The following is a 288,358-nucleotide window of genomic DNA, read 5'->3' as shown; positions in this document are numbered from 1 at the left end:
AACAAATGTAGCCCATCATAATGATAACACAAATCCATGAACATCGACATAAAACAAATGACACCAAAGAGACACTATGAGCTCACAGTCCCTTGCTTAAAATAAGAAACAAGATTTTCCATTCTTCTTCATTATAACTTCACATTTTTGGCTCCATTGTGACGTTACTGTGTCTCTAAGAAATGTATTTGGGTCATATTTCCTGTGAGAGGCTATTTTATACTTCAGCTCTGATTATGGTGTCAATTTGTCTACAACCAGCAATCCACATGCTGAGCATGCAGAAGAATAATTGCTCCTAATTATTGGGGTATTTGTTTTAATCTGAGTTAATGCAGTTTTGATATTTTTAGGGTTGTAGTCTGGGGTTTCAGAGTAGGGTTTGATTAGGTTGATTGACAAGAAGAGTCATGTGAATGGACAGAGCTAGACTTATAGAGAGACAAGCAGGCAGCTGCAGTTTGAGTTTGAAAAGGAGCAGCATCTCTTTCCCTCTCCCTCTCTCGAACCTGCCAAAAAATACGTCTTTCTCTGGAGGCTGCTGGCTGAGAGTTAGAAGGCAAGCATTTCTCTGTATCTCTCTCCAGAGGTGTTAAAAGGCTGGAAGACCAGCAATTCACATAAGTCTGTATGTTTTTGCTAACTGGAGGAGAGACTGAGGGATTTGGGGTTGTTTTTGCTAGAAAGAAGGCGGCTAAGAGGGGATCTTATTGAAACATATAAGATGATTAGAGGTTTAGATAGGGTGGATAGTGATAGCCTTTTTCCTCGGATGGAGAAAGCTAGCACGAGGGGGCATGGCTTTAAATTAAGGGGGGGTAGTTATAGGACGGATGTCAGGGGTAGGTTCTTTACCCAGAGGGTGGTGAGGGATTGGAATGCCCTGCCTGCTGCAGTTGTAAATGCGCCTAGTTTGGGGGCGTTTAAGAGATCCGTGGATAGGTTTATGGACGAAAAGGGATTGGTTTAGATTAGTGGGTCATTGTTTTTTTTTTAACTGGTCGGCGCAACATCGTGGGCCGAAGGGCCTGTTCTGCGCTGTAATGTTCTATGTTCTATGTTCTAACTGATTCTGAAGAGGAGTTTACATCTATGGGGAATATTGCTTAAATTGGAACTAATAGAGATAGCTAGCAGTTAAAAATTATACATTGTCATGTTGAAGTACTTCAACTGGTAAAATTTATTTTTGTTATGATTAAACAGTACCGTTAAATAAAGTTTGTTTTAATAAAAACTTACTGGTGGGCCAATCAAATCATATCTGGAGTGAAACACCTTATGCACTAATGCAAAACCAAAAATTTGGTGTTTAGACTAATTTTACAATATACCTTGGAGTTTCTAATTTGATCCGTAACACCATTTAAGTCAATTTCCAAGGCCTGATTTTATAGGCATCTCTTATTCTTTGTTGATTCAAAATCCCAAACCTGTTCATTATCTGGAGGTGACGTGATGACACAATAAAATTTTCACGCTTAATCCAAATGCCTCCAGACATTGCTTAAAATTTCCATATTTAACTTGTATCATCGTGTTCCCATAAATCCACAATTAATAAGAACAAATTAGCATAAGACACACACAATATCATGGACATGCATAGCTGTCTGCTGAAATGATTAATTTTCATACAGAACCTAAAGGGGCGGAGAGTGGGTGGAGAAAACAATTGCGTGACTCTGATTTAAAAACTTCTCCAACCACAAAACTCAATTTTAAACTTGCACAATAAATTCATTGCCATATTCCTCAACTTTGCCCACATTCATTTTAGTTTTCTCCTTTGAGCCAATTTCTGATGTTTGTTACTTAACCAAGTTTAAAAATCTTTACTGATCATTTTTCTTCATTCAAATATTTTGAAAAAGTTATCTTGGATCGCTGCCAAACTGCAAGCTTTCTCTGACCATGACAACTTGAAAAGAAACTCACAGCTGTTTGAACTAAATAAATTTTCACAAGACTCAGATTCAGAGAGCCGAATGCAAGAAGTGTTTAACACAAGCCTGTATTTCATTTATAGCCGTAGTTTTTTTTTAATTTCACTGGGAATGGGTACCTCCTAAAAGAACACTTGTCTCTCTGTGGGAGTAAAAGGCACTATTATGATGCTCCTTACCTGGGTCTCATTGAGTTGTACTTATACCATTGTTGGATAAAGGGCCACGACTGCCACAGGGCGGGTTTAAGGGTTGTTGTTGATACAAATAATTTTATCTGTTGAAAATTAAGGCTCAAAATTATGACAGTTACTTTGACTGTCTTGTCACTTGTTTGAGCCTCCCATCAGTCTTTACTGTGTAATGGACAGTCATTTCTCAATTAGCTGCTACACAGTGCCAGGGACCTGGATTCAATTGGATTACTGACTGTGCGGACTCTGCACATTCTCCCAGTGTCTGCATGGGTTTCCTCCGGGTGCTCCTGTTTCCTCCCACAGTCCGTAACATATGCCGGTTAGGTGCATTGGCCATGCTAAATTCTCTCTCAGTGTACCCAAATAGGCACTGGAGTGTGGCGAAGAGGGAATTTTCATAGTAACATTGCAGTTTAATGTAAACCTACTTGTGACACTAAATAAACTTTATTTACTTTACTTTATTTTGACATTTTCAGGCTAGGTGGACAGACATAGTCCCTTCACTCCTCCCCATTCTGTAATTAACTTGAGTTCTGCCTTTTCAGCAATTGACACTATGGCTCGCTGGCTCAAGGGAAGCCTTACGATGAAGGGACTTAGTTTTCCTTTTACTTACACCTGTGATACTCCAGCCGCTCTTGACTTGCCCCACTATTTGCTGATTGCTTTCGGCTCAAGAGAAACTTCACTGACACATATTTTGTTTCCCCCCACTTCTCCCTTTGTCTGGTGTATGTGCAGCCTTCTTTTGAGGGGTTGCTGATCTACAACAGCACTCAGTCAGGAATATTACCAAAGAAAATATTCACCAGACCATAGTTCTGCTGTCACAAGTGGTCTGAGTGGATCCCATCCTCGTTGCCAAATTCGGATACAGAATTTTGCCGCTGTCTGGTAAATGTGAAGTTCGCATCCTTGATAGACCAGACAAAACTTTCAGAGTTTTAAATTAGCTCTTACCCCTGCAATGGCAAGGAGGTCTGCCTTCCACAAGGTGGCATACAGATTTGTTGAGTGATACATGGCATGAAGAATTATAACTTTGCTTATCTTACGGACAATCTGCATACACCAATCGCAAGTGTACATTTGTTCTGAAATCATTGCTATCCAATTGCACCTAATAGCTCTGATTACTTCATTTATATCAGGTGAATATGGTTAACCAGTTACAGTCCGTATATGCTTGTCTAATTATAACGATTAATTACCAATGAGGTACACTTACATTGTTACACCATCCAAACATCCACACCAGCTATTAGGGCTACCACTTTGTGGTTATTGATCTTTTTTGACCAACCAAATAAACTAAATCAAATTTACTAGGGAATAAATTAAAAGGGGCGGCTCCCAAAAGGAGGGGAAACAAAGGATGAAATAGAAAGGGAACTTAAAATATCAAATTAAAATGTGATTAAAGGGATCAATAATGCACCCCAGCCCCTGTGGTGTCCAGCAGGCATGGAAGGTGTTAACAGTGCCCTCGGACACTGCATGCTCCCTCTCCAGGGACACCCAGCCTCGAATATAGCCGTGGTAGAGGGGCAGAAAGTTGGGTTGAATGACCCCCTCGGTCGCCCGCTGCCTGGACCTGTTGATGGCGACTTTTGCCAGGCCCAGGGACAAGTTCACAAGGAGGTCCTCTGCACTGGGCGTCTGTCAATCAGAAGCGTGAGATTGAAGTGCAAACAAAACGACAACAAAAGGTCTTTGAGGAAACGAAAATGTTTATGCAGTCTATAACAGGAAATGTAGACATGGTCTATACACTCCACAAGATTGCAAAAAGGACAAGTCTCTTGGGAGTATGCGAATCCGTGAACCTACGATTGCACAGTACTGTTGTAGGCACCAGCCTCCACCCCAGGTCCCCAAGATAGTGGAAGAGGATCCCTCGGTAGAAGGATCTTCACTGGGAACCTTCGCTGCTGGATGGCAATAGGGTCCCCCAAGATATATCTGGGTGACGGTCGAGGACGCGATAGTTGAAGTGTGCAACAGCCTGTACAGGAAAAACCTCCGTGCAATAACAAAGGGTGTGGAGGGCATTTCCTCGAGGCGGCTCAAGCTGTGGGGCATCTGACCTGGAAAGGGAGGTCTAGGCTCAGGGCCAATGTGGAATTCCGTCCGAGCAGGGGTACCCTCAGACAGGATCTCATCGCACAGTTGTGCCTCCTCGAGACTCTGTGTGACTTCGGGTCCCAGCATGTTCATCCTAAGGTCTTAGATAGCATTAGCCGCGCGCCAGGTATCCAGCCCTGCATGTTCAGTGAGCTTGTGGTGCATCATCCAGCCCACTCCTCTGCTACCCAGCACATCCCTGATCCTGGTCGCCCTGGTATCCACAGCTCTTCTCTCCACCAGCCACTGGAATTTATAAAGGTGGAGGAGCAGATTCCTGAGCAATGGCTCTTAAATGATAGCAGCTACTCCGGATGGAGGAGAGCTGCAATGCAAGATGACCTCGTGATTATCAGAGTACTCACCCTCTTATCCCTTGGTCAGCTTGTTTGTGCTGCCCATCTATAACTGAAGAAACTGCACTGAAACACCTTCAAGTGGCTTCCCAGGGAACTGTGTTGTACTTAATTGTGATGTGGAGATGTCGGCGTTGGACTGGGGTAAGCACAGCAAGAAGTATCACGACACCAGATTAAACTCCATCAGGTTTATCTGGCAGCAGTAGCTTTCGGACTCTCAAGCCTCGCCTGAAGAAGGAGCCTGAGGCTCCGAAAGCTAGTGCTGCCAAATAAACCTGTTGGACTTTAACCTGGTGTTGTGAGACTTCTTATTGTACTTAATTCACAGGGGAAATCTACTGATTTTAATGATTTTAACCCCATTCACTCACTTTGTTAACTTTTCTTATTTAAATATCTATAGAAATTCTTACTATCTGTATTAAGATTACTAGCTAGTTTTTCCTTACACTCTAGTTTTTCCTCCTTATCAATATTTTTGTCACTCTTTAATGTTCTTGATATTCTTTTCAATCTTCTGGCCTGCCGTTCGTCTTTGTGCAAAAATATGCCTTTTCTTTAACATGTCCTTCATGTCTTTAGTTAGCTATGAATGATGGGCTCTCCCCTTGGAGTTTTTCTTTCTAATTGCAATGTGCTTGTTCTGTACATTAGGGTGGCACAGTGACACAGTGGTGAGCACTGCTGATTCACAGTGCCAGGGTCTTGGGTTCGAATCCTGGCTTGGGTCACTGTTTGTGTGGAGTTTGCACATTCTCCTTGTGTCTATGTGGGTTTTCTTCAGGTGCTCCAGTTTCCTCCCACAGTCCAAAGATGTGCAGATTGGCCATGCTAAATTGCCCCTTAGTGTCAGGGGGACTAGCTAAGGCAAGTGGATGGGGCCTAGGTGGGATTGTGGTCAGTGCAGACTTGATGGGCTGAATGGCCTCCTTCTGCACTGTAGGATTCTATGATTCTGAAATATTCTTTGAAATGTCTACCATTGAACCTCCACTGATCTATCCCTTAAACACATTGTCAGTTCACTTTAGCTAGCTCTGCTTTCATGACCTTATAATTGCTCTCATTTCAGTTTAAAATATTAATTAGGGACACACTCTTCTCTCCTTCAAATTGAATGTAAAATTCAGTCATATTATGATCGCTGTTAACTAGGAGTAGCTTATGAGGTTATCAATTAATCCTATCTCATACCCTCCTCCCATTCCTTGTCAAACTAAAGATGACCTGTAGTAGGAAGTCCAGAGTCAAATGCTCCCTTTCTCCTGGTGAGTCCTCCAAGGAGTAGCACAGCACTTACTCTTTTAGTGAACTGCTCAGAGGACATCCAGAATAAATGGAAAATCTTGTGGTATGTTTCAGAGGTTCTCATCACAGTTCCAGCACTAATGGGTCTGAAGTAGTATCCCTTTTAGTGGTGGGTGTCCCCTCAAAAAGAGTCTGACATTCAAAGCATCACCATTTGTACTCCCAAACAGATGTTAGGTGAAGGCATTAATTAAAGTGTCAACCATGAAAATGTTGTGCAAGCTCTTTATTGAGCACCAGTAGGCATTTTAAATGACAGCAAGTTATTAACAAACCCCTGGCCACCATTCCTAGTGCTGGCTTCAATGCATGTAACAAAATGGGGTTTTGAGCTAACCACAGGAAAAAACAACATTTTGAGCTTTCAGACACCATATTGGCAGAAAGTATTCAGCGAAAATTGCCTGTGTTGGGCACAGGATGGGGAGGTACTACACAGCAGCAAATCAGCAGGAGCGTGATGTTCGCGAGCAAGTATAAAAGTGTAAATGTTTTCCCACACAGCCAGCTGATAGCAATATGCTATACAAGCAGCTGTGACAATAGCAGTTACTTAAATAATACATTTGAAATAAGAAGGAAAGTAGACTACATTCCATTTCTAATTAGAGCAGAAGTAGATGGAAAGGGGGTTAGGTGTACTCGGGTGGTGGTGGGTTGGGACGTGGGATAGGGAAAAGAAGTATTGTGGGAAGATGTAATACAGAGAAGGAGACATCACAAAAAGTCAATTCTTATTTTGGACAAGTTTGTCAGAACTTTTAATTTTATTCAACATTCTAATGTCTTTCAGCAGAGCTGCCCACGTAAGATCCTAGTCATCACATGGAGGGAGAACATCACCAATGCGCATCATAGAGGACTGGTCAAAGGTGCCTGTGGGACACTGTGATCACTGAGTGGTCACTGAGGCTGGTGGTTTATGGCCTTCACCTTCTGGACATATGCCCCAGAGTGTCAAGAGAATGGATACCACTAGAGAATAGAAGATGGCGGGGCTGGCCAAAGACAACCTGGTAAAGTGTATTTCAGGATAATCTTTAAGAGTGGAACACTACCTGGGCTGCATTGAAAGATATTGTGATGAAATGGGCTGCAGGTAGAGTTTTGCTGCCCATCATCCTGTATGGCATCAGAGGAACCAAATCTGAGCCTAAGTAAGCCACATGCTGGCTGCTAACCTGTTCTAAATTCTCCCTTCCAGCCTCCTTCAGTGTTTCTTCTCTATTTCTCAAATTCTCTTTTTCAAGAGTCCATGTTGCAAAAAAATACTGCAACATAGACATAATAAATTCCATTCTAAAATACTGGAAAATGCACCAAATGAAATGTCAAAAAATGTCATGCCTTCCCTCAATTTACCCTGTACTCATTTCTGAAATTGTCCCTCTACTACTGCATCTAATCTAGATTTTATTGGTTTAGTTTGTGTTATTGAGTGACTGACCCTGCTAATGAAGGCTCTTTCTGAGACCTAATGACTTATAACTTTATAAAAGTATTGTAAAGATTGCAGCCTTGAATTATTAGGAGAACACCCTCAAGTTTAAAAATCACGGACACCAGTCTTTCGTCAATTCACTCCACGTGATATCAAGAAAATGAAGGTATTGATAGAGCAAAGGCTATGAGCCCTGATAACATTCCGGCAATGGTACTGAAGACTTGTGCCCCAGAATTAGCCTTACTTCTAACCAAATTGTTCAGTACAGCTACCACATTGCCATTTACCTGACAACTTGGAAATTTGGCCAAGTATGTCTTGTCCATAAAAAGGAGGACATATCAACCCAACCCCATCAGTCTGCTGTCAATTACTAGCAAAGTAATGGAAGGTGTCATTGACCATGCAATTAAGCAGCACTTATTCAGAAATAACCTGCTCACAGATGCTCAATTTGGGTTCAGCCAGGGCTAAGTTCCTGATCTCATTACAGCCTTGGTCCAAACATGGAACAAGGAGCTAACTCAAGAGCTGAGGTGAAAATGACTGTAGTTGACATCAAGGCCACATTTGATTGAGTGTCTCATCAAGGTGCTCTGGCAAAATTGGAGTCAGTATAATTTAGAGGAAAACTCTCCACTGGCTGCAGTTATACCTAACATAATGAGAGATAGTTGTGGTTGTTGGAGGTAATATCTCTATACCGGAATATCACTACAGGAGGTTCTGGGGGTATTGTCTGCAGCCCAGCAGACTTCAGATGATCCATTAATGACGTTCTGTCTATCATAAGGTCCAAAGTAAGGATGTTCAATAATGATTGCACCAATGTTCAGCACTATCAGTAACTCCTCAGATACTGAAACAGTCTATGTCCATATGCATTTAGACTTAGGCTCATAAGTGGCTTGTAATATTCATGTCACACAAGTGCCAGGCAATGACCATCTCCAACAACAGAAAATCTGTTCCTCATCCCTTGCCATTCAATGATATTATCATCACTGAATCCATTGACCAGAAACTGAACTGGAGCAAATAATACAAATACTATTGCTACAAGAGCAGGTCAGATGTTGGGAATTCTGCAGTGAGTAACTCACCATTTGACTCCCCAAAGCCTGTCCACCATCTACAAGGTACAAGGGGCAGCATAATGCGACAGTGGTTAGCACTGTTGCCTCACAGCACCAGGGAGCCAGGTTCAATTCCGACCTCAGACCACTGTATGTGTGAAGTTTGCACATTCTCCCCATGTCTGTGCGGGTTTCTTCCGGGTGCTCCGGATTCATCCCACAGTCTGAAAGACATGCCGGTTAGATGCATTAAACCAAACAGGCGCTGGAATTTCACAGTAACTTGATTGCAGTTTTTATATAAGCCTTACTTGTGACTAACAAATAAACTTAAAAAAAAACTTTTAACAAAAGTCAAGGTGTATAATAGAATACTCTGCACTTGTCTGAATGTGTGCAGCTCCAACAACACTTAACAAGCCTGAGGCCATCCAGAACAAAACAGCCTGCTTGATTGATACCCCAGCCACCGCCTTCAATAATCACTCCCTCCATCACTGACACAGGTTGGCAGCAATGGGTACCACCCACTAGCTGTTCCTTCACTGTTGCCGGACTGTTATAATGGCCACAGGGGATCATCAATACAACTCTTTATGGGCCGCATAGAATACGAGCTCCTGTATTAGGCAAGTGGAGGCTCGCCCAATAGGGAAGAGCAACAGAGGGTTTAAAAGCAGCTGGTTCCACTCAGGCTGGTAGCCAATAAGCTTGAGGCTGACCCGTACTTTGTTGCCACTGAATGGCACTTCAAACACACTATAGATAAAGGGTGATTCGTGATGGTCAAAATCCTGGAACTGCCAACCAGCACTGTGTGTGTACCTACAGCACATGGGCTGCAGAAGTTCAAGAAGGTAGCTCACCACTACCTTCTTAATAGCTGTTAGGGATGGATAATAATTGTTGACCTAACCAGCGATGGCCACATCCCATAAGAGAACAAAATAAAGTTTTGCTTTAAAAAAAGTTGTGGCAATGTTTATTGCGCTCAATACTTTCTATGATTTCCCAAAGCTGTTTGTCATTTGTGCTCCTGCTCCTCTTGGCATTTATGTATCTTATCCCATAAGTATGAGAATTTCAAGGAATTTTTATTGCCAGTTGCATGTATTCAAGATATAGTTCCTCGTGCGTTATGACCAGGTGAGAAGGGATGAACCGGCCTCCCTCTGTTTAAACTCCTCAGTTTGTCACAGCAAAGGTTTAAGTTTCTTTTTCACAAGGATATGCCTTTTCTGAATCAGAATGCATTTAACTTTTTATGAGGTGAGCAATAAGGAGTCAATCAGACAAGGTTTTCTGGAGTTAAAGAAAGAACAAATATATTAATCTTCAGTGGAAAAAAAAATGTTTTTGTTTACTTGTCCATGTAATGTCGGTGTCGTTGGCTGGGCTAGTATTCGTTGCCCATCCCTGAGGGCATTTAAGAGTCAACCACATTGCTGTGCCTTTGGAGTCACATAAAGGCCAGACCAGTAAGGACAGCAGATTTCCTTCCCTAAAGTGCATTAGTGAACCAATGGGTTTTTACAATTGACAATGGCTTTATGGTCATCTATAGACTTTTAATTCCACATTTTTATTGAATTCAAATTTCACCATCTACTATGGTGGGATTCAAACCTGAATTACTCTGGGTCTCTGGATTACCAGTCCAGTGACAATACCATAATGCTACTGCCTCCCCTTAATGATGTCACACACACACAGGTATCAGAAATAAAGGAAGTTAGAATCCAATAAAAAAACCTCAAAATCATATGCAGTTAAGCGTCCTTTGATTTTTATACATTGTGGCTGATTTGAATTAGTTGGATGCGGTCAGATGTAGAAGCTGTTGCAATTTTCATGAAATCTAGATTTGCTGATAGGTTCCTGATAATTGGCTTCTCGAATCAAGTGACACACTTTTTCCAAAAGGGAGTGCAGCTTTTCAATTGCTTCCTCTAATGAAAACTTCCTTGACAATCCCTCTGACTCTTGCAATCCCTCTGCGATGGCTGCAGTCTGCCCTGTTATATTTTGCCCATTGTGTATTTCCAAGGCATTTTGCATCTTAATGTCTCTTCCTTTGACAGGGACTGGTTTGGAAGGATCTTTGAATTATAAGAAATATCCCTCAGTTCACATTGCCCATTGTTTGGTTTTTTTCACCTTCCCTTGGAAGTGTTTATTTTTAAGTTCTTTGGTTGGTCTCATTTCAAATTGCAGAGCTTCCAATCTGTTGAAAATTGAAAAGTAAAATTCAAAAACAAAGGTCATAGCCTTGTGATAAGTATTGCTAGTGGTAAGTATGCTAGTCTAAAAACTTGCATGTTTAGTTGCTTTGGTGCCATCAAGTGGTGATACATACAACACTAAAATATTGGCCTGGATTTACTTTAAAAATATGACCATTAATAGTTACTGCAGAAGCAGACTGATGTGTGAAATGGAACAGAATCATTCTCTGTCAAAACTCTGTCCCTAAAAATGATCGCCATGATTTCTCCCTCGTGAGTCTGTTATGATACAGCTGTGTGTAATGTGAGACCCAAGCACGTGTACAGCTCATAGGTTGTAAAACCGGGATCATTTATTCCGCTGGTATCAAATCTGTGTCAACATCAATCGAAAAGCTTAACTCAGAAACAAGCTATTTGCAATGAACCTTCACAAGTTGACACTTCAGATCCACTGCTGTCGAGAGCTTAACTCCTAATCTCTAATCAGCTAGGTCGCAGAATTCAGTTACTCATAACTGTGAGAGTCAGATTACCTGATCATCTAGACTCAAAAGAAATCTTCTTTCCTCATAAAGAACAAAGAACAACACAGCACGGGAAACAGGCTCTTTGGCCCAACGAGCCCACGCCATCATTTTAACATTATGAGTGCCCTCCTCTACCCATGACCTTTATCTACACCTACTGGGGAAGATTGAGGGAAGACTAATTTAGGGACAATTTGTTACACCAATCAGCCTAAGACCACGTTTTTTGGGATGTGGGAGGAAACTGGAGCACCCGGAGAAAACCCACGCAATCACAGGGAGAATGTGCAAACTCCCGCAGACACCAGCCCAAATCCATGTATCTGCACAGCAAACAGTGATAGTCACTGAGCTGTCATGTTGCCCGTCAGATGGTCCAGTTTAAGCGTACGGTAACGACGTGAAGCACTAGGCAACTCTCGAAGCAACATCCAAGAGCAGCCATCACACAACCTCACCGCGTGTATGCCCCTTGTTGGTCAACAAGACGGACTGAATCTCCTGTGAAGTAAAAGAAAAGACATCAATAAACATGCAAAACTTAGACAGACATTTACGGAATCCCCAGAAGCTCAGAAATGAAGCAAGTGAGCCATCAAATATGTTGGAAGGTCCATAGGAATCAATTGATTCCCAGGGATGTCCCAAAGCTCTAGATCTTTATTTAGAAAAGTCTCCTGTATCCCTCCATCTCTAGTCCGCTCATGTGCCTGTCTAAGTAAGCCTTAAATAACCCTAGTGTGCCTGCCTCCACCACCCTACTTGGCAGTGCATTCCAGGCCCCCACAACCCTCTGTGTGAAAAACCTCCCCCTAACATCCAAGTTATACCGCGCCCCCCTCACCCTAAGCCCATGGCCCCTCGTAATTATTGTACAGAAGAACATAAGAAATAGGAGCAGGAGTAGGCCATCTAGCCCTTAGAGCCTGCCCCGCCATTCAATAAGACCATGGTTGATCTGAAGTAGCTCAGTTCCACTTTCCCGCTTTCTCCCCTTAACCCTTAATTCCCCTGTCTATCAGAAACCTATCTACCCGTGACTTAAATATATTCAGCGAGGCAGCCTCCACCACTTCAACAGGCAGAGAATTCCAGAGATTCACCACCCTTTGAGTGAAGAAGTTCCTCCTCAACTCCGTTCTAAATTGCCACCACGCCCCCCCCCGCCATATCTTGAGGCTGCGCCCTCTAGTCCTGCTATTCTTCCTAAGCGGGAAGAATCTCTCTACCTCTACCCTATCTATCCCCTTCATTATCTTATATGTCTCTATAAGATCCTCCCTCAGCCTTCTAAACTCCAACGAGTACAGACCCAGTCTATTTAGTCTCTCTTCATAGGCTAACCCCCTCATCTCCAGTATCAGCCCAGTGAACCTTCTTCTCCGGTATCAGCCTAGTGAATCATAGTTCCATGGACTCAGAGGTACTGTACAGACAGTCTGAGTCAGTCTACAGCAGCAGTGTACCAGTCCCAATTCCCCTTCCTGCTTCTCCAGCCACTGTCCAAGGTTGCAGGCTGCCCTATTTGTGGCTTGGCTCTTACCACTCTGCAATTCTCAAGTCCTAGGTTTCTGCTCCTCCTTGCTGCTGCTTTCTCCTGTCTCTGTCCTTTGTCTAGCTTGTGCTCAGGCTCTGCCTCTTTCTTCAGTCAAAACTCTGGATTTCCGTCCTCTCCCCAGTCTGCCTCCTGTTTCAAGGGGGACCCACAGGGCCAATCATGAAGGCAGAATACTGCAGGTGCTGGAATCTGAAACAAAAACAGAAAATGTTGGAAAAACTTAGCAGGTCTGACAGCATCTGTGAGAGAGAATTGAGCCAATGTTTCAAGTCAGGATGACCCTTTATCAGAGCCAATCATTCTTATTCCTTTGCATGGAGTCATTCCTGGCCAATGGCCCTCACTGGTCAGTACCCAAGCCTTGGAAAGAAGGTCCTGCTGAGAATTTCCCAGAGTGGATCAGGCCTGGTCTCTACACACATGCCAAAGTCACAAGTCAGGATGTCAGGTTCCCATTCACCTTTCCCACTACATACTTCCCTGTTTGAGAGTTGCTGTCCCAGTAATTACACTTACACAGAGGCCAGTTACTAAGCAATTATATTGTCAACAAGCTTGATAGAACTACAACAGCTGACACATTGAAATCCACTTTAATAGCAGCAATTTTTTGTTCATCACTAACATGGGGAAATGGTCAGGGTTTGGATGATATACAGTATTTGCTCAAGATACCTTCTCAGCCCCTTATCCATACCACTATTCTCAAGTGGATCCTGTCTTTGTGATGGATCAGCCATATAGTAACTTAGGTCATTCATGTCTCCAAGGACTGCATGATCAGCAGCACTTGGGTGGCACAGTGGCACAATGGTTAGCATAGCTGCCTCAGGGATCCAGGTTTGATTCTGGCCTTGGGTGACTGTCTGTCTGGGAGTTTGCACATTCTCCCCATATCTGTGTGGGTTTCCTCCAGCTGCTCTGATTTCCTCCCACAGTCCAAAGATGTGTGGGTTAGATGGATTGGCCATGCTAAATTGCCCCTTAATGTCAAACGCAAGTTCCCAAACTTCCAAATTAACATTTTTGCATTCATTATATATGATAACTTAAATGTTAGAATAAGTCCTGATGTACCAAGCAATGATGAGATTTATTATATGTATAATTCATGTGGGACATTCAAAGATACAATTGATAGACAGATACTTACTTGTTTTATCACTGAGCAGGTCAAATGAGAACTGGTGGTGTAAGAAAATGTCTAGGCCTTTTAAGTGATATTGGTCACTGAACTGTTAATTCAAGGCTCTGGGGTTCCAGGCTCGAATCCCATCACAGTAAATGGTAAAACTGTCCTGTTATAGGCATGGATGAGCTGAAAATGTTGGGGAGGCAGTGGTGTAGTGGTATCGTCATTGGACTAGTCATCTAGAGACCCAGCGTAATGCTCTGGGAACTTGTGTTTGAATCCTACCATGGCAGATGGTGAAATTTGGCCTCAGTTCTTGGAAGAAGAGAATCTCATGGCTGATGTTGATGATTAAAATATCTTTAAGCCAGTGTTTTGAGACAACCCACATTGCATTGGCAATGATTTCTCAGGCATCATCATCTTTTTCTTTACAACCCTAATGAATTCATGTAGTTAATTATTTTGGCACAGAGGGTTTACAGCCACTTAATAGATATCAAAATATTGTATCAGACTTGCCAAGTTCCATCAGCATGGTATTAAGATAATAACCACACAAAATTGAAAAGCCATCTTAAATGTTATAATTCTTAAAATATTGCTGTTCAGTTTTTAGACTTTGAATTCATCAGAAACTTAACTTAAGGTTTTAAAATTTATTTATTAGATCACAAATAGGCTTACATTAACACTGCAGTGAAGTTACTGTGAAATCCCCTTGTTGCCACACTCTGGCGTCTGTTTGGGTATGCTGAAGGAGAATTTAGCATGGCCAATGCATCCAATCAGCACATTTTTCAGACTGTGGGAGGAACCAGAGCACTTGGAGGAAACCCACGCAGACATGGGAAGAATGTGTACAGTCCACACAGACAGTGGCCCAAGCTGGGAATTGAACCTGGGTCCCTGGCACTGTGAAGGAGCAGTGCTAACTGCTTGCCACTGTAAAATATTTGTATTTGATTTCTGTGTGCATTATTAAATCATTTGCCTCTGTTGTGCTAATTTGTCCCAGCTCTACCTCCAACTATATCTCCGAACAAATTAATTACAGTCACTCAATTAACTTTAACGCTTAAAAAGATAATTCTGGATTGTTTTGACATTTATTTATCAGAGGCTTGCATGTAATCTGCATTTCTTTAACTGCTTTACAACAGTGCATTGTGACAATGACCACAATAGGTGGCTTGGCTGGCACCACAGCTTGTTTTAAAAGGACATTAAAACAGTGATCAACATAAAATGTTGCCTCATGGTCAAAATACCACAGAGTATCTGGATTTTTCCTAAAACCTGGAGAGATGTCCCCCCTTTTGGAGCCTAATTTGAATACACTTTGTATTGTAGCACTGCCTTGTTAGTGGCTGTGAAGATAACATTGCCTAACTTCTATCTATCAAAATGTCTCTAGGTGGCATCTGATGGCATTGGTTAGCACATTGGTGTTTATTGCTGCATTAGTCATATTAGATGCCCAGCTCAAGAACTTCTGAGCTCATTCAGTTCCGCATGGTCCCATCAAAGAGGACAGAATCAGAGAGATACATCAAGATCTTCCAGGTGATTAGATTCCCATAAATGCAGGGTCTGAAGAAGAGTCATATGGATTTAAAACATTGGGTGGGAATTTACAGCCTCGCTCAAGTGGACAAGGTGGTAGAATTCCGGTGATTAACTGTTTCTCTCCCCACAGATGCCAGAATTTTTCTAGCTTTTCTGTTTTTACTTATGACTGTCTGAAAGCCCAACAACTTCACGAGCAGCAATAGACTTCATTTCCTGAGCATCCACGTAGTTGGTGGTGAATCATCTCATTACGCACATAAGTGCTTAACACACAGGAAGTGGCTATGATGCCATTATTCTCAGTTAAACCATACATCAGTGCAATAGGTCAGTAAAACTCAATGTAGTCTTTTGAATTTGCACTCTATCACTGTGACTGTGCCCCCCAAAGGTCCAGTAAGTGCATTGTTGTTTTAGTGACCTATCCATCCCATCAATACCTCCAGATCCCTCTTCTATTCTGTAACTTATAAACATTTAGTTTATAAACTGGAATATTCCCTTCCTCAGACTAATTGACTGGGATTCTCCCAAAAAAAATCTAAGTTCCCAATGTACAGGAAAAAGGAGGTAAATCCTGCTGTTTTTTTTGGTGTGATTTCCAGAATGGATCTCCAATGCTCTGTGCATCACAGAGTGCCTGAGTGTGATTCATTCTGAAAAGTGGGGGGGCCTATTCCCACCCAAGAGGCCAGCAGCCTGGTGCTGAACGTGCTACTGTGCATGTGCTGATCTGTCAGTGCAGAGATTGGTGCACACACAGTGCCCCCCCATTGCCAGCCTTCAAATAACTGGCCAGCCCAATCACTGGCCAGCCCCTGCAAACCCCCATCACTGGCCTTCTGACCTCCCACTCCACAATCGCTGTCCTGGAACTCCCCGGGCCAGTCCCTATATCCCCCCAACAGTCCCTTCTCCTCCCCCAGTGACCAGTCCAAACTGAACCCCCCCATCAACGATTAGCTCTGATCCACCCCAGCAGCCCGACCCCCTCCAACTGGATGCCAGCCCCAATTGTCCTCCCTCTTCTAGTGATGCCAATGCAGAACGCTCCCCTATCGATCGCCCATCCCCCAATATGCCCTGCTCCCAAGAGCTTGCGCCTACTTGGCACTGCCTGATGCCTGGTAGGCAGTGCCAAGGTGCTCCTTGGGCAATGCTAGGGTGCCAGGCTGGCACTGTGAGACTGGCACTGTGCATGTGGCACTCCCCCTTACTCCCGACCTCCCAAGGGAGCCTCAATGGCCTCTCTTCCTTTCAGTGGGGTCAGGCCACTTGTTACCCGTTACGTTAGTGGGGAGAAGTTGTAAACCCCACTGGAGGGAACTACTCCCAGCGGGGGGGCGGTGGGGGGTGGGAAAACATTAGTGGGCCCAGAGAATTCCATCCCAGGCCTGCTAATCATATGAAAATGTCAACTTCCGTGTCTTTTCCATATGATCATCAACTCTGCACCAATGAGAAAGTAGGGTCCCAAACCAGTGTCCTCTGCTTGGACAAGGGAGATTACAATAGGATGAGGGCAGAGTTGGCTAATATAGACAGGGAACACAGATGAATTGGTGGGACAGTTGAGGAACAGTGGAGGGTTTTTAAGAAGATTTTTCTCAGTTCTCAGCAAAAATATATTCTAGTCAAAAGGAAGGAATGTAAGAAAAGGGTTAACCAACCATGGATAACAATTTCTGGTGCAGAGCTGACAGCGCCAAAAATCTTCGGCTGGGAGATGTGTGGAGGCTGTGATGCCCAGCGTGAATCCTGTGAAATGGTCACCAGTTCTGTCTCCCTGCCCGCTGTGCTTCTGAGAGAATCGCCCCCATTATTTTTTATTCTAAGGATTCAAAGTGAGGTGGAAAAGACATTGGGCGAAGAATAAGCATTGCACTATTTTAATTAGCTAAAATGCTTCAATTCAAATAGCTTCCTGAAGTAGCACCATAGACTGTGTGAAATATAAATATCTCCATATAACATCCCAGCATGGGCTGGTTGGGCTGGATCGCCTGTTTCTGTGCCACATATTCTAGGTAATAGTAACAAAAGGCAACACTTGAATTTTAGAAATGTAATTATTTGACAAATAATAAACTATTATATTAACTCATTAATATTTCCCTTTCCATGTGTGCCACACTCTGACCCACAACTATCCTTGGCTTATGATTCAGTCATTTGTCGATCCACCCCAGTCTCTGATGGTCAGCGCATTGCATACTTCTTTTGCACACAAGTCTTTGTTTGATTCTGGTACTCCTCATTCCTACTCAGTGTCTGAAACTGCTTAGATTTCTTAGTCCATTTCCAATATATTCAGCTTGCTTTGAAGTCCCCCTCCCAGCTAGGTAACCAATGTACATCTGTACCTCTGTGTCCTTTCCCTCCCCATTGCTTCATCTAATCTGTTTACGAAATCCTCTTTTAGAGACAGAGATCCAAGACACATTATGTGGGGAACGTCATGAGGGATTTTAACCTCCATATTGATTGATCAACTCAAATTGGACACAGTGGACTTGAGGAAGAGTTCTTAGAATGCTGTTGAGATAGTTTCCTCGGACAGTATGTTAAAGGACCTACGAGGGAGCAAGCTATCTTGGGTCTGGTCCTGTGTAATGAGACAGGTAAAATTAATGATTTCCTTGTGAGGGATCCTCTTTGAATGAGTGATCACAATATGGTTGAATTTCTAATACAGATGGAGGATGAGAAAGTAGGGTCCCAAACCAGTGTCCTCTGCTTGGACAAGGGAGATTACAATAGGATGAGGGCAGAGTTGGCTAATGTAGACTGGGAACACAGATGAATTGGTGGGACAGTTGAGGAACAGTGGAGGATTTTTAAGAAGATTTTTCTCAGTTCTCAGCAAAAATATATTCTAGTGAAAAAGAAGGAATGTAAGAAAAGGGATAACCAACCATGGATAACTAGGGAAATAAAGGAGAGAATCAAATTAAAAACCAATGCAAGAGCAGTCAAAATTATTGGGGAACTAGAAGATTGGGAAAGCTTTAAAAAACAACAAAGAATACTAAGAAAGCAATAAAGAAAGGAAAGAGAGATAATGAAAGTAAACTAGCACAAAATATAAATACTGATAGTAAAAGATTTTACAAATATATAAAACGGAAAAGAGTGGCTAAAGTAAATGTTGGTCCCTTAGAAGATGAGAAGGGGGATTTAATAATGGGAAACAAGGAAATGGCCGAGGCCTTAAGCAAGTTTTTTATGTCAGTCTTCACAGTGGAGGACACAAATAACATATCAATAATTGATGGTCTTGGGACTGTAGGGGATGAGGACCTTAAAATGATCACTATTACTAAAGAGGTAGTGGCTGGATAGGCTAATGGGACTAAAGGTAGACAAGTCCCCGGGTCAGATGGAATGCATCCCAGAGTACTGAAAGAAATGCAGAAGTAGCAGCAGATGCATCAGTTGTAATTTATCAAAATTTATCAGTTGTAATTTATCAATTTATCAAAATTCACTGGACTCTGGGATTGGAAAACAGCTAATGTAATGCCACTGTTTAAAAAAGGAGGTAGACAAAAGGCAGGTAACTACAGGCCTGTTAGCTTAACATCCGTAGTTGGGAAAATGCTGGAATCTATCATTAAGGAAGAAATAGCAGGACACCTGGAAAAGAATGGTTCAATCAAGCAGACCCAACATGGATTCATCAAGGGTAAGTCACGTTTGACTAACTTACTGGAATTTTATGAGGATATAACGAGGATATAACAGAGGGGAACTTGTGGATATGGTGTATTTAGATTTCCAGAAGGCATTCTATAAGGTGCCTCACAAAAGGTTGCTGCATAAGATACAGGTACACGGAGTTGAGGGTGAAGTGTTAGCGTGGATTGAGGATTGGTTATCTAACAGAAAGCAGAGAGTTGGAATAAATGGAAGCTTTTCCAGTTGGCAATCAGTGACTAGTGGCATGCCGCAGGGATCAGTGCTGGGGCCTCAACTATTTACCACACATATAAGCGATCTGGAGGAGGGGATCGAGTGTAGGGTAACAAAGTTTGCGGATGACATAAAGATGAGTGGGAAAGCAAATTGCGTGGAGGACACAGAAAGTCTGCAGAAAGATCTGGATAGGCTAAGTGAATGGGCAAGGATCTGGCAGATGGAATATAATGTTGGTAAATGTGAGGTTATCCACTTTGGAAGGAATAATAGTAAAGTGGACTATTATTTAAACGGTGAAAAATTACAACATGCTACTGTGCAGAGGGACCTGGGGGTCCTTGTGCATGAATCATAAAAACTCAGTCTGCAGGTGCAGCAGGTGATCAAGAAGGCGAATGGAATGTTGGCCTTTACCGTGAGGGGGATGGAATATAAAAGCAGGGAGGTCGTGCTGCAACTGTACAAGGTACTGGTGAGGCCACACCTAGAGTATTGTGTACAATTTTGGTCCCCTTATTTAAGGAAGGATATACTAGCTTTGGAGGGGGTACAGAGGAGGTTCACTAGGTTGATTCCAGAGATGAGGGGGTTAGCTTATGAGGAAAGTTTGAGTAAACTGGGCCTGTACTCATTGGAGTTTAGAAGGTTGAGGGGGGATCTTATAGAGACATATAAGGTAATGAAGTGGCTAGACAGGGTAGAAGCAGTGAGGTTATTTCCACTTACAATGGAAACAAGAACTAGGGGGCACAGCCTCAAAATACGGGGGAGTCAATTTAGAACAGAGTTGAGGAGGAGCTTCTTCTCCCAGAGGGTAGTGAATCTTTGGAATTTTCTGCCCAATGAAGCAGTAGAGGCTACCTCGTTAAATGTGTTTAAGTCACAGATAGATTTTTAACCAATAAGGGAATTAAGGGTTATGGGGACCGGGCAGGTAAGTGTAACTAAGCCCACTATCAGATCAGCCATGATCTTATTGAATGGCGCAGAAGGCTCGAGGGGCTAGATGGCCTACACCTGCTCCTATTTCTTATGTTCTTATTATTGGAGCTCCACTTCTTCCTGCTTATTATTATTAGGCCCCTCCATTCATAATGGTATTTCAATAGCTAACTACTAACTCAACCTTACCTTCCAACTTTGATTCTCTAGTCCCCATTAAAACCATTACTCTCCCAAAGATTTGAAGGTCTATGGGGGAGAACTGATCAAACCATTCATTGCTAGATCCAGTTGAATCTCATAAAGCATGTCTCAGATCTTGCTCACCTTTGCTAAAGATCATCCAAAAATGCAAAGAAAAAAAAACAAATTCTCCTCACCCACAAACATCTTCTAAGCCCTGCCTGCTTCCTCCACCCTCAGCTCCAATAACAAATGAGAGGAGATCATGGACATTTTTTGTTATAAAGATCAAGACCATCCATTTAGTTGCTTCTGCCACTTCCCTTCCTTCCTCAGCCCACCACGGCCCCTAATCTTCCACACTGCCCAAGTCCTGAACTCATATCATTTTCTAGATTTCATCCCAACTCCCGCCATGCTCTCTCCGTGCTCACCTTGTCCTTAAGACCTACCTCATACTTCCTGCAAGGATGAGTGACCACTTGTCTCCCCCTGACATTATTCCAGTCTGTCACTCTCAGCATGTCTCTGTTAATCCACTTGCTGCCACCTCACAGCCTCCAAACACACGATCTCTGAGCATCTTTTTCCAAACCGCCTAGCACTCTTCATTACAACACTTTTCTGCCTAGGTGCAGTGCCCACACATACCTGTTGTTCTGACCACCAACATTCCAGGTGTACAGCTCACAACATCCTCTTTGTGTCCTTGCAGGAAAAGATGACCCACAATTAAAGGAAGAGGGAGAAGATGGGCAGAGGGATGTCCAAGTTCAAAATTCTCACCCCCTTAGAAGAAAGGGCAATAGAGCTCACAGAGGAGAACAAGCAGTGAGCTGCTCCGGACAACGAGGTTGGCCAGCATCAGAGAAGTGACAATCCATTGCACCTTCATCAGATGACCTGCCTCAAATGAGTTAAGTTCCCAGATTCTTATCCTTCCCATTTACTGAAGCCAGGGCCTTTGTCTTGCAGGGTCACCAACTGATGAGGCTGCTCCAGCAAGTGGCAGAGCACCCCCCTCCCTGCCCTGCCCCGCAACCCCTGTCTGCACCTTGGAGATCTCTGAGGATAACACTGAAGTGGCCTCGCATCTATCATCCACAGCATCCACCATCACAGAGACAGACATCCTGTGAGGCGCACTACACTGCTTCTGATGCACATCAGGTGGAGGCAGATATGTCCCAGGGATCTGACTGAGCCTCAGTTGTGCGCCATGTCTCCGAATGGGATCTTCCCTCAGCTGCTGGAGATGCAAAGACAGAGTTGGGAGGTCCAGAAGAGGTTGTCAATGGCTTTACTGCAACTGCAAGACACATTAGAGGAACCCCAAAGCCTTCAGTGGAAGGAGATGTTGCCATGTGGCGTGGTTCCCAGGCCAACACTGCAAGGGTGGCATAAGATCTCCGAGTCATGAGTGGTGGAGTCCAAGGCACGGATCAGTCTACGAGGACCAGAGCTGAGATTCTTTAGAGCTTGGCTCAGACTGTACAGAGAGCCAGTGCTGAGAGGCTCCAGAGCTTAGCCCAAACACAAGAGCTCCAAGGCTAAGGGCTTCATCACCATGGCACAGACAATGTCGGATCTCCAGAACTAGCAGTGTCAGGTATGAAGAGGCTTCTGGAATTCTCTCCAGCAGCTCCTCCATTCCATGGAATAGCCCAGGGCCCACAAGTACCCCAAGGAAGGAGGAAACACTGAAGTCCATCCCGGCACCCTCCACCAAGGAGACTCTGGTCACCTCCAGCCCATCAGAATCACACCCCCACACCCCCCTCAACCCCCCTTCCTGATACCAGCAAATTTCAGTAGCAGTGGATAGAACAAGGCGATGAGGCAATGTCAATGACACCCAAAGGTCACCAGGTTCCTTCAGGTCTAAGCCCTCCAGAGAACACCCACCAAGGGCATCACAGGCCACATCCAGGCCTCTTCCCTTCTGATGTGTATCCAGGGGAAACACCTAGACATAACAGCAGGCCATAGAAGATTAAGAAGTTGTAGGTGCACATAGTGGGCATGGGTGAAGTCAGGCATGGTTAGTAAGGGCATTAAAAATGTAACACTATTACAACTCAATGTATTAAATAATGTTGCTCCTCAAAGCCTTGAACATCTCTGTTTTTGACCCTTCCCCCGTAAGGAGGGGTCATCTCCCCATTTAAACTGAGATATCCCTGCAGGTCCTCAAAGCAATCCCAACAGAGAGAGAGAGAGACCCCACCCCCATGAGACCAACAGTGACTGACACCCTGGAATGGCTCCATTATCATTCACTAAACCCTGAATCTTACCCCTCTTTCCCCTCTTGGAGCTGTGCCCCTGACCCTCCTTCTTCCCTCACAGGGTCCATGTTGCTTGGCCCACATATTGAAGGAGCAGTAATTATTAGCACCTGTGTGACATCCTGCTGGTGGGCAGGTAGATTCAGAGAGGCAAATGTTTAGATTAATTAAGCACCCATTAACATCAAATCTCTCAATTTCTTCAGATTTTATCAATCCAGGGGAGACAAAATAACAAAGTATTATTCAGTTTACGCATTGCATTGGATTAGATGTGCAGGAAATGCTGAAACTGTTGCCAAACTTCTTAGATTATTCAGATCTAATGCTATCAAACTAGTTGATCATGTGTGATTGCGAGTGTATTCCTCTGTATTCTGACAAATTTCACATCTTTATATGTATTTTGTGATACCTTGCTTTTATATTATTACTAATTGATCTCCTCTGGTGCTGCAAAATGTGCAGAAAGTCAAACACATCGCAGAGAAGGAAAAAAGTCCTGCCCTAGATATCCAGTCTGAGAGTGTGGAGGGGGCTAATGTGATCCGCAAAGCAGTTACCCAGTCTGCATTAAGTCTCCTTTGTGTAGAAGGGACCCTATTGGGAGCTGCAAATACAGTAGACCAAATTGAAGGAGGTGAAAATAAAACACTTTTTCACACCTTTGTAAATGTTTCTGTGCTTTCTCCAGTGTTTCAAAATGACGGGGCCAGAAATGTGTGTTCTAACCATGGCCCTGTGTCAATTTAACATTGCTTCTCTGTTTTTTATTTTCCTCTGCTCTAGAAATGAACCTATACTCTGTTTTCACCCTTTATGGCCTAAAATACATAGTTAGAACCACTACATTTTTAAATACAGGTGTTTTAACACTTACAATTTATAGACAGTATGAAAAAACTGGCTTCACATGTTAAACTAACAGATCTTCAACAATCTGGGACAGCATTGCTTCCACCCCATACAGGCCTCACACACATGCAAATAGAATTCTGAAATGTTCACTGAAAAATATTCATTTATTTCCACTAGGTGGGGCTGACATAGCAAATAATACAAGTGTACTGTTACGATCTTATTACACAAAGGCCCAGATCCTCCATTCTCTGGATAGTCAGAGCCCAACATAGTCACCAAGATGTACAACTGGACCCCTTGGAGGTCCCAGCACAATGTGGAAATTGCCTGAGAAGATTGAGCCTTCAATGGGCAAATTCCCTGCTTCCCAGGACTCTCTGAAAAGGTAACCAACTCTGAATTAGAGTTGGAGACTTCATACAGTTCTGATTTACCTGGATAGTTACACAGGAAATGTTAGAAAAATCTTAGTCTAGTTCCTGGGTAACTACATAATCCTTCATTCACTCACTCACACTGACCACCCCGCACCCCTGCACTGACTCCCCCCTGACTGTCTGACTCCACGACACTCAGATTCGGCCCTGACCCATCAGAATTCCACCCCATCCTCCAACTCAATCTTACCCTGCCAACACCCACCCCAACCCTCTGACTGGTCCCCTGACCGGACCTGATCCATCTACCACCCTCCTCCCCTACCCACTTACCTTCCCCACACTATCACCTTACCCACTTAGCTTACACATTCTACCCCTTAGCAGCTTACATTAGCCATCTTAATTACCACTTGCCTAGCTGTGTGCTACTCCAACAAAACTCAAGAAGGTTGACACCATGCAGGGCAAAGCAGGCCACTTGATTGACACCCATTTATAAACATTCGCACCCTCCACCATTATCACACAGTAGCAGCAGTGTGTACCACCTACAGCAATGTTTTACAAACTTTTCTCCTGGCAACCCACTTTTACCAAAAGGCCATCCCTTATGACCCGCGTCACGTGGGATTTATAATGAAATGTGACCTTTCCATTTTGTACTAACATTATACAGTGTATTAAATGTTGGGGAGAGATCAGTTTCAGATCCATTTTCCAATTTATTCGAGCCAAATTCTGGCACAAAGGAAATGGTTGGCATTTTGCAAACTCCTCTCGTCAACATATACATTCAAAATAAATGTACAAAATCAGACAATGCACTCATTTACTGTGCATCAGCCATCCACAGAAAATTGACTGCCTTTTATTTGTGACGGATTTCTCATTTAAGGTGCATCTTTGGAATGCAGAGCACTCCAGGTCAATGTTCTGCTTTTAGTTGGAAACTGGTCAACATTTTGCTTTTAGGTGGAAACGTAATAGGACAGTTGCCAATTATCCCTGGCAGGTGGGATATGTCACATCAATAATTACATTTTGCTGCATCCAATGAAGTCTGTGGTTAATGTGTCGATTATCCATTCCAACAAACTGCCATAATTTAAAAAAAAATGGTTTTTCTGTTTTTCAGACATCATCTCAATTTGAAATTGAAGTTATAGTTTAATGTTTGTTTATTAGTGCCACAAGTAGTTTTACATTAATGCTGCAATGAAGTTACTGTGAGACTCCCCCAGTTGTCATACTCCGGTGCCTGTTTAGGTACACTGAGGCAGAATTTAGCATGGACAATGCACTTAACCAGCACGTCTTTTGAACTATGGGAGGAAACCGGACCACCCGGAGGAAACCCACGCAGACACAGGGTGAACATGCAGATTCCACACAGACAGTGACCCAAGCTGCCTGGTCCCTGGTCCCTGATGCTTTGAGGCAGCAATGTTAACCACTGTGCCGCCTCCATGCAAAATATTTTTATGCACACGGGAAAAATAATAAGTTGGATTGTGAGATAATGATGATATTCATCAAAATCTGAAGTTATAGCTTATCTTCATGGCTGGAAATTCAGGACTCAGGCAGAGTTCATTGACCAGGTAAGTTGCAGTGCTGCTGCTACAATCGCAATTTAAATGGGATTTTCTGTATATTTAAAAATACACCTCTGTCCTAGCTCTTACCTTTCCTTTCACAAAGTGCACGTAACTTGAATTGTATCAGCCAATACCCAGCCTTTCCTCCACATCAGACGCCCTCATGCTGGCTATATTATTATCTGAGAGGTTCCCTTTGTCATACTGTCTTCGACAAAATGAACACTATAAACAAAACATCCTTTTTTTTAACAGTATCAGTTTTTAGGGCAGTGAAAATTTACCCAGCGACTCATTTTCAACATCTCATGGCACATCTGCAGGTCGCGACCTCCACTTTGAAAAAGCCTGATCTACAAGATACACTGCAGAAACTCACTACACCTCCTTAAGCAGCACCTCCCAAACTCACAACCAAAACCACCTAGATGGACACGGGCAGCAGACACATGGGAACACCACCACAGGAAGATCCCCTCCAAATCACTCACCATTCTGACTTGGAAATATATCACTGTTCCTTCATCGCTACTGGGTCAAAAGCCGAGAACTCCCCCCTAACAGTGCTGTGGGTGCACGTACTCCACATGAGCTGCAGCGTTCATGAATGTTGCTCATCACCACCTTATCAAGGGTAATTAGGGATGGGCAATAAATGCTAGACTAGCCAGCAATGTCCATATGCTTTGAATGAATAAACAAAATTATACCTTTACCACCCCTCACCATTCCCTTACTTACATACCTCAACATCCACCCTGCCTCCTTATCCGCTTGACTGTCCTTGACATCAAGTTTAAAGTTTATTTATGAGTGTGACAAGTAGGCTTACATCAACATTGCAATGAAGATACTGCGAAAATCCCCTCATGGCCACACTCCAGCGCTGTATGGGTACACTAAGGGAGAATTTAGCATGGCCAATGCACCTAACTAGTATGTTTTTCAGACTGTGGGAGGAAACTGGAGCACCAGAGGAAACCCATGCAGGGATGGGGAGAACATGCAGACTCTGTACAGACAGTGACCCAATGGGAATTGAACCCGGGTCCCTGCGCTGTGAGGCAGCAGTGCTAACCACTGTGCACCGTACTGAAATCAATGGGAATCAGGGGCAAAGCTCTCCACTGGTTGGAGTCATACCTGGCACAAAAGAAAACTGTTGTGATTGTTGGAGGTCAATCATCTCAGCTCCAGGACATCACTCTGGGAGTTCCTCGGGATAGTGCCCTGGATCCTACCATCTTCAGCAATTATGTCAATGATCTTCCCTTTATCATAAGGTCTGAAGTAGGAGTGTTCACTGATGATTGCACAATATTTAGCACCATTTGTCACTACTTAGATATTGAAGCAGTCCATGTCCAAATGCAGCAAGACCTGCAAAATATCAAGGCTTGGGCTGAGGAGTGGGAAGTAACATTTACACCACACAAGTGCCAGGCAATGACCATCTCAAATATGAAAGAATCTAACCATCGCTCTTGACATCCAATGGCTTACCATCGTTGAATCCCCTATTACCAACATCCTGGGAGTTACCATTGATCAGAACTGATTTGGATTAGCTATATAAATACTGTGGCTACTCGAACAGATGTGGAGATACTGGTGTTGAACTGGGGTAAATACAGTAAGAAGTCTCACAACACCAGGTTAAGGTCCAACAGGTTTATTTGTAGCAAAGCCACTAGCTTTTGGAACTAGCTGTTCTTTCATCAGGTGGGTGGGAGTTCCGATCACATACAGGGCATATAAAGACACAAACTCAATTTACATGAATAATGATTGAAATGTGAGTCTTTACAGCTAATCAAGTCTTAAAGGTACAGATAATGTGAGTGGAGAGAGCATTAAGCACATGTTAAAAAAATGTGTATTGTTTCCAGACAAGAAAGTTAATGAGATTTTGCAAGTCCAGGCAAGTCCAGATAGTGTGACACCACGTGTTCCTACTACTGTAACATCTACTGTGACAGCTACATGTTCTGCACGCATGAGGACGGCCTCAAGCAGAATCTTGGGTTCATGTCACATTATAAGAACATAAGAACATAAGAAATAGGAGCAGGAGTAGGCCATCTAGCCCTTCGAGCCTGCCCCGCCATTCAATAAGATCATGGCTGATCTGTCGCGGCTCAGTTCCACCTTCCCGCCCTCTCCCCATAACCCTTAATCCCCTCTCTTATCAAAAACCCATCAACCCGCGTCTTAAAAATATTTAGCGAGGCAGCCTCCACCACTCCAACGGGCAGAGAATTCCAGAGATTCACCACCCTTTGAGTGAAGAAGTTCCTCCTCAACTCCGTTCTAAACTGCCCCCCCTTTATCTTGAGGCTGTGCCCCCTAGTCCTACTGTCCTTTCTGAGCGGGAAGAGTCTCTCCACCTCTATCCTATCCATCCCATTCATCATCTTATACGTCTCAATGAGATCTCCCCTCATTCTTCTAAACTCTAACGAGTACAAGCCTAGTTTATTCAGCCTCTCCTCATAGCTCAACCCCCTCAACTCCGGTATCAGCCTAGTAAACCTCCTCTGCACTCCCTCCAAGGCCAAAATATCTTTGCGCAGGTGCGGCGCCCAAAACTGCACACAGTACTCCAACTGCGGCCTCACCAATGCCCTATACAGCTGCAGCAAGACCTCCCTACTTTTATATTCAATCCCCCTCGCTATGAAGGCCAGCATCCCATTCGCCTTCCTGACCACCTGCTGCACCTGCAAGCTGGGTTTTTGCGACTCATGCACAAGGACCCTGAGGTCCCTCTGCACCGTCGCCTGCTGCAGTTTTTCGCCTCGTAAGTAATAGTCCTTCCTACCATTATTCCTACCAAAGTGGACCACCTCACACTTGCCAACATTAAATTCCATTTGCCATTTCCTGGCCCATTCGCCCAGCCTATCTAGATCCTTCTGTAGACTCTCCACACCCTCCGCACAATTTGCCATTCCACCAATCTTGGTGTCATCAGCAAATTTCGACACCCTACACTCAGTTCCCTCCTCCAGATCATCTATATAAATGGTAAATAGCTGAGGCCCCAACCCCCACAAGTTGCAAAATCTCACTAACTTTCCTGTCTGGAAATAATACACATCTTTTTAACCTGTGCTTAATGCTGTCTCCACTCACATTGTCTGTACCCTTAAGACTTGATTAGCTGTAAAGACTCACATTCCAATATTATTCATGTAAATTGAGCTTGTATCTTTATATGCCCTGTTTGTGATCAGAACTCCCACCCACCTGACGAAGGAACGGCCAGTTCCGAAAGCTAATGGCGTTTGCTACAAATAAACCTGTTGAACTCTAACCTGGTGTTGTGAAACTTCTTACTGTGCTACTAGAACAGGTCAGAGGTTAGGAATCCAGTTGTGAGTAAATCTTGTCAAACCGTCCTCCCTCCCACACACACACACAAACGAACACACTCAAAGCCATCTATGGTACAAGTCAGGAGTGTATTGGAATGATCTTCACTTGCCTGGATCAGTGAAACTCCAACAACATTTAGGAAGCTTGACACCGTCGGAACAAAGCAGCCCACTTGATCGGCTCCCCATCCATAAACATTCAATCTCTTTACCATCGTCATACAGTAGCAGCAGTGTGTACCATCTACAAGATGCAGCAATTCACTAAGGCTCCATATACAACACCTTCCAAACCCATGACTGTTGTCATCTGGATGGCTAAAGGCAAACACATGGCACATCACCACTTGGAAGTATCCATCTAAGGCACTCTCCAACTTGACTTGGAAATATTTTGTCATTCTTTTGCAGGTGCTGGGTCAAAGTCCTGACATACACTCCTTAACAACACTATGAGTGTACCTACACCATATGGACTGCAGCATTTCAAGAAGGCAGCTCATCGCCACCTCCTCAAGGGCAATTAAGGATTGACAATAAATGCTGGCAGAACCAGTGATGCCCATATCTTGTGAATGCATAAAAGAAAACCCTCACCCACCCTATCCCTGACCTACCCTGCGCCTTACCCACTTATCCTACCCATCTCCCCTACCCCCTCACTCACTCTACCTGCATCCACCCTATGCCTTACCCACTTACCCTACCCTCTCACTCACCCTACCCCTTATCCAACCTACGCTTTGCCCACTTACCTTCCCCACCCTACCCCCTCACTCACCCTATCCCTTTACCTTCTCTATGTAGCTCTTCAAAGAAAATTTAAGACATTTAAACTCTATTTACCAGAATATGGCAGCTTGTGTTGTAAAAATGGGTGCATGTCTTCTGCACAGATTCTCTCAGCTGCTCCCTCTGAGGTTTCCTGTGCAGAGTTCTGTAGGTTTCTCCATCAGACAATTGCCCTGAAAAATTGAGGGAGGTAAGTGTGTATTTTATAGTCTGATCAGGGTCAGAAATGAAGGTAGCAACCCTGAATGGAAGATTGGGGTCACTTATGTTTGATTATTCGAGGCATGAATAGTAATGGAGATAAATTTTGCAGAATTTCTTATCTCCTGTAGCATTTGACTTATCAAAATTTCCTTGTACCTAATATGAAGCCTATGCATTTATCAGGGCGCCACAGTGGCACAGTGGTTACCACTTCACAGCTCCAGGGACCCAGGTTGGTACAGAAGATTAAAGCTCATGGGATATGTGGTCAGGTATCTAGATGGGTAGAGAACTGGCTTGCAAAGAGGAGTCAGAGAGTAGTTGTGGAGGGGTCTTTTTCTAGCTGGAGGTCTGTCACTAGTGGTGTGCCGCAGGGCTCGGTACTGGGACCTCTTCTCTTTGTAGTGTATATAAATGATTTGGAAGAGGGAGTAGGTGGTGTGATCAGCAAATTTGCTGATGACACCAAGATGGCTGGATTGGCGGGCAGTGAGGAGCAGTGTCTGGCAATACAGCAGGATATTGATAGGCTGGTTGATTGGGCGGATACGTGGCAAATGGAGTTTAATCCGGATAAATGTGAGGTGATGCATTTTGGCCGGAATAATGTAGGGGGAAGTTATATGATAAAGGGTAAGCCCGTAAGGAGTATAGAGTCGCAGCGAGACCTGGGGGTGCAAGTGCACAAGTCTTTGAAGGTGGCAGTGCAAGTGGAGAGTGTGGTGAAGAAAGCCTATGGTATGTTAGCCTTTATAGGCAGGGGTATAGAATATAAGAGCTGGAGTCTAATGTTGCAGTTGTACAGAACATTGGTTTGGCCGCATTTGGAGTACTGCGTACAGTTCTGGTCACCTTACTACCGGAAGGACGTGGAGACTCTGGAGAGAGTGCAGAGGAGGTTTACCAGGATGTTGCCTGGTATGGAAGGACTGGGGTATGAGGAAAGATTGAAGAAATTGGGGCTCTTTTCCCTTGAAAGACGCCGACTGAGGGGGGATCTAATAGAGGTATATAAGATTATGAAGGGTATAGATAGAGTAGACAGAGGTAAGCTATTTCCTATAATAGAGACATGTAGGACAAGGGGCCATGGACTTAAGGTGAGGGGGGATCGGTACAACATAGATATTAGAGGGAGGTTTTTCACACAGAGGGTAGTGGGGGTATGGAATGCTCTGCCAAGTAAGGTGGTGGAGGCAAACACGCTAGAGTCCTTTAAGAGTAACTTAGACAGGCACATGACTGAGTTGGAGATGGGTGGATATAGGAGAACCTTTTAAATAAGGGTCATTAGCATTGGGGCGTCCCTGGCAATGTAAATGGGTATAGTATGATAATAATGTTTTTTTTTCTCTTTAATTCACAGGTTTTAAGTTGGTCCACCTCATGTCCAACGAGGGGCATACATGCGATGGGTCGTACAGGGGCTGCTCTTGGTTGTTTGAGATTGGCCTAGTGCTTCATGTCGTTAGTGTGTGCCTAAACTGGACAAGATACTGGGCAAGACGACAGTTCAGTGACTATCGCTGATTGCTGTGCAGACACATGGATTTGGGCCAGTGTCTGTGGGAGTTTGCGCATTCTCCCTGTGCTTGCGTGGGTTTTCTCCGGGTGCTCTGGTTTCCTCCCACACCCCAAAGATGTGCTGTTAGGCTGATTGGCAGGAATAAATTGTCCCTAAATCCGTTTCCCTCAATCTGGATGGCCATAAAACATTAGATAGGGGTCATGAGTAGAGAGGTGGACTGGTGGTGTTGAGATGGCGGCGTGGGCTCGTTGGGCTGAAGGGACTGTTTCCCGGGCTGATTTTGTTCTTTGTTCTTTGTGTCTGCATGGGTTTCCTCCGGGTGCTCTGGTTTCCTCCCACAGTTCAAAGATGTACAGGTTAGGTGGATTGGCCATGCTAAATTCTCCTTCAGTTTATCTGAACAGGCACCAGAGTGTGGCGACTAGGGGATTTTCACAGTAACTACATTGTAGTACAAATGTAAGCTTACTTGTGACTAACAAATAAACTTATCAGAAACTGAAACCTTTTTGCTAGAATTGTTTCTGGAGATTATGGTTTTACATCCTCACTCGACCCGAGACTGGAAAATCCCATCCGAAAATCTGTGAAGGATATTTCCATTGTCCACCCCTCGCCTGCCACGGAATCGGAGCAATAGAATTCTGGTGCATGATTTTATAGGTCTTTCCAGCACAAGCTGAATTTCTATGTGTGGTGATCCAGGAGGCTCCTCAGATATCCCTGTGCTCAATGATGGGGGTGCCAAACATCAGTGCAAACAACAAGCATTCACAACAATCTTCAGACATTACTGTCAAGTGGTTAATCCATCTGAGCCTCCTCCAGAGGTCTCCAGCATCACGGATGCCTGTCTTCAGTCTATTTGATTCACGCCACTTGAAATCAAGAAGGCACTTGATACTGAAAAGACTATGGGCCCTGACAACACTCCAGGAATAGTACTGAAGACATGCTCCAGAATTTGCCGCACCCCTAGACAAGCTGTTCCAGTACAGCTACATCATAGGCATCTATCCAGTAATGTGGAAAATCGCCCTGGTATGCCCTGTCCACAAAAAGCAGAATACATCCAAACTTGCCAATTAATATCTCATCAGTCTGCTCTCAATTGTCAGTAAAGTGATAGAAGGGGTTGTTGACAGTGCCATCAATCAGCACTTATTCAGCAATGACCTGCTCTATGATAAGCATGGCCATTACAGCCTTAGTTCAAACATCAACAAAAGAACTGAACTCAAGAGGTGAAGTGAGATTGTTTGCCTTTGACATACTGCCTTTGGGGAGGCAGTGGCATAGTGGTATTGTTGCTGGACTAGTAATCCAGAGACCCAAGGTAATGCTCTGGGGACCTGGTTTCAAATCCCACCATGGCAGATGGTGGAATTTGAATTCTGTAAATATCTGGAAATAACAGTTTAATTATGACCATGAAACCAGTGTTGATTGTTGTAAAGACCCATCTAGTTCATTAGTTTCTTTAGGGAAGGAAATCTGCCATCCTTACCTGATCTGGATTACATGTGTCTCTTAAATGCCCTCAGGGAAGGGCAATAAATGCTGGCCCAGCCAGCGATGCCCAGATACCATGAATGAATTAAAAAAATAATAATTTGACTGAATATGGCATCAATGAGCTCCAGCAAAACGGGAGTCAATGAGAATCCGGGGGAAAACTCTACTGGTTGGAGTCATACCGAGCACAAAGGAAGATAGATGTAGTTGTTAAAGGTCAATCACCTCAGTCCCAGGACATTAGGCAAGATGACCAAAAGAGGTAGGTTTTAAAGAGTGAGTTAAAGGAGAAAAGCAAGATAGAGAGGTGAAGTGAGGGAAGCCCAGAGCTTGGGGCCTGGATAACTGAAAGCATTTCCACCAGTGATGGAAAAGTTATTGTTGGCAATGCTTAAGAGGCCAGTATTGGAGGAGCATAGGTAAGTTAACGCTGAAGGAGGTTACAGTGATTGGGAGGAGCAAAACCATAGGGGAATTTGAAAACAAGGATGAGAATTTTAAAGTCAAGATGTTGTTTGACCAGGAACCATTGTAAGTTAACCAGAACAAGGGAACGCAATTTGCTGCAAGTTAAGATATAGCCAGCAGGATTTTGGAAGACTTCATGTTTATGGAGGATAGAGTCCATAAAATTGCTACAGTGTAGAAGGAGGCCATTTGGTCCATCAAGTCTGCACTGACTCTCTGAGAGCATCCCATCATATTCTCCACGTATTTATCCTGTTAATTCCCTAACCTACATCTTGGAACACAAAGAGGCAGTTTAATATGGCCAATCTTAATTGGCCAGCTAGCATAATATTGCATTAACAACATGATCTCAAGCGGGAGTTGTTTTCACACTTACATCCCCCGCCCTCACTGACTTCGGGCGTGCCCCAAATGTAAAATTCAGGCCATAATGTTTTTATCTTCAAATATATTATTACACTGAAATTCCATGTCATCCCACTTACCTATTTGTTCATTCCCTTGGACATGTCAAAGTACTTTACAGCTGATGAAATACTTTTGAAGTGTGGTCCCTGTTGTATTGTAGGAAGCACAGCAGCCAATTTACACACACCAAGCTCCCACAAACAGCAGTGAGATAATTACTGAATACAGTTTAGTGATGCTGATTGACAGATAAGTATTGGTGAGGACACAGGGAAAACCTCTCTGCTCTTATTTCAAATCATCTCATGGGACCTGAAAGAGCAGAGTTTAACATCTCGCCCGAAAGATGGCACTTCAAACATCTGTCCTCTGTACCACACTTTAATATAACCCTTGATTTGTGTGCCCAAGTCCTAGAACACAGAACCTGTGACTCAGATAGATGGAAACATCTCAGGAGTATTTAAATCTCAAAGTTTAGCTAGTGGAATTCTCAGTTACTTTCATAGAGTCCCTACAGTGCAGAAGGAGGCCATTTAGCCCATCAAGCCAGCACTGACAACAATCCCACCCATGCCCTTTCCCCATAACCTCAGTATATACCCTGCTAATCCCTCTGACACTGATGGGCAACTTACCACAGCCAACCCATGTAACATAGAGCATAGAACATAGAACATTACAGCGCAGAACAGGCCCTTCGGCCCACGATGTTGCGCCGACCAGTTAAAAAACAATGACCCACTAACTTAAACCAATCCCTTTTCGTCCATAAACCTATCCACGGATCTTTTAAATGCCCCCAAACTAGGCGCATTTACAACTGCAGCAGGCAGGGCATTCCAATCCCTCACCACCCTCTGGGTAAAGAACCTACCCCTGACATCCGTCCTATAACTAACCCCCCTTAATTTAAAGCCATGCCCCCTCGTGCTAGCTTTCTCCATCCGAGGATGTCTTCTATGTCTTCTGTCATCAAGCCAATTTTGTACCCATTTGGCTACCTTACCCAGAATCCCGTGAGATTTAACCTTATGTAACAACGTACCATGTGGTACCTGGTCAAAGGCCTTGCTAAAGTCCATGTAGATAACATCTACTGTATTCTGCACATCTTTGGAATGGGCTTTACACTGGAACAGTTCTCTGGAACCTGGGGTTATGGGGATCAGGCCTGGGTAGGGTTGTCAGTGATGGCTTGATGGGCTGAATGGCCTCCTTCTGCACTGTAGGGCTTCTATGAAAGTAACACTTTCAGGTTCTGTGTTCTCGGACTTGGGCACACAGATCAAGGGTTATATTAAAGTGTGGTACAGAGGACAGATGTTTGAAGTGCCATCTTTCGGGCGAGATGTTAAACTCTGCTCTTTCAGGTGGATGTAAAAGGTCCCATAAGATGATTTGAAATAAGAGCAGAGAAGTTTTCCCTGTGTCCTCACCAATATTTATCCGTCAATCAGCGTCACTAAACTGTATTCGGTAATTATCTCACTGCTGTTTGTGGGAGCTTGGTGTGTGTAAATTGGCTGCTGTGCTTCCTACAATACAACAGGGACCACACTTCAAAAGTATTTCATCAACTGTAAAGTACTTTGACATGTCCAGTGGAATGAACAAATAGGTAAGTGGGATGACATGGAATTTCAGTGTGATGATATGTTTGAAGATAAAAACATTATGGCCTGAATTTTACATTTGGGGCACGCCCGAAGTCAGTGAGGGCGGGGGATGTGGGTGTGAAACCAACTCCCGCTTGAGCTTGTATTGTTAATGCAATATTATGCTAGCTGGCCAATTAAGATTGGCCATATTAAACTGTCTCTTTGTGTTCCAAGATGTAGGTTAGGGAATTAACAGGATAAATACGTGGGGAATACGATGGGATGCTCTTGGAGATTTAGTGCAGACTTGATGGACCAAATGGCCTCCTTCTACACTGTAGCGATTTTATGGACTCTATCCTCCGTAAACATGAAGTCTTCCAAAATCCTGCTGGCTATATCTTAACTTGCAGCAAATTGTGTTCCCTTGTTCTGGTTAACTTACAATGGTTCCTGGTCAAACAACATCTTGACTTTAAAATTCTCATCCTTGTTTTCAAATTCCCCTATGGTTTTGCTCCTCCCAATCACTGTAACCTCCTTCAGCATTAACTTACCTGTGCTCCTCCAATACTGGCCTCTTGAGCATTGCCAACAATAACTTTTCCATCACTGGTGGAAATGCTTTCAGTTACCCAGGCCCCAAGCTCTGGGCTTCCCTCACTTCACCTCTCTATCTTGCTTTTCTCCTTTAACTCACTCTTTAAAACCTACCTCTTTTGGTCATCTTGCCTAATGTCCTGGGACTGAGGTGATTGACCTTTAACAAGCACACCCATCTATCTTCCTTTGTGCTCGGCATGACTCCAACCAGTAGAGTTTTCCTCCAGATTCCCATTGACTCCCGTTTTGCTTGGGCTCATTGATGCCAAATTCAGTCAAATTATTATTTTTTTAATTAGTTCATGGGATCTGGGCATTGCTGGCTGGGCCAGCATTTATTGCCCTTCCCTGAGGGCATTTAAGAGACACATGTAATCCAGACCAGGTAAGGACAGCAGATTTCCTTCCCTAAAGAAACTAATGAACCAGATGGATCTTTACAACCATTGACACTTGTTTCATGGTATTAATTGAACTGTTATTTCCAGATATTTACAGAATTCAAATTCCACCATCTGCCATGGTGGGATTTGAAATCAGGTACCCAGAGCATTATTCTGCATCTCTGGATTACTAGTCCAGCAACAATACCACTATGCCACTGCCTCCCCAAAGGCAGTATGTCAAAGGCAGACGATCTCACTTCACCTCTTGAGTTCAGTTCTTTTGTTGATGTTTGAACTAAGGCTGTAATGGCCATGCTTATCATAGAGCAGGTCATTGCTGAATAAGTGCTGATTGATGGCACTGTCAACAACCCCTTCTATCACGTTACTGACAATTGAGAGCAGACTGATGAGATATTAATTGGCAAGTTTGGGTGTATTCTGCTTTTTGTGGACAGGGCATACCAGAGCGATTTTCCACATTATTGGGTAGATGCCTATGATGTAGCTGTACTGGAACAGCTTGTCTAGGGTGCGGCAAATTCTGGAGCATGTCTTCAGTACTATTCCTGGAGTGTTGTCAGGGCCCATAGTCTTTTCAGTATCAAGTGCCTTCTTGATTTCAAGTGGTGTGAATCAAATAGACTGAAGACAGGCATCTGTGATGTTGGAGACCTCTGGAGGAGGCTCAGGTGGATTAACCACTTGACAGTTATGTCTGAAGATTGTTGTGAATGCTTGTTTTTTGTACTGATGTTTGGCACCCCCAACATTGAGCACAGGGACATTGAGGAGCCTCCTGAATCAACTACAGTTTGCCCACTGCCACAACAGGTCCACAACAGACACCATCTCCCTGGCCCTGCACTCAACCTTGGATCACCTAGATAACAAAGATACCTATGTAAGACTCCTAATCATTGACTACAGCTCAGCCCTTCAACACTATTATTTCTACAAAACTCATCTCCAAACTCCAGTGCCTGGGCCTCAGCTCCTCCCTCTGGATCCTGAACTTCCTAACTCACAGACCACAATCAGTAAGGATAGGCAACTACGCCTCCTCCACGATGATCCTCAAAACCAGTATCCCACAAGGCTGTGTTCTCAGTCCTCTACTATACTTCTTATACACCTATGACTGTGTGGCTAAATTCCCCCCCAACTCAACTTTCAAGTTTGCTGACGACACTAGCGTAGTGGGTCGGATGTCAAACAATGATGAGACTGAGTATAAGACTGAGATAGAGAATCTGGTGAACTGGTGTGGTGACAATAATCTCTCCCTCAATGTCAACAAAGGAGATTGTCATCAACTTCAGGAAGTGTAGAGGAGAACATGCCCTGTCTACATCAATGGGGATGAAGTGGAAAGAGTTGAGAGCTTCAAGATTTTAGGTGTCCAGATCACCAACAATCTGTCCTGGTCCCCACATGTCAACAAAGAAAGCCCACCAAAGCCTCTACTTTCTCAGAAGACGTAGGAAATTTGGCATGTCTGTTACGACTCTCACCAACTTTTACAGCACCAGAGAAAGCATTCTTTCTTGTTGAATCACAGCTTGGTATGTCTCCTGCTGTGCCAAAGGCTGCAAGAAACTGCAAAAGGTCGTGAATGTAGCTCAATCCATCACACAAACAAGTCTCCCATCCATTGACTCTATCTATACTTCCCGCTGCCTGATTAAGGACACCATGCACCCCAGACATTCTCTCTTCCAACTTCTTCCATTGGGAAGAAGATACAAAAGTCTGCAGTCAACTCAAGAACAGCTTCTTCCCTGCTGCCGTTAGACATTTGAATGGACCTACCTTGCATTAAGTTGATCTTTCTCTATACCTTAGCTATGACTGTAACACTACATTCTGCACTCTCTTGTTTCCTTCTCTATGAACAGTGTGCTCTTTGTATAGCACGTATGAAACAATATTTTCACTGTATACTAATACATGTGATAATAATAAATCAAATCAAATCAAATCCAGATTTTTTATTCATTCATGGAATGTGGGTGATGCTGGCTTGCCAGCAATTATTGCCCATCCCTAAATATCCAATATACTTGAGAATCAACCACGTTGTTGTGGCTCTAGAGTCACATATAGGCCAGACCAATAAGGGTGGCAGATTTCCTTACCTGAAGGACATTAGTGAACCAGATAGGTTTTTCCGACAATCGACTGTGGTTTCATGGTCATCAGTAGATCCTTAATTACAGATATTTTTTATTGAATTCAAATTTCACCCTCTGCCGTAGCGAGATTCAAACCTAGGACATTAGCTGAGTTTCTGGATTAATAGCCTAGTGATAACATCACCTCCTCTGTTAGTTGCTTAATTGTCCGTTCACGACTGGATGTCGTAGGACTGTGGAGTTCAGATTTTATCCACTGGTTGTGGGATCTCGCAGCCCTATCACTTGCTGCTATTGCTGTTTGGCATGCAAATAGTCCTGCATTTTAGCTTCACTAGGTTGATGCCTTGTTTTTAAGTGTCCTTGGTGCTGCTCCTGGCATGCCCTCCTGCACTCTTCATAGGGCTGATCCCTAACTTGTAGCGTGGGGGATATGCTGGGCTATGAAATTACAGAATGTGGTTGTATACATTTCTGGTGCTGAAGGTCCACAGTGCATCATGGATAACTAGCTTTGAGTTGCTAGATTTGTTTGATGTCTTCCCCATTTAGCATGATGTTACTGCCACATGACATGATGGAGGGTACCGTTGATGTGAATGTTAGGCTTTGTCTCCTTAAGGACTGTTTGGTGATCACTTCTACCAATATTGTCATGAACAGATGCATCTGCAGCAGGCAGATTGGTGAGGACAAGGTCAGGTGTGTTTTTCCCTCTAGTAGGTTCCCTCACCACCTGCAGCAGACCCGTTTTAGCAACTATGTCCTTTAGTATTCACTGTAATAAGTCTCCAAACACCAGGTTAAAGTCCAATGGGTTTATTTGGTAGCACATGCCACTAGCTTTCGGAGCGCTGCTCCTTCATCAGGTAAGTGAGAGTAAGAGGACGGCTTCAACCGGGATCTTGGGTTCATGTCACACTATCTGTAACCCCCATGACTTGCCTGGGCTTGCAAAATCTTATTAACTGTCCTGGCTGGAGACAATACACATCTCTTTAACCTTGCTTAACCCTCTCGCCACTCACATTGTCTGTACCTTTAAGACTTGATAACCTGTAAAGGCTCGCATTCCAACCATTATTTTGTAAATTGCGTTTGTGTCTTTATATGCCCTGTTTGTGAATAGAACTACCACTTACCTGATGAAGGAGCAGCGCTCCGAAAGCTAGTGGCTTGTGCTACCAAATAAACCTGTTGGACTTTAACCTGGTGATGTGAGACTTCTTATTGTGTTTACCCCAGTCCAACGCTGGCAACTCCACATCTTTAGTATTCGGCCAGCTCAGCCTGTGGTGGTGCTGCCAAGTCACTCTTGGTGATGAACATTGAAATCCCCAACCCAGAGTACATTCTTTGATTTGATTTATTATTGTCACATGTATTAGTATACAGTGAAAAGTATTGTTTCTTGCGCACAATACAGTCAAAGCATACCATTCATAGAGAAGTAAACAAGAGACTGCAGAATGTACTGTTACAGTCATAGCTAGGGTGTAAAGAAAGATCAACTTAATGCAAGATAAGTCCATTCTAGTTGCATAGAATGACATTTTTCAATTCCTCTCTGGTGCTTAATTCTAATAGCCACCTGACATCTGTAATAAGCACACTTTTCATGCTTCATTTTAATCTCTTACTCTCTTTTGTTACCCAGCAAGTTGTGCTTATGTTTGCCCTACCATTCCCCTTCATGGGAACATACCTTAACTGCACCCAATCTCAACAGGGAAGAAGCTGTTCTTGAGTCGGCTGGTACGTGACCTTAGACTTTTGCATCTTTTTCCCGAAGGAAGAAGGTGGAACAGAGTGGAGTCCTTAATTATGCTGGCTGCTTTGCTGAGGCAGCAGGAAGTGTAGATAGAGTCAATGGATGGGAGGCTGGTTTGTGCGATGGATTGGGCTACATTCATGACCTTTTGTAGTTCCTTGCGGTCTTGGGCAGAGCAGGAGCCATACCAAGCTGTGATACAATCAGAAAGAATGCTTTCTATGGTGCATCTGTAAAAGTTGGTGAGAGTTGTAGTGGACATGTCAAATTTCCTTCGTCTTCTGAGAAAGTAGAGGCGTTGGTGGGCTTTCTTGACTATAGTGTTGGCATGGGGGGACCAACACAAGTTGTTCATGATCTGGACACCTAAAAACTTGAAGCTCTTGATCCTTTCTATTCTGTGCCCTTGCCATAACGTTTCATCCAAGTGATGTTCAACATGGAGTACAGATTCATCAGCCGGAGGAGTTGTATGTGGTAATCAGTTGGAACTTACCTTGCTCATGTTTGACCTGATGTCTTGTGACTTCATGCGGCCAGAGTTGATGTTGAGAACTCCCAGGGCAATTCCCTCTTGACTGAATACCACAGTGCCATCACATCTAGTGGGTCTGTCCTGTTGGTGGGACTGTGGTGACTGGGGCATTGTCTGTAAGGTATCTGTGAGTATGACTATGTTAGGCTGTTGTTTGATCATTTTGTGGGACAGCTCACCCAATTTTGGCACAAGCTCCCAGGTATTCATAAGGAGGACCTCAGAGGGTTGGAAGGTAAAAGCAGTAGATTGAGTGTACCATTTGCGATTAGTGAACCAGGTGGGTTTTAACCAAATAGTTTCATCATCACTATTACTGAGACTAGTCTTTTAATTACAGGTTTTATTAGCTGAATTTAAAATCCACCAGCTACTGTGGCGCAATTTGAACCCATGTCCCCAGCTCTGACGTATGGTCATCCAGACTTGAAACACTGGCTCTGCTCTCTCGCCCTTGATGCTGTTGGACCAGTTGAGATTTTCCAGCATTTTCTGTTTTTGTTCTCAGAGCATTTGTCTGGCCCTCTGGAATACTAGTCCGGCAACATTACCACTACGCTACCACCTCTTTCAATACGAGCATTTAGTGACAGCCATAATGCACAGGAAAGGTTTGTTACATTTTAACATCTCCCCATTGGAATGACCCTAAAGATTGTTTGCATTTTAATATCCAGGCCGAGAAAGCAGGCCAACTTTTCAGCTCTGACGAAGGGTCATCCTGACTCAAAACCCTGATTCTATTCTTTCTCCACAGATGCTGTCAGACCTGCTGAGATTATCCAGCATTTTCTGTTTTTGTTTCAGATTCCAGCATCTGCAGTATTTTGCCTTCAGCTTCCAGCCTTGCAAGTATGTTGGCAGAAGAGGTCACATAACTTCTCAACTCTATTTTCATGGAATTATAGAATCTACAGTGCAGAAGGAGGCCATTTGGCCCATCGAGCATGCACCAACAACAATCCCAATCAGATCCTGTCCTATCCCCATAACCCACATATTTACCTGCATAAAGCAGCCTCCTAATGCACAACATTAATGGGCAACTTAACATGGTCAAACAACCTAATCTGCACATCTTTGGAATGTGGGAGGAAGCTGGAGCCACCAGAGAAAACCCACACAGACATGGGGAGAACGTGCAAACTCCACACAGACTGATCCAAGCCAGGAATCGAACCCCCGTCCCTGGTGCTGTGAGGCAGCAATGCTAACAACTGTGCTGCCCACTGTGCCACCTCATTTTAAAGCAGCATGTCCATTCTCCAATTTATTTCAAAAGTGTCCATTTTCCATACATTCACAGTTGCATAGAATGACATTTTTCAATTCCTCTCTGGTGCTTAATTCTAATAGCCACCTGACATCGGTAATAAGCACACTTTTCATGCTTCATTTTAATCTCTTACTCTCTTTTGTTACCCAGGAAGTTGTGGATATGTTTGCCCTACCATTCCCCTTCAAGGGGACATACCTTAACTGCACCCAAACTATCTCATTTATAAAGGCAGCCCATTGTTCAGTCACAGTATTGCCTGACAAACTTTGATTCCAATTTATGCTTAACTCATTTAAGTTGGCTTTCCCTCCATTAAATATTCTTACTCTGAATGTTACTTGTACTTTTTCAGAGCCAGCTTAAACCTGATGATACTATGAGCAACGTCCCCTAAATGTGCCCCTCCTGACACTTGACCCACTTGGCCCACCTCGTTCCCAAAAACCAAGTCCAGCAATGCCTCCTTTCATACTGCTCCAGAAAATTCTCCTGAGCACACTATGTATGTATGGTATGCACTACAACTATCCAGTCTGCATTCAGACAATTATAACTATTGTCTAATTCTTGCACTTCATTATTGATAGTGGGAATATAACATTGCATTCTAACTTGAGGTACATTTTTAGTTTGTTAGAACCAGTTATTTTAGTGGTGCGCCACTCTACTGGAAATTGGGTGTTTTCCAGGCTCAAAGCAGGACAGCGAGTAGCGCAATTGTTCCTCCCCCACTCCAGTCAGAAGCCGCCCACATTCCCTGCCGGCCTCGGAGTGGGCGGGGACAGGGACCGAATGGGCGGAGAGAGGGACTGGATGAGCAGGGGACAGTTTCGAAGTGGGCGGATGCAATGACTAAATGGGCGGGGCTAGTGGCCAGCACGCATGTCAATCAAACCTACCGGCGTAACCATAGCAACTGGCCTTACCAGCTGTCAATCACAAAGCAGCGCTTCCTGCCGCCACGGCTGCGATTGTGTCGGTGCCCGTCATTCACCGAATTGAGATTTCTCCTGCTCTCTGTCCTCTCGCACCCTCTCTCTGCCAGCGGTTTAAATTAATGTATTGTTTAATGCAGGTGAGCAAAGCTGCGGGGGAGCGTTTGTGATTTTTTTTTCAGAGCGGCTGAGTTTTCGACGGTCCGTTCGGCTCGGAATGAGTTCGCGAACCTAAAATGGCGGCAGCTACCGCCGGGAAAGATTTTCTACTTTTGTCCGGCGGTTTTGGTCGATGAAGTCTGCCGCTGCCACCGCCTCTTTAAATAGTGGCGAGCGGTTCGCACCGCCGCTGGTTTGAGCGCTTTTTTCCTGTCCCGATGAGTTTGAATGCTGCTCGGTGATTCTGAAGCCTGTCCGCCTAGGCCCGGCCTCACGTAGCTCCCCCAGGGACCAGCGGTGGCGTCACCCGGGTGGGGGGAGCTCAGCCTCTTAAAGCGGTAACACCCAGATAGTGACACACTGGCCCCCACCAACCCGCATAAGTCTCCATTGCCGCTCATCATCGCTTTACAAACTTAGGAGCGAAACTGATTGACGTTTCTGAAGATTTAATTTCACCGTCGTCTTAATTCCGTCGTAAATTGAGAACGACAGAGGGGGCTGATGTGGTGAGGAGAGGGCTTGAGAAGTGATCAGAGAGAAAGCGGGAAAAAGGACGGAGAGACAAGGAGGGTGCCGGAGACAACTGGCTAGGTAGGAGCGGGAGAGTAGGGAGGAAGTGGGGGTGGGGACATTAGAAAAGGAGGGGTGGAGTGGAGGAGGGGGATGTTTAGGGTAGGGAGTTGGAGGGGAATTCCAATACGAAGAAAAGGTTGGCCATTTTGCAATAAAAACAAAGTGACAATGTCTTAAACTCATGGAAGAGGGTGGATAGGTGCAGACTATTTCAAGTTGTACGGTTTACAACGAGTCTGTGTAGTTAAGTGAGAATTGACTTCAGGGGTTAGTGGTTGAGACTGAAACTGTCAATATTCAAGATTAGCTTGTTCCCAAATCCCTTCAACCTTCCAATGTAAGTGAATGTAGTTACAAATGTTTGCTTATATGGAAGGGGCATGTCAGTAGAGTCATTGAATTAACTAGCTGTTTTCATGTAATTTCATATGCATAAAAACTGTTATGGGTCAGCTCAACTAATTTATCTACAATTTTCTTTAATCTGTCATATTTAATCTCATTCCCAGCCATTTCAGGAATTGCTGCCTTTGATATTCCCTTTGTAGGTGCCAGTACAAAGTAGACACCTTTTACTATTTTTGATCATTCTGTATTAGTTAACAATGCCCCCCCCCCCCCAACCACCCCCCACTCCTGCGCCTGCCATTCAGTAAGATCACAGCTGATTTGATTGTGGCCTCAACTCCATATTCTGCCTACTCCCTATTTGACTCCTTTGTTGGACAAGAATCTATCTACCGCTGCCTTAAAAAACACCCATTGACCTCTGCTGCTCCTGGGGAAAGAGCGTTCCAAAGATTCATGATCCACTGAGAGAAAAATGCTATTCTCTATCTTAAATGTGGACCCCTTATTTTAAATGGTGTCACCTAGCTCTCATCTTCCTCCACTAGGGGAAACATCCGTTCATTGTCCACCCTATCAAGTCTCATCAGGATCTTCTAAATGCCAATGGATGTAGGTCCTGCCTGTTGAAACATTCTCGTAAGATTACACACTGCCCCACCCCTCAATCTCAGATGTGAGTTGAGTGAACTGTCTCTGAATTGCTAACGTATTATTTTTTAAATAAGGAGACTCCAGATGTGGTCTCACCAATGGTCTGTCTAACTAGCAAAACATTCCTACTTGCTACTTCTATATTCCCCTTGTAATAAATGACAATGTTCCATTTGCCTGCCTGCCTAATCACTTGCTGAACCTGCAAGGTAACTTTTCCTGATTTGCGTATCAGGACACCCGAATCCCCCTGTACCTCGGTTCTCAAGTCTCTCTACATTTAAATAATATGGTGCTTTTCTATTTTTGCTGCCAAAGTGGACAAGTTCACATTTTCTACATTATACTCCATCTGCAAGATCTTCGCCTGCTCATTCAACTTGTGTCCCTTTGCAAACTCCTTACTTCCTTTACGTAACTAACTTCTCTATCTATCCTTTGTGTTATCAGCAAATTTAGCAACCATACATTCAAGTCCCTTTATCCAAGCCAATGATATACATTGCAAATAGTTGAGGCCCCAGCATTGGTCCCTGTGGCACTGCACTCATCACATCTTGTCAACCCGAAAATTACTCATTTAACCCTACTCTCTGCTGCTTGTTTGCTAATCAATCCTCTATCTAACCTTTCTTAACAGTTCTCATTCATTATTCTATCAACTGTTTATTTTAACTAGTTTGGGAGGAGAAATGAAACGGATGGGGTAAAAAATTAATTGATGGAATTATGAGTATTTATGCTACAAACAAAATCTGCATTAATGGTAGTAATAAAAAAGTGTAACATAGCCTGAATATTAACAATGCGTGCAAAATCTGGACTAATGCATTGGATGAAGTATATGGCAGTGTAGTTAGGTTTTCTGAAGTTGAGTCGTTCCAAAGCATTTTGTTTTTAATTTGAAGAATGCGTCTTTAATTGTGATTACTTTGTCTTGTAGGTCAACATGTTGGGAAAAGGCACAAAACGTAAATTTCCTGAAGAACAAGTTTTGGATGCCTGCCTTGATTCTGTTGGTAGCAACCTTAGTTTGCCATATAACTTGCAACGCCAGTCACTTCTAAACATTTCATTGTTCAAACTTCAGCTCTGCAAGATGGTGGTGGAACCGAACCTTTGTCGCTCAGTGCTTATCGCCAACACCGTGCGACAGATTCAGGAGGAAATGATACAAGACTGCAGCTGGCAGGGACAGACGGCTTTCACAGGAAGTGATCTGTACATAGGTCATACTTCCTCAGATAGTCTAATTGCCACAGATTTCTTATGTACTCCAACCAAAGAGTTACATGTAGAAAGTTCCACCGCCTCCACCAGTAGTACAAGCACTCTTACTAAAAGCAAGGTAAACTGCTCATCTTGTGAGAATGTTACTTGTTCTTCAGCTGCTGCTTCTGCTAAAGACACCAGTGCTATAACATCAGACCAAGATCTGGTACAAGCGCATTTTGAAAATGATCTGAATATGTTGGAATCTGAGGAACAGCAAGTGGATCTGAAGCAGTGTCCAAAGCCCTTGGATCAAGTATTCGGGAGTTTTGAGATTGCAAATTACTCCAGTTCTCTCACAGATATGACAATAGATGATCTGTTTGCTGATATTGACACTTCTTGGCATGAGCTTGACTCAGTGATGTCTGGGTTGATGACTAGTCCAAAAACGACACCAGTCATATTTGAATTGCTAAATGGTTTGCCAACACCCATAAATTCTACCCAAAACTGCAAAACAGACTTAAATGAGCTTGATCACATCATGGAGATTATTGTTGGGTCCTAAACTTAAGAGCCTTTTTATTCTCTTGAAGATATTTGTACAATACATACTCACCTGGTTTTTATTTTCAGTTTATCTCTCTTTGTAAAGTTTTCTGTCCAGTTTTCCTTTTTCAAAATATTGTTCAGATAATGCCTTTTGCACGCAATGCTTTCATTGCGTTCGTTCTTCTACTTGTGATTTAAACTAAAATGGTACATATTTTCATACAAATATATTTTAATACCAATTAGATTTTTTTACAGTTTCAAAAGTTTCCTGTTTATAATTTTTACTTGAACAGGTAGTTTTGAAATATTTTGTTATGTATCTAAGAATGTGATTCAGAGAGGATCTATAAAATGTCTTCCTTAGCGGTGCCAAGTAGAGATCAATTCTTGCGTTGTCTAAATGGACTTCTTGCGTTTCCGAATTGCCTCATAAATGGAACCCTTTCAGTCTCCATGGCAGTTCAAGAAAAATATTAGAAAGGGAATTATCACTATGACAATGTACTTGAATTATTGTCTTACAAGCACAAAGTTCTTAGTTATAATCTTTAAATTCATTGGATAAAACGTTTATGCATGCTATAATGGTATTGAATTGTTTCCTTGCTAGATTCTCTGTGGACTTGACATGAAAATGTTCCACTTTGTTCTGTGTAATCGCAACAGTACTATGAATTTGGGCACAGAAGACAACGCTGGCTAAAGATTGAAAATTGTGAAAGTTTAAAGGTTCATTCCTAATTTTAAAAAGGATTGCAGCGTTTATAATTTACGCTTTTGAGATGCATATTTTATTTCAAATTAAGTCACTTTTTACGTTTATAAAAAGCCATAATTTCTAATGGTTGGATAGTTAGCACAAGCCGAATTCTAATTGGGACAGTTGATCTAAGTTATTGCAAGCGTTATTTATTTATTTAAGTGAATATCATACAATTTGTGAAATTTTGCGTTGCACCATGCAACTGATTATAATTATGAATGCTGATTTGGATGGCAAATGTCTAGTTCAGTTTGTAAACGTCTCAAGAACTATTAAAAAAGGTCAGAATTTTTTTGAGCAGTATTTTATAGAATTGCTGTCTTTAGTTAAAAGCATTAGAAAATGCAGTATATTAATAGCAGTAATATCGACTTGTAAGTCCCAGGAAAAGAACTTCTGCAGTTATGTTAAACAAGTTAAAACTAATCTATTTTGTATTATTCATTAACAAAGCACATTTTATTCTTTTTAAGCAATAATATAAAGCCTGAAACATTAACATGTACTTTAGATATTTGTAATTGCTGTTTTTACTGAGAAATTGGATGTCTGTTAAATAAAAATATACACATGCATTTTTGTATAATTACTGTGTTGCTACTTATAGTATGAAAAATTACATATACGAATGCAAGCTTATTTTTAAAGCTGCTTTCCTTCTTCCTTGCCCATATGAACAAAATGATTTGCATTATTTTGGAAAAGAAAGCAAGTGTTGTCATTTAAATTTTTTATTTGCAAAGCTTACTTAGCCACAAATAATAAATTGCAGTGGACCATTTAGCCTTTTTGAACCTGTTTCACCATTCAGTGCGACTGTGGATGCTCTGCAATCTAACTCCATGTGCCTGTCTTTGCCCTATATACCCAAATATATTTAACAAAAAATCGACAATTTAAAATTATCAATTAAGCTAGCATCAGTAGAGAATTCTGAACTTCTACCCTTTTGTGTGTTCAAGTGTTTTCTAATTTCTCTTCCCACCCAGAAGGAGTAGAGTAGCATTGAACATTATTTTCCTTTAGCATCTTGAAAACTGCTCAAATATCCTTATTCCGTCAATAGTATGAGCACATTGTGTACCATTCTTCTATTGGAGTATATCACTGAGCCATATATTGTGTATGATAATTGCACTGATGCATGCTGCCTATACTATAGGCATGGGAGCCATTGCAATAAAGATTTCAGAGCTGTTAGGGATTTCACATTTCATCCTTTGCACATTCAGAGGTAAGGGATTTTAATCTATTTTGCAAATAGTTGAAAAAGTTCAGCAGTTGGTTTTAAGTAATAGGACTTTTAGAATAAATGTCTGCTTCAACTTGGGATTTCAGAAGATGCAAGTCATGTACTATAACATGTCAGCTGCTTCAAGTTTCATCAATTATAGACCATATCAAAATTCTTCCAAGCTTTCCCTTCAAATTTCTTTTGATATGAAGCTAATATCTTATAAAGATGATTGACAAAAATAAAAGTATGTATTATTGAAATGCACCTTAAATATTTCTGAAATCTACTTTTAGATTTCTTGCACAAAATAATTGGAGACACAGTTTGCAGATAATCTTGGAAATAAAGGCAAGCATGGGAGGTCCTGAGATAGAACAGATAGCAGGAAATGAGTAAAACTTTAACAGCCCCCTTTTCATGTAGTTTTGGTTTGGTTTCACCAGCCTCTTGTCAGCTGGAGCAGATATTGAAGACAAAAGCTGATGGCAACCATCTGATCTATTAAAGCTGCAAAGTCTGATGGCATAACTTGCTATGAAGTCCTGCCTGGTTGCAGTATCCCTGGAGATGGCCATGCAGTCCAGAGTAATATTAACTGGAAATGCAATGTGAAAGAACTTTCTAGAACAGTACTTTCTTGTACTTTACAACAAGATTATTAGCAGGCCTGCCTATAATTCATACATGACCACTGAAATGTCTTGACCAGTTTTTTTTCCAAAAATATACTTTGTTCATAAACCTGTGGGAACATTAACAATCATTCCTAAGTGACAATCATACAAAAAGCTATATGTTCATGTTCTTTACATATACTAAGTAACATTCTGATGTGCTTCAATATGGTGAAGGTAACATTTCAAATATTTTACGATGGTCTTACAAATGTTGCAAAGTTATTTTAAAGATTGTCTACATAGAAAAAGTTGCATTCTGAAATACATTTAATAATTACTGCATGTATTCAGTGAGTGTCTTGAAGATCTTCAACTCTCAACCAGAGCTAGAAGAGGATGGCTCCTGGCGATGAGCCCCTCCTGGTCAATCCTGCCACCAGTATGCATTTCGCCCAGTGTAGTTCACAAATTTTCTATATCCTATCAAATGATGACAATCTGTATTGGAACTTGAGAAGGATGTAGCACTTGATTGTGGTTCCTCAATCCTTTGGGGTGTCTTTTGCAGCAATTCTTTGAGGCTATTCTTGCTGTTGAATTGACGCAAAGGAAAAATAATGAAATGAGTTAGGGTGATAATGACTGATTGGATATTTGCATTTGAAAGACTTGGTTATGCTATTTGAGGCTTTGATGTCAGCTGAAAGTGGAATTGCTAGTGGTAACGTGAAGCCATATAAATGATAACCAGTCTTCCAGCTCAGCAGACCCCACCAACTTTGCCATCCCCAGTGCTCATTGGACTAGATGCCTCACTGATTTCCGGCATTACCTCCTGAGCTAGTAAAAATGTCAGCTTGACTTTCCTTGTTCATGGTTCTGTCATGTTGTATTTGCTCTTCAGTTATGTGGGGCTATTGAGAAGGGAAATATATGTTCAGGTCCTCAGCATGTAGTGCTTAGATTGAGGGAGGAAAAAGCAAGATGCTTGGTGAATCAGAATATCTTCAATGAGGAATGAGTGATGAGAAGAGGTGTAGGTTCAGTAATTAATGACATCATGATGCAATTGATGAAGTAAAGGCAACAAGTAGGGGTCTGTGTTAGAAATGAGACAGGATGGTTATTTGAAGTGATAGTGACTAGCCTGAATGCTGTAAGGAGAGGAACTATGAGCAGGTACCATACACGGAATGGGGAAAGAAGGAGTTGCACTTGCCTTTCCAGATACAGTGAGTAATTAAATCTTTCATAACATTGGATCTAGGTCCTTGGTGTGATGTTTCTGCTACCCACTTCTGTTGCCATCTCCAACCAGCCTTTCTTTATGATGCTGGTGGGCATCCCATTCCCACTTGGTGATTAAGCATTGAAAAGAATCAAAAATTGTAATTTTCAAACAAGTCAAAGTCAGTGGATGGTTAATCAATCTTTTATGTTTTACATTTTGAACTTCTGTTTGGCAAATCTGAAATTACCTTTCACTGGCAACATTGAGAAGGAAAAGATGATAAATTGAAAAATATTCATCTGGGATCTTCAGTGTGGTTGCAGTGGTTTGAGTGAATCTGAACAAAGGGGATTATTTTTCAGAATGTGGTAGAATTTTACTTGGAACTAGTTTACCCCTTATGAAACAGCATGCCTAGCCAAGTTCTGAGAAGCAGCGGGCATAGAGTGGCGTGGATCTCCCTGGAGCTGATTGTTGGCCGGTTGGGGTAATGGCTCTGCTTCAAGGATGGCTTGCAAGCATAACAGAAAGACCCTAAGCATCACCTACTGTACTTGGGAGTCCACATCTGGTGAAAAAAGAGAAATAGTGACATCTCCTCCTGGGCTGGCATGCATTACCATACAACAGGTGGCTTCAGCAGCTTGACATTGGATGGCAATGCCAAAAATAACAGGCTGCAACACCAGTTGGCAGCTTCATGTGTAGCGCTTGTGGCAGAACCTGCTTCTCAAGAGTTGGCTTTCTCAGCCATCAGCAAAGATACATAAAAAGAAGACACCACACCTAAATGGATTGTTTGCTGCATGTCCATCATCTCTCATAGATAGAAGCTTGCCAATATAAAGTGTAATTGAGCAGGTGGGAAGCTTCACCCCGACATTCACAAAGGACTTCTCAATGCTAGTGACTTTGGAGAAAATGTCAGAGACAGGGCAAACCTACTTCATTACTTTGTAGGTGTAGATTGAGTTGCTGTCCTGCCTCAATCTTCTCTGCTTCTTGCTGCTCTTTGCTGTGACTTTCCACATAGCTTTCTTGGTGTCCTTGGGCGGCAGTTTGTTTTCCTCAGGCATCCACAGAAATAAACTGCTGAGCTAAAGACTAGAATTTAGGATAGAATGATTTTATCAACGAGAGTCTTGAAAAGATGGTTGAGGAGTTTTAAGGCAGGCATTCTAGGCATAGGTCCTTCATAACTAAAGATTATAGACATGAGGGACTAAATATGTAAGTCATATTTCATATTTATTCATATATCATCTCCTCAGAACTGATGGCAGAGAAGGGTGGGGGGTGTTGGCATGCAGGCAAGAGAATGTTTGAGAGAGGTAGCTGAGATTCAATATGAGTAAAATATAAGTTATATCATTAAACACAGAAAAACTAGTATTTGTTTCCTAACAGAGTTTGAAATATTACTTCTTTGGATTTGAGGAGGATCATTAACTGTATTCTTCTAAAGATACCCATAATATCATGATGGGTCGAGTCTGAAATGTACCTGTAAGGGCTTTGAGTTTGGTGGTATGTAAACGAATGCTTGTTTGAAATTCAGAACTGCTAATGATCCCATCTGAGGCTCATGGGTTTAGTCTCTTGAGGAAGCAGTTTGAGCATCTTACTTTTAAAAGGAGTTGATTCACATCGCCCCTAATGAATAATTGCAACCTGAGTTGGATATCTATGTTTCTTGCATTTATAATCTATTAATATCATTAAGGGCAAAGAATGTAAACGTCCAAGTGAGATGTAGGTTGATTCAAATTGTCAAGTTGCTTTATTTCGCAGTAATTGAATGTACAGAGTTTGCTTCACACAGCTTAATCAATGCAACTTGTGTCTGGATATTAACATGAATATACTCTGGTGAAACACTTCAGTGGATTGATTTAGTTGCCTATAAGGGAATCCTTCCAATCAGGTTTTCGACCCTGTCATTGAAATGAAGTAGCTCTTATCAATGTCACAATGACATCCTACATGACTGACCAAGGGAAACCATACCTCCTTGTCTTTCACAACCTGTCTGCAGCCTTGGGCGTAGTTGGCCAGACCATCCTTCTCCAATACCTCTCCACTGTCAGCCAGCCGGGTGGGACTGTATTTATTTGTTTTCATTCTTATCAATTGAGAATGGCTTCTGTTCCTGCTCTTGCACCTGCTCCTAAGGATATATCCTTGGTCCTCCACTATTTCTCATCTATATGCTACCCAGAGTGACATCATTGAAAACAAAGCGTTAGTTTTCACATATATGTTGTTGACAGCCAGCTCCACCTACTGTCGCCGAATTACCAGACTGCTTCTCCAATATCCAGTAGTGGATGAGCAGAAAATTCTTCCAATTAAATATTGGGCAGACTGAAGCCATTATCTTTATCCTGCTACAGACTCTGTTTCCTACTTTGTCCCTCTCTGTGGCAAATGTGTGAGGCTGAACCAGAGCATTCATAACATTAGTTATATCTGACACTGTGGTGAGCTTCTTATCACATATCTGAACCATCACTAATATTGGCTATTTCCACATCCATAATAAGGCCCAACTCTGCTTATCTGCTGCTGAAACTCTATCCTCATGCATACGTTGATTATTTCTAAGCTTGACTATTCCAATGCACTTTTGGCTGGCATTCCACATTGTACTCTCCATGTGCTTGATATCAGCCAAAACCCAGCTGCCAGTGTCCTTCTTTGCACAAAGTCCCATTAACGATCTTCTATATGCCTACTGGCCTACACTGGCTCCTAGTTAAGCAATACCTCAATTTTAAAATTGTTATCCTTGTTTTCCATTCCACTAGCTTTGATCTTCCCTAAATGTGTGAACTTGTCCAGCTCCACAACCCTCTGAGATATCTGTGTTTATCCAAAATTGGCTTTTTGAGCATTCCGATTTTAATTGCTGCAACTTTAATGGCCTTGCTTTGAGTTGCTAAGGTCGTCATCTCTAGAATTCCCTCCTGATACCTCTTTGTCTTTCTCTTTTTTCCTTTAAGACACTCCTTAAAGCTTACCTCTTTGACAGTTTTTAGCGACTGTCCTAACATTGCCATATGTGACTCAGCGTCAAACTTTGCTTTGTGAGGTGCCTTGTGACATTTTATTATGTTAAAGGAGCCATATAAATACATATTTTTGATCTTGTTAAATCCATTCTGGCTTTTTGAGTCTACCTTTTTCAGGGGCTTTTCTTAACTCAGGTTGCAATTTTTGTTGCACAGTCTGAATTTACTGTGCAGGTGATATTCTGCTTTATTTCTGATTGTTCTGAGCTGCTTTGGTAATGGAAATTACGTCTTTCCTAAAAAAGCATAACACTTTGCATTGGAATGCAAATAATGCAATTTAGAGCATATCCCAAAGATACATGTCAGAATTAAAACACTATCTTACATCCATCCCTCATGTTTAGTGCATGCCTTATTTGGTATTTGAGTCAGCAGTAAATGACTCACCTATCCTTCCAATCACTCAGTCACCCTCCCACTGTTTTGTCCCTTGTGCACTCATTGAAATGACTCTGAAATGTCATTCTCATATTAACATTTCAAATCATTTAGCAACTTTATACATTTTGGTCACTACTTATACTTATGTTTAAAGAGCTCAACTATGTTCAAAAATAACTATAAAAAACAAATGTAAGTGTTACAAAAAGTCCCACCAGAATTTTCACAAAATAAATTCTATCTATAAAAAACCAACATTTGCAGGCAGCAATACTAAAGTATTCTTTAAGGAAACTTTGGATAGTGTGACAAAAATTAAGTGTTATTGTATGTGAGAGATTGTTGATTTAATTATTTTATAATTAGTAACAACACATTGCATTAGAAGCCTAGGTTCATTCAGAAAATGGCCTTTTGGAAAAAACTGCCAGGATTTTGCAGTCCGTGGCTAGTGAACATCTGTTCATTATGCTTGCAGCTGCCTGCAGATTTTAACAGGCATTTGAGAGAATTTATGGTGATGAAGAGTTTGATGCAGTGCGGCGTTCTCTACAGGGGACTTGGGACTTGTGTGAATAGAGAAAGCATAGTGTTTCTTCAACCAATCAGACTAAAGAATCCTTTCTGAGGCACGCAAAGTCTGAACTAGGAAGTATAACTTAGAATGTCTGATTCAATGTAAAACCAGGAAAGAAAAGTAGAGGAAGAGAAAAATGGGATGAAGAGAGGGAAAAGAGACAGAAATAAAATGTAATTATTTTTTAAATTCCAACAATAATTTAAACCTGAATGAATTCAACTCCACATTTGTAAAGTATATTTTCAGAGTTAGAAATGTTACCTTTTTAGTTATTAAGACTTATCATGCTATTACAATATGTATTTATGCCAGAACAGACAAATCCTAACTTTTTCTGGCATGTGTAGTAGGTATCTTGTGGGGTAAGATACCACAACCTGTGCCTTTCATAAGCCCGAATGCCAGTTTTATAGATGCAGGGCAAATCCAATAGCATTTCCACATTTAACTGAGCATGTGGGGAGGCTAGAAGCTGCTTGTTTATTCACTCCTGAATAACGATGAGCTGTGATAGCCTCACTGTTAATCATATGTTCACATCACGGTAACACAGTGGTTAAGACTGCTGCCTCACAGCACCAGGAACCCAGGTTTGATTCCTGGCTTGGGTCGCTGTCTGTGTGGAGTCTGCACATTCTCTCTGTGTCTACATGGGTTTCCCCCTGGTGCTCCGGTTTCCCCCCACAATCTGAAAGGTGTGCTGGTTAGATGCATTGGTCATGCTAAATTCTCCCTCATGTGAATGTGAAAATCCCCTAGTCGCCATACTCTGGTGCCGAACAGGCGGCAGAGCATGGCGACTAGGGGATTTTCACAGTAACTTCATTGCAATGTTAATGTAAGCCTACTTGTGACACGAATAAATAAACTTAAAACATCTCTCTTCCCTAGAGAGTGGTGGAGGCAGAATAATTTTAATGGAACAGTAGATTCTTGACTAACATGGAATCAAAGGTTATTAGGGATGGATGAAAGCATGGGGGTGAGACCACACTCTTATTGAATGTTGCAGCAGGTGGAAGGGGCCAAGTGTCCAACTCCTGCCTTTAATTTGTAATTATTTATAAAATCTATTCATGTGATTAACAATTCTGTAAGTGACTCTGTTGAATAATATAGTGAAAATATGTTAATTGTTTAAATGGCCAAGCTTTTCATGAAAAAGCTTTGGAACCTCAAACTAATCTAGTCTTGTTCCATGGTGTTGGAATATAGTGTGAAATATTAGACTGTGTATGCAGCTAAAAATGACTAGCTGGTAATGATTTTTATTTTTAAGTGTCATCAAAAGATATTGAAACTGGCAAGTATCCTGGCATGGCTCAAAGGTTCAAACCAGCTTGTTATTCTAATCAGCAGCAGTGTATCTTAGATATGAGGGATTGAACAGGGGCGTTGAATAGTTGTGATCTTCGATGAAAACACTACAGCTAGAAACTTCTAATGCAAGTATGTCTTTAAGTGGAAGTGCTTAGATCACTATCAGGCACCGGGTACCGTGGCAGAGATCTGGCAAACAGGTGGCGAGCAATCATTTTCAGCAATCTTGTTTTTTTGAATGATAGCTCAGGAGAAAAATCTTTGTTGTTTTGATAGAGTAGTAATGTTAGCAAAGTTTGTGAATGACTGCATTGATTACTGTTTGTTTATCTTTATGTGAAATAAACTCTCATTATAGCCTGAGCCATATTTTAATATCATGTCCTTTCAATCCATTTACCAAAGACGAGGAACCCCATGATACTCAATATGATGTTGGGGCTCTCTGCATGATCTTTCAATCTATCATTGATCTAAATGATGGTGATGATTTGGCATCATTGTCAATAATAACAGTCTATGATTCATATCCAGTTTAATATGTAATGTGGAGATGCCAGTGTTGGTCTGGGCTGGGCACAGTAAGAAGTCCCATAACACCAGGCTAAAGTCCAACAGATCTATTTGGTAGCACAAGCATTCGGAGCGCTGCTCCTTCATCAGGTGAATCACTCATCTGATGGAAGAGCAGCGTTCCGCAAGCACGTGCTACCAAATAAACCTGTTGGACTTTAACCTGGTGTTGTGAGACTTCTTACAGTTTAATATAGGATATGATTTTTCCTAATACCACAAAAATAAAGTCTAAATTTTGCAATATTTTCCCACACACTGTGCATCAGATCTTTTCTTTATTTCCTTTGGGGTCTCTTCTCTTCAGTTAGCTGGATATGACTTGCAACTTGGACTTTTATAACTGCACATTAAAGAAGTAAAGACCCACTATGGTTTGTGGGGGATGTGAGATGTACTTGCAGGTATCACCAGTAATGCTAAACCCAAAGAGAACATCTGAAGCAATACCTAAACATTTTACAAGCGGAATCTTTGTCCATTTCTATTCACAAAGATGTGCAAATAAGCTCCACTTGTATAGCATCTTTAAAGTTACAGAACGTCCTAAGGCATTGTATAAGTGGATGGGATACTATGAACAAGAAGTGAAAGAAAAGGTGATGATGATAATAAGGAATGAAGGCCAGTAAGTAACTTTTGAAGGTGGGAAAGAAGTAATGAGGCTGAGGGATTTATAAAGAGTATTTGAACTTCAAGAGGGTTTTGGCTGGAAGTTTTGTTAAATATGTGAAACAGAGAGAAAGAGTGCAGGAATATACAATAGACCATGGTCAGATCAGCAGAGCATGCTGGAACACATGGCTGGAGGTGGCAGAATAGGGTAAGGGTTTTGAAAAATTTAATAATAAATCCAATGGGGAGTTGAGAGGGACCAGTGAAACAGAAGTGATGTCAATAGAGTTTACTGTGGGTAGAATGAGTATCAAAATCCCACATGAAGTAAAAAAAAAGTTATGTATTTACACTCATTCTTATTCGCTTACTGAGATTTGCTATATTAATGTATTTACCAGAAATGACATCATAAGTCCCTAGCATGGGAAACAAGCACAGAAGAAGCAGCCATGTAAGAGAACCCACACTGTAAGTATAACTCCATTATCTTAAACCTTCCATGTTTCCTAGTGTAATTCTCTAATATATAACATAAAAACTGGCAACGAGGACGGTGGATGATGTTTGCTAGCCACCCTGGAAGACAAATTTATCCAGGAAAGTATTGGGAACAATGGAAAAGAAGCAGACCTGACGGGCTCGATGGACTTGAGTGACAATACTTTGCAGCAGGTATAGACCTAGGTGTGTTAAATAAGAAGCTGATATTCAGGTTGTTGACTTCTGTGAAAGAAAGCTCAGTTAGCTGCTGGAAATGTGTTGTGGAATATGCAGATGGGAAAACTTCACTAGTAGAAAAATGGCGTGAATTTTTGGTGTCGTGGGATCCTGTGATGGAGATCCTATACTGAACATTTTGACTACTTTACGCAAGCAAACAAAATAGCTGAAGATATTAAGATGTCCAATTTTCTGAGCATATTGGGGTGGGAAATACATTTAATCTCCTCCATGGTTTAGTGCGACCTAAGAAGCCAGGCACTAAAACATATGAAACAGATGCTATGGAGCGGCACGGTGGCATAGTGGTTAGCACTGGCGCATCGCAGCACCAAGGACTTGGGTTCGATTCCTGACTCGGGTCACTGTTTTTGTGGTGTTTGCACATTCTCCCCGTGTCTGCATGGGTTTTCTCTGGGTGCTCCGGTTTCCTCTCACAGTCCAAAGATGTGCGGGTTTAGTGGATTGGCTGCGCTAAATTACCGCTTAGTGTCAGGGGTAAATGCATGGGGTTATGTGGATCGGGCCTGGGTGAGATTGTGGTTGATGCAGACTCAACCAGCCGAATGGCCTCCTTCTGCACCGTAGGATTCTATGATTCTAAAAGATTGTAAATATTTTGTCAGCACATTTTTCACCAAAACTCTTGATGGTTGCAGAGCATTTTAGATTCCACAAAAGAAACCAAAAGGGGGAGTCAATTGTGCAATGCCTGCTTAAAAGACTTGCAGAGCATTATGAGTTTGGAGATGTGCTAATGACACTAATTGGGACAGATTCCTCTGTGGCCTGTGCAGCAAAGTGATGCAGAAACGTTTGCAAATGGAGAATAAATGTGTCTGGAAAAGGCCAGGGAAATTATTGTTTCTCCAGAACTGCCTGCAAAAGGAGCTCAAAAATTGAGTACACAAAATAGCAGCTGAATCAACACCGAAGAGCATTGAGATTCACATATATCTCCGGTGTGCAAAGCCAGGGCATTCTGCAGCTGAATGCTGGTGTAAAGACATGGTATGTTGAAGCTGTAGAAGAAAAGGAGGCATAGAGCCGGAAGAAAAAAAAAACTTGAAGTAAAAATAAGAAACAAGAACGAAGACAATCATTTAAACAGAACAATAGGAGAAATGTTAATGCTGTACAAAAGGGTCGAGCAAATCATGGGGTGACCCTGTGGATTCAATTGTCAAATTTTCAAGTTCCTTGCCTCTAGAAATTATTTATTTTGCATAGCTCTGCTGATCTCTGGTAAAACGGGTTTCTGATATGGTAATTCGCACCAATCTTCTCCAAATGCCTGCTAATCTTGTTACTGAGCAAATCACATCTCTGTATTTTTCTAGATGCCTGCTAATCCTGTTACTTGTTTGTTATTTTGTGTTAATCTCAAGTTCACTGTTAACCTCATTAACTTCCAAATTCTTAACAATTACACCATTAAGTATTGACAGTCAAATCTTCATGTAACATGAATGGACTTTCAAGATTGCCACTGCCAGGTATCTTGTCAGACTGCTTTAGTGGGAATATCTTCCTCTTTGAACAAGTAGACAACATTCTTGTCAGTCGTAAGCAAGTGAGAAAACACATTTGCAGCGATCATGTGTTCTTGGAAGCAATGGATTCCGTTTTAGGAGAAAAGACCTCAGAACTAAGACTAATCTGAAGCTGTATTACTCTAGGATATTGGAGCTGTCAGTACAGTCAGGATGTCTTCTTTGGCGCTCAGAGTGATCATACCGCCAGCATTGAGAACATGAGCATTGCAGAAGCTACATGAGAGTCGTTGTGGAATTGCATACATAAAGGAAATAGTGAGGTGTTATTTCTGGTGTCTGGGATTGGGTGCAGAAATTGAAGAGAAAGCTACAGCACATTCCTTCTGTGCGAAGGGAAGAAACTTGCCATCCTTAGCACTGCTGTATCCTGAAGAGACTGGGAATGAGTGCATGTGGATTTTGCAGGATATTTTAAAGGATATATGTTTATAGTAATGGTCGATGCTCATAGAGCCAGAGGCCATTGTGATGAAATCTGCTTAATTGGAGAAGACTATCAAGAAGCTAGGAGAGATAAATGATAACAAACCTCAATTTGTCGCATAAGAATTCTAAAATTTCTTACAAGATAATGGTATTCAACAAATTAGATCTGCACCATATCTTTCAGCTGCTAATGGACTAGCAGAACATTTTGTCCAAATTATGAAACATACCTTGAGAGCCACCAGAGAACAAGGTTCACTGATCAAGCATCTTAACAAATTCCTACTGATGCATAGGAATACCGCACTTTCCATGACCAAGACCTTTCCTACATTACTAATGATGAAGAGAAAATTATGATTGGCATTTGATCTGTTGAAACCACCAAAAATTCAATAGATCATTCAACAGCAACAACAAGGACAAATGGAATGGCAGGAAAGCAAAACAAAGCATAAAGTTTTCCACCAAAGAGAAGGAGTGTTGGCTAGGAATTACTCCAAAGGAGAGAAATGTGTTCTTGCCACAATCCTTGCACAGACTAGACCTGTGTCTTATGCTGTCCAGAGCAGAGATGGTGATATCTGAAGGAGACTTGCAGACCAGTTTGTTGGCTGGAAGAGGAGATCCGCTGAAATTCGAACCTGCTGAGATTCTAGATTCAATCATACAAAAATCCTGACCTGAACCTTCCTACAACCCCAACACCACAGACACTGCTGAGGACAGCAACACCTCATCTAGTGATCACACACAGAAACAACCTCTAGTTCCTACCTCAACGCCAGTTAAACCCACCATCAATGATGTTAATGGCAAGTCAAAAATGCAAGAGGTTATCACCACTGTAAAGAAGAAGACACCAGAGATTCATTATCAATTGTTTCACAAGTGATGACTTCCATTCTGTGAGACTTATTAATAGTAACCAATTACTGATTATTGTTCATGTCGAACTTGGAATCATAGAATCATAAAAACCTACAGTGCAGAAAGAGGCTATTCGGCCCATCGGGTCTGCACCAACTACAATCCCATCCAGGCCCCATCCTCTAACTCCATGCATTTATCCTGGCTAATCTCCCTGACACTAAAGGGCAATTTAGCATGACCAATTCACCTAATCCTCAGATCTTTGGACTGTGGGAGGAAACCGGAGCACCTGGAGGAAACCCACACAGAACAAGGAGAATATGCAAATTCTACACAGTGACTCAAGCACAGAATCGAATCCGAGTCCCCAGCACTATGAGGCAGCAGTGCTAACCAATGTGCCACTGTGCTGCTTGTCTTGTTAGAGACATTCAACTTAAGGAGGAAAGGAATGTTATTATTTGTATTAATTCTTATTGGCTTATTGAACTCTGCTGCATTAATGGTCCATAACTTCTGGCCTGAATCCCGAGATATGGGATGCATGTCAGGACAATACGGACATCCCAATGAGCAGACATACACGCTGAAAGTGTGCCAAGTTTAAACTTCTGGTTCTGTTTTTTAAAGCCATCAGAAATGAAATCTGTCCCTGACTTCACTTATTTGCCCCAATGATAGGTGAGTAGTTACCCTGATGTTAGGTGAGTAGTTATGCTTATTTATTTGCTTATCACTTTTTATTCTGCTCTAGCTGCACCATGTAGAGGCAGCAGACATTATTTGAGTGGGTTAATTTTTTTGTAAATACGTTTAAAAATGTTTAAAATGTATGTAATGCACAGAAAGTGAAAGATTTATTTTTGTTACAACTTTGTCATTGACATACTGTTAATTCCAGTGCATTCATATATAACAAAGTGGATTTGCAGTGTCTGTAATAAGTTTCAGCTGAAGTCCATTTGGACTTTGCTACGTATTTTAAGCATGTTGTTTGTCCAAATTTTAAGCGTCTCCTTGATGCAATGTTGATCCTTAAAAGCCTCTTAAGATATAGGGTGAAATGAGTTTTCCACTTAGAGTGGAAGTATGCAACTTGGCTATTTCAAATACTTCAGGAAAGTGTATTCCTTAAGACATATGCAAGTCTCCTGTAAACTGATCTGAACTATCTCTGATAGGTATTGCAGAATCCAGTGCAGATTGAAAATCTGGAGTCATGGCCTACCACTGCTGGTACATCACACTTTTAACTTGACTTTTTAAAATCACAGAAGTTCTTTTGAGGCTTCAACGTGGGTGCATGGATCGTGAGAGAAATGTCAGGCTACATGTAAAAAGCACAATCCCATCTCTACCCATCCCATCTCTTCCCCTCCTTACCCCATCCCTCACATCCATCCCTCCCTCCCTCCTTTATCTCCTTATTTACAGAGACAATAGAAGTGTTGTGTTAAAGTTTAAAAAAAACTGATTATTGTGTTAAAGAAAAAAAAATATTTTATTTTTGAACAGAAATTTGAAAAGGTAAGGCAATTCAACAAAATGTCATAGTGCAGTTGCTAAAGTAAAATGTTTAGTTAAATGTTAGCATGGTATCAAAGTTTTGTATTTATAACATTATTTTTGTTAATAAACATTTTTCATTAAACTTTACACAATTCTACTAAAGCTTTATTGAAACATTAAAACAAGATGGTGGCACAGTGGTTAGCACTGCTGCCTCATAGCACCAGGGACCCGGAATCAATTCTAGCCTCGGGTCACTGTCTGTGTGGAGTTTGCATATTCTCCCTGTATCTGTGTGGGTTTGCTCCAGGTGCTCTGGTTTCCTACCACAGTCCAAAGGTGTGCGGGTTAGGTTGATTGGCCATGCTAAATTTGACCCTAATGTCAGGTGGATTAGCAGCGTAAATGTGTGGGGTTAGGGGAATAGGGCCTGGATGTGATGTGGTCGGTACAGATTTGATGGGCCAAATGGCCTCCTTCTGTACTGTAGGGATTCTATTCCGTTCTATCCAAAGACATTTAAATTTGAAATTAAACAAATACTTTATATAAACATCAAAATACAACAATTAAATGCGAGATAATGATAAATGAAGTAAACAAGGCCAAAGAATTTCAATGATAAACACATGGTAGTTTAGATTTTCCACGGCCCAAATGTGAACTCTCCTTTATTCAACCTCATGCAATAAGGCATCAAAATCATGGTCCAAGAAGTCCTGACCTCTCTTTTTTCCAATTACATTTTCAGTTTCCATATTCTTAAATTACAATTCAAACACTTTGAGCTATTTAATAATATAATGCAGATTTAAATAGTAGTTTCACAGATTTAAAACAAATAGCAAAACCAATGTTCATTTATACATATTAAATAATAGTCATCTTTAACCATAAAAATAAAATTTAAAATTACACTTTAAATGAGCCAGTAACGATAGAATTAACTACGTCAAAGAAATAGCAAAGAAAAATGAATTATAAAATGGTGTCTGTCACAAACTGTTTCCTCAGCACTGACACCATCTCCCTGGCAATTCTTTGAGGCTTAACCAGACTGATTGCAATATTGGTGTCATATGTGACCCTGAGATGATCTTCCCACTGCATGTCCACATCATCGTGAAGAACTTTTATTTCCACTTCTGTAACATCACTCAACTTTGACCTTACCTCATCTTACTGTTGCAATCCTCATCTAGGATTTTTTTTTCTCTGCTAGACTTGATTATTTCAATTCACTCTTGGCCAGACTTGCACATTCTGGACGGTGGACACTTCCTGTCAACCTTTCCTGCCACAAGTCCAATCTCAGCAGCAGTGGGAAGAGGTTGTTAATTGGCCATTTAAGAGCTTCAATTGGCCCAAGTGCAAGGGGGATTGCCCTAAGCCTCCGTCATTGGTACATCTGCAGATGGGCAGGTAGGCAATAGATACAACAAGGCTACCTATTCCCACTGCTATGATAGCTAATTTTACAGCTACCCCTCACCTGACATTCCTCTTGATGAGTTAGGAGGCATAAAATTCTGATTTATGTTAAAGGCACTATAGAAAGGCAAGTTTTTGGTAATATGACATGATTGTGTGTGTGTGTGTGTGTGTGTGTGTGTGTGTGTGTGGCGGGGTGGGGGAGGGGGTGGGGAGGAAAGGTGGTAGTTCCTGATGGCATGGGCAATTTTAACCAAGAACAGAAATTTTATTACCAGAGCATTGATGAACATGGAGCCAATGTAGGTCCCAAAGCACAAGAGTGGTACCACTCAATGGTCTTTGTGTTGGGGAAGACATGAGTTGAAATCTCAGCTCAGGGTCAAGGGTGATGCCAAGATTGTAACCTGCATGGTATAATGTAAAACAGTGATTAAAGAGAACAATGGAATTGGAGCTGGGAGAATGGGGTTTGTGTGTGGCTAAAAGACAAAGGTTTTAGCTTTCTCAGTGTTTAACTTGAGAAAATTTTAGTTCATCATGTCGGATGTTGAGCATTTAATCTGACAACACAAAGCTGGCAATGAGCTGACAGAAGTGATGGTGAGGTGGAGCTAATTGCTGTCCCCATGTATGTGGAACCTGGTATCATGTCTTCAGCCAACCTTGTCAAGGATGGATTCAAACATGGAAATGCAAGATGAACACATTTTGGGAGAGAACAGCTGGGCCCAATAGTGCATTCCAACACTGCATGATGGGGGTCTGTCTGGCCAGATCAACCATATACATTCATTTGCACCAAATGAAATGTTTTTGTTTTTGTATTGTTAAAAAATGAAATTCAGAACAGTAATTATATGATTTGAATCATAGGAAAACCAGAGATCCTCTGTACCACCTTTACATTATTTCCTGCCTAAGAGCCTGCAAACATTAAATCAGAGCCAGAGAGGGCATTGAAAGTAGGAGAATCAAGGATTGGACCTGGAATTTAATTTCTTAGTTGAGTATTTACCTTTTATCTGCTCACCTTTCATACTGGAATGATAAAAATAAGGAAGATATATAATCAAATAATTGTAGTTGACAGAATACTAACTTTAGAATATTTTGATCAGATGTTTTTAAAATCAATTCAAACAAAGACTTCAAGTGGTAAGTTGTCAAATGCCCTACAAATAAGAAATATAAAGTAAAATTTATTTATTAATCACAAGTAGCCTTACATTAATACTGAGATGAAGTTACTGTGAAAACCCTCTAGTCGCCAGCGCCTGTTCGGGGACACTGAGGGAAAATTTAGCATAGCCAATCCACCTAACCAGCATGTCTTTCGGATTGTGGAAGGAAATGTGAGCACCTGAGGAAACCCACACATTCACAAGGAGAATGTGCAAACTCTGCACAGACACTGACCTAAGCTGGAAATTGAACCCGGATCCCTGGCATTGTGAAGCAGCAGTGCTAACCACTGTGTTACTGTAAATGTATCAGACAATAAAGATTTTCCAAACTGATAAATTGCATATTGAAAAGATTAATGTTCCTTGTCTTGCATAATAATTTTTAAATGCATCGCACATGTTAACCTCACGTAGAATCAAATGCAAAATCGAACATTCTTTAAGCTTCTGAAGAACAATAAATAAAAAGCAATACATTCTAATTTATTATAAAAGAAACCACCATTGTTAAAAAGGAAAGTGAATGATATTAAAAGGTATCTGTATGCATACGTAATCAGTTCTCAAATATTCAGAAAACAAAAGAAAGTAACAGGTAGAGGATTTTGTACAGGGAGTGGTACATTATATTTGTATTTGATGACTAATTACATTCAGCATTGTTCCATAAAACTTTTACAGAAGAGTTGAGAAATAAATTTTGTTCATTTTATTCCTCCTATGTTATGATCAGTGGCCAGAGTTTACTATTCTTGACATTTTAAATGGATGTAGATTTTCACAGAATCACGGAATTGAGCCTTATTTGAAAGGCATGCCTGGGACAGGTTCTCTACAGAGTGCATGCATTGCTATGTAAAACCCTCGATACCTGGCAGCTTTCCAAAAATAGTAGCCACAATGAAATCTTTGGGAGTCCCTCTGTCTAGACAAGTCCATGAACTCTCAGTTAACATTTAAACCCATTCCTTCAGTGGTTTACTGCTGATCACTTTCCTAAATATTCCATCCTCAGGTGTAAGAACTGGTGCAAGAATCTCACAGAAATCTTGGTTACAAAGGTAGATTTCATCTACTCGGCTGCCACTGTTGCTCCCTCTTTCTTGTCCACATAATCAAATTAGCCCTCAATCCCCTCTGACCCTAACTTTGGATTCTCTCCCTTTCCTAGTTTTTTTTTTCCCATTCCCATGCCTCTTCAAGCTTTTTTCTTCCAGGAGATGTATCTCCTGCTCCCTAGATTCCATCCTTCTTAAACACCTAATCAGACAGCTTCCCTTCCTTCTTACCATGCTTGCTGATATTGTAAATGACACCTGCTATTACAGTGCTTTCTCCTTTTACAATCACCTTCACTCTTCTCCTTCAAAAAACACTTTTGCCTCCATGCCTCTACTTCCAATCCTTTGTCCTTTCCAAAATATAAGCCTATTGTTACCTTTCTGATCTATGCTCAATTCTCTCTGGATTCTACATGAACCACTCCAATCTGCTTTCTGACTCTATCATAGCTCCAAAGCAGCACTAACAAAAGTCACTGTCAACATTTTCTGCAACCATGCAGAACACCATCCTTCTTCAATACTTCTCCAACACACCAGGGCATGCCAGGAGCGGCACCAGGCATACCTAAATATGAGGTGTCTGCCTGGTGAAGCTACAAAAATAGGACCATTTGCATGCCAAACAGCAAAAGCAGCATGCGACAGAGAGAGCTAAGTAATCCCATAACCAACAAATCAAATCTCAGCTCTGGAGTCCTGTTACATCTAGTCATGAATGGTGGCAAACAATCAAACAACTAACTGGAGGTGGAGGCTCCACAAATATCCCCACCCTCAATAATGGGGGAGCTCAGCACATTAGTGCAAAATACAAGCCTAGAGTACCAAGTAGGTCATCCACCTTAGCCTTCTCTTCAGGTTCCAAGCATTGCAGATGCAAGTCTTCAGCCAATTCGATTCACTTCATCTGATATCAAGAAATGGCTGAAGGCACTAGATACTGCAAAGGCTATCGTGCCTGAAAAACATTCTATTAATAGTATTGAAAACTTGTTTCCAAAACTAGCCGTCACCTTAGCCAAATTGTTCCAGTACAGATACAACACTGGCACCTACCCTGCGACGTGGAAAATTATCCAAGTATGTCCTGTTCCCAAAAAGTAGGACAAATCCAACCTGGCAAATCAATCTCCTCTTCACATCAGCGAAATCATGGAAGGGATGGTGGACAGTGCTATCAAGTGGCACTTACACAGCAATAACCTGCTTACTGATGTGAGCTTGAATCCACCAGAATCACTCAGCTCCTGACCGCAGTACAATCTTGGTCGAAACATGGACAAAAGAGCAGAATTCCAGAGGTGAGGTGAGAGTGACTGCTCTTGACAGCAAGGCAGCATTTGACCAAGTGAGGCTTCAAGAAGCTCTAGTAAAATAGAAGTGCATCGAAATCAGGGGAAAGCTTTCCCCAGCTGGAGTCATACCTAGCACAACAAAGATGATTGTGGTTGTCGGAGGTCAATCGTCTCAGTCCCAGTACATCACTGCAGATTTCCTCAGGCTAGTTCCAAAGGCTCAACCGCCTCAGGTACTTCATCAGTGACCTTCCTTCCATCATAAAGCTAGAAGTGGGGATGTTCGTGGATGGCTGCACAATGTTCAGCATCATTAGTGACTCCTCAGATACTGAAGTTTTCTGTGTCCATATACGACTTGGACAATATGCAGGCTTAGGCTGATAAATGGCAAGTAACATTCATACCACGGAAGTGACAGGCAATGACTCTCTCCAACAAGAGAGAATCTAATCAACTTCCCTTGAAATTCAATGGCATAACCATTACTTAATCCCACTATCAACATCTTGGGGAGTGACCATTGACCAGATACTGAACTAAATACCGTGGTTACAAGAGCAGATCTGAGGCTGGGAATTGGTGGAAAGTAACTCACTTCCTGACCCTCCAAAGCTTATGCACCTTCTACAAGACACAAGTTAGGAGTGTTATGGAATACTTTCCACTTGGCTGGAATAGCGCAGCTCCAACAACATGAAAAGCTGGATATTGTCCAACACTAAGAAGCCCACTTAATAGGCACTACCTTCAACATTTAGTACCTCCACTGCTGACACATTGGCAGCAATGTGTACCATCTACAAGTTGCATGGCAGCAACTGACCAAGGCTCCTTATAGAGCACCTTCCAAACCTGCGATCTCTACCACCCAGGACAGATGAAGCAGATACTTGGTAACACCACCAGCTTCAAGTTCCCTCCAAATCAATGTCATTGTGACTTGGAACTCCATCGCTACTCTTTCACTGTCACTGGTTCAAAATCCTGGAACTTCCTTCCAACAGCAATGTGGGTGTACCCTCAACATTTGGACTGCAATAATTCAAGAAAACCTCTCACGAACACATTCAAGGCTTTAGGAAAGGGCAAATATGTTGGTCTAGCCAACAACATCCGCAACCTCTGAACAAATAAAAATAAAAAAAATTGTCCGTCTTCATTGGACTTCCTTTGCTTTCTTCCACTCTTATCTACCCAGTTGTAACTAGAGCAACTCCAGTAACTGTTCTGACTTCCATATTGTCACTTAAGGAGTATCCCAAGGATGTATCTGTGACAATGTCTTTTACAGACAGATTCTGCTTTTACAACAAAGCCACCCAAATCTATCTCTCTTGAACCACATCTCTGTGCTATCAAATGCTGACCTGACACCCTACATTGGATGAACTATAATTTCACTGAGCTGAAGTTTGAAAAGATTGTAGTCACCATCTGCCATCGCAAGCAAGAACCATCACCATCAGTTTTACCTCTATCCCGAGGCACTGTCTCAGGTGTTGTACTAACTAAAGTATTCACAACCTTAGTGTCCAGTTCAACCCAGAACTGAGCTTCCCTTCCTGTCATAAAGACTGTTCACTCTCACATCTGTTATGGTTCAGATCAGAAGCTGCAAAGCGTTTGATGGAGCCCGCCTAGATCATAAAGTTTGCACCTTGAATTTGGCTAGGATAAGCATGATATGGTTCACCTCAGGTATGATTCAAATGACCCACTGGGGAGCTTTCATCAAACAAAGTTTATTTAAGAATATAGTTGACGTGTATGGTAAGAATATTAATAACCGTTATCAATCACAAACAAAACAAAACAATCACAACAATGTATAAACTTTAACAAATATATCTAAGGTGTTCCAACCAAACCAATCCTGTAAACAAAACCCTTCCACATCTTTTACACAGCAAAGACTGTTGCTCACGTGATACTGGAACTGAGTCCTTTGGATGAATGCTGCAGTTTTCTTGATGCATTCAGAACAGTCTGAAGTCTGAACAGCTTCTCAGAACACCAACAGCAGATTTTCTACCTGCTTTCAACTAACTAGCCTTCCTTAATGCTTTTTCTAAGTTCTCCCAAGTTTTCACTTTTGAGTTCAATTTCCATTGCCTCTGACACTTCTATCTTTATTTTATTTACACCTTTTTTTTAAATCTTTGAATGCAATTGCAAATTATTGATCAAAATTGTAGTCCTTCAACATGCAGTTTCCAAAAGGGGTAACTATTTCAGCTCTTGTGTTTGCGTTTGACCACTTTAAAAAAAATTGGAATGAAGCCACTAACATGTAGCAGCATTGACATCTAACCAAGACCACAAAAAATCTACAAAGGGTTGTGAACATAGTCTAGTGAATCATGCAAACCAGTCTTCCAGCCATTGAGCTTTGTCAGCTTTGGGCATCTGGACTTGAAACATCAGCTTTTTTCTCTCCTAGCAGATGCTAAGATGATGAATTGGATGGATAGGATAGAGGTGGAGAGGCTCTTCCCGCTCAGAAACGACAGTAGGACTATAGGGCACAGCCTCAAGATAAAGGGGGGACGGTTTAGAATGGAGTTGAGGAGGAACTTCTTCACTCAAAGGGTGGCGAATCTCTGGAATTCTCTGCCCGTTGAAGTGGTGGAGGCTGCCTCACTAAATATATTTAAGACGCGGGTTGATAGGTTTTTGATAGGCAAGGGGATTAAGGGTTATGGGGAGAGGGCGGGAATGTGGAACTGAGACATGACAGATCAGCCATGATCTTATTGAATGGCGGGGCAGGCTCGAGGGGCTAGATGGCCTACTCCTGCTCCTATTTCTTATGTTTCTTATGCTGCCAGACCTGCTGAGATTTTCCAGTATTTTCTCTTTTGGTCCCCATCCTATGACTATCTATACTTCTCGCAATCAGCAGAATCAAGGACCCCATGCACGCCAGACAAACTCTCTTCCACCTTCTTCCATCGAGAAAAAGAAACAAAAGTCTGAGATCATGTACCAACCGACTCAAGAACAGCTTCTTCCTGACTGCCATCAGATTTCTAAATGGACCTACCTTACATAAAGTTGATCTTTCTCTACACCCTAACTCTGACAGTCACACTATATTCTGCATCCTCTCCTTTCCTTCACTCATATGTACTTTATGAGTGGTATGCTTTGCCTGTACAGTGCACAAGAAACAATACTTTTTACTATATCACAATATATATGACCATAATAAATCAAATTACAGGAAAGTGTGAAGGAGTGATAGTGTGAACTGAGTGAGGGAGTGATAGCGTAGGCTGAGTAAAGGAGTGATAGTATAGACTGAGTGAAAGAATGATAGTGTATGCTGGGATGTATACTATTTGGGCAGCAGCAGTCTCAGTTTCTCTGTGATTAGGGTGATAGTGTATGTTGGGGTGTATATTGTGTGGACAGTAGCAGTATCCTCAGTCTCTGTAGTTAGGGTGATAATATGTACTTTTTAAAAAATTCATTCTTGGTACATGGACACCGCTGCCTGGCTAGCATTTATTGCACATTCCTAGTTGCCCTTGGAGAGTCACATTGATGCGGCTCTGGAGTCATGTGTAGGCCAAACCAGGTAAGGATGGCAGAATTCCTTCCTTAAAGGACATTAGTGAATCAAATGGGTTTTTCCGACAATTGACAATGGTTTCATGATCATCAGTAAATTCTTAATCCAGATTTTTTTTATTGACTTCAAATTCCATGATCTGCTGTGTCTCTATGGTTAGGGTGATAGTGTATACTTGGCAGTATACTGTGTGAACAGCAGCAGTACACTCAGTCCCTGTGGTTTGGGTTTTAGTGTATACTGAGGTGTATACTGTGTAGATAGCAGCAGTACACTCAGTCTCTCTGTGGTTAGGGTTATAGTGTACACTGAAATGTATAGTGTGTGGACAGTAGCAGTACACTCAGCCCCTCTATGGTTGGAGTGATAATGTATGTTTGTAGGTATACTGTATGCACAATAGCAGTACACTTAGTCTCTCTGTGGTTAGGGTGATAATATACGCTTGGAGGTATATTGTATGGACAGCAGCAATACACTCTGTGGTTAGGGTGATACTGTATGCAGCACATTCAGTCTGTCTCTGTGGTTAGTATATCTGGGAGATATACTATGTGGAGAGTGGAAATACGCTGTCTCTGTGGTTAGACTGATAGTGTATGCTGAGATGTATACTGTGCAGACAGCAGCAGTACACTAGGGTGATAGTATATGCTGGGAGGTACACTGTGTGGACAGCCATGATGTGGAGATGCCGGCATTGGACCAGGGTGGGACTGGGGTGGGCATGGTAAGAAGTCTCACAACACCAGGTTAAAGTCCAACAGGTTTATTTGGTAGCACAAGCTTTTGGAGCCCTGCTCCTTGGACACTGCTCAACAATCGCCAGGCAGGAGTGTTCCCTTCCTGTCGGGGAACACTTCAGCAGTTACGGGCATTTAGCTTCTGATCTTTGGGTAAGCGTTCTCCAAGGTGGCCTTCACAACACACGACAATGCAGAATTGCTGAGCAAAAACTGACAGCCAGGTTCTTCACACATGAGGATGGCCTCAACTGGGATCTTGGGTTCATGTCACACTATCTGTAACCCCTACAACATGCCTGGGCTTGCAAAATCTCACTAACTGTCCTGGCTTAAGACAATTTACACCTCTTTAACCTGTGCTTAACCCATTCTCCACTTGCATTATCTGCAGCAGTGAAGACTTGATTACCTGTTAAGACTCGCATTAGGGTGATAATATATGCTGGGAGGTACACTGTGTGGACAGCAGTACACTCTTGTGGTTAGGGTGAGAGTATATACTGAGGTGTATACCGTGAGAACAGCTGCTGTATACCCTGTGGTTAGCGTGATAGTATATGCTGGAATGTACACTCTGTGGTTGGGGTGATAGTATATGCTGGGAGGTATACATTGTGAACAGCAGCAGTACACTCTGGTTAGGGTGATGGTATATGCTGACAGTATATGCTGCGATATACTGACGGAGCTGCCCACGCTTCCGCTGGGTGGGGCGGGGCGGGCGGGCACGCGCCGCCGTGCCGCACACTCTCCCGTCGTTCTGATTGGTGAAAGCCGGGAAAGGGGGCGGGCCATGCCAGCGACTGATACAAGCCCGGTGACCAATGAGCGGCCGGATCTTGTTGCCCGGACGACGTTTCCCTCCAATCACGGGGCGCGCACCTGACGAGCTGTCAATCAGCCGAGTATCCTTTCCCGTAGTTTCGAGGCTTCGAGCCCCCGGAGTGGCGAGACTGGCAGCTCGGGAAGGGGGATCGCGGTTCGGAGCGCAGTCTGTGTGTGTGTCTGCAGAGCTAACGGAGGGCTCTTTAACCATGTAGGTCCCAAATGTATCCGGGCGAATGCCTCCGAGGGAACACTTTTCCGCGAAAATATAGGCAATCTCTCCGAAATCTGTCCGAGTGCTCGACAGAAGGAAGTTGCAAAAGTCTCCTCTGTATTAAGGTGGGTGTCGGAACTGTGGACAGGCTCCGGGTTTGTTTTTTTTCTCTCTCTCTGGTGTGCAAGCGTCCCTTACAGTGGGGCTAAAATGCTTCAGACACACTGTGTCTGTAACATTATACAAGTCAGAAAGTCATCCTGACAGGTTTGTGTTTGAGGTTCCAGCAGCAAAAGGCGAAGCGAACCCATTCAGCCAAGCTCATTTCGCCCAAAGTGGACGCGATGTTTCCGAGCGGCTGGGGAAAGGAGCTGTTTCTCAGCGTCCACTTGGCTGGGATCCGTCCTCCCAGCGCTAAACATTGCGCTGCATTTTTACCATCCCTCACTGACTAACGTTTCTCCAAAATCGCGAAGCTCCTTGAGTTAAATTCTGGCACATTGTCTCGCTGCTCCAGCCCATCCGACTCCCCAAGTGCTTTTTGGGAGAACTGGTTGTTCCGCTTGATTTGATGTACCGGGTTTGACCAAACATGACAGTTTGACGGATGAAGGAGTTGATCTTTTAGTGTCCCGATTCAGGAAAGAATAAGGGAGGCAGAATGGGGACTGGGGAGAGGTGGGATCAGTCTATCATGAAGATTAATTGAAAGGAGCTTGAATAACTAATGCCTGTATGTATGTTATATGATATTAACATGTAAGACAGCATATAATCCAGGAAGATACCTGTTTGATCCTGGCCTGCCTTGAGTAAGTTGAGGTCAACCAGAACTCTTCCAAATCGGACACACTGGATGCTGTGAAAAGAAGGGATAGGAAACTTTGATGTTTAAACACGCCAATCTTGTCCTCTGGGTGGGGGGAATTTCTAAATATAAATGAATTTTTAGCTGGAGTATTTTGGGCCTGTGCCCTGGAGACAATGAAAGATCCTTTTAGGTTCTTCTCGTGATTGTCCACACTGATTGCTGTTGGGGAGGACTATTTCTCTCGATATCTGCAAGTTAGGCTGGTGGATTTCTCTCCCTGGCGGGGCCGGGGTGGGGGTGGGGTGCAGGGTGGAGACTTAAAGCTGACACTGGAGTTAAGCTTTAAAAAACAGGGCCATTGGAGCAGCAGTGAGGAGGATGGGTCATATAGGAGGCGGAGTCAGAAAATTAGCTTTAAATAAAGAAAGACGCCTCTGAGCAGCGTGTCTTTTATTCATTATGCAACAACAAGTTGTATTAATGGTAGTAAGTGAAACTGATTCTAACGGTTCTGTATCTTCACCTTATGGTAGAATAAAACAGCAAATTTCACGAGTCCTGACTCACTTGAAGGAAATTTGCCCCAACTTTAGTGGGATTGAATGAAAATAAAGCAGCACGAGTATTTGGTCCAGATTGCAAGGCCCTTTTATCTGAAAACTAATTTTTATTTGGAGATCCACTTTAGAGGCCAAGATTAGCCTTTTAATATTAAGGTAAAATACTGCAGATGCTGGAATCTGAAATGAAAACAGAAAATGCTGGAAAATCTCAGCAGGTCTGACAGCATCTGTGGAGAGAGAATAGAGCCAACATTTTGAGTCGGGATGACCCTTTGTCAGAGCCTTTTAACATGTTTTGCACCAAAGGTTTCCTTCCCCTCTTCTCAGATTTTACCACCCTACAGGTGGGTGGGAAATATAAAATGATTTCAGACTCATCAAAAGAGTAACTGATGCTGTTGAACCTAAGAAGGTATCTACAGCAGACATATATTTGTCACTGTACTCTGTAAGAAAGTGTAAACATTAACTTGGGATCTGACTGTTGTTCACCTAATGACTACTGCTGAAAAGTATGTCTGTGTGTGACACAATGAACAGTAAGGATAAAATTGATCATGGCCACTTATTTGTTCCTCAGGTTGAATAGCCTTTTGATAGTTGCTGTCTCGGCCCTGGCATGGTCAAAAACCTTTTGGGACAGATTTAGAGGATTGCTGCTACCCATTCAGCTTGAGTGGTTGACAGACATTTGGGGTGGGCAATGATTACTGACTGAACAGTTTCAGATGATTGCAGTCTGATTCTATACAGTCTACACTAAGACTGCCAAAAAATGCACACATTTCAGACATGCAATATAACTTTAACTTGGTATGAGATGGCCTCATGAAGGGGGCTCATTCTTCACTGCCATTTTTGTTTTGGCATGTATCCAAAACTGTTCCACATTGATTCAAAGGTGGCAGTCTAACTGGAGCCTTAAATAAATTGTGCATGTCTGAGAAATCAAGAATGTACCTGCTGGTGGTGGGATTCCATGTGACAGGTATTGTCTTTATAGTGCCTGCTAAATTTACTTGTGTAAGAAAACATGTTAGATTATTATTATATGCTTTCATTAAAATGGAAGTTGCTTCAGGAACAATATAAAAAATCAAGAATTTTATAATCTTTTGGGCTTTTTGCTTGATGCAGTTAGTTGTCCTTTGTAACCAAGTCTTATGTTGACATTTTCCTTCTATATTCAATCTTTGCAATAAGACAGTTCTATGATCACAAACACACTGATAAAATAAGTTAAAACAACATTTGGGTGGCACGGTAGCACAGTGGTTAGCACAGCTGCCTCAGCTCCAGGGACCTGGGTTTGATTCCCGGCTTGGGTCACTGTCTGTGTGGAGTTTGCACATTCTCCTTGTGTCCGCATGGGTTTCCTCCCGCAGTCCAAAGATATGCGGGTTAGGTTGATTGGCCGTGCTAAAATTGCTTCTTAGTGTCCTGAAATGCGTAGGTTAGCAGGATTAGCAGGTAAAATATGTAGGGATAATGGGGTAAAGCCTGGGTGGGATTGTGGTTGGTGCAGACTCAATGGGCCAAATGGCCTCTTTCTGCACTGTAGGGTTTCTATGATGATTATGGAGGTGGGCCCCTCATGAAAAGTGAAAATGAAATCCCTTTATGAAGTTCATTATTGATAATTTCTCAAAGCTGTAAGGTCACATAAAACATTTTTTTAAGACAACCACTGCCACTGACAATGTTAATGTTGAAACGTTTAAATGCAAGCCTGGGTTTTAGGAGTATAATGTGATGCAGCCTCTCCAAAGAATTATTTGGATGGCATGCACCTGTACTGTAGTGTGCATCAAATCAAAATTGGTACTCCATTAATTTTTTGGCTCAAATGTAATTTAGCACTAGGTTCCAAACTAGAGTACCACATGAGTGAACAAAGAAAATTGCAGCACAGAACCAGGCCCTTCAGCCCACCAAGCCTGCACCGACCATGCTGCCTGACTGAACTAAAGCTGCTTATCCTTCCCGGGGCCGTATCCCTCTATTCCCATCCTATTCACCTATTTGTCAAGATGCCCCTTAAAGTCACTATTGTATCTGCTTCCACCACCTCCCCTGGCAGCGAGTTCCAGGCACCCATCACCCTCTGTAAAAAAAAAACTTGCCTTGTACTTCTCCTTTAAACCTTGCCCCTCACACCTTAAACCTATGCCCTCTTGTAATTACTGTTCCACCCTGGGAAAAAGCTTCTGACTATCCACACTGTCATGCCCCTCATAATCTTGTAGACTTCTATTAGATTGCCCCTCAACCTCTGTCGTTCTAGTGAGAACAAACCGAGTTTCTCCAACCCCTCATAGCTAGTGCGCTCCATATCAGGCAATATCTTGATAAATCTTTTCTGTACCCTCTCCAAATCTACATCCTTCTGGTAGTGTGGCGAGCAGAATTGAACACTACATTCCAAGTGCAGCCTAACTAAGGTTCTATAAAGCTGCAACATGATTTGCCAATTCTTAATCTCAATGCCTTGGCCGATGAAGGCAAGCATGCCATATGCCTTCTTGACTACCTTCTCCACCTGCATTGCCACTTTCAGTGATCTGTGTACCTGTACAGCAGATCCCTCTGCTTATCAATACTCTCAAGCCATTTACTGTATATTTCCTATTGGTATTAGACCTTCCAAAATGCATTACCTCACATTTGTCCAGATTAAACTCCATCTGCGATCTCTCTGCCCAAGTCTCCAACCGACCTATATCCTGTTGTATCCTTTGATGGTCCACATCACTGTCTGTAAATCCACTAACCTTTGTGCTTTTGGCAAATTTACTAATCAGACCACTTATATTTTCCTCCAAATCATTTGTACATAAATTACAAACAGCAAAGGTCCCAGCACTAATCCCTGAGGAATGCCACTTGTCACAGCCCTCCATTCAGAAACGCATCCTTCTGCTGCTATCCTCTGTTTTCTTTGACTGAGCCAAGTGGGTGCTCAAGTTATATTTCATTTAAACTACTCAATTGCACAAATCACTTTCCTGAATTAATTGCTTGTCAGGCTCTCTTTCTAAATTCTGTGATCTGTTTGGCATTATTTTTGTGATGCAAGCACATACATAAGATCTTCTGTGTTATTTAGAATTTTGGATGGATAAATGAAGGTGGACTGTACTGTTCTTTAAGTGTCCTGTGTTAAACTTCAGTCAGTTGGTGAAGGAGGAGGCCATTGTCAGTCCTTACTCAGTTTTATATTTATTCACAAAGTGAGACTTTAAAAATGTACAGCACCTCATACTGGTGTCAATAAGTGTCCCTTTATATGTGGCCATGTAATTACCTAATGAGTGCCCCACTGTATACACTTGCCTTTAACTTTCACAGTTAACATTGTGTGATCAAGTAGTTAACAGTATAAGCAGAATTAGCTAACAACTACAACTTACAACAATAATTACTCTTTAATGCACCAATACGCCCCCAAGATGCGTCACGTGTGTAATCAGACTGAAATTAATACCAAATGAGAGGAGGAGATATCAGGTGACTAAAAGCTTGGTCGGCGAGGTAGGTTTTAAAGACATCTTGAAGGAGGAGAGTGAGTCAGAGGTTGAAGAAGGGAATTTCAGAGCATAAACCTTGGTAGCTGAAGGCATGGCTGCTGATTATATAGCACTACACTCTTATGTAATAACAGTGAATGCAGTTCAGAAGTACTGCTTTTAACCTGAAAGACTTTAAGTAGAGAGATTTCCTTTTTAATTTTATTTACATTAGTTGATTTGGTTCCCCTCTTGATAGTTGAATGGAAACAACAGCAACAACTTGTATTTGTGTATCACCTTCAACATATTAAAACACTCCAAAGCACTACTTGGAAGCATTAGTGAGCAGCATGGGACGCCAAGCCACATAAGGAGATATTAATGCAGATGATTGACAGCTTGGTCAAAGAGGTAGTTTTTAAGGAGCATTGTAAAGGAGAAGAGAGAGAGGAAGAGAGGTTTAGGGGGGAAAAAAGTCCACAGCTTAGTGCCCAGGCAGTGAAGGGACAGTCAGCAATATTGGAATGATTAAAACTGGGGATTCACAGCAGACCAGAATTTGGAGAAGTGATCCGAGAAGATTTTAAAATTGGAGGAGGTTACAGAGATGAGAGATGAGGCCTTGAAGGAATTTGAAAACAAGGATGAGGCTTCTGAAACTGAAGCCTTGCTGGATAGGAAACCAGTGTAGTCCTTTGTGCAATGGTGTGATGAGTGCATAGGCCATGGTGCCTATTGGGATATGAGCAACACAAAATCTATACTTCACTGTACTCTATTATATAAAATTAATGTCTTGCAAAATAACACTTTGGAACTCTTACATGCAGATATTATGAAAAATGTCTGTGATCTACATGTCTGCACTGATTACAAGTTTTGAATATTCTCTAAGGAAGCTGTAGTATTGTCGAAAAAAGTTTATATTGCTTCTATGTTGATAGAGGTTTCTCTTTATATTATTGTTTGTTTTCTCAATCATAGATCCCACAACTATATTAAGTTACAGATTTATTTTCTTCTATGTACCTCTATTTTAAAATAAATTGCCATTTGATGGTTTAAACATGTTTACCAAAATCATCAAAACATTTATAACAAAATTACAACGAATAGTTTCTACCAGTGAACTGTTTTTTTTCCCTTAACTCTACCATAAAGAGAACGTTGTATTAATATCTAACTGAGATTAAGTATCTTTTACAGAGTACCAATACAGGATTAATAGTGGTACCAGAATCTTGGTAACAATTACTACACTTCAAAAGTACTTAATTGGCCATGACATTTTTTTGGGATGTTCTCAGATTGCAAAAGGTGCTATATAAATGCAAATTTATTCTTTAATTGTCAAGTTTAGCAAAATATTTTCTTTGGCTGAACAACTAAAATATCTTTGATCTGAATTGTGCACTGCACTGATAGTAGGAATTAGTAGACTAATTTACAGTTGTCAAATTGGCATAGTGACATGCAGATAAAGTGGTATCCTGATACCAGAGTACAAATCAAGGTCTAAACTTATGAGAAAATTCAAAGATCCCCAGCAGTTTCCATTTAGCTCATTCTTTATAGTGAAACATTGTACTAATTTACAGATGTTTAGTAATGGAATGTACCTCATAGATAAATGCACATTGGTACTTCAAAGTGCAGAAATGCAAACTTTACATTTGCAGTCACTTGTTCTTGTATTTTGCTTGTACGAGTTTAATTAATGCTTTCTAAATTTTAATCAGTTTCAAATCCTTATAAATAAAGACAACCAGAAAAGGGTTCTTCACCGTGCTTCAATATATTAGGGTGAGACTTTGGACTGTTAAACAGTGTGAGACAAGGAAAGAATGCGGTGAGTTCGAAGGGTTTAAGAGCGTGAGGTGGGGAGAGTTTGGTCAATTTTCTGTGAGTCTGAGAGAGAATAGCGAGACTCCTGGATTCTTAATCAGCACATGAAGGGAAGAGAGAGCAGTAAGGTTTTGGAGGATTAAACAGTGCGGAAATGGGTGAGAGAGTGGGGAAAGTGGGGACAGCAGATTCGGAAACAACAAGAGAGAGTGAGTATTAGTGGGGATTACCAACAGTAGTAAAGTTTATCAATAGTTGGAAGGTTTATTAGTATTGACATGGTTGATTTGCAGTAGTAAGGTTTATTCGCAGTAACAAGGTTATTAGCTAATAAATGGCAGGCTACTCCAACTTTGAGAATGCACTTCCTTTGCAACGTGGGAACTCCAGGATGTTTCCCATGTCCTGGATAATCATTCCTGTAGGAAATTTCATCCGTTGCAGTAGCTTGAGTTTTGGATTTCAGAACTTGAGCAGCAGTTAACATTTGTGGTGCATCTATAAAGTTAAGAACGGCATAGATAGCAGGCTTTTTTAATTGGTTACCCTTCAGGGTATACAGGGACACGAGGAATGGGTGAACACCAGGCGGTCAAAAAGAAGCAGGAGTGCCCTGAGTGTATCCCACTTTCCAGCTAGTATTCAGTTCTGAATACTGATGAGGGTGATGGTTTATCTGCAGGATGCAGCCACACAAGTATATATATTTTTTGAATTTTTATTTGTTACAAATAAGTTTACCTTAACACTGCAATGAAGTTACTGTGAAAATCCCCTAGTCACCATACTCCGGTGCCTGTTCACGTACATTGAGGGAGAATTTAACATGGCTAATGCACCTAACCAGCATGTCTTTCAGACTGTGGGAGGAAACCAAAGCACCAGAGGAAACCCATACAGACATGGGGAATGTGCAAACTCTGCACAGATAGTGACCCAAGCCAGGAATCAAACCAGTGTCCCTGGTGCTGTGAGGCAGCAGTGCTAACCTCTGGGCCACCGCCCCACCCTGGTGTAGAGGGGGTACAAAGAATACTGGAAAAGCCATAGTGATATTGATTATGTAGTTAGGGGAGCAGACAGGCGGTTTTGTGGGCACAGACATGAATCCAGGGTAGTATATTGCCTTCCTGTTACCAGGATCCTGGATGTCACTGAGCTGCTGCAGAACACTCTGGAGGCGGGGAGGTTACGGTCTATTTTGGTGCCAACGATGTAGGTAGAAAAGGGGATTAGGTCCTGCGGACGGAGGTTAGGGAAGACTTTAAAAGGCAGGACTTCAAAAGTGGTAATCTCCAGATTACTCCCAGTACCATATGTTAGTGATCATAGAAATAGGAGGTTAGAGCAGCTGAAAGCATAGATGAAGAGATGGTGTAAGAGGGAGACCTTAGATTCTTGAGGCTTTGGGGCTGGTTCTGGAGGAGGTAGGACCTGTACAAGCCAGACAGTTTTCTCTTCACCTGGGCAGGGACAAATATCCTTGCAGAGATGCTTGTAGGTGTTGTTGGGAAGGGTTTAAACTAATTGGGCAGGGGGATAGGACACAACATCAAAAATGGAAGCCTGCAAATTAGTGAATGAGTCTGGAAGGCAGAGGAAATAAAGGTGAGGGAAGTTTTAAAAAAGGAGTTTGTAGCGCTCAAGGCATCTACTTCAATGCAAAAAGAATAGCAAATGAAGCAGCTGAGCTGAGGGCACACAGCTGAGATAGAAATGTGGCATTATTATAACATAACCATTAAGAAACATGGCTTAAAGAGGGACAGGAATGACCGCTCCACATTCCTGGCTACAGAGTTTCCAGAAAAAAAAGAAAGGGGATAAAAACAGAGGGAGGGGTTGGCAATTTTGGTTGAAGAGTATCAGTGACAGCTGTGAGGAGGGCTGATGTGATAGAAAGATTATCAAATGAGGCTACAGGGGTTGCACTAAGGAACAAAAAGGGGCAAAATGTTACTGGGAACATGCTATAGGCCTTCAAAAAGTCAGATAGAAGAACCTATATGTAGACAAATCTCTGATTTAAAAACAATAGAATTTTAACTTCCTCCAAATTAACTGGGATAGCTTCAGTGTGAAATGAATGGAGGGAATATAATTCTTGAGGTGCCGTCAGGTGGAGGTTTTGGCCAGTGTGTGGCAAGTCCAACAAGAGAGGGCATGGTTCTGGACATAAGTTTTTGGAAATGAAGCTGGACAAATGGAAGGAGTGGCAGTGAGTGAGCATTTTGGTGGTAGTGATCATAGTCCAATTAGTTTTAACATAATTATGGAAAAGGACAAAGATGAAGCAGCAATTAGAGTTTTAAACTGGGGTGAGGTTAATTTTACTCAGCTGAAGAGTCATATAGCAAAAGGCAAAAAGGTGGCATGGCCGAATCTAGAGCCCGCTGCATGTCGAGGAGCATACATGTTAAGATAAAGTTTAAAAAAAAGGAAAGGCAGACACCAGGAATTCGATTACAGAAAACCAAGAGGAGTGTAGAAAATGTAGGGGTGAAACTGAAAAGGAAATTAGGAAAGCAAAGCGAGGACATGAAAGAATTGACAAGCAAAATCAAGGAGAACTCAAAGATGTTTTATCAATACATTTAAAAGTAAGAGAATAACTAAGGAAAGAGTAGGGTCCATAAAAGACCGAAAAAGTAACCTAGTGTGAAGGTGGAGGGTATGGGTGTGGTTCTTAATGAATACTTTGCATTTGACCTCACTAAAGAGGGGACTGAGGCAGATATTGTAGTTAGTGTGAAATATTGAATAAACATAGGACAAGAGGAATTATTAGGGGAATTAACATTCGTGAAAACATATAAACCACCAGGTCCAGATTAAAAAGTAACCCCAGGCTGTTAAAAGAAGCCAGGGGAAAAAGTAACGGATGCTCTGACTGTCATTTTTCAATTATCACTCGATGCATGTGTGGTGTTGGAGGATTGTACCTTTGTTTAAAAATTGAGTGAAGGATACATCAAATAATGACGGGGCAGTCAGTTCAACCGGGGTAATGGACAAATTATTGGAATCAATTCTGAGAGACAGGATAGAGTATCACTTAAAGGGCATAGAATAACCAAGGATGATCAGCATGGATTTGTTAAGGGAAGATTGTGTGTGACTAATTTAAGTGAATTTTTTTGAGGAGATAACATGGAGAATTGATGAGGGTAGTGCAGTTGATCTGGTCTACATGGATTTTTGCAGGGCTTTTGACAATGGTAGGTTTTTGGTAGGCAAGGGGATTAAGGGTTATGAGGAGAAAGCAGGAATGTGGAACTGAGCCACTTCAGATCAGCCATGATCTCATTGAATGGCGGGGCAGGCTCGAAGGGCTAGATGGCCTACTCCTGCTCCTATTTCTTATGTTCTTATGTTCCAGTGATCCAGGGGAATGTAGGAAGTTGGATACAAAATTTGTTCAGTGGCTGGAATTAAAATGTAATAGACAACTTGTTCTGTGACTGGGAGACTGTTTCCAGCGGGGTTCTGTAAGGTTCAGAACTAGGTCTTCTGCTTTTTGTGGTATATATGAATAATTTGGACTTAAATATAGGGGGCATGATCAAGAATGTTGCAGACAACTCAAAAATTGGCTTGTTGATAATGAGGAGGGAAACTGTTGAACTGCAGAAATAGGTGGCATGGTGGCACAGTGGTTAGCACTGCTACCTCACAGCACCAAGGACCTGAGTTCAATTTCTGGCTTGGTTTACTGTGTGAAGTTTGCACATTCTCCCCATGTATGCATGGGTTTCCTCCCAGGTGCTCTGGTTTCCTCAGTCCAAAGATGTGCGGGTTAGGTGGATTGGCCATGCTAAATTGCCCGTTAGTGTCAAGGGGCTAGCTAGGGTAAATGCATGGGGTTATGGTGATAAGGCCTGGGTGGGATTGTGATTGGTGCAGTCTCAATGGACCGAGTGGTCTCCTTCTGCACTGGAGGGATTCTATGAAGGTATCAATGGACTGGTCAGGTGAGCAGAAAAGTGACAAATGGAATTCAAGCTGACAAGTCTGAGATGATGCATTTGCGGAAGATCAAACAAAGCAAATGAAGACAGTAAATGGGAGGATACTGAGAGGTTCAGAGAAAGAGAGGGACCTTGGAATGCGTGTCCACAGAACCATGAAGATAGCAGGACAGGTTGATGACATGGTTAAGAAAGCATATGGAATATTTTATTAACTGAGACTCAGGGTGCAAGTTTGTGAGGGGCTTGGGCAGAGTGGATTTCCCTTATCAGATATGTCAACATTAGTTTTAAAGTGATTGGTAGAAAGATTAGAGAGAAATATAAAAAAAAATTCACCCGAGTGATAAGGGGTCTGGAAATCTCTGCCTGAAAGGGCAGTGTCGGCAGAAACCCTCAACTCATTTAAAAGGTGTCTGGATATGCTCCTGAAGTTCTGGAATCTCCAGTGCTTTGGACCAAATACTGGAGAATGGGATTAGGTTGGGGGGGGGGGTGGTGCTGGTGGTGCTGAGTTTTTTGACCAGCACAGACATGATGGGCAGAGTAGCCTCCTTCTGTTCCATAGATTTTTCCACGTTTTTCTAAATTTTCCAAATTTTTGAAAAGGAGAAATGTGGGGAGAGAATGGGGAAGTCACCCTGTGTGAATTGATCCATAGCAGAGCCAGTACAGATACAGTGGGTCAAATGGCCTTCGTGCTGTAACAATTTTCATCACCCCCCCCCAAAAAAAAATTATTAAACCCCCAATCTTCACAAGCCACTCCTTCATCTCCAACTTTGTTTTCCTTTTAAGTCCTTGAACCACTTGTCCTCTCCCAGCTCCCATTCTGGCTGGGAGTTTCTAGTCTTAATGGCAGTGGGTGCAATGGTGAATGGCAGTGGTGGAGAGGTTACAATGCAGTGTTAGCTGAAAAACTGGTTTCCTGCCAGTGTGAAATGACATTGGGTTGTCGGGAATGGGCAGAGTGGCAGGTTAGCTCAACTGGAGGGGAATGTCAGCACGGAGTACTGACAGTACTGAAGCATTTCAACGGATGGGCACATGAGAAGCAAAGAAAGGCTCGTGCTGGGCACCTGCGAGAGAGAGAGAGAGAGGAGATAATGAGTGATTGCATGAGCTGTCTCCATCATGGAGGAATGCATGACGCTTAGGTTTCTATATGACCACAATATGTTTGGATTCTTACTGCATGGAGGCTGCCTGCTGGCCTCTCAGTCTGCACTATCTTGGGCTGATTTCCCCCCCGCCAGCTCAGCTGCCTGCTCGTCAAACCCAGTAAGGTTCCCCCGTTCAGGCGGTCTTCACGCTCTCTCTCTCTCTCTCTCTATCTCCTTTTGTGCTGTGAGTTTTCCCATACAAAGAGAGAAGATGGGGTTAAAAGCAATTGGGTTTTATGAATTTTCCAGTCTTACAAATGACCCACTGGACTGTGTTTGATACACTGCGAATTATCCACAAGGTTCTGGTGCAGCACTCTCCGAGCTGATGAGCATATTCAGGTAGAACTATAAGGCATGTCATTAGTGGCGCCTGCTGCCATACAGAGAATGCAGATGCAGTCTGAATGGAAGGCTCAGGGACCTGCAGTGGCCTGTCCACCTGCAGATTTAGATGGACTGCAGTGGGGCTATGACGCATCATCTTATCACGTTGAGTAGTTCTTTAGTGTATGGAGTGCGCAGATAGTGCCTTTGCCACTGAGGCTAATATCATTGATACCATTCAGTGAGGTAAGCAGCTGAAGATTCACTTACCCTGGTGATGCGGATGAGGCCATTCATCCGTTTCTGGCCCTGCAGGGTAGTCTTCAGGTGGAGGTTGTAGACACTGACCAGGCAACTTCTTCCCATGCAGATAGGTCACACAGTTTGCCCTCTTTCCATCTTCAGGGGACAGAATGCTCCTCTTGGCCTCTACTGCCCTGAGCAGCACACTGAGGGAAGCATCGCTGAATCTGGGGGCTAGAGCTCCCTGGGATTGGCCGTACCCTCTTTCCATTGTGGGCTTGTGACAAAGAAGTTGATGTATAGGCACCTTTTTATATATGGCGCCTGGATATGATGGCTTCATGCAGTCTGCCTGCCCTGCAATATGTAGGAGTCTCCTGGCTGCATAATTAATGAGCCCAACATTGCACAATTCTATGTGAATTCCCGCATGCAGCGGGAAACACTCCCAGTTCGCACCCTCATCACAAGACTTAGGCCCAGAATGGAAAGCAAATCCCTGTTTGAATCTCTGCATTGCCGTAACCATCACAACAAAACTGTTCAAACCAGTGGCATCCTCAATGATGCCCTCCTTCTACTTCTCAGTCACACTGTCAATCTCTGAAACCTCTCTTGCCCTTGATTGACTTCATTCTTACATCTCTAGTCAAAACTGTAGCTTCTTCAACAATGGCTTATTTTCCTGTCCCCACAGTGTTGCGACTGGAGTCCCCCAAGGATCTATCCTTTTTTCTTCTACTTGCAACAACATTTCCCAATGTAGGCTCAGGTTTCAGATGTACGCTGATGATATATAGCTCTCTGGACTCTTCTGTTACTGTACTGATGATCCCACATCCAGTCTTCATTGAGCTGCAGTTGCCTCCATTGGGGTGACAAATGCCACCAACCTTTGCCACAAATGCTGCACGTCAGTACCAATTCCACTCCCCGTCCTGCCTACTTTTTCAGACTGAGCTATGCTGTTTACAACTTAGTGTCATCTCAACCCTGAGCAAAGCTTTTCACCCTCTTGTTGGTTCATCATAGATATTGCCCACTTCCACAATATTAAAGTCTTAGCCCAGTTATTGCTTAAACTCATTCATTCTTTGGCACAATAGTCTTGGCTATTCCACTGCTTGCCTGGCTTCCACATTCTGTAACTTCAGTCCTGCCAAAGCTTTGAACATGTCCTATCCCCACCCCAAGTCCTCTTCAGCTAACACTTTACATCAGTATCTCTGCCTATGCTGTGAAATTCCATCCCTAAAACTCTGGTCCTCCTCTTACTGAAGCCATCTTCTTTGACAACACTTTTGATGATCTCTCCTATTAATGTCTTCCATCTGCAAATATTTTTTGTTCAGGTTGTCATGAAGTAGCATGAAATGTTTTCCAATGTTAAATTATTTGTGCAAATGCAAGTTGTTAGTGAAAAAATCCATAACTTCTTAGAGTCTGTTCATAAATGTAACATCCTATTCCTTGTTTTACAAACAGAACTGCTAAATACTATTTCTACAGCTTGGATAGTATTAATAAGTTGCTTCTGTGATTGAAAGATTAAATGTTTGCAAGCAAAATCTCCTTCCACTTTTTTTTCCTTAAGCACTTCAACGTTAGTAATTTATAATGGAAGTTTAATTTCTTCTACACTGAAGAATTCCCTCCCAGGGATCACTGAAGTCCAATACCGCAGAAGTCTCCATCCAGCACGGTAGCACAGTGACTAGCACTGCTGCTTCACAGCTCCAGGGACCTGGGTTCAATTCCTGACTTGGGTCACTGTCTGTGTGGAGTTTGCACAGTCTCATCGTGTCTGCGTGAGTTTCCTCCGGGTGCTCCGGTTTCCTCCCACGGTCCAAAGATGTGCGGGTTAGGTTGATTGGCCATGTTTAAATTGCCCCTTAGTGTCCTGAAATGTGTAGGTTAGAGGGATTAGTGGGTAAAATATGTAGGGATATGGGGGTAGGGCCTGGGTGGGATTGTGGTTGGTGCAGACTTGATGGGCCGAATGGCCTCTTTCTGTACTGTATGGTTTCTATGATTTCTGTAATTTCAGATTTCCAGGTTGATAGTTCACATCAAACTAGTAGTTAAAAATCCAGCAAAGACCTGGCCTCATCAAAAGTGTTTTGTGCAGTGTTTTATCCTTGGTAGGATTTGTACAGCCTGAAACCCTGATCAAAAGTGCATGTTAAAGTGGACATAAGGCGCATGAAGTTGCAGTGCTGCAGTTGAAACAACCCAAAGGCCCCACTTCCATCTGTCCAGTTTGGATGGTTTTTCTTCCGAACACCAGTAATAGGGGAGCAGTTAATTGGGGCAATCTGGTATTTGAACTGTGGTTGCATAAGAATAAGCTGGTAGAGGGAGCAAGGAAATTGAATGTCATGCCTTTGTAGCAATGGTGTAGTGAAATAAGGTCCTTTTTATGTGAGGTTTGGCTCACCAAGATTTTTTTTTAGTTGTTTATTATGAGGATTTCAGAATCCAGTTGGTTAAGCCACTTTGATGTTATCACAGGAATTCTTATTTTCCAACAAAGCAATTCATTTGAATTAATAAATGCATTTTATTTGTAAGCACTTGTGGAGTGTGTAACCTGTGATTTAAAATTTCTGTACAATAATATGTTATATTAATCTGATGACTGAGTGCACTGTAGCTACATTACAAGAAAAACCTGTCATGAATTCCAGTTATTTTTTTTCCCCTCCAGTCTCGGTGTGTTTACCACATTTATCCTTAGACCTGAAATTGGCAAGAGTCTAAACATTCAGCAGCACCATGTTCTTCTTGTGAGGCTGCACTGTTTGTTGTGCAAATGGCTTCCTGATTAAGGGAAGGGTGTTTGTTTCTAAAGTGAAAAATGCATGGCTGCTGTTATCCTCCAGATCTCCCCCTCAATACTTTTGGTTGCTCTTAACTTGACTGAGGCTCCTTTTCTCATCGTGCGAAACTACAATTGGACAAATATATGAACTTTAAAATGTCTGTGTATTTATCATCCCACATTGTGTCAAGTTTATGTGCCCTGAGCTAGTTTTTAAACTGTTTAATATTTTAGAATGGTGGAAAGGGGAACCTCACTCCAGATGCTGGTTTCCAGAGGATTTAGACGTTCATAGAATCCCTACAGTACAGAAGGAGGCCATTTGGCCCATGTCTGAAACAACCACAATCCCACCCAGGCCCAATCCTGTAATCCCACATATTTACCCTGTTAATCTCCCTGACACTAGGGTCAATTTATCATGGTCAATCAACCTAACCTGCACATCTTTGGACTGTGGTAGGAAACCAGAGCACCCAAAGGAAACCCATGCAGACACAGAGAGAATGTGCAAACTCCACACAGTGACCCAAGCTGGGAATTGAACCTAGGTCCCTGGTGCTGTGAGGCTTAACCACTGTCCCACTGTGCTGCCCCAGAACATTAGCTGAGTTTCTGGATTATATCTTAGCGATAACACCACAAGGCCACCTCCTTCCACATTAGGCAGAATTCAACAACAAATGAAAGCAGGTTCAGTAGTACACTGGAATTTAACATCATGTACATTCGCGGGTTGGGTATAAGTCAAATCTTCAGGAAAATCAATATCCCTAGATTGAAACAAATAGAAAGGTTTTGTATTTATATAGAACAGGATTTTCCAGTGGCAGAGGTGGCCTGCCATTGACCGGTAGGGGGAATCTTCCAGTCCCGTCGATGTCTACGGGGTTTTGCGGGCATTGTACCCTCTGCTGCTGGCAAATGTGCCATGGGGTCACCATCCACAGGACCAGACGATCCCACCGGGGGAGGACCCAAAAAATTTCAGTCCTGACTTCAGGATGTCCCAAATCGCTCCATAGTCACTGAAATACTTTGAGTGTACTACCTGTTGAAATGTAGGAAACGCAGCAACCAATTTGCAGAGAGCAAGCTCCCGCATACAACAATGTGTTAATGACCCAAATAATCTGTTTCCCTGCAGATAATTGGGGGATAAAGGACATTAGGGACAACTTTCGAGCTCTTCTTTAAAATATATTCCATGGGATCTTTTACATCTGCTTGAGAAAACAAACAGGACCTTGGTTTAACGTCTCACCCAAAAGATTACGAGCAGGCTTTTATGGACTTGCTGAATGTGAGAATGAAAAATTCTGCCCAAGGTCAACAGACCTTCCCATTGTCCACCCCTCACCCGTGTCGATTCCCGTGGCAGGTGGGGTGATAGAATTCTGGTGCACATCTCTTAGAGTGCAGTAATCCCTCAGGAGCTCATCTCTGACTCGGAGGCAAGAGTGCTACCAACCAAGCCATGGCTGACACCCATATGATTTGTTATTAGTTTTTTTTGAAAGGAATGTTCCTTTGTCTGAATGAGCCATGTGATTGGAACTTCCAATTCTGTTGATGTCCTGCATCGAGGAAGTGAGAGTTCTGGGGCAGGATTTTTTGGATAGTGGACTCATGGAAATGCACTTCCCCTCTGAAAGGCTCTGTGGAGCATTAATTAGCTGGAGGTAGAACCTACCAGGAGAGAAAATTATGAATGGCCAGCATGTCCCTTCACTGATAGGACTAGACCCAGGAGACGGGGTGTGTGTCATCTTCCAAAGGCTAGGGTTGGAGGGGTGTGGGTGTTCCACCGCTTTGAGGTGGGCCCAAGAGGGAGCCACCTCATCTCCCTGAAATCTGAGCAGATACTCTCACTGGCCCTTGATTGGCCAATAATTGGCCACTTTAAGAGCCTCAATTGCAGATGAGTTGGGCATGCTGCTAGGGACTTGCCCTGCCCCCCCCCCACCCCGTAAAATTGCAGCAAAATAGAGGAAAGGTGGGTGGGGGTATCGATACTGAAAGAATCTTGCGGTTCTCCTCCTCCGCCTGAAAATCTGTCAACGGTGGAATGTAAAATTCTGCCTGCTGTTGCTTGTTGTCAGGCCCAGTACTTCTTGCCTTCCTGAGGCACCAGCTATTCCCATCATAGTGGGTAGATTATATTGCCGTCATAGTAATGTATATCACATCACTGATTTCTTTGACTCAGATTGTGTACATTCTTAAATTTAAAACTGAGAAACTTCAGTCCCTTCCTCCACCAGCATTCTTAAAGATTCTGTGATTTGTGAAGAAGAGAGCAACTACTTCAAAAAAATTTGGCTGTCCAAGGCCGAGCTGGGTAAACTGCTTGGATCTAATATTAAATCACAGAGCTCAGGAGGATCCCATGTGAAATTTCAGGGGTTTGTGTTAGGTTATCTGGTCTCAGATACAACAGCAGTAGCGATGCGGTGATTCATATCAGAGCCTTGGAGGAGAAAAATAAGCATAATATCCTGTTGCTGACTGCTGTGGCCTCTTCAGCAAGATATTCTGGGGCTGCTGCACCAATGGAACTGTGCCAAAAGCTTCAAGCAATGAAGAGAACTGGGTGGAGGAAAAAGAGTAGAAAAATTACTGCTATGAAACCAGTTGCTGCTTTAAATATGTCTGCCGACTGGCATATTTTATTGCTGGTAAAATGGGAGGGAGATTTGCTCTGTCAGTTTAAGCATTGCCACCTCACTGGCATATTGATCCTTGGGGGCTGTCGAAATGGCCGTGGCTTACTTGGGCCTAGGTAGGAATCAGCAGATTCATTTCAAGGAATCTCTCAGCTAACTCCAGTTGTACTCCCTAGTTTAGGAAGTATTGGATCAGTAACTTGGTACATGAGACAGGACAGCAACCCAGCCCTTGCCTCCCTCACATATGAGTTGGTGACTGCTGTCCACCCCTCACCTGTGTCAATTCCTGTGGTAGGTGGGGCGATATAATTCTGGTGCACATCTCTTAGAGTGCCATCTCTCAGAAAGCCATCCTCCATTTCCCTCCACAATGATGATTTGCCTATCCACTTTAGGGGCTGCCCGATTGGCGTGAGCCTCACACATTTACCTCCATTCCAGGGCCTCCTATTTTATTGCTGCTCTGGGCAGGATGTAGTACCATTAGTGGCTATTACTTCTGGTGATCCTGCAGGCACTGAAGAGCTGCCTGCCATCTGATTGGCTGGCAGGTCTTGACGGAGGGATCTTTGTCCTTACTGTACCCCAGTGAGAGTCAGTGCCTATGGAATTGTACCCCATAGCAGGTCCACTTAAATTCCCCAGGGGAAACATAACTCAGAATTTGTTGCAATGGGTACTGTATCCAAGGAGAGACGTGCCTGTGGAACACCCCAAGGGAGTGTCAATGCTAGGGAAACCATGCTGAAGTTAGTGAGAAGATAACTGTACTGAAATGAGAATCAGTGCCGGGGAACCATAGCCCAGTGAGAATTGTTGCCAGGGAAACGTACCTCAGCAAAATTCAAGTTGTTTTATGTGAGAAGGGGAAAAAGAAAACAAATAAACATGCAATTAAAAAGGGGGATTATTAATAATGGAAGAGAAATTTCCCCTTTAAATACTGGATTATTTCACATACTTTGACTCTTTAAGAAGCATGTTATTGACCATTCTTGCGTTTGGCCCAGAGTATTCAATATGTTTGTCAGGAGCTGAAATTCATTGATTCCTTGTTTTGTCGAGTAGATGGCATTGACCCATTTAAGTTCCAGGTGAAGGCTCGCCTCCAGGATTTCCCTCTGGTCTCTGAGTCACCGAGAAGTCAATACTGCCTTGGTGAGGTTGAGGAATGTTCTGTTGATATGAAGGCCGTTGATCAAATAGACCCACACTAACCTCATTTGCTTGGTCATGTCCCACCTTTGGTGTACAGAAGGGCCATCACACTATTTTTGACTTACTGCAAGCTTAGCTGGGGACAGCCTGAGAAATGTAAGTTTTTTCTCCAGAGTTGCCAATAGAAGCGCTTGGGAAACGCCCAGATAAAGTAGGCAAAGCCCTGTTTAATCGTATCCCATTCACTCTCCCTCTGAACTAACCGTGCAGTCCGATTGCGCACACACAATATTGGGTGTTTTGCATATTTTGACTTTTAAGTATAGTTAGCCCACTGTCAATTTAATCGGGTCATTTTATTTCAAAAGGGATAAATAAATGGTCATAGCAGAAAAGTTTTCAAGTTAGTTAATCTTGTTTGTATTTGAAGCAGAACTCATTGTTTGCTATCTTCTCCATGCTGTTCATTTGGTATTTTCCCAGGGTCTTGTAGCAGCTCTGGTGAGAATTCCATTCACTCCAGCTCAGGTGGTCTGGGGGTGATGGAATTTTCTCTCTCTTTCCCACAACATGGCAGAGTTGGAAGATGAAGGGCACAGATAATCAAACCAGAAATTGTTCTTCCATCAAAGCTTTACTAGATTTTGCATAGTTCAGTTTAAAATTCATCACAATTTAGTAGAATGTTTTGAGGAAATAACAATGATAATACAGTAGATATCAGCTACACGAATTTCGTAAGGCATTTGACAAGGTCCCACATGGCAGACTGGTCAGAAAAGTGAGATCTCATGGGATACAGGGAAGGTGGCAGGTTTAATCCAAAATTGGCTCTGTGACCGCAAACAAAAGCTAATAGTCCAGGGATGTTTTTGTGACTAGGAAACAGTTTCCAAAGGTGCTCCACAGGGCTTGGTGTTAGGCACCTTGCTGTGTGTTGTATGCATTAATGATTTAGACTTAAAATGTGGGAGGCATGATTGAAAAATTTGCTGATGCAAAAGTTGTCGGTGTAACTGATGGTGAAGAGGACAGCTGTCGACTCCAGAATGATATCAATGGTTTGGTTGAGTGGACAGAAGAGTGGCAAATGGAATTCAATGTGGAAAAGTGAGAGTTAATAATGCATTTGGAGGGGGCAAACAAAACAAGGGATACTCAATAAATAGGAAGATATTGAGAAGGGTTGAGGAGTGAGAGACCTTGGAGTGCATATCCACAAGTCCTTGAAGGTAGTAGAACAGGTAGACAATGTGGTCAAGAAAACATATGGGATGCTGTCCTCTGGCTGAAGGTCAATGCAGTAAGAAGTTTCACATCACCAGGTTAAAGCCGAACAGGTTTATTTGGTAGCAAACGCCACTAGCTTTCAGAGCACTGCTCCTTCATCAGGTGAGTGGGAGTTCTGATCACAAACAGAGCATATAAAGACACAAACTGAGTATACATGAATAATGATTGGAATGCAAGCCTTTACAGATAATCAAGTCTTAAAGGTACAGACAATGTGAGTGGAGAGAGCTTTAAGCACAGGTTAAAGAGATATGTACTGTCTCCAGACAGGGCAGTTAGTGAAATTTTGCAAGTCCAGGCAAGTTGTGGGGGTTCAGATAGTGTGACATGAACCCAACCATCCTTCTGTGTGGAACTTGGCTATCAGACTCTGCACTGTCGTGTGCCGTGAAGACCGTCTTGGAGAACGCTTACCCGAAGGTCAGAGGCCGAATGCTTGTGACCACTGAAGTGTTTCCCCAACAGGAAGAGAACACTCTTGCCTGGACTTCTTCATCGCACACGACTTCCAACCAATGCTATACACTAAATCCATTGATGACATTTTCTTCCTTTGGACACATGGTGAACAATCACTGAAACAACTATACGATGACATCAACAAGTTCCATCCCACCATCAGACTCACCATGGACAACTCTCTGGAATCGGTTGCATTCTTGGACACACGCACCTCCAGTAAGGACGGTCACCTCAGCACCTCACCGTACCACAAACCCACAGGATAACCTCACAACGCTCCACTTCTCCAGCTTCTACACTAAACATGTTGAAGAAGCCATCCCCAATGGACAATCTCTCTGTATACACAGGATCTGCTCAGGTGAGGAGCATCGCAACAGACACCTTCAAACGCTGAAAGATGCACTCATAAAAACAGGACACTGCGCTTGACTCATGGATTGACAGTTCCGATGCGCCACAGCGAAAAACCGCACCGACCTCCTCAGAAGACGAGCACGGGACACGGTGGACAGAGTACTCTTCGTCGTCCAACACTTCCCCAGAGCGGAGAAGCTACGACATCTTCTTCAGAGCCCTCAACATGTCGTTGATGAAGACAAACATCTTGCCAAGGCCATCCCCACACCCCAACTTCTTGCCTTCAAACAACCGCACAACCTCAAACAGATCATTGTCCGCAGCAAACTACCCACCCTTCAGGAGAACAATGACCACGACATCACAACCCTGCTACAGCAACCTCTGCAAGAGATGCCATCATCTCACGTGAGAACACAATCCACCAGGCACATGGTACGTACTCTTGCAACTTGGCCAATGTTGTCTACCTGATACGCTGCAGGAAAGGATGTCCCGAGGCATGGTATGTTGGGAAGACCATGCAGACACTACGACAACAGATGAATGAACACCGCTCGACAATCACCAGGCAAGAGTGTTCTCTTCCTGTTGGGGAACACTTCAGTGATCATGGGCATTTGGCCTCTTATCTTCGGGTAAGCGTTCTCCAAGGTGGCCTTCACGACACATGACAGCGCAGAGTCGCTGAGCAGAGACTGATAGCCAAGTTCTGCACATGTGAGGAGGGCCTCAACCAGTATCTTGGGTTCACGTTACACTATCTGTAACCCCTACAACTTGCCTGGACTCGCAAAATCTCACTAACTGTCCTGTCTGGAGCCAATACACATCGCTTTAACCTAGGCTTAAAGCTCTCTCCACTCACATTGTCTGTACCTTTTAAGACTCGATTAGCTGTAAAGACTCTCATTCCAGTCATTATTCATGTGAATTGAGTTTGTGTCTTATGCTCTGCTTGCGACCAGAACTCCCACTCACCTGACACAGGAGCAGCGCTCTGAAAGCTAGTGGCATTTGCTACCAAATAAACCTTTCGGACTTTAACCTGATGTTGTGAGACTGTGTTTACCCCAGTCCAATGCCAGCATCTCCACATCATGAAGGTCAATTAGCAGAGTGGGGGTAGATTTAAGGTGGTAGAAGGATTAGAGAGGACATGGGGAAAAAGCGTTTTCATTCTGGGTGCCTGGGATTTGCTCCCTAATCTGTGGTTGAGGCTGAAATGCTCAACTCATTTAAAAGGCAATTAGATCTGCCTCTGAGGTGCTGCAGCCTGCAAGGTACAAACTAGGATCTGAAAAATGGGATTAAAATGACCGGCTGGTTTCTTTTTTATAAATTTTGGCCAGTGCAGAGATGATGGGCTATACCATAACTTTTTTGTTATTCCTATAAAAATGGGATAAAATAGAACAAGTTGCAGATCAATAATTTAAATTCAATAGTTTTGTCAAGAGACCCACTGTGTATATGTTTTTTCCCTGATTCTTTTTTTTTGTTTCTTGTGGTATGTGAAAGACATCACAAACTGTTCCATAAATGAGCGCACACTCCTTTCATTTCCTATTACCCAAAGTTACAAGGCTAAGTAGTGATTTTTTTTTTGTGTGCTGCGTGTCATGACATAAACATTTTCAAAATGTAAGCAAAATGTGCAGTGACATGAAACTGATGCCACAACTGAACACTGAAGTTGTTGACTTTATAGTGTTTATGAGAAAATCTCACTAAAATATATTTCAGGTCCCTGATGTCCAAAGATAAACTCTAGCATTAAGGCACTAAGGAGATACCATTGCCATGACAGGAATGAAATCAAGTTAAGTCGCTACGGTATGCAACAGGAGATCACCCTTCACTCGTTACTCGTGTGGGTTGCAGATGGAACCATGTTTACCCACTTCAGTTACATAAGATCACATTCTGGTGTCTCCTGTAAATAGCTTTCAGTACAGTTTCTTGTATTCTTTTCTGCTATTTCACGCAATATTTTTGAGCAACTATATTTAAAGTCAGATTTCCAATAAGTGATTAAATTACTTTATTCATAAAAACAATATGCTGGGAGGATACAATTAAAACTCAGTTTAACTTGTTAAATGACAATAATAGCAGTCAGTTATTTATCTACTGATTAAGATTTCAGAATAATTTGGGGCGGGGGTGGCTGGTGTTAAGCATTATTTAAAGTACCAGAGAGATCCTGAAATGCAACATTTTACTGAACAGAAGAAACCTTAATTTAATACAATGTGCTAATCTGCTCCCCTTTATAAGTGCATTCTAATGTAAGAGCATCATCAAAATGAAAAAGTGGCTTTCAGGTCTCCTCTGTCCAATGATTCTGCATAATCTATGTTATTATAAACTTAGAGTCTGCCCATCTCATATCACAGGGAATGTCCAGCACAAATACTGCGTGATCCTCAAAAATAATTATGCTAGAGTGTTAAATATGTATTCATTTGCATTATTAAACCTCGGCTTGCTGCTTTCCACTGGAGATAATCCCTCCACCTTTTGCCACCAGCATAGGAATAACCATAAATCTAGTGAATGGAAAATAGCTGGCTGGAGGTGCGCAGTTTTGTGTTTTTGAAATTCTCTTGGTGTGGCCAATGTGTGGTGCACACCAGTTTTTGAGCCCATGGTTGTAGAGTGGAACTTCTACTCATGTGACTTGGATGCTGATGTTGTTCAATATATACTTCCTGTCACCTCTGGAGTGGCATTATATAAGTAGGCACATTTTTAAAAAAAAATTTTACTCCATCCTTAAAGTTATAAAGCCAATGCTCAAAGTGGACCAGGCAAACCCAAATCCATTCTTTGCTTGCTCCAAAAACCAAATTCAAAATCCAATTGATTCCAATTTATGCATTCTAAAAGAGACAACCAAGATCCAAGCTGACAACGTAAACACTGCATCTCATCTTGGGATTGACCATAGCCATGACAAAAACTGTGGTACTCCTAAAATTGATAATTGAAGCATTCATTGTGTATGACAATGTACTCTGCCCACCACACCTTATATATAAGGTTGCTGACTGTTAATTCAGTCAGATCTGTCCCATTAGCTCAGTATAGGTGATGGCATTGACACATTGGAATAGTGTAGCTGTTAAAATGATACTTCATCTGGAATGAAATTTCTAAAATGTCGTAGAATTATAGACAAAAGGAGGTCATTCGGCCTGTCATGTCTGCATTGGATCAGTCTTAGCAATGTACTGAGCTGCCATTCCCCTGCCTTTTTCCCAGAGCTCCTTTTTATGTAATGATCCAAGACTTGAAAGTCATGATTAAACCAGACTTCATCTCACTGTCAGGCAGCACACTCTATAATTCTAATGACATAACCTGTAAAGAAGTTTCACCATGTTGGTGAATCTTTTCTACAATCTCTCTAATGCCTTCACATACTTTCTATACTGTGGTGCCTAGGACTTAGATGCAGTACTCCATTTGAAGCCAAACATGTATTTTATGCAGGTCTGTCATAACTTTCCTGCTTTTGTACTTTATGCCCCTATTTATAAAGCCCAGGATCCTATATCAATTTCTTTCTGTCTGCCCTGCTACCTTCAGTGATTTGTGCACACACACCTTCAGGTCTCTTTGCTCCTGCACCTCCTCTAGAATTGTAGTCTTTGTTCTATATTGCCTTTTCCATTCCTTCCAGTCAAAATGAAACACTTCACAATTCTCAACATTACACTTGCCACTTGTCTGCCCATTCCACAAACTTTTCATAAGAACATAAGAACTAGGAGCAGGAATAAGTCTTCTGGCTCCCCAAGCCTGCTCTGCCATTCAATAGGATCATGGCTGATCTTTTCATGGACTCAGCTTCACTTACCCGTCTGCTCACCATAACCCTTTATTCCTTTACTGTTCAAAAATCTATCTATCTTTGCCTTAAAAATATTCAATGAGGTAGCCTTTACTGCTTCTATGTCCTTTTGAAGATTCCTCCTCAGTTCTCACTACTTCCAAGTTTTTGTTCACAAATTTTGCAGTTGTGGCATGGTCATAACGATCTAGGTCATTTAATCTATCACAAAAAGAACAATGACTCTAATACAGAGGAGCTGTACCCCAGTCTGCAAAACAACTATTTAGCACTACTCTTTCCTGCCACTCAACTGATATCCATGCTGCTTTTATTCCATCAACTCTAATTTTGTTCACAAATCTGTTGTGTAGCACTTTATCAAATGCTTTTTGGAAGTCCTGTATACCTCTTTGGCCTCACTGATGCCCTCTGTTCCTTAATTAAAAAACTCAAACAAATTAGTTTAGGGAAGGCAATGGTCTAGTGGTATTATCACTGGTCTATTAATTCAGAAACTGAGCTAATGTTCTGGGGACCTGAGTTCGAATCCTGCCATAGTAGATGGTGGAAAAAAAATCTGGAATTAAGAATCTACTGATAACCATAAAACCATTGTCAATTGTTGGAAAAACCCATTTGGTTCACTAATGTCCGTTAGGGAAGGAAATCTGCCATCCTTACCTGGTCTGGGCTACATATGACTCCTGAGCCATAAGTGTGGTTGACTCTCAACTGCCCGTGGGAAATAGGGATGGGCAATAAATGCTGACCAGCCAGTGATACCCATATCCCATGAATGAATAAAAAAAGGTTCTTAATTGTATTATCTTTTTGACACCTGACTGTTTTTCTGCTTTGTCTTACTCTCCATATACAGAATGTACACAGAACACCTTCCATAAAAAGTTTTCTCATAGGCCTTCAAGGATATAGGCACTGCTTGATCTGTTTATGAATAATGAAATAGATCAAGGAGATAAATATGGGTGAGCATCTTGGGAGTAGGGACTGATGAGCTTTAAAATGCAACTATAAAGGGAAAATAGCCATACAAACCTAAAACACAAAATTAGTTTAGATTAGATATTAGGAAGGTGAAAAACCTAATTTGAGATGGAGAATGAGAACTTAACAGAGAGGACTGTAAAGAAATAGTGGAATGGTTTTAAAATGAGATTGCAAAGCTACGGGGTAAGCAGGAAAGTAGTTTTGAAATTTCATGGATAAATATAGAGAAAAGGTGAGAAACAAAAAACAGTTGGAGAAAGGGCTTATGGGGACCAAAGAATAATAATTAGAAAGCTAAAGGAGAATGAGGAAATAGGAGGTCATAGAATCCCTACGTTGCATAAGGAAGCCTATCGAGTCTGCACCGACCACAATCTCACCCAGGCTCTATTCCTGCAACCCCACATATTTACCCTGTTAATCCCCTGATACTAGGGTCAATTTAGCATGACCAATTCACTTAACCCACGTTTTTGGACTGTGGGAGGAAACTGGGGCACTTGTAGACATGGAGAGAATGTGCAAACTCCACACAGACAGTGATCCAAGGCTGGAATTGAACCCGAGTCCCTGGTGCTGTGCCGCCATGTTGAGGGTGGGATATGAAAACCTATGAGGGATTATGAGCAAAACAGTTTTAAAATCAAAAGGAACTGAATGTTGCCTGTTTATCAATGGAAAGAGAATGGCTAACTGGTGTGGGGTTCTTAAGAGGGTGTTGTAAATGATTATCAAAAACTGGTGCAGGTATTTAATTCAGTCTTAAACAAGAAGTGTATCAGGGAAGGAGATGAATCCTGAAATGGTTGCGAGTGAGATTAGTGATATTATTATACATAAAAGGAACTGGTTCAGCTAAGGGAAGACAAAGCATTAGGGCTAACATCATACATCCTATGGTCCTGCCAGAGTACAGGAAGGACATTTCAGTGGCCCTTGAAATTTTCAGATATTATCAAAGTATAACTGCGTACAGTTTCAAATGAAATGTGCATTGGATTAACATTTTTTATTCTACAAATGTAATGGATGTTAAACCATTAAGAACTAGAGTAAATGATTTCTACTCATACACATGAAATTGGTACAAGGAATCCTCACAAAAATGTTAAGTGGAATGGATCTGCGCTGATTGTACGGAACAATATTCTTTAGAACAAGATGTGATTTGGTGAATTATGATTAAAGAATAAAACTAATAAATGGCATGCATCTGTTGAAGATATTTAAAATGTGTATTTGACTGACAAACCAAATGTAAAGCAAATCTTAATTCCAAGAAAATTTACAGTGAGGCCATGTGTAAGTTTGCCTATTTTACACTTCCTTTTCATCTGACCAGCCACCGAGCATTTGATTTTTGGCAGTAATTAAGTTGCGCTGTGACAATTCAGTTATCTTCTTCCTTGAATTGTGGCTGAGTGATGTATGAGGTGGGGAGCGGGGGTTCGCTGATAAACTGATATGCAAGTTCAAGTATTTCATTAGGAATGCTTAGGAAATGGACTATGAACATTGAAACTTCTTGGGGCAAAAAAATCCTCATTAGAACCTTGAAATGCTACTTAATTGTACACTTGGGCCATTTGTGTTTCAATTATGTGCATTTTTCATCTGTGGTTTCAGCCACGTTGACATCCCCAATCTTGGGAGAAATGTTATTGCAAATGGGGTATTCCTGATGGAGATATTTATTTATTTGCCTGTTTAAGGCACTATAAACAATAAGAGGTATTGGGAGTGTAGTGGGAATGACAGGGTAGGTAGACTGTTTCCAGTAGTTGAAAGGTCTGAAATGCAGGGAATTGATGGAAGATCAGACGCAAAGAGATTCAGAAGAAACACTGGAGAAACCTTTTTACATAACGGATTATGAAATTGGAATGTGTGACTAGAATTGATAATTGAATCAGAGACTAATGTCAGTTTTTAAGATTGGGTTAAATAATTGGTTGAAGCACAGGGGGACTGTAAAAGGATGTAGCCACCTGGGATTTGAACTACAACATGTGAATGTTTAACACCAACAAAGAACAGTTAGATCAAATAGTGCGCACTGGTACTGTAATTCAGTGTATTACTGTACCCAAGAAAATTCCATCAAGGTATTCTGTTTGAAAATGACTTTTTGACATAGTGCCTCTTTGGCCAAAAAATAATGAAAAATACTGTTTGTGTATCCTACAAAGTGTGTGCCAGCTCAGTCATTACTTCTAGTTCAAACTTTTCTTTACAGCCACAGAAGAATTTGTAACTTGGTGACTAACATAGTGATACGTGTAGATGAGTCATAATAGGCAGCTGTTTCACTTACTGATATAGACAGCAATGTCTTTCAGCTTGTTAACTCTCCTTTAATGGTAAAATAGTCCTAATGAGAAGGGTGGCTGGTGATTGGCCTGTCCCGAGCTAGAGTGCAGCCCACTCAAATGCAGCTTCCTACGTGGCTGAAGCCATCACTTATTTCCTGTCGATGGCTTGCTTCTTTGTCGAGCTGCAGCCAGTGAGAGGCTGGCCTATGCTCCTGCCCTAAGTGTGTAATCCGTGGGAGTCAGACAGCCAAACGCCCACTGCTTGCCACTGCATCACTGAGTCACGCTTGACAATATTTCATGTGAGGTGACTGAATTGTACCAACAAAATGTTAAAATAAAAGTACTCTAATAGTATGCACAGTAGGAAGTCTTTATATGGTGTCTAAATTTAACTGAAATTTTTAGCTGGAGAAAATTAAGCCTTTAACATGTGGCATTCAAAGCCACCTACATTACTACTTTCAAAAAAAAATAGAACAGATGTGCTAAAATCAGAGGGTGAAATACTACATGTGGCTAGTTCATACTTATCCCACTGCCATAACATTGTGGATCATTTATTCTCGAGATTCTCGTTGCTGTCTGAGGTGTGGCTGTGCGTTTGTTTGATTGGTTTGAGAACTGGACAACTACTGATGTATTAACTTTACTTTTAAAGAAAAGTATTCCTTTGGAATGGGAAATCATTTGATTTTTGGAAAATTGTTATTTGAATCCCAGGCAAAGCAACACAAATGAATTTGACAGTTGTGCAATTTGTGCCGTATTTATAGTTTCAAATGTGTAACAGTTTTACAGAAGTAATGATGCTTTTTGAGGAAGGATGTTCTTGCTCTTGAGGGAGTGCGACAAAGGTTTACCAGGCTGATTTCGAGGATGGCAGAACTGATGTATGAGGAGAGATTGACTGACTAGGTTATGATTGTTTTAGCTAGAGTTCAGAAGAATGAAGGGGATCTCATAGAGACGAACAAAACTCTAATAGAACTAAACAGGGTAGATGCAAGAAGGATGTTCTTGATGGTGGGGGTGCCCAGAACCAGGGGTCACAGTCTGAGGATTCAGGATAGACCATTTAGGACGGAAATGAGGAGACACTTCATCACCCAAAGAGTGGTGAGCCTGTGGAATTCATTACCACAGAAAATAGTTGATCCCAAAACATTGAATGTATTCAAGAGGCGGCCGGATGCAGCACCTGGGCCGAATGGGATCAAAGGTAATGAGGAGAAAGCAGGATTAGGCTTTTGAGCTGGATGATCAGCCATGATCGTAACGAATGATGTTTCTATGTTTAAGTTCTCTACGGTGGCTCAACGAGTTCAATCTGCAATAAATGATCAACTCTACAGCGACATTGGTCCAGTCAGAGATCTCTACTGAGTTGGATGTAGGAATGTTCGAATTGACTTCTGTGCTCTGGATTAAGGAGAGGAAAATTAGTTCCTGCTTCTGGTCAAGGTCATGTAACCCTACCTGGAAGTGGGTCGTATGGTTGTGTGTGTGTGTGCCTGTTGGTCCACAGGTTGATAATCTTTGGCTTAGTAAATATTGATTTCTGCTTTAAAAAAATGACAAGCAGATGAGCTTTACATTTTTGTAATGTAAAACTTAAGAATAGAGATGATGTCAGAAACCTACCTGAAGAATTGTTTTTCTAGGATTTTCTGCAACATGGGTTGATACTTGGCAAACTTGGACATATTTGTTGACCACACACATGGCAGAATTGTAACTGGACACCAAAAGCAGCTAAGCTAATAAGCATGGCAATTGTCAATTATTACACAATGGTGCATTTATTTATTCCAGTTGTCCTGCATCCTTCATCACATCTTGAATAAATATATCTTTTGGTAAGACGTAAATAGTGAGGCAATTTTTGAACATTTTCAAAACTTTTAGTACCATCAGTTTAAATTTTCCTATGTTGTGTATGCTGTTATGTCCTACCTAAGCCAGTGCTTCCTAAGCTTTTTCTTGGTATCCCGTTTTAATGCCTCAAACTTTGGAGTGGAAATTTGGAGGCTGCGAGAGCTGTTGAATGGGGAAGGTGGGGTGGGTGGTGGCATAGGCTTTGCACAAGATGTATATGGATGAAGAAAAGTTTTTTTTTCCATTGTATCTCATTCCTACTGAATGACCCCAGATTCCCCACATTTCAACATCTAATTGTTCCTGAAATTATTCCAGGGTTTTTGCCTCCACTGCTCCATCTGAAGCCCATCATGTGTTCTTTTTCTGAAAAGAATCATGATATTGCTCCTAAATTTGCCTTTTGCTAGTTTGGAGCTTGGTTTTGGATTCAGTCTTGGACTATTCGTATATGGCAGTGGTACTGATTTGAGTGGCTGCAAAGGGAGTAGACCGGATTGATGAAGGCATCTTGTATAACGGAATCATTAGATTAACCAGAACCAATTAAGAGACCTCCAAAGCCTCATTCATTTGTTTTGAACTGGATCCTTTCCCAACAACACCTCACATGGCAGAATAAACATATTTAAATCATATTTGAGTGGCCTAAATCTGTGGCCATATACTTCATGCCTAAAATAGCCTTGATAGCAATTCTCTCTTATTTAGTAACCTTATGTTCAATTAATCTAAAAGGATAAAATTCCAAAATGAGGAAGATCTTTTGGCCAGAAGAATAAAATCTCTAATGTAATCATTTTTCTGTTCCGTTACCTATTTGTTTGTACATTGAATTAAATGGCGATTGTTGTATGGAAAATGCAACATTTGAACACAGAACTATAAGCTTTAAAATCAAAAGAGAATTACAAAATCAAACACTTAGCTCTAAACAGGCATTTTAAGTAGCAGTCATTCTCAGAAAGCAATGCATCAGGCCAAGTTCACCATTAGTGAAGAAACGGGGGTTTAATGGAGCCTTGCAACAGTTAACATTCAGTTTAAGTTTCTTGGCAGCATTTGCTGCCTTGGAGCTCACAACTGCGAAACCTCATCTTGTGACCCCACTGGGATAAGAATTACTTTGGGGGTGGGAGGTTTCACCTGCTGGATTGAATTCTTTGCGCTGTCCTCCAATTAAGCACCTCAATTGGTACGGTGGCAAAATGGTTAGCACTGCTGCCTCAGAGCGCCAGGGACCCAGGTTCAATTCCAGCCTCGGGTCACTGTCTGTGTGGAGTTTGTACATTCTCCCCGTGTCTGCATCGGGTTCCTCCACAGCCCAAAGATATGTGGGTTAGGTCAATTAGCCATGCTAAATTGACCTCAGTGTCAGAGGGATTAGCAGGGTAAATGAGGAGTTATGGGGATAGGGCCTGGGTGGAATTGTGGTCAGTACAGACTCAATGGGCTGAATGGCCTCTTTCTGTACTGTAGAGATTCTATGGTCCATGGTCAGCCAGATAAGTGACATGTCCCCCATCACTGGTTAAAATTACAGTGGGGTGGGTGGGCAGTAGGTATAGAGCCATTGCCATAGTGTCCAATTTTATGTCCCTGCACCCCACCTAACCTGCCGTCTCCTTCCAGGGCCTCTGTAAAGTTCCATCCCAAATGTCATCTTCAGGTAAAGTGGGTTAGAAGGTTTAAAATAATCGGGCCAAAGTACATTGCAGTAATACTAAACTCTTAAATTTTTACTGTGAAATTTGTTTCTTTCCAATACACTCCATCTTTAATTTCACAGAATAATTTAATACTCCTTTTAATAGTTGGAGTAAAACTTGCAGCAGTCTGGGAAACAGAAGTAGAGTTTTAGAGTATTAAATATTTTGTGATGTACAGAGTGAGGACATGTGGCATACAAAACATAATGTCACCAGTATTGAGAGTGTAGAGTATGGCTAATTTACTCAGGCAGTTCATGTTATAAATGAAAGCAGCTACTGCAAAAATGTGACGGTATGAAGTAAGGTCTTCGTGAAAAATGCCACGTAACCCAAGCTTGTTTCTTCCTATTTTTATTCCAGTTTGCCATGGATGGAATGTGACATAAGACATTGTTAGTGCTGTGTGAATGAAATGTCACTCACTACTTTGCCGCCTTAGATTATACAATTGAAAATGTACCCCTTAAACTGCTGAAATGCTGAAGAATTTACACATTTATTCTGTACTAAGAAGCTATTAAGTACTAAGTAGCTATCAAACGCTTTTTTGAAAATCATTGGTAATATTTTTATGTTGTGCCTGAGACTGATAATGGCAGTTCGTACTGTAACTCTCCGCACAAAACTACCAGCCTCTGTTGCCCAGGCCATCCATTCTCCATTTCAGACAGTTTTAAAAATTTAAGTTTGACCAGGCACTACATCCAGTTTTGTAGTTGATGTAATAAAGAACATCTTCTAGGGGGTTACATGGTGGGAGAGTTTGGCAGTGATGGGTGAGGTGTCAATTATCTGGCTGACCATGGACCATAGAATCCCTACATTCAGAAAGAGGCCATTTGGTCCATCAAGTCTGTACTGACCACAATCCCACCCAGGCCCTATCCCCATAACCCCTCATTTATCCTACTAATCCCTCTGACACAAGGGTCAATTTAGCATGGCCAATCCACCTAACCCATACATCTTTGGACTGTGGGAGGAAGCTGGAGCAACCGGAGGAAACCCAAGCAGAAAATATACAAACTCCACAGACAGTGACCCAAGGCCAAAATTGAACCTGAGTCCCTGGCACTGTGAGGCAGCAGTGCTAACCACTTTGCCAATGTACCAGAGGCTCCATGGGGGTGATGCAAGGAATTCTGTTACGGGGCTGGGGGTTATGTTTTTAATTCTTTGTATCAGTGTGCCCTTTAAAATGGTGCCCTGATCTTTCAAAACCTTAAGTTGCTGAAGATGCAGGTGGAATCAGAGCCCACTGGGGTGATGTGGTTGGACCCATCCTTTCACTGTGATTTCTCTAAGACACTAAAAATACACTGAGGGAAGCTGCCCCCTAGGACCAGTGGCTTCCACCTGCTGGGCCACTCTGCCAGAAAATGAGAAAGTTCTGCCTAGTGTCTGCTTCCTGGGGAGTGAACAGAGGGTGGGCATGGAAGGAAGAAATGGGAAGTGTGAGAGGGGACAGAGAGAGCTGATGGGGCATGAGGCTGAGTACGTGTCAATAGTGACAGACGGGTGGTGAGGATGGTTGGTGGGGACTTGGAGGCTGGTGTGTACTTTGGCAGTCTAGGAGGTCACTGGATAGGGAGGAGGTGTTTTTGGAGAGGCAATGTGCACGTTCACCAGAACACTGAGGAAGAAGGGTTGGGTAGAAGGGAAATGGAGGGAAGGTCTTAGATGGTGCAGGATGGGGGGAATGCGATGAGGAGGATTGGGGAGTGGGGTGGATGGGGTTGGCCGCAAAACAAAGTAATTGCAGCCATTGTTGGACGGACGCGGGTACTGCAGGAGAATGAGTAGGCGAGAGATGCTGAGCAGGTCAGATGAAAAACTGGACACGAATCCCCACTAGCAGCATTGCAAAAGCTCAGGACAGTTAGATGAGTGTGATGGTCAGAGAATCTGCACTTGGGGGAGTGCTTGCATAAGGCTGTGAAAGGCCCTGTCAAAGACCCTTCTCCTACTAGAATCACTTGGGGTGCCTCTGAGATGGGGTGGATGGGCGGGCATGGTGGGAATGGGAGAAGGGTGGGCCTTGCAAATATATTTACATATAATAGTGACAACGTTCATCTGTGCAACCACTATATTTTCTAGGCTTATAAGTACCTCTAAGTGTTGCTGAGTAATCTGCTGCAGGGGTGGAGGCAGCCTGTGGTGTTGATGACTCTGTTACCTTTGACATGGTGGCTGATCGCTGGACAGCAGAGGCCTTGAGGGCCTGGCTTATTTTGGCTTTCCACCAATGGGCCAGCTGCTGCTTCCATGCCAACAGAGGATGAAGTTGAAGGGATCATAGGCTGAGGGAACTCTGAAGGAGTAGACTACCTCAGAGCCCTGAGTGAATGGCACAGTGGTTTCCAGCTGCTGCCGTTCCTCCCTTTGAACGTGGGAGGGCCCTGGCCTGCCCCCTTGAGGGGACAGCATACCTAGAGCAATGTCAAGGCGCCCCATTCCTCTCTGGTGTTGTTATTGCATGAGCTCGCCCATGGTAACAGCGGTGGAGTATAGGTCTGCATGCTGCTGGACAAGGGCATCCATGGCAGCTTTCACTCTCCCCATGGAGTCCTCAATATACATGAACAACTGTGGACCACTTCAAAGAGATGACAGACAGACTCCAACTTGTGTGCCATTTTGTCGATGGCTTCCAACAGCTCTTTCTGCTGTTCCCTCGCCTCTTGCTGACTCTCTACCGAGAGTTGGAAGGCCAATTCCTGAGGCTCTTCGTCAGACTGGAACCTCACACATGCTACTTCTAAGAGCTGGGAAGCTTGACTTAACTTGCCCTCTCTTGGTGACCACTAGATTGTGCACGTCCTCCTGAACTAGCACTAATCCCTATCGCTGTGTGCGTACCTGAACTGGTGGAGAGTGCAAGTGAGCACAGTGCTGCCTTAAATGCTTTGGGCTTCTCCCCCCTGGCTCGTCTCTAGCTTTGGCTGGAGCTGGGAAAGGACAAACACCCCCACCTCTTCCTCCCCCGCAGGCCTTGGTCTCTTCCTGAGATGCATGCAAGTGAAAAGGGAGAGCGCAAGTGACAGCATCAGCTGTCTCCAAGATGGAGGCACACTTCACCCTAAGGTTTCCAATCGATGGAGGAATCATTATTCAGTGAATGGCCAAGCTCCCCATCGTCAGTGGCTCTGACCCTCTTGATGCTTACGTGCTCTCTCCAAGTTCCGTTAGAACGTTCAGGTATGGTCAAGTCCTTCTGGTCTTCTCCTGATCAAGTCAGTTATGCTTAACCTGGCAGATGGAGTATAATGTTAGCAAATGTGAGGTTATCCACTTCAGTAGAAATAATAGTAGGAGGGATTATTATTTAAAGGGCGAAAAGCTGCAGCATGCTACGGTGCAGAGGGACCTGGGGGTCCTTGTGCACAAATCGCAAAAACCCAGTCTGCAGGTGCAGCAGGTGATCAAGAAGGCGAATGGGATGCTGGCCTTTATAGCGAGGGGGATAGAATATAAAAGTAGGGAGGTCTTGCTGCAACTGTACAGGGTACTGGTGAGGCCGCAACTGGAGTACTGTGTGCAGTTTTGGTCACCGCATTTGAGAAAGGATATATTGTCCTTGGAGGGAGTGCAGAGGAGGTTCACTAGGCTGATACTGGAGATGAGGGGGTTAGCTTATGAAGAGAGATTGAATAGACTGGGTCTGTACTTGGAGTTTAGAAGGCTGAGGGGGGATCTTATAGAGACTTACAAGATAATGAAGGGGCTAGATAGGATAGAGGTAGAGAGATTCTTCCCGCTCAGAAAGGATAGCAGGACTAGAGGGCACAGCCTCAAAATAAGGGGGGGGGGCAGTTTAGATCAGAGTTGAGGAGGAACTTCTTCACTCAAAGGGTGGTGAATCTCTGGAATTCTCTGCCTGTTGAAGTGGTGGAGGCTACCTCACTGAATATATTTAAATCATGGGCAGATAGATTTCTGACAGACAAGGGAATTGACCGTTATGGGGAGGAAGTGGGAAAGTGGAACTGATCCACTTCAGATCAGCCATGATCTTATTGAATGGCGGGGCAGGCTCAGAGGACTAGATGGCCTACTCCTGCTCCTATTTCTTATGTTCTTATGACACTTCTGCTCAAAGAAGAGAATGCTTGAGAGGCGTCGCATATTATGCTGGATGGAAATTGCATTTTGGTTCATTCCTCAACCTTCCCACCTCCCGTAAAATTAGTGCAGTCCTGTGGCCGATCATCAGTGATGCAAACTGGGCAGAGGCTATGAATCACCTATCTCCAAAACACAGAGCACATCCACATGCAAGGGGAAGATTCGGACATGCATACACTATGGAAGCTGTACCTTTTTTTTTGTGCCTAGCCCAGGACATCTCCTTACTATTTAATGACCACTTAAGGGCCTTTTCCCCCACAGCCTCAATTTTCAGGCTAGTGGATGCTGGATATTTTGATGTGGGGAAACAGAAAAAATGAAGAACCTCAAGCTTGAAGGAGAAGGGGAGCACCTTTATCAGAAGCCCCTTCTGGGAGCACCCTCCCCTCATGGGACACACACACACACAGACAGGACCCCTGCCTTGTACCTCACAATGGCTCTCTGCGTGTAGGCCCAGGCATGATGCTGCAGTACCTCTTCTGGCCAACCCTCACCATCTGCAAAATTCAGGCCATGCCGTCTAACCGGCCATTCATTGAGAGTTTGGAGTAAAATATGAACAGTGGTTATTGTGAATTTCACAGAGTGCTGTCTGGGTGGGGTGGTGGGGGTTTTCCCCACCCAGGGTGATTCAATTAGGAACTTTCTAGAAGCTTGATACTGTCTGTTTTGAATTTCCAAAAGTCACCTGACTCTGGGCAGCCATCTTAACCACCTGGTTCGTGTGCATTTAAAAAAAGATAAAAAGAAATTTCCAGAAGTTTTGATACAAGCACAGTCCCTGTTTAAAGTGATGACTAAGCCATGCCTTCACTGGACATAACAGTGTGTATTGAAAGGGGAATTGAGTATCAGTGTAGAGAAGTGTTGCTACAGTTGTGCAGGCCCTTATTGAGACTACATCTGGAGCACTGTGTGCCGTTTTGGTCACCTTACTTAAGAAAGGATATAATTGCTTTGGAAACAGTTTAGGGAAAGTTCACTTGGCTGATTCCTCGGATGCAGAAGTTATCTTCTGAGGAAAGTTTTGGCCTTTATCCATTGGAATTTAAGAAAATAAGAGATGATTGTATTGAAACATACATTCTGAGAGGACTGACAGGGCAGATGCTGAGAGGATGTTTCTCTCCTGTGGGGGAGTCCTGAACTAGGGGATACAGCTTCAAAGTTAAGTGTCTCCCATTTAAGACTGACATGAGTATTTCAGATCAGAAACGTGCAAGGTCCTGGATTGAAATCCCAGATGAGCCCTTTCTGGACTGGGCAAGATGGTCAAATGGCCTCCTTCTGTCCTGTAACCTTTCAATGGTTCTCTGAGGAGGAAGTTATTCCCTTACCCAGTGAGGCAATGGGGGCTGAGTAATTGAATATTTCTAGGCTGCGTTAGACAGACTTTTGATCAACAAGGGAATCATAGGTTATGGGGGACAGACAAACAAGTGGAGTTGAGGCCAGAATCATATCACCCACGATCTTATTGAATGGCGAAGCAGGCCTAAAGGGCAGAATGGCCTACTCATGCTCCTAATTCTTGTGTTCAAGGAGTCCTTTTCCCTTGCTTAGTAACTTGAAATGCAGCTATGGGCAGAGAGCTGACTGGAGGGGATCTTTATTCAAGGGCTATAGCTACTATTGCAGAAATTCATAGATCAGAGAAGATGGTGTGAGGAGTATTACAATATGCTACGATTTTTCAGGTGTTTGGTGAATAGGATTAACAACTTACAGGAGCCTAGTAATGGGATATATTATCCTCCAGCTCTTAAGGTTCCACTCATCCTTCATTTACTTCAGATTTATGGCTGGGTCAGAGACTTGCTGTGTGTGACTGTGTGTGATTTTGACTGGTGTAAAGGCTTGTTGAGTTATTAGGAGTGCTGTTTGATTAAACCTATCCTTTGCTTTATGAATGGAGGCATTCTAATTAGTATTTGTGCATGGCAAATGGATGAAACCCATTGTGCAGTCTTGTGGATCCTGCATTGTTGTACAGAATAGGACCAGAGTGTAAAATGAGGCACAACATGATGATTGCTGGAACTGAGAGTGGCCTAGGACATGTGCAAGAAGCTCAAACCTGATTGAGACATGAGCATAAGACATAGAGGTAGAAGTAACACATTTGGCCCATCGAGTTTACTCGTCACTCGGAGATCTTGACCGATCTGATATGATAATCCTCAACTCCACCTTATCCCCATAACCCTTGATTCTCTTATGGATTAAAAATCTGCCTATCTCGTCCTTGAATATGTTTAACGACCCAGCCGCTATAGCCCTCTGCAGTAAAGAATTCCACAGATTCATTATCTTCAGAGAACAAATTCCTCCTCATCTCTATTTTAAATAGGTGACCCCTTACACTGAGATTATGCCCTCTGGTCCGAGACTCTCCCATAAGGGGAAACAACCTCTCAGCATCTACCCTGTCAAACCCTTGAGAATCCTATATATCTCAATAAGGTTGCTTCTCGTTCTTCTAAACTTCAACAAATACAGGCTCAACTTCTCCTCATAAGAAAATACTTTTGTACCCAGAACAGCCTACTGAACCTTCTCTGGACTGCCTCCAATGCAGTATATCCTTCCTTAGATTTGGGAACCAAACTGTCCGCAGTATTCCAGGTGTGGTCCTGAAGTTGCAGAGTCACTGAGGCTTATGTGATATAGCTTCTCGATTTATTGCGAAAACCCAACTCCCCCACTAATGCCTGCCCTTCAACAACTGGAAACCTACTCAGTCTGACCTGTGACTCCAGCTCCAAAGTATATGGCTGACGCTTGGTGCCTTCTGTAGTAGTCTACAACTTGCTTGTTTGTTGACAACGGTGGACATGATGTGGAGATGCTGGCGTTGGACTGGGGTAAACACAGTAAGAAGTCTCACAACACCTGATTAAAGTCCAACCAGTTTATTTGATAGTAAACCCACAAGCTTTCAGAACGCTGTGCCCTCGTCAGGTGTGTGGAAGGTTCTGATCAGAGAAGGGCATATAAAGGCATACACGCTTTACAGAATACTGATTAGAATGCGAGTCTTCACAGCTAACTTGAATAGCAGGTTAGCTGCAAAGACTCGCATTCTAATCAGTATTCTGTAAACTGTGTATGCCCTTATATGCCCCGTCTCTGAACAGAACCTTCCACACACCTGACGAGGGAACAGCGTTTCTGAAAGCTTGTGGGTTTACTATCAAATAAACTGGTTGGACTTTAACCTGGTGTTGTGAGACTTCTGACAATGGTGGAACCATGGAAATTATGTCGAATTACAGACTCAGTGGGATGTCCGTCGAGATGGCACGTTTAATCAATCGCAAAAACTAGGATTAATTCCATAGAGTAATAAGGGGAATGTACTAAGGGAGCAATTGATAAACCCTTAAAAATTAAGGCGTGAGAAAGAGCAGGACAAATCAATTAGATAACTGCAGTGTGGACTGAAGAAAACCATGCTGCGAAAATCTGAAGTATTTATAATTGAGCCTGGGTAAGATGCTCTGTCAGAGAGTCGATGCAGACTCGATGGGCTGAATGGCATCCATCTGCACTGTAGGGATTTTGTGATACTCTGTGACATGGATTTAAATGAGTTCTGATCAGGGTGATAACCTGATCTCACCAGGCGCAACAGGCCAGGAGACTCTCAATGGGCTTGGCACCCGGCAAGAATCCTGATCTGGCTCCCTCACCCGATTCAGTAGGCCATCAGAATCACAACTGGGGCTAGTGGTCCTGGAGAATCACCCCAAATATCTTTATGAACCCTATTAATTGTAAACTTCTAATCAATTTTAAAAAAATTAAATTGTATGAACTATTAAAAATCATATTTCATTCCTTAATGCCTAGAGGGTAATGTTTAAAGTTGCCACCAAAGAAGTAAACTGTAAATATATGGAATGAAAGTAGGGTAGGGTTTTATGATGGCAAGTGATCCATGCATTTAACATTCCCTCAATCTAATTGCATTAAAATGTAGAATCATGGAAACCTACAGTGCAGAAAGAGGCCCTTTGGCCCATCGAGTCTGCACCGAACACAATCCCACCCAGGGCCTATCCCCATATCCCTACATATTATACCCACTAATTCCTCTAACCTACACATCCCTGGACATTAAGGGGCAATTTCTTAGCATGGCCAATTAACCCTAACCTGCACGTCTTTGGACTGTGGGAGGAAACTGGAGGACCATGCAGACACGAGGAGAATGTGCAAACTCCACACAGACAGCGACCCGAGCCGGGAATCGAACCCAGGATGCTGGAGCTGTGAAGCAACAGTGCTAACCACTGTGCTACCATACTGTATGTTCAGCTATTTGAATTTAACCATAATCCCTTTAAAAACAAATTCATAGAAATGCGAAGATTCCATTATCTGTACCAAGGTCTTCCATTTGGCCAGCAGAAATATATACATGTTTCTAGGTGAGTCCATGTGACTTTTTAAATGTACTTGTTCCATCAATTTCTCCATTTTCTTAAATAAACATATATTTTTACATAAGTTGCAGGCATTAACAATTTAGATAGAGTACAGGCTTGGAATGGTTACTGTGCCTGGCAGACTGTAATCATTCATACACCTCTCAATTAATTTGTGGAGTTAATCACCATAGAATCCCTACAGTGCAGGAGGAGGCCATTTGACCCACTGAGTCTGCACCGATCACAAACCCATTCCCGTCCAGACCTGATTCCTGTAACCCCTCATGTTTACCCTGCTAGTAATCCCCTGACACTAAGATTAATTTAGCATTGAACAATCAACCTAACCCGCACCTATTTGAACTGTGGGAGGAAACCGGAGCACCCGGAGGAAACCCATGCAAACACAAGTAGAATGTGCAAACTCCAGACTGACAGTGACATGAGCTGGGAATCGAACCCAGATCTCTGGCACTGAGGCAGTGGGGCTAACCACTGTGCCACCGTGTCACCCTGGTACATGAAAAAGACACATGGACTCACTCAGAGACAAGTTTGTATTCCTGCTGGCCATATGGAAGACCTTTTGTACAAATAATGGAATCTTTGCATTTCTATAATCTGTTTTTGAGTCTGCTTGTTGATTTCAGTTCACCTGTTTGGTTACTATAGCTATCTCATTTAACCCAGTGTTCTCGTCAATGTAAAAGACCTTTACTGTTAACAGAGTTGTACATTATTTAAACAGAGCAAAAGCAAGAGTTTTTCCATGAATGCTTTACAATTCTTAGATTTCTTTCTTTAAATAAATATTTTTAGAATTTTGTATAGTGGAACTGCCTTGCATGTTTTCTACTAAAACAGAAACATCCTAAATGGGAGCCCAGTTGTGAAATAAGTTTTTTAAATGTCCTGTTTCTTTGTCTCCAGCTCTTTTTATTTCAGTAATCTTTATACAGTATCCAAGTGGATTGCAGTGTGTATTGCTTAAACAAGCTGCTGTTAGTGGACATGCTAGAGACACTGTCAGCATTTCTGGAATAGCGCAGTTGGGGCCCTGTCTGCTTGTTGAGCAGTTCTCTCCGACTGTTTCACCAAGCTGGAGATGGACACTACTGCAAGCCACAAAGCTCCACCTACTTTTTCAAGCCCACTCCTTTCCACGGCAGCTTAGTCTTCTGCGTCATTGTGCTTGTGCAGTTGCTGTTTGTCAGCTGTCTGAAAAAAGCAGGACAGCTGCATGGCAGTTAGTGCAAGTGGAGAATTCTAGCCTGCACACACAAACTGCTCTAAAAACCAACCGAGGACTGATTCATTTTTATTTGAAATGTTCAGAATGTACTGCCACACTAACTCCAAAGATTTGGAAATAAAAACTGTGGCACTTTGGAGCAAGGTAAGCTTTTATTGTGTAGCATTTGCACTAATTATCAAAAATATCTGTTTCTTTGTTAGATTGTTACTTTGCTTATAATAAGATCGTGTGGAGACCTAAAAAGAGACGGTGGTGCAAGCAAGGGTTAGTCCAAATTCTGTTATGGCTTTAAAAAGATTCAGTCAGACAGACTTCTTTGTTTACTGTACACCCCATGTATGTGAAGGCATACAGTAATCTGGGTAGGAATTGTTCTGCCTGGACATTATAAACAATTGATAATTACAAGAAGAAGGGGAGTGCTTTTGTAGGAAAGAGCAGTATTGATTTAAACATTATTTGATTTAGGTAAATATGCATAGGGGCAGTAAAGAGTAACCTCTAAGTATCAGTCATAAACAAAGATCAAGTAGTTTAAATTACCTAACTACTGTTTGCCTTGATTTCGATGTATCAGGCCAGATTATTTGTAGTTATTATCATGTGAAGTTCAGAGTTACTGAATTTTGTTTTGTGATTAATTTGGAAAATGCGTAGAAATTCAGTGAAAGTATTCTGAGGCTCTGTTCTGAAAGTCCATTACCCGGTCTGCATTAAGTGCTTTGTTGAATTCCAGTGTTTGTAACAGACCTATTTAAATGGGCTTTTGAGATTCCAACAAAACTGTCCTGCGTAACGTGTTTTATTTTTCCTTATTATCAAATACTTAACTTTATAAACTGTAGCAAGCAACATAGCTTCAGCACTGAAGTGGTGAAAATGCGAGAATTAAGCAAATTAGCGCTTTGGTAAACTCTCTCATCTTACTGTCTGGGTTCACTTCTTTCCAGGTTTCTGATAGTGGTTGTATGGTAAACTAAATGTACACGCAGTCAACTTATTAGCTTTTTACGATTTGGCTAGTGACATGATTAGCACAGGTGATTTAAGAATCTAAATTTTGTAGTTCTCCAAATTATGCTCCTTTTTTAAGGTTACTTTATTGGTCTTGAATCTGAATTAAAACGTGCACGTTCATCCTTTTTATTCACCGCAATTGTCTGTTATCACTGGAGATGGGGCAACTTCCCTAGAACTTGTCAGTAAAACTATAACAAGTGAGTTTCTGTTATCCTGTTGCCAAAACATATCAAGGTGTTTGTCATCTCATTTTTGCTATACTGATTGGTGGAAAGCTCTATAGTACTCATTTTCTGTTTTACGACTACAGATCGATTTGATAATTTATTGATTAAATTAGGTGTTAGAATTACTTTTTCTGTTACAGGAGAGATGCTTGTAAAGCTTGCATTAAAAATCGTCAGCAAAAAGTGAGTCCTTAATCTTAAATAGTAGTGTGTTTATGATATTGCAAGAAGAATCATGTCCTGGAAATACCTAATTTACTATGGATAAATGCTACAAATTCCCCTCTCGTACAGCAAGCAGATAATAAATAAAAGAAAAGCAATAAGAATTTTGTCTTAAAATCTCTTGAAAAATAATAAATTGTGCCTAACATATCTTGCATTTGAAAGCTTCTGATCAATGCTATATCAAATGGATATCAGACTAATGGTTATCAATTGCTCTTAAGAACATTTGCTTTAATCTTAAGTCTTCCACTCACTCAGTGAAGTGCGTATGTACCTAGTAGTCGAGTTTCCACTAGTTTGTGCTGATACTTCTAGTGCAATTTACTGATAATTGGCCAAATCAGCACAAAAGCATGTGTGAGTTTCTACAATCTTGTGTATTCGTTTAAAAATATTGCACTGCCCATGAAACTAGCCATGCCCCCCAATCGAGTTAATCACAACAGTGAGTTTCCATTAATTGTCTGCAAACAGGTTCAATCAGCAGCCCTTCAAATTAAACTTCTATCAGACTCAAGACATCTTTTTAAAAGCTTTTAAAAATATTTTGTTCTTAATTTGCTAAGAGACTACTATGTACCAACGATACTGGTAAGTTGCTTTGTCTGGTTTTCCTTAAGCCTTTTTCAGTTGGTTAAAATTGTGTGCTGGACTGGATATTCTGATTTTACAATGCACCTTAATGTATCAAGGACAGTTTTTTAACACTAAAAATTCACATCCTAAAATGTTGCCCAATTGCAATTGTGTGAAGGAAAGTTTCACATTTGGTGACGTACAAATTGTTTAAGCAAACAGTTTGGCTCAGAAAATCACAACTCTTGAGCACAATTTATGCCCAGATTGCCAATTGTGCCCAAAGAGGAAATGGATATTATACAGAGTAAAATATACATGATCCTGAATTGGTTTCATTACATTGTCTGCATTTTGCAACTGTTAAATTGCTGTCTCAGCTATCTAGTATATGCCTTGGTCACAACACTTTCTTATGTAAAGAGCCACCTGATTTGCTGTGGTCATGTTCCTGATTAAGAATCGTGGATAAAAGAGGCTCATTCAAAGCATCCGGGCTGTATGGATGCGCAGCTATACCATAATCTGAATTGTACCACCCAGGGAACAAGCAGGCCACACTCCAGCAGAATTTCCCATAAAATGTGCATATTCCTGGCTGTGTGGCAATCTTTAAGGGATTACGCAGTATAACGGACTGTGCATAGTGAAGGAACACATTGCTCCCAATGTGGTTCTTGTGTAGAAAAAACCTTCGTCACAATTGTTTGATTAATGCAATGGGACTGGAAAATGGTCTCTTAAAGTATTAGAGAGAATCATTTTGTTAAAATGGGAACGAAGAAACTGAATTCACGATTGATACATCATGGTTGGTTGAAACTCCTTTTAAGAGGTTGCTCGCAGTAATCTCCAGGGCTCTTTGGCCTACATATAAAATGGAAGAAATCCAGAATGTATCTTGTATTCTGGGTTTAAAAAATGAAGGATGATTCAATTTCCATGCCTCATAGCCTCAATAGTACATCTGCTGCCACACCATTTCAGCAACTAAACAGCACTAGATTCAGTTTTTCACTTGCTTTCCATCATATATTCTTGCATAAATATTGCATAGCGACAGCCTTGGTAATGACCAGATTGTTTGTTTGTCTATATTTTGTTAATTGACATTAGGTGTTGGCCTATTTACTTATTTATACACCAACCATTATGCTACCATTGCAATTCGATTACTATACTAATAATGCAGGGATCTGGGCTAATGATCTGTGGATATGAGTTCAAATCCCATGATGACAGCAAAGGAGTTTAAATTCACTTAATTAACATAGATGTGGAGGTGGAATTTTCTGTCCCCTACCCCTTCAAATATGGGGCAAATATGGTTTAGCTGATGGGGAGGTGTCTGCGAAGTCTGTTTGACTCAAATCCGCCTCCAACCCGCCCATATGTGCTTTTGAGGTTGAAAAGTAGGCCAGTGACCCCACCCCACCCCAACATGCAAACACACACTCATACCAGGCCTCAAGTTCCCTGTGCAGCTTCTAACTCCTCCCAATCAAAAGTCTCTGGGCCTTTTGATTCCCCCACTGAGACACCTGACCATCCTCCTCCTCAGATCATCAATCTCCTTCTGATCTCACAACAACCCACCTCGTCCCCCTCTCCAACCACCGTGAATTCAATCCCTCCCAAACCCCACTGCCTCCCGATCCTGAATTACAGACACTCCGTGACTTTTGCTGTCTGCCGGCCCAGTAAATAAAAATGTTGTCACATTAACCCCATTTAACAGATTGAGGGGGAGCAGCGTCATGAGTTCAAAGAACATAAAGATAGGAATAAACTGGATGTTAGGCAGTTTCTCTTTGCTGGTGGATGTGGTGGTTGCTGACACTCTGTACACCTTCAAGAGGCAGATGGATCAATTCTTGACTGGGGTAATCACAGCTTATCATAGGTAAGTGAATTTACAGATAACAGATGGTTCAAATGATCTCCTGGACCCAGTTTATTGGCAGTAGGAGAGAAATTTCCTGGATTATTTTTCCTTTTATTGGCCCTGGTATTTTCTGTTATTTTACCACTTTCCGTGCATTACATAAAGAGAGGCAAGAACTGTCTATTTAGGATGTGTGGAGCAGGCTGGTTGGACCAGTTGGCCTTTACCTAGTTATCAATTTTGTATATTGGATACTTACTGCTGATTGTTAAAATGGGAATGGCACTAACAAATGCAAATGCAGCTCACTCTCTTATGTTTCCTATAATTAATTCATTTCAAATAAAGTGTCGAATTATGGTTTCTGGATCATAATACTGCCACTCCACTATGATCCAACCTTGTAATATGCTCATGGGAAAAGGTTTTAGAATATAAATTGTAGTAAGGTAACATTATACAAGTCAAAACTAGTTCCCATTGTGGTCTGATGATTATAACTAAAAGAATATCGCATGTGACAGCAGGAATGTACCCAGGTGCTGCATGCAGCTAGACTGTTAGCTATCTCTAGATTGAAATCTTTCCTACATCCATTAAAGAGGCTCAATGAAGAATCTTCTAATGGCGTACAATGAGTCAATTAATATGCGTTTGAAGAAGTTGAACTGATATCACTGCAATTTTCAGTCTGACTCTTAAGGACTGCAGTGTCATCAGATTTCAGCTATGTGATCATATTTCAGTTTTTCTGATGTACTAGCATGTTATTCTTGTTATTTGTTTACTAATGAGAGCATTGATATCCTTTTAAAAAGCTGATGATCCTTCTAAAGTCAGGGCTTGCGTTCCCAGGAATGATTTCCCAATACAATAAAGTTTGCAACTCACTGGACTAGGCAACGCTGAATCTGGTGTAGGAAAATGATAGACTGATTTTTTTTTTCTTTTTTATAAAGGCAGCCATCTTTTGAGTTGTACTTTCTGTGAGCTTTGTGTATTTGGGGCAGTTATCAATTAACTTAAACAGACAGAAGATTAACTGCAGATATGCCTCTGAACGTCTTAACATCAACTCCTGTTGTGAGATGCTCATTGTTGGGAGTCCAAACTTGCAAAGTGATTACTCCCCGTGCTTTGTTAACAGACAAAATTATTATCTTAAAATAAAAAAACAGAAAATGCTGAAAATACTCAGCAGGTCTGGCAGCACCTGTGGAAATAGAAGCAGGATTAATGAGGTGAATTTTACCATCCCATCCGCCATGGGGATTGGGGTGGGCTAAGGGCAGACCGTGGCACGATCAGACGGGATTTTCTGATTTCGGGCGAGCTAGGCTGGAAACTCCTGTCCAATATTTCAGGTTTATGACCTGAAAATTGCACTAAGTTCAAGGCATTGGTGAGATTGCTCCTGGAGTACTGTGCACAGTTTTGGTCCCCTTATTTGAGGAAAGATGTAATGACATTGGAGGCAATTCAGAGGAGGCTCACTGGATTGATCCCAGAGATGAGGGGGTTTGTCGTAAGAAGAGAGATTGAACGGCTTGGGCCAATACTGTCTGGAATTTAGAATGAAGGGAGATCAGATTGAGATATACAAGATGATAAAAAGGTATAGATAAAGTAGAGGTGGGGTGGATGCTTCCGCTGGTGGGGCATTCTAGGATGAGATGTCATTAGTCTTAGGATAAGGGGTAGCAAATTTAAAACACAGTTAAGGAGAAACTACTTCTCCCAAAGGGTTGTAAATCTGTAGAATTCACTTTCCCAAAGTGCGATGGATACTGGGACAGTGAGTAAATTTTAAGGAGGAGTTAGACATACTTTTAATTGGTAATGGGTTCAAGGTTATGGGGATAAGGAGCATATCCGCTATGATTGAATGGCGGAGTGGACTTGATGGACCAAATGGCCTAATTCTGCTCCTATTACTTATGAACTAAATGTCTTTAAATGTCTGTGATGCTAATTGAAATACCAGTTTACTGTTCATTGCTGAATATAGTTTCTTCAGGTCACATTAATTAAAATAAATTGACAACAATTATTCACTTTCTTTCCTTTTTCCTAGATTCATGTTGGCTAAAGGACTGAAGCGCAAGCTTAGTGATTACGAAGAAAATATGGCTGGTGTTCCTGGTGCCTTTGATTCGAACCCAGGGCTGCCCTATACTTTGCAGAGACAGTTAGTACTCAATATGTGCCTCATCAAATTGCAAAGTTGTAGGATGCTGGTAGAACCAAACCTGCATCGTTCTGTTCTCATTGCAAATACTGTACGGCAGATCCAGGAAGAAATGAGACAAGAAAGCAGCCATGAAGGATCTAACATTTGCAATGGAACAAGTCCAATTCCAGATACTTACACAGCATCTCAGGCAAGTATTGAATTAACTGGAACACCATCTGTTCAAACTAACTCTCTTGATTTGAATAGTTCTTCAGATTTTTCAGAGAGTCAGATTGAGAACTCTTTAGTGGTGGTTTCAGATGATGACATGTCATCTGCCATTTCATCAATCCTCAAAGACTTGGATTTTATGGAGGATATTAGCCCATCTCCCTGTCCAACATCTGCAGGCGAGGGTGACATAAACACAGAGATATCTTTGGGAGACAGACCGCAGGAAATTAAGCCTGCAGAAACTGTGTTTGGATCTTTTGAAATCACAAATTCAACGAGTTACCTAACAGACCTTGCTTTCGATGACATATTTGAAGACATTGACACATCCATGTATGACTCAGATCTGTGCTTACTTCCATTGACACCTGCTAGATCACCACCAGCTAATGTGGATGAAGTTTCTAAACCCTTTCAGTTATGCAACTCTACATCTGTGAATGCCATTCAGATCTGCAGAGTGGATTTGAGTGACCTGGACCATATCATGGAGATTCTTGTAGGATCCTAATTCGTCACTAGGTGCTTCAACATTTTGGATGCCTGTCTTCCTACTTACTTAAAACAGCTTCATCTGTACCATTAGTGATGAAAACAGCCACTGTATAGCAAGTTGCATTCAATCTTATAAATCTTGGAAGAGTTTGAACAGTGTAGTTTTCAACTTTTTAAAGGTCATATACAAAAATCTCCAGAAAACAAGCAAATAATTAGCACGTGAATCATGACAAGTGAACTCTTTGCTAGTAATGACAACTTCTGGCTTGAGATCCAGAAATGTGACTGTAACCGTTTAGGTTATTTTTTTATGGGATAAGATTGTTTTTAAGAAATTAATGAACTGCTGCCACACACTGAACATTAACTTAATCAACTAAACCATTAATAGAGACTAAGCAGTATTTTGTGTTTCTGTACATCTTTTGATAGTTACGGTTTTACAGCATCCAGATCCGAAGTGTGGACGGAACTAATTTTCCGAAGGACATTTTTGATGAGCAGTTTTATTCTATTGACTGAAGCACATGGTGTGTTTTGTTTCCTTGCAGAATGTTTTTATATGGTATTCTTGTACCAACAAAGGCACCTTTATCAAAAGGTTACAAGAATGTTTTATATTACATTTAAACTATTTATTTTTTTAGAATTTTATACTCTAAATCTCTATGTTTGTTGTTTGTCTTGTTTGGTCTTTAGTTCCAGTCTGACAGACTTTGCTGTTGGATTTCACTTACACTACCTCTCCCAAGATCTAACAATAAAGCATTCTTTTTTTTTAAGAATGTGCTGTACATGAGCAGATGCAGCTTCTGTTTTTTAATTTAGATAAATGTTCAAGGGGGAGTGGAATTTAATTTATCCAGAGCAAAAAGATTTTTTTTCTTCTTTAAATGTGAAGATAGATTTAAATATTTATGACGTAGATTAGTTTTATTCCAATTCTATTTGTAACTCATCAGTTATCTGAAAACCTATTGACTCAACAGTGACTTGTTTGATTTTGGGATTTATTTTGAATTGAGTATTTATGTTCAATTAAAACTGTGCACATTCAACAACTATGGGCGAGATTCTCTGGCCTCCCAGTCGCCTGTGTCCCACCAGCCGGAGGTGGCATGTTACTTGCTAGTGGCAGGATTCTTTGGTCCTGCTACTGTCAATGGGAATTCGCATTGACGTCACCCCTACGCCGGTGGGAAACCCGCGGGCGGGGGTGCACTGCCGGCATGAACGGCTGGAGAATTGTGGCCAATCTTCTTCAGCTGTGTCAGAAGATTTCTTGTTTGGTTTTTTTTCAGTACTGTAATTGTAGATATTCTGACATCTGACCTGTAAACAAATGTATTGCTTTTTTTTATTTCAATGTATTTCCTGTGAGATTAACTGTCCAACTACCCAAAGCCATTCTGTTGATGAAAGACTACCATAAAGGAATGTACATGATGGTGGGAATGAGGAAATACATGTGGAACCCTGAACAAAGATATCATTTGGTTCAGGAGCTCTAACGTGTGGCAATTGTAATTATTTGGGTGAACCAGTTTTCACAATTTGTGCACTGAGCTAGATGTTCTAATATAGTGCCCCAAATATAGCTATCACATTGTCATTGAATGCTGAGATGAAAATTTTTGCTGATTTAATGTTGCATCTTTCTTGCTTAGATTTATATTTCTTTATGTTCTGAAATAATAATATAAATTCTTGATTGGACTTACTGTCAAATCCTGGAACAGATATAACTGAGGGGAGAGATGGTGTTTAATTGTGTAGAAACAAAATTGAATTACACCATAAGATTGATGCTGATATCAGCATGTCCTAAAACATGGTGTCTCTTTCCTCCGTTATATTGATATGTGGTGTTTAGAAATGAAGCCAGCAACATGGAGGATATCCCCAATCATTATAAAGACATTTAATGTAAACATTTACAATTATCTACCTAGCTCCTTCCCCTGTCACCACAAAACCCTACAGATTTGAACACAATCTAGACTGACAGTTTACCCTAATACTGAGAGAAATTCTTGGAGTTGCCAGATTTTTCAGGTAAGATGCTAAACCTTGGCCTTTTCAGGGATGTTGCAGATCCCATGTTATTAGTTGGATAAGAGCAGAGCATTCTTGTAGCATTCTGACCAATATTCCTCTATTAACCAGATTATCTAGTAAATTAGCAATTGTGAGGTCCAACTGTGCTTAAATTGTGCTGCTACATTTGGTTATATAACAGTGGCTGCACTTCGTAAAGTAATTAATTGTAAAGCACTTTGGGATGTCGAGCTGTATATTTGTTGTTCCTTCTTTCTCACTCTGGCCTTCTGCTCCATTCATTAACCAGCTTAGCTTTTTAGTGCAAAAGTTTCTATGCTGTTCTTCAAAGAAGAGCAGAAGCATTCTCTTGGTATCCCAACTAACTTTTATCCTTCAATCCTATGGTTACAGCGCAGGGAAGACCATTTGGCCTTTTGTGTTCATGCTGGCTCTCTGCAAGTGCAACTCAACTAGCCCCACTCTGCTGCCCTTCCCCTGAAATCCTACAATATTTTCTCCTCCAGATAATTATCCAATTTCCTTTCAAAAGGAATTACCAAACTTTCTTGCATTTTGCTTTCAGGCATTGCATTCCAGATTCTAACCACATGCTGCATTTTTAAAAATCAGATTTTCCTTATGTTGCCTTTTTGGTTCTTTTACCAGTCATCTTAAATTGGTGTCATCTGGTCCTTGGCTCATTCACCATATCTACCGACCTCTCATGACTTTGTAACTTATCTATCAATTTTCTCTCAACATTCTCAAAGAAGAACAGCCCCAGCTTATCTCCTCCAGCCACTTAACTGAAGTCCCTCATCTCTGGAACTTATTTTCATCATTTTTTTCTGCGCCTTCTCTGATGACTTCATATCGTTCCTAAAGCGTGGTGTCCAGAATTGAACAAAATTACTCTAGTTGAGGCTCAGCCAGTGTTTTTAAAGGTTTGTCATAACTTCCTTGCTTATGTACTATTTGCCTGTTTATGAAACCCAGGATCCTAAATGTCTATTTAACCACTTTCTCAACCTACCCTGTCATCTTCCATGATTTATGCCCATATCTCAGGTCTCTCTGGTCCTGACACCTCTTTAGAATTGTTTTATTTATTTTACATTGCTTCTCCTCGTTCATCCTACTAAAATGTATCACTTCACATTTCCTTTCATTAAGCTCAGCTCCTAAATGTTTGTCCATTCTGCCTGCAGATGTCCTCTTGATGTCTATCACTATTCTCTTCATCGTACTTCCAAGTTTTGTATTGTCTGCAAATGTTGAGATGTTCCCTGCGTATAGATCTAATATAGATGAAGAAAAACAGTGATCCAAGTACCAACCCCTGGAGAATCCCACTGCATATATTCCCCTGGTCTGAAAAAGAGCCGTTCCTCATTACGCTGTTTCCTCACTCAGCCAAATTTGTATTCATGCTGCCACTGTCCCTTTTATTTGCTAGCTTTAGCTTTGCTGACAAACCTGTTATCAAATGCTTTTGGAAATCCATGTACACCACATCTATTGCACTACCCTCATCAGTGCTCTGTCATCTCAGCAAAACGACTCAGTCAAGTTAATTAAATACAATTTTCCTTTAAGCAGATCCATGTTGACTTTCTCTGATTTAATCCACACTTGTCCAAGTGACTGTTAATTTTGTCCAAGATTATCATTCCTAAAAGCTTTCCTACCGTTGAGACTAAACTGACTGGTAGCCTTGCAGTCTGTTTTGAATAAATATTTAAATTTCTCCAATACTCTGGCGCCAGCCCTGTATTTAGGAACATCAAATGATTGTGGCCACCTCTTTCCAAAACTAATTTTCATCCAATCGAGCATCAAAGCCATTTCCTCTTTCACTTTGGCAACACCTTTTTTTAGTAAAGACAGAGGCAGCATGTTCATTTAGTACCTCAGCCATGTCCTCTTTCACCATTGCTTAAATACGCTTTTAGGCACCGCCCCAACTTTTACTATCATTTTTACTATTTATACTAAAAAATTTATTTTACTACTATAGAAGACTTTTATACTAGCTGCCAGGTTCTTTGCATGCTCTCTATTTGCTTATGTTACTTTCCCTCTGAACTTTTCCATATTCAGCTAGATTCTCACTTGCGACATCTACCTGATATCTATCATTCGTATAAATAACTAAAAACAGTTTAATAAGTCTTTTCTTTAATGGAATATTGACGTTGCTGGCAAAGCCAGAATTTATTGCCCATTCCTGTTTGCCCTTGAGAAGGTGGTAGTGAATTGACTTCCTGAACTACTGCAGTCTGTATGGTAAATACACCACAGTGCTGCCAGGAAGTGAATTCCAGGATTTAGACCCAGTGATAGTGAAGGAACACTGATATATTTCCAAGCCAGTGAGTGGCTACTGGAGGGATTTACAGGTGATGGTGTTTCCATGTGTCTGCTAACTTTATTCTTTCAGGTTAGAGATCTGGGCTTGGAGTGTTTAGCAAGAAGCTTGGCAAGTTGCTGTAGTGGATCTTATTGATTGTGCATATTGCAGCATAGTGTGTTGGTGTTGAATGCAGTGAATGTTTAAAGTATGGATGGAATGCCAATAAAGCTTATCGCTTTGTCCACTATGGTGTTGAATTTCTTGAATGTTGTTGGAGCCTATGCAAGTGGAGAATATTCCATCAAATTCCTGACTTGTGCCTTACAGATGATGGACAGGCTTTGAGGAGTTGGGAAGCGAGTTACTTACCACAGAATTCCCATCCTCTGACCTGCGCTCGTAGCCACAGTATTTATGTGGATGGGTCAGTTAAGTTTCTGGTCACCCCAGGAGGTGCTTGGTGGGGAATTCAGCAATGTTATTGCCCTTGAATGTTAAAGGGAAAGGTTAGCTTCCCCCTTTTTTTGGAGACATCGTTGCCTGGACCTTGCTACACACCATGGAACAGGATACAAAAGAATTCACAGTCAAAAGTTGTGAAGTGAGCAAGGTATTCTCTAAATGCAAATGCTTCCTTAGTAAAGTTCTCAAGACTTGGCAATACTTCTCTTTTACCTAACGGGCACATCCATGACAGTCTGACTGAAAGGTGATGTTATCCGAGTCTCTGTGGCATAAGTGAAAGGATAATCTTAATAGTAATGGGATAATAGCATTAACTGAACCCTGTTTGGTTGAATTCTGGATGGTCCTTTCTTGATTTCTATTGGAGGGTTGGGAGCAGCAGTGAATCTTGGATAAAAGTGACCCATTCATCAGCCAGTTGCATATCAACAAGGCAGTTCCAGATGAATTATTTGATTATATTGCGGTTCATTTCATTTTTAAGTTGCAGTGCAATCCATGATATTTGGATATTTAGCTTTCTGGGCAAGTATATTTAGTGTGAAGTCAATTGGCATCTTTATTGTAGTGCGTCAGACTGAGGTGTGAATTACACTTCACCTTTAATCCTCCCTTATAGTGGGAGATCAGCAGCTATTATTGGGATTGTGTATTATACATTAAAGGTCAAATTATGACTTTTTTTTGTTTAAGTGGATTTCTATCATGCTGGAACCAAAATTCTCTTTCCCATCATCATCAACCATCCCCTTGCGCACCCTCCCCAAATAATTAAATAATACATTTGACCACTATAAGCACTTGTATCATTTTATTTTCAGTTCACTTGGATGCATGTTTGTTCCTTTCTGTCAAATGTTAAAAGCATGTCTGATCTCTCAATTTGGTTACAAGTATCTCAGTGAAATTAATACATTTTTTTTGTGGTATCAAACTTGAGGTAACTTATATTTACAACAGATGGTATTCAGTGTCATTTGAGTTTCATAGAATTGTGTGTGTTTTCATTAGTTACTTACCTACGGTTGCTTTAAACACTTTTAGATTAGATATTTAAAATTGAAGATTTTGTTGAAACTCATGTACCTGGTTAGATATATATGATTGCTTCAGTGAAACTGGAGGCAGCACAGTATGAATTGGAACATTTATTATGATAATATATTGTAACTTAGCGTAGCTTAAGATTTTCTTCAAAGTAAGGTTTATTTAGTTGTGGTATTTAACAGGAAGTTATTCTGAAATATTTAAATCGATTTTTGTGTTTTACCATGGCAAGTGGAGAAAGCAGAACGTCTTGATTTTAAAAAAAATGATTATTTAGAAGAAAAATATTTCTGGAATGTGACAAGTCTTTCAAAATTAAAGAAACTCGCATATTCAACATTTTGGAGAAACTAAAATATTTGGAACAATTGGGGTGAAGGCTCAAATGTCCAAACTCTAACTTTCGATATGTTGTTCAATTTGTGCATAATTATAAAAATAACCTCATGAGTGTTGAGAGGAAGTCTGTGGGAGTTATGACTATGCGTCATCAGGAAGTGACAACATGTAAGTTTCCTGAGGTATGTAAAACAGTACTCTTTTAACTGACCATTTAGGACTCTATCCTAGTCCCATTCTGCGTACATCATTTCAGTTTTAAATTTCCAGATTTTTAACCAGTTTAAATCATTTTGTTCATGCTGAACGCCTACTACCAATCAAATGGATTGGGGATTGAACCAAAACCATATGTCATTACTTACATAAAGGGGATAAATTTGCCTTTTGTAGTTTCACTATTCGGGATTTTACATTTGATGAAAATGTCTGAAAAACAGGAATTAAAAAGGCAAGACCAATTCCATTATTAGACTGCAATCTACACAGAATTTTCAGCATGTTTGCATTAATGTTCTGTTTTGGTTGGTTCCCGCTTATTCCAGCAGAGCTGAGATTTAAGTTATGTTGTAAATCATAATAATATGATGCCATGGAAATTATGATTTGCTGGAGATGTGTGGTGTGACTATAGTTCTTATTGCATGAACTGTTCTATTTTTAAATGAGAAGTTTTGAATGACAACTGCAGAAATTTCAAAGTAATTTGTGTATTCATTTTCTCCTCTTGCAATACTGTTGTAACAGGTCAGTTTACTGAAAAACTTGCTATTTTTTTCAAACTTTTTGTTCAAAATAAAGTTTAGGTAAATCGCTAATTTGTGATTGAAAATGTTTTTCATACACCTTTTACCTACTGGGGGATTTCAACAGGGGTTGGGGTGCAGACCATGAGGCATGGCCCTCCTGCTTGGACATTGTGGTTTGGTAAAGGTAAATGGGAATGGACAGAGATGACTTGAGCTTTGCTGCTACCTTGAGCTTTGTGCAACTAAACCTTCCTTTCAGCACAAACCATGCCACAAGGTGTCCTGGAGATATCCAAGATCAGAACATTGATCACCCTGAGCAGAATTCTCATCTTGCAGCTACCACAGCACTGACTGTGATATAGATTACTCCTGGGATATACCAGGGTGTGGGTTCAACCCTTGGTTTTTCATTCAGAGCAGAAATACCATCCCCCTGTATCAACATTGCCCATACTGCCTAAGTAGATAAAAGCTAGCACTCAGGCATTCCTACACAGAATAGAAGAAAATGGAACATAGTTCAAGACACCATCTATAATACCTATAATTCTCAACAAATGGAAGGCAAGAGTGGAAAAATGTTGACTGGTTTGAGTCTAACATCACTGTGATGGAACCTATCATTGAACCCTAGCAGCCTGTTCTCATTAATTACAAGAGATTTGAGCAAGGAAACTGAATGCACCAAGAGCCACTCAGAATAAAGTCCAACCAGCTACTAGATGCCAGTGACTGCTGGTTACAACTCTACTAGAATATCCATTTGCTTTTCAAAACAGGATGTTTGGGCAATGTATGAAGGGATCAAAATCGGCAAAGTAAATGGTTCCATTGGAAACAAAGGCGGGGGAGGTCATTACTGATTAAAATAAACAGTTGGTAAGATGAGTAGAATGCCACCTTGAGTTTTACTCTAGTGATAATGCCAACACTGAGGAAGCTCTAGACACTATAAGAAGCTTTCCTGTCATGGCGCAGCTGGATATCAAACCTGTAATGGAGGAGCTTATTGATTTGGTTGCAAAGCTCTAAGTGCTGATGCTATACACCAGAACTCATCAAGCACAGGAAACTGGCACTCCTGCAGCCTCTGCACAAATGTCTCCATTGCTGCTGGAGGGCAGAGGGTAGTTCCCCAGGATGTATGTGATGCAAAAATATGTGATCCTGTACAAGAACAAGGATGACTGCAGTGATTGCAACAACTAATGAGCCAACACGCTGCTGAGCATTGTGGGGGAAAAACATTTTACCCATGTTTACCTTGTCAGCCTGCTGGTCCTTGCAGAGCACGTCTATCCCCAATTCTTCTAGTCTGGTTTTGAACTAGAAGATCATCATCAATTGACATGATTGTCTTAATTTGGCAACCGTCAGAGAAATGCTTTGAGCAAAGGAGACCCACTAGATATTGCCTTAGCCAATCTCACTAAGGCTTTTGACCATGTGAGCACTGATGGTCTATTTTAAGCTGCTGGAGAAAATTGGTTGCCTGCAGAAGCTGCTGGATGTGATCTCCTCTCTCCATGACAAAATTGTCAGCAAGAATGGGGCAGCATTGGAAACTTTTGAGATCCACAGTGAAGTCAGACAAGTTGTGTTCTGGTGCTGACACACTTCTGCGTTTTCTTCACTTTGCTGCTACCCTATGCCTGCAAGCAATCTACAGAGCATGTTGACTTCCCAGAACTAACAGGAAGCTATTCAGCCTCGTTAGCTCAAGATCCAAGGAAAAGATGTGCCATTTTTTCTATTCCATAGTTGCCCTATGCTGACAATGTGCTAACATTTCATACTGGGGCAAATAAGCAGTGGCAAATGTACTGACTCACACCTGTAAAGAGTCTGATTTGACATCAGCTTCAGGAAGAAAAATGTCATATGAAGCAGGAATAGGCCACTCAACACCTTGAGCCTGCTCCACCATACAATCAGATCAGCCATGATTTATTGAAATCTCAGCTTCACCTTCTGTGCGCGCCCCCCCCCCCCCCCCCCCCCCACTCCTTGCTTATCAAGAATCTACTTACCTCTGCCTTTAAAATATTTAAAGCTTCAAGACGTGTGGCCCTCTGAAAAGGGAAAAAGTCCTCATCTGACTTAAATGAATAAATCCTTATATTTATCAGTGACATCTAGTTGTAGATTATTTTCACAACAGGAAACGCCCTCTCCCCAGCCCCCTGTTACGATCCCTCCCACTCCGCTATGTTTTAATCAAATCAGTTCTTGCTCTTCTTAGTGCATCAACTGTCTCACGAGCCAGTTATTTTAAGACCCTAGAGTTGAAGTATATCAAGACCTGGGAATGTCAGATTGCAGCTCCAGTGCTTTGTCCAGTAGCACTTCCTTTTGGTGTTGTAATTTTCTTGCGTTCTTCCCTCCCTTTCATTTCACGATCCAGGTGTCTTCTATCAGGATTTCTGATGTGATACTAGAGGTGGTTGATAGCTTCACAGACCTACACTGCATAATCACCAACAGTCTGTCACATCACACTGAAGCCGATACACACATTGTTAAAGCTGCAGCTGTTATGTCCAAGTTGAATATGGAACAACAGCCACCTACTTTTTGAATGGAGCTACTTTCCATGAAGTTGACCTTTATACCTTAGCTCTGACTGTAACACTGCAAGCACTCATTTCCTTCTCTATGAATGGTGTGCCCTGTCTGTATAGCATGCAAGAACCAATACTTTTCACTGTATACTAATACATGTGACAACAAATCAAACTGAGAGTCTCCCAAGCTTGAGTTCAGTGCCCTGCTTCCTTTGGTGACTCCTGAATAATATTTGCTAGGCAGGAGGAAAGGCTGAACAATTTCCACTTTCTCTGTCTCTGCTGTATCTTTGGCATCTCTTGGCAGACCAGCGTTACCAAGCCAAAGGTCCTGGGGTGTGCTAATTTCAAAAGCATACACTCATTGCTAAGTCAGTGGTACCTGTTTGTCAGATAGATGACAGCCATATCACCTGCATGGTGAATTGGTTATGGGGTATGACCTCCTGGATGTCCATATCTCTGCCATAAGGCCATCTGGAAGTGAGATATGAAGATGGTAGACATTGACACTGACAACTGGGAGACAGTGGCTGACATCCATGGCCTTTGGAGGCTGACTGTTTAGAGGAAGAGGAGAACAGAAGCAAAAAAATTTAATTGGCTGAGAAGAGGGCCCAAAGAAAACAGAGGCCAATGAATCATGCACCTTTTCAGCCCAGGGGAAATGCAGCAGATACAGCCGTGCCAGAGTGGGGCTCCTGAGCCACATGAGGTGATGCTTACCACAGAGTTAATCATCGCGGTGGAAGACATGGTCTAATGAGGTGGAACGTTGCCGTGCTCATTGAAAATATTTTTTTCAAAATGAGTGGATTGTGCAGGTTCTATCAACTAATATTCAACACAATTTGTTTCCATGTTTTGAGCACCTTGTTGAAAAAGTTACCAAATGAGTGCATCTGTATGATTTTTAAGTTCACTTCAGATACATTTCCTTGTGCCCAACACAAGTTCTGCAGAAGAGTCATATTGGACTTGAAGTGTTAACTCTGTTTTTCTCTCTCCACACATGCTGCCAGACCTGTGTTTTTCACCCCTTTTAAGGTTGTGAGACAAGCATCCACAAACAAGCCCACACTTGCTATGAAATGAAATGTGACATTAAGTGCAAAATAAAGTGGGACTGCAAGTTCCAAGATGAACAATGGGCTGTGCACTGAAAATAATGCCAGTAATCTCTGACTGCCACGTGGCAGTATACCCTTAACACTCTCTCATGCTTGTAAATCGGTGCTTATGGATACAATCACTGTCGTTGCAGCCTTTTTCCTCAGTTGAGTTGTTTGCAGGATGTGTGGAATCTTGCCTGAAAGACATGATTCCACTGCCATGTACACATGACCTCCAGGACTGCAGGTATGATTTTTCCCCATTCTAAGTGCCCAGTGGGGAGGAACAGGATGTTGTTTCCCCCTCGTTTTTGGATGAGCTACTGAAATGAAGTTATGGGGTGCACTATGCATTAGAGACGCTGTTGGATGATTCATGTTTGGGGGGGGGCAGTAGTACAGGATCAAAAGGCAGCACCCAAATCTACTGGCAAGGCTGGCAGCAGTGTATTTGGGGGAGGGGCCTTAGGTTGACATCCCCTGTACTTTGACATTGCCTGCCTCCTAATCGCTGCCCCCAATCTCCACACCTCCCCCACCCTATCGCTGATCTCCTGATGGCCAGTCCCGGCCTCTGATTGCTGGCCCCACGTCAGCCCCCATCCCTCTGCTGCTGGGTTCCCCCCCTCTTACTCCCTCCCCAGAAACCTGAAGAAAAATGAATGTTTTTGTAAATTCACATCTACACTGTTGTTGCACATACAATTACGTAGGTGGAACAGACTAGGACATAATAACTTAATGGTTATGATGTTGAACTAGCAACACAGAGGTTAAAATTCTACTGGTGTAAGTTAGAATTTTGCAGCATGTATGAGGCCAGTTTGGATGTTTTTTTTAAATTCTTTAATGGGATGTGTTGACTTCTTGAACTATTCCAGTTCAGCTGGTGTGGTTAGACTCTCAGTGCCATAGTAGCTCTTTGGAATGCTCCAATTATGAAATAAAATTCAATAAATCTTGCAATTTGTAGGCTAGCTTCATAAAGTGAACAATAGTAGTTTTCACCCATTGTGGTAATTGCACCAGTGTCATAAAAACCTATTGGTTCACCCATGTTCTTCAGGGAAGGCAGCTTGCCAATGCTACACTATTTTTGAACAACATTTGACTGAATTGCTCCCCAGTCCCTAGCAAAGTTGTTCCAGTGTACCAATAGCATTATCCAATACTTATGCCTTACCCACAATGTCTAACCCAACCAATCACTCCACTAAACAGTCTCCTCCCAATGATAATTCCCCATGAAGCAGCACCGCCTCACCAATGAGCTGCTCAACGCCAGACCTCATCTGAATCCTGATCCAGGTTTTGGATACAAGAGCTGAATACCCTCAACTTAGAGTATTGTTCAAACAGTGAAGGAGCCCTAGTAAAACTGAGGGCAGTGAAGGTGATGTAATGAGTCAATAGGAAAACACTCCAGTGCATGAAGTTATACCTAAGACAAGGAGTTGTGGTTGTTGGAGTTCAATCATTGCAGCCCTAAAAGATTGGAGGGTTTCTTCAGAGAATAGTCTCGGCTATTTCATCAAAGACCTTCTATCTATCAAGAATGAAGCTGTTCATATCGCTTAACTCAGTTCATAAGTGCAACTGCACACTTCAGCGTCCAGCAGAATTGGACAACATTCAGACTTGGATTGTCAAGAGACTGGTAATACTCGTGCTACTTAAGTGCCAGGTAATAAGGGAGGCATCAGCATTTCCAAGCACCTGCCATGAACATATTGGTGGTCACCGTTGATCAATGACTTAACTGGCCTAGTGATATCAGCCATAAAATCAGAGCAGAAGATGGATTCTCTGTGTTGATTGGTTCACCTCCCACCCTTCATCTCTCCATCACAGCAAGGTCCTTCGGAAATTTGGTGATGGAAAATGTACTACTTGATTGAACAAGTGCAGCTGCAAGAATGTACAATACCACCCAAGGTAGTGTGGTTCACTTCATTGATTTCATATTACCAAAATGAACATCTGTTTCCTCTGCTGTCAATGCACTGTGGCCACAGTACTGCAATAGCCCTTATTAAAATCACAAAATACATTCATGGTAAGCTGTTCCTCTCAACGTGCCTGCAGCTTTTGACATGTTCAGCCACACCATTCTCCCCGGATACTTTTGCTCCATTTTCCCACTTGGTGAGAGTAAACATGTCTGCTTTCATTTTATCTCTCCAGTTATAGTCAGAGAATCACCTGCAATGGAGGGATGGTGGCATAGTGATAACGTCTCAAACTGGCAATGCAGAGGCCCAGGCTCATGCTTTGGGGACACAACTTCAAATATCACTATGGCAAGTGGTGGAAACTAAATTTCATTAATAAAATCTGGAATTAAAAGCTAATCTGAGTAATTGTGACATGAAACTATTGTTAATTGTTGTTTAAAAAAAAAACCTTTCTGGTTCTCAAAATATCCTTTAGGAGGAGGAAATCTGCCATCCTGACCTGGTCTGGCCTCCATGTGCTGCAGTTGACTCTTAACTACAGAAACATCTTTTTAAAAACTGGACAGACCACCTGCCATTGAATTAACGGAAATGATAATGCCAAATCCACCCTTGCAAAGTCGTCCTCACTAATATCTGGGGCATTGTACGAAAGTTGGGAGTGCTATCTTACAGACTAGTCTAGCAATAGCTTGACATAGTCATACTACATCATACTTTACAGCCAATGCCCCAGTCACCACCATCACCATCTTGTTCCACCGGCTGGAAAAGTCTGCCTACTAATTATTACCTATCCACTCTACCTCAGCTGATGAATCAATACTCCTCCAGCACTTGGAGGAAGTATTGAGGGTGGCAAGGGTACAGAATGTACTCTGGGTGTGGGAATGCAATGTTCATCACTATTAGTGTCTCAGTAGCACCATTATGACCAAGCTGAGTAAACCCTAAAGAACGTATCTGCCAGTCTGGGCCTATAAAAAGTGATGAGACAACCAACAAGAGGGGAAAAACCTGCTTGATCTGGACCTGACTAACTTATCTGTGACTGATGCATGACAGTATTTGTAGCAGTGACTGCCAGACAGTCCTTGTGAAGGCCTAGTCTCATCTTCATATCTTCCACTGCTGTGCTAAATGGGATCAATTCAAAACTGATCTGGCAGCTCAAACCTGGGCATCCATAAGGCACTTTGGGCCAGCAGCAGAAGTGTATTCAAACATTGTCTGTAACCTCATGGCCTGGAATCCCTCACCCTATACACCTCAGGGTGACGTGGTGGCACAGTGGTTAGCACTGCTGCCTCACATCGCCAGGGACCTGGGTTTGATTCCCGGCTTGAGTTATTGTCTGTGTGGAGCTTACGTGTTTTCCCCGTGTCTATGTGGGTTGCCTTCAGGTGCTCCGATTTCCTCTCACAGTCTGAAAGATGTGCTGGTTAGGTGCATTGACCCAGACAGATGCCGGAGTGTGGCGACTAGGGGAATTGCACGATAACTTCATTGCTGTGTTAATGTAAGCGTCACTTATTGCCATTATTATGATCTGGCTAGGGACCAATGACTTGTTTAAAATAGACTAAATTTGAAATCCCAGTTTCTTAATTAAAAGAGTCAAACCTCAAAATTCCAAGGTTTTAGACAACAGAAGATTTTTTTACTATAAAAGAGTCAACAGAGCAAACATTCAATACTAGCTATCTTATACTCTAACATCTAGAATTAACATGAAATAAACATGCATTAACTGGCAAACTGTGGTTGAATATGAACGACGAACTCACGTTAAATGGCAGAGAAAGCAAAGACCAATTATGCTAATTTACTTAGTAGCCCACTCTGATTTCAGGGATCAGTGAGAGTTACAAAGCCATTCAGACTCTGTCTCCCTCATGAAGGATTTCAGCTCCTCTCCTTCAAAGAGTCAATCTGATTTCCAGCTGACAGTGGCTTGAATCAACTTGAACCCCACAGGTACGATCCTCACCAAAAGGCACATTATTCTGGACCTCTCAGTTTTGTTCCCAGATCCAGTTTTCTTAGTTACCTTTTCCATGTGAGCCGACCTTCTTCAAAACTGTGTCCCAATGTGTTGTCCAGGCTACACAGCAGCCTTTATACACAGACATAGTCCCAGCTTTTCCAGCTGAGTTGCAGCCAACAACTATCTCTCTGATCTGTATCTTGTTAAAAATCTTTCAACAGGGTTCCACCTCTGCCCTAAGGCAGGGTCTGATGTATTTTAAGGTACAATGTGTACCAAGTTTAAGGCTACAATATCCAGTTAGTCAACAGCTGCTAAATGAAAATGGCTCAATACCATCGCACCATCAAGCCAAGGGATTAACCCTGCTTTAGTAGGAGTGCAGGAGGGTGTTCCATCAGGCACAAGTAAAATTGAAGTATTGATCTGGTGAAACTAAAACAAAACTGCATGCTTCTTTAGTTGTGTTGGCATCATAGACTAATATCCATATTCTGCCAGCATATGGGCGAAATGGTGGCACAATGATTAGCATTGTTGCCTCACTTGGCTTGGATCACTGCGGTGTGGAGCTTGCAAACTGTCCCCTTGTCTGCATGTGTTTCTTCCGGGTGCTCTGGTTTCCTTCCACAGACCGAAAGACATGCTGGTTAGGTGCATTGGCCGTGCTAAATTCTCCCTCAGTATCCAGCTATCCCTGACCCTCATTCTCACTGAATGACCAGACAGAGTGACTAGGGGATTTTCACAGTAACTTCATTGCAATGTTCATATAAGCCTAATTGTAACACTAATAAATATACTTTAAAACTTAGCATTTACAGGGCTAACGCTAACTAAACCAGGCAGGACCTGCTGAACTGGTTATCCTGATAATAAAAACCTTTAAATAGAAATGATCTAAAGATAACTCCTGAAGATTTCCAGTGATGGGACTGTGACAAGTTTCACTGTGGGATTGTCATTGGGAAGGAAGATTGTTGATACACTCTCTTGGGGACAAATGGTATTTGTAGTTTGTGTGAACGACCCCCTCATGTTTTGTCTCTGTTGAGGGCACTGTGTATTTAATTCTGTCAATTCCCACCAGTCCATTCTATATGTTACAGAACATTGGTCCATTTATTTCTCTCCCTTCTTTACTGGAGTGATTTCCATTCCGAATCTTTGGTGAAGGATGTGACATTGATGTATTTCCCATATTATAATATAACAAAAGGAATAAGCACAAATTTTTCCAATTATGAAACTGAAATATGACACAGTATAACTTCTAACAGCTGACCTATCTCTGCTATTCCAAGTTAAACACCATCCCACAGACATACAACCTTCTTCAGTCTTGGCACAGAACTAATATGCTGACGGGATGCTGGGTTTGCAGCTTTTTAACATCTATGTGAATTGTTCCTTTGACTATTGAATCAATTCTCCAAGGCTCAACAGTCTTGGAACTTCCAGAAAGCATCTGGAGAGACAGAGATACTGTGTTCTTCCACCGGCTTCTAGTAGTGACTGAACAATGAAACTAAAATCCTGGGACACTCCGTAAAAGAAAAAAAAAGCTGTTCCCAGGCATATCACCTGACCTGTCAATGATCCTCAGTCAGGTTCCACTCAGCAATCCCAAAGGACATTAAAAACCACAGGACCCTATATTAGTCCAGATTAAAAATAAACATGACGTCATTTGCATGGCCTTAGTAGCAATAAAGGATACCAGTTACAGACAACATGGCACCAATAAAATGCTAGGGCCTGCTTGAAATATCCTGCAGTGAAACACTAAAATACTATTCTTAAAGGTTCAGTGTTGTCACAATGTCTATGGACCACTCCAATCTTATTTATATTTGTCAGCAAACAAGGATCCTGCACACAACTTGCCTCCTACCAGAATAGATGGATAAATGTCTTGGTATGCCATAGTTCTGATGTTTTTGTTCTAATAGCAAAGATTCCTCCCCAGAAATCCAAGAACCCAGTGTGTTTTGGATGTTATCTGCTGAGTGTCGAATCCCCAGTGAAGACTGATTTGACGTTGAACCCACAAGTTTGCATGTGGATTGATCTATTGGAGAATTAGATAACCGAACTTTGTTGGCGGATCCTTTTTATTGGTGTTATGCAGGACGTAGTATTTTTGGCATTGAATGCCATCTCCCATTGATCATGCCATACGGGCAATTCTATCAGATCATCATGCAGCATATTGTTACGGTCTTGAGTTTTTCCTTGATGTATAACCACATAGTCATCTGCAAATAGTCAACTCCTGTTTGCATGCCAAACACCAGAATGTGGTAGACAGAACTAAGCTCTGCTACAGCCAACAGATTGGATCTGTGGCCCTGCCACAATAAGAATGGTGGTGGAGGATAAACATCTAACTACAGGAGGAGAATTCACAAATAGCTCCATCCTTAGAGATAGGGGAGCCTGGCATGTTAGTCCAAAATATAAGGCTGAAGCATTTGCAAACATCATCATCCAGTTGATATCCCCAGCACCACAGATGCCAATCTTCAGCCAATTTGATTCACTCCACATGATATCAAGAAACAAAGGCAATATTCTGATAATAGTGTTGAAGAACTATCCATGCCACTACCCAAGTGGTTCCATTACAATAAAATACTGGCATTCACCCAGCAATGTGGAAACTTTTCCAGGGACGTCCTTAGTATGACTGTTTGGCAGCAGACAATAACAGTCCAGCTATCCCTGTCCCTCATTCTCACCAACCGATCAGACAGAGATTTTGGAGTTTTAAATCAGCCTTTATTCAAGCTATAGCAGGGAAGTCTGCCTCCCATAACATGGTGTACAGACGACTTGTGTGATATGTGGCATAAGTAATTATACTTCTGGTTACCTTACAAGTATTTTGCATATACTAATTACAAGTATACATTTGTTCTGAAGTCATTGATATCCAATTACAGCTAATAGTTTTACTTACTCCTGGCTACAGCTTCCAAACATTCACACCTGCAGACTTTAGTTCTTATAGTTATTATCCTTCTTGTTTATTTATGAAAGTTCTCATGTTAGGGAAAATCTGCTGTACTCAATTCATAGGGGAACTCAATGATTTTAATGTCCTGTCCAGAAAAAGCAGGATAAATCCAATCCAACTAACTACAGCCCCCTCAATGTCCTCTTGATCATCAGCAAAGTGATGGAAGCTGTTGTTGATGGTGCCATTGGGCAGCACTGACACAACCTTTCAATCCTTTGCTGAATTAGAATCTATCTACCTCAGCCTTAAAATGCAGGCAGTCTGTTTCCACTGCCTTCTGAGGCATAGTTCCAAAGTTGCACAACTCTCCGAGTGAAAAGATTTCCCCACATCTCTATCCTATAAAGGCTAATCTGATATTTTAGAACCGTGTCCTCTACTTCTGGACTGGAGGAAACATTTTTTTCAATGTCCACAATGTCAGCACCATTCAGTATCTTATATACTTCAATCAAGTTATTCCTCATTCTTCTAAACTGCAGTGGAAAATAGCCCAGCCTTCCAACCTTTCCTCATAAGATAAACCATACATTCCAGTCTGAATGGCCTCCAATATATTTACATCCTTCCTTAAAAAAGACCAAGCAACATACAGTATTCGAGATGTGATCTCACTAATGCCCTGTATAGCTGAAGCATAACATCATTTCCTTCATGTTCAATTCCTCTTGTAGTAACAGTAGCATTCCATTAGCCTTCTTAATTACATGCTGCATCTGCACACTAACTTTTTGTGACTCATGCATGAAAACACTTCAATCCGTCTGCATCTTCACATTCTGCAGTCATTGTCTGCTTCAGTTATACTCAGCTTTTTTACTCTTCCTGTCACGGTGAACAAAGTGCCCAGATTATACTCTATCAGACAGATTTTTGCCCACTCACTCAAAGTATCCATTAGCAATATATGCCTTCTTCACACAAGTAGCAGGCAATAGCCATCCCCATCAAGAGAGAATCTAACCATTTCCCCTCCACATTCCGTGGCATTACAGTTGCTGAAGTCTTCACTAACAACTTCCTTGAGGGGGAGGGGGAGGTGGTTTATCATTCACCAGAAGTTGAGCTGGGCCAGTCATATAACAACTGTGGCGACAACAGCAGATCAGAGGCTAGGAATCCTGTTGTGAGCCATTCACCTCCTGACTTTCCAAAGTCTTACCACCATCTACAAGGCATAGGTCAGGGGCGCTGGTCAGGAGTGCAATGGCACTCTCTATTTTCTAATGAATGGAGCTCCAACAATAGGGAGATAGTGGCATACGGCTAATATCACTTGATGAGCAATCCAGAAGCCCAGGTAAATGTGGGTTCAAACCTCATCCCAGCTGTTAATGGAATTTAAATTCAATTAATAAAAATCAGGTCACAGTAAAACCCACCAGGTTCATTGATGCCCCCTCCATTATGGGAAAGAAATCATCCATGCTTATCTGATCTGACCTTCCTGTGACTGCAGACCCACAGCAATGTGGTTGGCTCCAAAAATGTCCTCTAGCAAGCCACTCAACTCAATAAAATCACTACAAAGTATAAAAGGAATGAAACCAGACAGCCTGCCAAGAATCAGTTGGGGCATTTGAAACACCAATGGCACACCGGCCCTGTTGACACTGCAAAGTTCTCCTTATTAACAGCTGGTTAGTTGTGTCAAAATTGGAATGACGATAGACTAGCCAAACCTGATATAGTCACACTGACAGAATCATCCCTTACAGGCAATGTCCCAGATACCAACTTCATCATCCCTGGGTGTGTTCTGTTTCATTGCCAGGATAGACCCCCCAGAGATGGGGGGAAATTGGGATACTTGTCAGGAAGGAATGGCCCTGGGAGTCCTCAAAATTGACTCTGAACCCCATAAAGTCTTAAGGCATCAGGTCAAACATGGGCAAGGAAACTTCCTGCTGATTATTACCTATTGCCCCCCTTCAGCTAATGAATCTGTATCCTCCATAATGAATATCATTTGGAAGAAGCACTGAGAGTAACAAGGGCACAGAATGTATCCCGGGTGGTGACCTCAATGTCCATTATCAAGAATGGCTCGGTAACACCACCACTGACCGAGCTTGCTGAGTCCTAAAAGTCATAGATTGGGTCTGTGACAAGTGGTGAGGGACCGAACAATATGGAACAACCTATTTGATCACTTCCTCACCAATCTGTCATAGATGCCTCTATCCATAACAGTATTGGTAGGAGTTACCATCATACAGTCCTTGTGCAGACAAAATCCCATCTTCACGTTAACCCTCTATTGTGTTGCATAGCAAAAAAATGGAAGCAGCATTTGATAGAGCTAAGTGATCCCACAACCAAAAGATCTGATCTAATCGCTGCAGTCCTATCAAATCCAGTTGTAATTGGCAGTGGACAATTAAACACCTAAATGGAGGAGCAAGCTCTGCAAATGTCTCTATCCCCAGTGATCGGGGAGCCCAGCACATCAGTGCAAAAAATAAAGCTGAAGCATTTGCAATCAGCCAGAAATACCATCTCAGTCTCCTCCAGAGGTCCCCAGCATTACACGTGCCAGTCTTCAGCCATTTTGATTAGTTCCACTTGATATCAAGTAATAGTTGAAGGCACTGGATACTGCAGAATCTATGGGCTCCTGCAATGTTCTGGCATTAGTACAGAAGACTTGTGCTGTTGCAGTACAACTAAAGCACTGGCACTTACCCAACAGTATGGAAAATTGCCCAGGTATTTCCGGCTCATGAAAAGCAGGAAAAATCCAACCTGGCAATTAACACGCCTTCAGTCTCCTACTAATCATCAGCAAAGTGGTAGAAGGTGTCATTGATAGTGCTATCAAGCAACATTTACTCAGCAATAACCCGATCACTGATGCTCAGTTTGAGTTCCACCAGGGCCACTCAGCTCCTGACCTGACAGAAGAACTGAACTCAAGAGGTGAGGTGAGAGTTACTGTCCTTGATATCGAGGATGCCACACTTGATCAAGTGTGGCATCAAGGAGCTCGAGCAAATTGGAGTCAATGGGAATAAGGGCAAAGACTGGTGGGTCAGACCTAACACAAAGGAAATTGGCTGTGGTTATTGCAGATCAATCATCTCTCTCCCAGGGTAGTGCCCTGAGCTCAACCATCTTCAGCAATGTCATCAATGATCTTCCTTCCATCATGAGGTCCGATTTTTGTTGATGATTGCACAACGTTCAGCACCATTTGCGACTCCTCAGATACTGAAGCAATCTGTGCCACACGCAGCAAGACCTGAACACCTTTCAGGCTGATACGTGGTGAGAGTGTTATTTACGACTTAAGTGCCAGAGATCTCCAACAAGAGTGAATCTTATCATCTCACCTTGACATTCATTATCTTGACTGAAAACCACACCATTAATATCCCGGGAGTTTCTGTACACTAGAAACAGAACTAGACCTGCCACATAAACACTGTGACTACAACAGCAGGTCAGAGGCTAGGAATCCTGCAGCAAGTAACTCACCTCCTGACTCTCCAGAGCCTGTCCACCAACTACAAGGCACAAGTCAGGACTGTGATAGAATACTCCCCACTGGCCTGGAAGGATACTGTTCCAACAACAATCAGGAAACTCAACATCATCCAAGGCAAAGCAGCCCACTTGAGTTGCAACCCATCCATCAACCACTGACGCACAATGGCAGCAATGTGTATCATCTACAAGATGTACTGCAGCAATTCACCAATGTACCTTTGACATTACCTTTCAGAATTGTGACCTCTACCACCTGGAAGGACAAGGGCAGCAGATGCACTCTTATGTGTACATGATGTAACAATAACTATGATAGGATAGAGATGCATAGGAGGACCATCATCTGCAAGTTCTGCTTGAAGCCACACACCATCTTGACTTGGGACTATATTGCCATTCCTTCATTGTCACAAATCCTGGAACTCCCTTCCCAACAGCACATTGGATGCAAGTACAACACATGGGACGGAATTTTCCGGTCACACTCGCCCCAAGGTCTGAAAATCCCATCTGAGGTCAACAGTCCCGAAAGCTATGATTCCTGTGGAAGGCTGGGTGGGAAAACTCAGTCCTAGGACTGCAGCAATTCAAGGTGGTGGTTTACCACTACTTTCTGAAGGACATTTATGATGGATAGTGAATACTAAACTTACCATATAAAAAAAATTCTCTTCCCACTCCTGAATTGTTACATCTGGAATTGATCCTTCCATTTCTCATCCATATGCTGGCCCTCAGTGACATCACCTAGAATTATGCAGTCAAGTTTCAAATGCACACTGAAGACTCCCACACCCCTAATGTTGAAAAGTTTCCCAAGCCAGTGAGAGGAGGAAAAGTACGTAGTTTTGTAGGTGAGTTGTGAGAAGCTAGTAAAGCTTGGGCAAAGATCTATTTTGGGAGGCTATTGAAGGTGAAGATGAAAGAACAGAGGTGGTGTAATTTGCATGGTGTAGTTTCAAAGAGGGAGCTGAAGGAGGAGGGAAGCTTGAGCAGGAAGTCAGAGTCAGAGGAATGGATGGGCTGTAAAGCTGGTGAAGGTTGCAAAACCAGTTTGGGACAAGGCAGCGAAAATACTTCTCAGCTGAATATTTAATTTTATTTATTTTATTAGTGTTGCAAGTACGCTTACATTAACATTGCAATGAAGCTATTGTGAAAATCCTCTAGTTGCCACACTCTGGCACCTGTTCGGGTTCGCTGAGGGAGAATTTAGCATCGCCAATGCACCTAACCAGCACGTCTTTCAGATTGTGGGACGAAACCGGAGCACCCAGAGGAAATTCATGAAGACACTGGGAGAACTTACAAACTCCACACAAAGTTACCCAAGCCAGGAATTGAACCCAGGTCCCTAGCATTCTGAGACAGCAGTGCTAACCACTGATACTGTAATCTACTGGAGGATAGGAAGTCAATGTACGTCAGCAAAGATGAAAGTAATTCATAGTGGGATTGCTGAGGGAAGCAATGTGGTGGTAGAGGTGCAATGTTCAGGACAATGTACAGGAGGTGATGTTTTTGGGCGAGTTAGATTTAAGAACATAAGAAATAGGAGCAGGAGTAGGCCATCTAGCCCTTCAAGCCTGCCCCGCCATTCAATAAGATCATGGCTGATCTGAAGTCGATCAGTTCCACTTTCCCGCTTTCTCTCCATAACCCTTAATTCCCTTGTCTATCAGAAACCTATCTACCCGTGACTTAAATATATTCAGCGAGGTAGCCTCCACCACTTCAACGGGCAGAGAATTCCAGAGACTCACCACCCTTTGAGTGGAGAAGTTCCTCCTCAACTCCGATCTAAACTGCCATGCACCCCCCCCCCCTCCCTTATTTTGAGGCTGTGCCCTCTAGTCCTGCTATCCTTTCTAAGCAGGAAAAATCTCTACCTCTACCCTATCCATCCCCTTCATTATCTTATACATCTCTATAAGATCATCCTTCTAAACTCCAACGAGTACAGACCCAGTCTATTTAGTCTCTCTTCATAGTCCAACCCCCTCATCTCCGGTATCAGTCTAGTGAACCTTCTCTGCACTCCCTCCAAGGCCAACATATCCTTCCACCAGGATATATATATTTCTCAAGTAGAAGTTGGAGCAATTGTTTAAAGATGCCAAAATGTGGTATGGTGGGCTAGTGTACTGCTTCAATTTTCATTCTAATCCAATTGGTGCGCATCAATTAGTAGAGTGCCTTACAGAAAATATTAAAATGAATTGAGTAGGTGATGGGCTGTAAACATTTGCATTGCTCTGTTCCTGATGAATGTTTCAGCTCCAAGAACATGAAAGATGCTTACATTGAAAAGTTTATAAGTAAGAGAATACCAAATAGTGTTTTGGATGCAAGGTGATATCCATTAGTCTCCTAAAAGCCAGAAGAGGGCAGAAAATTTGGGATTAAGGGTTACAACTTCATCCGTTACATAATCTGTTAATGATTCACAGGACATTAAAACAATTCTAAACAATATTAAAAATGTCAGTTTAGGAGGGCATTTTCATATTTAATTAACGCAAATTTCTTTCACCACCTAGCACTGCTGGAACTCAAAGTGTTAGTGTCATTTCACTATACACCATTACATTTCTACTGCTAGAAATAAGCCAGCAGTCTACCAAACTGATTCTATTCAAACAAACATTGCAATGCCAGCAGTGAGCAGCTTTACGTAGAAATGCACAGAAAAGTTTTGCATACTTAGAAAGCTGTAGTAACATTTGCTATCTGCTCACATCCTGTAAAGCACGTTCACATTTCAAAAATTATACTGGAAATTTGGTATTACAACAGATGGGAATAATACATGTGGAAATGATTCCAGGACCTTCTTTAAAAATTCAGTTTTTTTTCATTAAAATTTGAGACCAGAAATTTAATTTGCTAATATTCACAAATTAAGGAACTGCAAGATATCTTGGTATAGCTGATTCATAGAATCCCTACAGTGCAGAAGGAGGCCATTCAGCCCAACAAGTCTGCACCAACTCTTAATCAACTTTATCCCATAACACCATGTATTTACTCTGCTAATCCTTCTACCTATATATTTTGGGACACTAAGGGGCAATTTATCATGGCCAGTCTATGTAATATGTACATCTTTGGACTGTGGGAGGAAACCAGAACACACAGAGGAAACCCACAAAGACACAGGGAGAACAAGCAGATCCAGCACAGACAGTGATCTGAGGTTGGAATTTGACCTGGGTCCCTGGCACTGAAAAGCAGCAGTGCCAACCACGGTGCCACTGCAGATGTGTTTATGCAGAAGCCAAATTTAAATCAGAATCAGTCGACTCAAAATTCATACATAGTGACCCATGGAGATAATATAATTGCAGAAAAACATGTATTTTGTTACTATTAAATCAAAATTGAAATGTTTGTCATTGTGTGTGTAATCCAACAGTAGCTGTGGTTTAGGAACTTATTATGTATAGAAGCCAAATAAACCAACACTTCTGATTTTATTTCTCTTGCACCAAATGACTTTACAATATTGTGATTACAAATTTTTATTAGTACAGCGGTAACATAAACCAAAATACAGGAAACACCAGCAAGTATTCACTGCTTGAAGTTCTTATATTATGAAGCAGCTCCATTAAATTGACACTAGTATAAGAATGAAACTGCACTTTGGTCCTGTAAGACTGAAGTTACACTAGGTTCTGTAAAAAAAACCCCAAACCTTTGAAGAGTCACCTTTCACAGTGGGAACCTCAGACATCACTTTATTCTGTTGGGTATTCTCCTGAGTTAGACTTCTAGTTTTGCATTGATATGCACTCAAAATCACTTTGCACTGATAAAATAACAGTCCAATCTTCACATTAATATTGCAAATGAGTAGTCACATATTAAATCAAGCCCCAAAACATCATAGGGGTACAGTCGTGTAATGGCTATGTTATTGACCTACATATACAGAAACTGAATGGATAACTCAGCAACTTGAGTTTAAATGCCACCGTGGCAGCTGAGAATTTGGCTTCAGTTTTTAACTATCTGCAAACAAATATCGATAAAAGCAACCATTTAGCTGTTGGGTTGTTGGAAAAATGCCAACCAGTTCACCAATGTCCCCTCGGGAAGAAAAGTTGGCTTGTGAACTTGACAATGAGCTACCCTCAGGAGTGACGGCGTAAGTTGGCCAGTTGGTTTAAAACTGCTTCTATGGTTTGAGAAAAGGGTCCCTGAACCTTCTCACAGCACTTAGGGATGGGTAAACAAGGACAGCTATGCAAGTGGCATCAACATCCTCAGAATGAAAAACTTCTGAAAAAAGTTCATTGTTAAAGGCAATCTGTTAAATTCAAAGATTATCAGAGGAAGGCGGAGTGTGGAGTTGAGGCAACAATCAGAACAGCCTTGATCTTATTGAATGGGGGAGCAGGCTCAAAGGGCCAAGTGGCCTACTCCTGCTCCCAATTCTTTGTACGTTTGTAAATTAGACTTGTTTTAAATTACCTGTGCTGTAACTGAATTCCAATAAAATGAAATGTTAAGTATACAGAATTTAAATGTGATGCTGAATGATCCAAATAATATAAAAAGTTAAAATTTAGATAAATTGTTTGAAACAAGTTAGTAAAGAATTAGAGGGAAAAGTATGAAATATGAACGTTTGCAATTGTGTGTCACAAAAACAACGAATTTCTCTTGATCCTTGGGACTTCTCGTACTCGATTTCCATTCATCTGTAACCACTGGATAAATACAGTCTCTAGTCGATGTGCAAAGCTTCGGCCAGTTCTTGGGAGAGGGGTGACGGGGATCTGTAATTAAACAATGTAAAAGCTGATGGATATAACTCAGCAGGATCTTTACAGTGTACAGTACTGAAGTGTCAACATTTACAGCAAGGGCGACTTTAACCTTTCAAATATGGTAATTCAATTTTTGCACAAGCGTACTTTGAGAACATTCCCCCTTCCACCTTGCCCTGAGGTAGTAATTGCTATTTGATTTCTTCATTCAGGAATTTCTTCTCTCCCTCCAGGGAGATGCCTCATCTGATTAACACAGCGTGAGCTAAGTCAGGAAGTTCCTACCTGGGGAAAGCATGCTGTGCAAATTACCGCGCTGATGGACAGGAAAATCAACTAAAGAAAAGCTGGCATGTTTAACATCATAGGAATGCAGTTTCTAGCCTACTTAAATGGATCAGAACATGAAGAAGAATGGAATGTTCAGCACAACACTGTGGGCTGAAGGGCCTGTTCCTGTGCTGTACTGTTCTATGTTCAATACAGAAGTGGAATGACCAACGTTCGCGCATTCAATACAACAGAGGAGTTTCCAATCACAAGATGGGAAAACCAAATGAATGAGGACATAGTTGTCTTCCTCCTTGATACAAAAAGGTATGAATCCCTTTCTATACGCTACCCATTTTATGGGCCACCAGCAAATGAGGGCTGTCTAGAAGGTGGAATTGAACAATAAGCAGCTGACCAATTTCCCCACCCTTCCCCACTGAATAGGGCACTTCCTGCAAGTCTCTTTCTGCCATCTCGATTCAAGTCGAGCTTGGTTACTCTCTGGACCGGAGACTGAATTTGTGATACGTTGCTACACCCAACATAGACCACACAATAAAAAGAAAATATGTTTTGACACATTTGAATAGTTCAGGTGATGCCCAGAGAGTAAACATTGTTGGTCAAATAAATAAATATAGTCACTGATTGGCAATTTGATGCACTTCTTAATCACAGAACACCTACAGTGCAGAAGGAAGCCATTCAAGTCTGCACCATTTCTCCCACAGAGCACCCCACTCAGGCCCCATCCCCACGATCCCAGGTCTTTACCCTTAACTACACATCTTGGGACACCAAGGAGCAATTTAGCATGGCAAATCAACCTAACCCGCATATCTTTTGACTGTGGGAAGAAACTGGAGCCCTTGGAGGAAACCCACGCAGACACAGGAAGAATGTGTAAACTTCACACAAGTCAACCAAACTGGGAATCAAACCCGTGTCCCTGGAGCTGTGATGAACACTGCTAATCACTGTGCCCAATGAATATAGGATTTTAAACAGCCCTGTCTAAATGCTTTAATTTAGATTTTAAGCTATAAAATCTTCTAATGGTTTCCCTCTGAAGTTCCAGAAAGTACAATATGAAATGTCAGTATTAGGTTTCAAAGCAAAGGAAGTAAAAAAACTACAGAATAAGAAGCCTCACCTAACAACGTGGACAAACCTGATGAAAGTGCTGAATACTCAGGCAGTCTGAGAGAACACAATGTAATCTCCTCTGTCATGGCTAAAATTAGGTGACTGAAGCCATGATTAATGAGCTTTCTTACAGCAGAAATAGTCTCACTCCAAGGACCAAAAAGAAATAGGCCAGAAAGTGACTGAGTAATCAGGCTTTGAAGGCTTGAACTAAGGCATTCTATGGAGATCAGATAAAAACAATCTTTCTGGAGTTATTAAACTTGAATTAACGTACAGATAATTCTTTCCAAAATGAAGCATTTCCACCATCTTGAATATCTTAATTCCTGGAAAACTTAGTATACTTTTGATGTATGTTCATCGCACAAGGTACTTTAAATGGCATAACCTGTCTATGTAGAGAATTATGGAGTGATCCGAAATCTATTATAAATACACCAGTTAAGTGAGAATAAGAGCTAGCTGCTTGTCTACCTAGACTATCTGGAATTCCCTGCTGAAGGCTTAAGCGGTGAGAAGTACGCTTTCTAACTATCCCTGTTTCTCCCTAGCTCTGTAGTCTCCTTCAACCCCACAGTCCTCATTCTGGTCTCTGGGACATCCTTCACTTGGATTGCTCCCCCACAGGTCTCTTGCCTCCAGCTGCCATGGTGCAAAGCTCTGGAATTCCACCCTCTTTCAAAGATCTCTATATAAAGAAAACCTACCCCTTTAGTCAAACCTCCTCTGGTTTAACTGCTCCTGTGTGGCTCAGTGGGAAATGACATTTGATGATGCTCCTGTAAAGTACCTGGGGATGTTTTGCTACGTTACAGCCTCTGTATAAATTGAATGTGTGAGGTTTGCGTCAGTGGTAGTGTCTTCTGTAAGAGTCACCTTGTCCTCCATATTCAATGTGCTCTTACCCATGGCTGCTTGTACACAGCAGTGGTCACACTCTGGTAACTGTGCCAGTTTGCAGGCCAAACCAGACCAGGGTAGCAGATGAGTTGGTGAGGGAAGACCACCTTTTTCCAAAGCTGCACAGGATGCAAGGGACAGGGTGGGTGCAACAGGCCAGAGAGCTTCATGTCTATGCTGACCAATACAAGCTGAGGAATTTCTCTAAAACCCTGAAGACTGTTCCTCTCCCACACAGCTATTCACTTGTTCCCCTTTCTACTTCATAGAAAGAGTTGAGAGTTTCAAGATTTTAGGTGCCCAGGTGACCACCAACCTGTTCTGGTCCCCCCATGCTAACATTATAGTTAACAAAACTCACCAATACCTCTACTTTCTCGGAAAGCTAAGGGAATTTGGCATGTCAGCTACGACTCTCACCAACTTTTACAGATGCACCATAGAAAGCATTCTTTCTGGTTGTATCACAGCTTGGTATGACTCTTCCTCTGCCCAAGATTGCAAGGAACTACAAAACGTCACGAATGTAGCCCAATTCAATTCAAAATCCAGCCTCCCATCCATTGACTCTGTCTACACTTCCCGCTGCCTCAGTGGATCAGCCAGCATAATTAAGGATCCTACGCACCCCAGACATTCTCTCTTCCACCTTCTTCCTTCAGGAAAAAGGTACAAAAGTCTGAGGTCACGTACCAATCGACCCAAGAACAGTTTTTTCCCAGCTGCTGTCAGACTTTTGAATGGACTTAGCTTGCATTAAGTTGATTTTTCTCTACACCCTAGTTATGACTGTAACACTACATTCTGTACTTTCTCGTTTCCTTCTCTATGAATGTTATGTTTTGTCTCTATAGCACACAATATGTTAATACATGTGACAATAATAAATCAAATTAAATCAATCCTGTGACAGACTGGATAGTTATCAGGGTGCTGGCTGAGCTCTTTGGGGTGTATTGAACCAGCTATCCACTGTAAATGGGGTAGCTACAGACAAACTTTCAGATTGGCTCAACTGTGTTGACCTGGACAGCAAACCTCTCATGTCAAAGCCATCAGATCCCTAACCTCACTGAAATGTCCAGAATCCAAGGAGAAATTTGTATATCTGCTCGTCAAACTCACACTTATATCACACAATGTGGCATCAACAAACTATTCCTCAGGAGCTTCAAGAGGCCCTGATTGCTAATTAATACAAAGACCTGCGTGTGACAACCACAGAGGAATCTCCCTGCTTTCTGTAGCTGGTAAAATTCCAACAAAAGTTCTATTCAACAGCCTGATGAGCCACATAGAAGAATGTGTGCTGATGGAAAGTTGAAGTGTGTTCAGGAATGATGGAGGGACTGTGATATGATTCCACCTCCAGTAAATATGGGAGAAGTGCCCTGGGCAACAGATAGGAGTCTGTATTGTGCCTTTGTTGACCTCATGAAGGCCTTTGACACAACCAATCAAGGGGCCTGGTGGAAAATCTTAGCCAAACTTGGATGTCCTGGTAGAGTTGTAAGTCAGATACAGTAATTTCATGGTGGAATGATGGTCAGAGTTACCAACTGTGGTGAATATATTGACCCCTTTGACATAACAAGTGGTGTGATGTAGGGGTATGTCATGATCCTTCTGCTTTTCAGTATACCCTTCTTTTTCTGGGACATGTGATGGAAATGCTGATGGACTATATATCAAATAAAGAACACATAATAAACTTTTCAGCTTGAGGCAACTGGAATCTTCAACTAAGGTATCACAGACATGATACAGGAATTGCTGCTAGTCACTGACTGTACCCGAATGTCACACAGTGAGAATGGCCTTCAAAGCAACACGGATCAAGGGTCAAAAGTGGGGGGGGGGGGGGGGGGGGGGGGGGGGTCAACCATCAGCTTAAGGCAGACAGAGACACTGCACACACCACTACCAGATTCCCAATGTACCCAATTCACTGTAGCTATCAATGGCTTTAATAGGCACCTCATAAATCCATCTTCTTTCAACTTTCATGACCCCTCCACTGTCTGCATTGTTGGGTGGCTTGTCCAACTTCCTATTCTGGATCAATCACAATTCTTCCAGCTATATACTACAAGTAAGTCGGGGTGGGGAAGGGGCCCCTGTGAGAAGCTTGCCCGCTCAAGGTGAAGGCCAATTAACGAGCCAATTATTCCTGAACTCAAATTAACGGCAGCTCCAGGATTAAATAGGATTTGTATAGTTTCCCCGTGCCTCCAAAGGCCGTCCAGAAGCTGATGGGGGAGGGGTACGTCACTGTGCATGATCGAGGGACTCAGATTTGGGGAAGGGGTTTGGGTGCTGTAAACTATCCATGTCCTGGCCTCTGACCCTCTTGGGTCCCCCTTAAACCCTAGCCTGTCCTCACTCACCTGCGTCCAGGGATCCAGTGACTAACTCCAGTAAAGGCTTCAATGCATTACTGTTGGCAGTGGTGCTATTGGCAATGGAGAGCTGTCAGCCTCCGATTGGTCAGCAGCTATTTGCAGGCATGAGTTCTGGCAATTGGGGTCCTTAATCCCAGGGAAGGCCTGACGCTGGCCAGTCAAATGCCTGAGGGGCCACTTAATTTTTTTGGACTTCAGTGAGACGAGCCTCTCATTGGTTCTCCAACCAGTAGCCGAATCCCTCATCACCCACTTTAAATTCAACCCATTGTCATCAGCCTTGGCACAAACTTTACAACTGCCACTGATTCACTCCCCTCCCTGGCCTCTATCAGCTTGAATCAGATTGCTCACAAACTTGGCATCCTATTCTAGTTCTTGTATCCACTTTACAAAAAGAATATAGAAGCATTGGCAAAAAAGTGCAAAATAGTAATTACAAAGTCGACAGCAGAACTGAGGAAGTACAGCTTTCAGGAAGGACAGAAACTGGCCATGGCTCTTTCCTTGGGTGTGCCAGTCCCAGAATTCAAATTTTGTGCCTTCAGCAATTGCATTCCTTTCTTACATTTAAGTATTTCCTCCTCTAATACGGGCGAAGCAATAGTACATAATCCATAGATCCCACCATGGCTGAAGTACCTAGACAAGTTACAGAAAATGCCCTTCCTAGATGGAGCAGGGCAACATTGGTTGTCGACAGGTAGGTAGGGAAAGAGTTGGGAATGGTGAGAAAGAGCAAATCCAGGGAAGAGCAACCAACAGCTCAATCAGAAGGGGTCAAAGATGGGCAAAAACAGCAGCAAACAACAACAGATCATAAAAAGGAAAAGGAAGTCTTTCTCCCAATACTCTCCACCACTGTTCTCCATCACTCTCAGTGCGGCGTCTGCGTGGGTTTCTTCCGGGTGCTCTGGTTTCCTCCCACAGTTCAGCAAGACATTGGCCATGCTAAATTCTCATTCAGTGTACCTGAACAGGTGCTGGAGTGTGGCAACTAGGGGGACTTTCACAGCAATTTCATTGCAGTGTTAATGCAAGCCTACTTGTGACACGAATAAATAAACAAAACTAAACCTCCATCAGGTGGCAAATGCTTTTGTTGTGTGACCCCCAAATCATCCCAAGCTACTTGGCATCTCAAAGGTTCAACAGGTCCCATCTCATCTGACACAGGATATCCCACATACAGGAACAAATAACACCTCAATCAGATTGAGGGGGGGGGAGTGATCACACTTTATTTAGTAAGAGATACTGAAAATAGCCAATGCTACAAGGAACTTATTGCTCTGGATTCTCCCAGTGTATACCATGTGCTCAATTTGACCTATAGCAGGCAAATGTAGCCAGAAGGTTACCATGGAGAAAGATGTGTGTCCCCAGGTTCTGGTGGGGTGCAGGTGGTGTGTGAACTCACTGAAGACTGTTAACCCCACAGATACCCTGATGAATCTGAACTCTTACATATCCCACAGCCAGTTGTCCAGAGCTGAGCAACAGGACAAGTTAAGCTGCAGTTTGTCCTTCCTCACAACAGGATTCACCCACACTGAGCAAAACACAAACTATAGAGAAAAAGCTGAAAGAATCTAAAAAAAGAGCATGTTCAACATTGGGAACCATTATAATAAATCTGAATATCATCAGCAGGCCTCTACATTTGATCATCCATCCATCCATCACCAACCCCCCCGCACTGTAAGATAATCCATTCATGTTGGTGTGAGGGTAGACTGGCGTGAATTATGACTGTGACATTGAGGGAAGGAACTCCGAGGAGCGTATATCACTCTAACCCACGCATCTTTGGACTGTGGGAGGAAATAAGGGACCCCGGAGGGAACTCATGCAGACACGGGGAGGACATGCAAACTCCACACAGACTCAAATGATTCAAGCCGGGAATTGAACCTGAGTCCCTGGCACTGAGAGGCAGCAATGCTCACCATGCTGCCAAAAAATGGGTAAAATTCTGCCCATTAAAACTTTGCTTGGCAAGAGTTTTATATTTAATATACGCAGATTTTAAAAAAAGACGTTTTCAAATTTAGTATCTACAATGTATATTTTCTCTTACCCTGGTTTGGATGAGCGTCTTGGTGCCATCCTGAGGCAGGGGAGTAACATTTGGCAGTGCACTGATCATCTCCAGGTCTGAACAGCAGGCTGTCATGTCCTCTAGATACTGTAGGTCACATTGTCCAATGTCCTACAATGCAAAAAGGCTCAGAAACGTAAGTCACGCTGTACAAAAATTAAGCAAATGTTTAAAATCAATCCGAGCTGTAGGGGGACAAGCTGGATTTAAGGTTGCAATTCTATGATAATTACATCACTTAATAAAGAGTTTTCACAACAAATTTACAATTTTGGTAACCAAAGGAATGAAAGCAATTGACAAACCCCTTTAGTCATAACAACATTATATCCTGAGATAAATAGTGGAAAGTAAAATACATTTTTAAAAATTTGCACAGAAAGTGCTTTGCCATTGGCCCATGTAAAGACTTTCACAAATTAAGATCAATGTTTTCAAGGCAGTATTTCAAAATTAAATTGGAACTGTTCAACAGTTGTGCTTTCCCAAAGTGCTAACTGGATTCGAAGTAAGGAAAAACCAGGTATTTACAGGTCAGTGAGTCTAATACTAGCGATAGGGAAATTGTTGGAAAAAAAGTTTGCGGGACAGAATTAATCTCCATTCGGAGAGACAAGGATTAATCAAGGATAGTCAGCATGACTTTGTCAGGGGGAGATCATCCAGTAAATTTGATTGAATCTTCAGATGAAGTGTGTAGATGAGGGCAGTGCAGTTGATGCCGTCTACTGGACTTCAGTAAGACTTTTGCTAATGTCCTGCATGGGAGACTGGTCAAAAAGGTAAGAATCCGTGGGATCCAACAAAGTCTGGCAAACTGGATCCAAAATTAGTGGCAGGAAGCATAGGGTGATGGTTGAAGGTTGTTTCTGTGACTAGAAGCCTGGTGTCCAGTGGTGTACCACAGGAATGAGTGCTGGATCCCTTGCTGTTTGTAGTGTACATTAATGAGCTAGATGGGAACGTGGGGGCTATAATCAGTAAGTTCACAGATGTCACGAAAATTGGTAGTGTGGTAAATAACAAAGAGAAAAGCCTTACTTTACAGGACGATATGGATGGGCTGGTTAGATGAGCAGAACAGTGGCAAATAGAACTTAGCCCTGAAAAGTATGAGGTGATGCATCTTGGGAGGATTAACAAGGCAAGGGAATACACAGCGAACAGTAGGACGCTGGTAAGAAAGGAGGACCAGAGGGATCCTGTGGCGCATGTCCAAAGATAGAAGGACAGGTAGATAAGGTGGTTAAGAAGGCACATAGGAAACCTGCCTTTATTAGCTGAAGCATAAAATATAAGAGCAGGGAGATTATGTTGGATTTTCACAGTAACTTCAATGCAATGTTAATGCAAGCCTAATTATGACACTAATAAACTTAAACTTAGTTATATAAAATATTGTTAGGTCACAGGTGGTGCAGTTCTGGTCTCCACACTAAAGGAAGGATGTGATTGCTCTAGAGAGGGCACAAAGGAGCTTCACCAGGATATTGCTGGGTTGAAGCGTTTTAGTTATGGCTAAACTGGGTATAGGGTACAGGAAAAAGTCTGACAACACCAGGTTTTAGTCCAAACGATTTATTTGATAATAGATTATTATCAAATAAATCGTTTGGACTAAAACCTGGTGTTGTCAGACTTTTTACTGTGTTTACGCCAGTCCAACGCCGGCATACCCACATTATAGGGTACAGGAGCAGGAGACTTAGAGGGGACTTGAGGAAAAGACTTGTGGATCAAGAACTGGCTTGCCTGCAGAAGGCAGAGTGGTTGTGGATGGGTCTTTTTCTGAATGGAGGTCAGTCACCAGTGGAGTGCCCCAGGGATCTGTTCTAGGACCCTTGCTGTTTGTCATTTTCATAAATGATCTGGATGAGGAAGTGGAAGGATGGGTAAGTAAGTTCGCTGATGACACGAAGGTCGGTGGTGTTGTGGATGGTCTGGAAGGACGGCAAAAGTTGCAGCAGGACATAAATAGGATGCAGGACTGGGCGGAGAAGTGGCAGATGGACTTCAACGCGGATAAATGCGTAGTCGTCCATTTTGGCAGAACCAACGGGATGAACGAGTACACTATCAAGGGCAGGAGTCTTGGTAGTGTTGAGGAGCAGAAGGATCTTGGGGTCCGGGTCCACAGGACTCTTAAATCGGCCTCGCAGGTGGAAGAGGTGGTCAAGAAGGCGTATGGTGTACTGGCCTTCATAAATCGAGGGATTGAGTTTAGGAGTCGGGAGGTAATGCTGCAACTTTATAAGACCCTTGTCAGGCCTCATTTGGAGTACTGTGCGCAGTTCTGGTCGCCTCACTATAGGAAAGACGTAGAAGCTATTGAAAGGGTACAGAGGAGATTTACAAGGATGTTGCCTGGACTGGGAGGCATGCCTTATGAAGTTAGGTTGAGGGAGCTGGGTCTCTTTTCCCTGGAGAGACGTAGGTTGAGAGGTGACCTGATAGAGGTTTATAAAACGTTGAGAGGAATGGATAGGGTGGATTCTCAGAGGCTATTTCCCCGGGTTGAAATGGTCGCTACGAGAGGACACAGGTTTAAGGTGCGGGGAGGAAAGTACAGAAGTGATGTTAGGGGTAAGTTTTTCACTCAGAGGGTGGTGAGTGAATGGAATCGGCTGCCGTCAGTGGTGGTGGAGGCGAACTCGCTGGGGTCTTTTAAAAGACTTCTGGATGAGTATATGGGGTTTTATGGGATTGGGGGTTATAGATGGGTGTTGATGTGTTCGGCGCAACTCGTGGGCCGAAGGGCCTGTTTGTGCTGTAGTGTTCTATGTTCTAAAAGATTTTTCATCCAGAGGGCGGTAGGAATCTATAACTCACTGCCTGAGAGGATGAATCATAGAAACCCTACAGTACAGAAAGAGGCTCTTCGGCCCATCGAGTCTGCACTGACCACAATCCCACCCAGACCCTACCCCCAATCCGTACATATTTTACCCACTAATCCTCTCTAACCTATGCATCTATGGTCAATTTAACATGGCCAATCAACCTAACCTGCACATCTTTGGACTGTGGGAGGAAACCCACGCAGACACAAGGAGAATGTGCAAACTCCACACCGACAGTGACCCAAGCCGGGAATCGAACCCAGGTCCTTGGAGCTGTGAAGCAGCAGTGCTAACCACTGTGCTACCGTGCTGCACACAGGATGGTGGTGGCAGGAATCCTCACAATATTTTAGAAGAATTTAGATGAACATTTGAAATGCCATGGCATACAAGGCTACAGACCAGTGCTGGAAAATAAGATTAAAATAGATAGGTGTTTGATGGCTGGCTTGGACACTAGGAACCAAAGGGCCCCTTTCTGTGCTGTCAAATTCCAGGGGTGGAATTTTCCAGCTGCGTTCATCCCAAGGTCGGAAAATCCCACGCAAGGTCAACGGACTTTTGCTTTGTCCGTGTTCCACCCACTACGATTCCTGCGGCTGGTGGGATGATCAAATTCCGCCCTATGACTCTAGATTGTTAACTATTTGGACTATTTTTGGATTATTCAACCAATTTAGCACAGCAGAAGGCCACATGGCCTATGATGCCTGTGAAGGCTATTGAAGGAGCTAGTTGTCTCAAAGCCCTGCTTTTTTCCTGTGGCAGGGCTTTCCCTATAGCCCTGCAAATTCCCCCTTCACATATTTAACCAGTTCGCTTTTGAAAGTTTCTATTGCATCTGCATCCATTTTCTTATCACATCACTGAGGACCATCATCTCTGATACCATTCGCATAAATCTCTGTAGTCATGCCAGCCTTCCTAAATTGTGAAGCCCAGAATTGGACTCATTATCCCTGCTGATTTATAAAGATTTAGCATATTTCCTTTCTTTCCTATGTACCTTTATGTATAAAGTAAAGAACCAGTAAGCTTTTATTTGTTTTAAAAACAGCCTCATCAATTCCCCTGAACCTTCAAAGTCTTGTGGATGTAAACATCTGAATCTCTTTGTTCCTGTACCTCCATTAACATTACACCTCACAATTATATTGCCTCTGCCTAACTTTCCTTTCAAACCAAAATGTTTGCATTAACTAACCATTTTATACGCTACCTTACCATTCACAAAGTTTTGACACAAAAATTGATCTAATTGTGTTCTCAACAAAAACACAGTGGCACAGTGGTTAGCACTGCTGCCTCACAGCGCAGGGATCAGGGTTCGATTCCGGCCTTGGGTGATTGGCTGTGCAGAGTTTGCATGTTCTCCCCATGTCCTCCGGGTGCTCCGGTTTCTTCCCACACTCCAAAGATTTGCAGGTTAGGTGAATTGGCCATGTTAAATTGCCCCTTTGTCTCCCAAACTGTGTAGATTAGGAGAATTGGTCGTGGCAAATGCACTGGGTTATGGAGATCAAGGGGGTGGGGGATGGACCTGGGTACCCTGCTCTTTTGGAGCTTCACTGCAGACATGATGGGCCGAACAGCCTCCTTCTATATTGTAGGGATTTTCTGAAGGGAGACCAGCTCTGATATTTAACTAGTTAACCTTGTGCCGTGAAGTCTCAAGTCAACTTGGGCATTAATCGCAAGAATCATAGAAAATAGAATCTCTACAGTGTAGAAGGAACACATTCAGCCCATCAAGTCAGGATGTTGTTGTCAGCAGAGTATCTAACTGGTGTGGTGTATCTGTGTGAACAAGGCAAGCAACCATGTACTTACCTAAACAATTAGATTGGGAACTGATTAATGAGCAGTGTTGTCTAATGCATGAACTGTCAGAATAGTGAAGTCAATAGCAAATCAAGTACAGAGACTGAAATAAGGAGAGGGCAAGAATGTTTTTGGATCAAGGAAGGGGGAGAGATGAAATACAAAGTAGAAGTTAAAAAATTTAAATCTTCAATATTAGTTCACAGCTGAAGGGATAAAATTTGACATTTGTTAAAGTTCATTTTCAGTACCAACGAAGTTACTTGTCAGTGACTAATAATGATCAAACCATAACATTTTGTAGTCAGTTTCGTCACTATCCACAAAGTTAGTATTGAAGCTACGTGGGTGGTACGGTGGCAGAGTAGTTAGCGCTGCTGCCTCACAGCGCCAGGACTCGGGTTCAATTCCCAGCTTGGTCCCTGTCTGTGCGGAGTTTGCATGTTCTCCCCGTGTCTGCATGGGTTTCCTCCGGGTGCTCCAGTTTCCTCCTACATGCTGGTTAGGTGCATTCGCCATGCTAAATTTCCCCTCAGTGTACCCGAACAAATGCCAGAGTGTGGCGGTTTCATTGCAGTGTTAATGTAAGCCTACTTGTGACACAAATAAATAATGCTTAATACATTTGAATGGGGAGCCAGATGGCAAAGCTCTCCTTTCGTGCAGGTTATGGAGAGGCATTGCACACAGTAACTTCAAGATTTTTAATTCTACTGCTAAATGCACGTGTGCTCATCGGCAGTTGCTATCCAATTAGTACATGAATAATAATAGTTAACCCAACCAGCAAAGGAGGATCCAAAAGTATCCCCATCCTTAACGCTGGGAGAGCCCAATGTGTGTCGGAGCAAAAGGTAAGGCTAAAGCATTTGTAACCATCTTCAGCCAGAACTACTGAGCGGATCATCCATGTTGGCCTCCTCTTCAAGTCCCTTTTAGGTGCCAGTCTTCAAACAATTCAATTCACTCCACGTAACAGCAAGAAATGGCTGATGGCTATGAATACAGCAAAGACTTTTGGCCTTGAAAAGATCACAGCTGTACTACTGAAGACTTGTGTTCCAGTGCTAGTTGTGCCCTTAGCCAAGCTGTTTCAGTGCAGCTACAACACTGGCAATGTGAAAAATTATCCAGGAATGTCGCGCCCACAAAAGGCAGAACAAATCCAACTGGGCCAAATACTGCCCAGTCTAGTTTTGATCATCAACAAAGTGATTGAAAGTATCTTCACAGACCTGTCAAGTGGCACTTACTTAGCAACAAGCTGTTCACCAATTCTCCATTTGTGTTTTGTCAGGGCCAATTCAGTCTTTCTCCAAACATGACCAAAGAGCAAAGTTCAAGAGATGAGAGTTATTGCCCTGGACATTAAGACAACACTTGCCTGAGTGTGACATCAAGGAGTCCTAGCAAAACGGAATTCATTAGGAATCGGGGGAAAACTCTCCACTGGTTGGAGTCATTCTCAACACAAAGGAAGATGGGTGTGATGGTTAGAGGTCAATTATAATGCCCCAGAACGTCAATGTTGGAATTTCTCAGGGTAGTGTCTTAAACCCAACCATCTTCAGCTGCTTCATCAACAAGTTCTCTTCCATCATTACCGGGGATATTTGCTGATAATGGCAAAAATATTCAGTGCCATTTGCAACTCCTCAGATACTGAAACACTCTATGCTTGCATGCAGCAAAGGCTGGATAACATTCAGGGTTGGACTTATAAAAGGCAAGTAACATTAGGCCCACTGGCAATGACTACCTCTAACAAGAGAGACTATAACCATCTTCCCTTGATAGTCAATGACATTATAATCACTGACTCCTCCACCTCCTCAACATCCTGGGGTTGCCATTGACTAGAAATTTAACTAGACCAGCTGTCTAGGTTATGTCAGTGGCTGGGAATTCTGCAATGAGTAACTCACGTCCTCATATCCAAAAGCCAAGTAACTGCATTGCAGTGTTAATGTAAGCCTAGTGATTAATAAATAACCTCTTAAAATTTTTAGAAGGCACAAGTCAGGAATGATGGAATACTCTCCACTCGACTGAATAAACGCAGCTCCAAAAACGCTGAAGAAACTCAACACCACTCAGGACAAAGCAACCCACTTGATCAACATCCCATTCACCACCTTAAACAGTCACTCCCTCCGTCACTTCCACACAGTGCCAGTAGTATCCACCATCTACAAGATGCACAACAGCAACTCACCAAGGCGCCTTTGATGGTTCCTTCCAGAGCCAAACACTACCACCTAGAAGGACAAGGGTAGCAGATGCATGGGAGCAGAGCCCACTGCAAGTTTCCTTCCAAACCACACAACATCCTGGAAATATATCACCATTCCTTCACTGCTGCTGGATCAAAGTGACGGAACTCTTTCCCTAACAGCTTCGCGGATGTACCTACACCAGATGAGCTGCAGTGGTTCAAGGTGGTGGCTCATCACTACCTCCTCAAGAGTAATTCAGGGCGAGCAACAAATGCTGGCCTCGTCAGGGATGCTCACATCCCAAACCTGAATAAAAATAATTAGCCTCATCATCATTCCCACAGCTAAGCCTGGGCCCTCACGTCTAAAATCAACTGCCTAGAAATCCTGAACAGCTAAAGTTGCTCTATGCAACTAACTGAATGACTAAACAACAAATGATTGTGTTATTTTCTCATTGCTGTTAGTGGGACCTCTGGGGGAGGGGGGAGCTAGGAATCCCATCTCCATTTGACAGGATGTAAACTTTGATGTAGTATGTACAGAAATTCAAAAGCTATTTCCTGATTGTACCAAAAGTTACAGCACTCAAATATGCAAGAGGAAATCCGGCAGCACTCCGTTCAGGAATACTTACGTGAGTCCAATTTACTCACGCTTTGATAGACCTTGGGTAATTCATTGCATACAGTGATATACATCAGGCACCACTCCCTCTGGTTTGGTAGATGTCTAAATTTGCTCTGATGTATTCTGGTATGGGGCAGTGATTATCACTGTTGCCTCACAGTGCCAGTGACCTGGGTTCAATTCCCGGCTTTGGGTCACTGTGCAGACTCGGCACAGACATTCTCTGTGTCCACGTGCGGATGCTCTGCTTTCCTCCCACAGTCCGAGAAAACGTACTGGTTAGATGCATTGGCCATGCTAAATTCTCCCTCAGTGTACTTGAAAAGCGCTGGAATGTGGCGACTAGGGGATTTTCACAGTAATATCATTGCAGTGTTAACGTAAACCTGTTTGTGACACTAATAGATAAACTTTAAATCCAGGGACCCTGCAGCCAGAGCACTGTGCTGACAGGATAGTCTTTTGATGGAGGGGGAATGCAGGGAACTCAGCAAAGTGTAAAGACAGGATTTTCATCTGCCTTGGCAACACATTGTTAAAAGATGTACCCTTGAATGTCTTGAGGGGGAAAATGTCTATTCTTATTCACAGGATTCCTTTCTGGTGTCTAAGGAAACTATCAGAGCAGCAACATTAGTGCTACTGCAATGAAAGTTGCAGTGAATAAAGGCCCGGTGCAAATCTTCAGAGTAATCGTGTGTAATGCAGAGAGACAGTATAAAACAAAGGCTACAATTCTAAAAGTGAAGACAAGCACAGGGACCTGGGTGTAAATGTGCATTGAAGGAATTGAAAACAAAGAAGATAGTCATCAACTTCAGGAAGCGTAGTGGAGGATATGGCCCTGTCCACATCAATGGTGACAAAGTAGATATGGCTGAGAGATTTTAGGTGTCAAAGATCACTAACAATTTGTCCTAGTTCCCCATGCCAAAAGCATAGTTAAGAAAGTCCACCAACGCCTCTGCTTTCTCGGAAGACTAAGGAAATTTGGCATGTCCACTATGATTCCCCCCAACTTTTACAGATGCACCACAGAAAGCATCCTTTCCGGTTGTATCACAGCCAGTTGTGGCTCCCACTCCGCCCAAAATTGCAAGAAACTACGAATGGTTGTGAACGAAGCCCAATCCATCACACAAACCAGCCTTCCACCCATTGACACTTCCTGCTGCCTTGGAAAAGCTGTCAGTGTAATTAAGGACCCCATGCACCCCGCACATACTCCTTCCACCTTCTTCTGTCGGGAATAAGATACAAAAGTTTGAGGACACGTACCAATTGACTCAAGAGCAGCTCTTTTCCCTGCTGTCATTAGACTTATGAATGGAGCTACCTCGCATTAAGTTGATCTTTCTCTACACCCTAGTTATGACTGTAACACTACATTCTGCACCCCCTCCTTGCCTTCTCTATGAACAGTATGCTTCGCCTGTATAGTACGTCACGGTAGCACATTGATTAGCACTGCTGCTTCACAGCTCCAGGGACCCGGCTTGGGTCACTGTCTGTGTGGAGTTTGCACATTCTTGTTGTGCCTGCGTGGGTTTCCTCCAGGTGCTCTGGTTTCCTCCCACGGTCCAAAGCTGTGCAGGTTAGGTTGACTGGCCATGCTAAAATTACCCTTTAAATGTCCTGAGATGTGTAGGTTAGAGGGATTAGCAGGTAAATATGTAGGGGGTAGTGCCAAGGTGGGATTGTGATTGGTGCAGACTCAGTGGGCCAAATGGCCTCTTTCTGCACTGTAGGGTTTCTGTGGTACGTAAGAAACAATACTTTTCACTGAATAGTAATACATGTGACAATAATAAATCAAATTAAAGGCAGCGGCTGGAAAGAGCGAGAGTGTGGTTAATAAAGCATCCTGGGCTTTACCAACAGGGGCACACTGTACAAAAGCAAGCAATTGAGGATAAAGTTGTACAAAACACTGGAGGTAGAACACTCCAATCTCACCCATGGCCATCCCGCTGCAAGTCAGAACGGAGAATTGGGCGTTCCAGCCTAAACCCCATTCACTTTCAGCATCACTGGAGAATCCCAGCCGGGGTGGGGGGAGAAAGCATTCCTGAACAGACAGCGTGAACCGGGGGTGAGATTCTCCTCAGCCTCCGCGGGGCTACTGTGTCCAGTTTTGGGCCCCACACTTTAGAAAGGATGCAGCTGCATTAGAAAGGGTGCAGTAAAGATGTACAAGAATGTTTCTGAAACAAGGAACTCCAGTTCCATAGGAAGATTGGAGAAGTTGGGATTGTTTTCCTTGGAGGGGAGAAGGTTGAGAAGAAATCTGGTAGAGGTATTCAAAATCATGAGGGGGGTTAGATGGAGTAGGGAGGGAGAAAGAGTTTCCACTGGCGAAAGTAAGCAGGGGGCACAGATTTAGGATAATTGGAAAAGAAGCAATTAGTGACAGGAGGAACATTTTATTCATTTAGCGAATAGCTAGGGTCTGGAACACACTGCCTGTGATTGTGGAAGAGGGAGGGAGAATTGAGGCTTTCAAATGGGAATTGGATCATTATCGGTAAAGGAAGATTTTGCAGGGTTACGGGGAAAGGTAGCGGAATGGTTAGTAGGTTCATTTCTTTTTCACAGAGCCAGCACTGAAATGCCAACCAAATGGCCTCTGTTGTAATGCTGTAACCATTGTATGATTCTAGAAGCCTAATTTGATTTCCACAGAGCAACCTGGAAGTCCAGTGGGGAAAAAAATTCTAACTATCAAATCTGCATAAGAACTGGAGTAAATCCTGCTTTTTTTTTACAGCGAGAGTTTCCAAATGAATCTCCCACACTCTGCCCACCACAGAATGCATTAGCGTGAATCCCAGGAAAATTCTCTGGAGGGGGCCTATTCCCGCTGGAGAGGTCGGCAGCATAGTGCCGAGTGGGCCACTGTACACGGGCTGATCTGTCAGTGCCGGGATCGGTACATGCGCAGTAATCGGCCTCCTGATCACTGGCCTCCCTGCCTCTGCTCATGATCCCTATGCAGAGTAGGGGCAGGATCCTGCCACAATCCCACCCCCCCCACCAATCTCCCCCCGAGGCCCCATCATCCATTAGGCCCTGCCACCCTTAGGCCCCGTCCCTTAGTGGGCCAAAGATTTCAGTCCTGGGGCTGCTAATGGAATTCAAATTGAATGTATATAAGGATTACCATAATTTATTCAGCTCTGCACCAGAAGTTGGTGCAAAGATGGCAGCGCTGGAAATCCAACTGCCGGAGACTTGTGGAGGCTGTGATGCCCAGCGGGAAGCCTGCGAAATGGCCTCTGCTTGAATCCCCCGGCCTGCTGTGCTACCAAAGCAGTGCAGCAGGATGGGAAAATCCCACCCCAGATCTTGGTCAATGGTTAGTCATCTGTATTGTGGACCAGCTGTGATAAGCATCAGGTGGGGTTTTACTTTCCTATTTATTACTGTGATCGCTTTGATGGCTTCTGGAGATGGCACCTATCACAAGCACAAATGAAGGGGTTTCAGCAGGGGAAGAACCAGCGTGGAGATTCAAGCCTCGATCCGGCCCTGGCAATGGGAACTTATGGTTTGTTGGACTCCGCTGGTTAATTTGGTGCGTTGAGCACAGCAGGGATGGGAGACTCAAGTGGAGGCCATTTCGCGGGCTCCCCAATGGGTGTCACAGCCATTGCGAGCCCCTGGCAGTCAGAGCTCTGGCACCGTCAACTCCGTGCCGATTTCTGGTACGGAGCTGAATAAATTATGGTAATCCTCATTTACATACAATTAGAATCCCATTAGCAGGGACTGAAATTTCCAGGCTGGCTGGAGTCTGTCTCCCCACCCGGCTAGACAGGTTTCACTCCAGCGGGGTTTACTATAGCTCCCCGTTAACATGGAGCTGGCGGCCCTGCTGGAGTGCACGGGGGGACCATCAAGGCCACCCCCACACACCACCCCCTCCCCAGATGGTCAGGAGGGTACTCTCCCAAGCATGGTACAGCTTCTTCTTACACAATTTGAGAGTGGTATTTAGAGCGAGGCACAAAAGTTAAAAACCACTTTGCTAATCTGAGTGTCCTGAGAAGTGGTATGAAAAGTTGCCCCAGTTTATCGCCCTCTTTTTAGTATTTGGCAGAGAAGCTTCCGAGTGCCCCGATAACACAATCATTTAGCCTTTCTCTGGTCAATATCAGTTTCAGTATTTTCTGGTGGCCTCACTAAAAAAAAATGAAGTGAAACAGGGAAATACGATGGTATGAAAATGAAAGCTATTTCTACGATATTGTACAATGAATCCTCTGACCCTCCTTCAAAAACTGTTCCAACGTTTACTTTGGAGCTCGGATATTTAGGGTGGGATTTCATGGCCTCGCTCGGCCGAGACCTGAAAGTCCCGCCCGAGGTCAATAGAGATTTCCGCTGTCGGACCCTCACCCGCTCTGATTCCATGGAGGGCGAGGTGGTAGAGTTCCAGCTTAAGTGTCTGTGGTGTTTGCACATTCTCTCCATATCTGCACGGGTTTCCTCCCACTCTTCAAAAGATGTATGGGTTAGGCAGATTGGCCATGCTAAATTGCCCGTTAGTGTCCAAAGATGTGTAGGTTAGGGAGATTAGAAGAGTGAGGCAGACTCGATGGGCCAAGTGGCCTTTTGTAGGCAATCTACGATTATCAAATTCAATCTTAAAAATGTGGCGTCTACCAAATCAGATGAAATGGAATTGTTTCAGAGATATGAACCTGCGATAATTTAATCCCTATTTCCATTTATAGATCTGCTTTGTTTTATTTAACTCGTAATCATCAACAATTCAAGAAAACCATTTTTGAGATGTTTAGGTAACAGCCTGGTTCATCTCAGGCAATAAATCTCCAGCTTTACTGCTGCAGAGCACCACCTAGTGGAGGTGAATATATTAACACCATTCTGTATTTCACTACAACTTTGGAAACATGCCATATGTTAAAATGATGGTCACTCTGACTTAAAACAAGTGTTTTTAACTAAAGAAACAAACCAGATGTGCTTGAATAGAATATTTATCAATGAATAACTGTAGTTTAAATTGGACGTGCAAGTCTATTGTTAAACTACAACTCAATCAGTCCGGTAAAATTAAATCTACTTTTCATTTAGACTTTTAATTCAAGGTTGTCTAATTCAAATTATTAGATAGTTTGTGTGTGATAGGACAGCAGTTTTAATTTGCTACTTTATTTATATTGCTTCTTTTCTTATCCCCACACAGCTACTGTGGGAGATTCCCACAGGCCTGTCTTTGGCCCACTTTTCTCTCTTCTATAGAGCTATTCTGGATGCTATCAGCTGCAAATATTGAATCATAGAATCCCTGCAATGTAGAAGGAGGCCATTTGGCCCATTGACCTTGCACTGACAACAATCCCATCCAGGCCCTATCCTCACACGTTTACCTTATTAACCATCCTGACACGAAAGGGCAAAATTTAGCATGGCCAAGTCACACAACATGCTCATGTTTGGAGTGTGGGAGGAAATCAGAGCACCTGGAGGTAACCCACGCAGGCACAAGTTTGGTGGAAGGGGTATTTAGTCAGGTGGATGGGTGGTGACTTCACCATCATCCTGCCTCCACCTCTGTTAGGCCTGTGGCAGCAAGGCCTACACTGGTGTGTTTATTTGCAGGTTCCCTAAGTCTCTCTTGTCGAAAGCCACTTAGTGCCTGATCAAGGGACCTGGTGAGGGGTTGACGGTTGGAATGCTGAAAGCCAGCCCCAAACCCTTGCTGTGGCACCTCATTGTCATCTGGTCCTGTGACACCTCCCCAGACCCATGGTCCCCTTCCTACCATCTTTCACCCTGTACTAGGATCCATAGAATCACTACAGTGCAGATGGAGGCCATTTGGACCACCTTGTCTGCACCAACCACAATCCCACCCATTCCTACAACCCCACACATTTATCCTGCTAACTCCCCTGACACTAACGGGCAATTTAGCATAGCCAATCAACCTAACCCACACATGTTTGGACTGTGGGAGGAAACTGGAGCACCTGGAAGAAAACCATGCAGATATAGGTAGAACGTGCAAACTCCACACAGACAGTGGCCCGAGGCCAGAATTGAACCCAGGTTCCCAGCGCAATGAGGCAACAGTGCTAACCACTGTGCCTTCTGCCTTAACCCAAGGCCTCAGTGGGTGCAGTGCCAGCATTTGTGTACAATACACGATGGGCCTATTTTAAAAGAGGTGATACAGGAAATCCCTTTTGCCTCCACATTGTCTTTGTCCTCAACCATGGAGTCTCTTAACCTTTAACAACCCAACTCCCTCTCCAGCTATTGTCTCAATATAAATTGTGTACGACTAAAATATCCAATTAATCCTGAGCCGCCCAGCTCATTCTCCTTTGTCATGAAGACTGTCTGGTTCCAACCCATTTTCTTCAATCATCTTCCACTGAACCTCCAGACTCAGCTCTTCAATGCCTAGCTGCCATCCAACATCCCTTCTGTAAAACCAAAAGTTTGTCATCCATACTCAATCTGGCAATAAATGCCACTCAAGCCCATCAGGCTAGTCCTTGGCCACATTGTTCCCTAATACTCCAGCACCTCAAATTTAAAATTCTCCATGTTGTACTTAAATTGCTCCTTCCCAAACTCCTTGAGCCTTACAATCTCGCTTTTCCTCTGCCCATTGTCCATCTCCCTACCCACCCCCACTTTACTCCACCATTGGTAGCTGAATCTTGCTGTCATTTCCAGCTGCCCCATTACTAGCTTTTATTGCTCAAGTTATTTAATGCTGAATCTAATCTATAACAGGCAAAGTTGATGGAGCTTTGGTGCCAGCATGACTATTTTCCTAAATTGAGGGCCTGGTCTTATTAAACTACTACTAACCGTTCCCAACTTAACCACAGAATCCCTACAGTGCAGAAGGAGGCCATTTGGCCCTTTGAGTCTACACGGACTCTCCGAAAAAACACCTTACCCAGGACCCCCGCCCCCCCTCCAATCCCCATAATCCCGCACATGCTCCATGGTTAGTCCACCTAACCCACACATCTTTGGACAATAAGGGTAATTTAGCATGGCCAATTCACCTAACCTGCGCATCTTAGGAGTGTGGGAGGAAACCCACGCACACACGGGGAGAAAACTCCAGATGAACATTCACCCAAGACCAGAATCAAATCTGGGTCCCTGCTGCTGCGAGACAGCAATGCTAACCATTGTGCCACCATGCTGCCCCAGGACTTTCCAGGATTCTCCTGGCGTCTCCAGGAATTAAAGATTAAATCCCCAGGATACTGCTGCTAAAAGATCATAGAAAATCTACAGAAAGAGGCCATTTGGCCCATCGAGTCTGTCCCAACCACAATCCCACCCAGGCCCTGCCCCCATATCCCTACATATTTACCCACTAATCTATGCATCTCAGGACACTAAGGGCAATTTTTAGCATGGCCAGTCAATCTAACCAGCACATCTTTAGACTGTGGGAGGAAACCGGAGCACTCGGAGGAAACCCTCGCAGACATAAGGGCAGTGTGCAAACTCCACACAGGCAGTGACCCAAGCCAGGAATTGAATGCAAGTCTCTGGAGCAGCAGTGCTAACCACTGTGCTACTGTGCCACCCCTACCATCGGCACATTAAAGATGATGTTTTGTGTAAAATAAATTACAGCTCAAGTTAAATCTCAAACTAGCTCCAATCTTTTTACATTCAAACCCTTCACAAGATTAATTTTAGATTGTACCTCACTTCCTGGTCACCAGTAATCAGATGCACGAGCAAGTTTAGCATCATCATTGTACGCTCGCTTTGACCTTCAGGTAAACTTTTCTGTTTGAACATCAGTTAATTTCCTTCATGTAATGGACCTACTTGTTTCGATACGAGAGATCTGGCCTGTACCATTCTGCCCATGTCCTCAATAATTAGCAACCTGTTAAATAGTAACATACTGCAATTTCGTAAGTGATAATAGTTATCTTTACAAATGAAATAAAGTGTGAAGTTCACTGTTTCCCTCTCTGTGGACCTTGACTCAATGGCAGCTCTTTAACCTCTGAGTCACCAGGTTGTACACGGAAGACTGACTCCAGAGACCTGTGCACACAATCTCCACTTGCTGCAGGAGACATTAAATAAATAGCCTGCTGGATATTAAAACAATTCCAGGACTATGGATTCCTCCTGTTTTTATCATCACTATTTGTCTCTCAACAAACACATTTATCTCATTACCACTTATGGGGATCGACTGCTATTATTTCCCCCACATCATCAGAGTGACCACACTTTAAAAGTTATTTTCTTTAGGATGTCTTGCAGATTTGCAAGGTACTACAGAAATACGAATGTTATCTGCCTAAAGTTTTAAAGTTTATTTATTAGTCACAAGTAAAGCTTACATTAACACTGCAATGAAGTTACTATGAAATTCCCCTAGTCGCCACACTTGGGTGCCTGTTCGGGTCAATGCACCTAACCAGCGTGTCTTTCAGATTGTGGGAGGAAACCGGAGCACCCGGAGGAAACCCAGACACGGGGAGAATGTGCAAACTCCACACAGACAGTGACCCAAGCTGGGAATCAAACCCTTGCGCTGTGAGGCAGCAGTGCTAATCACTGTGCCACTAGAGCTTATTGCATATTTATTGATTTCACTGAAGGTTATTAAAAGATCAATGTCATCCACACTAGTCAAACCAGTTACCTTCATTTCTTCTTTAAAATCTGTGCAGGGAGGATTCAGCGACTGTAAACATATATTACTGTTATGAGTCACAGTTACGGAGATGCCGGCGTTGGACTGGGGTAAACACAGTAAGAAGTCTCTCAACACCAGGTTAAAGTCCAACAGGTTTATTTGGTAGTAAACACTACTAGCTTTTGGAGCGCTGCTCCTTCTTCAGGTGAGCAGGGAGAACTCCCCACTCGGAGCGCTGCTCCTCCGTCAGGTGACAGGGAGAACTTCCCACTCGGAGCGCTGCTCCTCCGTCAGGTGACAGGGAGAACTTCCCACTCGGAGCGCTGCTCCTCCGTCAGGTGACAGGGAGAACTCCCCACTCGGAGCGCTGCTCCTCCGTCAGGTGACAGGGAGAACTCCCCACTCGGAGCGCTGCTCCTCCGTCAGGTGACAGGGAGAACTCCCCACTCGGAGCGCTGCTCCTCCGTCAAGTGACGGGGAGAACTCCCCACTCGGAGCGCTGCTCCTTCTTCAGGTGACGGGGAGAACTTCCCACTCGGAGCGCTGCTCCTCCGTCAGGCGAGCAGGGAGAACTCCCCATTCACCTGACGAAGGAGCAGCACTCCAAAAGCTAGTAGCATTTACCACCAAATAAACCTATTGGACTTTAACCTGGTGTTGTGAGACTTCTTCATGAGTCACAGATACAGTGATTCAAATGCTTATCCCTTTCTGAATGCACCGAAAGTATGTAGTGTCGGAGTATACTGAAAGAAGTATTGAGAGTTTCTTTGGATAGACAAACATATAATGTATAAATGAACTTACCTTTCGATTTTGGTCAATTCCCAGTGTAGAAAGGAGTTTTTGACGGGCATGTGATACATTCCAGCTGGATCTTAAGTACACTTTGTTTAAATCTTGAAGGATTTCCCATGCACTAGAAAATTCAGGACTGAAACAGAACAACAAAACTAAGCAATACCCAGAGTCATAAACAGCAGATAGTTAAACAGCACAGTGGGCAGAGCATTCGTTCAAACAGATCTCCTCAATTTAATTTGCTGGACAAATATTAGTAGAATGCATGGTCACGTTAGGTGTGGAATTCCAACCCAATGAAGGAACAGTATTCTATATCTAAAAACAGGTCGAAAGATTGGTGCTTAAACATTTGGATTACTGTCCTCTCCTGATGTGTAAGATTATCCCCTAACTAACAGCCAAGAAAACTCACTTACAAAGCAGTGTTGACTCCAGTTAATAGGGAATTGGATTCTAGTGAAAAAAACCTTGACCCCTTTGTTTTCATTTCATTTTTAAGTGTTCTCTACCTTTTTTTAAAGTTGTTTTTATTTTTCTTTCCCCTAACTTTTCCCCCACTATTTTAACCCCCCTTTTCTTCTTGCGCACATGCACGCGCACAATTCACACTTTTTATTCCCGTACAGACTGCCATTAGCAGCCTTTCCCCTTGTTTCTGTGGCTATGACTCATCTTTCACTCCCTCATGCTGCAATATAAATATTTCACACTTTCCATGCCTTTTAGCTTTGGCAAATGGTCACCTGGACCCGAAACCCCAGCTCTTTTCATTCCTTGCGGATGCTGCCGACCTGCTGAGCTTTTCCAACATTTTCGTTTTTGGTTTCGGATTCCAGCATCTACAGCAATTTGTTTTTGGAAAAAAACCCTCTCGGAACATAAATTCTCCCCAGCTCCTTGAGTATCAGCCTGCTCTCTGTCTTTTCTTTCTGGGTGTTTATGCCCATTTGGTACGTCTTTTTGTCTGTGTCAGCCCTGTCCCCTTCTGTTTCTCTGCAGCTCCTACTCTTGTTTCGCAACGCCAAGAGTAAATCTTCACGTCGCCCAATGCCTGGTGGATTTGAACTGTGCCATTCTTGGTGGGTTTGCGGGCTGAACTATAAGCTGTCTCCTTTTGTGGGTTAAATGGTGTCAGGATTTGTTTGCTGGATGTAGTAACCTGCTGCTGTAAAAACAAAACCCCTCCGAAGGTTATTAAGCGTGAGTCAGAAATAAACGCAAGATCTACACTCAACATTGCAAAACAAGAGCCGGAGCTGCTGAAGCAGCAGAAACAGACTCAGAGACAGGGAGACATATAAAAAGGATCAGAGGGGACACTATGAGAGAAAGGATTGTGAGCAGAGAAAGAACAGCCTCTATTCTAGGTGCTGGAGGGAACTTGGTGTTCTAAGAGTTTTTGTGAGAATCTAAGTCACCATTGATTGAAATCAGTGCTGCTTTTTAAATGAGTTTTCTTGGCCGTCCATCGGGAGAGATTCTCTCACATTCCTGCCTGATGGGAATTCAAATGTTTGAGCACCAACCTGAAACCTATTTTTGGATGTGTAACACCATTCCTTCAGCAACACTAGGTCAAAGTTCTGGAAAATTATATAACACACAGTGGAAGGATCACCACTGTCACTGCACTAATTCTAATAGATGGCCCACCATCACCAGCTCAGGGACAGATAACAAACAGGATCCTGCCAGCACTGCACCAACAAAAGATTTAAAATAAATTAGAACAAAATTGTCTCTGCATATTTTCCACAAAATAATTTACACACGGTTAGAGTTTTGTATCAGAAGGGGTCAGCCTTGGAACAGAGCTAGCTGCATTTGTCAATTTATATTTGTTGAACTAGATTAATAAATAGTTGATCAGATGCTTTATGGTAAAATGTATTGTTATAGATTAGCTTAATGTGCATTTCAGCCCTAGGGTAGTTTTTCACTTAATTTCTTCTCATTTCTGCAATTGGACGACATGCCTTCCAGACAGACAGTACGGCACAGTATTTAACAGTAATGTAACTCAGTAACAGCCTGCCCTAGAATAGTAGATTCATAATGAAAATAGCTGTGATTTCTGTCACCACTGTGCAGAGTGGCTCTCACGTTTTACCCTGTTACATCATGACAAGTAACACAGCAGTGGCCAAGGGGCTGGAGGTGAGAGGGAGGACAGTGGAGTGGGGAGAAGGAGGAGAGGGATGAGGTGGAGGACTGCAAGGGGGAATAAGCAGGAGGAGAGTGGGAGTGAGTAGGAGGAGGGGAATATAAGTGAGGAGGCAGAGAGTGAGGGTGAGAAGGAGGAGGGGAGTGCAGGTGAGGAAGCAGAGAGGGCATAGGTGAGTAGGGGTGAAGAGGAGGAGGGGAATGAAAACATTTATGACAATCGATGATAGTTTCATGGTTGCAATGACTGAGATGAGCTTTCAATTCTAGACTTTTTTTGCCAATGGATTTTATGGACCTAAACATGAAAACTTGCAGACAATAGTCTGGACACTTCCAGACCTACACTTTAATTCAATGTCTACTATTGACAAGAACTGTATCTCGACTGGAGAATTCCTGAAGATTAAACACCAGTTCTTTAATTATCTGTTGATAATAATCTCCAAGCAAATGATTGATCCTTTGCTGACGCTTTGTAATGAGCCAGCAACAGTTAATTAAAAGTGTTTCAGTTTAACAATCTAAACTAGCAGCTTTGCGTAGATTCCATTCTCATCAAATTGACAGATGGCAGCTTGGATTCCAGCTATGACACAACCTCAGTATTGCTCATTACCTGCCTGGTTTAGTACCGGCCACTCACTTGCCTTCAGCTTGGGAGAAAGAAACTGTACAATTTTCAGAATCTGTTTTATTCTGCTGGGATATTTGATGTGATTTGACTTGATTTATTATTGTCACATGTATTAACATACTGAAAAGTGTTGTTTCTTGTGCACTAAACAGACAAAAAATACTGTTTATAGAGAAGGAAAGGAGAGTGTGCAGAATGTAGCGTTAGTCATAGCTAGGGTGTAGAGAAAGATCAACTTAATGCAAGGTAAGTCCATTCAAAAGTCTGATAGCAGCAGGGAAGGAGCTATTCTTGAGTTGGCTGGTACGTGACCCAGACTTTTGTATCTTTTTCCTGAAGGAAGAAGGTGGAAGAGAGAATGTCCGGGGTGTGTGGGGTCCTTAATTATGTTGGATGTTTTGCCGAGGCAGCGGGAAGAGCAGAGTGTGTGACTGAGGTAACTGCAGAGGAGCAACAGATCATAGAACACTCCAGCACTGGAGGAGGATTGGCCCATCAAGTTTCCCATTCAGTTGATTAAGCTTCTAAGAGGCTTGTTTGAATGGCATTTTACCCTCATAAGTTAGTATTGCTACCTCTTACTTTGTTGTATTTGTCTTTGTAGTCACTTGATTAGTCTCATTGAGAACCCAAAACGTGTCAAAATTGTCCAGCTGGCCAAGAAAGATGCTAAAGCATGCTGGATTGTATACTCAAATCTGCAGTGTGGTTTTGGCTCACAGACCATAAAATACTGCAGAGAAGTCTACTTAATAAGAATAGAGCCCATGGTGTTGGGGGTAGTATATTAGCATAAATAGAAAATAGGTAACTAATAGAGGACAGAGTTGGGATAAAAAGGGGTATTTTCAGGATGGCAACCTGTAGTTAGTGGACTGCCACAGGGATCCGAGCTGGGGGCCACAGTTATTTATAAGATATATTAATGACTTGGACGAGGCAAGTGCATATACTATTGTGTATGGCACAAAAATAAGCGCGAAGGCAACTGGTAAGGATGACACTGAACATCCACAGAAGGATTTGGAGGTTAGGTGAGGGGCAAAAACTTGATAGTTGGAATATAAAATTTTGGAAAATGCAAGTTATGAACTTTGGTATGAAGAATAAAAATGCTAAATGTTATTTAAATAGCGAAAGACTGCAAAAAGCTGCAGCACAGAGGGATTTAGAGGTCCTCGTGCATAAATCACAAAAAATTGGTTTGCAAGTTCAGCAGGTAATAGGGAAGGCGAATGGAACAGTGGCCCGGGACAGTGGAAGTCTTGCTAAAACTACATGAGGGACTAGTTAGACCACACCTGGAATACTGTCTGATATAAATTACTCTGACGAGGTCCACCAGGTGGACCTGTTGGGCCTTTTGGCTAAGATCAAGTGTAGTATCGACATGCTGTGCTTGTTGAAGTCATTAGGTTATATTTCAGCTTCTTTTGAAGCAATTTTTTAAAGCAGCATCTCGGCCTTTTGGCTAAGATGCAAATAAGATCAAGCCTTGGAGGAGGAGCTACACCTCCTCCAATCAGCTTGGATCATGTAGATCAAGCCCAAGACAGGAGGTGAGAGCCCTGTCTTGTCAGCTTGGATCGGGAATGTCCCAACTTGTTGGGACTCTGAATTGGCTTTAATTAGACTTGATTGGATTGGGATAAAGTAAACAAAAAAAAACACCTGGAATACTGTAACAGTTTTGCTCCCCTTATCTAAAGATAGATATACTGGCAGTGGAGGCATTTCAGAGAAGTTGCACTAGATTGGTTTTGGGTATGGAGGGATTTTCCTATGAAGAGAAGTCGAGAAGATTGAGCCTCTTCTCATTGGAATTTAATAGATTGTGACATACAGGATTTTCAATGGGCTTAACAGGGTAGATGCTGAAAGGTTGTTTCCCTTAGTGGGAGAGTTTAGGACCCAAAGGCATAATCTAAGAGTATTTAAGGCAGAGATGAGGAAAAAATTTTTCTCTAAAGAGGGTAGTGAAATTCTTTACTGCAGGAGACTATAGAGGCTGTGTTAAGTTTATTCAATGTTGAGACAGACATGTAATCAGTAAGGGAATGAAAGTTTATGGGGATAAGGCAGTAAAGTGGATATGAGGTTTATCACATCAGATCAGTCACAATCTCATTAGATGGTGGGGCAAACTTGGTGGGCCAAATGGCCTACTTCTGTTCCTGCATTTTATGGTCTTGTAGATCCAGTAGTGAGTATACTGCTAACACTAAGCCAAGCTGATACACAATGAGACTACAAAACCTATGGTTCAAAGCTACTCTAACAGAACTTATTTACTATAATGTTCAATTACCTGGTTAATGTCTTTGCTTTATTTGCATCGCTTTCGTCTCCATATATCTTGAGAAATTTCTCTAGTGTTGGAATGTCTTCAAAGGAATGTTTCGTATATTGAGATGGAAAGGAATCCTGAAAAACCTTTTCCAAGAGATTCCTTGTATCAGCCTAAAGGAATTAAGATATTTCAGATGCAAAATCTTTTGATGCTTCACTTTTTCCAAGATCACAAGATAATTACTGATAAGAAAGCCCATTTTATTTTTGTGCACCATGTGACTTAGCTGGTAGCATGCTAGCCTCCAAGTCACAAAGTTCTGGACTCAAGCCCCATTCCAGTCCTTCAGCATAAAAGTCTGGGCTGACACTCCAGTGTAGTACTGAGGGAGTGCTGCATTGTCAGAAGTGCTGTCTTTTGGATGAGACTTTGAACCCAAGCCAGTTCAGGCGAATGGAAAAGATCCCCTTGACACTATTCAGAAGAGGAGCAGAGAGTTGTCCTGGCCAACATTTATTCCTCAATCAACATCACAAATAACAGATTAACTGGCCAGTATCACATTGCTGTTTGTGGGACTTTGCTATGTGCGATTGCCTTGCATCAGATCACCTCACAGACAGTTTCTTTGCAGGTTAAAAAGAAAATCATGCTTCAAAAGTCCTCTCTTACAACTTGGACATTAGAGATTAAGCAGCAGCCAAATGGTTCTTCTCTGCATTGCCTCCATCACTTGATTCTCTATTCTGTGCCCAAGCAACCAGCACTGGTGTGTTGAGGTGTGCCCTGGTCAAAGCACTACACAGTTTGATCATGACAGCGGAAGGACCCAGAGAGGGGATGGAGAGGTAGAGCCAGGCTTCGTCAGTACCCAAATCAAACCTCTATATGTCGTGACTACCCTCGTCTGGTTCCATTCATACCTATCCAGTGGCAAACAGGAAAGCATCTCCAACTTCACCTCCAGCACCATTACTGTTGGAATTCCTCCAGAATCTATTCCGGATCCGCGTGCTTATCCTTGGATAGGTGTGCCAACTTCCAAATGCACACTGCTGCTCAGCTCTCCCTTCCCATCATCTTTCCTAACCCCTCTGACTGGCATTGTGCTGTGAGGCAGCTTACCCGATATTCAGTCCACAATGAGCCACATTATCTTTCAGCTGAGCACGGGGAAAACTTGTCTCCTGTTGCTGTCAGACTGAACTAAATTTTTCTTAACCTCAGAATCCTAGTTATCTTTAGTCCTCTATTCAGCCTCATGGCTTTTCCAGACTCTGTCTATTCAACCTCCTACTGAGCTTCAGGTCCCATTTCAGACACTGCCTTCATTCCTCTCTCAGCCAATTTGCTGCTGAAGTCATCACCCGCATTTCTGTCACATCCAGACTCAACTCAAATTTTCCCTTGAATAACCTCCTATCTTCCACTCTCTTTAAACATCAACTCTTCTGAAACCATGCTGCTCAGATTTTGCCTCTCATCAAAATGTTGCTTGGTGTAATCCCGGCCTTCACTGAACCATAGTTCCCAGTCCTCTGAACTCTTCCAGTTGAAAAATTCTCGCTTGCCTTTCTGCTTCCCGCTTCTCCTTTCAGTCCCTCCTGAAAACACGTTTCTTTCACCCAGGTTTTAGTCAGCTCTCCTAAAAGTGACATGCCTTGAATCATTATTTCCATGTTCATGGTGTTATATGCAAGCAAAGATTTGCATTTATTGTAGCATAGTAAAATGTCCCACATCACTTCATAGAATCCTACAATGCATGAGGAGGCCATTCGGCCCACTGAGTCTGCACTGACAACAATCCCATCCAGGTCTTATCCTCAAAAGCCCACATATTTACCCTGCTAATCTCCCTGACACTAGGGTCAACTTAGCATGGCCAATCAACTTAACACCCATATCTCTGGGCTGTGGGAGGAAACTGGAGCACCCAGAGGAAACCCACACAGATATGGGGAGAATGTGCAAACTCCACACAGACACAGTGACTCAAGCCGGGAATTGAACCCGGGTCCCTGGAGTGGTGAGAAAGCAGTGCTAACCACTGTGCCACCTAACAGCATTAGCAAATCAAGTTTGACATCAAAAATACAACTTGCTGGGTTTGTCATATTTTGAGATTTGTGTCCCTGTTTCCATTAAAAGGATCTGGATTTGATGAATGTGTGGATTTTAAATTGAAGGGAGATGTAAAGGGAAAGAGACTCACTGGACCAATTCCTGTGAGAAGGGATTGTCTCAGGAGGAGGGACTGAGTAAACAAGGTGTTTATTCTCTAGATTTTAGAAGCTGATTTCATTGAAACATATGAAACTGATAAGGGGCCTGTGAGGGTAGATGCCAGGAGAACGTTCCCCCTGGCTGGGGATGCTAGAACAAGGGTTCATAGTCTCAGAATAAGGACTTGGCCATTTAGGCTGAGGGGAGGAGAAATATTTTCACACAAAGGTTGAGGGTTTTTGGAGATCCCTATTGCTGACTGTGGATGCTCAGCCATTTCAGTATATTCAAGCCGGAGATTGATACAGTCTTGAATACTTGGGAAACCAAGGGAAATAAGTATAACGTGAGCAGGTGCAGCTGAGGGAAAAGGACAGGCGTAATATTATTGAAGAGGACATGCTCAAGGAACTAAATGGCCAAATGTCCAAGATTTGTATTTCCTCACAGATGATTGATAAGTTATTAAACCAGGCATTGAAACTGTTACCAAGCACAAATGAGGCATTGAAACCATTATCTAATCACAGATGCTTTTAACAAGAAAACTCTTACAAAGAGCCACCACAAGCAAGATGAGCTGAATGGCCTCCTTCTGTAGTAAAATCATAGAATCTCTACAGTGCAAAAGGAGTTAATTTGGCCCATCGAGTCTGCACCACCAACAATCCCACCTAGGCCCTATCTCCATAACCCCATCTGTTTACCCCTCTAACCTATGCATCCTGGGACACTAAGGGGCAATTTATCATGGCCAATGATCTAACCTGCACATCTTTACACAATTTAAATTTCTTATTCATTAGCAAAGTGGTGGAATAAGTCATTAAGAATGATATCAAGTGGCACTTAGCAATATCCAGGGTTAGTTTTGTAAGGACCACACTGCACTACAGCATTGATCCAAAACTCCACATAAGATTTCCAAAGGTGATGTGAGTGACTGCCCTATACATTAAGGCAGAATTCAATAGGAGTGTCACCCCAACCTCAGTGTAACTGAAGTCAGTGGAGATCTAGGGGAAAATGTTCCAGTAGCTGAAGTCATATTTGGCACAAAATGTGATGAGTGTGGTTGCTAATCATTACCCCGGACAATTTCTTCAGTAAGAAGTCTCACAACACCAGGTTAAAGTCCAACAGGTTTATTTGGCAACACAAGATTTCGGCGTCTCAGGCTCCTTCGTCAGGTCAGTCACCCAATGAAGGAGCCTGAGATTCCGAAAGCTAGTGCTACCAAATAAACCTGTTGGACTTTAACTTGGTGTTGTGAAACTTCTTACTGTGTTTACCCCAGTCCAACACCAGCATCTCCACATCAATTTCTTCAGGCCAATCTCTCTTCCACTGCTTCATCAATTACCCCCTTTCAGCAGAAGGTCAGAAATTTACTAATGATCTTTCAGTACTCTGCTTGCAACTCATCCCTGTGTGCAGCAAGATCTGGGCATTATCCAGATTTGGGGTATTTAGTGGCATGTGAGATCTGTGCCACATAAGTGCTAGGCAATGACCATCCCCATCATCTACAGGGCACATGTTAGGAGTCTGATGGAATGTATTCTGTTGGTCTGATAGTATTGCAGCTGGACCCAATCTACAACAAAGCTCTCAGCTTCACTGACACTCCATTCACAAGCTTAAACATCCTCCCTCCTTCACCCTTAGACTGTGGCTGCAGTACACTTCCTACAGTTGCATAAATGTCACTGCCCTTTATTATCACTGGGTCCAAATCCTGGAAATCTACCCTAACAGGATTGTTCGAATAACTTCATGAGTCCAAAAGATGTGCAGGTTAGGTGGCTTGGCCATGCTAAGTGCATGGGATTAGGGGATAGTTAAAAAAGTTTAAGCTTACTTATCAGTCACAAGTAGGCTTACATTCACGTTGCAATGAAGCTACCGTGAAAATTCCCTCATCGCCACTCTCTGGCGCCTGTTCGGGTACACCTAGGGAGAATTTAGCATGGCCAGATCACCTAACCAGCACATCTTTGGACAGTGGGAGGAAACTGGAGCACCCGAAGGGAACCCATGCAGACACAGGGAGAACATGCAAACTCCACACAGAGTGAACTGAGCTGGAAATTGAACCCATGTCCCTGCACTGTGAGGCAGTAGTACTAACCACTGTGCCGGCCACTGGGTCAGGGTGAAATGCTCCTTTGGAGAGTTGGTGCTAACTCGATAGGCCAAATGGCCTCTTTCGGGATTCAATGGTATTGACCTCAGTGGTTCAGTAACATGGTACACAATCAACGTTTTTTCAAACGACCTGGCATTATCTGCGGCACTTATTCCAGAAAATAAATTGAAAATTTATATCCGGAATATTAGATTAATTTTCACCTTCTAGAATGAGAGACTTCTGCAAACTGTCTTTCAATTCTGCCACAATGTCCTGCATTGATTTCCATTGCTTCCAGCGTTCACATATATACATCACATTGTAGATTTGCCTTGTTTCACATTTGGTTTTTAGAATCCCTAGAATGTGAAAGGAGGCCGTTCAGCCCATCAAGTCTACACCGTTTCTCCAAAAGAGCATTTTACCCAGGCCCACACCTCTGCCCTATCCCTGTCACGATGTGGAGATGCCAGTGTTGGACTGGGGTAAACACAGTAAGAAGTCTCACAACACCAGGTTAAAGTCCAGCCAATTTGTTTGATAGTAAACTCACGAGCTTTCGGAGCGCTGCCCCTTCATCAGGTGAGTGGAGAGTTGGGTTCACAAATATGGCATATATAGACACTGAGTCAATTGAAAGATAATGGTGTTAATTGTCTCAAACCAGGACAGCTAGTAGGATCCTGCAAGCCCAGGCCAAATGGTGTGGGCCACACATGAGGATCTTGCGTTCACGTCACGCTACATGTAACCCCCACCACTCGGCCTGGGCTTGCAAAATCCCACCAACCATCCTAGCTCGAGACAATTCACACCTCCCTAACCTGTGATTATCCCCCTCTCCACTCACATTGGTGGAGTGATGTCATGTGAGGCCCACACCATTTGGCCTGGGCTTGCGGGATCCTACTAGCTGTCCTGGTTTGAAAAAATTCACACCATTATCTTTCAATTGACTCAGTGTCTATATATGCCACATTTGTGAACCCAACTCTCCACTCATCTGATGAAGGGGCAGTGCTCCGAAAGCTCGTGAGTTTACGATCAAATAAATTGGTTGGACTTTAACCTGGTGTTGTGAGACTTCTTACTGTGTCTATCCTGTAACCACAGGCATTTACCATGGCCAATCCACCTAACCTACACATCTTTGGGCTGTGGAAAAAAACTTGAAGCACCTGTAGCAAATCCACGCAGACATGGCAGCAAATGTGCAAACTTCACACAGTCACCCAAGGCCTGGATCGAACCTGGGTCCACTGACGCTGAGAGGCAGCAGTGCTAACCACTGTGTCACTTTAAAACAAAAATTAGGTTCATTCACGCCTCTCAGGATTTATCTTCCCTCCTTAACTGTTTTCACCGCTACCTATGCAGTTGAAATGATTCTCAATTCCTGCCTCCATTTTACCTATAACCCCCACACACACCCTTCATGGTTTAATCGCATTGTATCCCACACAATAGGACAGCTGGGGTATTTGCCTGTAGACCTCAGAGGCATATTCCCTATTGTCAAAGCTGTCCAGAGTGATAAATGGCTATCAATGCAATCTCAACTGCCTGCAATGTAGTCATATCCAGTGTTGTTTCTGTGTGAATTCAGAGTCGTGAGTATGGGCATGCTTCCTGGAGAAAGCAGTCAACATTTCAGCTGATGTTTTAAGTTCTGTGTTAATCAGGATTTAAAATCCTGATGGGCAATGGGCAAATATCCGGTGAAAAATCAAAGGCCTGGGTGCAAAATATTCAAAGGGTGGTTGCCCTCACACATACACGATAACCTCCCCAGTGTGGAGCTCCCAAATCCGGAGACACCAGTTCACAAGTTATTTTTTTGATACAGTTCTCAGCCTGGCCACTTGTGGAGCTGCAATAATCCCAGACCACACTGGGAAGGTGATTGCTGCTTTACACTTCACTGTGTGTCTCCTTCTACCCTTTGCACCTTATATCCAAGCCAGCGTTAGACCCTGATCGGAAATCTCTGCACTCTCCCCAGCCCGTGGCTGTACTGTGCTGGTTTATACACCGCTCTCTCCCTGGGCTGTTTGTGCGATTCTCATTTCACAGTGAAATTGCTGAGAGGCTCTCTCTCTCCCTCTCCCAGGAAAGCACTGATCTGTAAATAAGTCAGTTGAGTTCTGAACAGAATGAAAGGATATGATCTTTTTAGCTGACCTGTTTTACTTACACCCGTAATCATAGAATCCCCAGTGCAGGAGGAGGCCATTCAGCCCATCCAGTCTGCACCAATCCCACTCCGTAACCTCACCTGCCAATTCCCCTGACACTAAGGGGCAATTTAGCATGGCCAAATCAACCCAACCTACACTTCTTTCCCATCTGTTTCTGATGTACTTCATGGAAAAAAATCTGTCTCCCCTGACAGGAAACAGACCACTGTGAATACAGATCAGTCCTTCTCTGGAAATCCTGACAAAACCATGCACACAAACACATACGTATCTGGAACGATGAGGAGTTCATTCCCTCCCCACTTTCACTGTTACTGCGGTAGGGAAGAGGGGAGTAGCGCCTTCTATGATATCTGATGTTAAATGTCATTTTCTGTCACCCACAAGGCCCCAGCAACAAACCAGAGTGAGCCATCAGCAACTCACAGTGAAATAGAAATAGCAACAAATAGTCCACACTTGGGGAGGAACAGCGGAAGTTAATGCACTAAAATGTGCGTCTGTGTCCATGCTAAAACACGTTTATTAGTAAATATGAAGGAGGAATCTCCAAAAACTACAATATTTTAAGTTTATTTACTAGTGGCGGCACGGTAGCACAATGGTTAGCATCGCTGCTTCACAGTTCCAGGGACCTGGGTTCGATTCCTGGCTTGGGTCGCTGTCAATGTGGAGTTTGCACATTCTCCTTATGTCTGTGTGGGTTTCCTCCGGGTGCTCCAGTTCCCTCCTACAGTCTAAAGACGTGCAGGTTAGGTTGTTTGGCCATGCTAAAATTGCCCCTTAGTGTCCTGGGATGTGTAGGTTAGAGAGATTAGCAGGTAACATATGTAGAGATATGGGGGTAGGGATTTGGTCGGATTGGTTGGTGCAGACTTGATGGGCCTAATGGTCTCTTTCTGCACTGGAGGGTTCTATGATTCTATCATAGTGTCACAAATATACTTACATTTATATTGTAATGAAGTTACTGTAAAAATCTCCTAGTCGACACACTCCAGTGCCTGTTGGGGGACAACAAAGGAGAATTTTGCATGGCCAATGCATCTAACCAGCATGTCTTTTGGACTGTAGGTTGAAACCCACACAGATACAGGGAGAATGTGCAGTCTCTGCACAGACAGTAACCCAAGCTGGGAATCAAACCCAGACCCCTGGCGCTGTGAGGCAGCAGTACTAACCATTGTGTCCCCACCAGATGTAGCCCCAAATCCAAAGCAGCTCTCCAAAAAATTAAGTTAGGCAAAGAGCCCTCAAAAAACAAATTATTTTCACTCCTGCTCTAAACCAATGCAAACTTTCAAGTGATAGTCTGTTCTACAGTAAACAAGGGTAGTTTATGTCTTAGAGATAATCTCCAGAGAAAAAATAAACAGTATTTTATGCACATAAAACACCTTTGCCCACAGGTGCCCGTTGTCCTGGTAACAGAGTCTCCCTGTCGCAAAGAGAGGAATCCATCAACAAGTACAGAGCAAAGGTATTACAACATCACTGACCTAGATACTGGACAGGTTTAGGCATGCTACCAATAATAGGCAATACGATATCTGCTTACGGGTGTGACTTGTTGATGACAAAATATCAAGCCAAAAATGTGACACTGCACAAAGCAAAATGGAAACTTTCAACTTCTGTAAATCGTTCATCTGCATGTTAATTATTTTCTGAAAATTACCCTAGAAAGAATATTTAGAAGAATCAAAATGAAGATGAAGATGTCACATGAAAGTCCTGCATTTTTACAGAAAAAATGCTAAGTACGGTGTTTTTAAATCAGAACTCCTTGCTTGTGACATTAATAATTCTGCAGTTTTTCCTTAAGTGAATACCAATGCCTGTATGTTTCTACACTCTAGTACAAACTGGTATTTAATTTAGTGACAGTCACAAATAGAGCAGCACAGTGGTTAGCACTGCTGCCTCTCAGTGCCAGAGACCCGGGTTCAATTTCTGGCTTGGGTCACTCTCTGTGCAGAGTCTGCGTGGTATGTTGGTTTCCTCTGGCTTCCTCCCACAAATCTGAAAGACATGCTGGTTAGATACATTGGCCATGTTAAACTCTCCCTCAGTGTACCCGAACAGGTGCCAGAGCGTGGCGACTAAGGGACATTCGTAGTAACTTCATTGCAGTGTTAATGTAAGCCTACTTGTGACACTAATAAGTAACCTTAAACTTAAATACTGCAGGCAGTCAGGCCAGTGTTATCTTTATTACCTTCCAAACTTTAATTCCATAGCTGTGCAATACTTCCAAAAAGATCTTACAACATCCTCCATAGCCAACTTTTGGTAATAAGCACACTTCTTCAATATAACAGCTGACAGATTTACAAGGCAGAAGAAGTTGCTTTACTCTCTCAATTTATGAAGTTTGGAAGCCTTTTAACTGGAAGCTATTTCATTTATGAAACCATCACAGTTGATTGCACCAGAAACACTTCCTGATAACCTTCTGCATAATTTACCAGTCAAATGTTATGATAGTCAGCCTGATGTGGGAGGTCAGCTTTATTTATTTGAACCCAGTTATGAGGGATTCTGTATTTTGTCCTCAGAACGTGTGAGATTTCAACTCAAATTAGCTCAGCTACCATGGTTGGAAAAGGTTCAAGATCGCATCTAAAGTGAGAAGATTGATTTACAGTCTCATGTTCAAGTATATTTTGGGTAAATCTCTCATCTCAATTTTTGCCTCACCACTCGTGACAGTGGCAGGTCTCATGGAGCACTGTATAAATCCTCACTCTGAAAAGTTACTACACCTTTTATTGCAGAATCACAGAATTGTTATGGTGCATGTAGAGGCCATTTGGCCCATCTTGTCTGTGCCAGTTCTCCAAATGTGCATCATGACTTAGTGCCATTCCACTGCCTTTTCCCCGTATCTCTGCACATTGTTTCTATTTGTTAAGAAAGGAGGTTGAGTGCTAGAAAAATAATGCAAGTTGCTACATCGTTCCAAGCTGCTGCTGGTGGTACGTTTGATGTGGAGATGCTGGCGTCAGACTGAGGTAAATGCACTAAGAAGTCTGACAACACAGTAAAAAGTCTGACAACACCAGGTTTTAGTCCAACCTATTTATTTGATAATATTCTCACAAGCTTTCGAGGGGACTCCCTCTTCGTCAGGTGAATGGAGAGTTCTGGCCTCGGACAGAGCATATAAAGCACAGACAGTTTAGAGATTACTGATTAGAATGCGAATCTTTACATTCTAATCAGTAATCTCTAAACTGTCTGTGCTTTATATGCTCTGTCCGAGGCCAGAACTCTCCATTCACCTGACGAAGAGGGAGTCCCCTCGAAAGCTTGTGAGTATATTATCAAATAAATAGGTTGGACTAAAACCTGGTGTTGTCAGACTTTTTACTGTGTTTACACCAGTCCAACACCGGCATACCCACATCAAGTCTGACAACACCAGGTTTAAGTCCAACCGATTTATTTGATAGTAAACTCGCAAGCTTTCGGGGTTTGCCCCTTCGTCACAAGTCACAGTGTTGTCAGACTGGTGGTACGTTTACCATTTTTTTTACTATAGAACCATCACTGAATCCCCACAGTGAAGAAAGAGGCTATCCAGCCCATTGAGTCTGCACTTACTCTATGAAAGAGCATATTACCCAGGCCCACTCTCTTGCCCCATCCCTGTAACCATGGCTAATCCATCTAATACACTCATCTTTAGACACCAAGGGGCAATTTAACATGGCCAATCCACCCAACCTGCACACCTTTGAACTGTGGGAGGAAACCAGTGCACTCAGAGGAAACACGCACAGACACTGGGAGAACGTGCAAACTCCATACAGACACTCACACAAGGCCGGAATCAAACCTGGGTCCCTGGTGCTGAGACAGCAATGTTAACCACTGTCACCGTGCAGCCCGGTTTAATTTATAACCATAACCAAAACCACATTGAAGTGCTTATCTTTCCAGTATCTGAAGTCCAGGCAATCATGCGTCATATCCAGTGAGATAAAAATATTACAAGGTTACTAATCAATCCCTGGATAGTAATATAATACCATATCGTACACTTAAGGTCAAACTTTAATTTGTCAGAAGTAAAATTTCACATGAATCTGGTCAAAGCTTGGAAACAATGTTGGTAGCAATCTTGATTAAGAGTATCACCTCGAGAGCAAAAATAGACTATTCAATTTCTTTTACATTCAAATTAATTTTAGCAACAGCTTTCAGCAGAACGTAGCCTGAGTTAGCTCAAGCCAAACAAAAAGGTTATAAAGTAACAACGAGGAGCTGCAAGAAGATGATATGCAAAAAGAGAAAAGCAACGACAGCTCAAGGTAAAACAACAAGGAAACAGTAGCGCAGTGTCAGCACACAGAAGCATTGTATAAACATGAGGCAAAATTACAGCACAATCATTGTTGGACAATTTGGGACACACCTAGTTCAGTTGAAAGGAACTGGAAGTGAAATGAACCTGTGATCTGAAAAAAATAATGTTAAATAAATCAGTGCCCAATTCCAAAATTTAATGATGGGTTTGATTTTTGTATGCATTTGAACTGTCAGCATGACTGATAACAAGCACAGCAACTGACCCCTTTACTCAGTGGGAGAAATTTTAACTATTTTTGGCACTGGAACCTGAATTCTGTAAGGAATATAATATTGTAAAACTGGTGTTTTGGTAAAAATTTCATCAAAGGTATAAAAGAACCTAACTATGTGTATAAAGTATTACCTGGAGTTATGTAACAGCAAATTCAAAATTATCCAATTTACTAACATCATCAGGCACATGGATATCTGCCAGAGGCCAACTAGTAACTGATTAGCTTAACTTGTTTGAAATATTTACGCCAAATCATAGAATTCCTACAAAGCAGAAGAGGCCATTCGGCCCACTGAGTCTGAGCTGACTCTCTGATAGAGTATCTTGCTTATCTGGAGTATCTTAGTGATTCCACATATTTATCATGACCAATCCACCTAACCTGACATCTTTGGCCAGTGCGAGGAAATCAGAATAAACCCACATGGGAAGAACATGCAAACTCCACGCAGACACTCACTCAAAAGCCAGAATTGAACCCGGGTCCCTGGAGCTGTGAGGTAGAAGTGCTAACTAATGCCACAAGGATTTGAGGGACATACAATGGCAAGACAGTTTCCTCAGCTATAGGCTGTAAGCTAGAAAAATTCCAAGTGTAGAAAGTAAATTTCAGGCTGTGGAAGGAAATGGGTTGTATTAAATCAGCTGCCTGCTACATACAGCTCCTAATATTTAACACCACTGAATGCAGTATACCTAAATATCAGATGGCATGTATAAGCAGGTGGACAATTCAATACTGATTGTTTTGCACTGGCATCCAAGATGAATCTCTACCCTGTGATTTATGAAGCTCTCTCTCTCTCTACTCTTCGTCAGATAATAGAATACCCACCTGAATATGTGCCCTTGAAATGGCTTAAGCATATAACAGAACGGAGCATCGAGATGATGAAAATATCTGTCAGGGATCTGACGTGTTTTTATCTAGGTTTAAGTAAGGACGCATTTCAAGTCTGATTGTTGAGATGAAAGCATCATCCTATCCTCTTCAGAGGTACGGACAGAAATGTGGGATGGGACACCCCATAATGAGAAACAAACAAGTCAGAAATTAAATGTGATATGGGCATATAATCGCACCACTTTTGGCATGAACAAATCAGTGAAGGTAGAATGTAAAATGAAACACGATTCATAACTCAAAATGAAACTATTTCTAAAGGTTTGCAAAATGCAGACGACATATCTGTGAGCAGAATAAAGACATTACAATCACCTCATTTTATACCTCAACACTTGTTTCCCAATGCAGCTTTCCAACTCAGTTCCCCTTTGCATTCATTGCTGGAAAAATCCCTCCCCAAAAAACAACAGCTGCACTTTTAAACTCCAAACAAACAGTGTAGCCTTGGCTTTTCCTTCACAATACTACTCCTGCAGCTGTCAGTTTGCTCAACCACATCCTCACTTGCGCTTTTTGATAGCCTTGCTTCCAGTAATACCATAACTTTCTCCCACCCTGGCCATCACCCGCGACGTAGAACCCAATTACGTTCTGTCAAGACCATGAAGAAAGCTTGATCAGATCTGGTGCACAACTGATTTATCCACAAACTACTCCAAAATCAGTCTGAAAAGCAAAGTTGCTTCTTTTTACCACTACCCACTATTTCCTTAAACCCTGCTTTCTTACAGACTTTGTCATTAAGACTGAGACCTGTGGCTTCTCCCTCACCTCCTTACCCAATAAGCCACACATCCTCTAATGCTGCCTCTTCCTCTCATCCCAAACTCCATCATTTCTCTCTATTTTCTTTCACGTCTTCACTGAGTTCATCTTATCCATTAGATCCACTTCCTGCTCCCTTCTCACTAAACTGCTACTTAACACTAAACAGCATCCCTTCCTGGTTTCTCTCTCTCTCCCCCCCCGCCCCACCCCACACTGACTTACACCGTTCAAGTAGTGACCTTAAATATTCCAGAACTGCTGCTTCTGCAAAAGAGACTCATCCTGGACCCCTTCATCCTTCTAAACTTATCACGCCATCTCCATAGATAAGATGAATTTCCCTCATTTAAACTCTGGGAAGAGTGAAACTATTGAATCAGAGCCTGCCATCAATTCTATATCCCCATATCCCTCTCCTATTTCCAAGGATAAACCAGACTGTTTACAGCTTTGATGTCCTATTTGCACGCAAGCTATATTTCTTACCAGGATCATCTCCAAAAAAAAAGTAAATGATAGAATCCCTACAGTGCAGGAGGCGGCCATTCAGCCCATTGAGCCTGCAACCAAACAACAATCCCACCCAGGTTCTATCCTTGTAACCCCACCTATTCACCCTGTTAATCCCCTTGACACTAAGGGGCAATTTAGCATGGCCAATCCACCTAACCTGTATATCTTTAAACTATGGGAAGGAATCAGAGCATCCGGAGGAAACACACGCAGACATGGGGAGAATGTGCAAGCTCCACACAGACAGTCACCTGAGGCCAGAATTGAACCCGGGTCCCTGACATCGTAAGGCAGCATTGCTAACCACTGTTCCACCTGCCTGTTTCCAAAATCCTTAAAGATGCCTTATCTATTGACTATTGCAATGCTTTTCTGGCCAGCCTTCTATACTCAAACCTCCATGAACTCCAAAAGAGTTTGATGTTCTTATCTGATCCTGATTTATGTAAATTAGAACCAATAGGCTTCTTAAACTAAAATTATTCTCCCCTCATCAGTGTTTTTGAATACTGGAGAGCAGGTGCAGATTGGTGTTCAAGGTGGTAATCCTCTCCCACTTCAGAACATTATTGGGCGGCACAGCGGTTAGCACTGCTGCCTCACAGCACCAGGGACCTGGGTTCGATTCCAGTTTGGAACATCGTATGTGTGGAGTCTGCTGTTATTCCCGCGTCGACGCGGGTTTTCTCTGGATGCTCTGGTTTCCTCCCACAGTCTGAAGACGTGCTGGTTAGGTGCATTTGTCATGCTATATTTCTCCCTCAGTGCACCCAAACAGGTGCCGGAATGTGGAGACTAGGAGATTTCACAGTAATTTAATTGCAGTGTTAATGTAAGCCTACTTGTGACACTAATAAATAACGTTTATACTGCTGTGATGGTATGTAACCTCGGTGTCATTCTGGTTTCACCTTTCACACACTCCTGTACGTAGAAACCGGCTCCTCAGCAATTTTCCATGTTTTCTATTCTGACTTGTCCTTTAGCTATTGGCACACAATTTCAAGAAAAGGTTCAGTACATGAAAAGGTCAGCTTGTACACTTGACAGACATTCCTGACCTGATGACTAATTCAACATTATCAGTTTTTCTCCATTCACTTAGCCAATCTTTCTATATAAAGGTTTGGCCCTGATCAGTCTGTGTGCCCAGAATGTGCTAAATTCTTAAACGACGCAGGCAGCACAGCAGTTAGCACTGCTGCCTCTCAGTGCCAGGGACGTGGGTTCAATTCCTGCCCCGGGTCACTGTCTGTGTGGAGTTTACACATTCTCCCCACAACTGGGTGGGTTTCCTCCGTGTGCTCCGGTTTCCTCCCACAGTCCAAAGATGTGCAGGTTAGGTGCGTTGGGCATGCTAAATTGTTCCTTAGAGTCCAAAGATGTGGAGGTTAAATGCATTAGCCTTGGAAATACGTGGGGTCATGGGGAGAGGGCCTGGGTAAGACACTCTGCCAGAGAGTTGGTGCAAACTTGATGGGCTGAATGGCCTCCTTCTGCATTGAAGGGATTCTATGATACTAGCTCAGTAGCAACAGAAAGCTTGATATTCTAAAACAAAAGCCACATAGGTGACAAAGAAACAATCTATTTCTTCTCCTACTGCTGAACTTCTCTTTTGGCAATATTACACCAAATTCATCAGAAAAGCAAAATCTCAATTGTATAAGATATCACTTAAAAGATATGATATTGCAATTTAACTTCTTTTTTCCAGATAAACTCGAGATCACAGCCTTGTAACTGACTCAATGATATTATTTTCCTTCAGCTACGTTACAAGAAGTAGTGTCACAATCAGCATCGCTTTCAATTCCAGTTATGAAATTCTTTGAAAGGCCTTGCTGTTTTGTTTGTTTCAGTGGCTTTTTACTTGGACTTCTACTGAAAATGGCAAATGCAGATGATATCAGTACTAGCCAAAATATTTTGGGGGTCAGGTCACATGAAGAAGCAAAATCAAAAGGTTAAAGTTGAGTCAGTAGGGTGCACAGTGGTTAGAACTGCTGCCTCACAGCGCCAAGGACCTGGGTTTGATTCCCAGCTTGGGTCACTGTGCAGAGCTTGCATGTTCCCGTGTCTGTGTGGGTTTCCTCCGGGTGCTCCAATTTCCTCTCACATTCTGAAAGATGTGCGGTTTAGGTGCATTGACCTGAACAAGCGCTGGACCGGGGCGACTGGGGAATTTCACAGTAACTTAATTGCAGCGTTAATTTAAGCCTTACTTATAACTAATAAATGAACTTTAAAACTTTACAACTTATCATTGTCTCTACCACCAGTCAAAACAAAATTTTGCAAGTATGCTGGAAATCTGAAACAAAAAGAACAAAAATGAACATCGTTTAGGCTGCTTTCCTTTCTTTTACAGATTTTGCCTGACTTGCTGTGTTTTTCCACCATTTTCTGTGTTTACTTTCAACTAGTAATTAATTCAATTCTCCAAAGGTTCAATCTCAGCAACCCTCCCAAACATTATCTTGATGATCATTTGTTTACAAAAGAACTTGTAAGACTAACCTTCAGGGCTGAACTTGCAGAGAGGACCTCCCGATTGTCAGAAAATGGAGAGTTCGTAGGGCACAGTGTCGTATCAAAGCCTGAAAATTCAGTTTCACCACAGTCAGACTGAAGCGTGCCCTCAACTAACTGGGCATTATGTTCAAACGTTGTCCAATTTGCTGCAGAGTCAGTGAAGCTGTTATCAGCAAAAGCTGCAGACTGGCCTGGATTGTGGCCTCTCGGTGGTTCCTCTTCAGCGTTCCCAGAGACGTTTGATTTTAACACGCTGAACTTCAGAGCACAAGCGTCAGTAGTTGAAACAGAAGCGTTCAATCCATTGTCACATTTGCGATTTGTAGTTTCATGGCGTTGGTTCAGAAAGTGATGATTTGTGAAGCTTCCGTTAGGAATTTTGGAGCTCTGTTCCTGGAAGCTCTTTCCAGCAAAATCATCTCTCTCACTCGAAGACAATTCACGAAAAGTACCACAAAACTGAGAGGTTTTACAATAACCTGCAAAGTCGCTCCATAACTCATTGTTTTCTTCATCTTTTGATGTAAACGATCCTTCAATTGTTGGAGCGTTAAGCTGTATATCCTCCCTCCCACCCATTAAATCAGTTCCATTTAAATTATGCTTCATTTTGCTAATGGGATCCTCCGTGTTGCCTGCTGGGGTAGCACTGAGTGATTCACTGCGATCTAATGCTTCTGAATTGAAAGAGTTGTGAGTTTCCAGTACAGTTGTCTCTCCTTGGATTTTGAACTGAACTGCACCAAGATCTTGTTCCTCCATGTAATTCTGGTTCACATCTAATCCACAATCATCCAAAGGAATAGAAACTTCCACATTTCCGTTAATGCCATTCAGTTTCACCAAGCATTCCGCCATGTTTGGGGACAGGTTGTTTGCATTTATGTTTTCTTCATCCTGTTGCAACTGGTGATCTTTCTTGATAATCTGTAACACCAGTTATCACGTTGACAGCACATAGCTGATGACAGTGCTCGTACGGAGTTATTATGCAAAGATAATTCAGAAATAGTTCACAAAGGGTCAAATGATTAAGAAATTAAAATGGAAAGTTACTTCCATTACTCTGTTTTGTTTCTAGCTTCCGGGCAACTCAATACACTTTTCATGTATCTCAGTTTAAAGTTACTAATGAATCAGCTTTAAAAGGAAAGTAGGTCAATCTTTATTTACTGAACGGCATTGTAGTTTAGATGCTATGGAGATATCTACTAATTTGCAAGCTACGTTTGCAAAATACGAACGGATCACTTCACTTTATTTTGCAGTTTATGGTTTTATGGATTGGGTTGTATTCCCTGCATGGTTACTGCTATTTTCCAATGACCTTCAGCATTTGTGCCAATTGTCTCCTTCAGTCTGTAAAAAGAGATGAAAAAAATAACAAAGTGAAACATTCTTTGCATATTTGTTAGATCAGGCATGGTATTATGGAAGTACACAAAAAGCTTTTATACCCAGACCAACGTCAATTCTGGCCTCTTAGCTACATCTTACAGCAGTTCAAGAAGGTAACTCTCCACCACTTTCTCAAGGGTAACAAGGGAAGAGGAGTAAATGTTGGCTTATAAAAGTTCACATTCAAAAACGAATGTAAAGAAATGTTTAGAAAACTGGATTTGTATGAACAATTTGCATTTTGCCAACAAGTAAATACTAAGTTTCCTCCTCCTTTCCTGTTTAAGTTTCATCACCAAAAGATGATTTAGCCTGTAGGATATCTTGAAGGCATATCAAAGTTAAGCCCAGTCATCTTTACTGGCTGCCCACAACATTTCCTAGCAGGGATCTTTGCGAAACAAATTAGGAATACAAACTTAGGATTATTTTCCTAGTTCAGGGTATTGAGATCATTTGTAATTGTCCCACTATTAGCATGAAAGTGTTACCAGTGATTAAACCTAAAACATTTCTCATCAATATGCTTCCCACTTTACTATTTTAGAATAAAGGAGTTAAAGAAAATAAAAGAATAGAAGCTGACAGCAAGAAAGCAGATGAATAAGTGACCAGAATTTTTGTTTTCGTGGTGTTGGTTGCAGGAGGAATGTTAACAAAGGCATTGGAAAGACTCCACACTCTAATTAAATTCTGTGGGATCTTTTACATTCAGTGGTGCAGGAAAACAAGACCTTGGGTTTAACCTCTCATCCGAACAGCAGCACCTCTGACAATCCCTCACCACCACAAATGAGTTGGGCTAAAACCATAGAGGTAAAAGTGCTACGACTCAGTTGAATTGATATTTTTTAAAAAATGAGTGAGTTTTGAATTTGAAAGAAAAAAAACGAATATTTAACATTTGCACACCAGTGTAAATTAATGTTTCATTTCGTCATGTGCATTGGCCTTTAAAAATCTCGAAGTTAACTTACTCAATTTTTAATTGGGATATCTGAGTAGCAGCATGTCCGATCTTAAGGTAGTTGTATCCTAACAATGTCTTGTGTCGACCAGAACAACGTTTCAACATAAACAGGAAATGCTAGAACTATACAATAGGTCTGGCAGCACCTGTGGAGAGTTAATATTGAATCTGTATGACTCTGTTTTGCTCTCCACATATGCTGCATTTTCCCATCATTTCCTGTTTTTCCAATTTCAGGTTTCCAGCATCCGCAGTTTTCTGCTCTTATTTTACAAGATTATATTCACTTTTTTTATTCAATCATGGGACATGAGCGTCACTGGCTGGGCCAGCATTTATTGCCCATCCCTAGTTGCCCGGGGGCAGTGGAGAGTCAACCACATTGCCGTGGTCTGGAGTCACATATAGGCCAGACCAGGGAAGGACAGCAGATTTCCTTCCTAAAGGACATTAGTGAATCAGATGGGTTTTTCCAACAATCAGCAATGGTTTCATGGTCATCTGTAGACTCTTAATTCCAGATATTGTTCGTAGAATTCAAATTCCACCATCTGCTGTGGCGGGATTTGAATCCAGGTCCCTAGAGCATAGGATTAATAGTCTAGTGCTAATTCCATTAGGCCATCATCTCCTCATTCACATGTAACTTTGGGCTCTTGCAAACTTAATGCATGACAGAGGTCACAGCCGACGACCATTTTGATTGGCGAATTAAGCAGGTTTAGGGTAGTCAGTAACAACTGTTCTTGGTGAAGGAGAAGACCTTCACCAGGGTTTGGCAAAGTTGGCAGAGGAAGATTCCCAGCTGGTCAATGTTGCAATTTTGCTTCAATAAAATGTATGGCAAATAAGGGTGTTACTCTGATGCAAAACGTGTGACAGTCAGACTGTCTTGGGGGGGCACACCATCCGTCACTTCCTGAAGAGCCACAGGATTCACAAATTCAATACAGAATACACTTGTTATCAACTTGCAAAGCAGAGAATGGATGGATAGAAAAATGTGCGATTGGTAAGTATGTTGAAATTTTCAAGGGTTTGCATTAATAGTGATTAGTTTGAATATCAGACAAAAGAGTAATAAGGTAATGATTTAATCGTGGCTCAAACTTATTAAAACGATTAAGAGGCAAGGCTGAGATTATCCCCATGTACGTAAACATGAAGAGGAAGTTTCTGAAAATTAAATGTTAAAAAAGAGCAGACTTTGCCCTCACTTCAAAATAAGCTCACATAATTAGTTTAATAACCACTGATTCTGAAATTTGCGACAATCTCAAATATATTGTGGAGATTTTTCAAAGCAGTACTTTGTTTGAAAATACTTTATTGGCACAGTGGGACAGCTGCACCAAAGAAAACAAGATAAATGACTAAGTTTCTCTACCAAGTGGATGCAACAGTTGCCGAATAGAAAAGGCATCTTATAAAATAAACCCCAAAGCCTCAGGATTGTAATTTACGCACAATATGATGGCAATGTTTAGAAACTTCAGTTTCTAAAAATTTCATCACAGGGCAAAACTTTTCTTTAAAAGAAACATAATTTAGAACTGTAGGATGGCACAGTGGTCAGCACTGCTACCTCACAGTGCCAGGAACCCGAGTTCGATTCCAGTCTTGGGTGACTATGTCGAGTTTGGAATTCTTCCCTGTGTCTGCATGGGTTTCCTCTGGGTGCTTTGGTTATTCAGAACTAACCATCTTTCCTCAAGTTAGGGTGGTTTTCACCAAAAATGTCAATTTTTTTTGGTATATACAAATTGCACAGGAATTTTGAGAATAAATTCTATGTCCAATTTTGATTTGAAGCATAATTAAATAAAAATTTCCAAATGGGACAAATTAGTTGACAGTCAATAAACCAACATTTGGGATAAGGTGTAAGTTTTAATTAAATATTAAAGATCTCAGCAATAGTCAGTTGTAGAGTTCTGCAGTTAAAAGCCATTAAGGCAGGACATTATTAAGGCAGCCTCCCATCCTTTGACTCTGACTACACTTCCTGCTGCCTCAGCAGAACAGCCAGCATAATTAAGGACCCCAGGCATCCCGAACATTCTCTCTTCTACCTTCTTCCATTGGGAAGAAGATACAAAAGTCTGAGGTCACCTACCAACCAACGTGAAAACGGTTTCTTCCCAGCTGCTGTCAGACTTTTGAATGGACTTACTTTGCATTAAGTTGATTTTTCTTCACACCCTAGTTATGACTGTAACACTACATTCTGCACTCTCCTTTCCTTCTCAACGAACCGTATGTTTTGTCTGTATAGCGTGCAAGAAACAATACTTTTCACTGTATGTTAATACATGTGACAACAATAAATCAAATCAAATTAAAATAAAAAAACACACTGTTGCCAACTGCTTATAGTCAGCCCTTCAGCAGGTAAATCTGATCATATAAACCTTGTTAACATCGTTTTCTATATTCAATCCTCAGTTCTTGTCTTTTTTGGAATGGAACAGAAACGATTGACAACAGGATCATTAAGAATTATTCGATTCCGTTTGCATACAAAGTCTCTCCTACGATACTCAAGCTACCCCGTTTCGTGTGTCATCATCCATGACTTGGGAGTCTCAATGTAACAAAAACAAGATAACAAGGCACATAAATATGCAAACATTTTTGCTAAATTTTTATTACCTTCTTGATTTTTAAATTGGCAAAATGTTGCATTCAATCCTTAACGATACCTTGTTTAAAAATATTAAAACCTCCTAGTTAGCAGTGAAATTTATTTTACGCTATGCCAGTGTATATAACACACTACACTATAACGCATTTTAAAATCGTATATTTACAAGAACAGTAACATTGTACTGATACTAATGGCAACTGATGTAATTACAAGCATTGATTTAAAGCCTCTTGGACATTTGAGGCTAGGATTGTTATAAATAGCAGTGCAAAACAATTAATGCCCTTATCAGCCGCACAATAATTAAGATTACTTCACACCCGGAAGTGACAAAGGCTTATCAATAGCATTTCACAATCTTGCTGTCATTTTGCAAAGTTGAAAGAAAGCATGTTCATGGGGACAGGGCTGGAGATGATGGCAGGTTAAGAATACCCTGGAGGAAGAACTCCCCAGAGCGAGGACAAGTCTTTCTCCCAGTGCTAGCTAGCTCTCAGCTGCTCCATCTATGCGAAGAATTAATATTTCAAACCAGCACTCACTATCGGTACCTTTCCAGCCAATATTTAAAATAGATCTGGTAAATTCCCACTGACTTGAAGCGAAACCTTTTCGTTTTAATGCAACTTATTTAGACCCATTTCTTGAAAAAATACATTTTAAATAGGATTTTTATGATCAAGCTCGTTTATATAATTTCAGCCCCCACACTTTTCCGCTCTCGTCGGTAGTAAAACTTTCCCAATCTTGTGTTTTTTTCAACCCCAGCACGAATGCTGAAAAGCACCCAGAGAGAGAGGGGTGCAATACAACGAGGAACCGGCTTAGCTACAGCGAGCCCTGGGCTGAGACCAGTTACTCTCCCACCACGGGCGGAGCCGGCAGATCCTCCAGCCTGAAAAAACTGAACAGCGGGGGGGAAAAAAATTAAACAGAAACAAAAGCCGGGCAGTGTTTCCCGTCTCAGCCCCAATCCTTGCTCGATTTCCCCCTGCCCAGCTAGCCTGCTGCAATGGTACCTGTGATCGGTCGGTTCCACCGCTGCCCAGGAATCAGCTGTGAGCCACAGTAGCAGCCTCGGCAGTCGCTGTATCAGCAGTCAGGCTCACATTGAAAAGCAGCCGCCTCCTTGCATTCCACTTGTGGAGTTGTTACACACGTCACCCAGCCCAACCCCTCTGAGCTTTGAGCATTTACTGACACAAACACCGCCAGCCAAAGGGAATCTGATCCTTTTGGGTTGATGACCTGATATTAGAACATTCTCTCTCTCTCTCTCTACAGATGCTTCCAGGCTCGCAGAGTGTTTCCATTTCCTGTCTCAGATTTCCACCAGTTGCCATTTTTTTTTGCTTTTGACTTAAGAGTGAGTTGCATGTATTGATTGAGTCACAGATGGTACCTCACCCCCTAGGTGTTTCCAGCCGTTCCCCCCCCCCCGCCCCCTTTGAGGTACACGTCTGTTGAGTCAACTGGCACCTGATGCATCTCTGCAACAAGGTTGCAACACAGTTTTACTGACTGCCCCAATCCTTCCTGTTCCTGTGAGTTGTAGGTAGGTCTGCTAACCTTGGTTTAGCTGATAGGGCAAATCGCCCTTTGTCTATTTGTGTACAGTAGGTCTGCAGACATGAAAAAGGGGGAGGGGAATGTTAGACTTACACAGAAGGTTAGTTAGAATGTGTAAAAAGAGATGAAAAATTACCATATAACCCTTCCCACCAGTGTGTGGCATTCATACATTGACACATTGTCTTCATATATGCATTTATTTTTTCATAAGTGTTCATTTGCTTGCTTAAAAATGTTTATTTCTTAATTATGCAGAACATGGATGTGAGACAATGTGTTCCTCTCTCCATGCCTATATGCTGCTTCAGTTCCCCAGCTTTAGATACATTTGTGCGTATACACTTGGGCTGCTTGCCTTTGACAATTTATATGTTACTTACAGACATATTGTGCAACTAATGGCAGCTGCGAATGTCTAAGTAGCAAAAGAAAAATCCAACTATATTATGCAAAAGATCAATATGTGTTATCATTGGCGCCAGTGTTCATTTGCATGGTGGTGTTTCTAGCGATGCCTGCCTGCAGAATTGTGTTACTGGCTACTTCCTGTTCAGGCTGCAAAGTGTGAGGTTAACTAGTGTGGCACACTCGGGTGTGTCCTTGAATACAGCCGCAATCACTGAATGTGGAAGATTATTACCGTCCACAGCCTTATGCAATGCATGGATACTAACATCGACCAAAGATTGCGCAGAAAACATCTTTCACATTCGTTCCTTAAGCAATATACAGTAGGAAGCAAAATAGGTCCTACACTGGCGCTATTTAAAAATGGTGCTTTTGATTTACCCGCGCTGTGGAAGCACCATGATGAATTCTTCAGTGAAGTTGGAAGTTTCTGCTAACACCTCAGGAAGGCAGAAGGTAACATTGGATAAAAGCAAATTACTGTGGTTGATGGGTAGGTGATGGTGTAGTGGTACTGTCACTGGACCAGAGATCCAGGTTAATGCTCTGGAGGATCCAGGTTCAAATCCCAACCACATTATAGATGGTTAAGTTTGAATTCAACAAAAAAGTCTGGAATCTGAAACCGAAAGAGAAAATGCTGGAAAATCTCAGCAGATCTGGCAGCATCTGTAAGGATAAGAGGGAATAAGTTCAGTAGGTCAGGAGCATGCTGACACAATGGGCCTACCAGGACAGTCCTTTTTGTGGACTTTGAGAACTAGGTAGAAGCAGGCTGTTCAGGGTTGGGAGAATATGAGGTTGGAAGCTGTGGAGGGAAGGCGTTTGGAGGAAATGAGGTCAGTGATGGAGATAATGGCTTGACGTTCAGTGATGTAGTTATGGTCCAGAGGAAGGCAGGAGGAAGTATCTGAGAGTTGGCGCTCAGCCTCTGCGAGGTAGAGGTCAGTACACCAGATAACAACAGAATCTCCTTTGTCATCAAACCTGCTGACAATGTCGGGGTTGGACCTGAGGGAGCAAAGGGCTCAAAGTTCAGAAGGAGAGAGATTGGAATGGGTGAGGGGGTAGAAAAATTAAGACGGCCAATGTCTCGTCGACAGTTTCCAATGAAAAGATCAAAGGCAGATAGTTGTCCTGATTGGGGTATCCAATTGGAGGCAGAATGTTGGAGGCATGTGAAAGGATCTATGTATGCGACACAGGGAGGACTCAAGCACATCCTTACTGATGCTGCCAGACTTGCTGAGATTTTCCAGCATTTTCTCAGAAGGTAACATTGCCTTGCTTTATAGGTAGAGGGGCTATGGTTTCAGTTCTGCTGGGTCACCAAATGAGCAGAACATGCAGTGGAGGAGGCAGAGAGGTGAGCCTTTGTGAGGAGGGAGGCGAGCTAGGTTCTCTTTTGAAGGCCCTGTCCTGGGAGAGTTCTGCAGGAGTACCAGTCTGGCATTAGGATGGGCCAGTACCTTAGGTTGGTTATGCTTCCCTGAGGAGATGGTGTTGAAGTTACACCGACACCTTCACCATAACCTGGAGCTTCAAAAGGGGTGACTGTGGTAATGTAATGGGCTAGTAATCCACAGGCCCAGGCTAATGTACTGAGGATAAGGACTTAAATTGTACCACAGCAGTTGGTGGAGGTTAAAGTCAATGAATAAATCTAGAATTAAAAGCTAGTTTTACCAATGATGATCATGAACCCATTGTTGATGTTGTAAAAACCCATCAGGTTCAATGATATCCGTTTAGGGAATGAAATCTGCCATTCTGGCCTACATATGATAACAGACCCACAGCAATGTGGTTGACTCTTAACTTTGCTCTGAAATGGTGTGGCAATTAGGGATGGGCAACAAATGCTCATCTAGCCAGCAGAACCCACATCCCATGGAAATTATTAAACCAGTGTGGAGTTGACCTTCAGTGACTGGGAAGATTTCTGCTGCTCTTTTGTTCTATGCAACTGGTTCCTTTCAGGCAGGAGCTGGAGACTTTAGTAATGTGTCATAATTCATCATTCCCAGGAGTATGACGGAGGCCACAGAGGCACTTTACAGAAGGAGAGGTGACTTCCTCCTATTTTTCCTGAGTAAGACCAGGATGAAAGGACATGTCTGCCAAGGGACCTTCTTTGATGGTGAAGGACACCATCAAATGCTCTGCTGGTTCCTCATGTCAAAGGGGAGTGATACTGTAATGACAAGGGCTACCACTCTGTCCAGGTGTGTGGCCACACCACAAAATCTATCTCAGTGAATGGCCACTACCCTGGCAACACCCATGATGCTTTCATCCTGTGACAGTCAGTACTTCCCACTGTCTTCAGGCCTTCAAGAGAACCAACAGGATGGTTACTTATAAAATGTAGAAACATAGAAAACAGGGGCAGGAGTAGGCCATTCAGCCCTTCAAGCCTACTCCATCATTCATTATGATCGTGGCTGATCATCCGTGGTCTGACTCCACTTTCCCCTGTATCCTTTGATCCCCTTCGCCCCAAGTGCTACATCTAATTGTTTCTTGAAAACACAATGTTTTGGCCTCAACTGCTTTCTGTGGTAGCAAATTCCACAGGCTGACCACTCTCTGGATGAAGGAATTTCACCTCATCTCTGTCCAATACAGTTTACCCTGTATCCTCAGATTGTGACCCCTTGCTCTGGGCTCACTCACATATGGAAACATCCTTCTTGCATCTACCCTGTCTGGTCCTGTCAGAATTTTACAGGTCTCTATGAGATTCCCCCCCTCATTCTTCTGAACTGCAGTGAATGCAATCCTAACTGAATCAATGTCTCCACATACATCAGTCCTGCCATCCCAGAAATCAGTCTGGTAAACCATCTCTGTACTCCCTCTGTAGCAAGAGCCTCCTTCCTCAGATGAGGACACCAAAACTGCATGCAATATTCCAGGGGTGGCCTGGTGGACTACTTACCCCACACTTGGCTCACAACTCCCTTCCACCATCTCACCACACGAGGTCAGTGGGTATCAGTGAAAGTTTTGGAGCCACCAGCAATATGAGGAGGACAGCATTAGTTTTCCTAAAGCAGAAATGCTGTTGCTTTGATAGTTGAGGAGGGCTCTGTCCAATAGAGGCTCAGGAAGGTCTCCATGATTATGGAGGTGGGCCACACTCTCCAGATTATGAGAGCTCAGAAAGGGGAGGAGGAGGACTGAATGGGAGCTCTTACAGATGTTATATCCCCAATAATATGTGTGTGTTGCGGGGTGGGATGGGGTGTGCAGAGCCACATGCATGCAGTTGCACCATTGAGAAGCCCATTATCCTAATGAACCCCCATACTCCATCCTCCTGCAGAGTATCTCTTACTAAGGTGATGACTCACCAAATAATTCATTTACGTAGAAACATGGAAAATAGAAGCAGGAGTAGGCCATTCAGACCATTGAGTCTGCTCTGCTATTCATTATATCATGGCTGATCACCAAATTCAATATCCTGATCTCATTTCCTGCCCCATATCCCTTGATCCCTTCAACCCCAAGAGCTACATCTAATTTCTTCTTGAAATTACACAATGTTTTGGCCTCAACTACTTTCTCTAGTGGTGAATTCACCACTCTTTGGGTGAAGAAATTTCTCCTTACCTCAGTCCTGAAAGGCTTACCCCTTATCCTCAAACCATGACCCCTAGTTCTAGCCTCCCCCACCACTGGGAACATTCATTTGGAATCCACCCTGTCTGTTTAGTTTGGAACAAGAAAATGAATGTAATTGGCACAAAGCTATCTATTCACAGTCATGTACAAAGCTCAGTGCCTTTCACAATACACCAAAAACATCCAAGATATGGTTCCTTGGATTAACTTTCAATTCACATTAATAATTGATGAAACAAGGAAATCAGTGACTTTGTGCAGTCTTTGCTGGACTTGTACTACGCGATGAACCAAACACATGTCTGTCAATATAAACCTCTGATTGGAAACCCCTAGCCACACAGTAAACCATCACAAACTAACAAGAGTCTTTGGTCCTGTCTGTTTACAAGTCTGATCCATTTCTTCTTCACAGACTTGGTTATCAGTCAAGAATCACATTCTCAGGATGGTCAGTTACCTGGGAGAGTATTGGAATAAGGTGGCATGTTTAATTGACCTGTGCCAAATACTTTGACTGACCTGTCAAAAAGGTTGCATTCATTTACAGTGGCAGCAATGAGATCACTAACCCACAACAAAGCCTGGCTCACCCCACCTTGTCCTGAGGTGTACATTTTCACTTGGTCATTATGTGATTCCCTCCAATTTATAGAAAATAGCACAGTGATGGATTTTAATCTGCGCATTTTGGAGTCATCAGCTGAATTTTGTTTAAAAATTGATTAATCTTAACCTACCCTCTTACCACCTGCCAACTTACCCACGTACACACTTCATCCATCTGTTACCTATCCAGGGTTGTAAAGCTTTGGAATTCTTTACACCAAAGTGCATGTTAGTGAAAAGAACTTTGCATTGTCAATCAGGCTGGGTGTGCCTTTCTTGCATCTGAATCTGATAACATCATCAAAGCTAAGTGATGTGTCCACAGTAGCGACCGCCTGCCAGCCTACCCAGCTACCAGCTCATCCACTTAATATACGTCATACACCCCACCCACTCACCCATCTACCGCACCCCACCTATTCACTCATTCATCCACTCAACCAGTTACTGACATTCATACTAGGCATTTAAACTTACCATATGGCAGCTAATGCCCTAAAAGGGAAGGGTGTCCTGTCCTCCTTCCCATACGCTCTGATGGACGCTGAGCCGCATATTTCTGGAGAAGCTGTGCCCTGAAGGCTCAGCAAGAAATGCACTGAGGCCTTGAAATGTTTGAATAGAGATTGCTGCCTCCTGAAATATTTGGGCTGATGTATACTGAGATATATATTTACCATTGTTGTTATGCTATCAACTGCACAAATAAAGGCAAATATCAGAATTTATATGCTAAACTATTCCTTTTGTAGATGCAAATACTTTTCTTCTTTGGGAACCAATCTGTCTAATCTCTCCTTGTCTGCAAGTTCCAGCCAGACAGATTTTACATGGAAATCCACTGATCTTTAAACAGGGAAACAGACAATTTGACCCAGTTACTGTTTACCTTCTGCTTGAGTAATCCCATGCACCTGGTCTGTCACTTTATCCCTTCCACTAATTATCCCACATACATTCTTAACTCATAGTGAACTTATTCAACTCTGACATACTCACCTCACTCTACTCTGGTGAGTTTAGTTTTCAAAACAAATTCATCTCAGTAAGCATGGTGAAAGCAGTTGCTGGAACTCTATAGAACAGAATCCCTACAGTGCAGAAAGAGACCATTCAGCCCATTGAGCCTTCATTGACCCTCCAACAGAGCATTCCAACTAGGCCCTAACCTCTCAGCCCCAAGTATTCACCCTGCTAATCTCCCTATCCTACACATCTTTGGACACTAAGTTTAAGTTTATTTATTAGTGTCACAAGTAGGCTTACATTAGCACTGCAATGAATTTATTATGGAAATCCCCTAGAGGCCACAGTCCAGCATCTGTTCAGGTCAATGCACTTTACCAGCATGTCTTTCGGACTGTTGGAGGAAAACGGAGCACCCGGAGGAAACCCACGCAGACGCGGGGAGAATGTATAGACCCAAGCCATTTGAGAGGCATAACATCTGCCCACCCCACATCTTCTCCCTGATCCTTCCCCATTCTGGGCATATTATTGGGAGTGTAACCAAATTAGGATTATACTGCAATATGGTATCATATTGGCTGTGTCACTGAACCAATATTCTGGAGGTCAGAGCTAAAGTTCCAGAGGTGTTCGTGCAAATTGCACTGCACCAGCTGGAGGATTAGCAGTCTTTCATATGGAGCTATGAATACAAATACTTGTTTTTATAAGGGATTCATTGCTTGGAAGTACTTAAATATATTGACTGGGCTTTTATCAATGAGAATGTTTTATTCAACGTAGTGAAGTCTGAAATAGCTAGTTAGAACAAGAGTATATTTCATTTCCTGCCCTTGGTGGATACGGAGTTGGCATGTAGGGTGTAAGGGCTAAGGGCAGTGAGTGAGTGGTAAAGGTTGGCATTAGTTGGCATAGGGATTATAAGGCCCTTGCGGGTGAGTAGAGGGGCATGGGGTAGGTAGAGGGGCACAATGTAGTGTTAGTTGGCATGAAATGAACACCAACCTTTATCCTTTCACAATGAAGACACCCAAGATTCTTGGGGAGAATTCAGAGCGGGTCACCTGTCTGGTGATTATGGTGATTGCCTCTTTAAGGAGAACACAGCAGATGAGGTGGGCCTGTTAGAATATGAACTCCCTGACTGGGGCCAAATGGATGGGCCAGTCAGAAGCCTCTTGCTTTGTACTTGACCAGGAGTGTCAGTTCCTCTGGAACACCTAATGCAGACAGATAACTGAAAGCACTCTGTACACTGCTGTCAGACTTGTAAGTAAAGGGATTTTGGTGAAGGAACGTCTGCCTCCTTTTACACTTTTACACCTGGCTTCAGGGACCAATTGGGACTGAGAGTGGATAATCAGCCTGGGAACGGAGTCCTCTTTGAGGTAGAAAACAGTCTGACGGCAGATAAGAGACATGTAGGGATGAGGGCAGCTGGTGGGCTGCTGGAGAGCAGGTGGAGGTGGTGGAGTGCTGCCAGTCTCTGTACAGGTTTCCCTTGTCAATAAATACCCTTCATGTTCCTGGCGAAGCCTGTAGCCTGTATCATTCACTGACCTTGTTCCTTCCTCCATTTTACGGTGGTTGTTTGAGGCCAATTATCTCAGTCTTCGGACATGCAGGAGCAGGGTAGACCCAGACCTTTTCAGCTGCTTCATCAATGACCTTCTCCACATCAGAAGTGGGGATGTTTCCAGTTTGTTCAGTACCTTTTGCAACTCCTCACTTACTGAAGCAGTCCTTGTCCACATGTCACAAGACCTGGACAACACTCAGGCTTGGGCTGAGAAGTGGCAAGTAATATTCTCGCCACACAAGTGCTGGGCAATGGCTATCTCCAACAAGAAAGAATCTAACCATATCATTTTGACATTCAACAGCATCTTCAGCACTGAATCCATCTCTATTAATATCCTCTGGAGTAATATTACTCAAATACTTATCTGGACCAGCTAAGTAAACAGTGTGGCTACAAGAGCAGGTTACAGGCTGGGGCTTAGTGACAGCCTTAACACCCCTAAATCTGTCAAGTATCTACAAGATACAAGTGAGGATTGTGTTGGAACTTGCACATCCAGGAAAAAGCAGCCCACTTGATTGGCACACGATCTACCACCTTAAATATTCACCTCTCGATCAATGGTGCACCATGGGGGCAGTGTATACTATCTACAAAATGCATCGCAGCAGCCCTCCAAGGCTCTTTCGACAGCACCTTCCAAACCTGTGACCTCTACCACTTAGAAGAACACCACCACATGCAAGTGTCTCTGCAAACCACACATCATCCTGAATTGGAACTATATTGCTGTTCTTTCATGCTGGGTCAAACCCTGGAACACACTCCTAACAGAGTTGTGGATACACCAGTTGGACTGCAATGGTTCCAGAGGTTTTTTATTTATTTGTGGTACATGGGTATCACTGGCTGGCCAATCACCACCATGGTGGCACAGTGGTTAGCACTGCTGCCTCACAGTGCCAGGGACTTGGATTTGATTCCCAGCTTGGGTCACTGTCTGTGTGGAGTCAGCACATTCTCCCCGTGTCTGCGTGGATTTATTCCAGGTGTTCTGGTTTGCTCCCACAGTCCAAAAGACATCCTGGTTAGGTGCATTGGCTGTGCTAAATTCTCCCTCAGTGTACCTGAACAGACGCTGGAATGTGGCGACATAATTTATAATTTTTATTTTTTAAAAAAAAATTCCAACAATAATTTAAACCTGAATGAATTTGTCTCTACATTTGTAAAGTATATTTTCAGAGTCAGAAAGGTTACCTTTTTAGTTATTAAGACTGACCATGCTATTACAAAATGTACTTATGCCGGAACAGACAAACCCTAACTCTTCCTGGCATGTGTAGTAGGTATCTTGTGGGAAAGTACCACAACCTTGTGCCTTACATAAGCCTGAATGCCAGTTTTATTGATGAGCTTGTGAAGGTGCAGGACAAATCCAACAGCATTTCCACATTTAACTGAGCATGTGGGGAGGCTAGAAGCTGCTTGCCCATTTACTCCTGAATAACGATGAGCTGTGATAGCCTCACTGTTAATCGTATGTTCACATCATGGTGGCACAGTGGTTAGTACTGCTGCCTCACAGCGCCAGGAACCCGGGTTCGATTCCTGGCTTGGGTCACTGTCTGTGCGGAGTTTGCATGTTGTGTCTCTGTGGATTTCCCCCTGGGTGTTCCAGTTTCCGCCCACAGTCTGAAAGATGTGTTGTTTAGATGCTTTGGCCATGCTAAGTTCTCCCTCTTGTGAACATGAAAATCCCCTAGTCGCCATACTCTGGCACAGAACAGGTGCAGGAGTGTGGTGACTAGGGGATTTTCACAGTAACTTCATTGCAGAGTTAATGTAAGCCTACTTGTGACACTAATAAATAAAAATAAAACTAAATCTTTTTGAGGGCAATTAGGAGTGGGCAACAAATGCTGGCCTTGCCAACAATGCCCATATCTAAGAATGAATTAAAATGTCTAAAAAAATTATACCTGTTTTGTTAAATACCATGTTAGCAGTTTAACTTGGGAAAATTAATGTAAAATGTAACTTCTTTCATATGGCAAACAATATGTTGTCTTGCAACGTGTTGAAGATCATTAATTTATTTACTTCAGCTCATGGCTACGTGTGTGATTTTAGACATTTTACTAATGTTTTAAGAATTCATTTGCCAACTAATTTGTTGCCCTGCATTGCTGCATGTTGTTTCGTACTCAACAATTCTTGCTGTTCAATTTGAGATAAGAAAGTTGAAGCAATCATATTGCTCACACAGACTTCAAGATAATGATTTAATACAATAAACAATACAAAAACCGCATGCTTTCTGAGTTCAGTGTCACGTTCTGTTGCTTATTGATCTGAGTGAATGAAAAACCGGCCTTTAAACTTGTTCATTTCTAGCAGTTAAGATTGTGAATTTAAATTAATATGTAACGGACAGCTCTCTACCGGAGGAACTTCAAGTTTGGTTGTGTTGAAAATCTTTGTGAAAATTGTTCGTTTTGTTCCAAGTTTTTTTTAATTCTATAAAATTTCCCTTTCTGCCCATTAATGGTTTAACAGCAGCCACAATTTGAAATGTGGCAACTTTGGGAAATCAAAGCATTAGCAAAAGAATATCAGAATTGTGGAAGGAGACTATTTAGCCTCTCGTTCCTGCTCTGCCATTCAATAAGATCATGGTTAATCCAATTGTGGCCTTAAGTCCATTTTCCTGCCTCCTGGCCTTAACCCTTGACTCTCTTGTCAATTGAAAACCTGTCCAATTCAGCCTTGAATATATTTAATGATTCAGCTTCCACTCCTCAATGACAAAGAGAATTCCAAACTCTCTGACTCTCTGAGAGAAGAAACTCCCTCCTAATATTGGTCTTAAGTTGGAAACCCCATTTTTTAAAACCATGCCCCGCATTTTTCTAGATTCCCCCAGGAGGGAAAACATCGTCTCAGCACATGGCCTGTAAGGACCCCCTTCAGAACCCTATATGTTTCAATAAGATTGCCTCTCATTCTTCTAAATTCATAGAATCCCTACAGTGCAGACAGAGGCCATTCGGCCCATTGAGTCTGCACTGATCACAATCCCATCCAGGCCTTATCCCATAACCTATTTACCCTAGCTAGTCCCTCTGACACTAAGGGGCAATTTAGCATGACCAGGCCACCTAACCCGCACCTCTTTGGACTGTAGGGGGAAACCGGAGCACCTGGATGAAACCCACGCAGACATGAGGAGAATGTGCAAACTTCAAATTCCAATGAGTATGTGTCTGACCTATTCAACCTTTCTTCAAAAGACAACCTCTTCATCCCAAGGATTAGCCAAGTGAATTTCTTTGATCTGTTTCCAGTGCAAGTCTGTCCCTCCTTATGTAAGGTAATTGAAACTGTACATGGTAGCCTAGGTGCAGTCTCACTAATGCCCTATGCAGTTGTAAGACTTTCCAATCTTTACATGTTGCTATAAAACTTTAAAAATTGTACTCGTACTTGTGAATGTTTGTGAAATCCATCTTTGACAACACGATTTTACGAAGAGGTAAATGTTGAGCTTAAATGTGACCCACGTAGTACTACTGGTTAACCATTATCTGAGTTTTTAATCAAATAGATGGAGTAGCAGCCCGAGTTTTCCCTTCACTTGGGTAGCATGTGGCACAGTGGTTAGCACTGCTTCCTCAAAGTGCTAGGGACCCAGGTTCAATTCCCGGCTTGGGTCACTGTCTGTGCAGAATCTGCATATCCTCCCCGAGTCTGCGTGACTTTCCTCCAGGTGCTCCGATTTCTTCCCACAGTCCAAAAGACATGCTGGTTAGGTGCATTGGCTATGCTAAATTCTCCCTCAGTGTACCCGAACAGACACTGAAGTGTGGCGACCAGAGGACTTTCACAGTAACTTCAATGCAGTGTTAATGTAATCCTACTTGTGACACTAATAAACTGGAACTTCACTTATTATCAATGTTCAGGAAGATGTTTGCATTTCATTGCAATGAAGGCTAACCTACACCAGGAATTATATTTGTTAATCCTTTGTGAATCTGAAAATTACAAGGCACTTTTGCATGTATGCAATATATGTAGAAAGTTGTGAAATTCCTGGAGCAGACCTTGCAATTCAATATTGGGATCATACAGACATTGCTTTTACAATGGGATTAATTGGCTGCCATTCTCGGTGGTGTAGCACAAGCTTATTGTACATTTGAAAATTATGTAAATTAGGGCACTTTCTGTAGTTTCCCGGAGAAAATTCCCCATTTCAGAATTTGGAAGAGAACATTTACCATCTCATTTCCATTGTTATTTCTCAGTACATCAGCTATGGTTTCACATAAATGAGTGTAACAATGTCAGCGGCTTTGTGTACCACTCTGTGCCAAAACGAAGCAGACAGATATTGTTGTATAAAAATGTAATGTGTATTGATATATGAGATACACACCACAAAACATTCAACTAGAAGAACTGACTGGGTTGCAAAGACTGTGAAAGACGCCTCTCCGTAATACATTTGGATGCACCTTGCAACTGCTGATCCACATACACATCTCCAACTGTAGGTGGCATCACCCACACATAAACTAAGCAACAACTTCCTGCTGAATGAAATTCATTTTGAAAAACAAAGTAGGTACTGCTTGGTAATTAACGTAGTGCAAAACAGCGCTGCCAAACTTAAGCTCTTCCCTTGACCATTGTTTGAGTCCAAAGCACACCACTCCTGATCTTAGAGTCCTTTTTGACTCAAAGATAAACTTCCGAATACCACACTTACTCCATCACAATGCCCACCTATGTCCCACTCTGCACCATCACCCATCTATGCTCCTGTCTCAGTTTACCTGCTGCTGAAACCCTCATCTGTGCTTTGTTTTACCTTTAGAGTTGAGAAATCCAGTGTTTTCCTGGGTGGCCTCCGATTTTCCACTCTCCATAAACTTGGGGATCATCCTAAACCACACTGCCGAACTCACACCACTTCCTATTGTCCCATCATTCCTATGCCTGTTGAACCACATTGGCACCTGGTCTGGCCTCATTTTTAAAATTGTCATCCTTGTTTTCAAATCTCTCCATTACCTTGTCCAGACTCCTATTTATTGACTACAGCTCTGCCTTCAACATCATTATTCCTACAAAACTGATCTCCATACTCCATGGCCTGAGGCTGGCCCCACCCTATGATAAAAAAGTCTGAGATCACGTATCAACTGACTCAAGAACAACTTCTTCCCTGCTGACTTCAGACATTTGAATGGACCTACCATATATTAAGTTGATCTTTCTCTGCACCATAGCTATGACTGTAGCATGACTTTCTGCATCCTCTCTTTTTCTTCTCTCCTATGTACTCTATAAATGGTATGCTTTGTTTATATACCGCGCAAGAAACAGTACTGTTCACTGTATCAATATGTGACAATAATAAATCAAATCAAAATTAAAATCCTTATCTCTGTTATTCTTCCAGACCTCTCACCTCCCCCGCTCCCACCACCACCACCACCAAGATCTCTGCACTTTTGCATCCTGATCTTCTCAATTTTAATTTTTCCATCCTTGGTGGCTATACTTTTAGCAGGCTAGGCCTGAAGCGCTGGAATTCCATCTTTAAACTTCTGTGTTGCTCCATCTCACTTAAAATTTTCCTTAAAACCTACCTGCTTCATTGCCTAAGCACCGTGGGAGGTTTAACTACATTGGAGCTCTGTATGAATGGAAGCTGCATACGTTCATATAAATCTATTCCTATGCAATGCAAAGTATTTCTCATGTAGATTCATCTTTAAATGTCCTGTTATAGAAATAAGGCAACAGTTAGAGGAAAGTGCAGCACAATGCAACGGATTACAATGCTTTAACCATGTTCCCAGTTATTTCTCCTAGTTCTGCATGAGAAATACTTTGCATTGCACAGGAATAGATTTATATGAATGTATGCAGCTTCCATTCATTCATTCATAAGATGTAGGAGAAAAATTAGGCCATTGAGTCTACTTCACCATTCAATCATGGCTGATAAGTTTCTCAACCCCATTCTCCCGCCCTTTCACAGTAACCTTTGATCCCCTTACCAATCAATCCCCTTATCAATCTCTGTCTTAAATGCACTCAATGACCTGGCCTCCACACCCTTCTGTGGTATTAGATTCCACAGATTCACCACCCTCTGGCTGAAGAAATTCCTCCTCATCTGTCAAATAATTTGATATTTATATTCTATCATTTGAAATTACATTATATAAGTTGAAATTTTAAAATCAGTTTGTAGATGTTAAAAGGCATTGATTGTATGCTATTTAAAAAGCTTTGCGTATGATCTGATAAATAGTGTAAAAACATCTGTATTACTCAACTTTTCACTTGAAAAAGGCCACATGTACAGAAGGCTTAACAGGCTGCAGCCCAATGATTCACAAATATTAAATGATTTCAGCAGACTTACGGTTAGTTGAAATGGAATATGCTATTAGGTTATGATCTCAGAGAAATCGGAATGTTAGGTATTTTTGCATCTTGGGTTGCATTTAACCTGCCCCTACTGGGTGTGTTTCCAGCAGGGGGTAAGGGGTACATGAAAAGGATGGGTGTACACCCCACCACCTTCCCACCCACCCCCATAGGATGGACAATGAAGTTGGCAGCCAGTTGTTATATTTAAGTAAATTATTAAGAATAAATTAGGCTTGTTATTGAGCCTATTGACCTTGATGATACACTGCCCACAACATTAAAGTTTTGGCGTGAGCAGTTGGATAAGTGGGCAGCCTGATTTTTTTTTACAGACCAGCATGGTGGCACAGTGGTTAGCACTGCTGCCTCATAGCGCCAGGGACCCTGATTCAATTCCCGGCTAGGATCACTGTCTGTGTGGGGTTTGCACGTTCTCCCTGTGCCTGAGTGGATTTCCTCTGGGTGCTCCTGTTTCTTCCCACAATCTGAAAGACGTGCTGGTTAGGTGCATTAACCCGAACAAGTGCTAGAGTGTGGCAACTAGCGGAATTTCACGTGTTAATGTAAGCCTTACTTATGACTAATAAATAAACTTAAGTCAATTCTTCAAAAGGTGGTGGGTTTTTTGATCTTTGGGGGCTTCCCTTTGATAATTAGATGTTCCCCACCCCATCCAACGCAAGATAGAATCCCCTACCTTTCTTCCTGCAGGGTCCACCCTTCTTCCTACCCTATCCACCAGAGCCTCCCACCCATCCCATATCTGACATGTCCAAACTCTCCCTGCACAAGACCATAGAATTACCCTGGGTCTTCTTCCGTCCCCTCTTGCATTCTCGGCAGTTCTCTTTGATTCACTCTTGGTGCTGTCGGGACCTCACTAGGCCTTTTCAGATTGTCAGTTATCAGTAATGAAATTTACTTCTCAAGCCACTTTTTACAAAGTTTAGCCAAGCTGATTCATTTATCGCCTTATCTCCAGCCCTGCATCAGAAATTGAGAACAAACAGGAAATCTCTATTGTTGCAGCCTTTCCCACTAGACCTGAACTTATGGCTGCCCTGCACGTAACCTTTGAACATCTTTACTCAATCAAAATTTTATAATTGTTTTCAGAAATGGGAAAACAGCTCGTTAAGTGGATGTTTTGGTATGATACGATGCACATAACATCACAGAGGTGCTTGCCAATGAACCTAGCTCCTGGCCCCTTTGTCCAATTTCCATAATGCTTTTGGAGATTGTTTCACAGCAAGTTTTATTTAATGAACATTTCTCCTGATCAGACGTATACTCTCTCCAACATGCTTTCTCTTTATTTTTGTGTTTAATTACATTCTCTAACTTTGCACGTGATAGAGAACACCGCCCCAGAGAGAGACAGTATAGTCAGAAAGAGTATCGTCAGAGAGAGTATAGTCACAGAGAGTATAGTTTCCTCCATTGAACTCACCTGAAACTCTCTTGCCCAGGTCCTAACTTGTACCAAGTCCCAATCACCTATCACCCCTGTGCTCACTGACCCACATTGGCTTCTGATATGGCACTTCTCAATTTTGAAGTCTTACCTTGGTTTAGAAATCCTTCTAAATCTTTATCCTTCCCCATCTCTGCAATCTCCTCTATTGGACTGCAATCCTCCAGGATTTCTGCGCTTCTCCAATTCTGGTCTCTTGAGCATTCCGAATTTTAATTGTTCTGTCGTTAGTGGTCAGATATCGAGGCCTTTAAATATTGGAATTTCTACCTTAAACCTCCCTGTCACTGTCCCTCTCTTTTCCTTTGAGGTTAACGCTTTTAGTCAACTGACCTAGTATGCGATTGGCTATCAAACTTTGTTCAATAAAGGTACTATGTGAATGAAAGTTGTTGCTGCAGATCGAGCTTTTCAGGCTAAGGGATTGACAGAAACCAAGCATCTGGTTGTTCCAGATGTTCCCCATCTGTTCCCCATTCCTCCAAAAGCCTTCTCACTCAGTGGCAGAACCTCAAACACACTAGCTAATTCCCTAATGACAACATCAACTTGCACTGAGAACACCTTTAATAAAGCGTCCTTTGTTGCTTCATAGGAGTGTTCTCAAAGAAAATATCAGGACGGATGGTGAAAATCTTGGTCAGGAAGATTGAAGGAGTGTTTTATTGGATGGTAGAGAGAGATGGAGAGGTTTTGTGAAGAAACCCAGCTTTTAGAACCTGGTTGAAGACTGGAAGAAGTTACAGAAATAGAGAAAGGCAAAGCCATGATTAATTTTGAAAAGATGGAAGAATGAGTTTAATGACTCTTTTGGGACTTGCTTCTCACCATCTCTCCTTTACTATCATGCTCTTATTGTGACAGTCAACAGAAAGACATTTCTTCCCTGTTGCTACCTCTCTGCCTCATCTTTATCATTTTGTCCCTCGCATTGTTTTCTCCTGTTGCTGTGGTGGGTCAGCAGGGGAAGAGTATATTAGCAAAGAATATGTGATCCATTGGGATTATTGAGACACTGAAGAATGTGAACATTTCTGGCTATCCTCAGATTTACAGGGAGTATTGGTAACTGATGGAAATGTAGTTACCCTGCAGACTGCACCGTACATCATCTTCCACTGTTCAAGCCAATAGTATCCTATGTGCTGAATACCCTGCTCCTTATCGGGATCGATTCCCTGAAGCCTGGTTTGCCACTGCCAGGCCCCTCCCTTTCATAGGGTTGTGTGTAAATTGGGTCTCATATGAATGTATGTTGCAAGTTATGGGCATCAAGTGGGCATTCTACTGCAGTCCACAAATTGTGGGAAGTACTCTTCCTGAGCTGGATGGCAGGAAGAGCATGGATGGGCCGAAGAGCCTCTTTCTGTTCTGTATTTATATGTAGCCAACAGAGGCAAAGTGGCATGGGTAGAAGATTGGCTGGGCTACCAGAAAGCAGAGAGTAGGGAAAATGGGTATTTTTCAATTTAGCAAAATGTAACGAGTGGTTAAGGGATGAAGGGATAGAGGGGTTGGCTGCCAAATTTGTTGATGACACCAAGAAAGATAGGAATGTAAGTTGTGAAGAGAACATAAGGAGGCTATCAACAAGATATAGATAGGTGAAGTAAGTAGACAAAGACCTGGTAAATTGATGAAGTATAATGTGGGAAAATGTGAAATTATCCATTTTGGCAGGAAGAATGCAAAAGAAGCATATAATCTAAACAAGATTGCAGAGCCCTGAGATACAGAGGGATCTGAATGTCCTAGTACATGAATCAGACAAGGTACAGCAAAGGTACAGGTACAGCAAGTAAATAAGAAAGCTAATAGAATGTTACTGTTTATTGAGAGGGGAATTAAATACAAAAGAAGTGTGGTTATGCTTCAGTCGTACAGTTCATGAGTGAGAACACATTTCGAGTACTGTGTACAATATTGCTTGTCTCATTCAAGAAACAATGAGAAATGTGTTGGAAGCAATTCAGAGAATGTTTACCAGTCAAATACTTAAAAAGGGTGGGTTGTCTTATGAGGAAAGGTTAGACAGACTAGGCTTATATCTGTTGGAGTTTAGAAGAGTAAGAGGCGACTTGATGGAAACATATCCTGAAAGCAGTTGACCGAGTGGATGTGGTGAGGATATTTTCTCTTGTGGGAGAAACTAGAACTAGGGTGTCACTGTTTAAAAATAAAGGGTTTCCCATTTAAAATGGTGATGAGGGGAAAATGCTTCCCTCAAAGTGTCATGAGTCTTTGGAACTCTCTTCCTGAAAAGGTGATGGAAACAGCCTTTGGATATTTTTAAGCCAGAGTGGATAGATTCTTGGGAAGCATGGAGGTGATAGATTATGGGAGTGGGCAGGATATAGATTTGAGGTTACTATCAGATCAGCCATGATTTTATTAAATGATGGAGCAGGCCCGAGGAGCTGAGTGGCCTATTTCTGCTCTATGTTCGTATGTAAAACGCAGTAAATTGACACTTGCTCTTGTTTAATGAAGTAAAGTAGTTTCAAAATGTCCCTATTGACTGAGTTGCAGTGATAGAGACTAATCAGCAGTCTGAACACCTTTACTGTCTGCTTTGCAGCTATTGGCCAAGTGAGCAGTACCACAATACCAAAGGATAGCAAGCGTGCTTTACAAAATTATGTAGCAGGAATATGAGGAGGATTCTGGTTTGACAGTGAGACATCTTTGTATCTATTTGATATATTGACCATGAGGAATGGAGATTTCCTACTCTGTTTAAAGGGAACAGTTATTTGTGGATAACGGCTGAGCGACTGGCATGAGCAGCTGCCAGGGGCTTGTGTTTGCTCTCTCTTTCTGCCCCGTAAAACATGTCACAAGGGCAGTTCTCACAGTTTGAAGAATGATCTCAATCACTAGGTATAAAATACTAACAGTATTCTGCAACAAGTACAGCAATAGCATTAAAACCACTTTTTACATCAAAAGGTCAAAAATGAAGTCCACCCCCTCCCCCCAATTAAGACAGCTGGCCAGCTATTTTGGGAGCAGATTATCCCTGATCACAGTGGCACAGTGGTTAGCAGTGCTGCCTCACAGTGCGAGGGACCCAGGTTCAATTCCTGATCTGTGTGGAGTCTGCACATTTTCCCCATGTCTGTGTAGATTCCCTCCGGGTGCTCCTGTTTCCTCCCACCATCTGTAAGATGTGCTGGTTAGATGCATTGGCCTTGCTAAATTCTCCCTCGGTGTAGTGACTAGGGGATTTTCACAGTAACCTCACTGTGTATTTTTTTAAATTCATTTGTGGGACATGGGCATCGTTGGCTGGCCAACATTCATTGCCCATCGCTAGTTACCCTTGGGCACTGAGAGTCAACCACATTGCTGTGGGTCTGGAGTCGCATGTAGATTACACCAGGTAATGATGGCAGATTTCCTTTCTTAAAGGACATTAGTAAACCAGATGGGTTTTTCTGACAATCGACAATAGTTTCATGGTCATCAGTAGATTCTTAATTCCAGATATTTTTCATCGAATTCAAATTCCACCACCTGGGGGCCATGCCGAGCCCCCAGAATATTAGCTGAGATTCTGAATTAATAATCTAGCGATAACATCACTAGGCCATCACTTGCCAGTAAATGTAAGCCTACTTGTGACATTGATAATTAAACAAACTTCATACTATTTAAGGAAACTTGATTATTGAAGTCTCGAAATTCATGTGCATGAGATTTACATTTGATGCAGTCAGAGGTTAACACCAGATAAAACGTTGACGTTTGTGTGTAGTACTAATTAGATATGAAATAAGAACGAAGGATTAGTATCTATTCATGTCGAGAAGGCTAGAATCCAGGAATGGGAGTGTACTTCTGAGGCTGTATAAGGTTCTGGTCAGACCCCATCTGGAGTATTGTGAACAGCTTTGGGCCTTGTATCTAAGGAAGGATGTGCTGGCTTTGGAAAGGGTCCAGAGGACATTCACAAGAATGATCTCTGGAATGAAGAGCTTGTCATATGAGGACTCTGGGTCTGTACTGGTTGGACTGTACTGTCAGCTTGTTGTTTCGGCTATGGAGCAGAAATCAGAGACGTGGGTACCGAATGCAGACAGAAAGCTGTCCAGCTATTTTCAAACTATATTCTACATTTTGCTGTCTGTGTGGCCTACCTTAAACATTCTAAAAGGTGTAAAGAAACATCAGCATAATTTACATATTTACCAGTTGAGGGAGGCTCTCTTTTCTGGAAAACAGCACAATGAATTTCTTGTGTGGACAGAAACGGAATTTCATTTGAAGATAATCTAAGGACAGAATAATTCTCCCACCTGGGACTAAATCCAATGCCTGGAGTGGGAATGTGGATTGCTTCCTGCTGTGAAGGCCAACAGGGAAACACGTCATATCTTCCGGTCCCAACCTCATTAATCATGTAACTGCGTGTTCTGCATTGTATTCAGTGACAGGGCAGGCCGAATGGCACATTGTCATATCTGAGCCCAACATCACTGACCCACTGTTGGTTGTTTCAAAATCACTAATTTTAGTGTGACAATGACACAGTGGTTAGCACTGCTGCCTCACAGCGCCAGGGACCCGGGTTTGAATCCCGGCTTGGGTCGCTGTCTGTGTGGAGTCTGTACATTCTCCCCGTGTCTGCGTGGGTTTCCTCCCACACTGTGAAGCATGTGCTAATTAGCTGCATAGATCCATCAGCGTACCCGAACAGGTGCCGAAGTGTGGCCACTAGGGGATTTTCAGAGTAACTTCATTGCAGTGTAAACCTACTTGTGAACTAGTTAAAAAAAACTATCATTTTGTAGTTTGAATTGATATGGTTTTAAGCATTTATTAATAGATATGTTAGGAAGGCTGGAAATGTAATTTGGAACACACAAACTTTTATGATTATAAACATATTATTTACACTTAATTGTTAATACAGATTCTTAAAAGGCAGTGGGAATTATAAGATTGTGCCCTTCTCAGATTGACAGGAAAGAAGATAATATAACTTGTTAACCTTGACTGGAGAGAATGAATAGTCTTCTGTTCAAGATGTCTCAACTTTAAATGATAGATAGCTATATTAACCAATTATGAATTGACACTCAGGCTACCTCAAGAAGAGGTAGAGGAAGCATTATTTTAAAGCTGAGACAACATGCACAATTAGCTCAAAATCACTTATTCATTATTGATAAGTTACAGAGACCAATTGGCTGTTTTCCAATGATAGGTGAAGGTGGGCTTTCAACATCTTTAAGGCATAGAAAAGGGGTCTCAAAAAGCCATTTTGGTAGAGGGAGAGATGTAGAGAGATGTAGAAAGTGATGTGGAGTGAAAAATGCAGGTAGAGAGAGGTGGAGAGAGTGACGTTTCTATAAAGGTGATGAGGGATTATGTTTTTATCTATTATCCATGTTTTCAGACACATCACTTCATGTCCTAGTCTGAGAAGAGTGGTGAGAAGTCTGTTTAAATTTTTAAGTTATACTTTCCCCTCCTACTGTTGGTCACTGTTACTTACTGCTGATTACTGTTAATTGGGGGCGTTCTTACCAAAAAAATTCTAAGTCCTGAATGAGCGTGAAAACGGGAGAAAATCTTTTTCTGGGAGACATAAACATTGAATCTTACCTGACTTAGAACCGTAGAGCTGGTATTTTTCTCTTTACCAGCAGGTGGCGCACTGAGAGAATATACAGTGCTCTGCCCAGTAGGCAGCAGAGAGTAACAGGAATGAATCAGTCAGGCCAGATGTGTTGGAATTATCAGCTGAGAACTTATGACAATCTGTTCCGTTGTTTATGAAATTGTAATTGATAAAGGAACATTTTTAGTCCAGTAGCTGATAGAAAATAAAGTAAACAACAGCAGATTCCTGAAGAAATGCCATTGAAAATACACAGGTCATCCAGCATCTAAAACGAGATAAGACACAGTAAGAATTAGGGCTGAAGTGCAAACAAAACTGCAACAAAAGATTTTGCAAATAATTAAAAAAGTGAGCGCAGTCTAAAATGCCCCAAATAAACATGGTCCATGCACTCCACAAGATCACCAATAGGGCAGGTTTGTTGGGAGTCCGTGAATCGGTGCAGCCTATGATTGTCTGGGAATGCTGTGTGCAATACCCTCCACTCCAGGTCCCCAGTGTTAAGGGGCAGAACCCTTCTGTAGAGAGACCTCCGCTGGGGATCACTGCCACTGGACAGCACCAAGGTTTGCTGAGGTCTGTCCGGGGCATTGGGCGAGGGCACAGAAGTGGAAGGTGTGCAGCAAACCCCTTCATCCAAAGGCCACGGAGGGAATTTAGTGAAGGGGTTCTGACTGCGGGGCTTCAGCCACTGGGTGGGGGAAAGGGGGGCTTGGGGCCAACGTTAAATTCCATCTGAGCAAGGGTACGCTCAGAGGGAATTCCACCACACAGCTGTATCTCCTCGAGACCACGTGTGACATTGGGTCCAAGCACATCTACTTTGAGGTCGTGGATGGCATCGACCACGAGCTGGATATTCACTGCTGCGCGCTGAGTCAAATTGTGGGGTATCATCCTGCCCACTCCCCCACCAGCCTGCACGTCCCTGACCCTGGTCACCCCGGCAGCCACAGCCCATCGCTCTGCCAGCCTGCGGAAATGGAGCTGGTGGAAGAGCGGATTCCTGAGCAGTGAGTCCCCGATGACAGCCGCTACTCCAGGCAGGGGAGCGCTACGGTGCGAGGTGACCGTGTGTCCCAGACTTTAAGCACATCCTGATAAAAGACAGGCAATGCCTGCAAGGAGTCACAAAGACCCCTCAGGTCTTCGAACAGGAGCTGCACGTCATAATTCAGACTGTGCATCTGGCAAAAGAAATGCATCACCAGGGAGCACCATTGAGGAGGGGGCTCGACATAGAGGCATTGCTGCAGGGTCTGGAGGTGGAAGGTCACCATCTGGGTGTAAAGTCACACCAGCATCTGACCTGGAGCTGCAAGAGGTGCAGGAAAGGCTTCACACAGATAGAATACAGTTGGCCAGACAAGGGACAGTCCCGCTGCACTCCTCTCCCAATGCAAAAATGGCACTATCGGGGACCTGTTAACCTTAACGAGACACTCCAAGGCAGCGTACAGTAATCGGATCCAGCCAACAAGGTGCGTCCTGAACCCAAATGCCCGCAGAGTTTGGAATGCATTCTTGTGATCTACACTGTCACCTGACCAAGAGACAGGAAGGCGCTTGACAGACCAGCCCTCTGGGAGGGGCTACTCTTCCACAGGGTTAAAATCTGGGTGTCAATCAGTGGCATACTCATGCATTGCAATGCTGACTTAATTGGCACAATTGACTCAGCAAGGAAGGGCCAGACAGCTGGTCAGGCTACTGGCCTCCCTGTATGGCAGGTGGACCATACCTGATTCAGGTGAAGATTGTAGGTCCCCAGTGTTAGAGAGCAGCCTCATTTCCCCAGCTCACATGGCAATGGATTAGCCTTCCATCTGGAACAGTCTGCCCTCCCTTACACAAATCCCTGACAGTCACCCCTCCACAACCAAGGGCCTGGAGCTTCCATACAACTCATCCTCACAGTGCTGCCTGAGTGTGGGGATACATTCTCACTGCAGTCAGCCTCCCCCTCCCCCAGTAAGAGGCTCTTCAGGCCCATTGAGGCAGGGAGCTAACCCTTGTGTCAGAGTCCCTTACTCTGCCCATGCAACCTGGCCTCTCATGGGACCCCACTCAAGAACATCAGAATCACCCCCAGTGCTGACCCTCTGAATTGAGCCAGTTCCCAGCTCCCCTCTGGAAGGGCAATCCCTCCGAGTTTGTATCATCACAGACCCCACAAGGAAGACACAGGAAGCACTGCCAGCATACCAGCCACCAGACACCTTTAAACCTAGAGGCACCCTGACATGGAGGGAGGGTAAAGCCTGTGAGCGACCCATCCCACTGAGATACCATTACTGAATACCCCATCCCACTCCCCCGGCCCATAGTTGAGTTCATCTGGGTGCCCATGTCCCTTGCATTGCCCCCTCTGCAACTGCACCCTAGAACGTGATGGTGACCTGAGTGCTCTGATATCCTTTTTGGAGGTGAGGTCACCAGATTGTCATTCTTATAGAGTTGCTGATAACTGTACCAGCTTGATGTCATGCCGGTGCCCACTGAATATTCAATGAGGTGGGAGAGGGATAGCGGGGGGAAGGGGAGTCTTGCTAATATAATTTATTAAAATGAGGTTCCCGGCCTTCCATGGAGGATTTCCCGTTACGCCACCAGCGAGGGAGCTTGGTAATCAGAAATCGCAACGTCGCCAGCGAGAATTAAGTTTCCTGATTCTCACTGAATTTCCCATCCGCGTCACCATCCCCATTAACAGCTAACAGCGAGTCAAGATCTCACCCAGCATGTTAAAAGTTTTTCTTGTTGGAGTTGGTCATTAGCTGGCCCTTGTGTGACATGAATGTCATGTCACTGAGCTGCTGGGGACTGCTTTAATAAGGTGAGAGATAAGAGCAAGTGTTGACCTTGTGCGCCCCTGAGCCCATTCTGCCAATGACCAAGCCTTTGGCTGACCTTTAACCTCCCCTCTTCTCTCCAATCCAACCCCTGTATTGTTCGATTCCCACAGTGTCCATATATTGATCAAACTCAGTCTTGAACATGGTCAATAGCTAAGCATCCACAATCCTCCGCATTGGAGAATTCTAATATACACAACTAGTAATGAAGCTTCTCATGCCCAGGCCTCTTACCCTGAGACAATGCCCTCTCCACCTAAACTTCTGACTCACATTAAAACGTTAACAATGGGGGAAGGGTCTGTTGTACTTTGTTGATTGTTCATTCAGATTCTTTGAAACAATATTTATAGATGAACATGTCTACTTATCAAGAGCTTGTGACTGCCACTCAACTGAAAGCTTTGTGTAGATTTCAGATGTTCCACATAATAATATTCTTTCATTATTTTCGGCTCCTTTCCCATGTTTCTTTGTCACTCAGAATAATTTCAAAGTGAATCATTGGTCTTTGTTGCACACTTACTCCTTATGCTTAACAACATTCAACAATTCCTGAAATCATTTTTTGAATGTAGCAATTTCAAAAAAAAGTAAAATTTCTATCCCTGCTTCTTAAAACCAAAATAAGAAAGTGACAGATGAATAATTACTTTGCAACAGTGTTTATAGCAGAGAGGGAAGATAGCAAGTTGGACATCCCAAGGAACCTAATCAGTAACGGGGTCTCACCAAAATTAAAGTAAGCAAAATAGCAATAATGAAGATTATAACAGCATTAAAAAATGTCAAATCCCCAGGGTCAGAGATTCCATGTTAGCTTGAAAAGGAAGTAAGCGAGAACTTGGAAGATGCCTGAACCTTCCAAAGTCCTCACAGTTCCACAGCTATTCCTTTAGGGTGAAACTTTGTGCATGCCATTCTTCTATTTAAGAAAAGTGAGAGAGAGAAACCAGGATATTGTAGACAGTTAGCCAAATAAATTGTTAGCATCTATAAAGATTTAAAAGTTAAAGTTTATTTATTAGTCACAAGTAGGTAGATTAATAGTAGGCCCCATTTTAGAACCTTACAGAAAAACTGGAATGAGAAGATGATAAAGAGAGGTCAAGTGCCAGGAGACCATGCCTGAGTGAGACAGAGACTGAGTAGTGAACTAAGTTCATATGGTAAGTTCTGTTAAGTCCTTTTCAGGTTTAAATATAGATTGAGTCAAGCTCTGACATAGAACTAAGAACCTTCAAATAATTCTGAGAATCCAGGTCAGAAACTCCAAGGTTTTTTATGAAGACTGCCTGGATCATAAGTTTTGCACTTGGAGTTTTGGCATCAATGAGCATAAGGACCATGATTCTCCCATTATTAGCGCTGAGGGCCGGGAGATTCTTGCATTGGCCGATTCGTGGGTTTTGTGCAAGCGATCGTGCCCTGTTTGTGTCTCCCAGCACCGGATTTCCAGCAGCATCTGCTGTGTGCCAGAAATTGGCAGGGAGGTGCCAAGACCGTTTAAATAGAATCTAAATGTCATTAGCGGGCCCGGGACTGAAGTCTCCATTAGCATCTCCCCTCTGCCATAGTGGTTCACTCCAGTGAGGATTATATTACCTCCCCTCTAATGGGAAACCCCCGCTGGAGTGAAGGGAGGGCAATTAGGGCCCCCTCAGAGGGTCAGGTAATGGGCGGTGCCCCCTGGACATGGGCACTCTGGCACTGCTAACCTGGGGCAAAGTGCCAATGCCCAGGGGCCACCTTGGCACAGCCCACCGTGCATGTGGCAGTGTCCATGGGGCAGGGCAAATGGGGCAATCGGTGGAGGTTGGGGGTCATGCTACCACTCTGCATAGGGATCGGTGGGGGAAGGAGGGAGGCCAGTGATTGGGGCAGGCTAGGGGGGCAGTCAATTTGCTGGGGGGAGGGTCGGCACTGGGGGGGGTTACTTTTGGGTGCAGGACGGCTGGAGAATGCAGCAGGCCAGAAGGTGTGGGGTCGGGGCTGGGCCTGGGAATGGTCAGGGGGCCAGTGATCAGGCCATGGGGAAGGGGGGGTGGGTGCAGTGCTGGGGTCACTAATCTGGCCAGCAATCGAGCTGGTCAGCAATCAGGAGGCCATCAGTGTGGGGCACATGCGCATGCACCAATCCCAGCACTGACGGACCAGCACATGCACTGTGGCCTGCTCAGCACTATGCTGCTGACCTCTAGAGTGGGAATAGGCCCCACCCCCTGAAATTTAATGATATTCATGCTGGCGGCCTCTGCAGTGCACCGAGTGTGGGAAATCCTTCTCTGAACTCTGTGTGAAGTACTCCAATTTTCACATGAATTCGACACTTAGAATTTTTTTGGGACAAGTTCCCTCCCCAAGATGTTTCACTTCAAGTATGATTCAAATGACCCACCAGGGAGCTTTTATCAAACAAAGTTTATTTAAGAATACAGTTAACATTATAATAAGACAATTAGTAATAACTTTTACCAATTACAAACAAAAAAAAATCAGCCATGAGATTGTATATACCTTAACAGCTAAAAAAAATCTGTTCCAACACAAGCCTCCCTACAAACATGCACTCCCATTCTTGGCTTAGCACCAAAAGTAAGTGTGCTCACATGATACTGGATCTTGCAGCTTTGCAGCACTCAGTGTGAAATAGTCCTTTGGATGGAGAATTGAAACTCAGACTTCCCCATCCTGGAGCTCCCAGTATACATTGATATAGAGATGGAGCCACTGCTGGCTTCTAGTTTTTAGTCAGCAACCACTGACAGCAAAATTTTCACTCCAGAGAGGCAAAAAAAACATGCTTCTAGTCTATAGTCCAAACAGCTTTTAACTAGCCAGCGGCCAGAAGAATTTCCTACACCAGGGAGAGAGACAAATACTGTTTTCAGTCTGGAGTCCAAACAGCTTCCAATTAAACTGAAAGTGACTCCTGGATTTTCCCTGTGAAGGAACCCCCTGACCTTGACCTGTCAATCAGTCACAAACCAACCATGTCAAAAGGATCATAAACTCCAGGACATTGCATTAGGTCCAAATTAAAAATAATTATGTCTGCAATTATCCTGCTACAACAACCATAACAGATATTTGTATAGCCAGTACGACAACAATCACAAAAAGCCCAGCCCTCTTAAAAGAACAACAGAAAAACATGCTTAAAGTACATCTCCTAATGACACAGTAGTGTCACATAATTTAGACAACCTTGTTATCTACAGAACGACCTGATCTTGGCAGTTATTTGTCTATCAACTTGAAGCAGTCGGTGCAATTCGTGTAAATTGCTGTAGCAGGAAGCTAAAAGGTACAGGCTTTTCAAACTGCATAATCAGAAAGGGGAGCATGAGGAGACAGAAAATTACACCTGAGTAAGATGGAGACTGAATATCAAATTAGATTCAGGTACAGATTTGGGGCACCAGTATTGATGAAGTTCCTTCCAATGAGCATTCACTATCACTATCTCTCATATCGGATTTTTAGACAGTGGAGATAAGGCAGAGAGACTCCCTACTGCTCCAGTAAATTGCCATGGGCGGGACTGGAAAATTTGGAGTATAGTCAAAAGCCCATTGACATTGGGCAGGAATTTCCAGTTCTGCCCTCAGTACAGATTCTAAAAAGCAAAATGAAGAACACAAAGTTAAGGTGCAATTTTTTAAACCAAGGATTGAATATTTACACAAATTTTAAAAAACTTTTTGCGGAGACTGAAAGAAAGTAAACTTCGATTTGCAAGAATGACTTAGTCTAAGAACTTAACCGAATAAATTCCAATTACCACCTTCAGTTGGTTTTGTTACAAGATAAACTTTATTTTGTGAAGGCGGAATGTTTAAATGTTTAATAGAGGGAAAATGTTACCTGTGCTATGTGTCATATGATAGATGTTAAAATGTTGTGTTTTGATCATTTTTATTGAATAAGTAATTACCACAGTAAAGCTTTTTCATTTTTAGGGGAGGTGTCATAGATATTGAACTTTACAAGATTGTTATGTTATGAAATGTACCTTTAACTCAGAGTAAAACTGGCAATTTTGGACAAACACCTCAACTCGGAGACATGTCCATGTGATCTAGTTGGCATGGGGACAAAAGTCCATTCAGCTGTGATGACCTTTGTAACAGCAACAGTAAGGAAAATTTGTCATTACTTGAACATGTTTTTGGAATCTGTGATGGGAATCTGCAATTTAAAAAAAATTTGAGAAGGGTCAGTTGTAAATTTTGGGTAATCAATACTGGTCTATGTAGCCTGGAGGCAACAAGAAGGAAGTTAAAATACAGAGGTTGTGTGGCGCAAAGAAAACACAGACAGAAAGAAAGAAGGAAGGAAAGATGTGCACTATATAAGGAAGATTGCATGGATGGAACCCTGTTTACATGGAAACTTCTGTGTACGGAGACCAGACTAAATCTCTGAAGGAAAGAGGCTGGAATTCCTGTTGCTGAAACTGGGACCATACAGTTGGAGTGGACTGTCGACCACCGTTGAGAGTGTCTCTTTTGCACCTGCTATTTGAAGGCTATTCTTCTCACTTTGATCAGATCACTTATTTCTCCAGTTTTTGTGTGAGTTCACAAACAATGGCTTTCTACTCACATGCTTGTGAGAAAACGCACAGTGATCAATCATTGCTGCAGCTTCTCTTTTGCAGCTATTCTTATTGTCGAAATATAATGATTTTCCAGGCGGACCATTAGCACCACCTCTCAAAGGTTTTCAAAACATTGTTAAACTTTCATAACTAAATACCACCTGTCAAAGATCATTTCCTTTTTTCCAAGCAAATTCAACTTTCTTCCTTAAATGTCTACATTTCTGGCTGCAAGCCCCTGGCACTAACCCACAGGCATTGAGAACATTAGTTTTATTCGCAACATAGCCACCAGATTGTACATTTGAAAAACATGAATACACTTCCACAGTCTTCTGCACAAACATATTCTGTCATAAAATAATTCAATAATCTTTTGGCAATTGCAGTTTTGTGGCAATTTTCTGAAATGACACAAAGTAACTTTCAACTCCTTCTACACTGACTTGAAGCACTAAGCAAATATTCCTTGCAAAATCAAAACCACCCATTGTTATATTCTAAAATTTACTCTGTCAAATTTAACAGGGGCGATTCTCCCACCCTGCCGTGTTAATTTTCTAGTGCAATGGGATGGGAGAATCTCACGGCCAGGCACATCATTCCTGCCGCGAACGCATCTCCCAGCGCTGGATTTCTTGCACTGTCAGGTCTTGCTGGAAACCGACGGGAAGACCAGTTAAGTGATTTTAATATATTTAAAATCTGTTTTTAATGTAATTAGTGGGCACAGAACTGAATTCTCCAGGCCCACTAGCATCTCCCACCTCGCCAGAGTATTTCAGTCCAGCAGGGTTTACAGTAGGCCCCCACTTTTGGGGAACTATTGGGACAACACCGCTGGTGTGAAGGGGCCCCTCAGAGGGTCAGGCAGTGGGGGGGAGTTGGTGCCACCTGGGCATGGGTACCTTGGCAGTGCCAGCCTGTGCCCCTCGCACTGCCCAAGGGGCTAAGTGACTATGACCAGGGGCATTTTAGCACTGTCCATCAGGCATTGGGTAGTGCCAAGGGGTGAGGCCTGTGTGGGTGGGGCCTAAGGGCAATTGGTGGAGGTGGGGGCGTCCCACTGTCACACTGCATTGGGTTCAATGGAGGAAGCAGGGAGGCCAGCGATCAGGGTGGGCTGGCGGGGATCTGCCCCTGAGGGGGTCTGCACTGCAGGGGGGTGATCATCAGTGGGGGAGGGGGAGCAGGCAATTGGGGTAAGCTGGAGGGGTCTGCTTCTGGGAGGTTGGCGTGCTGGGAGGGGGTTGGGAGGAAATTGTGGGTGTGGGATTGGAGATCAGAATGGGCCTAGATGGGGGGAGTGTCAAGGCTGGCTCGGGAATGGGCAGGAGGCTGTGGTCAGGTCACGATTGGTTCATGGGGGAGTTGCGGGGTAGCATTGTGGGGGTCCCAGACTGGCCAGCGATTGAGCTGGTCACAGATGAATGGTTGACAGTTTGGGGCCACGGCGCATGCGCAGAGGAGCACTGGTTTTAGTCTCCCAGGTGGGAAAAGGCCCCACCCATTGAAATCTAATGATATTCACGCTGGTGCACAGAGCGTGGGAGCTTCTAGTGTAAACTGCCACTGAAAAAATCAGCATGAATTGCTCCAGTTTTCCTGCAAATTCAACACTCAGAATATTTTTGGGAGAATTCCACCCAACTTTTCTTTCTATTTTTTCTCATTCTAATTCGTCTTATTCAGTTTCTCTTTGTAACTTTGTATTTTTCCTTTTTCTTCCCTTTGCAATTCTATTCAAATACTTGCATATTTGTTTCTTTCCTCTTTTTCCTCTTGTTCAGGTTGTTTTGGTGCTCTTTCCTGTTTTCTTTTCCCTCTCTTTCCATTTCTAGTTTGTTATTTGTAATTGAATTCCAGCTCACTCTGCTTGAGTGCTGTCAGGGTCACTCTTTTCCACTTCTAGGTTTGTGTGCTAAGCTTACGCTTCAACAATCCCTATCTTTTTAATCCTTACTCCCAATCTGATCCCTAACTCCCCTGCGGCAGCCTTCAAATTAGCCTTTGGTAACTGTTCCAAGGCATTAACAGATAGGTCCTCTCTTTCCAATAATGAACCATAGAAGTAGTCATGCTGATTTCTCATCCGATACATCAAAAACAAATGTGAAATTGTGTTCGTTTAACTTCAGAAAGTTCTATTTTATCCATTTTAGAGCTTCTGGGTTCATGCTCCCAATTTGACTTGATCTCCATGGAGACTGATAACTTTAAAAAGAGATATGAATTTCCCTATACTGAATGGAAAGAGACACATGACACTATTTCTCATTTTAAGACTCTTACTGTAACAAGCAAACTAAAATTAACATAGACTAAACATTACTTAACAGGCACTGAATATACCAAACAATAGAAGCGGTTCTTCCCTATTCATTAATTAAATCAATCAAAAATTGTTTACAACTTATTTAAATGTTATCCCACACTCTAGACACAGAAGTAGCTTCATAGATTTAAGTCCCACACTCAGTTGGCTTTTTGGCTTCAATCAGCAGCATCTTTCTCTCTCTCTCTCTTTCCAAGTCAAAGTCTGGGAGCCTTGGTTCAGAAAGACCAGCCGAACATTTTTTTGTGTAAAGGTGCGAAAGTTGGTATTTAATTTCACAAGAATTTGGCCAGGGGCTCTTTCCCCATGACAACCAAATCACATGGGCCTGTATCCAGGCAATGTTTAGTATGATATCACCATCCTTCATTCCACAGCTTTCTGTCTTCATTCATTAAAGGAGACAATTTAAAACTGAACTGTCTGATACAGTCCCACAATCATAATGAGGCACTGAGTGGTTATAGGGCAAAAATGGACATATTAGGGCCAGTGAACAGTCTTGGTCTAACTGAATAACAGTGTAGGTTTGTTGAATTAAATGGCCCCATTCCTGTCCCTTTATTCCAATCTTCCTATGCTTTCCAATTTGAAGGGACAAGATCCACGAGGATTTTACCCAAAACTTGTTTCACGATGTGCACGTTCAGAACCTGGGGTGGAATTTGTATCACATTTCTCACCGTAATTCATGATCATTACTGGAAAATAAATTTGCAGATTAGGTTTCATAATTAAAAGTGAAACATTGAAATTGTATTAAATCGTGTTCTATGTGCAAATGTTACCACACCCAGAGATGTTATAATAACTCAGTGCTCACCCCTTATATTGAACTGGAATAATGCTGACTCTGCACACCATTCCATTAGCATTGGTGTGGGGAGATCACTGTATAGGAAGCAATGCCCAATGGCTGAGCTGGCGTTTCTTTGTGCTGCACATTGACCATTTCTGGCCCAATTTTATCCATGTTAAAATGAAAAAAGCAGGTCTGACCAGAATCCCTGAAATAGGAAGGAAAAAAATGAAAACTGGAATAAACAGGACAAAATAGTTTTGACATTTCACATTGTTTGATTCAACATTTGCGTATTACACAGGGGAGAGGTTTAAGATCATTGTACTGATGAAAGAGAACTCTCATTAAACAGCAGCTCAATACATTGCTCAGAAATGTGCCAAGTACTTCACATTGTAATGAACTGCTGTGAAATGTCTTGTTGATATGTAGATTTTTAAAAATTCTTTTATGAGATGCAGGCATTGCTGGCTGGGCCGGCATTTGTTGCCTATCCCTAATTGCCCCTTGAATTGAGGGGCTGGCTTGGCCATTTCAGAGGGTAGTTATGATTCAACCATATTGCTGTGGATCTGGAGTCACATGTAGGCCAGACCAGGTAAAGACAGCAGGTTTCCTTCCTAAAGGATATTAGAGTACCAGATGGGTTTTTCTGACAATTTGCAATGGTTTCATGGTCATCATTGGGGTGGCACAGTGGTTAGCACTGCTGCCGCACAGCACCAGGGACTTGGGTTCAATTCCTGGCTTGGGTCACTGTTTGTGTAGAGTTTGTGGGGGTTCACTCCCGAAGCTCCGGCTTCCTCCCATAGTCCAAAGATGTGCAGGTTAGGTTGATTGGCTATGCTAAATTGATTCTAGTATCAGGAGATTAGCGGAGTAAATATGTGTGGTTATGGAAATAGGGATTGGGTGGGATTGTGGTCGGTGCAGATTCGATGGGCTGAATGGCCTCCTTCTGCATTGTATGGATTCTATGATTAGATTTTTAATTCTAGATTTTTATTGATTTCAAATTTCATCATCTGCCGAGGTGGAATTTGAACCTGGGTCCCCAAAGCACCACCCTTGGTCTCTGCATTACAGCCGAGCAAAAATACCACCACCCTCCCTTACACAATGGTACATATCAAACTGAAGGAATTTACAATTTTGTTACTTTTGTTTCGTTGATGTAGTCTCTGGCACTTCTGCAACAGCACGTATTTTCAGTGCTTCCTTTTCTCAGGATTTCGCATTTATTTCCGCGATGCCACATGATCATGGACCTGCAGGAGTGAGATCATCCAACTGACTTCATTGGCATAGTCTTGGGAGATTTTATATGTGTCAGTAAACATTACTCATGTTCTGGATACTGAGTAATCCAGTCTATCTCACATTTTATTTGTCTTTGATAAAATTCGATTGGATGAGATCAATGTGACTGGGTAACAACATCCTTTAGGAGTAATGATTAGAAGAACTTTACACATCTTTGATCAATACTTGCATCCCAGCAGATCTTGCCCCATTCTAGGAAAGAAAACACTAGTGTCTGTGATAGTTCTTACAGGGTTATTCCTGTGTCAATTTCAGAACACTTAAAGGCCTGGATAGAGTAGAACATTCCGTTAGTAGGAGAGGCTAGGGTCCGAGGACACAGTTTCAGAGTTAAGGGATGTCTCTTTAGAACTGAGATGAGGAGGAATTTCTTCAGCCAGTGAGTGGATTTGGTTGAATTGATTGCCACAGAAGGCAGTGGAAGCCAAGTCATTGAGTGCATTTAAGATAGAGTTAGATAGGTTCTTGATTGGTAAGGGGATCAAAGGTTATGGGTAAAAGGCGAGAGAATGGGGTTGAGAAACATATCAGCCTTGTTTGAACGCGGAGCAGACTCAATGGTCTTATAGTCAATTCAGATTAAAGGAAATGCTTTGTGTAACTCCATATATTTGCTGGAATAAATGTTTTCAAATCTTCACTCTCCTCACCTTCTCAGGAAAAAATGATCTAATACATGGAGGTATCAGTGTGCTCGATGCCTAAGATACATAGTTTTGATTTGATTTGATTTATTATTGTCACATGTATTAACATATAGTAAAACGTATTATTTCTTGCGCGCTATACAGATAAAGCATCCTGTTCATAGAAAAGGAAATGAGAGTGCAGAATGTAGTGTTATAATCATATCTAGGGTGTGGAGAAAGGTCAACTTAATGCAAGGTAAATCCATTCAAAAAGTCAGACAGCAGCTGGGAAGAAGCTGTGATTGAGTTGGATGGTACGTGACATCAGACTTTTTCCCAAAGGAAGAAGCTGGAAGAGTGAATATCTGGGTTGTGTGGGGTCCTTAATTATGCTGGCTGTTTTGCCAAGGTAGCGGGAAATGTAGACAGAGTCAGTGGATGGGACGCTTGTTTGCTTGATGGATTGGGCTACGTTCATGACCTTTTGTAGTTCCTTGCGGCCTTGGGCAGAGCAGGAGCCATACCAAGCCACAGGGCGACACATTGCCGAAGCTTGTGCTTGTCTAAATGATGAGTTCATCTCCACAGCAGAAAGAATGCAAACTTTACTCTAACAAAGGCCTCAATCACTCGTGACTCCTATTGCCAAATGCAGCCAAGAGTTAGCATAAAACATAGAGAATGAACAACCTATAAATTTGAAGATGCATGCTGTTAGCAATATTTTGCTGCCCCCGGCAGTTTCTTAAATTTAATATATTTTATTGTTTGTCATTGCAATTATTAAATGTCCAACCAGCGCTTAAAAGAGAAATAGCTTGTTCTATTACTGTGTAGAGATGGGATAAAGTGCCTGTTAGTGGGTTTGTGTTGCCGCTGTAGAAGTCAGCTCATCCTTCTATAAATAATAGATCAGGCTAATTACTGCCCTGGAACAAAATGCACTTCGATCATTGCCCCAGAGATAGAACATTTACCAAAGAAACAGCTGAGCGGTGGGCAGAAAAAGAGGTTCTAATATTTAAATAATGGGGAAACCATGATAATTATATGATGGAACAAAGGTTGAAGAGATTTTAAAATTAAAGAGAATTTGGTAACCACATTGACCCATGAAATCAGGACACCACAATTGAGGAAGGATGTCAAGGCCTGGGATAGGGTGTGCAGAAGATTCACAATGGAGTGCAGGACTTGAGTTAGATGGTGAATTTACAGAAACTGTAAATGTTCTCTTAACAGCAGAGAAGATTATGGGGAGGTTTAATATAGATGTTCAAAATCATGAAGAGATGCGATAGAGTAAATCAGGAGAAACTGTTAAAGTGGCAGAAAGGTCAATAAGCAGAGAACACAGATTTCAAGCAATTGAAATCTTGACATCATAAGAAAAAGAAAGAAATGAAGCAGCAAGTTATGAACTGGAATGCACTGCCCGGAGGGAATGATGGAAGTAGATTTAGCAGTTCTCACGTCAATGTGAACGGGATGAGGATGATGTGTGCCAGTATAATTGTGAGGTTTCCAGATAAGAGTATAATTGCAAACTGAGAGATGAGGAGGAAAAGAGATAAAGGTAAAGGGAGGGTGTCTCTGTCAACTGTGAAGGGAGAAGGAAGTCTCTGTGAGCTGGGGATGAGAGAAGTACTTTGATCTGAAGGACATGGGTAGGGTGGAGGTGAAGGGCAGAGTTACTCTGTGAACAAGACAGGGAGAAGAGTTCTTCTGTGACAACCAAAAACATTCAAAGAAATTTAACATTCAGAATGATCAACACAGCGATATTGACAGTAGGCTGGAATTTCTTAACAAATAATGGAAAACACCAGTGATCTCTGCCCCTGTCTTCTGCCATACAAGATTCATTACATGATCCCACTATTCCCAATTTTGAGGATGTTCTAGACATGTATTTGATGATTTTCTAGCTAGTATGAGCAATAGATGGAAAGTCACATATTTCCATACAGACCCACAATTTCCTGAGATGCACTTCCTGTAATGTCACTCTCCACTACAATGTCAAAAAGACACCATTCCTGCAGCCTGTTACTCTTCCACACTCATTGCATTATCAGACACCCGAGAAAAGCTTTAGAACAGAGAATCCAGGACAAAATTAACAGCCATTTGGTCAATTGGGGATAATTAAGAAAAGCTGATATGGATTTATTAAAGACAAATCCTATTTAACAGGCTTGATTAAGTTTTTTGATAAAGCACAAGAGAAGATCAATGAAGCAAATGTGGTTGATATGGTGCATATGGACTTCCAAAAGGTTTTTGATAAAGTGCCACTGTTATGTTTGTTGGGAATAGCCCCTTTAAGGGAACGGGTTATGTGATTTGGGATGTGGGGTGAGCTGGTTGGGAACTGCCCTGAGTGGGCAGGCAATGTTTGGAGTGTGGAGTGAGTAGACTGAATAAAGATCAGTGTTCCCTGATGCCTGGCTGTGGAATAGTTCTTGAGAAGATACCTCAGTAATAAGATATTTAACAGCCACATATTATGATCGCAAGCAAAGCCAAAGTCCATGGAATAAAAAGGAGAGAGGCAACATGGATGTGATATTGGCCAAGTGACAGGAAACAGAGAGTAGTGATGAATGGTTGTTTTGTAGCTGGAGGAAAGCACACAGAAGTGTTCCTAATGTGTCCATCCTTGGACCAGTATTTCTCCTGAAATGTATTAATGACTAGCGCTTTTGAGTGTATAAGGCACAATTTGAAAAATTTCAGTTGGTATAAAACGTGAAGGTTTTGTGAAATGTGAGGAGGGTAATAGTGGACTTCAAGAAGGCATTGAAAATCTGGTTGAAAGGCAGAAACATTGTAGGTTTAATTTAAAGCAGAGGACCGTGAAGTGGAACATTTTGGTAGGGAGACCAAAGGTAGGCAATCTAAAATTTAAAATTAAGGGTGCAATTCAAAAGTGGTCGTAGGAACAGTGAGACCTGAGTTTATCTGCACAAGTTGCTGCAGGCGGTAGGGCAAGTTGAGAAAGATTAATAAGGAACATGGGATCTTAGGCTTTTGAAATAGAGGCGTAGGGCAGAATTCTCCCATTCCACCCATCACAGGAATTGTAGTGGCCGGGACATGGACCATGCAAAGATCCGTTGACCTCAGGTGGCATTTTTTGGGATGAACGTGTTGGAAAATCCCGTCCATAGAAAACAAAAGGAAGTTACGGTGAACTTTTATAAACATCGTTTCAGCCTCAATTGGAATATTGTGTCCAATTCTGGTCCTGCACTTCAGGAAGGATCTGAAAGTATTAGAGAGGGTGCAGAAAAGATATGAGGGACTTCAGCATGAGGGTAGATTGGAGAGGCTGACATTGTTCTCCTCAGAGAGAGGAGAGTTGAGAGGGGATTTAATAGCGATGTTTAAGATCAAAAGGGGTCAACATTGAGTACACCAAGAAACTGTTCCCAATGGATGAAGGGTTGAGAACTAAAGGGCACCAATTTAAGATAATTGGCAAAGGAACTGAATGTGAGATGAGGAAAATATATGTATGCAGCTAGTATTTGGGTTCTGAAATATATTGCTTGGGAGTGCTGGACAAAGGCAATGGAGTGGAACCAGCTAAATTTCTCTTGCAGAGAGCTAGCACAGGTTTGGTGAGGCAAATGGCCTCCTTCAGTGCTGTAGCCATTCTCTGATTCTATATTCAGGGCTACTCTTTAAATTTTTTGGTTTTTTAAAGCTGTAATTAAGCTTTGGCTGTGTTTGTTTCAGTTCAGCATATTTATGCATTGTATATAATCTGCAACAGGCCAGATTGCACTTACATATGAAAGGAAAGAGTCTTTTTAACTTACAGCAATAGGAAAATGACACAATTGTCCATATTGTTTAGTTTCACTTTTAGAATAAGTTGCCAACAATTCAGATTGGGTGAAAAGAGATCAATTTTAGTTTATGCAGCACCTGATCTGAGGGCACTGAGGAAAACTGGACAGGTTCCCCCCTGGGGTTTTGATGCCCCTTTGTCCAATTTTCCACCCTGCACTTCAACATCTGGAGGTAGAGCAGAAAATCCACTCTCTTGCTCCTTAATCACATGAAACTAATACACAATTAGAAATAACCTTTGACTGAAAACTAAATGTAACAGCAGTAATCCAATCTTGTTAAAAGTAGCACATGGAATCATGAGCAATCACAAAAGCTGATCTTATTAAGTGTTCAAATGATGAAATAAATAGCATCATGTGGAAAGACAGATGATGTTGAGTCATTTCTGAGTAATCCACTTAGGGTGGCCGGCCCTGATAAATTCATATTTGCATGGCAATTCTTCCTGGTTTATGTTTATTCCCACTGTAATCATAAGATATTTATTCTGATCTTCCCCAACTCCAGCAGCCTTTTGAAACAAGGTAGAAAGAACTGCTGATTGGGAGAGGAGAAGATGAGCTTTCTTTGCATTAGGACCCATTGATTATGACTCAGAAAGAGAAAGTATAATTGTGCCTTGTTCATGTACACATAAGATCTGCTAACAGGTAAAATTGCAGTTCAAGGTGAGAACAAAGGACACAGGGAATCATCGATAGGTTTCCCCAAGGGCTTTGTGGAGTATGAGCTTCCAGAGAAGAATGATGAAGCAAATGTGATTGATATGGTGCATATGGACTTCCAAAAGATTTTTGACAATGTGCCACTGTTATGTATGTTGGGACATAGCCCCTTTAAAGGGAATGGGTCATGTGACTTGGGGTGTGTGCTGAACTGGTTGGGAACTGCCCTGAATGAACAATGTTTGGAGTTTGGAGTGAGCAGACTGAATAAAGATCAGCAATCCCTGATGCCTGGCTGTGGAATAGTTCATGAGGATGAGCAATAAATGCTAGCCAGCCAGCGATGCCCATGTCCCACAAATGAATATTAAAAAAAGTACTGACTACTCAGTGGATAGAGAAGATGATGCCAATACAATTTACCTGTTCCATTGTACTATCCAAAGCAGAACTGGAAAGGTCTTCCGTGATCTATCCAACATTAAGCGATACCACTAAATCACAAAAGGTTGCCGATAGAAAAATAGTGATTGTCCTTCAAAGTATTTCATTGACTGAAAAACTTTTTGATGTCCTAAGAATTTTCTTTTTGTCTATTTCCAAAATTATTTTGAAAATGCATATCAATCCTCTCTGATTTTTTTAAGAATTAAGTTCTGATTTTCTGACACTGGGTTTGGCTAGTTCCCTGATATAATGTCATCCATACCAGGATGAGAGGCAGAATCATCAGCTGAATCAATTCAGTCACCCACTCCCTCATTCTTGGCTGTTAATAAAGAAGAGGGGGGGCTGTGGGCACTGCCAAGGTGCATGGATTAAAAGGGGCTGAGCAGGGAGTCTAAGAGGGAAGGGTCCTGAGTGAGGTATCTGAGAAGGAAGGGGGGCTGTGGAGGGTCAAGGGCAGGCAGAGTGACTGTGAGGGAAGGGGAATAAGTTGGGGTGTCTATGGGGGGACCTGACTCTAGGAGGGGTTCGGGTCAAGTCACACTCATGTCTGCATGGTGTGGGAGAGGGGATTACCCATTATTTATGGGAGGGGGAAGGATGGACCACTTATGTGAGATGTTGGTGGTGCTCCCAGGTCAATGGGGGGGGTCACTGTTTCATTTTTTTGGAGGGATGGGGGCCTCTCTCCGAGTGTGAAGATTGGGCTGCCGTTAAAAATGATGGCCCAGTCTCGGAACAACAGGGCTGGCTGGCGGGTTGTTCGCAATGATCTTATTTGCATATTTCAGGGTGAGTGAATCCCACCTGATGGATGCTGCCAGCGCCAGCAGGAAACGCTCCCATTTTCCCAGCGTGGGCACTTAGCCTGAAAATGGGAGAATCAGACCCATTGTGTTTGAGCCTCAAAGATATGCAGAGATGAGACATAGCAGGTTCACAGTTCACTGTGTGAACATGAGCTTTATTCCAATACTTCTAAAATGTCTGCCTTCTCCTGTTTATTGCTTTATTTCTGTTTTGCAGTAACCACACCCATAAACTTGACTCAAATTACACACACCACAGTGAACACACTATCAAACACCAAACAATTGAACACAACAGTTGGTATCGGGAGAAAAGTGAAAATATAATGTACACTCACTCTTGCACATGTCTTATCTAAGTAAAACAATGGTGTACGGTGTGTTCTTTACTTTGCATCATTGCACAAAAAGAAGTTATATGAATTGAATTCAATGAGTTAAATCATAACAGTTGTACTGAATGTACACCCTGCTGCAAAATAAAGCAGTAACTGTTTGTACCTGAATTCATTTCACAAAGCAAATGCTCAAATTTCCTTCAGAAAGTTAGAAATCAATATGCAAAGGACATGAATATCCAGTCCAGGTATCACTGTTAAATTCCAAGGTTACATATGCAACCAGATATAGGACAGTGTGAATCCAGTCCTATGAAAATTAGAGGCTCACACCTCTTTTCAGGTGTGACTGCCCCACTGAACCCACAAATGTATATACAGCAGACTTGAATTTGCAACAGTTACCCCATTACAGCTTTCATCAAAGTGGGAAGTGATTTGGTCGGTGTAAAAATCAAAGAGAAAATAATTTTGGAAGTGCTAATAAAATGTAGCAGTTTGGAATGAATCCAACTGAATTCTGATGACCCAACAGCAGATCTGCAAACTGCTGTCTGTCGAACATAATTGAGAAAGGATCATTGTAACAGAATGAATGTATCAGGACAGGATTTTGGCTTTATTGCAGGTACAGGGATAGTGATCTCATGTGAGATCACTGACAATGTGAGCTATCTATAATCTTTTGGGTTGTGGCTGATGGGAAACTACCAGACGGCAGTTCATGAACTAGCAGAAACACGCAGTCTGCTTATTGAAGACGAATGTTGCAGGTTACGTATGCAATCATGCACAGGAATAGACTCCACCAATGCTGCTTTGATCCCCAGCAATATTGTTCATGTCCTTTATTAAGCTGATTAAGTATGCATCTACCCACTCCCTCCATTCACATTGTCCAGCAATAACACAAACATCATAAAAAAATCATTCTGTCTTTGCTGCAGAGGGATGTGTGTTGTCATTCTTGTTTGGTATGCGTTTGCCCTGGTCAGCCCAAATAGCCATATGTCTTTGTGGCTACTATTGTGTTGTGGACTGGTCCCTTCAACAGCCAAGTATGTAAATGAGTTGAGTCTGTGTGCTGGGAATTTTTTACATCCCAGGGTTCGGCACTTTACTCTTTCAGGATTTAAAAGATCTGCTGCAAATCAGGATGGGTCACACATTCATTCTTTTGATCTTAATTACATAAGGGATGGCACTGCAGCACAGTGGTTGGCATTGCTGCTTCACAGTGCCAGGGACCTGGGTTCAATTCCAGCCTCGGGTCACTGTACGTGTGGAGTTGTACGTTCTCCCTGTGTCCATGTGGGGTCTCTCTGGGTGCTCCAGTTTCCTCCTACAGTCCAAAGATGTGCAGGTTAGGTGAATTGGCCATGGGTTACAGGTTAGGGCAAGGAGTAATTTCCAGTTTCAGAAGGTGCGATACAGATTCCCTTTTTTGATTTGATTTATTATTGTCACATGTATTAGTATACAGTGAAAAATATTGCTTCTTGCACACTATACAGACAAAGCATACCATTCATAGAGAAGGGAAAAAGGAATGCAGAATATAGCGTTACATAGCTAGGGTGTAGAAAAAGATCAAAATGCGAGGTAGGTCCATGCAAAAGTCTGATGGCAGCAGGGAAGAAACTGTTCTTGAGTCATTTGGTATGTGACCTCAGACTTTTATATCTTTTTCCTGATGGAGGAAGATGGAAGAGAGGATGTCAGGGATGCGTGAGGTCCTAAGGAGGATTCTTAAAAAAATCTTTCTGACTGTGGAAATGCCTGGCTGAATGAGACCTTCCTTCAGTGGGGAGTTTACAGTTAATCATTTAACCAGCTCATATCGCAGGCTGACCGTTTTGTGACAGCAAAAGAGGAGGCAGTCTATCTTGTCCTGTGAGGCCTCCTGTGTCACCAGACTGCTGATTATTGGGCCTAGAATACATAATTGGCAAAAACAGCAAGTGATAGACAGAGCTAAGCAATTTCACAACCAGCAGGTCAGATCTGAGCTCTGCAGTCCTTCCACATCCAGTTGCGAATGTTGGTGGACAATCAAACAACTCACTGGAGGAGGTGGCTCCACAAATATCCCCATCCTCAATGATGGAGGAGCCCAGCACATCAGTGCAAAAGGTAAGGCTGAATTATTAGCAGCAAACTCGGCCTCGATCCATCTCGGCCTCCTCCGGTGGTTCCCCAGCATCTCAGATGTCAGTCAATTCGATTCACTCCACCTGATATCAAGAAACAGTTGGAGGCACTGGATATTCCAAAGGCAATGGGCCTTGATAACATTCCGGCAATAGTACTGAAGACTTTTGCTCCAGAACTTGCCACTCCTCTAGCCAAACTCTTCCAGAACAGTTACAACACTGGCATCTACCCAACAATGTGGAAAATTGCCCAGGTATGTCCTGTACACAAAAAGCAGGACAAATCCAACCCGGCCAATTACTGCCCAATCAGTCTACTCCCTCAGGATAGTGTTGTAGGCCCAACAATCTTCAGCTGCTTCATCAATGACCTTCCCTCCATCATAAGGTCAGAAGTGGGGATGTTCGCCGATGATTGCACAATGTTCAGCACCATTCTAAACTCCTCAGGTACTGAAGCAGTCCAACTTCATTTGCAATAAGATCTGGACAATATCCAGGCTTGGGCTGACAAGTGGCAAATAACATTCGCGCCACACAAATGCCAGGCAATAACCATCACCAATAATAGACACTCTAATCACCGCCCCTTGGCATTCAATGGTGTAACCATCATTGAATCCTCCACTGTCAACATCCTTGCGATTACCACTGACCAGAAACTCAACTGGACTCACCACATAAACACAGTGGCTACAAGAGCAGGTCAGTGGCTAGGAATAATGCGGCAAGTAACTCACTTCCAAACTCCCCAGAGCCTATCTACAATCTACGAGGCACAAGTCAGGAGTGTGATGGAATACTCCCCACTTACCTGGAAGGGTGCAGCTCCGTCAACACTCAAGAAGCTTGACACCATCCAGGACACAGCAGACCGCTTGATTGGCAGCGCACTACAAACATTCAACCCCTCCACCACTGACGCTCAGTAGCAGCAGTGTGTACTACCTACAAGATGCACTGCAGCAAATCACCAAAGGTCCTTAGACAGCATCTTCCAAACCCACCACCACTTCCATCTAGAAGGACAAGGGCAGCAGATAAATGGGAAAACCACCTGCAAGTTCCCCTCCAAGCCACTCACCATCCTGACTTGGAAATATATTGCCATTCATTCACAGTCACTGGGTCAAAATCCTGGAATTCCCTCCCTAATGGCATTATAGATCAACCCACAGAACAATGATTCAAGAAGGCAGCTCGCCGCCACCTTCTCAAGGGAAATTAGGATGGGCAATAAATGTTGGCCAGCCAGCGATGCCCATGTCCCACGAATGAATAAAAAAAATTGATGTTGAGCCACCATCTCAGAGAGCTGATTCAGTTTATTCCTTTCTCTGTCATGTGTTTGCACATTATCAGCAAGTAATTCTCTGGTATCTTTGATTTACAATTCGGTGCTGCATTGTTTCTATACAGCCATGTTCCTTTAAGAAATATATTTGAGTCATGTTTCTGCGCAGGATTTTTTTTAGTCTGTTCTAACATCAGTGTCACTGGGTCTGTAACTGGCATTCTCTGTTGTTACTGCAGCAGCATAATTGCTCCTAATTGCAAGTGTGTTTGTTTTAATCTGGACCAATGCTGTTCAATCATTTTTAGCAGTGGAGTTTTACAGTGCAGGGCTTGATTGGGTTGATTGACAGGAAAATCAGGTGACTGGATAGAGCTAGGCTTACACTGGGAAATCAAGCTCAATCTGCTGCTTGGGATCCGTAGAGAGAGATTGCTTTCTCCTTATGGAGTTAGAGACTGGAATCTGCCAGGAAAGAAACCTCTTTCTCTGAGATTCTGCAGTTTGGGGAGGGACTTTTCTTTGGAGATTGTTGTATGAGAGTCAGAAGGCAGGTGTCTGTCTCGATCTCTATCCAGAGACTTTAAAAGGCTAGAAATCTGGCATTAATGTGAGCATATCTGTTTTTGTGCTGGTTTTAAAAAAATGGATTTATGTCCATGAGTTACTGTTAACCTGCTCCTGGGCCTGGTGAAATGCGCCATTTATAGGTCCAGGCAGTGGGCGATCGAGGGGGCCGTCCATCCTGACTGTCTGCCCCTCTACCGTGGCTACAGTTGCAGCCAGGTGTCCCTGGAGAGGGAGCATGCGGTGTCCATGGGCACAGTTGATGCTTTCCACACCTGTTGGGCACCGCAGGGTCTGGGATGCATTATTGACTCTAATAATCACATTTTAATTTGATGTTTTCAAGTTTCCTTTGATCGCACTGTTCCCCCTCCTTTTGGGGAGCTGTCCCTTTTTACTTTGTCCTGATTTAACTTGAGTTTGTTTATTTGGTTTGAACTTAAAAGAGGCCATGAGGTACTGTCTACGTTGGAACTATGGAACTTGCTATTATTGGGAAATTATACCCTGTCATGTTTAAGTATTTCCAGTTGGTGAAAGTTATGCTGCTACTTTTTGTTATATTTTAACTGTGTTGTTAAAACTAAAATTTGTTTTAATAAAAGCTTCCTAGTGGGTCAATTGAATCATACCTGGAGTGAAACACGTTATGCTCACCCCAATGCCAAATTCAAAAGAAAAAGTTAGAGTGTAGGCTAATTTCATACTATACCTTGGAGTTTTTGATCTGGTCCCTAACACATGGAACCATAGAAAAGTTAAAGCACAGAAAGAGGCCATTCAGCCCATTGTGTCTGTGCCAGTTAAAAAACTATTAACTCCATCTGGTTTAATTTTAACAGTTTTCCCAGAAATCTGAATGGAAATTTCCCTTTTGACTGTCAACTGACAAGGGGTTTGACATTGTAAAAAGCATTTTTTTATTCTTTCATGGGTGTGATGTGGGCATACAGTGACTACAAGAGCAAGTCAGAATCTGGGAATTCTGCAGCGAGTAACTCACCTCCTGACTCCCCTGAAGCCTGTCCACCATCTACAAACACACCAACATTTGTTGCTAATCCCTAATTGCCCTTTTGTATGCAGTAGTTAGTTGGCTTCTTGAACTGCTGCAGCCCATTTGGTGCACAGTGTTCCCACAGTGCTGTTAAGCGTTCCAGGACTTTGACCCAGCGACATGTGAAGGAAGGGTGGTATATTTCCAAGCCTGATGCTCTGTGCCTTAATTGGGGGGGAATGTGCAGGTAGTGGTGTTCCCATGCATCTGTTGTCTCTTGTCCTTCCTGATGACAGAGATCCCTGGTTTGGAAGGTATTGTAAATGAAACACATTGCTGCCATTGTGTGTCATGTGGAGGAAGTGAATGTTTAAGATGGTGGATGAAGGGCTGATCATGTGGGTTAATTTGTTCTGGATGGTATCAAACTTCTTGAATGTTGTTGGAATTACGCTCATTCAGGCAAGTATTCTAAGACACTTCTCATTAGTGTGTTTGTCGATGGTGGACAGGTTTCTGGGGAGTCAGGATGTGAGTTACTTGCTGCAGAATTCCCAGCTTCTGACTTACTCTTGTAGTCACAGTATTCATATAATTATCCAGTTCCGTTTCTGTCCACTGCTAACTCCCCAGAATGTTAGTGAGGGGGGTCAGTAATGGTAAGGATATTGCATATCAAGGGGAAATAGTTATATTCTGTCTTCTTGGAGATAGTCATTGTCTGGCACTATGTGGTATAAATAAACATTAATTGCCACTTATCAGTCTAAGTCTGATTGTTGCTGAATACGGACATGGACTGCTTCAGTAGCTGAGGAGTTGTGAATGGTAATGAACTGAACAATCATCAATGGACATCTCATTCCTGACCTTATGATGGAGGGAAAGTCATCGATGAAGCAGCTGAAGATGTTTGGGTCTAGGACACCTCCCTGAGGAACTCCAGCAATATCCCAAGATTTAGATGACTGATCTCCAACAACATAACCATCTTATTTTTTTTCCAGATATGACTCCAATCACTGCAGGGTTTTCCCTCTGATTCCCATTGACCAGTTCTGTTAGGTAAAGGAGGTATTTTGGTGCTGAGGGTCGTCCAAAGATGTGCAAATTAGGCCATGCTAAATTGCCCTTTAGTGTCAGGGGGACTAGCTAAGGTAAACACATGCAGTTTTGGAGATAGGACTTGGGTGGGATTGTGATTGGTGCAGACTTGATGGGCCAAATGACCCCTGTCTGCACTGTAGATTCTATGATTCCTGTCTCTGAGCAATAAGTTTCAAGCCCCACACCAGGGCTTGATGCCACTAAACATTTGTTTATGTAGCCAAGTAATTTGACTGTCATCCTGAAAGATCTTCCAATATACCTATGGTAGGCGATAAAAGCAAGAGAGTTTCATGGTTAGCCAGAACCGTGTGGTAGTTGCAGTCCAGCTGTCTCTCCATGTTAAAAAGATTCCATACATAAGCACATGTCCTGGGCTCTGTGGTAAATGTCCTCATTTTGAGGGACAGATAGAGAGGAACAGAGTTTTTCTAGGGCCCCTTGATGCTACACTTGGTCAAATGCTGTCATGATGTCAAGAACACTCACCTCCCCTCTAGAGTTCAGCTCTTTTGTCCATGTTTAGACCTTTGCTGTAACGAGGTCAGTAGCTGAGTGACCCTAGTAGAACTCAAACTGAGCATCAGTGAACTGGTTACACTTCCTGTTCAAGTGCTGCTTGATAGCACTGTCAATGATAGCTTCCTTCACACTGCTAATGATCAGGAGTAGATTGGTGGGGTGGTAATTGACTGGATTGGATTTGTTCTGCTTTTGTCCTGGGCAATTTTCCACATTATCAGGTAGATTTGTAGCTGTACTGGAACACCTTGGCTAGAGTCATCAATACATCTGGAGCAAAAGTCTTCAGCATTATTGCTGGGAATTTGTCAGGACCCATAGCCTTCTCTACACTGAGTGTCTTCAGCTATTTCTTGATATCATGTGGAGTGAGTTGAATTGACAAAAGACTGATAACTACGATGCCTGGAGTCCAGGAGAAGACCAAGATGGATCATCCACAGAAGGCACTTCATAGAATCCCTACAATATAAAAGGAGGCCATTTGGCCCATCAAGTCTGTACTGACCACAATCCTACTCAGGCCCTATTCCCATGCATTTATCCTGCTAATTCCTTGACAGTAGGGTCAATTTAGCATGGCCTAACCCGCACATCTTTGGACTGTGGGAGGAAACTGGAGCACACAGAGGAAACCCATGCAGACACAGGGAGGACATGCAAACTCCACACAGACAGCAACCCGGAGCCAGAATTGAACCTGGGACCTTCGTGCTGTGAGGCAGCAGTGCTAACAACTGTGCAGCCATGCCGCACAAAAAAAATTAAAAGCTTATTTACTAGTGTCACAAGTAGGTTTACATTAACACTGCAACAAAGTTACTGTGAAAATCCTCTAGTCACCACACTCTGGCGCCTGTTCGGGTACACTGAGGAAGAATTTAGTACGGCCAAAGTGCCTTCTGGCTCAAGATTGTTGAAATTGCCTTTTCTTTTACACTGGTGAGTTGGGCTCCTCAATCATTGAGGATTGGGATATTTGTGGACCATCCTCCTACAGTTAGTTGTTCAATTATCTACCATCATTCATAACTGGGTGTGGCAGGACTGCAGAACCTGGATCTGATTATTGGTTGTGGGATTGCTTCGCTCTGTGTATTGCATGCTACTTCTGATGTTTGGCATGCAAATAGTCCTGTGTTATAGCTTCAAGAGGCTGACTCCTCATTTTTAGGTGTACCTCATGCTGCTCCTGACATGCCTTCTTTATTGAACCAGAGTTGATCCCCCAGCTTGGTGGTAATGGTAAAGTGGGGGGGTTATGCCAGGCCATGAAATTACAGATCGTGGTTGAATACAATTCTTCTGCTACTGCTGGCCCACACTATCTCAAGGATGCCCTATGAGTCATTGAGTCTATCCCATACAACATGATGGAAAGTACCCTTAGTGTGAAGACGAGACTTTGTCTCCACAAGGAGTGATGGTCACTCCTATCAATACTGTCATGGACAGATGCTTCTGTGACAGGTAGATTGAAGACCAGTATTTAATGCATTGTGTCAACCACAGGAACATTAAATTTAATGTAGTAAAATAGGCACATCTCGCTTGATTTTGATAATGCCATAACCAATGCAAAAATCACTGCAGGTACCTGATATGTTTATCACTTCATCCAAATCTGAGGTTGAAATCAAATAATGCAAGTAAATATTCAAGTTGCTCATTAAAGTTCTGTTTTAATCAAAGTGTCTAACTTCAATCACCAGTGGATCTATTGTATGAGCAATGAGTAACTTGCTGAGATGAGTGCACATTGGGAAGAGCTTCTTCACTGAAACTGATAGGCTGGGAAGCCTGTGATCAGTGAAACTGAAGAGCTGCAGCCATGGCCAAGTAGGAAACTGCGGCTCGTGGCACCTCCTTTATTAAAGAGCTTTGGCTGTTTGAAAGATGATTACCAACTGCTAGGAAGTCCCTTCACCTCCCTCACTTTAGCTGCACTTGCCTGCTGCCAGCAGTCACCAAGACATGAATGCAGCTTGTAGAACTCCTCCTAGCATGCACTAGCAGTATTGCAAACTGCCTTCTCCTCAACCTCCACAGAGCAAAGAGGAGGGCCAAGGAAATCCAGCTCCTTGGAGTGAGACACCTAATGGAGAATTTACAAGAAGAAGATTGTTGCCGGAATTTTATGATCTCACTCGGGGGAGGCTCGTAAAATCCTGCCTGAGGTCAATGGAGAATTCTGTTCTGTGAGCCTCACCCGCTCTGATTCCGGGGTGGGTAAGGAGATAAATTTACAACCTCAACATGTGTGAGCACGAGTGACTTATGAGGCACAGGCTTTCACAGCAGGTCATTGCTTACATCTACCACCTCCAGGAATAAGACCTCCTTCCCAGTGGAGCACCTAGGTTTATATTGGCAGTGATCATCATGCTGATCTCTGGAGACTACCTCTCTGGCAAGCCATTGTAATCCATGCTGGGATCACTTTAATCAAAGATCCTTCCTTTGTTTAACTTGAAGTTTATTTATTAGTGTCACAAATAGGCTTACATTAACATTGCAATGAAGTAACTGTGAAAGTCGCCTTGGCCCATATCCTCGCTGATTGTTGAAGGAATGAAAGTGTGATTCTAATGCTATGGCTCAGTTAAGGAACCACAGCAAAAACAGGCTCCAAGTCACTCCCAGTCCTGTTTTTTGGCGAGGGAGCATCAGTTTGAAATTCCACCCTGAAGTTCGGATCTGCTGTTGTTAATGGGTATTTATTCTGAATTGCATTCCTCCGTAATGATTTGAGTGCCACTGCACGCTGTGGAAAGCAATTATTTTGAGTGGATTGTTTTATGTTGAATTATTTACAATTTGATCTTTCCAGCTGCTAAGTAAGGAGTAAGCAGCCAGCGAGAGTCGGGTGCAGACTCATGGGCACCACCTGCTGTGATCGGATGAGACGCCACAACAACATGGGCAGGTGGGGGGAAGAGATGGGAAGTGATTCACAGAGTGTGATGTGATTTTTCCTTCTGGCCTTTTCTGATTAGCTATAAGCAGAAAGCTATTTTTTATAGTGAGATGACAAGGGGTGAATTTATGGTAGAGGAGCTGCTACTAACGGAAGCATTGACATCAGTGGCAGGTACTGTGAGTTAGAGGAGGTGGTTTGGCTGTCTTCTCCCTCTGCTGTAGTGACTGACAATTTATCTGGTTGCCAGCCAGCCGGGCGCTGAGCTGTTCTACCACACTGCCTGGGATTGGTTTCCTGACAGCTGGACCACACAGTTCTTGCTCAGCAGAGTGAGACAGCCAGAAACAGAATGGTGGCCCATGACTTACAGTAACTATGTGGTTTCCTGTTGTAGGGGAAATTAAACAGGACGAGTGATAAACCTGTAAAACAGGTTTTGATGACAGAGGAACTGTACAAATAAAAGGTCCAACAGAGTCAGAATGATATTAATGTACTTGCACAGTGCAGTGCTAATTTAGGGTTGTGAACGGCACACACACCAGCCTCCCATCCACTGATCCCTTCTACACTTCCCGCCACCTCAGCAGCCAGCATAATCAAGGACCTAACGCACTCCGGGCATACTCTCTTCCATTTCTTCCCTTGAGAAACAGGCGCAAAAATCTGAGATCAAGTACCAAGTGGCTCAAGACTAGGCAGCACAGTAGCATTGTGGTTAGCATTGCTGCCTTGCTGTCCAGGGACCTGGCTTCGATTCCCAGCTTGGGTCATTGTCTGTGTGGAGTTTGCACATTCTCCCTGTGTCTGTGGATTTCCTCTGGGTACTCTGGTTTCCTCCCACAGTCCGAAGATGTGTGGGTTATCTGAATTGGCCATACCAAATTGCCCCTTAATGTCCTGGGATGCGTAGGCTAGAGGGATTAGTGGAGTAAATGTGTGGGATTACAGGGGTAGGGCCTGGGTAAGATTGTTGTCAGTGCAGGCTCAATGGGCCAAATGGCCTCCGTCTGCACTGTAGGGTTTCTATGATTTCTTTAGTTTTAAAGAACAGCTTCTTCCCTGCTGCCATCAGACTTTTGCATGGATCAATCATATATTAAGCTGATCTTTCTCTAGACCCTAGTTATGAATGTAACAATATATTCTGCACCCTCTCCTTTCCTTCTCCCCTATGTACTCTATGAATGGTATGTTTTGTCTGTATAGTGTGCACGAAACAATACTTTTCACTGTATTCCAATATATGTGACAATAATAAATCAAATAATTAAAAAAACGCATATTTAAGAATTGTTATGGCGTCATTTGAAATATAATTTTAAAGCAATGTCATTTGTCATTGTTTGTTATCAAAACAAATGGACCAGTAATAAAGGCAAATCCATACATGACTCCTGCCTCTTCATGACTCCATGGGAAATGTTAGGCTGTGCATCATGATGTTGCATTATCCATGATTGAGGACTCAGGGCATTTTGGCTGAAGACAGTCAGAATAAAATATAGCACAAACAGAGATTCTTCTTTGTCTGTGTTCTTTGCACATTCCTCCATCTTCCCCAGGGTTTTTCTTTCCTAAGAAATCCTTTACTGAGGTACGGCAGATGAGAGTGGCAAGTGGCTAGGCTGTCAACTTGTCTGCAACCATCACTAATGCAATCTGCATCAGTTTGTCAGGGAAGAATGGAGCATTCACACAGAATAGTGTCAGTTGTGGTTTTCCTCCGGATGCTCCAGTTTCCTTCCACGTTCCAAAAGACATGCTGGTTAGGTGCATTGGCCATGCTAAATTCTCCCTCAGTGTAACCAAACAGGCGCCAGAGTGTGACGATTAGGGGATTTTCACAGTAACTTCACTGCAGTGTTAATGTAAATTTATTTGTGACACTAATAAGTAAACTTAAACTTAACAGTCATCACCTTAAGAAATTATGTTTTTATACCTATTATTTATTTATATTTTCTGAAGAAAACAATAATCTTTCAATATTTTGGCGCTGCTCCAATGACAGATATATCTATGAGGCCGCTTTTGATAATATTAGTAGATAGTTACTTGTTCATCTGACATTTCCCAGGCGTCATCCCATTTTTAAAAGAAATAGTAATTTTTTACAGTTCTGAACATTACATACAGCTCACATCCTCAAATCTTGCTATATTGATTTTGTGACATAAAAATGCATCATTTATATTTTGGTGTGATACAATGGACAAAATGTAATGTTGCTGATGGGGGTCTCACCCACTGACAGGAAATCAGCAGAGGTCCTGTATAGTCTCCACGGGGCAGGAAAGACCTACTGAAATTCAGTACCCTTCAGATCTTCCTGGGATTAGGATTTCGGGGACAGAAATCCTGTCCTCCTGAGAACTACCACCTAATCCGAGTCCAGAAGATCCCCATTGCCTGTGGGTGTCATTGTGAACATTGGCTGCTGTGGGTAACTCTCCCTCAGAAGTCACGCAATGTTGAGGAACCCAGGTCGCAGGTGAGTGAGGGCAGGATGGGGGAGGCAGGGAGTTGTCACTGGTTGGGGGAGCTGGGGATTGGTGATGGGATCAGGAGGAGAAAAGGGGAGTGTCTCTCAGTGAGCATTCCTTCCTTGATCAGACACTGAGGGTGGAATTTTTCTGGCCACCCACCATGGGAATTGTAACAGATGGGACACGGACCATGCAAAGATCCGTTGACTTCGGGTGGGATTTTCTAGCCTTGGGGCAAGCGCGGCGAGAAAATCCCTCCCTGAGTGTCTTCGAATGAGAGACAACCTAGAGGTCCACAAGCAAATGCAACAAAGAATGCTTCTCAGGCTCCCCACATGGTGATTTCATAGCCCAGCGCTATGTTGAATATCAGCATTCAGGTTGGAAAGCTGTCCAAGAATCTTCCTGCCCTGGACTCAATCGGGCTAATGTGGAATAACCGTGAGATCCACACCCTGTACCCTCCAACCCAAAGGTTATATTTCAAACAAAGTCCACATAGCTCCTTATAATGCAATTAAGATTTAATGAAGTTTGCAATCATTCTTTAGCAATTGTAAGTACTTTGTCATTGAGTTAGTTATAAATCATAGAATCCCTCTGGTGCAGAAGGAGACCATTTGGCCCATCAAACTTGCACCAACAACAATCCCACCCAGGCCCTATTCATGTACCCCCAAGGATTTACCCTGCTAATCCCCTGACACGAAGGGGCAATTTATGATGGCAAATCAGCCCAACCAGCACATCTTTGGCATGTGGAAGGAAATCGAAGCAGCTGGAGGGAACCCACACAGACACGGGGAGAACATGCAGACTCCGTACAGACAGTGACCGAAGGCCAGAATTGAACCCGCGTCCTTGGTGCTTTAAGGCAGCAGTTTTAACCACTGTGCCACCGTGCTGAGAGATGAACAGTCTAAAATTCATAAAATGATCACCTTAGTGGTCTCAATTGTTAGAAAGTGAAATGTTAACATGATCCTCCCTCTTCCTTCGGGTCGCATGCCCCAACAGAGCATTGACGATCGTTGACTTCTATTGGATTGTCCGTGATTTTGTGTGGCAAAGTACTGCAGTGTTTGCTGTTGTCTTCTACAGTGTAGCTGACAAGGGAACCCTCCCACTCTTTACCATCTGCCAGCAGGTGTATTGGGAGGTTTTTCAGGTTGTTAATCAACCTGTTTGGCCACACTCTGAATGCACCATCCAGAACATGATTCTCAGTGTTTACAAAATGGAATGTGAATATAATTAAAGGTAGATTATAATTGGAGATAATTCCTTTAATTATGAACACAGTTTGGACAATTGAAGAACATTAGTGGATCCCTTGCAATCCCCCACCTTGAGAAGCGAATAGATTTATTGTTCTCCCATCATTTATTATTTTTTGGCCATTAAAGTAACTCAACTTATTGGTCCGTCTTTATGGTTTTGAAGTTTCAGACAACAGAAGATTGATTATTACAAGTTAAAGCTTATATCAGTATAAACAGTGTGTTACAACAATGTCTCAAGGCTACATTCATAGGCAGTGTCGAATTTATTTATTTACAGTTTTCACAGAATATGATACAATCCCCTTAAGTTAGATCCTAGCCCTTTATCTTTGTGAACTGTATCAAATATGTACCAATGTGTTTACGTGGTCCATATTTGGAAATGGACCTTTCTATTTAGGTTCAAGGGTGTTTCCTTCTTCCCATTGTTAAGACAGTTCGTTATACCATGTACAGGCTTGCCACTTGCTGACTGTGCAGTGACATAGCCAGAAAAAGCCATTCAATGTCAGTGCATCTGACATTTATCTCAGCATGCTGAGATACTAGTCTACAAGATTCCCTTAAGGGAGACTTCTGACTGACTGGTGAACATTTGCTCTGATAGTGCCTAAACAATCAATCATATTCTGTTCCTCCCATTATATTCCAAAAATATGTATGGTATGATGTATGGTAAATCACTCATACAGAGGCCATGGTTCCAACCATTGTGGTCAGCTCTAAGCAGTTCATAGAAGAATCATAGAAACCCTCGTGCAGAAGGAAGCCATTCGATCCATCAAGTCTGCACTGACAATCATAAAATCATAGAAACCCTACAGTGCAGAAAGAGGCCATTTGGCCCATCGAGTCTGCACCAACCACAATCCCACCCAAGCCCTACCCACATATCCCTACATATTTACTCGCTAATCCCTCTAATCTACGCATCTCAGGACTCTAAGGGGCAATTTTTAGCATGGTCAATTAACCTAACCCGCGCATCTTTGGACTGTGGAAGGAAACCGGAGCGCCCAAAAAGGAAACCCAGTTGTCGCCAGTCTTGTTTCATTGGGAAGGTAGCAGCCCACAGGAGACCCCACAATGAAGGGGATTCAAACACTAATCGGGCAGCCAAGGTGGCATCTTGTCTCAGATGAATTGGAGAGCTCACTCACTGCGCATTATTTCTTGGTGACAGGCATTGCTTTATCTGATTCCATTCATTTGGAGACTTTACAGCAGTATTACAGACCCAATGGTACAGTGATTGTGTGGCATGAACTGAGTAAACCGCTCCTGCAACTCACAACCTGGGTCCTCAGTACCCTAACTTTTCCAATGATCAATTCTGATATGCAATTATTAATGTTACAGGCATGTCCTGTGGTGTGTGCTGTATAGGTGCTGGGTGAGGAACTGGTCTTACTCTTCTTGCTCCCACTTTGCAGTTGGATTACTGTCTTGCTGATGTTGCTGCAACTATACGGTTGCCCACCATGAAAAATGCAGTCAACTTATATGTGCCGTGATGCTTAGCCTGGCTCCAACATTATTCTCATCCATATACTAAAGATACTTCGTTGAGAAATGCCCCTCCTCCCAAGTGACTCTGAACCCATCTGCACATTGATTTAGTTGGATCTTTATACACACTACAGAATAACTATTCCTATACTCTGGTGGTGGTAGATCAATTCATTGAAAGATAGAAGCTTTTCCCTATAGATCTAACATTGTATTCATAGCTGCCAGGATCTTATTGAAGGATGTGATCGGCAACTAGGGAATGGCATTGCAAGTGAACAGTGATCAAAGGTCGCATTTTATATTTGGGAAAACCTTTACTCAAATATAGTAAATAATAGGGATCAGAATTAAACAGCACCTCTCCTATCACATTCAGTCATCAGCAGTGATAGGGAGAGGAAACAAGACCCTAAAAACCATGTTAAAAAAGTTGTGAACTGATCTCGCCCCTCTCAACAGGCAAATATGTTGCCAATAAAGTCAATACTGCCCAGAAAGACCAGAGTCTCTCCATGTCAACAGTGACAAGGGGGCCTATGAGAATGCCAGGCCATGTGGCAGGCCAGGAATGAGCCCTCTTTTTCAAGAACCTTGTCATTCTAAACGATTGGAGCAAGTGTGAAGCGCACAAATCAATTGAATTGGAATATCGTCCAAAAAAATTAGGAAGTCTGAAAAACAAAATTTAAAAATATTTTGATTAAAAAAGTGAGATGTAATTCTGTTGGAAAAAAACATATTTATCATTTTGCTTGGAATACTAAAAAGCCATCGTCAAAAATATAATTATAATAAAAAAAAGTGAAGTCAGCATAGTCCCAGATGAGCATAGACTGTGACTGGTAGTGATTCAGCCTGAGAATCACCACATCCCAGGCAAGGAGCAAAGTTGACAAGGTGGGGCCTTCATGAATAATTGATGCGGGGATTGAACCTGTGCTGTTGGCATTGCTGTGCATCACTAACCTGGAGATAGCAGGCCTGGTCAGAGCAATTGCCCTTGACATCATGGCAGCACTGGACTGAGTGTGGTATTAAAGAGCCCTAGCAAAACTGATGTCAATGGGAATTGGAAGGAGAGGGAAAACTCTTCACTGGTCAAAGCCATACCGAGCACAAAGGTTGTGGTTGCTGGATGACAATCATCTCACCTCAGGACATTGCTGCCGAATTTCCTCAGGGCAGTGTCCTAGGCCCAAACATTTTCAGCTGCATCATTAATAATCTCCCCTCCATCCTACGGTCAGAAATGGAGGTGTTCAGTACCAACTTGTAACTTCCCAAATATTGGAGCAGTCCATGTCCATATGACCTGGACAATAATCAGGCTCAGGGTAGTAAGTGGCAAGTAACATTCATGCCATAAAAGTGCCAGGCAACAACTATCTCCAACAAAAGAGGTTTTAACCATCTCTACTTGACTGGCTTTGCCAGACACTCACATTCCTTAAAAAAAAACTTATATAAGAAATTACTTGATCAAATCAGAGAGCGAATGCTGAAGTTGTCTGAAACACACTCCTATGTTTGCTAACTTTATGCAAGTGTTAACTTGCTTATTTTAAATGAGTTTGACATTGCCTAAAATAGCAGACAAAGGAGTGTCAAAGAAGCATTAAACAAATGTCTGCTAATATAGTTTATAATAATTTCTAGGCTTCAGTCACCATCAAAATCCTTTGTTCCATACTAATTTTATTAATAGCATAGTATTTTCCCATGCATTCCTTCATCAAATGCTACCTTATCTTTTATCCTTTGCTGTGCCACTTTAATTTATAGCTCACTTTTGTTTTGGGTACTTAAAGTAAATACCAGTGAAATAACTGATGGATTCTCACATGAACAGACAAGAATCGGGAATATACATCATATTTTATCTCTAAATCTTTGTTGTAAGGAGTTGGAGTTTCAGTTTTTCAGACAGGAATCTTTCTCCTCTACATTTAAATGATGTTTGCTTCAACAGCATTTGATTTTGAAACGAAATTTCAGCCTTTCTGATATTCTTTAATGGTTCTCATTTTATTGAAATTGTACAGATGCCAACACTGCTATAAAGTGAATTTTGTTCCAGGAAGGACAAGTAATTGGAAGACATTGTGTCAATGTCTCACAAAATTGATGGTTTGAAAATATTGTCTACCTCCCATCAAGAGCTATCATTACAAGTATTACATGGGAACACTATCACCTGGAGGCACCTCTCCACATCCCTCACCATCCTGACTGGGAAATATATTGGCCTTCCTTCACTGTCACTGGGTCAAAATCTTGCAAATGCCCTCCCATCTCTAACAGCACTGTGGCTGTACCTATGATCACAGGGACTGCAGTGGCTCAAGAAGGCAGCTCACTACCACCTTCTGTGGGGCAATTAGGGATGGGTAATAAATCTTGGTCTATCCAACAAAGTCTATATTCCTTTAATAAGTTAACAAAAAAACAACTTGTTAACAGTTTTGGAGTGGGCTGGCATTCCAGAAGCAAGATGCAGCAAAGCCATGGCCCTAGCCCAAATTTTGGAGCAACATTTTGGAAAATGGCTTCCTGTCTCTGATTATGAGATAGCGAAATAATATTTTGCAGCTACATCTGAAGAAAATAAATCCCTGTAATGGTAAGGTGCACGCTGAAACCACTTCAGTTGGGAGTTAGTGCTTCTGTGAGTACAGGATGTGGTGTAAACAATTGGTACATATAATTTAAAAATGAATGGTTTTATCTTCTGCCAGAGCCTCCATTCAAGCATCAATTTGCCACCAGGGTGTGGCAGGGTCAAACACTTTGAGGCACCTAGTTGAAGCGGTAGGCATTGAAAAAGTAAAAAGTTGTACGGTCCACCAAGATGGCATGGGTGAAGGACTGTATTTTGGTTAGGGAGAGATTAGTATCCACTGTTTAATTTCACCAATAAATAGTTGATTACCAACCTGTAAATTCTTCCAACGGGTTTGATACCAGGCAGTGTGAACAGGAGAGCATCCTGGCCAGTCGGATCGCAGAAGGCAATGGCAAAACACTGCAGTAATTTATCCATCATGATCATGGACCAATCCAATGGAAGTCCATAGTCACCAATACCCTCATACAGCATGCTACCTGCAGGAGGAGGAAATATATATGAACTATATAACAAATACAAAAATGGAAAATCATCTTATACTTTGTATTTTGGAAAATAATCTATTGAAAACCTCTTAAGATTAATGTTGGCTGAAAATAAACACCCACAGCATCAAATGAACAAAAGGGCAAGCAATTTGGCAGTTTGAAGATGGCTAACTCTGACCTTCAAATTCAAGAAAATTATACATATAAACAAACCACTCCACTAAATATAGGCTCAATGATATCAGCATGAGTCCAATTCTTTGCAGGTTAAATATCATTGTTTTGTAACCTGACTCTAACTTTCCTTCAGGATCATTGATTTTGCTCTTTTGAAACTCGGGTTCCATGGTTACTGATGAGTAAAAGGTTGCAGCACAGCCAAGACAGTTCCTCAAAATTCTTACAGCTGAATGTTTGAAAGCACAGCTCCAGAAAATATAGCTCTTCTGTGTAATTTCATTTCAACCTTGTGTTCCAATAGAAGAATAAGGACAACAAGGCAAATGGTAACATTGCCACCGACAAGTCTCCCTCCATGACACATACTGTTCTGAATTGGAAATATATTGCCACTACTTCACTGTCACAGGGTTAAAATCTTGGAATGTCCCCCCCGCCCTCCCAACAGCTGTGTGTGTAACTGAACCACATGGAGTGCCATGGTTCAAGAAGATTCTAAACACTAGCTTTCAAAGGGAAAATTTAAATGGGCAGAAGAATGATGGCCTTGATATGAAGTTCACATGCCGTGTGTGATGATGTTTGACCTGGATACAGTAGTCAGGAAAATTTGTAGTTTCTATAAAATGTCTGTGCAATCTGCAATTATTGAAAAGGACCTTAAAGAATTCGACACCATTACAATTGATGCAATTGTGATGTTCTTGGACAATAAGAAATACTGGTTCTTGTGACTTGGAGACCTTTGATCTGGAAGACCAGAAGCCTGAACAGACAACGGAAAGCTACAAGCAGGAGAGCTGGAAGATGAAGGCATTTCTAATACAAAGAGAAAACAGATAATCAGAATGTAAATCGATGATTTACGATCAATGAAATAAATTTAGTAGGGATGCTAAATGGAAAGGAAGTGGCTGGATTGTGATCAGGAAGGAGTTACATGGGGGTCATGAAAGGGTCACTATGGGAAAAGAGAATGCGAGTAATGACTGCTGTGAAGAGGACAGAAAAGACATGAGTGTACATTTGTATGGAGAATGAGAGATGATGTAATCTTGTGTTGGATGGTGAGAAATATGGTTCAGGAGCAGTGAACAGGAAGATTGCTAAAGGAGAGGATTGTTGGCCTGTTGTTAAAAAATATGGAGAAATGAAGAGTTGCTCTCACCCTTGCTACTCTTTTGAGATTATTGAAGGGTGCTTCTTCACTGTATCTGGGCCTTGAGAGTGTTGCACCTGAAGAAAACAATCTCTCTCTGTACTTGGTGCATCTAGTCTTTGGGACCTTCCGCCCAGTATCTGGAGAGAACTCTGTCCTCACTCTGACCACTTCCAGCAGAAACCACAGGAAAACTGCAGAGAACCTGAATGCCTGTGATATGGGTTGAATTCAGTTTTTCTGCCATCCATTCACCAGTGAAATGAACTAGGGGGGAATATAACCTCACTGAAAGAGTGGCAAAGTCATTTAAAATAGACCTCGGACTGAGCCGTGGATACAGAGAGTGGGTGCTTTCCCCATTGTATTAGGGGAGAGTGGGATTACAATGACACTGAGAATGACAGCACCCAGGCCTGTTTTCTGGTGAAGCAAAAGAGTTTCTAATTCACACCACATCAAAACCTGCCTGGAGTTAAAATCAAGGTCCTGAATTCAGAGGTCAAGGTTTGGTCTTGCAAATTTTGCAATCCAAAGCATTAAAGGTAGCATTTGAGGTCATAACAGTCACCTTATTGTGTGGAGATTAGCAAAAGATTCTTATTGATACACTGAAGAAGGGGATTCCTACCCAGCTAATAAGATTGATAGGCAGGATGTAGTCTTTCAGATGACAGAAGATCAGTAAGGAGTTAGATGATTCTTAAGACAAGGTAACATGAACAGTGAACACATGTGTGAATGCAGTAAGACAATCAAATCAAGTAGTTATGGTTTCAAAACATATATGCTGATATTTTAAATATATTATTCACTTTAGCCAAGCAAAGTTACTGAAAGGCATGGTGGTAAAGGTCAATAGTTCAAACCCAGAGGTCTGGGAAATGGCTAGTCAGCAGTAGTCATATTGGGAGGATTCCTATGAGGGAACATACTTAGCAACATTAATGAATAGGTGCATTCACTGTTCAGACACAAGGATAGATATGCCCCTGGATGCAGGATCACATGTCTATTCAACTTGGCAGCGAGCCTGTGGGAATGTCCACTTTGACCTTACAATCACGTCCGCTGTTACCATGCAACAGGGAAACAGTTAGAGACAAAAAGGGGGGCAACATCCAGACTTTGGATGAATAAGATATCACCATATTATTAAGTATCAATCATGTGGATGGCTGAAGTACATGACAGAGATTTGTATTGATGTAGGATTGCTCAATGAAATGATTTTAAGCTAATGAAAGATGGAATTGTTGATTAGAAAAAATTATAATTGATCTGTATGTGATGAGGTATGTCAGATCTTTCAAAGTGGTTTTGTTACTCTATTCACAGAGCTACTTAACCCTTTGGCAGTCTCCGGTATGTTTGTTTGCTCTATGTTTTATTTGTAAAATAAATTTGTTACATCTTTGCACAGAGATCTTTGCCTTGCGAGTTTTGAATTGTCTAAGTTAAGACACAGTTGGCCACCTCCAAATTTCCCCACATCATACACTGTCTGGTTGAAAGTAAGACAAAAGCTTCGCTAGTTGAAAACTGAGAATTCTGGCTTTCCAGAATTGAGTTCGATGGATCGATTTTATGATGTGGAACAAAGTAAGATATTTCTTTTAAAAGCATTAAAACATAATGCACCATGAATGAATCACCAGCCATGTGTCAGAATCCATTATAGCCTGGAACAAATGAAGAATGAGTCAGCAACTGCATTCCAGCATCCAATTTAGTAATGGTTTATGGAACTGAATATCTATCTGGCAGAGAGGCCAAATGGGCAGCTTTAATAAAAAGACTATTCAAAATGATAATGATGTGAAATTATCTCTGAATATCACTTTTGTTGTACATTTGACTGATTCCAAAACAATTTTGAAGCATTTATGGAATTGCATTCAGTTAATTACATTAATTATAGAATGTCTGTGATATGAAACAGTATCATTGTTTGCATGATAAAACTACATTGTATCTTCTACTGAAGATGTTTGTTTTTAATGTATGCCCTTGGAAACAAGCTATTAATGAAAATCTTTCAATTACTTACTGTTTTTATCTGTCACTTCCTTTCTATCATTGCACACTAAGGGAAACAATTTTTGAATATCCTCTGTTTTGCACAATTTATTCAATTTTCAATATTAAATTTAAAATGTGAAAAGAACATTTTGGATACAAAGCAGAAATGCACGTAGCTATTTCAAAGCTGATGATGGTGGTAACCTAGTTAATAATTGTGCAAAGAAGCACAACTGTGTAAGAACATTGATATTGTGTTAATTTATTTCAGCTGAATCGCTATGTACTCCGTAGAACAGTACCGCAATATGTTATATTGTTTCACACAGTGCAACAATGACTATATGTCAAAGCACTTCATTTACTGTAAAGTGCTTTAGGACACTCCTAGGCCATAAAGAATGTTACCATGTGCAACTTCTTTCTATTCCAGGTTTCTTATTGAAAAATCTAGGTGAGGTTCTCCAAGCAAGGTGAAAAACTATTGAAAGGTGAGATTGGATAATCAGCATGTTGTGATGGGGGGGATGCCAAACTTGAATGACAAACACTGTTGAGCCTAGTAATGCTGAACAAACAATAAGATGACCAACCAACTCATCTGTTTGAAATATTTGTTGAACATCATGTGTTGGCCAAGACATCCCAGCTCATCTTCAAATGGTGCTATGGGATCTCCTACACCTTTTTGATTTGATTTATTATTGTTACATGTATTAGTATACAGTGAAATGTATTGTTTCTTGTGCACTAAACAGACAAAACATACCATTCATATAGAAGGAAACGAGAGAGTGCAGAATGTAGTGTTACAGTCATAGCTAGAGTGTAAAGAAAGATCAACAAAGTGCAAGCTAGGTCCATTCAAAAGTCTGACGGCAGCAGGAAAGCAGCTGTTCTTGAGTCGGTTGGTACGTGGCCTCAGATTTTTGTATACTTTTCCTGACAGAAGAAGGTAGAAGAGAGAATGTTCGTGGTGCGTGCGGTCCTTAATTATGCTGGGTATTTTGCCGAGGCAGCGGGAAGTGTAGACAGAGTCAACGGTTGGGAGGCTGGTTTGTGTGATGGATTGGGCTACATTCACAACCTTTTGTAATTTCTTGCAGTCTTGGGCAGAGCAGGAGCCATACCAAGCTGTGATACAACCAGAAAGAATGCTTTCTATGGTGCATTTGTGAAAGTTGGTGAGAGTCATAGCTGACATGCCAAATTTCCTTAGCCTCCTGAGAAAGTAGAGGCATTGGTGCGCTTTCTTAACTATAGTGTCAGCATCGGGGGACCAGGACAGGTTGTTGGTGATCTTGTCACCCAGCTGAGAAGCCAGGCATGGAGCTATACCATCCAAAGAATGCACCTCTGACAGTGCAGCACTCCCTCACCACTACATCAAAGTGCCAGCCTAGGCACTCAACGCGTTGGATTAGTGCTCAAATCCATGGCCCTCTGCTTCAGAACCTGAGCATTATCACTGAGTCATGGCAGGCAGCTTACAATTTGCTCTAGATTTAGTTTCAAATCTGTTGCAGTTTAGATAATCCCATACCAAATCTGGATGCTGCCAAATAAACTTGTAAATTCAATCCTGCTCTCCTTAGATGTTTCACTTGCAAAGGATGATCACATGGTTTTTTTCCCCTGCTTTACTCATCTGGGTGTTGCTGGCAAGTTTGATACTGTGTCAAAGCACTGTGTCATGTTGATCCATTTCCCTCTCACGTTTTGCAGCTTTGGTGGGAATGTTTCATCTTGCTTTCACTGACAGAGCAATACCATCATGGGATGAGATTTTATGTCCAAAGTCAATCAGTTAACTCAAGTTTCCTAGAGGCTATAAAACTGTCCTTGAAAACCAAATCTTAGCCAAAGTAATCCTCTGAAAAAGGGAAATGCTGTTCTGCTTCTAAAATGGACTAGTCAGAAGAAAGGTTAAGAAAAGCTTTTAATATGTCAGATGCAGGTCACTAATAAACTGCTTTTTTTTATCGAAAGCAACATGAAGTTAGTGAACTACTATTAAAAACCTCACATTGAACAGGCCAGGAGTCGAACCCAACTAATACACTGCTGGTGACAAACTGCACCAATGGAATGACAGGCTTTGATCACCCATGGAGGGTGCGGTTCTTGCTAAACAGGTTCAGCAGAGGTCAGGGCTGCAGCGCAGCCAACCTCCATCACTGGGGCCTCAGTCCAAACTCTTTATGTACTTGTGGAGAGACAGAGACAATACTGTGCATCATTGAGGAGTGTCTGCTCCATAAACTAAGTGGCAAGCCCATCACCTCCAACTCAGCAAATTAGGTGATCACTTGGCTGTGGGGATTTGCATTCACTAAATAAATAAAAATAACAGATCAGGATCTAAATAAATGCAAGAAAGGAAAACTGAAGTTAAAATTAAGATAGGGATTAATAAGAAAGCGTGGCAAACAGGTGGGACAGGATAAACTTGGATTTTTAAATGCAAAGTTTGGAGCTTCATTTAGCAGACTAGGATTAAAACTAAATTATTGAAGTTAGATCTGTTTATTACTATAATAACCATAATAGCAGGCATTTTTCCAAATCCCCCATGCTGTAACATCTTCCTACCTTTGTGTATTCCAACCTTGTATTCCACATAGCTGTCCCATGCTCCGATTCCTCCCCCTATCCCATGGTGGCTACCCATTCAACCATCATACCTCTGCCACCTGGGATTCTCTTGCCACTTTTGTCCCTTAGGGTTTCAAATTCTGGTCCATGGCAGTTTCATCACACAACCTCCTGCCTCCAGCCATAGGAGCACCATTGGCTGCCGGTCATGTATACCCTCACAGTGCACCACTGTCAATGGAAAACAAACTCTTCGATACCCAACTGGGCCAATGTTGACTCTCAGTCAAACATCATTTTTGTCCCATCTCCATTTGTTAATTACCCAGTAATGTTCATCAGAAACGAAAAGCAGTTTTTATTCATGCCTGTCCTTCTGCTTTTTCTCCTGCATTGCTGTCTGCAATGTCCAGGAAATCACCCTTTAAATTCTGGAGACTCCAGCAAAATGCTGGGAGTTTGGCAGCCTTACCCTTTGTGCTTTTAGAACCTTTCTCTTCAGCTGACTCTCCTGATTCACTGCCACTATTTTATCCTTCCTAACATCAAATGCATCCACACGTACAACTTTAGTAAGACAAGTTATTTTGTTATCTATTATCTTCTGTTTCGGAATTTCAGCGGAAAATCCAATTGATGCAGAGAAAGTTTCTCAATTTAAATGTTCAGCATTTGAAATTTAGCAAGTTTACTTGATGTACATTCCAGTAACTAATGACATCCGAAACCACACAAAATACATTGATACTCCTGTATCAAGGCAAAATACTGTGGATGCTGGAATCTGAAACAAAAACAGAAAATGCTGGAAAATCTAAGCAGGTCTGACAACATCTGTGGACATGATGTGGATATGCCGGCGTTGGACTGGGGTAAACACAGTAAAAAGTCTGACAACAACAGGTTTCAGTCCAACCGATTTATTTGATAGTAAATTCACTAGCTTTCAGGTTAGCCCCTTCGTCAGGTGAATGGAGAGTTCTGGCCTCAGACAGAGCATATAAAGCACAGTTTACAGATTACTGATTAGAATGCGAATCTTTACACCTAACCTGCTGTTCAAGTCTTAAAGTGGCTGACAATGTGTGTGGAAGGAGCACTGGTCACAGGTTAAAGAGATGTGTATTGTCTCCAGACAGTACAGTAAGTAAGGTTTTGCAAACCCAGGCAAGTCACGGGGGTTACAGATAGTGCGACATGAACCCAAGATCCCTGTTGAGACCGTCCTCATGTGTGCAGAACTTGGCTATCAGTCTCTGCTTAGCGACTCTGCGCTGTCATGTGTCCTGAAGGCCGCCTTGGAGAATGCTTACCCGAAGGTCAGAGGCTGAATGCCCGTGACCACTGAAGTGTTCGCCAACAGGAAGGGAACAGTCTTGCCTGGTGATTGACGAGCGCGCACATCTGTGGAGAGAGAATAGAGATACCCTCGTGGCTGGATCCAGACTTGAAACGTTGGCTCTCTTCTGTCTCCACAGATGCTGTAAAAAGTCTGACGACACCAGGTTTTAGTCCAACCGATTTATTAGTAAACGCACAAGCTTTCGGGACTAAAACTTTTGGACTAAAACCTGGCGTTGTCAGACTTTTTACTGTGTTTACCCCAGTCCAACGCCGGCACATCCACATCATGTCCACAGATGCTGTCAGACCTGCTTAGATTTTCCAGCACTTCCTGTATAGGTAACATTGACAGTCCTTTCTTGCTCTCTGGCTTGGCCCTGTCTCCGGTCAATGCACCTCGAAGGCGGCATATGAGCCAGAAATTAAGACACGTGCTCACAATGTATTTCCAAACAGGGAATAGTCTCCCGTTTAAAGGGCAAACCAGCGCATGGACCACAATGGTCAAAAAATAGCTTCATGCCAACACGTGACTTGAAAAACTGTGCCATTACCATTATTGTCTCTTGATGAGTTCGTGTGGACAATGAATTTGTTAAACAAAGTTACTGACATTGTTTTCTATTTTTGGAGGTTTCCAGCAGCTGTTCTGCGCTGTCCCTGCTGGCTGACCGATGTGAGTGTTGTGTCCAGCAGGGAGGGAGCAGCAGCTCCGGCGCTGTGCCACGCTGCCGGCTTTACAAACGGCTCGGTTTGTCTCCGAATGAAATCCGACTCTGGGTCAGAACGCCTTTCCTGGCTGCTTTCAGCAAAGACCTCGCACCCAGGGAACTGGTAAACGGAGCACATGTAAATATGGTGACAGTGTCCCCAGCCTGTGAAATGTAAAGGTCTATCTCATACCCCACCTCTCTCAGAGGCTGCAGGAATGTGACAGATCTGTCTGTCCCTGGGAGGCGAGAGGTATTTAACCCCCACCCCCCCCCAAAATCTGTGCACAACACTGGGCCACTCGGCCCTGCTGGTCATCATTTACCCTGGCTCACCCTAATACTCCCCTCAGCCTGGCATCCCACTCTCTCACCAGGGATTTTGACCTCACTGAAGATGGGTAACTCTAGGATGGAGATTGTATCGCCGAAGTAAATTTGATTTTGTATAATTGGTTGGTACACAAAAAGAGGCACCCGCTCTAAACGGACACTCCGTGAAGCTTTCTCTTCAATATCTAATACTGGACGACTCACAGAGGATGTTCCAGTAAAGTGGGAAAAACAGTCACCTCATTTTTAAAGGTGTGGACTGCTGCTGGAGGTTCTGCCCATAGGAAACATACAAGGGAATTAGGAGTGGCCATTCGGCCCCTCGAGCCTGCTACCTCCAGAAAATTCGTTTCATGTTTAGCCGACTCTATTTCCACCCTCTCATTATTCCCATGGGATCACACGTGGAGCAAATAATTTTCTTAATATCAGCTCTAAATTCATCCCACACTGGACCGTCCAGCCCGGATTTAAGCGGTTTAACGCGTGTTATCTTGCTTTGTACTCTAATCACTCGCTTTGCTCTAATCCCTCTCCACACTCGAAAAGTTTTCTATGCTCTACTAGTTTTCTATACTCTAATTAATGAAGTCGCGCCTCAGACATCTCTCTCTTTTCCCGCCTGAAAAAGTTGGAGTCTTCCCACCCTGTCCTCACATGTCGAATTACAGACTCCAAGAAGCAATCTGCTGGCTCATGAGGGCTTTGCTTCTCGTGATCAAGCGGATCTGCCCACGTTACTCAAGCTGGGGCTAACCGGAGCATCGTATAAATTGATCACAACTCCCTCGGCCTGTTTTAATGATGCAGTTTTTTGTGTGTCCCTGCTCTGCTTGGAACCAAAAGAGAAAATGCTGGAAAACCTCAGCAGGTCTGCTGGCATCTGTAAGGAGAGAAAAGAAAGTCCCGATGGCCTTTTGTCAAAGCTCGGGCTTCGTAAACAAGTTGTGTAAACCAAAACCCCGAAAAATACCCCAGGGTCATCTGGACTCGAAACGTCAGCTCTTTTCTGTACTTACAGATGCCGTAAAAAGTCTGACAACACCAGGTTTTAGTCCAACCGATTTATTTGATAGTAAACTCACAAGCTTTCGAGGGGACTCCCTCTTCGTCAGGTGAATGGAGAGTTCTGGCTGGACTGGACAATCGGTTGGACTAAAACCTGGTGTTGTCAGACTTTTTACTGTGTTTACCCCAGTCCAACGCCGGCACATCCACATCATGACTTAGCGATGCCTCCAGACCTGCTGACATTTTCCAGCATTTCCTCATTTGGCTTTAGATTCCAGCATCCGCAATAATGTGCTTTTATCTTCTTCTGCTTGGACCTTTTCTTCTGGAATCCACCAAGACTGCTCCTTTAGAAAACAGATATCCTGGAGCCCTGGATGGATTTGCGCATTTAACTGTGGCATATTGATACTGGAAATCTAAAGTCCAGTGTAGTTATCCGCACTCGCCCATCACTGTAAAACACAGAGCTTTCCCCACATACTATCAAGTGATATATGCAATGTGAGATAGGAATTCGGTTTGGTGGTATGATTTTCTTCCGAGTTTAGGCTTTCGATGAGTGAAACCTAGCCCTCCTCAGGCGCTGCAGGATGTGGCTGTCTGGCTGATGTATTTTCACTGTTACACACTGCAATTCTACATCTACAAATGACGCCTGTTTAAATCTGTCTTTTCGTTCACTTCAAATTTGAAATTTTGCTCTCGTGCCTTCTAAGCTATTTCGAAAATACAAAGTCGTGTTGGATATAGACTCTGGACTTTTTTTACAGTTAATAATCAGCCGCGTTCTGGCTTTTAAAAAACCCGAATAAGATGATACTCCAACAAGGACGTCCCTTTGCAGCAGAGGTGAAGGTGGAATTCGGAGATGTGACCCCTTAGGATCAAAGAGAAAACTTCCGTGAAATCCGTTTACATTTATTATTAATCATTTTCATTCGTAATTTCCTCTCAAAAATCAAAGGATTCGTTTACGACTAGCACAAAGCTTCATTCAAGTGTTGTCCTAATGGATTTGTGAGTTGAAACATGCATTGTTTTATGTTACACGTAATAATTTAAAAACACAAGTTCTCCACTTATTAATATTTATTAGTTTTTAATAAAGGTAAGCTAAAACAAAACCTCATCTAGTTAAAAATACATGTTAAGCTGGCCGTGTTTTACGATTTTTATAGCGTTTGTATTGAAAAACCTCTCAACACATTTCAAACATGAAGGCATTCAGTAGGGCACATACCTCAACCTGATGCTCTGTGACTTGAAAACTGAACCACACCCCCGCCTCCTCAAATCTCTTTATTAAGAATTTCCATCTCACTGAGGTCAGGCCAATTTGCATCCAACAACCTGCTATGAAAACTCTGCATACATTTTGACAGCAGCAGAAACAACCTGCAACATTCTAAAATAATCAACAACATTCTAAATTAGACAAATACTACTCTACAAATATTACTTAACAGGTGCAGCATGGAAAACATTCCTTCTGAATGTATCACAGCTTGATACGGCACCTGCTCTAAGACTGCAAGAAACTACAAAAAGTTGTAAATGTACCTCAGTCCATCATGCAAACCAGCCTCCCATCCACTGACTCTGTCTATCTTTCCTGCTGCCTTGGAAAAGAGCCAGCATAATCAAGGACCCCACACACTCTCTTCCACCTTCTTCCATCAGGAAAAGGTATAAAAATCTGAGGTCACATACCAACCGACCCAAGAACAGCTTCTTTCCTGCTGCCATCAGACTTTTGAATGAATCTATCTTATGCTAAATTGATCTTTCTCTACACCCTAGCAATGACTGTAATGCTTGATTCTGCACCCTCTCCTTTCCTTATGTATGAACAGTATGCTTTGTCTGTATAGTGTGCAAGAAACAATGTTTTTCACTGTATACTGTGACAATAATTAAGAAAAGCAAGTCAATTCACCCTATCTCCCAAAGTTAACAAATCCTTTAAAAAATTCCAGTATCTGCATCTGGATCATGGTAAAAAACTGATCAGTTTTTCCTTAGGTCAGATCCTATCTGTGTATCAACTGTTAATGAAACCCATCCATTAGTTTTTTTGGGGGGCATGTAGATTACTTACAGACAAATAGACAAACATACAAGGGTGAAAATATTTCCAAATCATACACGCTAACATTATTTTATTATCTCAATTAAACAGTTTGTATATATTTCTACTGACAGTTCTGAGACCTACATTCCAAAGCTATTGTAATCAGAATACAATGGAATTATCCGCACTAGCAATCAGACTGTAATAAATTCACAAATACATTAAAATTTATGGGAATAGTTTCAATCATGTTGTTCTGTTAATCTTATGTCCCTCATCATCTCTGCAAATAAACTAAACGACAACAGAGATGACGAAACTGTCCAATTGATTTCAGATTATTCATGGGAGAAGACACAAAAACGTTATATGCAAAATAAATCCATTAAAAACACTTAAAGCCGCATAATTTATGTCACTGATATCGATTCGTTACTTCACTCGTCTAATCAGTTCACACTTTTACCCAGAGCTTCTTAAATCGCAGCATCAAATTTCACTGTGTGACTGGGGAATTGTTGATGCAAGGGACCACTGCACCAGTCCGTGTCCTTTCCACTCACCCAGGAGTGCTGAACCTGGCACACACAGGTTTTGGAAATCAAAAGGACTAGGACAAGCGGCAGTTTGTTTAACAGCAAGGTTCCGGGTTCCGCGAAATATAAAATAAACGGTCAATTCCGATAATGCTAACCAGACTGTCCTCAAACAAGATTCGGTCTCCGTCAACCCCGCAACAAGATGTAGTCACTAATAAATAACCTGCGAGTTATTTCTAGCTGAAATCTTCATTCACGCCCATTTCGTTTATTTACAAGCCTGTACCTCCAGCATCTTATTGTAATTCACAATCAACAGTCCCTTGTTCACGTTGTGTTACTTACCTGTACAAAAATATTTCCATTCTCTTAACTGCGCCGCAAGCCCCGAGTTTCCGAGTGTATTAATGACTCGCCACTGCTTTATAAGACTTTAAAATTCCAATGGTGTATTTCCGGAGGGCGATTTTCCTGCTCCAGGAAATCATACAGTTTTAACATCAGATTTGGTTCAGTTTTGTTTGTTTTTTTCAAAAACCCAGGACATTAAAAAAATGTTTGTTTTCGAAATTAAACAATAGCTGAAGTCACCATTAATGAAAGGTAGCAAGGCCGCGCTCCTTTCCTCACAAGAATGTTTTTATTTAATAAAGATGCCAAATGCATTTAGATATAGGCAAAGGGCAAGGTTAAATGTGACGCCTGTCTAGTGGCATGATTAAAAAAGATATTTTCTAGGGGTGGTCTGTGTTTATTTTGTATTAAGCCTTATGGAAATTGACCAGAAATGTTAATGAATTATAATCTTCCCACACGTAGTGTTTAATCGTGAAAAAAGTGTCCTAATTGCGATAGGATAAACTTTAATCTCGAATGGGGGCGAAATGCTTCTTTCTTTCAGAGTGTGAGATGCAAAACGATACCCTTAAACGTCCCCCCAGAGCTCCAATATTCCACCATCTGTACCCGCATGCACGTTCACCGAGGAATGGGAATGATCCCAATCAATACCTTCTCCTGCCCTGGACAATGAATGCATGTTGTTTCCTTCACTTCTCAGAACTGTGTGCGTGACGAGAGGTTTTTTTACAGGAGTGGGGCAGCTGATGGGCACTTTGATAGCTTCCTCTGCAGCCACTTACTTGTCCGCCCCTACTCTGCAGGTCTGATCAGGATTGGGCACAATGGATTTGCAGAGCTGACCTGGATAAATTGCCCTCTGCCTAGGGACCCGTATTCAGTGATGCAGGCTCCGTGTGTCAGCATCTTTTCTGCTGCCTCTTAGTGAGACGCCGTGCCTGCAGATCACAAGCTAAACCTCTCGCCCGCGGGGATACTGCTTCTGATTCTCTCTCTCAATTCCAGGCTCGTTGGACTGACTCGACTCAGTTGGGATCTCGGGGACTATCGGAAGATTCCCAAGATGTGCGACTGTTTTCATCTGCCCTTTCCGAACTGGCGAGGGGACCCGGCCAGTGGTGGGCTCCTTATCTATACTTTGTAGCCTTGCTGCTGCTGCTTTGATTTGCTTTGCTCCGCAGCCCTCTGGTTCCCCGCAGCTTTAGGGCGTGGTCCATCTTTGCATGAGCCAGACGGTGCAGATCTAAGAAAAAAGAAGAGGGAAAAGAGAACAAAATAATTGCCACTCTCCCCACTCGCTGCTTGTGTCCTGGCTGATGCGTTGCAGTATTCTTTTGTCTCGATAACATTAATGTTTTGCAATTTTTTTTGTAAAAGAATGTTTGCATGCTCTGTTCACTGTTGGCACGGACAAAGCTGTTCTTTGTGATTTATTAGGGCGTGAGAATTTTGTGTACGTTTTTGCACTTTTCCACCCAGTTTTTAACTCAGTAAGGTGTGTCGTTGGGCGTGCGTTAGGAACGGTAACCTAAACAAAGCCGGGTGTAACTCTGGAGAAGTTACAATGTGTTGTTTGGTAACCTGTCACACAGCGGTGGAGGTGTACTGGAATGGCCGGTGTCAGAGAACGGGCGACCAGCCTCACCCACTTGCCTTTCTTCAAACATGTCCAGTGTTTTAACAGTGCGCTGACATTGAGCCGCTGGCGCTGTACAGGCGCATTCTGTGCTGCAAGTGCCGTCCCCAAAATCTCTGCCAACACGCTACAACTAAACAGGCGCAAGTTATCGCAAGCAGGAGTAGCAATAAGGGTGAAGGGAGAAAATGGTCCTAAACCAGCCTCCGACTATCACCTTGAATTTCCCCTCCTCCCTTAACTTCTTCCCACTACCGAACAATGCTGAAAAATAAGTGTGGCCAAGTCATGATGCTGCGATTGGCAATCACCTGCCAGAAATCCTATTTATATAAAACAAACAGGAAATGAGTTCGATTTAGAACAGTGCTCCTTTAGATAACTGGTTCCAATGTGGAAAGTGTGTGCGGCGTGTGAGAATCCTAATGTGGCATTCAAACATAATGCAAAAGCACCACCCCTGATTTAGCAGTTTATGGAATCAGTTACACTGAGAGCGAGCCTTAAGATCGGTGTAACAAATATAAACAGTGCCAGTGAAGCGTTGATCTGTTATATCAGATTTTTTGCGCATTTGTTGCATTATTAATTCAGAATGTAAATTCGAGCCTACAGCACCGAGTGGCCTCTTGGCTGCATTGAGACACGCCCAAGTTAGTGGTTTGATTCCGGGGGTAACACTGTGCCAAACTGGAGCTAATTGTATCCCGAAAGCACCACAGTATTATGGCCCAGTTTTAAACAGCCCATCAGTTTACAGATGTGAGCTTAACTATCTCCAGTTAGGATACTAGTCTGGTAAAGAATGAGTAAATAGTATGACTAGATCAAATGGGCCAAAATCTAGGGACTCTATTGTCCTGGCAGAAGGAAGAGGGTGGAGTGCTCCATTCTGCATATTGTTGGTATATTTGCTTCTGCATGCATAGAGACACCCTAGGACTTTGTATTTACCTCAGTGGTCATAACTTGAAAACACATTGATTTAACAAAATCTGACTTGTGTTATTTGAGTGCTTAACCCTGCAGTGTGAATTAACCCCTGCACTAACTGACTTGGCAGTACAGAGCTCTAAATGTGGGAAAGTGTGCCTTTGTTTGGCATTGTTCTGGATAGGCACAGCACTTACCACCTTCTTTCATAAAACAAGGGAAATAAACAAATGTGATGGCAAATTAATTTTTTACAGTAGTAATGAGTAGTGTGATAGAATCATGACTATCTGTAACATTCTCCTTTATCACGTATATTTTTGATGATAAAGCTGGCTCTAGATGAAGAAGTGTGGGTGGTTTTATAATTCTGTGGTAATGCACATATTGTAACACCAAGTACCAAATTTGTTTATCAGGGCACCTCATTAGGTTTGAAAGGTACAGTTTTAATAATCCTATGTCCCTACATGTTTTTAATATCAGAGTTACTTTCAATTTTGGATACATTTCAGATTCTCATGAGTGCTAAGTCATTGCTCAATTTGAGCTCAAACTGTAGCATTTTCACCACTGTTATTTTCCTGACCAATGGTCTGATTAATATTTAAGATGCTTATTTAATGTCCATAATGGGACTCAAAGGGAGAGAGATCTAAAAAATGCAGTATCTCATGGTTTTTGGCATGACACATTCTAAATGTCATCAAAGTTGATCATTGTTGTGAGACTATGAACTTTGGTGGGACAAAATTGCTAACTGTGTCCTCAGATTATTCTCACTGACCCATTACAGTGGTCAAAGTAGAGGAGAGAAAGCATGTCATCTGATTAACTGTTCAGCCAGGGAATTGTGTGTAAGACAGGAGAACACAAGGAGCAATTGATTGAAAAATATACCAAGATACAAATAAAGAGAATATATACAATGGGGAAATAAAATAAATCAGCAGATCAGAAATTGGGTAAGTATGAAAAAGGACAGCAAATGGGAAAAAAATCAGGAGCAAAAGGAAGGAAGCTACCTAAATCAGTTTGAAGTTGACAAACCTATGAATTTTTTAAACAGAGAAAATAAATTGGCTCTTCAACATGAGGTTTCATTAGATGGGTACCTAAGAGATGGTGATGGCCTAGTGGTATTAGCAATAGATTATTAATCCAGAAACTCAGCTCATATTCTGGGGAATCCTGCTATGGCAGCTGGTGGAATTTGAATTCAATAAGAAATATCTTGAATTAAGAATCTATTGATCACAACGAAATCATTGTCGATTGTTGGAAAAACTAATCTGGTTCACTAATGTCCTTTAGGGAAGAAAATTTGCCATCCTTACTGGTCTGACTTACATGTGATTCTGGAGCCATGACAATATGGTTGACTCGCAACTGCCCTCTGGAATGGCCGAGCAATCTGCTCAGTTGTCAAGAAGGCAGCTCACCACCACCTTCTCAAGGGCAACTAGAGATGGGCAGTAAAAGCTGGCCAGCCAGCGAGCGATGCCCATGTCCCATAAATGAATACTTTTTTTTAAAAAAACCTTTACAGCAACTTATAGTGTAGGGAGTTTACTCAAACTTCAGTCACCTATCTGCTTCACATTTACTGTGAAGCCCTACTGCAATTGACAAATGTTGATATTGAACCATAACACTTTGACAAAATAACTCACAACACATCTGTTGTAGGTCTTCAGATTGAAGCTATGAACCATTATTAATTCTCTTTACGTATTCAAACAACAGTATGGCAAATATTAATGGGGAAGTGAAATGAAACAGTGGGTGTAATAGAAACATAGCCTGCAATATGTGCAGGCTATGCTAACAGCCATGCTAACAATTTTGGAGCCCAAGCAATATAATGCATACAAAGTAATCTTGAAATTAATCATCTAACGTAATTATGTGCATTCTTAATGTTGGTTGGAAACACCTAATTCATCAATGTCTCCTTCATTAATTTTCATACAATTGTTGGCACAGTCTGGAAGGATATACTTTGCACTGTTTTCTTCCTGTAGTTAGCAATAACATAGAAGTTTGACATTTTGATTTACCTAACAGCTTAATGTAACAGTTTTGATGCTGATTTATCTATTGTTTATAAAATGCAATTATTGATAAGTATGCTTCAATCAACTTTGATTTATATTGAATATATTAAATTGCTTTCAAATGTATTGTTTAATTTAGTTCAGCTCCTGCAGTTCTTACACAATACATGTTGGACTGCTATAACCTAATAATTTTCTAGACTCATTTGGAGGCTAAAAAAAAAAGAAAATTAGAAACTGATCAATTTTCAGTGCTAAGTATTAGGGTACCATAGCAGAAACCCCAAGATATGTCATGAAACCTGACTAGTTTTTCTGTTTTGGCATTAGTGTTTCATTCCGGGTGTGATTCTTTTGACCCGTGAGGAGGCTTTTGTCAAAACAAACTTTATTTAATAACACAGTTTAACTATAAAAATGAATTAGTTTAACTTTATCAATTGACTTACTTAAACTTGACAAGATACAATTCTTAACTTCTAACCTATTTCTATTAGTTCCAATTTAAGCAATATTCTTATATATTTAAATGTTTCTTCAAAATTAATTAGCAAACAACACAGGCTTGCATATTTTTACTTGTTAACAAACCTAGAGCCTTTGATCACCTCTAGAGAGAGATAGAGAGAGGCACCTGTCTTCTGACACTGAATCCAAACAGCAACCTTCAGAAAGAGAGAGAGAAAGACAGAGCCACCTCTTGCTTCTTCCAAAAGCAAGCAGAAATTACATACATTCCCCTGTAAATTTAACTCCTCACATTAGCACCTGACTCAAATGTAAACAAACACCTTATTAGCTAAGGTCAATTATTAACCTGCATTCTCAGCATGCGAGCTGCCTGATACAGACAAATTAGCACAATGTCAACAGAGCTGAATTTTAAACATGCCCCTCACAAAAAATATAATAAAAATTAATCTCTTAAAGACACAGTATCATCACACAAGTGATTGTTTTCACGATTTAATGTATTTTTACGAACTATACAGTCCAGAGATAATAGATCGCTAAATGTAAACAGTGCACTTTATTGCTGATATAAAAAACATTGTTCATATTTTGGTGTAATAATTTTGCCATCTGCAGTAATCTTTGCTATTGGAATTAGTTCAGGTTTTACTAGCCGCAAGAACCCAAAAGGAAGTGCAAAACAAAACAAGGAAACCGTAGCTCTAGATAAAGAAATGTCTGGTAAAATACTTAAGAAAATTGGAACAAAAAATGGGCCAAACCACATAATCAAAATACACAGGGATATAGGGATGGAGGAGGGAATGTGATACAAAAGCTCTCTGGAACATTTTCTAGAACAATATAAAAGAACATATCTGAAAGGCATAGACCAAGTAAAGATCAGAATACATCAATTTGCATGGATGATTGAATTTTGTAGTTTCATCCTAGGGTTTTTAAGCGTATTAAGCGTCCTCTCAACGGACATATCCGAACAGGTGCTGGAGTGTGATGATTAGGGGATTTTCATTGGAAGTTCATTGCAGTATTAATGTAAGCCTACTTGTGACACTGACAAATAAACTTTAAAAAATCTTTAAATACAAAATTGACACTGAAAATGAAGTTTGGCAAGAGCTCTTAAAATAGGCAGGAATGGAATGACTCATTATTTATCCTGCCATTGATACCAGTGGTAAGAATAATTGGGTGGAGTGTACAATAATTGACCAACCTGATGCCTTTACCTTCACACAGCTGTCAAGGTCGAAAGATCTGCATAGTTGGAGCTGGTTTTAACTTGCTGGGAAACTGATGGAAGCAGTAATAACCCTCTATCAGTGCTTTTGTTGGAGACCCAGCAGGTTTTAACTGTTTGGTCTCCTTTGAATACTGCCCAGAAGAGAAAAACTACTTTTATATTTTAAATTTGCCTTAAAGGGTCTCATTGCATTCCCGAAGGCTTTTCCAGGTGGGACGAATAGCATTAAAATGAGCAATTATTTCCATTTTTCCTGTACTTGCTCTTCTCCTATCAATCAGAGAGAGTTAAAACTCCCTTTCAACTGAATTTTGGATGTATCATTTCTTTCACATTGTTAACCTGTCGTTTGGGCAAAGCAGCAGCCTTTTGGCATGTTCATATGTTTCCAATATATGTTTACTGCAGCCATAAACACTCATTAATAATCCTCTAAAAAGGGTATTTAAGATAATTAATGGATGTTGATAGTTAAATTTCAGCAAGTATGGCAATTTCTGATCTTTGAAATTTGTTATGCCTCCAGCATTTTAAAACTCAAATGAACCAGATTTTTCAGACATTGAACAATTTACTCCAATTTTTAATGCAGAAAATCAAGAATGTAAAATGAATGTTGAACTCTTAATGATGCACATGAAACTAAGCTTTGCATTTTTGCAGTATTTTGTCTAATTCATGTTAAAACATGTCATTTTAATGTAGCAGGGTGCACATTAAAGAAATATATACAGTATATGGAAGTAAAATTATACAGCTAAGTGAATGAGAATGAACCAATACAGAGGAAAAAGGAACAGCATACACAATGGGAGATTGCAGGAGCAGTAAAAATTTTACGTTTGAAGGTTTACAAACCAGCAAACCTGCTGTCTGAAAATGAGATGAAAATAGAATAAAAAGGAATGCAACAGAGAAAGAAGTTATAGACTGTGAAATCCAATAGTCAAATCCAATTGGACAGGTAAATGAACATATTTCTTGATTTTCAAATTATATATTCCAAAGTTGTCATTTTCCCTCTTATATTTGTCAAATAAATGGAACATGACACTGACCATACCAATATGTGCTATTTATAGATTTCACAAAGGAACCTTTGCCAAGTTATGTGAGAAGGAAACATCACCTGAAGGATACTTTGCAAGGTTAATGTCCAGATGTGATTATACAGAAGAACTTGATATTGGAGTCCACCTTCTCCTGTCTGGTTTTCAGATGACTCAAAGGATCATTGGTGTCAATAAAAGGAGTCCACTGTGCAGACTGTGATGAGCAGATTAACTCCTGAGCCAATCTGTTCTGTCACCTTTTCCCAGCCAAGACCCATGGAGTTGTATATTACTGTCATACCACTGGGTATTACCAAATCTCACAGTGTCATCAACATTTTAAATGGTCTGATGTGTCAGAGAAAGCCACCCCACTGGTTCTGTCAAGATGCATAAAGAGGTGGGAAGGATTACCAGCTGTTACTTTCCCTGTGTCTCTTTGGAAGACTCAATAGCTCCTATCCAGAGATGATCTTGCATAGCTGTAATGTATTCCAACTGTTTATCAGCATAGTTACTGGAGTGAGTGTTGGATTATATGCTATTGGGTCAGTGGTGTTAATCACACTCTGCTGATGGGGTTGTGTAAGTCACAACCTCAATTTGGAGGTATCATTTGCAGATAAATTAAATAATATGATTAGATTTTGAGTAATTACATGGCTTTGTTTTTTAGTTTGCCAGTTCAGGAAGACAGACTTCAATCTCTGACTTTTTTTACTTAAGAATTGGTGCGACCCTACCCATAAGAGTAATATAAGTCAACATTGCAATAACATATTTATGAATAAATTATCAAAAAAAGTCACCAGAAATAGCAGAGGACCCAGAAACCCCAGTCCCATTTTCCTCATGCAAATTTAGCTCTGGTTTGGTTTGGTCTCCTGCAGTTTTTATCACCTATAAGATATTTTGTTTATTCTGTCAAACAGACAATATGGACCCTATTTTACCATTTTGATTGTAAGTGCTGGACGGACTTGAAACTGGGTGTTTCAGATCTGACTTTCACACCTGTTCTCAGGCACCCCCCATATGCATTCTGCCTGCAAAAATATCAGTGATTCCGAATCGCACTGCACAAGCCTGTGGATGGGACTTAACACGCCCGAAATCCTGCAGCTCCAATCACCATCGCCAACTGCGCATGTGCAGAAAAAAATTATAGAATGCAGCTCCCCGCCACGTCACTCTGGGCCGGATAATGCCTCCCCCGCCTTCCACAGACATTGCCCCACCCCCACAAAATTACTGACCCCCTTATCCCCCCCACTCCCTCCACCACTCAGAACATGGGCCCCTCCCCCTTCTTCCCCACTGATCTCAGGCAAAGTGACAGCAGACCCCCCCCCTTCACTACCCCACTGATCTCGGGCAGAGTGATAGTGGAACCCCCCCCTTCCCCCCCCCCACCCCCCACCCCGATCTCAGGCAGAGTGACAGTAGACCCCTCTCCTTCCCCCTCACTGATCACAGGCAGAGTGGCAGCAGAACCCCCTTCACTCCCCCACTGATCTCAGGCAGAGTGACAGTGGAACCCCCCTTCCCCCCCACCACTGATCTCAGGCAGAGTGGCAGCAGACCCCTCCCCTTCCCCCCTCTCCCCACTGATCTCAAGCAGAGAGCTGTTGGACGCTCGGCACTTACCTCCTCACTAACTGGAGCGCCTGAACTGGATTTTTGTGGAGCATATCTGTTCGCACCGAATCTGGATCACATTTATGTGCCCGAAAACAGGCACAACTTCATGGTAAAATTGGGCACTATTGTTTATCTATAATAGTGACAGCAAATGATGGGAAACAGTGGTTAAATAGACATTGTAGATCTGTAATTAAATCTTTGAGTATTTGTGTTAGAAAGCTCAATCCATCTGCTTGATCTCCTTCATCCATCATATGTTAAACAGGTTAACCCTTTCACTAAATTAGTGAACAGAGGAATTCATTGAAAAGCATTAAGAATTTGAATGCGGATATTTAAAGATCATGATTTTAAGACACATTTCCCTGATACTGCATAATTTGAGCAAATCAAATTGTACAGTAAATTGAAGCAAGCTTTTCAAAGAAGCAAATTTATTTTGCCATCCACACAAATACAAAATGTACACTTTAGCATCATCAAGGAAATTTCACAACCCCAGATTAAAGTCCAATCGGTTTATTTGACATCATGAGCTTTTGCAGTGCTGCTCCTTTATCAGGTGAGTGGAGAGGTGAGTTCACAAACACAGCATATATAGACAAAGACACAATTGCAAGATAATGGTTGGGATGCGGATCTCTACAGGTAATCAAGTCTTTACAGGTACAGTCAGTGCTAGTGCACAGATGGATAATCATAGGTTAAAGAGGTGTGAATTGTCTCAAGCTAGGGCAGTTAGTAGGATTTTGCAAACCCAAGCCAAATGGTGGAGTTACATGTAGTGTGACATGAATCCAAGAACCCTATTGATTCTATCCTCATGCGTGTGGAACTTGGCTACCCAAGGTTGTGGATGGCTTCAACCAGGATATAGGGTTCACGTCACACTACATGTAACTCCACTATTTAGCCTGGGCTTGCAAAATACTAGTAACTGTCCTGGCTTTAACCTGTGATTATCCCTCTCTCCACTTGCACTGTCTGTACCTGTAAAGACTTGATTACCTGAAAAGACTGGCTTTCCAACCATTACCTTGCAATTGTGTCTTTGTTTATATATGCCGTGTTTGTGAAACCCAACTCTCCACTCACCTGATGAAAGAGCAGCGCTCCGAAAGCTCTTGATCCCAAATAAACCTATTGGTCTTTAACTTGGTGCTGTGAGACATCTTACTGTGCCCCAGTCCAATGCCGGCATCGCCACATCATCATCAAAGAAATAATGGAGTTCAGAAGAATGCAGAGGACTGCAGAAAGTAGATCAATGATTTGAAATATATGGCATGATTCATAAGTCTTCCTTTTAAGTGGAAAATGTAAATAATTTAAGTGAATTTGCAACCCTTGGGCATAATTATGACTTTTCGATAGCAGTATAAAACACATGTATTCAATCATCTGCTTGTTATCTATCTCTGCAAACATTCATTTCATATTTCATCAGAACTGTGTCACCAACAATCACCAGCAAAATGCTTTCATTTCATATTATGTTCTTGTTTTTAGCTGCTAAAACAGTTCTGTTTTGTGCTGGTCAGCTCCAGCTAGTTTTAATCCGTCAACCTCTGACTGTATCCCTTGCTTACCTCTGCCTAGGTTTCAGCTGGACAGTAGTGGACATATCTTTAATGGGAGAGTGAAGGCACTTCATAGCAGGCAAATTAAAACTTTATCAGTGGTTTGGTTTGGAGACTCTTAATCATGGTACTGCGATTCTATGCATGTCAAATACTCAGTTGACCACAGAGGAATCCCATGACCCCCAGCTGTGCTAATGTTTACCTAAACTTTAAATAGTACTTTCCAATACTTAAGTTGTTGACAACTCATCCCAATTTTGGCGACAGTTACCGTGCGGTCTTGTGGCACGGTGGGTAATGTCTAATTTGGCACAATATGTAAACCATGCTATACTCAACCATAGTTAATGAGTCTTCCTAGCTAAATTATGGGATTATATGCTTAATGTGGAGTCTTTGATGACACAGTATTACCCACACATTGTGCCATGTGTGTTAGTACAAAGGTTTATTACTGTCATTCCCAATGTGGTGAGATGTGTTAAAATCCTGGAACTCCTTGCCTAACAGCACTGTGGGTGTACCTGCACCACAGGAGCAGTGATGGATAAAGAAGGCAGCTCACCAGCACTTTTTCAAGAACAACTAGGGATGGGCAATAATTGCTGGCCTAGCCATATCCTATAAATTAACTTTAAAAAGCCATCTGCAGATGCTGTGGAGCATGTGCAAGTCACTTACACAAAGACATGGAGGCCATGTGCTGCAGATATCTCCTGCCATGGAGTGCACATCCTATCCCAAGCTCTCCACTGCAGACACCAACCTCGCCGTGTTGGCCTCATTGCGCTGCAGTGAAGACAGTCTTTGCAGTTCCATCAGCTCTGGGACAACCGGACCCAGGAGCACAGCAGACTCCTAGGAACTGGTATCCCTCCAAGTGCCAGAACTCTGGGACATTCCTTCCTCCACCTGCTGTGAATCTGCACCTATGAGGTGCACACCAGTGAGGGACCCAGGTGCTTGTCTACTTAGTGATCCCACTGAGGTGTGAGGTGTGGTGCCGGGTGTGGGTGACTGCTGTGACACCTCTTTAATGGCGGAGTTGGAGAAATCTCCCTCTGAGTTGCTTGAATCCGGTTGGACCAGGGGGACGCAAGGATGGTCCGGCCTGCTTGGCTGCTTTGCAGGAAAGCGAAAGAAGATAGTATTAGTGCTTTCCAGGGGAAATGGAGGGAACATTGATTACTCACTGAGACTTGAGGAGTGACAGCATATGTCTTGAGGATTCTCAGGTTTCTCTGCTGCCCCCCACTTCACCAGCAGTACAGGTGCAATATTCCTCCTTCCTGGCCAACTCGAGGGCTCGCTCCTCAGACAGCTTAATGTCCTGAGCTCTGGCATTGCTCCAGCAGGGTGTGCTTTTCACTCCTATTGTGGTTGAGTATGTCATGCAATGACACAAATAGGGAGCATGTAGCCAGCAGTGCTAACATTTAAGGTGGTGGTGAGGTGCAATAGGCATGGGTCTTGAGTGGGAGTTGGAGCCTGGCAGGAAGGAGGAGGGTAACATGGTGTTTGGGGGAGGGGGGAGGAGAGCCTCCTTACAGGTGTTGGCAAAGCCTAAAGTGGCTGGGTGAGAGATGAAGATGGAGGTGGGAGGGGTGTGCGAGGGGGATCCAGAAAAAGACCTGGAGGCTCGATTACCCTGGTTGAGTGCGGAAGATCCTTCACCTTTTTGCAACATTACTGTGCTGTACTCTTCTGCAGTGAGCTTGCACTCACAAAGGCTGCCACTGCTTCCCAGGCAGGGGTGGTGATCTTAGTGCAAGGCTTTCTCCTGGAGTGGAGATAGAGTGCACCCCGCTTCTGCTGCACTCCATCGACAGGTCTGGTGAGGGATCCCTCTGAGAGACGCGGTGCGGGCTTCCTGGCTACCATCCCCTGCAGTCACTGTGGAACAAGTGCTGGGGAGCCGTTCATATGCAGTTCCCCAGTGATTGAAGTGATTAAGTTCAGCCCTGCCGGGTGAATGAGAGGGATTCTCGTGCCCATAAGAAGTTCTGTTCATGAGGGCTGAAGGCTCGGTCAGAAATTATGCCGGAGCTATCTGCACGACTCATTCTACTTTTCTCAGCGGATTTGACACTCTGCCAAATTGAGATTGTCCCCATTATAACCCAAATCTGATTTTTTCATTTCTGTATATCCATCTGCAAACAGTAAGAATTGATTATCCATAGTATTTTAAGACGGTGGGAATAGTTGCTGCCACAGAGCATAAATCATCGCTGCGCAAATAACTAGATTACCTTAATTTTTCTTATGGCCAATTTTTAATACATATATGGCAGACTGCAGGAAGCAGTGCTCTTTTTGTAGATAAAATATCTTGTTACAAATGCCCTAGAGCTTCTTTATGGCACTTGTTGGCAGTCAATTATTGATTTGTTTCTGGTTGCTGGGTTTGAATGAATGGACAGATTTACATGCCGCCACCTGATGTAAGTAATAGTTACCTGAAGGGATATTAGGATAGTTAGTTCCACTGTATGTGCAACTTTATGAATGAGATTTTGCAGCACTTTTGGATTTGGTGAAATGAGGAGCTGATAGAGTGAGCAAAACATTTTGGATTTAAGGCAAGGGGAGAAAATATAGACAATTTTTTATAAATGAAATTTGTAACTTTCACGCTGTTATGAAAACTGCAGTAGATGTTTTAAAGTTTTAGATAGAGTCATGCTTAAGCTTCAAGTATCAATCTCTGCAATTTCACTGTGCAGTGAAATTTTAATTTAAGAAAGTCGCTATTAATTTTTGAATGTGGAGATGCCAGTGTTGGACTGGGGTGGACAAGATGAGAAGTCACACGACACCAGGTTATAGTCCAACGGGTTTATTTGAAATCACGAGCTTTCGGAGCACTGCACCTTTGTCACCCAACTCTCCCAAAGCTTGTGATTTCAAACAAATGGGTTGGACTACATTCTGGTGTTGTGTGACCTCGCACCATTACTTTTAGGCAGAATTCATACACGCACTTAAACAGATTTCTCAGTATTTGCAAATGTTCCTGCTAAGAATACCTATCCATATCCAGCTTTATCCACAAAATAAGGCTTTGCTGTTTACAGTTAATAATATTGGAATGAGGTGGTTCCATTTTGTCTGAATTCATGTCACAGCCTGTCTTTCTGTTAATCCCTCCTGTAAGTCTCCTGGACACACATTTAGTTCCTTTACTCCCAGCCCCTTTCTCTTGCACTTTTAATTATTTAGTTACTCCTGTCTTGCATCCCATCGCTGATCTTTCTTCCCCTCCCTGCCTCTCTACTGGCTTAAAACCTGATCTACCTCAAATCCTTTCAAATTCTGATGAAAGATCATTGACCTTGCATGTTAATTCTGTTTCTCTCTCCTGATCTGCTGAGTATTTCCAACTTCTTCTGCTTTTATTTTGGATTTCCAGCATCCACAGTTTTTGCTTTTGATTGTGTGAGATTTCATAAGTGCTGCCTAATCTCTGGGCTGGATTTCATGCCCCCAGCCCTCCACTGGGAGTGAGGGGGTATTTAAATACGGGAGGGTGGTGCCAAGCCCACCACCTTCTCACCTACTCCAAGCCGTTTTTTACAGAGGGTGGTGGGTGCTTGGAACTCACTGCTGGGAGAGGTAGTGGAAGCAGATACGATAGTGACTTTTAAGGGGCGTTTGGATAAATATGTGAATAGGATGATAATGGAGGGATATGGTCTCCGGAAAGATAGAGGGTTTTAGTTTAGTCGGGTAGCAGGGTCAGTGCAGGCTTGAAGGACCTGTTCCTGTGCTGTAATTTTCTTTGTTCTTGGTTCTTTTTTCTCCCATAAAATGATAGATGGGAGCTGAACTTGGCAGCTGTCTGCTATTTTTAAATGCAGAAGGGTCAAATGAGCTTCTGACCAAGCCAATTGATTTGATATTAAGTTACCCGTGTTATAATATACTCCCACAGGGGCAGGTGGGCTGGAGTGGGCAGAAAGGGAAGGATGTCTTTTGAGGGGTGCCCTGTGCCCATTGAGGGCACCACACCACAAGATGTTACCCAGGCCCCTTCCTTTGTTACTCCTTGCCTAGCCTCCAAACCCATCACCCACACCCTTCCCCTCACTCCTTCCCTGGCTTTCACAGGGCGGATCATAGTGAGGACTAGACCCCACTCAGTTAAATCCAGCCTCGAGTTGTGTGACCCATGATCCACAGCTCTTGAAGCCATAGCCTTTCCATCAAACTTGCTAAATCTTGCAACTTTCAAACAAGCTCGGAAAACAGCAATAAACATTCGAGGGACAAAACTGGATAGAGCACAAAAATAGTCATGCTCAAACCGATTTATTCTGTTTTCAGCAGCACGCAAACTTTGGGCAGAATTTTCCAGACCCACCTGTCAGGGGCTAGCATAAGTTCACATTTTCCGATATTTTCTGGGTGTGGTTTTTGCCATCACTCTGGCGGGACAGGGCCTGAAACAACAGCAAGGCCAGCACCACAGCCAGTCTGGGAAAGAAATAAACTCTCCAACTCTCCCAGCACTCCCCCACAGACTCTGGGTATCCCCCACAAGTATTGGGATGACCACCTCCCCAATCATACAGGCATCTGAGTGACCCCCCCTCACCATGCCACATAGGCATCTGGGTGACCCCCCCCGCCCCCACTGTGTAGGCGTAGGGGTGACTCCCTCCCCCCCATACGGGCATCTGAGTGACGCCCCCGCCCCACCCACCATGCCATGCAGGCATCGGGGTGAGCCCCTTCCCCCCCACACAGACATCTGGGTGACACCCCCCCCACCACACTACGCAGACATCGGGGTGAGCCCCTCCCCCACCACACAGGCATCCAGGTGACCCCCCCCCCCCGCAACCATACCACATCGGCATTGGGCATCCACTCCCCTCCTCAGCATGCAGGCACTGGGGTGACCCCCCCCCCTTGCGAGCATTAGGTCTCCCTCTCCACAAGCATCAGCGTGTCCCCCCTTACCACATGTAAGGGGATGCCTCAAAAGGGCTCCCCAGAAGGCATGCCCCTGGTGGTGCCAGGGTGGCATGACCCTCTCCCTTCTGCATCTATAGCTACATTTGTGCTCCTAGTGGCTTCACCTTGACTGCTTCATGTTTTTCTGAACCTGTTTTGAACCTTTTTGATGCAAAGTCGCATTGGTGGGGTATGAATATTCAGTGAGGGGGCAGCCCCATAATGACATTTAAACTTATTAAAATCTATTGAAGTTCCTACCCTTTCTTGCCAGTGAGAATCTTGTTTCCCGACCTTTGCGAGATTTTGGGCCCACATCACCTTTTACGCTGATGGCTAGTGTGGGCTCAAAGTCACCCCCAACGCTCCTGCCTCATACACCTTCCCACATCCCACATTCCTCACTTCCCCAATCCTTTTTTTAAATTACAAGCATAGGGGGTCGTTCTCCCAAAAGGTTACTTAGCTGATTTCGCGGGGAAACTGGTGTAAGTCATGATTGTTTTTTCAGTGGGAGTTCAGACTCGAATTTCCCTCACTCTGCAATGCAGAGGTCACAACTGTGAATATTATTAAAAGGTTGAGGGGGCGGGGCCTATTCGCGCCGGAGTTAGACTGTTCCGGAACTCTGTGCATGTGCAGTGGCCCCGAACTGTCCAGCAATCCCAGAATCCCGCAGTGCTGCCACTCCTGATGTTCCCACGACATTTTTGGGCCAGCCTTGACCCCCCTCCTTTGTCCTGGAATGTCCTGATTTCCAGCTCCCCCCCTCCGCTCCCAGCAGTGATGATTCACCCCTGGCAGATACCCTCCCCACCCACGGGAGGCAGACAACCCTCCGCTAGACCCCCCACCCCCTGGTAGACTCCCCCCCCGGCAGACATCCCCATGGAAGGCAGATCCCCCTAACAGACTTATTGCCCAGCCCACCCCATTGCTGGCTCTCTCCAGCCCTAATCCATCCTAATGCAGAGTGGCAGCAGGACCCCCTGAACTCCATGAATTGCCTCCTTGGCCTCGCCCCAGCTGGCTCTGCTCCTAGGCCTCTCCCCCTTAGCACTGCCCTCTAGGTCCCACCTCCTTGGCACTGCCCCATGCCCAATGGGCAGTGCCATGGTGCCCCTGGGCATGGGCATTTTTCTCCTTGGGCAGTGGTGGGGCACAGGTTAGCACCGCCAAGGTGCCAATGCCCAGGGGTCACCACCCCCCCCACCGCCCGACTCCCTGAGGGACCCTGATTGCCCCCTCTTCAGTCCAGCAGGATCGGCCTGTTAGTTCCCCATAGGTGGCTAGTCTGAACCCTGCCGGAATGAAATTGTACTGGCAGGGTGAGAGATGCCAGCAGGCTCACAGAAAATTAGCACGGTGGGATGGGAGAATTGCCCCCATAGAATCCCAACAGTGCAGAAAGAGGCCACTTGGCCCATCAAGTCTGCACTGACAAAAATCCCACCCAGGCCTTATCCTTGTTACCCCATGTATTTACCCTTGCTAATCTCCAAATACTGAGGGACAATGTAGCATGGCCAATCCACCTAACCTGCACATCTTTGGACTGTGGGAAGAAACTGGAGCACCCGGAAGAAACCCACACAGACACAGGAAGAATGTGTAGACTGCACACAGACAGTCGCCTGATTCCAAAACCTGGATCCCTGCATTGTGAACAAGCAGTGCTAACTACTATGCCACTCTACCACCCTGTAACAAAGTTACAGATGGTCTAAGAATGCAGTTCTTGAATCCAGCACCCTCTCCTTGCCAAAACTGCAACCCTACTCAAGAACAGTGACACAGTTAGGCAGTGATTCAGGAGCAAGAAAAAGGAAGAAGAGTTTGTTGATGAAGAAACCTTTCACACTCACAGTCAACATGCCTGGGCACTGACAACTGGCACAAACCTTTGAAGATACTTTATAAAGGTGAGATCTACATGTAGTGAGACACCAAGATGATTGGCTTCCAGTCAGGAATGGGAGGAAGGGATTGTGGCGGTGCCAGCTCCTGGAGGATAAGGTCATATATGAGTCCTGCTGCAGAGGACTCAGATGAGGGCATGACAATGTGTAGAGAAAGGTTAATGAGCATCATCATGAAATATTTGACCCGACAAGCCTGCTACAAAGCTTGCATTCACTGACACAGAGCATGGAGATGGCCAGCTCCAAATTTATACATTACTTCGTACAGAGCTTGGAACTCATGCCATTGGGTGTGGAAGCAGAGGCCAAGTCCATTAAGATACTTGTGGATATGGCTGTGATGCAGCATCGAATGGTCAATGTCTCAATTTCCATTGCAGCTCAAGCAGAAGCAATCCAATGTCTGGATGCTGCAGAGGAGGTTTACACTGAAATCATGCAAGCTCAGACTGCTCCCAGTGGTTAAAGGGTTGAAAGGGGCATAGCGTATTCCATCAACCCATCCTCCAATACACTGCTGAGGTGACACCCCAGGAGAGTGACATTGGGTCTGTGATACATGAACCTGCTGCCGTCTCTCAGAGCAACAGCATTTATCTGCCAGCCAGCCAGCTCAGACTGCTGCCACCCACTCTGAGATGATACAGTCTAGAGCTGGACACTCAAGTCCCGATCTCCTAAAGGTTGTCCCACAAAGACATGTGTACTGTCCCCCATGGAAAGTCAACAGCCTTCTACCAGCCAGTCTGTAGCCACTGCGGTAGTTGCATTGGAGAACTACAACAGAGGCATGTAGGAAACAAGCACTAAGGGAATGCATTCGAGTGATTAGTAAAATTTTATATGGAATATCAGATGTTTGATGATAAAGTTTGTTTGGAATGTTTGTTTTGCATTGGTTTTTGTTACTGACCATTACTGTATAGCCTTGGCCACAGTGTTGAAATAGAGGAAAGGTAAGGCAGGGGAACACTGATGAGAAATCAGGATTACAGTTGCATGAGTCAATCAAGGGCAGCTTGTTGGAAAGGGACTATGTCTCTTTCCCCCCTCTCTTTCTTCTCAATCTTCCCTCCATTGGCTGGTCACTGTGTACCTGGCAGCAAGGAAATGATGATGGTTAGTTTATGCAGCAGACTTTGATAAATCTAGACATATGCTATCGAGAGCTTTCCTAGAGCAGTCCAGGTAATGGAAGTGTTTCTTAAGCACCTGAATGACCTGTTTGATGCCATGTTTTTGTTATAAGCTCACTAAGAAGTCTCACAACATCAGGTTAAAGTCCTACGGGTTTATTTGGTAGTAAAAGCCACTAGCTTTTGATTTTTGAAAAGCTAGTGGCTTTTGCTACCAAATAAACCTGGTGTTGTGAGACTTCTTACTGTGTTTACCCCAGTCCAACACTGGTATCTCCACATCTTTGTTATAAGCATCCATAGAATTCCATAACTATAGAAGGCCATTCGGCCCATCAAATATGCACTGACCATGATCCCACCCAGGCCCTAATTCTGCAGTTCCACACATTTGCTCTGCTAATCTCCTGACACTAAGGGACAATTTAGCATGGCCAATCCACCTAACCTGCAAATCTTTGGACTGTGGGAGGAAACTGGAGCACCCGGAGGAAACTCATGCAGGCATAGGGAGAATGTTCAAACTCCACACAGACCGACCTTGACCAGAAGCAGGAATTGAACCTGAGACCCTAGCACTGTGAGGCAGCAGTGCTAACCACTGTGCCACCGTGCTGCCCTGGAAGCAATTGGTCTGAGCAGAAACCCTTGAAGTGCAGAACCAAGGCCTTCTCCAGGTGCACCACCACTCCGTGTTGAGAGAATTCAACTGACAGCACTAACTTCCAACTACTTCTACTGACTTAGCAACAGCTGGTAGAAACCAGTCAGTAACTAATCTGAATGTAATTAATGAGTTCTTTAACTAGCAGCGGTGGTGGCCTCTTTCTACAGATCTGTGGTGTTGAGAGGGTGTTAGCGGGAGCATTAAGATTGAAAATTGCACTGCAAGAGTCAATCACTGTTTAAGGTTTACTGGTTTCACATCCTGCCCACTCTGCTGGTGCTTTGTCTTACTCAAAATGGTGTCTGGCTCAGCCTGCTCCAGAAGCGTGGATGGCATTTTAGACCCAAAATGGCACATGTAGCAGTGAAAATACAGCTAATGCATATCACATTTTTAAGGGTGCAGCAGCTGAGTTATTCTTAAGCTAAAAATGTCACATAAACATATTCAGCAGCAATATTCTCTTTCAGGAATGTCCTGTTAACTTTTAGTTCAATTTGTACATGCACCTCAGGAAATTCCTCAGTGTTTGGAAGTAATCTGGTTAAAAATAGAGCATAATCCTATCTATTAAACGAGATTTTCACTGTTTGCAGTTAATAGGACAGGAATTCCATTTTGTCTAAGTTCATGTCACAGCTTGTCTTTTGAAACTCTTAGCTTTTGAAAACTCCCTAACTCGAAAATGTTAGTGATTTTTTTACAATGGAAGAATTAATTTTGTCTATCAATGCACAGCGACATGAAGAAGTGCTTGGCAAGCTTCTGTAAAGTTTTAGAAATACAATCTATGTGTAAAACTGTTTATATATAGCTTGAATCTTATAAATGTCCTAAGTAAACGATTGTAAACTGTTCCCAGCAGTGCTTTGATGTATGTAGCATGTTAGTTATAGGGTCATCAGGTTTTACAGCACAGAAAGCCCATTGTGTCAGTGCCAACCATCAAATACCTATCCTAGTTCCATTTTCCAGCACTTGGCCCCTAGCCTCGTATGCTACGGCATTTCAAGTGTTCAAGTAAATGTTTCCT

At 42.5% G+C, this 288,358-nt stretch overlaps 3 protein-coding genes across 5 annotated transcripts; 2 read left to right on the top strand and 1 right to left on the bottom strand.

Annotated features, from left to right (window-relative positions):
- The first annotated feature begins 43,181 nt into the window (after positions 1–43,181).
- cdca4 (cell division cycle associated 4) lies at positions 43,182–48,023 on the top strand. Its single transcript, XM_080202635.1, has 2 exons — positions 43,182–43,324; positions 45,865–48,023. The coding sequence occupies exons 1-2, from the start codon at positions 43,307–43,309 to the stop codon at positions 46,702–46,704; spliced, it is 858 nt and encodes a 285-aa protein (XP_080058761.1). The 5' UTR covers positions 43,182–43,306; the 3' UTR covers positions 46,705–48,023.
- A 24,362-nt stretch (positions 48,024–72,385) lies between these two features.
- On the top strand, positions 72,386–128,176 carry LOC145352579 (SERTA domain-containing protein 2-like). Of its 3 annotated transcripts, none has more exons than XM_080202634.1 (2): positions 72,386–72,633; positions 120,284–128,176. In XM_080202634.1, exon 2 carries the CDS (start codon positions 120,288–120,290, stop codon positions 121,125–121,127), a length of 840 nt encoding a protein of 279 aa, XP_080058760.1. In that variant the 5' UTR covers positions 72,386–72,633; positions 120,284–120,287; the 3' UTR covers positions 121,128–128,176. The 3 variants fall into 3 exon arrangements, with proteins under 3 accessions (XP_080058760.1, XP_080058758.1, XP_080058759.1); XM_080202632.1 differs by lacking the exon at positions 72,386–72,633 and adding an exon at positions 114,232–114,414; XM_080202633.1 differs by lacking the exon at positions 72,386–72,633 and adding an exon at positions 115,425–115,490.
- A 17,517-nt stretch (positions 128,177–145,693) lies between these two features.
- Positions 145,694–198,165, bottom strand: LOC145352578 (uncharacterized). The gene is made up of 6 exons (XM_080202630.1): positions 197,815–198,165; positions 191,766–193,139; positions 175,930–176,081; positions 170,825–170,951; positions 153,819–153,950; positions 145,694–147,023 (listed from the first exon to the last, which is right to left on the bottom strand). The coding sequence occupies exons 2-6, from the start codon at positions 192,636–192,638 to the stop codon at positions 146,886–146,888; spliced, it is 1,422 nt and encodes a 473-aa protein (XP_080058756.1). The 5' UTR covers positions 192,639–193,139; positions 197,815–198,165; the 3' UTR covers positions 145,694–146,885.
- Positions 198,166–288,358: the final 90,193 nt, after the last annotated feature.

The sequence above is a fragment of the Carcharhinus amblyrhynchos genome, chromosome 14 (genome assembly GCF_965287045.1).
Source record: "Carcharhinus amblyrhynchos chromosome 14, sCarAmb.v2.hapA, whole genome shotgun sequence".
Classification (NCBI taxonomy): Eukaryota; Metazoa; Chordata; class Chondrichthyes; order Carcharhiniformes; family Carcharhinidae; genus Carcharhinus; species Carcharhinus amblyrhynchos.
This window is presented reverse-complemented; position numbering and strand designations above follow the sequence as displayed.

Bases quoted from the DNA above. Each gene is read 5' to 3' on its own strand.
- LOC145352579 (XM_080202634.1), top strand. From the start codon at position 120,288: ATGTTGGCTAAAGGACTGAAGCGCAAGCTTAGTGATTACGAAGAAAAT.
- LOC145352578 (XM_080202630.1), bottom strand. From the start codon at position 192,638: ATGGCGGAATGCTTGGTGAAACTGAATGGCATTAACGGAAATGTGGAA. The intron at 176,082-191,765 runs GTTAGTCTTACA...TAATTCCTTTAG, and splicing joins CTGCAAGTTCAGCCCTGAAG to GCTGATACAAGGAATCTCTT. The intron at 153,951-170,824 runs GTAAGTTCATTT...TTTGCATTGTAG, and splicing joins GAATTGACCAAAATCGAAAG to GACATTGGACAATGTGACCT.